Genomic DNA, 242,260 nt, shown 5'->3' on the forward strand with positions numbered 1-242,260 from the left:
TACAGCAAGGCATGCATCCAATGCTTGCAATAACCCATTTTTCAGATTTCTGTAACACAAATTCACCTTAATACCCCTAAGCAATCTGAGCAAAACACGGTTATGTGGATGCAGAAACACTCTTCATATGTTTTAGATAGCTCTAGACCATACACGGAGTAGACCAGACATGTTAAACTTGTTTTTCTTGCTTTACAGACATCATTACATGCTCTAGAAAGACGTATTTGATCCTATCCCCAATTACTGAAACGGGAAGAAACATCAAAAAAATTGGTGTACAGCCTGTAAAACACACTTCTTAAGGGACAAAGGAAAACATTAGCAAGCAAGAACTTTTATTTCCTTCAGAGTGATAGTCCACAACTGAAAATCTAGCATGTGCCCAGGAACGTGCTGACTTTGTCTTTTAGTTTCTTTTCATCCTCTATAAAACACTTTAATTACATGCAACAAGACCTTTATCAGTATTTGCAGTGTTACGCAAGATACCTTCATGAAAACATTTAAACAACAACAGCAAAAAGCAGCAAACTATAGTGTATTCTCCTGGAGACCCCTCTATCAGGTACAATCACAACAGCTAACGTACAGGCAACTGAAGCGTGCCCCGACAGAAGCGCAGCAGGCATGCGCTGCCTTAGAAGAGGAAGCAAAACACAAGCAAACTAGGTCGGCTGGTTTATTGCACTATTCAGTAAGTTACCTGAGCTAAACAAACACTTGAACTCAAACCGAGCCTCAGTAAAGACAATTATGCTTCAAATATCTCCTTTTTTAGTTCACTGGTTTATTTTTCTGCAAGAAACACTGCTTAAGTGAAGTCAGATACTATGCCTGATTATGAACATGAATAATAGGCATTTTAACCGTTAAAGGAGAGAAACAGAAGGAAGGCCACTGCAGTAGTTTGCATTTGCTTTCAACAGCAAACTGCAGAATGAGGTGACTATAATACACTGTATGTAATACAGCAGTTTGAAGCTGCTGAAACCACAATCAAGTTGCGTGAGGGTAAGTACGCTACTGCTGTAACATGCTAAACCAATACAAGAGTCTTTCAAAACTTACACAAATCTCAAACCTTATCACGGAATTAGGGCTACACTGAAAAAACTCTTGGTATTGTTTTCTTCAACATGCTAAGGCACAGGTTTAGCAGCTACTTACAGTAAAACCTGCACTGCAGGAAGTTCTCAAGTCTCCCTCCAGAAAGGGCCAGTGCTCTCCCAGCCTTACATCTTGCTGCCTCTGGCTGGTCATATCCCTTTCAAATCCCCCACCTTCCCCTTTCACAACACATCACTTTCCAATGTTTGCTAGTTTCATTGCTTTCTTGCCAGCCTGCAACCCTTGCTGTGATAATCTATATAAATACTAACCTAAAACAACCCCAGCCTTTTCTCCTGCTGAACTTGCCCCCACTCCCTGCAAAATCTAAATCTAAAATGCTGCCCAACTGCAGGGTCAGAGCACTACCATGTTCTCAACCTGCAGTACTGACATACCTGTTTGTTTGAAGAGGGGATCGTGACTTTTGTCTGTACTTTTTGGCTTGGACCAGTAAGAGCAGAAAAGCCCCACAATTTTACGGCCCACTGCCTGGCAAGGAACGGTTGTGACGTTTTGCTACAAGGCTGCTTGCTGTTCAACTGGCAGGCCTCCGTGCTGTGCCCTCATCCTCAGAAGAGTAGGACTAGTTGAAGGATCTTGCAACAGAGATCATACCAAAAAGAAGCTAGCAGGCTGAAACGGCAACTCAGTATTTTCTTTTTTTACTTTCTTCTGACAGGAAAGCAAGCATAAATGCTCTCATCAAAAACAGATGAGAGTGACTGAATTAATTTTATATAAAATTAGCTGTTGTAGGAAAGAAGAAAACACTGCTTAAAAGAAAACAGAACTCAAAAATCTTGGCAAAGCTCATTTTAGTGAGATTTTAAACAGAACTGATTTGATTCTTTTCTTAGTTATGTAAGACAACTCATATGACATCTGCTCAGTATTTTCAACTAAGACTATTTTATCTGCCCTTTCTCTTGACATAAAATAATGAATCCAACAGTAGTGAGATCCCTCCAACGTTAGAAGGATTTTTCATGCCATGTAGTCCCCACATTTAGAATAGGACTATGTGTTATTATGAACGATAAAACTGCCAAACTGGGATGAAATTACCTACCATCAGCACCACGCATGTCTGTGAAGGCAGGGAGCCCAGAGATTGTTAACACATCTCTCAACTGAATTTCCAGTCTTCATATGCCTGATAAGGTGCATTACTACCCAATCCTAAGTAAAACATTCAGTCTCAACGTGGTGTATCTCTTAAAACGATAAAACTACAAACTAGTTAATATTTATAATTTCTGTATTGTTACCTTTACTATGAAACTCAGCTGACAGCAAATGAAAAACTGCATATACTTCTCAAACTGATGAAAACCACCCCCTAGGCAAAAATCTAAATGTAAGTAAAAAGGGCAGCAGTAAAAGCTTTCGTAGTTAAAATAAAAGGAAGACCACTGTAGAACCTCACTCATACGAAAAGTCCTTCTGTGTAGCAAAAATTGAGAGTGTAAAGAGCCTGTAAAAGTATATCTAATTGCTTAAAGCTCATTGCAAATTCATTACCAATTAACAGGTACCCCTTTAAGATATCAGCACATTAAAATTTTTCTAGGAAGATAAAATGAATTTTTCTTCTAACAGATAATCTTAGTGTTCAGTAACCAAATTTCTTCAAGATATCTGTCTGTTCAGTCTTCGGGCAACTACGCATCACAAGCTGTGGCAGCTGCTCTAACCTCCAAAGGCTGCTCTATCTTTGTAGACTTAAAGACACCCCATTTGTTTCAGAGACTTATTCACTACTTTGAACCTCTCCACAATGGAACATACAACTGTGGAGATCATTTGGAAGGCTCAGGTGGTGGATACAGTAAGGCATTTCTGCATCCTTCATTTGCAGTGAGGTTTCTCTCCTGTAGTTTTGGGGCTAGTGAAAGGAAAACAGGTTAAATTTCCCACTTCAGATTGAACAGTGACACTGGTAGGTAGTTATCCAGAATAAGTCCTTTAGGACACTATCTAGAGCAAGAGGACTATATATAGTGTTTTGTTATCTTCTATCCTTCTAGCTGTGCTATGGCCAGGATGAAAGCCACCATCATGTAAAGGTGCAGTATAAGGCACATGGCTAGCTGAGCTCCCTTCAGTGAAGTGATTTGAGCAGAATCAGATTCAGCTCCCATTAGAGTTCCATCTGGGAACACTGTGGGAACCCTAATCAAGCCCAGCAAAACCAGAAAACCACTAAGTGAACTTAAGTCAAGGAGCGTTCAACAAGAGGGTAACAGGTGAACATTACCCCTAGGCAGACTTTGATGACAGTGAACTCCTTCAATGAGAACAAAGTGTAGACTACCAGCAACTGAGGCCACAAACTTCCGCTCAAAATGCCAGACTGAAAGCGTTTCTGTTTGGCCCAGTAGAACCTTCTTGCCAATGAGCATTTTCTTTAGCAGTGAGGTTGAGATAACAGAGTAAGTCACAAGCTGAACATCAGTGTTGAAGCAAAGCAAGTGTTCCACATAACCTGTAACTTCAGGCTCTTACCTTACAGCCGGAGGACAAGTGGAGGAAACCTCATCAATGGACTTTAAATGTATTAAGTCTTGGCACCTGGACAGCCATAATTTATGGTCCAAAAAGTATCTATAAAGCTATCAACCATATAGATAGTATAGCCTGACATATTACTAGAAATGAGCAAGCAGACCTGTTTCTGGACTTCAGGATTCCCATTAAAGTATGTTCAGGAGAGAACAGTCTCTGCAACCTGAAGGATACCCAGAGACAAGAAAAAAAAACCCCAAACCGTGCCAAGTTGTAGCACAGATTGAAGGACAGAAAGTAACAGAAGATTAAGAAAAATGGTACTTTAAGGTAAGGGTGACAGTGACAGGCAAGTAAGATTCAATTTGAAGAACACAGCTAGAGGGGGTGCTCCAACTCATGGTAGATGACTGTGAAAGAAACTGAAGGAGTAGTGTATGATTTGACATTCCATGTTTCAACACAAGAAGTAGTGAATGATACTTCTTTGGCTCTCTTCAATAACATTAAATCTACCAACTTTCCTTTTCTCCAGTATCTGTGAAAGACAATCACCCATGGCTTGAATTTTATATTATTCTGAGATGAAAATGTTTAATAATTTTACATTTTTGAAACTGATTTACACATATTCCTGAGAAAATTATAATAATTTAGGATTAGTGATATACAAATACATAAGAATAATTAACTACACATTTCTTTAATTACAGTTTGTTTAAAAAATAGAAAAGTAATTCATAGCTTCAAAAATAGACTTCTGACCCCCTTTTAGCTAATAATAATAGCATTTTAACAATGGGCTTGAAAATACTCATGTTACAGATTTTTACAAGTTAGATAGCATACCTGTAACTACTTTTAATGTATTAGTATTAGCCATGCCAGGTAATATAGCTTTTGTTCTTTATAAAATTTTAAAAAAATGAGCTACAAGCTAGATAGGAACTGTCAGCTCCAAAAATCCTGAAGTTTTTTTTTTAATGGAGTACTGAAAGCCTATTTACTTTTTTATTTCATCTTAATTTAATGCACAAAAACGTTATCACAGAGCTGGGTCAAATGCTTCCTTAGAAAGTCAACCAAAAGGTGGTAACAGGCTACTAATAAGAAAATGTCTTTGTACACAAGTTCATCACAACCCACTCCCCAACAATCATTTTACTCATCATCTTATAAATGCGTAGGGAAGTATATGTGTGTTTTACCCTTCCTTGATGATTAACATACCAAAGATTTTAGAGATCAGAAGGGAGGTGATTTCCTCAGTAGAAAACCCATCACAGGAAAACACTCCCCATCTCTAGTACATGGTAGGATTCAAGCAGCTGGGCCACCCAAAGGAGGTCAGTGAAGGGACACAAATGCTGCAGCTGGACTACAGCTGTCACAGGGATGACAGTAAGGTTCATTATGATGTGGGAAGTAATCGAGCAGTGGTGGGGGTGGGGGTAAAAAGTACTGTATAACTATATATACCATCACAAATTTCAGTTATGTTTTTTACTGTCCTGTTAATGTCAAGTTATCATAGCTATGAATTAAAACATTTTAATTCTGTAATTAGAATGCCAATTTCTACCAGTGCAGGGAGTGTTTCATTGCTTGTAGCCAGGTATCCATAGCAGGTTTGTATTCCTCGGAGTCCTTCTGGGGCTCAAAAACTGCTTCTATTCGCCTTAGCTTCTTTAGTTGTTCCTTGTCAGTCCAAAAACCTATAAACAGAAAGTTCATTCTCAAGTTCAACTGCAAATATGTTATTTGAGTTGTTTTAATTTAATTCCAAGAGATCCAAAGCAGAAACACAGTAAGAAATCATGACAGCCTTTCTTTACTCAACCAACAACTTTCTCAGAGGGAAGCATATTTTTAACATTGTGAAACTCCTTTCCAATAGCATCCACTTGTTTGGAATCCTGACAACAGCACATCTGCTTAACTGGGACTGTTTCCAAGGAACAGCTCTGGTGCACTGAAGTCCCCTTAGGTTTCATCCACACTGTGCTTTTGGCTTCAGGTCCCTCTCCATGAAGAAGGGCCACATAAATGAAGACTTAGCACCAGTTGCTTTCCTACTGCCTTAAAAATTGCACAAATGGCAGAGAAGAGCTGCTGTATGTATTCAGATTAATTTATGCTATTGAATCATTCTTGTCTATCAAAGGCTGCAGCTTTCTTACCATTTTAATTGCCGAATAAGTCTTACCTGAGTATATAGTTTTTATCTTACAGTTGCGTTATTTACATATCAAAGCAACTGAATGAAGTTAATATCTACCTATAAAATATACTTCCATTAAGCAAAGCCATTGACAGTTTGTACTTTTAAGTCTGATTAATTATACACAACAATTCTGTGTTGAGTAGAGCTGGAATTTTTCTCCATTAATAATTTATTTGGTACTTCCATTGTGTTTATTTCTGTGAAAACCTTGAAGACTCAGTTCACAGACGACAGGACACAATTTCAGTAGGACTGACATGGCTGCACGGCAGCTTCCTTGTCACGTGATCCATCCCCACCGAGCACCACTCCAGGCAGTGTGAATATGGGAAGGGATGCCAAGTGTCCAGGTCAAGAAAGAGGGAAGTAGCAAGATAGGGTTCACCTCTTTCTTCTCCAGTAGTATATCCATCTAAATGTAAATGAATCTTACAAACGTATATGCAGATACTCACTGTCACTATTCATTTACGTAAAACTAAACAAGCTCAGCAAATTGGGACATTGTGTTAGAAATACAAATAAGGTCCTTGATTTGGAGGCATTTGTATGATGTTATCCATTTCTTTGGTCCATCCAATACAGGTACAAAGCACTATACAGAGAAACACAAACACGACTTACCTTGTATTCCCACAAAAATGGCTAAAGTAATCTTTGGGGAGTTTTTAAGAATTATTTGAAGTTATACCCTTTTTTTCCCTGACATTTTTTTCCTCCAGATTTACAAACACGCATTATGAAGGGAAAACCAAAACTCCTTTAAACGTATACATACCTGAAGCAAGGCCTGCTAGAAAAGCTGCACCAAGACTAGACATGTCTGCATGTGCAGGTTTTTCTATTTTCATATTAATTAAATCTGAAGTCATCTGCAGGACAAAACTATTATTACTGACACCTCCATCAGCTCTATAGGGAGAAAGGAAGAAAAAGTTTAAAAAGTACATTTAGTTCAAATGCTTATTTCCAACATTTCAGAAAACTAGGGTTTTGCACCTATATATAAACCTTCCTGTCACTCATTCATAAATACATTTCCATTTTATGGGCAAATTTAGAGGCCATTGTCCTGGTTGAAATGTTGGGGTTTATAACAGAACCTTCACATAATTATCACCACAACATGACAACAGTCAAAACCATTACATTAAACAAACCCTTTCAAGTGTTCTCAGATCTGGAAGAGTACTATTTTCAGTACTACCAAATCTCTGTGCTGGTTAGCTAAAATGCCATCACAGTTGCTTTTTTTTTTTTTTTAACGAGGAAGATGAGAATGAGGCTTCTATCTATCTATTTTCCTAATTGCATTATGTCAGAGATCCTTTTCATGGAGAAAACTAGAACTTACCAATGCTGATCTTTAATAATCTTAGAGTGATTACTAGTGGAGCAAAGTAATCACTCTTGCAAACAAAAAATAACTACAACAAAAAGTAGTCTTTGAATTGTCATAGATTGGTTTGTTATGCTGTTGGACTCCAATACCAGCCAGGCATGGAGCTGTTCTAGAATGTAGTTCAGTAAAGACATCTACTCTTTATTATTATAGAAAACATTGGGTAATAAAACTTAACAGTTGCTTAGAAATCTTCAATTCAAATATGCCAGCTGAAATCTTCTATACTACGTGATGCCTCAAAAAACTTTTGCTTAAATGTTCTGGCTGTTTCTGAAAGTAAAATCAGGAGACACTGCCTGATTGGTGATGTTACAGGGTTTTGCTTATTTGTACAGACAGTTAAGCAGGGCTACCACCTCTACACTACAGCATAAAAACCTTTAACTGGCAAAGTCACTTTTTTAGTGTCAGTGACATGCTTTTTCCTCCTTCTGTAAAAATAAGACATCCATTTGATTCAAGTTACAAGAAAATTTCCAAATACTCCATTCTACTTTTAGCTAAGTTTTGCTGCTATATACTTCAGCAATTCAATCTGTACAATACATCTGGCTCAAAGTTCCTATGTGCCATTTGACTGGGGATGTGCTATTTGACAGAACAAGTAAATAGGTGACATTCCAGGGCTCCACGGACCACCAGGATCATCTTTGTAAAGGCTGCCACAGACTGCTACAACATAGGACACAAGGACTCAAACTGAGGGTTTCTTCTCTCTGCTTTCCTTGATGGTGTTGAGAGAAGCAATGGGAAGTAATAGGACCGTAGAGGACTAATGAAAACGACACCTTTGAAGGAGCTTGTAGGAGCCAGAGACCAGGAAGGAAGGAGGGATAAAGGACAAGCTAAAAAGGCAATGAATATATTTATGGGCTAAGAACAACGATTTAAAAAAAAAAATCATAGATAACAGATAGATACTAAAGACAAAAGGATGGGAGAACAGCTTACAACCCTACTGAAAAAGCCATGAAGTGTATCTCATTATCTTCTAACGCTTAATCCACAAGCTGAATTGATATTTATTATAGTTCACTATTATAGCACTCTATGAAACAGCAATTTTATATTCATGAATAAAACTCAACATGATCATACAATTTAAAGTTTACATTACAACATTAGTGGGACTGGAATTCTAATGTTCCCTAAGCAGTACTTCCAACACTACCCATTTTTTAGTTCAGAGTCTTAATATGACTTCTCTAATTCTGGATGCAATTCTTTATGTAAAAAAGCTTCCTAAGGAATCAAAAATTCCAATACTTCTGCTCTTTTCCTCTTCATTAAAACCCCAAGCCTAGCTTTTCATTCTTGCCTCCTCTGTCCCAGTACACAACAGAAGACAGAAACTTTTACCTCGCCCCACCTTGCATTTTCACCTTTCTTCCACTACTCAAAGTTCTGATTTCTTAACTGTCTACATGCTTGCCAGTCCACTTCTTCCTTTGCATGGGTGTCAGGGAAAAAAAGCCACAAGAGGGTCAGGAACACTTTCCTCTGTTCTTGACCATGGTGTCACAATGACCCCTGGCTGCCAAAAGGAGAAATTTTTGAGAGCTTTCCCAGCATGAGAGGGCTTGAGGCTCTAAGGCAACTGGAGTGCCCAAACCAAGTACCTACCAAAACGTGCAATGTAGTTTTCCAGCAACACATAATTCAGCTAAAGACGTTGTGAGAAGCATATTCTAGGGATCAGTTACCTTGCTATATTTGATTTGCTGCTTCAAACACTGAAGCAAATCTGTCGTCTTAACAATTGAATTGTAAAAGTATTCTTCCTCTTTCCCTCATAAACAGATCCAGTTTTAACCGACATCTTAAAAAAAAAAATTCAGTCTGTGACAGACCCAGCACAAAAAATTTCAGTATGAAAGAATGATAATAAAGCATAGAATTACCTTTGTAGTAGGCATTGCTATAGGTACTCTTGCGCTACCCGAAAACATGAATTTGCCTTTTTTAAAAAAAATAGTTACAGCAATTCATTACTCACCTACTGACAATCACCAATGGCAATAGTTTTATTAAGAACCAGACCTTCTGTGGGTAGACTCTACTGCCAACTTCAGTTACATTAACATTTGACTTAGTGATCATCTATTTCTCAGCAGCAGAATTTTTACAGTAAGATAAAATGCATAATAAAGTTCACACCTATTTAAAATCAAACTCCCATATATAAAATTTAAAAGTTATATGGAACTTACCGAATAGTTTGAAGAGGAACGCGTACCTTCTTCACAATGATATCATAAAGCAGTTTGTTTCTTTAAAAAAATATTTAGTTGAGTTAGGCATTACATATTCCATAAAGTGTTTCCAGTGTCTACATAATCAAAAAATAAAATACAAGGCAAAAAATGCCTCAGTTGTGTCAGAACTGCTGCAATAGCTAACAAGTTTTCAAAATGCATAAATTGGAAAAAAAACCACCCCAAAAACAGAAAAGAGACTGAAACTTGTCTTTGTTATACGTCATTACGAAGGAACAAGGATGGCTAAACCACAGCCCACTCTATAGCAAGTCACACTAGAAGGTATATTTTTTCCACCTGAAATTGCTGATAGGCTTCTACAGACAAGATGTAACTGCTGATGTAAGAAGTGGTTTAAAGTGAGGAAAGCAGGCTGACAGAGTGCTAATCAGAGTTTATCCAGCTGTTCTTTAAAGGGAACAATCTGAAGGCTGTGAGTTTGACTTGTTCTGAAACCATTTCATTTAATGGAAGAAAATCTAAACACAAAGGATCTCTACCCTTTTCTAGTTAGTTATTTGAATGAGATGAGGTTCTCAACACCCCTGTTTTCAAGAGACCCATGCTTCAGTTCAAGAATTACTGCATCTCACGTTTCTCTTACAGTGCAGAAGAAAAATGCATTAGAAACAGCTGCAGCAATCCAGAATGTTACCTTCCTCCAGACATCCTTTTTTGCAGGAGGTTATTGTGCCCAAAGCAGAGCTGGTGACTAGACGGAAGGAATCACATGACTGTTCCCTAATTGGCCATAGTGCAGTGTGAGCCAGGGTCAAACCATATTCAACTTCAGTTCAAGGCACACTGGGTGGGTTTGCAAGGCAGAACCAATCTGTTCCACAGCGTGCTACTAATACGATACCATCAGTGACTAGCACTATTGTCTTTAACCTTGACAGATCTGGAAGTTGCTGTCCATTCACATCTTCACAGGTGTTTAAAGATGCCTATTACTGTTTTATAAAACACCAAAAATTCAAACGTCAGCCAAAGAGCTGATCTCAGAGTTGCAGCTTCAGGGATACTTTAAACACAGCTGAAGTGGGCTACGGCTTCTGACAAAACACTGTCAGGAGAGCCATGGCAAACTTTAAACAGAAAACATTTTTTGAACATGCAGAAAACAATATAATTTAAGAATCCCTATATGGTTACTTATAAACAAAAACTCTGGACTAATAAATATACCCGAGTTTATGTGTAAAGTATTAAAGAAAAAAAAGGAAAGTGGCTAAAACTCCTTTTCAATGTAACAGTAATGGATTGCTACAATTTAAATTTTACAAACCGCAGAACTCCATGTATATCCATTTAAGACTGCTGACCAAAATAAAAGCAAACATTAGAAAATATAAGCAAGATAATTCAGTAAGCAATACCTGAAAGCTATAGATTCCAATATAGCTCGTACAAGATGGTTTCTGGTAGTGGAAGGTTTCAGCCCCATGAAGGAGGCACATAAACACGAGTCATTCACAGAAACCTGCGGAAAAGATTTCACCATGAGTTCAATGAACTGTATTTGCAGGCTTTTAAGAAAGGAGTCAAAGAGTAAGAAAAAAAATAACTTACGACAATTACAGGCAGCATAATGAAAGGAGAAAATTGAAAACAATATGTAAGAGGTATATAGTATTATTTTAGCTAACTCAGTGAACAGTTTAAATAGCTTCTTTGAACAGGAAAAAGGTTTAAGTGACTTCTTCCAAATCTGGCATACTTAATAACACTAATCCATGTGACCTCTCTCTAAAACCCATACAGTGTACATTTTCAGTGTCTAGGACAGGGCACACTGATATTGCTGCTCTCTAGCAAGATTTCACACACACACTTTTTTTTTATATATATATATATATATATTATTTACACTCCTGAACTGCTGAAAGAAAGATGAACTGACTTTTTAAAGTAACACTGAAAAGGATGATAATATTTTTTTATTAGTTTATACTACAGCCTGTTTTCAATGACACTGATAGAGTCCAGCTAAAATTCTTATGGTCACTAAGTTGTCTTTTTTTTGCAGAACTGAAGGATTAATTGACAAATCTCCTCTCCACCCATCTACTCCTCTGATGAACTTCATCACAAAATATTGCGATAATGCTGGTCTGTGTCTGTTTTCTGACAATGTTAACCTTATTTTCACTGTAGACAGTCGTTTTTAAATTGATCAATCCTTTCTAGTTGTATTGTGCTAGATATTAATTATGACAACACTTACCAGAAGTTTTAATTTCATGCTTACTAAATATATACACACATATTTATAAAGTAAATTAAGAAAATGCTAACATATACTAAAAAAAAAGGAAGTATGGATACGTACATACAGCCAAAAGGAAAACTCTCATTTTGCAAAAGTTCCTAAATCCAAGAAACTTCTGCATTACAGTAAAATATTTTTGCCCCATACTCAAGTACCCTTTCCATTTTAAGAATGGAACTCCTTGTCCAGCCCACTAGCCTAATAAAGATCCATGGCTTCCAAGTTCACAGATTTTCATATACAAGATAATAAACTAAAAAGCATAGACTCATATTCTACATTAAGGGTTAGTATCTTGGAAGAATCAATCATTAAAAAAAGAAAAGAGAGCAGTGCATATATATGCATGCACCCCGGTGAGAAGTCCTATGTTTTTGCTGTTGCTACTAACCACAGCAAATTAACCCTGGAAACTTCTGTTTCTAGCAGGATGAGTAAGAGGAAAAATTATTAATGTACATATTCACTCAATTTCAAATAAATGTTCACAACAATGCTCTTCTCAGTGTGCTGCATCACAGCAGTAGAATCCAGTAAGAAAGAAACTTAGTTCTTACGGCTGTAATATGGATGAGTAGAGAAATGTTTTACTCTGTAGGAAATGAACACATGGACTTCATAAGAACCCTCCCAACCACTATCATTTTGAGGTCTATGAAACATTACCATACAATCAATTTGTGTTAGCATTTGGCCAGTGAAGCTGAAGAGACACGTTACAGTCCCAGAAGTGTTCAACTCTGTTCACATCCCCTTTCATACCATTTAATCCGCTCAGTTTCTAAATTGATACAGATTCTATTACTCTGAGTCTACTAGCTAAGCATATTCCACTGAAATAAGTGGGGCTTTTAAAAGGCAAAGAAATTCACATTGGTGGTTACTATTAGTAGTAACTAGATGTCACAGAGAAATCCATTCAGTTTTTTAAGTACAGCTTCTAAATTTGGACTGGGAATATTAGAATGAGGGAAAAAGACTGAATCAATGTTTACCAAGAAACTAGCTGGGGTTCCTTCTGGATACAGTGTCAAGAAAGCAAGGGGGAGACAAACCCACAAAACAAAACAAAAACCAACCAAAGAAAAAGAGGTTTTACCAACATCTCTAGAACTTGAGTACTGACAGAATTAAAAGTTCAAAAAATATTCAGACTAACATTTGCCTACCTCAGGATTCCTGTCTGCAAATATTGAAATTTGGCACAGCTCAACATTTCCTTATTCACAGCACAATTACTCACAGTAAATGCTAAATGGAAGCATCTCAGCATAATCAAGCTTTATACACCTAAAATACATATATAACAATTAGGTCAATTGTTTGGGAGAGGGCAGGTAGGTTGCCTGCAGAATAAATGAATTTTTTTCTTTGCCTTGTCCCATTAGCATACAGGACTCACTCAAAGGTAAGGTTAAAGATGTTAAGTTTCTTCAGAAAAAACACTAGTCCTGGGAAAGATCAAACTGAATATGATAGACCAATGAAGATGGAGAAAAAAAAACAACCCAAAAAAAAACCCCAAACCAAAACTCTTGGACCCACTCAGAGAGATGAGCTGTCAAAAAAATTCTAGGTAGCTCTAGAATGTACATATTCAAACTAACAAAGTACTACCTAAGACTTCTAACAGAAAAGAGAAGGTGGTAATTTTTGAGCAAGAATACTATTTTCACCCTAATGGCTTTTCTTTGACTAACATAGTAGCTTTTGAACACCTGACAGGTTCAAACATCAGTTGTCTATACACCAAAGCAGCAGCTGATGGCAGACATTGCTCAACCCCCACAGCACAGGAACAGCTTTCCCTTCATCTTGCCTGGTCCATCTGTCCAGTACAGTTTATAATGTTAATATTCCAAATGACAGCTTGGAGACCAGGGCTACACCACAGAGTTTCTCCTGGATGACAACACTGATTAGAAAAACCAAGTTTCGTGGAGATATGGATATTTTCATTTTGACAAACCCACAACTTGGAAACAGCTATGATGCTGAAAGTGTGCTTTTAGTCAGATTATCTCATGGTGCTTAGGAAAGTGGCATAACTAGATGAAAATGTTTTAGGGCTTTACATAGTCCCTAAACTAGCAACAGTTACGTTAGCAAAACCTATTGATATTCAAGTTGATTTTCATTCTCCAGGAAGGACTGTCTAAGAGCTCTGACTTACAGCTCTGTCATGTTTTGAGGTGACAAATTACAAACTATTATTACCAGCTGTCAAACCCATACTGGAAGCAGCTGCTGTGTCGCTGAACAGGCAGTACGTCAGCTCCCCAGCTACCACAATTTGTTATTTAATGTACTATGTTAACTGGAATTCCCATCAATTCCAATCTAGACTAATACACTAGACTGAACTGCAGCATCACTATCACCCTTGTTGCTGCCTCTGTACAGGGACATTAACTCACATCTGCAATGGAACTCAAGAGGGATCATTAATCAGAGGTGGAAAGGACAGACGTGAGGATACGTAAGTTTCTAGCATAAATGGAAAGCAAGCAGTAAGAACCCAAAATTTGTGACCCAGAGGAGATCACGTAATTGGAAGAAGTTCCTCAAATAGAGGAGAAGGTACAAGCAAGCTCCTGGGAAATGGAGGGGACTAAAGTGGGGAACAAATGCCAGGAACTCCTTACTACACACTCTCTGCTCAGCAACAAGGCACAAACCCTATTTTAAAGGGAAAAATCTAATTCAGATTAAAATCTGCATATTAAAGAAGGGTCTAAATATTACTATCTTTGCTTTTCATAACACCAGAACTTGCAACTTTGCTGATATTTAAGCACGTTTAAGTATTCAGATGAATTACAACCTATGTTTTCAAAAGAGGCAGAGTAAAATGCATTATTTTAGAACAGTGCTTAGAAGTATTGCGTCAATGAAGGCTTTGCATGAGGCAGAAAAGCTACAGGAAAGGTTTCTCTCTCTGCAGGCACTGCCTGAGTTACTGTGGGTAACATTTAGTTTATCTACCCCCCAGGTCTCCATCTGCAAAATGGAAGTAATTTTCCTATTTTGTAGGGTTTTTCTCATGGTGGGTGGTGTTTAAGCATTCTCATATGAAAGTGATCTTCACATGTTGTGGTGAGGGACTGAGAATAAGAACCTCAGTAGTACAGAACAAATACTATGATGATGAAAATTACTACATTTAAACATGTAAGAGTTAAAATTTTAACTGGGTTATTAAAAATATATTCTCAATTATATTAATAATTTTACCTGAAAACCTGGAACAAAACAAACGCCTTGAGAATCAACAATACTCTGTGCCATTTTTTCTGTTTCATCTACATTGGTGAAAAGACCTGTAAAGATGCATAGGTCATGCACTTTTATTATTTACTTCAATTTCTTCATATATTACTAAGAGACAAAAATCTAGAGTTAGACTATTTCCTTTTGTAATATTCTCGAAGTACATGTTCCAAGAGAAATAATCACTTCTCCTGTATTTCATATCCATCAGTCACATTAGAAAAAAACCCAAACCAATTCAGATGAAGACTAAATTCAGAAGGATCCTCTCATATCTGTTATGCTACAGCCTTTTAATCTTCACATCCTGTAAGAGGTCATTAGCTTTCCAAATAGACATAAATGGGAATTGAGCATATTAACAATGGCACCCTAAGTACAATAAAAACATAGATTTGCAAAACAAAAAATGTTCCCCCCCCCCCCGATGTTGTTACAGTCAGCCCAAGCACCAAATGACTACAGAGACAGTCCTTAATACCCATTGCATTTTATTCAGCACCCTTAATATTTTTACAAGTGACTGACACACAAATATAAATAAGGTAGGTCCTAATATCACCTCTTTGACAGACACTACTTTTATGTCAAGCTGGATGTCTCTTTTCACAACCCTATAGACATCCCTCTTCAGTTTGTTCTTTACTAACATGCAGCTCTTGTACTAACACCCATGTTATGTAGTTTTAACTCATAATGTCATTATGTGGCCATATAACATGTTTTTACAGAAGACTACAGGTCTCCTGTAAATGACAGCTATTGCTTTTTCTTCTCTAAAAAGTAAATTTTCCCATTGAAGATAAATCAGGTTAATCTAGCTCAATTTATGTTTGAAAAGTCCATCTTGGTAACTTACCTGGAGTTTCAATTTACCTTTGTAACCTTCATAAATTTGTTTGAAAGTTTTGGATTCTACTGTGCCCAGACTAATAAGCCTAAATCACATCTTTTCCTTCTTGTTGTATTTGCTATTACTGAACTATATATAGTACCTCTATGTCAGGGCAGAAAATGAAAAAAAATAAGTAAGATTAACTTCACCTTGAAATTCCACATACTCGTTTTTCAAAATTCTTAGAACTCATCTGATCTCACTAAAAGAAGCCCATTAAACTAAGTTTGTCTTGCTGCAGAAATTCCTGTTTCCAAACATTTACCACTATTACATGTCTTGTCTTCATCCATGTTGAGCTTTCACCATCCTTACTAAGGCTATTAGATTACCTTGCGTTTTGGCCCAACTCCTTCTGTAGAGCAAAAGTTTTACCCTTCTCTTTATTCATAAAGCTGATAAAAGTTTCTGAATTCTGCTTCTCTGCAATCATATTTCCAGAAAATAAAGGTCTGTCTTATTAAAGAGTTTGTAGTAGCATGCCTTCTTTTTTCTACCTCCCTCTAGAACTTCCCCAATTTTTGTCTGGGGTAACAACTGTAGGTCATGTCCATTTCACTACTGGCTAGCTAAAAATCCTTTATACTATTGCTCTGCATATACCAGTACTATCCATTTGAAGTATGGGTAAATTCTATATGGATAAGCATCCATTTCAAGTACGGAATTTGAAGTAGCAAGCTTATATACCTATCACTGATACTTGTATCTGCAGCACTGTGTATTGAACTGAGTAATTTCCTCAAAGACTAGTAGCTGTTATTCTCTAGGCTTGGTCAAAATTTGAATGATGAAGACCTGAAGATGACTCTGAATCATACTTAATCCTTAAGGACTCATACATGAGCAGGTGTATGCACATACGCACCAGAAGTTGACAACTTCAAGAAATGTGGAATTTTTTGGTGAGCTAAACTTCAGGAAAACCTTTCCCAGATAACCCAAAGTTTGAGACACTAATTCCTTTTTTGCACCCTGTTAAAAGGTGTACTAAAGTTCTAAGTAAACCAAGTAAACGGTTTATTAGAACACTCAGAAAAGTTGTCCTATAAAAAAAAAATCAGTGGTTTTGAACATCAACTGCTATAAAGCTAGTATTTTTCTTAGTCTTTAATTGATCTGGCATGCAAATCTTTTCATTACATAACAGTCATGACCAAAAGGCACATTACTTCTGTATGAAGCAACATACACAACACTTGTTACTTCTAAAAATAAGAAGCTCTTCATTTAATTTTCATAGAACTCAAACCTATTATTAATTCTGGGAAGTACAGCTACAGATGTGTCTAGAGCATTACAACAACGGTTTGTAGAATATTGCATTTACAATCATGCTACCTAGACTCAATGGGTAGTCAATTTCTGTGCTTCTCCTCAACTGAAAATCCAAGTCCAGATATGCTAGAATAGCACATATCTAACTTTAGACGGGTCTCCTTTACACCGTTTCTATTCAAGTCTGGATACCAGGTTAAATAACCAGAAGAAGGTATCGGGAAGCTTGTCCTGCTCAAGAGAAAGCAAGTAAGGAGTAAAATGTTTCAGAAAAATATAAGTCTACACTGGAGGAGGGTCTGAGAGGTATAGTCTGATGAGATGATTGTGCAAACCAAACTCCTGGTAGTAAATATACTCAGCAGAGAGCCTACTAATAAGACTGTGCATTTCCGCTGTCCAAAACATGTATGATAGTTTCTTCAATTACGGATAATAAACCCAAGCCCAATAACTTAACTAAAATCCCATAAATCAGTTTATGTAGTAATATATTTTACCCTCTGTAAAATTGAAGAACTACTTACTTATATCCTGAGCCCATTTTATGGCAGTGCCAATGTCCGACATACCGCCTTCAGTTAAGTAAACAACTTCTTCCCCAATCTTCCAACCAATCAGTGGATAGAGACCTTAATTATTTTCCATGAAACAAACCAAGACAGCTAGTTAAATTAAATGTTTCTAGAAAAACATATACAAGCACCTCCCACAATAAACTCAACAAAAGTAGTTTTTATTCAATTATGTCACAGAATTCAAGCTAAAACAAGCGTCACTGATATAGGTTAAATGTATTGTTCAAAAATTTAGTGATGGAGTTACAAGAGAGTCAAACAACAGTTTGTTAAACCAAAGTTAGTGTAAAAAAAATTCACTACCAAATTACAAAAATAACACCCCCTCTTTAAGCTAAAGGGAAGAGCTATCAGCACATACTTTTAAATGATAAGAGATCGTATATACTTTAAAAATTATCAATGTTTTCCTATTTGTTTTCAATCTACCTAATTTTCCCCAATGATTTCTAGAAAGTCAGAATTTACTTCCCCAAAACATAAAACATGAAGGCTGGGCTTTCAGATGAGAAGCACAAAAACTAACACATACATATACACAAGGAAAAAAAAGCAACACAAACTTAAAACATATATCACTTTCATCCTCTTCTATGAACAAGATCTGTTTTTTCATTCCTTTTTCGGTATGCAATGCTTCCTCGCATAGAAAGCAAAAAAACACAAGTTTGACAATTTGCTCATCCTTGTCGCCAAGAAAGGCTACTGCCAGTTAACTACAGCATTTTACCTGTATATTTGCCTAATATAAACAACAGAAGAAACATCCAAACTCATTAAAAATATTTAGTCACATACTTTGCCTATAACTACAAAAGATCAGCACTTGTATGGTTTACACAATGGGATTTGCAGGAAGTTATGATTTCCAGCAAATAGTTTTGACTTTGCAGTGACTCAGAAAAAAAATTCAATTACTTGGAATTTTTTCCCCCTTATCTCTGAGAAGAAAGGCAGAAATACATAGGGCAAACACTGATAGTTTATTTGAAAACACAGTACAGCATCTTTCAAAGAGCTATCTGCTTGAAGATACTATAACATTAGAAATAAACAGCCAATAATGAGGACAAACCTGACAATTTGTTCTTCCCTTTGACGCCCCCAGATATGTTGAAAACAAAGAACAGAGAGACCTACTACTTAAAACTATCAGTGTGAACACAAAGACCTTGTTTGATATTAGTAAGGAATTAGCACAAAAGTCCTGCAGAGTACTGTTTTTAATGCTAAAGCAAAAAGACTTTATCTAGCTGAAGAGTAGATGGTCAGAGCACTGCAGCTGGACAAATGGTCTTTCAGGTCACTCGATAAGGACCTAAGCATTCAGTAACCACTGCAATAAAAAGTTCACCCAACCCAAGTACTGTAACTGTTGGAGTGAAGAAAGTACCCGAACCGTACGCAACCCTGCTCAGGACTCATGGGTAATGCAACAATGGTAAGTGAGTCCCAAACCATAGGACCAGAAAAGCATCAGAAGGGTCTAAGGATTCTCTCTGCATTCTCAAGGTGACTTTGCTGATATACAAATGTCTCTCACAGAATCATCTCCCATTTGCTTGCCTGTGTCCAAAGGAGGGGCATGGTAGTACTAGTGCAATTGCAGAAACTTGGTTAGTGCAGGAGTAAGGAGTGCTTACATGGGAAAACAATTAGCAGCACCTATTTAGATTAAAGTTTGTATTTGTCTCTTGAAAGGAAAAGGTGACATACATATCTCCAGGTCCTTGGTGCAGGTCTCCCTTACACTCTATTTTCTACCAAAGGTGAAGCTGCAAAGCAGCAAGACCAAATGATTCATTGAGCCTAAAGTCCTAGAGAAGGACAGCTAATTAGGGACAGGGAGGTCCATCAGGTGGCCTTCCTAAAGATGTTCACACCAGAATCTCTAGTGTAAGACAATCCACCTCTAGGGAACAGGTCAACATGACACTTGGCATGACCAACAGTTACTAAGAATGATCAGACTGCCAGAGAGGTAGATTTAAAATCTATACAACATGTTTCCATCATTGAATTGTGATAAGTGCTGTTCTCCAAGGAAATCTTTTTTCTTTAAACTGTCATATATAGCAATTAAGTGTAGATCAGGAACTAGAACAGCAGCTAATGAAAAGCTTGCACAAGGGTGCTGTAGGTATTCATCTTGCAGTCTTAAATACATATGTCAACTTTAAAGATCGAACACATTACATTTCATGCCCAGGGCACTGAGAAAGCTAGGTACGTAACTTGTCCTACTAAACATCCCACAAAGCAGCCAAAGAACACAGGGGAAATAATTTTAACGTAAGTAACAGCCTAAAGCAGTAAGTTTCACAGCACTGCCTTAAAGGTTTCAACTCCTATCAGATCATAACAGCCATATATTTTAAAAGAAAACAAAATGGAAAAACCTTACAGCATATCTTTGCTATTACATTTCCACAGACGACATACATCTGATTTCCTCAGTAAAACTGTCGTCATAAGGACATCATTGCTTAGCCTAAAACGCATTTGCATTCATAGGGAATTCAACGTCCATGCTATTCACTTCTGACACACCTCCTGTGTTTGCCAAGGTCCTTCCAGACCTTAGCTGGTAAAAGTCTCCTTAGCACACAGCTGTCCTCCTCCCCAACCCCACCTCTCCCATTTTAAATTACAGGCTTCCTGAAATTAATAACTGTTTAAAATACAACAGACAGAGAGACTGTGCAGGCAAATTTACTTCAGTATCATCTGTTGCTCTCTTGAAAAAGAGCCATCTGTGACAAACTAACAAGCTTGACAGACCACAAATGTTCAGAACGACAAAGTTTTAAACACTAGAAACATATTGGGGAGCCCATTTCTAGCATTTAAAAAAGAACACTAAGAATTGCTAATCCTGCATTATCTCACTGCAAGTATTTCAAAGCATAAGGGCTCAAGAGGAGGAACTTACAGCGAGCCACTGGAACATTTTGATGTGAGAAGCCAGAGGACCAATGCCCTTTTTCTCCATTCCTGTACTGTATAATACTGCTATCAAGAAGAACAGGTAAAAGAAAAAAAAAATAGAGAAGGAGGGATGCAGGTAGCAGACATAATTATTAGTGATGTTACTTAAATTTTTTCTTGAGAATCATATTTCAGGATAACCAAGATCTACATTTCTAATTAAAAATTTCCAGTCTTCTGTTCTGTAAACACTTTCAAGCTGTTTTTCTACAACAAAAGGCAGAAGGAAAAGCATACCCCTATTCCATCACTTTCTGCACCTGCATCATTAACAGCTGTCAAGTAACATGAAATACTCTGAAACTAAAATTTCACCAGCTTACCTCTCTGTGATGCAAAGAGATGCTCTCCAGTATTCACATTCCAAAAACAACCTGTACCCATTGTCAGTTTAACATCTCCTGGGTGAAAGCAGCACTCTCCAAACATGGCTGACTGCTGGTCAGCTACCTGCCATACCAACCAAAACAGTACAAGTTAGCTACCAACTACCAGCCTACAATGCTGCTGGATTTTAAAATACCAATGCAAAGACTTGAGTTCTGATATGAGTAACCATTGAGAAAGGAACTGAGCATTAAGAGAGGACTCATATACAATTTCTTAAGTATTTGCAGGCCATTCCAATAGCCAGATTTATCACTAGAATCAAATTACACCAGGTTTGGAGACAATGTGAACATCTAAGCAGTACTGCTTGCAACACTGAAAAATATGTTATGGAAACGAAATAAATATTTTATGTTTTAGTATTTAATAAGGATAAATGGGGCATTTTCAATGCCAGGGAGCAGAACATAGTAGCTTGGCTTGAATTCCTCTTCCCCCAAATAGAAAGCTGCAGTTTTGAGGTCTTCCCTTCCTTTTTCCCTGCTACCCATTCTGTACCAAATTATTCCACGCTCAGTTTTTCAAGAATAACAATGGTTATTAAATGTATTTACTTAGATTTGTGCTTGGTGAAACAGTAAATTTACAGATAAGTTGAGCCTACAATTCTTTACAAGTAGCAAAAGAAATTAATGTTAGATAGATGACATATTTTCCATTTAGCTCAATTCAAGCAGATTTTTCTACATGTCATCACTTTACAAAAATAATGGGGTTTTCTTACCCAAATCCTAACTACTGAGGCAAAATCATGTTATTCTCCATTTATTTTTAGTGAAAAAGAAATAAAAGGTACCACAAGTGGATCTATTAACAAATACTCTTACATTTGTGTAGAGTCTTACTGAAGTCAAGCCAGGATGGACTGCACTGCACAACTTTATATATGTTAAGTCCTACATTCAGCACTTAATCATTTGGTCACGTAACCTTAATGGGCCTCAACCTCTAGAAATCCCTTCCCATTCCTCTCTCCTCCTTTTCCCCTAAGGCTGTAAACTAAGCTTTTGGAGAAAAATTCAACGACCAATTCTACAGTAGTTAAGTCATAGAGAAGGAATAGAGAATACTTAATAAACAAGCAAGTATTAAATCAAAGCTAGATAAAAAGAATATAGGTACAAATAGACTTAAGTAAGAAAATATTTTCACTCACCACTGCCATTATTGGAATAGGTACCCCAAATATTTCAGAATCAGCCGATCCAAAGTTGAAGCTTCAAAACAAATGTAATGGAGAAACATCACAACACTAAAATGACCTTTAAAATGAAATCTAGGTATCTAAGGCCTAGGTCTGCATCACATATGAAAGGTAATGCTACTGATTTATTTTAAAGAAAGCATTAAAACTGTTAATTTAAGAAATACTGATAATAAAGTTTTGGATGTAGTGTTAAAAAAGTACATCTGCATATAAGAATAACTGGATTTTTTTTTGTGTATCTATATAATACTTTCCCTGTGCAGATCATGTAGTATTTTTCTAAAGGCAATTAATTTAACAGGTATCATATTCTTTCAAATATGCATTCATAGTTACCTTGTGTCTTTCACGGGAGGATAAACAGACATTGGAATGGAAAGCAGGTTAGATAAAGTGGGGTTCCAAGATTTCTGAAATAATATGGAAGAAGTAAAATGTCAGCAACTCTCTCAGAAGCACAATAAATAGCAACATTTCTTCAAACAGCACATACCATAAAGGGTTCAAAAACACCTGTAGCACTGGCATTCGAGTAATCTGTGGCATACACAGAACCTATCAAAAAAAAAAAAAAGAACAAAGATTTTAGATATTCAAACAAGAGTAATTTTAAACATATTTTTTCTTTAAACATCTCAGTGGCTCCCATGAAATACACACTGAGTGTTTATAGGCAAAGTCATAGCAATACAACGAGCACACAAACTTTACCCGCCACTCACTATAATGTGTATACATTAAATACCTTATTTTACCCTCATGAAACTGGCCAGAAGAGAGCTGGGACTTTCGACAACATGTACAACACTGACTGCATCACTATCTATCACAATCTATCCAACTGCTCAGGCATTAGTGCTCAGGACAGAAACTTGTAAGTTCTTCCACGTTTCTAACAATCCTTTGTTCTTTCTCTTTCACATGTGCTTTTCTTCAAATCAAGGCCAATCAGTTCTGGTGTCCTCTTTAAAGCCTAAATGCTTAAAAGGTTGATAACACCGAATAATTATTTCCCTTTCTGTCTATCCTTCCAGGCAGGCCCAAAGGATAAATTCAGAAGTTATTTTTCTAAACAGTAAATATATTACAGTATTCATCAGTTATAAAGAAAGCACAAATTGTCAAAAAAGTATTTGAATTCTAGGAAGTATCATTGACAGTCATGAACATCATTACTTAGATTCCAGTATGCTTTATTAAGATCTATGAGGAACTGTAACACTTACCTTTAGTCAATCGATGCAGTAACCATGTATCAACTGTTCCAAAGCAGCAGTTATTTTTTCTGGCAGCTTCTTCAGCCTAGGAACAAATATACATGCAAAAAAAGTATTTAAAACTGTGTAAAAAGAGGAACATATTTCCTGATTCCTTTTCTCATTTTCTTTGTGCTTAATGATAATGCCCCTAGAAAACAAGCCTCTGATTGCCAATATTTCTTCTAAAAAGGGTGAATTTGCTATATAGGTAATATTATCCTACAGTTCATGCTCCCAAAAGAGAGTAAGCACAGTTTCTTACACTGCTCCTAAGGAAAGAAAAGCAATTAATCTTCTACTGCAGTGGCATCAGAGCCTTGAGAAGGGAAATTTACAGTCACAATTATAATGTGGTGAAGAATGGTGAATAGAGAAAACAAGACGCTGCATACTGCAGTTAAACCAAAAAAGTTAACATTAACAGAAGTAGTAAGTGTATTTTAAAACACGTGCTTGAGAACAATAAAGACAAAACCATCATTTTTGGTTTATGATGTCAGTAAAGAGCTCAAAATGTTATTTTCCTTGGGATTTTTTTCCCCATTAAAATGGGAAATTTAAGTTACATCTAATTTCTAGTAACTGTGTTCAACTACAGAATTCAGAAAAAACACACAAACTAGTTCACTCAAGACATGACTGAATACATTATTCTCTGTAATTAGAAGCCATAAATTTTTGAGCTTCTTTGTTTGATAGTCACATATTTTAAGTATCAGTGCCTGACAAAATGTGGAATAACATGCTTCTCACACTGAAAACTAAGCAGCTGCATAACCTTCAATACTGTAATCCTTCAAATTCACACCTCACATTTTCAACAGGTCCAACCAATACATGTCAGTAAAAGATTATACTTGACATTCTCAATAGTTTTGTGACAGAAAATACCAGACAAAACTGGTATTTTTGTGTAAAGAGGGTTTCTTTATGCAGGGTGGAAAATTGATGGTAACCATTTTCTTCAAAAATAACTTGAAAATAACATAGAAAATGAGTGACACTATAAATACAATAGGAAGAAACAAGGAAAATGGTAAGAATTAGAGCAAAGAATACAGCAACAAATAGCTCAGTGCTCATTAATCCATTACATTATTCCAGCACTTTTTTTATGTGTAGTTTCCAATTTACACTACAGCAATATGGAAAATAAATTACCTTGTTTGATCGTTCAATATGGTATTATTTGTGAAACTGTAAACACTGGAATAACGCAGAGTGGAACGATAAGACTGCCAGTTGAAAATAAATGCAATTGTCATGCAAAACTAGAGTGCAGACAACTTCACAACACAGTACAATTACTAATTATATAATTATATGAGTGAAATAAGGATATTTGACTGTGTCTCTCATGCACGAAGAAAACTTTTTACTACTATGCATTTCTAGAATCGGAGGAAAAAGTTGTATAAATGTGAGTAGATATTTAGGTAGACAGGCTTTGAACATTAACACAGATAGATGTCTTTCTTTCTCATTCTTTTGAGGAAAAGAACAAGCAAGGCAAAACTGAAGAGGTTACAATCAAAGTCATTAGCCATTATTATGACTAAAGAAAGCTATTCTTATTCCCTTTCCAGCTTACCTCATGTATATTTTTAAAAACCCATGACAACTTCATAGAAGTTTGTTGTGTTGAAAAAGTAAGAAAACTTGGTACCAAATATCGATCATTCCCAGTCAAGAAATGAAGCACTGTAAAAATAACATGGACTACCTGTTTCAAAAGAAGACAGTTGTTTAATTTTTAATCTCTCCCTTAAACGTTTCTGATCAATTATCTTCAGAGAATGACAACACAGATGAATGCTGCTGACAAGATTAGATGCAGATAGTGACAATTCTGTTAGAAAATCCTTACATAGGATTTCAGCGGATAGCCTTCCCACAACAAATACCACAGAAAAGAGCTGCTGCACTAAGCAAGTCTGTATGTTTTACTGACTTCTGCTGGCACACTGATAGAGACTGCTCTGCATTACAGAGACAGGTCTCCTATACGAGCACAATGGATGATGTGGTTGACAGCATTATATACTGTTATTCCAGTGAAAGTTCTTCTACAGTAGACAGGCTCAATCATGTTTGACTAGATTAACCAAAATGTAATCATTAACCAAGTTTTCATGCGCAAAAGGAATCAGTGGCAAAACCAAGAATTTAACTTCTTATTGCGAGTGTGCTAGTTAGTTTCCACCTACAGGAAAAGTGAGTTTTTCCACTAAGAGCAAATCTTTCTCTTCTAAAGGTGTGAAGTACAAGCCTTAAGCAGCATAAAATATACCTGTCATATATAATCTGAGAAAAGAATGCATTAAAAAACCCCCAATGAAGTAAAAGCCCAAAACACTACCAACCAAGAACTACCTACATCCTAAAATTATGCTGAAGCAGTGCTAACATGCAACATTTTAATACAACAAAGAGACAAAGAAGTAGCAAAACTCATGTTAGACCTACGGGTATCTTTTCCCATAATCAATTACCTGCAGACTACCAGTACTGCATTTTTTATTGGTACTATGTTCCATGCTAATCTTGCTCAGTTAAATCTTTTTAGGCCACAGCACGTCATATTAACATGTTAAAAGGACACTTGCAGTATTTCATATATTGCCCTTATTATTCCTAAAAACAAAACGGTTTTAATGTATTCAAGGAGTATCTAGCTTAGCACGGTTTTACCTTCAGCAGAAGGGACTTATTCCAGGAATTCACAAGTTCAGCACTTCTTAAGTCTTGCCAACTTATGAAATTATGAAAAGGTTTCCCCGTCCTCCTGAAAAACAGCATTTGAACGTTCCCATTTAAACCTACAGAACGTACACTGCCCAAAAAATTCAACATCATTCACCATTTCTAGTCAGGACACTGAACACTAGGTCAATTCCTAAAATAAGTGCATGCCCTCCTGGTGGATTTGAGGAAATAGTAACAGGCATGCAGACGTTTTGAGTGCAAGGCTTCTCACCAGAGTTAAAAAATACGTATGTATTCATCTCTTCCAAACTACTAAGAACAGAACAAAAAGGACATACACCTACAAACCATTCTGAACTGCTGTAAGGTGTGGCTGTGCAAACACAAGAGAACATGAGTAACTGACATTTGTTGCTTTCAGGTTGTGACTTGACTGAGTTCAACACTTCTACGGTCTGCTTCTATGAATATAAGCGAGCACAAATTTATTTTAAACAACACACAATATACATACTTGTGCCACGTAATGAAAGTTCCTCTCTGCACTGAGATGCCAAGACCAGCAATTTGCCTCATGTGAAGTCCTGCAGCTAAAAACAAATCACACCAAAAGAAGTATTTTTTTTAAGAAACAAACAGAAATACAATTTTTCCAATATAACTATAAAACCTATGGAATACTTAGGAAATTAAGAGTTTAAGAGAATAGAAATCTCTAAACTAAGTGGCTAGAGCAGTGAAACATCAGCAAACTCTGAGTGAGACCAACCGATTACAAAGCAGATGAATAAACCTATGTGTTTTACAAAGGCAGTTGTGGCACCCTGACCCTTTCCACCCTCTGAAAGGCCTGTTGATTCTTCGCTTGAACAATCCCAGAGACAGGCAGGCAGATTACATATGCCTATATAATTAAAATGTGCATTTCACATGGATGAATGTGAATGAAAGCACAAACGGAAGGAGTAAGTACCTTTACAAACTTACAGAAAGAAATGCTATAAAGAAACAAAACCACACTGATTCTGTAATCCATAAGAATGAATTTGCCTAAACCACGTATCACCAAATGCAACAAAGTATACTTAAAATTCGGAAGTATAAAAACGTACATTTGGGTATACACCAATTTTGCTGTTAAGCATTACCTTCAAATAACTGTTACAGAACATATTTTCTAATATATGTAACTGTAAAGAGTTAAACATGTCCACAGCTATTTTCAAAGCAGTTCTGGTCAGCTTCCAGAAGCAAAATTATGGGGAAAAAAAAATATATTAAGAAATTCTACTTAAATGACAGACTATCTATTTTTTCCAAAATACTATTACTCTGAAGGTCTCTCAACCCTGAAACTTGAACAAATCAACAAATCACAGGTTAAGCACGTCCTACACATACACATTCTTATGTTAACTTTCATGTGCAAAGTTACTTGTTTCTGTCAGTGTAGACTGCAGACTCTACAACCGACAGCCACTGAGTGACCATTAGAGAAGGGGTTTCACAGAAAAAGGGCACATCTTCCTCTGCCAACCTCTACACATACTTCTGCACCTTCCCTTATACTGGTCCTTGAATTCACACAGGTATCAAGGCCCTCAATCAGCTGAAAATTAAATCAATGCTTTCGCAAGGCTACCTCTTCCAACTGCCTGCACAAGTACTGCCGGCGGTGGGAGTGTACGGGAGGAGGACCTGGGAGTGGGTGGCTTGAGAACGGCAGTATTTCCTTTACAGTAGCCATTGGGTCTAAACGGAAGGCAAAGCCATACCAGTACTGCTGCAGCTCACTGCGCATTAGAGCGGCATGTCTTACTCCTCCCCATCTCCACAAGCTGCACGGTCACACCTCTTCTCCGGTGACAACCATCATGCTCTCCAGATCCCAGTGAGAGCAGAGCTAACTTCCATTGAAGAGAAAAACAAAACAGGAGAGAAATCATAGATATTTTTCAGCTAAACTGGTGAACTACACTGTCTCCTGGAATGATTGAATGAGTACCAGAATGTGAGATAGAGATGGGACTGTGCAGTCAGAAGCAGTTTCCACCTTTACGTAGTACTGAACTACACTTGCTCATCCACCTGCGCATAGAATCACGTTTTAGCTCCACAACTACTGTAAATTTAAGTGCTGCTATGCCTTCTTTCTGCTTCCGGACAGTCACTCCTGCCCCTAGTACCACACCCTTTCTTGCACCATGCAAAGAGTCATGAAGCTCTGCTGGCATAAACAACCACACAGCGATTTGACTCAGGAAACTGCTCTGGACTTGAAACTACTCTGTAAAAAGGAGGGAGGAACTGCTTCTTTTGACACCGGGTGGACTTATGCTCACTTGCTTTACACTACCATCTAAAAATGACTTGCCAACAGCGTGCACAACTTAGCCACAACATAAAGCTTCCTCTTCTAAAAATGGCTGAAAAATCTTGCTTCCTGATTTGCCCCACAGAATGGGAGTGAAGGAAGCCAGTAAGGTCTTTAGGTGTCAAGGTGGCATTGTTAGTCTCGCGACAGAACAGTTGTGGCTACTGAGAAAACAGAGCAAGAGCACAAAATAATCAGCTGCAGCTTATACCTGGTAACAGTAAGTTTCCCTGTCCCCTAGGCTGCCTTCCAAAGGAAGAGATGAGTGGTTTTGCCTTGAGCCAGGCTCAGAGGCAGAGCAACACTTGGAGACCAAACTGCAAGAGGGGGTGAACAGGAGGAACTTTAGGCACTGAAAAAAAGAGTATGATGCGCACACACCCAACAAGGAGGCCGGGACACTGTGAGAAAGCGAGCTGGGGTATGGCTGACAGGTCTATGGCATCAGCATGGCACAGAAGGTAACCCATGCTGGATCACAGAATGCTGGAGTTGCTACAATGGGAAAGCTGTGGGAGTTGTAGAGAGTAGGCACATGGTTAGAGAAGAATCTAGAAAGTAGAGGGGGGGAAAAAAAGCCTTCAGAAATTTGGCAGAAAAGGGAGTTGTGCGTGTTTTAGTGTGTGGAGTACTAGAAAATTTTAGGCTGAAGTACAAATAGAAAAGAAAAATAATACAGAAATTAGATGGTAAGAACTGTTTGTAATTTGAGCAGGGGAGTGGGAATATCAGGTTATAATCGAGCGAGCACAACTATGCAGCATCCTGCTTTCATTCTCTCACAAACTCACAACCGCACACACAACGTGGCAGTACAACAATGGGGAATCGGAAGGGGAAACAATCCTGCTCTCTGTACACAGAGGCATCTGGAGGAAGGAAGACACATACTGGGGAAGAATACATATACAAAAAGCTGAAGCAACAAGGCACTAACACGTAAACTGAGTATGCACACTGCTTCTGGTTGTCCTTCAATCCTAATCTGGCCCCACTGAAAGAAAAAGTAAATTGAAGTGTCCTATTTTATGTAATGATTAAGTAGGCCTTAAAGCATGTTATAGACCTGTGTTCAGAGATGAATTTTCAATACTTTTAAAATATAAAGATAATCTTATTACCTACTGAACTAACTTTACTAATTTAGATAAATAGTTAATTAACTTCTCAAACTTTATAAGCCATTACCTTGTACAGCCTCTTTTATTACACCAACAAACTGTCTCCACAGCACTTCAGGATCTAATTCAACCCAGCCAGGATGGGGATAAAGCGATTCCACCTGTTCACAAAAGACACACAAGCACTGTCATGACTCCTAGTTCACAATAACCAGCGTTCTTGTGAAAGTTTGTGCAACCACATTTCATTTTTTTGTTCTTAATTTTCCTGGATCTACTGCAAGAGAAAGAACAACAGTGTCACCTTTAAAACATGGTTGAATACAGGCGTGTGATCTCTAGCAAACCTCCTCAGTTCAGAGGGAATAATGAAGCCCAAACTCCAAGGAACTGGGGAGCCTGTAAAACCTTTTTGCGGCTCCAAACTGGAAACCAAGTTTCTCAGAGAGCCTTTCGGCACCACTGGCGAACTCGGACGTTGATCCCTCCGAGCGGCTCAGCAGCAGCAGGGCATAGCAGGCCAGGGAGCACCTGCCAGACAGGCTTCCCCCAGAAGGGAGGTGAGCTCCACTGAGAACATCCCCTTCCAGCTCTGCAAAACCATCAGATTTCTTATGCTTCCCCTCACTACAATCTTTTCACTAAAATAGCTAACAATAAAAAAGTTAATTCTGGAGATTGTCTTGATCCAAAAATCACAAGCCATGCAAACCAAAATCAGCCTAAAATTCATGTTCTAAAGGTTTGGGTTTTTTTAAAAAAACAGCGCTGTTACACAACAGGACGCGTGTAAACTCAAGTCCCTCCCAAGTCTCAGCTATGCCCTACCAACAAAAGTTTTAAGAGGGATTAGTCGATAAGCGACTGAAGCGAAGGTACGAGGAGGTGGCGGGAGCGAACGCCGAGGTGACGGGGCGAGGGCCATGGCGCTATCCCCCGCGGGGCTCCCCGGCGGGCTGGGGTCTTCCTTTCACCCAGGCAGGTGTGAGACCCCCGGGGAAGCCGCTCCTGCCCCAGCCGGCGCAGGGGATGCCCCGCACGGGAAAGAGCCGAGCCGGGCGAGCGCCAGCGAACGCTCCCCGTGCCCAGCCCCGACCGGGCAGCCGCCCCCCGCGCCCGGGCCGCCCGACGCTCGGGAGGCAGCGGGTACGCTCAGCCCGGCCCGCGGGCCCCCGTCTCGGGCGGCGGCTACTAAGGAGAACGCCGCCTCCCGAGGGGAACTCCGCCGCGGGCTACCCTCGCCCGCCCAGCCCCGCCGCTCTCGGCCGGCCCGGCGGCGCGGTGAGGGCGCCGCCCGCCGCCGTCCCCTGTCCCCCCCCCGCGCTGACGGATTCACCTTCCTGCAGCTGGAGCCTCTGACCGCGGCCGCCCGGTCATAGACGTGGCACTTCACCACGGTGCTGCCCACGTCCACCCCCACCACATACCGCGCGGGGGCGGCGGCAGCACCGCTCTCCTGCTGCCCGCACGGCATCGCCGGGAGCATGGAGTGCGGCCGGCCGGCCGCCGCCCGCCAGAGAACCGCCGCCCCGCCGCGGGGCGGGCGCCCGGCCGGCCTATGGGTGCGGGAAGCGCGGCGGAGGGAGGCGGCGGGAGGCGGGCCGCGCCGCGGCGATGCCGCCGGGCTGGCAGGTGGCGCCCGCTCCGCAGGCCGCGGCCTGCCCGACCCCGACCCCGGGCCCGGCCCTGGGGCAGAGCCCAGCGGCGGGCTGCCAGGGGAGGCCGGCCGGGCGGCGCACCGCCCCGCCGCCCGCCATAACGCCCCAGCGCCGGCCGTGGCGGGGAGGGCGGCACCTGCGCGCCCGCTCCCTCAGGGCGGGGAGGGACGGGGCGGGGTGGGAGTTCCAGGCGGCGAGGGCGCCTTCTCAGCGTGGGCGGGCCCTCGGAGCGGGACCCAGCCACCGGAACAAACCGCCGTGTTGGGTCCGCGCCGTTTCTATATAGATCTGGCAGATGCACCTAAAAGGCTTCTAATTAAACACCAAAGGGGTTCTAAAAGAATTCAGCGAGCGCCACTGGAGTATTTCCCCACGCTGCTAACACTGCCGCAAAGTGAACCGTGCCCAAACCCAGCTCCTCCGTGCAGCTGTACCTCAAGGGAGAATGTCTGCGAGGAGCTGGGGTCTGGCAAACAACGAGGTACGGTCGCTGCTGGGATGTGTGACTGAAGGCAGTGAGCATCAGTGAACAAATTATATGAAATTATACAAAGTCTTAATCTTCAGCCATTCTCTTGAGCCACGGCTTTCCTTCATAGAGGAGCCACGTTTAAAATTGCCGTTGGAAGGGAGTTGATGACAGAAATACTCCCATACTGCCCCTAGACGAGGTGGTGGTTTTTAAACAGGAACAACTGGAAATACTCTCAGTTAAGCAATAAAATTCAGGATGGTCAACTTCAAACTAGTATCAGTAGAATTTAGGTTTAACCTCAATTTAATCAGAAGAATTAGTTAGCTGTAACTCATTTAATTAGAGCAGGAAAAGCAAAAGCAAGAAATACAAAGAAAATACTTTTCCCCTTACACTTCTGTTTGTAAGAGGGGCCAAAAAGTTGCACTATGAACAACAAAAGGAGAATATGTGGGATAACAGTCTGATGTTGCTGGACCTTTAAATGAGGAATACTAACAACAGTGAAAGCCACATAAGGAGAGGCTCCCGCAGGGTCCTGACCCTGGGACCAGACTAACATCAAGGGTCTGCTGAAGAGGGAATCACCACAATGAGGCCGAGGTGAGGGGCGGGACTAGGTGAAGACTTAGTAGTCAGCCCTCGCTTAGCCCCCAGCCCCAACTGTACAAACTCCAATAATATGCCTCTGCCACTCCCTACAGTGCTTATCGGCTGCCACAAAGTTAGGCCTAAACTTAGGTCAATAGCCTAGACAGTTTCTAACAGAACACCCTCGGGGAAGTATTTAAACCAAATCAAGAAGCTGTCGCCCACTTGCAGCTGAACACTAATCACAAGCGCAACTCGTGGTTGGGGGTTTAGTTGTGTTGCTCTTTTAAATTACAGAAGCATGAACATTTTTGCTAAACCATGAGGCCTTCCCGTCCCCATCCCATCATTTCACTACCCAAACAGCCCCTGTTCAGCTTCAAAAGGCATAGCAGGGTATGCTGTGGCAATTAAGACTCTGGGTACAAAGATATGTTTGGACTAGGGGCTTTACACCAGCTCCAGCACATAAAATTGGAGATTGGGAGCAACTTGGTGGAGCCCCCTCTGAGCTGGCTCAAGACCCCCACCACCTTTGACCTTGCCGCAGACAGCTGGACCACCAAACAGGTCGTACCCTCCTTCCCCTGATCTCACATGTCGTCGCCTACCAACTTTTGTCTTATTATGTATTGCACTTACTCTGTGGGTTAAAATGACTTGCTTAAGGACAGTGGAAAATTTATTAAATTGTGGTCTATGTGAACCGCCTGACATCTCATCAGTGACGTGCGTTAATAAACAATCTGTCTCACTGCGGATAATAATCTGGGAACGGTGTATGACAGCTCCCACCTCACCCCCGCAGTTGTAGAGGTCACCGGGACAACGGTTTGGGTGATGGGGAATTGAAAGCACATGAAAAAGAAAGCACAAGGAATAGCTGCTTTGCCTCTCCTCCCTAAGGAACAACTCATTAAAAAGTCATAATTTCTTGAACTTTTATATTCTCTTTAACTTGACAAGTTATAATCCCTTGATATACAGCTAATAAGGTATCAAGTAGTTCATATCTGATTACAACTATTTTTCTTCAAACTAATTTAGTTATTCCGTTAGATTTGGTAAATAATAATTATTTAGAACTCCTGAAGAAAGCTCCCTAAATAAGATTCAACAAGTGTAACTGGTATAAAAGACTAAAACCTCTCTAAATACTCAAAAGCTAGGAAGCCTTCAGTAAAACTGGGAGAATGCATCTAGACATCCTTCATGCTTCTACAGTATCAAGACAAGCGGGGCCAGCCTCACCACAAGATAAAGCAAAGCTTCAAAAAGAAAATGGAAGTGCAGGTGACTTTTTTCTTTTACAAGCTCTTGATCTAACAAATACATACCCCCCTGATGCACTGTATTCCATGGAAGTGACCATAAGCCCATTTCTTCATGCAAATCTTAAACTCTCTTTAATATTTAATAAGACCTTAGATGCATCTTGAAAAGGAACACCATTGGAATAATCTCCCCAGGGAAGTGGCTGACTCAGCCACATTGGACACCTTCAAGAGTCGTCTGGACAGGGTGCTGGGCCATCTTGGCTAGACTGTGCTTTTCCCAGAAAGGTTGGACTAGATGATCCCTGAGGTCCCTTCCAACCTGGGATTCTGTGTGTGTGTGATATATGTTGGAAAAAGATAATGTGAACCAACTGGCATAGTTGCAGTCCATACATAATCTCAGTTATACAGTATGTATTAGAACTGCTCAATTTACGAGAGGCTTACGATATACAAATTTTGTATTATTTTTCTGTCTGCAATGCAATAAAAGCAATGCAATAAAGGAGGCAACGGGTTTTCAGACATACATAGCTTGTCCATACATGATTTATCTGGCATTAGCTTATTTTGTGATAAATAATATTCCTGCACAGGCACTCTTTGTCTACCCAAAACCTGTCACCTTCAGAGAAAAATCTTATTGCCAACATGGGTAAAAGCCCTGAGTTCACCTTAGCACAGACTAGAAACATTCAATTTAAAGCGAAAATGTACTGGCACCCTCCAAAACTATCTTACATTGCACTGCAACGCTGCTAACCAGTCTGCATGACCACTACTACCACCCTAGTTTTCCTGTTCGAGTGACAGCATGCAGGTGTCATTTCCACTGTTCAGAAGGCAAAGAATTCACACACTTGGGGTCACAAAACAATAATCGTTATTATTATAACAATTACTGCAGCAGCTTTGTCCCATACTTCTGCATCTTCCATGCTGAAGTCCTCAGTTTCTTTGGTCTTGGAAAAGCATGACTGGTCTTACCTTTTACTGGAATGTCAAACCAAATGAAGGAGTGGAGGTACTCCAGGGACCCATCCAAAGCTGTAGCAAAGGAAAGGAGTTATGAAGTAAAACCAACCAAATGGCAGAACATCAGGGACAAGAAGATCATGCATTGCTGGCAGCAATGGCAAAACCCACCACAAGTAACTTATATTGAATATTTGTAAGCAACATCATCATGCTGAGCACGTTTCAGACAGAAACAAGTACTCTTTAGAGGATGCCGAGCAAGAGGGATTTGCTCCAGCTATTCCAGTTAAAATAGGCCTTGAGCGACAGGAGTGCTACAGATCCAGCAGGCCTAACTACTACAAAGAAAACATGATCTTGACATTTTCTAGAAGCAGATTTTCTAGGCATTTTCTAGGACCAGAAAATTAAAATTTCAAGTTATTACTTAAACTGTATTTTGAATAGGTATTCTTAGGTGCATTTCTGTCGTGTGACTGATACATAGGAGCCTCTTCACTCACCCCAGGCTTCCAGTAAGAATTGAACTTCCCACTGACAGTGCTAACAGAATTCTAGCTGTTGAAATCTAGGAGACCAAGACCCAGAACTTGTAATGCATGTTTTTTCTTTAACTTCCCTTCCTTAGCTGTATTTTGTCAAGATGTATCGACCCTTCTACTGCCTCATCAAACTCTTATTTACCATTTTAGCTGCTTCCTTAGCTCTACCTTTTCAACAAATTTTAACATTATGAAAGCATTGACCTCAGGGTCCTCTGTCAGTTTGCATTTAAAGAAGAGCGAGCCCACTAATTTCTATTGCTCCATGGGTTGATGCAGCCCACATACATCATTCATTAAGCCTTGCCTGGAACTTAACAGATGGCCCACAATGAAAGCAATGGCCTTTTGGCCAATTTTGCTGCAATAATTCATCATGTGACCATTCTCAGCAGTTCCTCCTGTACTCCTGCCAGAATTTACCACTTTCCTTGAAGTCAGACAGAACCACATACAATGACGTCAGTTAATCTAGCATGTTAGCTTCATGGGTGATTTCAGTTTTAGGCAGCGATGGGATGTTTCTTAAGCAGTTCCACTCTTGCTAAATCATCCCGCCCTCACACTGCAAACTGTAGTACCAACACAGCTGTTCTCGTGGCTCCATGGCGAACTATCAGGCTGAAAAATAACACGGGGGAAAGAGTTTCAATCAGATGAATTCCTTGATATGGTTCACAATGCGGCAATACAAACAGTTTGGCATGATCCAGTGGGAACAAGTAATAAGTGACTGGTTAAGCCAGTATTTTCACTAGAGAATTGCACATCAAAACTGTGCCCACGTACGTGAGGTTTTGCATTGTTCCTGAGGCACAAGTGGTCCTTCCTTTCTGCCAGCTCTGCGACAGAAGTGACCTTCTGAGGTGGACTCCTTCAGGACAATTAAGTTTTAAGCCAAGAATTTAGCTGCCAAAGGCAGTGAAGTGAAAACTGGTGTACTTACTCTGTTACTGTTTCATTATTTGCCCATGCTTTTAACCCATCCTAAGTAATATCTATATTTGGAGGTGTGTAATGCATATATAATGAGATAATGTCCATCACCCTCCAGATGCCTCTTAAGGAACTATGATGTGGATTAGAAATGACAGAACTATGAATAGCTTTGAGAAAATAAGAGACCGAGTCCCATACCTCTGTGTGTGTGTGTATATGTCTGTGAGTGTCTGTGTGTACATGTGAGGAATGGTCATTTGTACCTAGAAAATCCAGGGCTGAACAGCTCTTTAAAAGAACATTGATTTCAAGGTCTGGAAATTCACAGGAAAAAATCTAAAAATAGAGAGAGGAAAACTGCCATCAATGAAGTTTAAGAACAAGGGAATGGATATACTAGAGGCTAAAGAGATGAAAAAAAGCACTTAAGAACTATTGTTTCAATAAGACCTAGACACTTAAAAAAACCCAAAAACAACAAAAAAAGGAATTAAGAAAGCAAGGAGAAGGAAAAAGAAAACATTTAAAACACAGAAAAATCTAGAAGAATGAACCATCTCAACATAGGCTTAGTGAACTCGGACATTCCAGCAGCCCACACCATTCTCCATTTGCCCTGTTGAGCTAAGTTTCATAGACTGACAAAGCATTTAAGCTGTTCAGATAAATATGTACCAGGAGAAACATCAGGAGCTAATAGTAAATGTCACATTCTATCCTCAATTAGTGCTATATCTAAAGCATGCATAGGTTACTCTGAAATAGATCACTCACTTGAACTGGAATCACGGTTCTTGCTTTACCCTGTACCCTCAACATGCTAAAAGTTGCCAACTTTGAATTTTATTGCTGTTGTTACTGGCACAGAAATTACATTTTGGCTTTTGATTACCAGCGTCTATCTTTCTTGCCATTACACAGAACACAGGACTAAGGGTGATTGTCACCCTTCATAAAGCAGTGCTGATGCAGTAACATTTACTGACCAAGTTTTATCAGAATATTAAGTTTTAATGAAAAATGTTTCCTCTGTCCTTTCAAAAAACAGCAATCAGGTTTACTGCTTGCACTTGATGACACTGTGACTCCTGTTCATTTTGATTTGTATTGCCTTTCAAAGCAGAAAAGAAACAGGAAGTTTGTAAATTACAGAAAAATAAGAGTAAACACCCCATCAAAAATTGGCAGCAACAAGGAACTGTTGTGGGAACCACGGATTCTTTCGATAATAAACAACAGCCACTTACCTCATGAGAGCCGATTCCTCGAAATATATATCAGTTAGGCTCACTATTCATGGGGTCCGCATGCACCTGAATTTGGATTCTTTTGCCCAAGAGTGTGTATTCAGAGTGCCCTTATGCCCTTGGTGTCACAGTGTCCCCTTTCCAGAGACAGAAAGAGAAGAACATAACTGTCTCTGAGTAGTAAGGAAGGCTGATAATGGAATACATATGGAGATCACATCTCAAAAAAAAAAAAAAAATCCCTTACTGTAAGTAACCATTCCTTCTTTTGAGATTCCTTACTCTGAGGGGTCATCTATATAGCAGTTCAGATTAACTAAACTGAATTGAACAAAAGTCACTTAATTTTTGAACAGGAGTGTCCATGCAAGATTTATTATGCACAAACTGATATATTTTAAAGTTATCCCTTTACTTAATTTAATTTTCTTTAGTGATATATATTGAGATGGGAAAAGTAATGAGGCAGAACTTGTCATGCAGGATAACTTCATAGTCCATTGGCTAATAACTTGAAGACATCTTAAGAAATGCAAGATTGTGTCTTGATATCTTCATGTTGAGTAATAGGACTTGAATGTCTATATCAGCAAGACTGTTGCTCTGTACAGAATATCATTAGACAAAGGTGCAGCAGCTGGTCGCGTTAAGTGTGTCCTCCAATTCTTTATGCTAGTTGCTTTAAACAAGCCAATCCACACAATCTATGAGAAGGAGAACATCTCACTACGTGAAAAGCTGGTGCTGCAGTTGGCAAAAGACAGATCCTAACGAAGTTCGTAACTCACAGCCAAAGATAACTAAGAATTACCTGGCACGACTACTGTGTTCATTATGCTTTCAAAGGAAACAAGAACAGTTTGAACATAATCTTAGAGATGACTGTTCAAAGACAACAAAACTCAGCACATAGCATAAATACACAATACAAAGGTGAAGAAATCTATTTACCCTCTCTAAAATAAGGGTAAAAATCCAGTAACGTTAATTTGGCAATTTTTAATGTAAAAAACCTGCTATTACTGGGGATGAGGAAATCGAATTATGAAATGTAACTTGCCATTTGCCTCTTGAAGAAATTGAAACACATTACACTGGTTTTGGTGCAATTTGTCATTATGCTTCATTCAGAAGCCTTGTTGGAAATGAGGTAACTGTTTTTATTCTACTCTAGCAAAAATCTAAGCACAATGTTTTGCTCCAGCTACAGAAAAAGGCTTCACATTAGGGTGTCAAATATTTCCAGGTAGCCATGGCTCCTCCAATTTTCCTCCTATTTTTTCAGCCCTCAGCTGTTCTTGCACCTTGTTAAGAACACCTAAGGCTGGAAAGTAATCTTACTGCCTTTCCTATAGCTTTTTTTTTTTTTTTTCCTTTAAATCTAATGGGTGACAGAGGCCAAAGATATTTAGGAAGACCAGCATCTAGTTACAACCTTTTAAATGGAAAGCGACCAGCCGCCTTTTTAACAAACTTCTTGGTTTTTAGCAAACTAAGAAACAGCTCAGAGGTGGGCAGCTGCTGCTTCTAAGAGTCACGGAAATTGGGCTTAATGAGATTTAATTTATATCTTAAAATTTTGGTTTGGGGCATACAGAAATTCCCACATAGTATTTGGAAATAAAACAGTGAAAATAAGTAATGTTTCTTGTTTCAATATTTAATCCAAGCAGACACAGACACAATTTATAAAATTATTCTATTGCATTAGAGTTTTATATAGCATTTTTTATGAATGTTTTTCCTTCAGTGTATCATATAGTCAAATTTTAAAATATCTTCGCACAGTCCTTTGTGCAACTACATGCTAAAAATCTGCAAATGCACACTTAACACTAAACAGCACAAAAAATACATTCTGTATCCATCCATATGCAAATTTAAAACATTTCACTTGGCAGATATACAATGAAAAGTTATTTTAAAAAAATCAGAAACTACAAAAATGCGCACATAAAAGTCTTCCCTTTTGGATTTTTAGTAAAATACTGCTCTGTATAAGATCTAATGAAAAACTCCAGTGCTTACAAAATACTTTATATATATGAGGAAAAAAAAGCTTAAATTTCTATCTGTATGAATTAAACAGAATCACCTTGTTAAAATATAAAACTGAAATCACAGGGGACATGGCATAGGTCAATGCAGATGTTACATCTTCTAGGACATGTAAAACTGTAATTAACTGGGCACCAGGCAGTCAGTATCACAGAACATATAAACTAAAAACCAGGGACTAATACAATATGCAGCAGCTACAGAATTAAGTGTTTAACCAGCTATATATACTAAATGTAGCAATTCTACTTGAAGAGGGAAAGTCTTAGTCTGAAGTAACTAATAATAAAAATTGCTGTGTTTACTGGTGTTAAGAGTATAGGGTCCTTCATAACTTTGTGTCTAAAAAAGCTGCATAAATTGGCTATCCTGATATGTCAAAATTCTGTGATATAAGAATGATACATAGTCTCATCTCCATCACAGAATTTATAAACAGATCTTTTCTCTGTTGATCAGATAATTCATACCCGATATGGGGGCTAACATCTGTGTCTCATAACTAAACTTCACATAAACACTTGTAAAATATTGGCGTGTCAGCATCGTGTCAGTCTCGTGTTGCTCATGACAATAGATCACCAAAATGTACAACTTTCCCTTCACAGAATATGGCTTCAAACCCTCTTGAGACTAAATGGCTATAAAGAGAATAACAAAATCAAAATCAGAGTATTTTAAGCCTGTATATAGCCTATTCTGCAAGGTTTGTGATACTAAGTAAAATGAAATAAAATTTCTTAACCTTGTTTTTACCTCTGTGATCCTTTTTATAGGGCTTGCTGCTATTCTACAAATACTGCTGGGGCAACAACTTTTTCAGAGAAATCAGTATTAAAAAAAAAAAAATCCTATAACATGGTAAGAGTGTGAAACTTGGTCCTACACGAAGAAATGGAGGCAAAGGACAAGGTAGGGGAACTGAAAGAAAGTCTACAGACTTGCAGATCCAACATGAAACCTGTTCAGAGGCAACAAAATGAATCACTTAAGTATGCTTTATTTCCAAGCTTCCTGGGCTTAAAGGAAAAATATATTTTCTGGAACAGATTAGAATAAAGAAGAAAAACAGAATTTAAATCAACATCAGTAAGCAGCACCAACTGGGGCTTCAAATTTTCTCTTAGACTGAAGATTTCTTATTAATGTCAATAAGTACAGTACATGTGGGTTAAAAATAGTACAGGGACCTTTGAGCCTTCTTTTCTTCCTATATGAACTAAGAATGATCTTTTACTCCCTCCAAAAATACAGGTCAACTTTTTGTCTAAATATTCTTAGGGAACAAATAGTAACAGCTTCTGATAATTTAATTTTGCTACACAGCGCTTATATCACAAAGCTAAAAAATAAATATTAAAAGTCACTAGCAACAAAAAATAACCCTCCATACAGAGGGTTTTAGGGCACAGACTGTTAGAGGGAGAAATGGACTCTGAACATAACTCTGACAGCTATACTACACAAATGGACATCTTTAAACTCTGGCCATTCTGTAATTCAGAAAAAAAAACAGGATATCGCTAGCATTTCAGGAGGCTACGCAGATCTGTAGTATATATCTGTGTTATTTTATCATCAGAAAACAACAAAATTGATAATGCTGCTAGATTAAAAAATTAAATTTACTTTACCAAAGAGGTCTTTACTTCGCAAATATATTTTTTCATTCAATACATCCTATAAATTAATCTCCTTGAACAGATTCTGCACCAGCAGCCACGTTTTGCCACTCAAATACTAGAGATACAACAATACCTACATTTTGAAAGTTGTTAAGTTGTTGCCCTTTGGTATAAAACCTAGCAGTTCATAGTTAAAGCAAATTTGGCAGTTCCACTGTAGATAGGTTTTAGCTACACTGATTCAACTCAGAAGGGCCTGGAAAGCCAATATAAAAGCTGCACTTAAATCATTTTTCTTTTCTGTCTTATTACACTACTTAAAAATAAGCTAGAATACAAAATGTCATACTAAGCAATGTTTGATGCCCAACTTATTACCGTTCCATATCCCTCCCAAGACGCACGGCAATTCTGAATTAAGGTTGCCACTGTTATTGCTGCTTACCCAGTATAGTCTGTAAGCCACTGTTTAGAAAACTAGGCACAATGGATGGCATGGTAACCTTAACTCAGCATTTCCTGGCTTTTGCTAATTTAAGTCAAAGTAATTAAATTTTAACATAATTTTTATAGTTTTCATAACAACCTGAAAATCATAGCAAATAAAATGTATTTCATTCTATATTATACTTAAAGTGGCTGGTCTTTTTAATAGAGCTTTCTGATTTTTTTAAATGATAGAACATAACAGTGGGGGAAGAGTTAAAGATAAAATACACCTAGCTACCATATTTATTCTGAAGATTTTGGTGCGCCAAAATTGACAGCCAGCTTTCTTGGCTTTCGCTTGCTGGAAGTGTTTGGTGCTGATTTGTTATGAGGAACACTTGGAGTAGCCACATTGTCTTGAAATGAAACAGTGGATTGAGCAGCTTGAGGAGATTTTAAAGGAGCTGAAGAACTATCTTGCTGAATGTGGTCAGAAGACACTGGCTGTTCATTCTTTAGTGGTGCAGCTTGAGGGGAACTCTGAAACTCCTTGAGCTCAAAGTTTTTCTTGCTAGCAGCCCTTTTTTTAGTTACCTTTAAATTAAATAAATATTATTTAACAGAATGCATTCTCAAAAAACTGCAAATATTCCACTTTTAGAAAACATGCATAGAAAACTATTGTAAAAAACTGTAATACTAAATAGTGCTTCAGAGTGAGGATGATGTTGCATTCACCATGTAGACATATTTTTTACAAAAATAGAGTATTAAGACAAACCTGCCAATCTTACCTGCAGAGGTATAAACTGGTTGTGAGAACCAACTGGTATAGTTCCTGCAAGAGACACATTTCCTGGATAGGAGCCAGGATAATAATGTTTAGGCACTGGAGTTCCCCAGGACACCGGACCAAACATGTGAGATGATGGAGGCATTATATTAGCTGTGAAAATAAATAACTTTTAGCTCTCTTTCCTCAAGAAGAGAATACCAACTCCCCTAGACCCAATAGTACCCCAACTACATTTGTCTGCATGCTGTTTCTTTTTCCAATAAAGCCTCATATTCTTCATTTTCATTTGAAAATAGGTAAGTATTTATTTATTACCAAAAAAATCTCAAACAGTTCTGCTTTTACAGAACTACACCCAGATGATGGCACCGTTAAGAGCACTAAGTCACAGCATCTGCATTTCAGAGCACATACAACTTGGTCTTTGCATCGTTAGCTCAGTGAACTGTATTAGTAGAAGGTTGCAAGTTTAGGCCATCCTTTTGAAACAAGTCAACAATACAGCAACCCTGGGGAAAACAGATGTAGCAGCTGCTGTATGGGTTACTAGGATGCTGCTATAATGGTGCTGACTCATTAATTACTAGCTGTGAATGTGAGCTTTAGAATACAAAATAGACGGGAACCGGAAACACCACTGGGATTTTCAGCAATTTTTTGGGGGTTACTTACCATCCTAATGTTTGGCAGTGTACAACAACAGGATTGTGATGCAGCACTTCAGTGAAAGTTGGTTATAAACAAATAAAACACTAATGCATGGATAACCATACAGGGGGAAAAAAATAATGTAGAAAATCAAGGAAGAGATTTCTTATGAATTCTGGACTGAAGTATCAGCTTTGAACTACTTACTATTGTTTTAAAGGGGAACCCCCCCAACCAAAAAATCAACTAAAACTGAATGGACAAATACATTCTTGTTGAAAAGAAATAATTGGGAGATATATGATTCTTTGTATTGAATTAATGTGCACATTGATGAGAAGACGTTCGTGAACTGTTTTCAAAGCAGTTCAGGCATACAACTACATACATGAAGACCAAAAATGGGGCTTTCTTGAAGGCATTAATTTTCATATAAAGAACTATTACACAATTACAGGATATCATGACAATATTTGAAATGCGTACTAGTCAAATACTTACCAGGGGGTTGTGCAAATACTGGAGGAATAGATCCAGGTGCTACAGGAACTCCCAGTGGCTGATAATTTGGAAACACTGGTGGAGGTGGAGGCAAAGGGAAGTTTACTCCTATAGAACTCTACGAAGAAGGAAATGGAGGATTACAAACAGACAACGCAATAGAGACAAAGATTTTAAAAGGTTTTTTGCTTTCTCACCAAACGTTGTAAAGCAAAAAGCGCAGCTTTCTCCTTCGCTTCAGCTTCAGAATGACACTGCGGTCCATGAACCAACAAACCATTTGATAATTTTATGTGACAAACTGTCATGGTCTAAAAAAATGAGATAAGATTTTTAAGGGAATTTGTTCTGCTGACAAACAAGAAACTGTGAGATAGAAACAGAGGATTTGTTTGTTTTGAAAAAAGGCAACAAAAGGAGCTAAGGTTTATTTTTAGGTGGATTTCAGTGCTCAGTCCGAATGTTTAACATAAAACAATTGAAACAAAGTCGAGAACTTTAACTTTTGCAGAAAAAGCTTTTTACCTGTGGTGTTTTTAGGAAAGAGAAATCTGGTTGTGACATTCCAACAAGAGAACAAATACGACAAAGTTCAGAAACAGTAGACAGTGCAGGCTGTGCACAAGCAAAAGGGTGACCTCCAGTTTCTAGTGCTGGTGTGTTCTGAGGGCCTCCAGTGCTATGAGGCTTGTTCATATAAGCAGCTGACAAAAGAAAAAGAAGAAAAAGAAGCTGTATCACAAACATTTCCTGCACTGAAAGGATAGCAACATTGTTATTAGCAGAAAAAAAAAGCATATTCAATTTTTTCTGGTGTTTTCATATCTGATTAACAAAACCCAGGATTATACATAAAGAGATTTTTAGATCTGAGTAAAGAAGTAGAGCTGAAAAGGCGGACATTTTATTACTAGATTTTGAAAATCGGTACCATATTGTTAGCTAGGCTCTAAAATGCCACTACAAGGTGAAGCTCTGAACTATGAGCTGATGTCTAAACATACCCATTTTTTTTGTTTGTCTATATTGCAAGGCAGCTCCATGGCAATCCTGTCTACTAGGGGGAGCAGGAACATCATTTACTTGGGATTTCACTTCATTCCTTGTTTCCAGGTCAGAGCCATCTATCTTCAAAATCTCTTTGAGCATCTGTGTTCCTTTCTTTAAAAATAAAATAAACCATTCAGGGACATGATGGCATTCAAATAACACTACCACCTTCTTAACTGTGAATATCGTAATCAGTAACAAAATCTGAGTTTTTGTTTTCCTATCAGTTACATTTTATGAAAGCAGATAACAGCATCTTAGCATAAACAAATGTGTTTGTTAATGTTCTTTGAGAATAGCTAATGAAAAGCTCATCAGTATGTTTAAAAAGGCAGTATGAGGTTTCATGGAGTTTCTTTAAATAGAAGCATTGATGCTAAGATAGCAGATGCTAAATTGCGATGTAATGATTCCTACAGGATACAGACCATAGCAAATGATTGTGGTGACAGATGTTCTTCATTTGTAGCTCTTGCTTCCTTGGAATAAGACTGCGCTTCATTTTCTTTAGAAATTTTCAAAGAAGCTAGAAGACTTTCAAGTTCATTGTCCTTCTTAAAACAAACGAAAAAAAAAAAAAAAGTACATCAACTTAGTATATTACAAGCAGATGCAAGACAAGGTTATTATTAGTTTGAGATTAATTTTACGCACATTCAGGATTTTCTTCTCTGCGCTTGGGCAAACCACAGTCATGTCTGCTCAGAGCGTGAACAGATATTCAGACACTAAATTCAGTTTTGCACACTAAAAAGATGCAACTATTGACCAATAGAGAATTGATTTAAAGAACGATCAAAATTATACAGGCTTGTCTTGTACCTGTTATAAACATAAATTTGCACACAAGCAAACATGAATAACTGGAACAAAATGGACTGGAAACGTAAGCTATTCAAAGAGCACAAGAAAATCAACTAAATCCTACCTTTCCACCTGTACAGGGACCATCAACTGCAGCCTTCTGAATTACAGGCATGTTGGGGCTTTCATTCCTCTTCAAAAGTTTGACATTGTACTTATTCACACCTGCAAAATTCTGAAATAAACTGCAGCATTTATTACTGAATACTAATACTCCATTGCTCATTATAACGCAATCATATTAGAAATGCATCTGCAAATAGCTTTCACAAGCTAATATTCGTAGAAGTTTTCAGCTTACTGAAAGCCTAGCATTTCTGTTTTCCCATTACAGCATAGCTTTTGGAGTCTGAGAGAAATAGGAAAATCATTTGGTATCATCACCATATATTTCATGCACTCTCTCTCATTTTCTGTCTATAAAATCTCTAGAGAAAAAAAACCTCCAGAATAAAAATCTAATAAAAGAATCAACTAAGACACCAGTTAAAGGGAAATCTGTAAAATGATGAATCAGATCAGAGTAAAATGCAAAGAAAAGAATAAATTTACTCAGTACAGAAGAAATTACCTGTTTGTTTGATATTTTATTATGTGGCTGACTTTCACCTCTTGTAACTTTGGAATCTTCTTTAACTACAAAAGAATGCATTCTTTTGAAATGCTTTTAAAAACTGTAGTAATAATCAAGGCTCAAAAAAACCAAGTAACTCCATACAAGTACACAGAGTTGCATTAATTTCAATGGTTGCGTCAAATGTTTAATTCATACTTTATAGGTCATTTGGTGTATGCTTTTCTTGTAGGATAAAATAAATATGGAATAATAGATCTAATTTTATGTTCTACAAATATGCTCACAAGCAAATCTGCAAAGCCAAGCTGTGTTTTTTTTGTTGTTGTTTTTATATCAGATAGGTGGAAAGTCGACATAATGCAGAACAGCTTGATTAAACGGTTCAGGATTAAGTGTGTAATAACCTAATATGCACACCGGGGGCATTATCTGACAATAACAAATGCAATATAGTGTTCATAATAAATTACTATAATAACTACAAAAAGCACAACAGGCATTTCAATGAAGATCAGATAAAGCAAGTAGTTCTCCTGAACAAAGTTTCTAATCATAGTACTTACATTTTTTATATGGCTCCTGTTTTCTTTGCTGACCTTTAAAGCTGCTGTCATTGAATCCTGGCTTATAGAGCTGATTGCCAGTTCCCAGCTTGATTTCCTGAGGTAGAACTGCACCCTAGGATTTCAAACATCAAACTTTAACCAGAAAACTATGTATCTATCATTTACATAGTAGTCCCGTATGATTACCTGCTTCCAGAGCTATGCATACTCTGTGTAACAATACCTTCATCCAGAGGATTTATTTGTAACATTAACTAGGAAGTATTCAGATGTAATAAACTAATGTATAAAATTAAATACCTTCATATTTTGAACCCAGGGATCTGTTTAAAGTTTATATACTAACCTTCTCATGCACGGTTTGCTGAATGTGGTGAGACTTCCCAGAACTCTGCAATGATTGCCATATGCTGCAGAATTCATCATCTTGCTTACTCTGTGCCTGACAAAATACAAAACAACACCCCTAAAACATTCAGCAGCTATAAACTCAACTTTTGATCAGCTAATCATATACAAAGACATTCTGAGAACCACAAGGTCCAAGTTTAACAGTGCTCAGATGACAGAAATTTTCATACTGACACTAGTAGAACTTGCAGGTATTTAATTTATGAAATACAACCCACCACAACAGCCTATTTATGTAACAACTCTTCCTAAGAATCACTATTAAACTGAAATGAACTTAGTTTCATTTGAGATTGTTTTTGTTTTGTTATAATTAAACTCAGATGATAATTCAAAATGGTTTAAAAAGCATGCTCTCATACTGGTAGTATTCTTAAATTTTATTATTAATGCCCTTTTTTTTTTAAGGCTTTATCAATCAGGCTCAGTCACTTCATAACATTACAGTTACGTTACCACAGAACTGAAGCCCAGCTACGTAAAAAACACTTTTGAAAATCTAGAATCTAAACAAGGATAACACAGGATATTATACACATTCAAGAACTGGGACAAGTTCTGCTCCCATCTGTATCTGGACTAAAACATGTAATGTACTAAAACAAAGCTGACTGTTAGTCATGAGAAAAGGACACCCATTTGAAATAGGAGACCAAAATAAATATTGAGACATTTGGGTCCAACACTAAATGAATCAGAACACTCACTTTATTTTTCTGATTGCCAGTCAGAAATGATCCTTTCTGTGGTGAGTTAGAGTTGCCCTGATTTTCAGCCCTGAGATTGTAATGCTGTCTTCCATTCAGTTGCTAAATTATTAAGAGGGGAGAAAAAAATCACAAGCCTTAAATTTTCTTTTGGAAAGTAGTTTTTCTTGTATAGACTTAGAAAGCATGAGACAATTCTTCTCTAACACACCTACAGCAACATGAAGTTACCCACTAAGCTGATTTTCTTTAAAGTCACTTACTAAAACATAAAGTTTCGTTAAACCAATGAGAACCCCAATTCATCTGTAATTTTTCCCTCCTTTATTGTATTTTCAAACAAAGTAAATCATAACCAAGAAGCAAAACTGACAAGAAAATAATGTCTTCTCTTTCTGAGCATGGACAAGCTTGGACTACAGGATGCATTACCTAGAACAGAGCTTTAAGGAAGTAATTGCATCTCTCCCCCAACAAACTATTTGTTGACACCAAATGTGCTGTCACTGCTCCGAACTAGGTGTTTGTCTCTTGGAAATGCAACTGGAGCTACTCAAAGGAAAGCAACTGTCAATAAGGAACTTTTGGTCCCTTTCATTATTGGATTAACTCATTTCTCCAAGATAAGGATTATTGTACTTCCAATATACTAACATAAAAATTAAACTGATATATGAAAATAAAGATAACAACCATGGTCGTAATTCAGCTTCTGTGGAAAAACATTTTTGTACAAATGAAAAAAAAGTCTTACTTGAGTAGGAACAAAAAGAGAGCGAGGAGAATGGTTGAGGCCTCCCAGATGCACTTTTTGTGAGCATACAGATGACAGATCAGATGCGTATGAATTGTAGTTATTCACAGCTGGCTGAGGTTTAACTATGGCCATCAGTTTTTGATTTCCTGTTTCTGACCGACTGCCATGAGACAGGTTAATTAAGGCACTTGATGGCAGACGATAACCTCTGGCAGGTGAGCACCTTAAGAAAAGCAAATTACGTAGTTGTTTCACGTAGCTTAATGGTTGACATTTCAATATATCCGACTTAGCAACACTGTTGCCTCTATGCCAAAAGATAATGATTCAAGTTTGAACAGCAGAGGCTGAAAACTGTATCCAATATTGAAATCTAGTACCATTACACACAATGTTAATCCCACTGTGCTCCCCCTTGGCTGTCAAAACCAGAAAACAACAGTAATTACTGCTACTAAGTTTATATTGCTGAGCTCAAATACATTTTAAAGATGAGTGAATTGTTTTAGCATAGTTTTATAGTATTTCTGTAAAAAAATATAAACCAGGAAAGAACATTTTCATTTTTCTGAGGTGAAAACTGAAGCCAGTAGCAGAATTATAAATTGACGTTAAGCAACATTTAGTCAGTTTTCTATCTTCCTTAATGATTCTGAATACTGAAGATTATGTGTTACAGGACATGCTCTTGCAAGGGATAGAATTGTGTTACGCTTGCCGAACGCAGAGAACAGGTATGATTCTCCTCTAATTTCCAGTAAAATGAAGCCTGCTGGGTAAATTAGTGCACTTAGAATATTGTTTACCTGCATAATTAAATGCAGAAAAGTTATCACACTTTTTAAAACAAAAACACTAACCATGCCTCCACTGCCTGAAGAACAGTTTAGGTTTTTAATGGTGGTTAGAATTTAGTGCCTAAGTATCAACTATTGATAGTTCAGAGTCCCTCCTTCAGAGAAACAGAGGATTACTGTTTTTAGTCTCTATATCAAAGCCATACTGATAACAACTTGTTCTGTACATATTTGTTTGGGAAAGGCATTTGGATTTAGTGCTTTATTCAGCTGGTCCGTATTAGCTATCTACAATTCAGAAGCTTCTAGACACGCAAAAACCCTGAAGAGCATTTCCAAAATATAATATGCTTCATAAAAATTATCCCTACTCAAAGAGAAAAAAGAAACACAGAAGAAATAAAAATTGACGAACACTGCCAAGGAACAAAGTTTTAAGAAGAGGCATTACAAATACTCAACCAAACCACAGGCAACAATTTCATGCCATTGAAACAAATAGCATGAAATGACTATGAAACCCCCTGCACAAACCTTATAGTTAGGCCTCCAAGGAATTCTTCATCAAACAAAACTTCAAAGAGCACATCTGTTTCTCTGCTGGCTATAGAAAATTAAGTAAAATGTCATCCTATCTATGTTACAGTAGCTGTTTTCATAGAAATTATATAAATATCTATATTAGTTATGCATAAATAACAAAAAGACCAAAATCTAACTAATTAGCAACAAAAAATTCTTTATGCCTTGAACAAGTGATTTCACTAACAGCAGTTCAGAAATTCTTCTCAAAGTCATATATGGCTGCCCTTTTAGATATACTTTTAACAGAAAAGTACCATGCATAGCATCTTATCAAGATGCATTGATAGAACTGCAATTTATAGCAGTATGTCACCGTTGTCAGAAACTGCCAGAAAAGAGATGCAAATCATCTTTATATTTAGGCAGTCGGAAACAGACATCTTTAATATTACCTTCTTGCACAGTGATAGACTAATACTCCTTTAAAACCATATATTATCATTATGGAGAAAAGAATACCTCTTTAAAAAAAGCTGTACTCAAGTCTAGTCTGTTCAAGATTCTGCTGGATGCAAACTAAATGAGAAAGCAACTGCTTAAATGCCAGATAAGAAAACAATTTGTATTACTAGATCTCAAACTGCTACACCCAATGTGATGCGGTAAAATCCTTCTGTTTACCTGAAATAGGTTTATGGATAATCATCTTGCCACAGAAGGTGTTAATCCATACCGTTCAACAGAACTGGAGTATCACAAAGTAAAAAACCAAATTCCAAATAAAGCAATTTGAGACAAGTCATATTTGATAAAATTTTATGTTCAATGTAAGTACTAAGGCTAATACTTTTGTTTTTATCTGTACTTCTCTTAACTTTGCCCACATCTTCCCATAAGTTCATTTTTGTTAGATATTTTATCGATCTTTATCTATCTACTTATCTAACTATCTAACATTTATCTATCTATTCTTTTGTTAGAGATTCAAAGTAGAATATCTGTAGGTTTAATTCAAAACAGTAAATATGTTGCTAGCAGCTTCAAACTGCATATGCTTTGCAGGTCAGAAGTTTCTGTACATTCACAACCATTGTACAAAACACTTCTCTGAAGCCTGCTTTCATATCACTAGCTGAGCTGTTATATAACTGTAATACTACAATTATGAAGAAAATATTACCTCCTTTAATTCCTATAATGGTACCTCGAAGACCAACTGGAACGGAAAAGTGCTCTCTCACATTGACAACACGGTCAAACAGCCTATACTCCGCATCTCGATCTGGAACAACCCCATTTTGTTGTTCTAATGGCTGACAATAATGAAAAGACTGTTAATGTTTGCAAAAAAAAATAGGTATTACAATCAAAATGCATTTATAACAATATCTGAAACACACTATAAATCAAACTTCCTGAAAAAAAGTTAAGAGCATAGAATCTTCCCTCCCCAGACACAAAGTCAACTTTCATTTTTTCTTTTCTTGCAACTCTCACTCACTGCTCCTGCCCAAGAAACAGCAGTGCTGTACGTGATCAGAGACAGACTGAGGGTATCAATTTAGACAAAACCATCACGCATAACCTGCCTGTATCAGTAACACAGGTATCTGTGAAATAGTAGGCAGGAGGAGCAGGTGGTCATATGTCAAGAATTGAACAAAAAGCAAAACAGGGAAGGAGAGACAAATGGAAAGTATATTTTATGTTGCCTTCATCATACAGCCGATAGGAACTGTAGAAGCATGAAGGACAGAAGGTAGAAAAGAACTGAAAGTCATTATAGTACATGACAGAGTTTGTAGTTAGTAGAAATTCTCTCCTTTTAGAGACAGACTACTGCTCTCAAACTGATTTTCTAGAAGGCATCATAAAACTTTTTCTTCCATCAATACTGTCCTAAAATTCCAGACACTGAAAGTGTGCTTAGGTGAAATAAATACAATCTGGACAACTGAACTGGAAAAACCCTTTTCACATCACTTACTCTGTACAGCAAGTGGGGTTTCACAGTTACTCGCACCTTCTTGTTGCTCTTTCTCTGCTAAAGGAAAGGAACAGAAAGTCATTATAAACTAGTGTAGGAACCAACACTGGATTTCAGGTACAACAAAACACCTGAAAAGATAATGTAGAATTCTTTTGTTTCTTTTAGTTGAAGGTATACAGCTTTCATGAAGTCATTAGAATGTTTTAAATTAGAATGTTTAAAAAACATTAGATGTTTTAAAAACATCACTGATTTGTTACCAAAGCATTTCCACTGTTTGGCTAATTCCAGAATTCACACCAATGTTATTATCATGTCCCTGCAAGTAATTCCAAAGATATCAGCCCATTATTTCATGTGGCTTTGCCTTTAGCTTTTGCTTTTGTAATTTCCTTGGCCTGTTTTTTGATCTGTGGCCTTCAGGAAATAACCTTCTAATTTTCCTCAGACCAAAGAGAAACTGCAAAGGAAGAACAGCTGGGATTGCACTTAGAAACAGCACTTCGGTAGTTCAGAATATACACTGACACCTGTTCCTTTCTGAAATCACTAAAAGGCAGGGTTCAGAGTATGGACTAATGCTGCTGAATCGCCTCAAAAAGAGAGAGCCAATTACAAAGATTAATAATGAGGTCTTCTGAATTTCTGGGACAATTCTTATTACAAATTCAGACCTTACATTACATTCTGTATTTTTTTTTTGTGTGTATGACAAGTAATTTTCAATTGTCTTATTCTAATTCAAGAACCTAGAAAATAATGAGCAGCTGCTTTTTGGTTCACCCCTGCTCACAATGATATCAAGGTGCATACCTTGCATTTCTCTATTTCTTCTTCAATTTTCTCAACAATGGCTGCATCCAAAATTTGCAAGTCACAAGATGAGCGAGACAAAGCAGACACAGGATGTGCCTTTAACCAGGCAACAATTTCTTGGACTTTCTCGGCTCTAAATAAAAAATGATGTGAATAAAAACTTTTAACTGCATAAACGAAGCATTTTACCATGTTCCCTGATTTAATCAGTCAACTATTATGATATAGACACAATGCTTGTATACATTCATAAAGTTACAGAATTTAAGAGTTCTGTATGAGTTTACAATAGGGTTTAAAAAAGAATAATCTGAATCACGCAATACTGTTTCAAAACTAAAACCTGAGATTTGGAGAGGGAGAGGGGAAAACTATTTATAAGTGTTCAGTAAATTAGATTTGCATCCAATCCACTACCCATGTCCAGCTATGATTAAAGGTTCTGTGACCATTTGTTTCTCCCAACACAGTAAAAAAGAACTTCAGGGCATGCCTCTCTGGTAAAACGGAGCACAAACCCGACATTCCTATCATAGAAGAGTCCCACAATGGTATATCTGCCCGGTAAGAGTCCTGTGGAGTGCAGGATCTTGCAGACTTACCAACTCAAGCCTGTGAATAGGTCTTGCTAGCTAATAATAAAAGCTTTTTGTAATGTCATTATCCTGTATCTGGAACCTTGTCTCCCATGAAACTGAATGTATACTGAAAACGTGCAAAGTACTTTAAATTCTGTACGTGTTATTTTTCAAATTCAATGTGAACTTAAACAATTAAAATTATTATTTATTTTGAAAAAATGATCTTTTGGTGACTTTGTGACTATTCATAACTATGCTTACCGAAGGTTACTTTAAAAGCAAGAATTATGAATTAGCCATCGAAAATTAGATTTCTCATTTCTTGGACTTGAGATGAGAGTCTGACCGAGACTTGGACTCCACAACTGGAAGGTACAACATTCTGGTAATTTTTTCAGAGTCATCACTGAACAATCATGCTGCTCAAGGAGCAGCAAGGTTTCAGTTACAGAGCAGCCACTATATGATTATCACCAACTTCACAATGTTGTTGGCCTCTGTTCTACTATTCTAGGAAACAAAAAAAAAAGAAAATGGAGAAAGATGGCTTACCCATTCTCATCCTCTCCAGGCCAAATATCATCTTCATAGAAGATATCCTCCTGGCTATTCTTGGCTATATAATTAAATAGTTCAGGGACCCTAAAAATGAATAAATGGAAGAAAAATTTAGTTTTGCATCAGCATGGACCACAAAAAAGCATCATCAAAACAAACTTTGTTGGGCTCCAAAATCTCTGAAGCCCAGATGTTGTTTTTTTTTTTAACTTAATTTAGTGTCATACTGCTCATTTGTCAAGGGTTAGCTGCTGACAAAACTACTCTATCCCAACACATGGTTTTCCTTAGAAGGAGGGACTGGTGGAAGGAGAATATTGGAATAAAAGAAATTCCATCAAGCAATCTTCAAGCAGACTTAGTTCTTAGAAGATGTGTTCAAAGAACAAAATCTGAAGACTGATACAAAGGTAGATAATCTGGGTGAAGTTCATATCCAATATACACCTTTCTAAATACTCAGCAAGTAGTTGTTCTACTGCAGAAGAATACATCCATTCGTTTCCAACTTTCTTAGTATAGCCAGGAACTTCTTCATTTTTCTTATTGAACTTCAGGTTTAGCCCCACATTTGCTTTGTGATCTCCGTGAGGACTGGAAATAAAACAAAGTTTATTAACTTGCAGTAATGCATATGTGTGCGTGTACATACATTAAAAAACCCACATAAACATACATCCTCAGCCTTAAACCACAGAAAAAAATTAATTCTTTGTATTGCTTACTTGTTAGCACCCTGACAGCTGTAAATGTTACAGGGCATGAGCTGTGCTACAGTAGCTGTCCACATGCATACCCCTACCTTATGGCAAATGAGGGTATGGAATATTCTACCCTTCTTCCTTAATTGAGATCTAATCAACTAAAATCTACCTGGCATTTACCAAGATGTAGAAGAATGTCCCTGAACAATCAGTGGGGAACAAATGTACACATTAAATCACAAGAAGATGCTCATGCATCAACCGCTTCTTTAGTGAGCTGTCTTAGGAAACCACAATTCTGGCATTCAGAGGACCATAGGGGTTGCATCCTTTATATATTTTAAACAATTTTAGCCTTTAACTGGTTCTTCAGAAAAATTAGAGGCACAATTATTATCCCTTTATATTAGCAGTACTGATAAGTACAATGAAATGAGATGTGTGCCAAATAGTTCAAACTCCTGCTTCAATTGTGCAAATAGCTATCCAGGAAAGTCAGTTTCTGTTTTTCTACAATACTAAAGCCAATAGAACTCTCCAGTAAACAAAAACTAAAAAGATGTTTTTGATAGGAGAGAAAAACACTGCATATTAATTTAGTTTACAGAAATATACTTTAAAGAAAGCTTCATGTTATGAAACAGTTCTACACCTGATAAGAACAGCACTTAAACATAGCAGAAATTCTGTAGACTTTTACCAGAATTTAGAAGCTTCTCTACAGTCAAAAATCACAAAGAAAACTTACTTTTTCTTTGATCCTCTTCCAATAAAGATACTCCCTGTAAATCTGGAGACAAGATATCCACTTACTCCAAGACGGCTGGCCAAAATATATGCAGGATTGTATTTCACAGAATATTTCTTTAAAACAAACAAAGAAAAATATTGGCAATTCCCGAAGGATAAGGATTTTTAGGTAAGGCAAATGAATAATATGGAAGCACCCCTTAAAGACATTTACTATTGCAAAATATATTTGACACGTTGTTTAAGCTTTTGCTGGAAAATGAGAAGCACTTACATGCTGGTTCTGTATTAAAGGATCAAGCTGGGGTTCACATGGAATATTGAAAACTACACGAATTCTACCTTCTGTGATCACATCACGTGAATCCTGAACCTTGGAGAGAAACACAACACATTAAAAATGTTATTTAAAAATAGCCGTCTTTGGATCGTAGACCTTGTAGTCTACTTTATCACCAGTTTTGCTGCAGTAGGCACAGAGATGCCTTGGGATTCATCATCTTGCCATGACCTGTACACAACAAGTAGCACTACATCAAAGGAATCTGTGACTGAAAACAGTCCAAAATGGGAACTCTAAGTATTGCAAATCACCCCAAATAATTTATAAAAATAATCCTGCATTCAAGCTATGCTACCTTTTTCCTGTAATGCCAGCAACAGTGATAGGGGAAGCAGAACAACCCCATCCTCCTCTGACTAAACCACCAGGGAATCACTGACTTAAGATTTTAGCTAGCAAATGACCACTACTGCCACAGAATATCTTAGATTATTTTAGGCTGGCAAATAAAGACACCTAGGGGAAAAAAAAAAAGAAATTATTGGAACTAACTTCTCCTATGCAGCCGTAGTAAGGAGATCCCAGCATAAAGGCCGTACTTCCAGGAGGAAACAAGTCATCCAAAGTTTTGATGTTTGAAAAACGAGAGTCAAAGGCTTTGATATCCTATATGAAAAAGAGAAAACTGATCATGTTAAACATCATTCAGTTTCATATAGATAGATGCTTATTCTAAATATTATCTGAGCCTGAAATAATTCATTGAAGGCAAAGAAGTTAATGCTATATTACAAATGCTGTTACACAAGCAATTATGCTACCTCATAGAGCACCACTACTGTACTTCATTCAAAATATCATCAGTAAAAAGATTGCAAAAGCCATTTTTTCACTAAGATCTCTAAACTATGCAACAGGGTCCCAAATTTTGTGACAAAATACTTGCCTAAGCAAGTTACATTTTTTATACAATAAAAATATTGAGATGCTTTTTTAAAAAAAATTTTTTTGTTTTAAAGAAGCATATACTCTTCCCCCACTCCCACCTACCCTGCCCCAATGGAGTAAGGAGCTATGTGCAAGAACATACTGAACTTGTATATTTACCTTAACAACAGTTTGGTAAACAAAAGGAAGAACTTGTTTTGACCACTGCTTCTCTAAATAAACTTCTCCATTTTGGCGTAGCTGATATCTATTACCAGTGAGTAACTGAGCATATACAACTATTGATGTTTCATGAATAATTATTCCTTTTCTTCTCTGGTAACTGAATACAAAACAGAACATTTAGATTGATTACAATAACCAGAACTGAATCCAGAGGGTGGAATTAAGTTCCTGGAAAAAAAAATACTCTTAACAAAAGGATTCTAATGGTTTGTTTCCTGTTTTATTAAAAAAAAACCCAAACCAGAAAAAATGGCTTAACCAATTGCTTATCCGTTGTTGCACAGCCATCACCACATAGCTAAGTGTGTTAAACACACTTTACCTTTACAGTGGGAAGGGTTAGGGGTAATTAAGGCAGTTAACTCAAATGACAGACAATAAAATGGCAAGCTGCTGTAACCCAGTGGAGTTCCACTAGGCACCCACACTCTAGAAGAGCAAGAGCCGTATTAAAATTTAACCATGCTAAGCTATTGACATTTTAACTTGATACTGTATGACTCCATTCTATATACTTCCTACAACTGAAGATTACTAAGACCAGAACAGAAAAATCGAGTGGGAGAGTAAATACTGCAACTCATTCGAGAATTCTTTTGTAACAGCATCTAACTTTAAGTACCCAGGGACTAACTCCATATAATCTGAAATTTCAGCATAAGTTCTTTTATGTTGTTTTCTTAAAATTCCAGCAAACTCATTAACCTTTATCATCAAGTATGCAGCAGCTCTTCTCTGCTACTTTGGTCTGTAATACAGCAACAAAACATAGCTAAGCCATAAAATGTAAAGTTATGCTTTAATTTTCAAAGTTACTTACTGCTCTGAAATGCCTTGAATTTCTTTTAACCACATGCTTTGTTCCTTGTCGCCAACGTATGCCACTTTAGTCGGGGGCACTGCATTTCCCATGTAAAGCTTCTGAGTGCCATGTGGTTCTTCCAAATAAAACCTTGAGAATATTATGACAGGTATGAATTTAACAGGATAAGATTAATCTAGACATAACCAATTGTGAGCAAAACTTAAAATGGTTAGAAATTACTCACTAAGGACACGGAAAACTTGCAGCATTGTTCCCTCTATCCCTTCCACAACAGGTCACATGGGATATTTTTTATAAAACATACCACTGCATGTGCTGAAACGAAGATTGTATAGAAATGTTCTCTTTTACACTATTCCGTGTGGATTTCTGTGCACGCATTTTTCCCTCAAAATTAAGAATGAGCCTGCCTGAACTTCTGCCTCTATAGCAAAATACTGACTTCTACAGAGAAAACCAAACCTCAGAATGACGTCCAACAAAGATTGTTCCACCAAGTGCCTTTGATACATCTGGACTAATTTGCTCGTAGCAAGTATTACAATAAAACCAAAAGTTTTGAACAACCTAAGGAACTTATTTTGAATAAAACAATAAAGATGACGAACAACTGTTCTATGAAACGTCTCTTACTTAGTTTCTCCATCTGACACAGCAACAACTCTGGCTTCTTCAAGGTGTGGCCAGTTAACAAAAACACGCTTTCCAAGTACCAAACTGGCAACATTCTCTACCATCTGAAAAAAAAACAGAAGGTATTATTACTAATTGCTTAACATATCAAAAGATTTTTGTTAAAATATTTTCAAACTGTTTTTGCAGTAAGAACTACCTGAGTTAAAGAACAGGTTTTCTTGCAGAATAAAAAGCTCATTTTATCTTATTAAATTATGTTTTCATACATATTACACAATCTGGTTAGAAACGGAGAATCATATCTCATTTTTTAGGACAAAGCTCTGTATTCCAAGTGTGGCTCTTTACATATAGCATATGGTAGTTTGAAAATCTGGGTTGATTTACATTTCTGGTGTAGGCTTACTATGTACTTCTTTGTTAAATCACCTCAAACTATTTGTGTCTGTGGGACACAATAATCAAACCGACAGTTTGAGATTAGTGAAATATTTTGTACCATAGATTTTACTTTGGTATCTCACTGAAATAAAGAAACAGCACTTATGTCCAGGACTTTGCTAGCATCTGTAATTTTAGTCTCACATTATGTTCTGTTTTTCCAGTGAGTTTCTGCTATTTTTTCATTTAATATTGTGGCAAATTCTCTTTGCCACATATCTTGAAAATACACTCTCCCTGTCTCCCTACTGCAAAACCCTATCATGTTTCCTCCTCTCTCCTTTCATGGTTTTATTTATTTATCTCTGAAACTTTTTACTTTTCCTGGATTTGTCTTTTGTTACCTGATATTTTTGATTATGAAATAGAGCTGGCTTTTAAAGGATTTAATAAAAATATTTTGCTTCTTAATGTCTCTGCATCAACTCTTTCCTCTAATTCCTCTATAAAACAGTCTCATTTAAGTGGAAGGCGTAAGTCTGATTTGTTGATGAAAAGGGACTGATTTAAAAAGAAGTGTCTATATGCTCAGCTACACACAAAGACAAGGGGCATTGGTCTGGAGACTCTGCTTCCTTGCATTTATACCATTACCAACTCTTAATTAGTCAAGAATGAGCCTTGCCAACTCCCTACCTGAGAACACCTGATGGCTACCACACAGAAATGCCAGAAACTCTACTACAGGGAGTGACATTTAATATTTTGAAGTCAGGACAAATTTAAATCTTCCAGTAGATTCCCAAAATTATACATTGTTCCCTGCACAAATTTAGTGTTTTAATACTATTGAACTTTGTTTTTTTCCTATTGACTCCAATAGTCAACAAAAGCTTTCAGTGTGAACTAATATCATTGATATTTTCAAAATATATACCAAGAATACTACCACCTAATGGTCTCAGTTTTGGGCTAGGAGCCAAGAACTTAAGTATTCTTATTCCAGCAATTAATTCTATGGCCTTGAGCATAAGGGTGTATTTCACCTTCCTTTCTATTCATCAAACTTTAACAACTTATACATAAAGCTTGTTTTGAAATCAAAGCATTACTAGTTAAACAAAGTTTTAAAAAAATCTAAAGGTATTCTTTTAAATTAACTATTCAATGTATTTAACCATTATTTTTAAAGAAATGCTTGGGGATTAAAATATTTTTAAAAATTTTTTCAGCACTACTACAAATGTTTTTCCCCTATAATACACTATTGAGAAGATATAAATAACCAGCATTTCAAATCTGACTACTTACCAAATTCAGTCTTTTCAGACTATTTTTTTGTCTGGGGTTTTCTGGGGGTTTTGGTTTTTTTTTTTGTTAGGAGCAAAATGCTTACCTGTTCTTTTGAGTTCTCATCAGCTATGATTTCTAACATCATGTTCTCTCCGTGGCTGCTTTGCTGAAAAACCTGCACGCCACTTTTTCTAAGGTAGAACTGTGTAAAAGCAAAACAGCACATAAAACTTACTTGAACTCTTACATAGTTATCTATTAAATACAATCAAAAATGTCAGAAGAGAGAAATCTTTTACCTTATGTTTAATGTGCTTTAAAGTAGGAAATCCACAAAAATATAACGCACTCTTGTTGATTTTAGTTATCTTATTGTTGGTTATTTCTACATGCCAAGCATCCAAAGGTATTGTTTTATACCTAAAAAACAAGTTGCACAACGTTTGCTCATACAGATTGACCTTTAGCTTTAGAAATTCTCATTACTCATTCAAACATTCATTAATTGACAAACCCTTTTACTTTCCTGTATGGAGGCAATTACCTTAAGCCACTTGGAAGCTCTACAAAGGACTATAAAAACCCATGCTATTGCTGCAAAGACTACTTGTTCAGAAAAAAGACAAAACTTCAAGTCATGATTTGACCCAATCTCACTATTTTAATTGTTATTGTTAAATGCTAAACTAGCAACGGTTCCATACGGTATCATTCATCTTCACAACTATCCATTCTTCACTGAGTGTAATCCTCCAGCAGGCATTCCTCCCCTATTTTGCTTTAAGTTTGACTACAGTTAAGGTTATGTTTCCATTTAATCTTGAAACCTCAGCCTGTGTTAAGTAAAGCTGGCTACTTTCATTGAGCGGGAAGTGAACAACACATTTGTTTTCAACTCTCTGCACTGGATCCAAATGCTTAGATTTTTTTTACATATGGTCTGGAGTTAGCGTGCTGATAAGTCATCACTATCATCAGATATTTGTACCAGTCTTTCATCCTCTGTGTCATACAAAGTTTATTAATTCTCTAGAGTGTTCTTGCCAACTTAGTATTTGTTCACCTGTTTTGCAAAAGTAACATTTGAAGGGACAAATACTTTTACCGTGCCATCCACAACAAGTAACATCTAATCCAACATTTTTCATTTTTCAGTGTATATATTGGCATACACAAGTTTTAGTTAAGAAGCTAATAAAAGTAATTCTAACTACTTTTAGTCTACCCTAAAATAGTTATGCCAGCGTTACCTCGTATGACATCTTTCTATTGCAGGGAATTTCTCTGGCCATGGTGACATGTACTGGAACTCTGCATCTTTGTCATACCAGTACATTAGGCAAGCACTGTGAGTATTTCTCTGTTTCTCCTCTTCTTTTAGGCACTTATTACAGGATTCCATGGCCTGTAGCAGTCGTTTCTAAATTTTAGAGAAATTAGCGTATATGAAACTGGCAACAAAAATTAGTAAGGAAATGTGTACATTGGGAAAGTGGGTACCTATACTCTTCTGGTTAATGTGTTAATTTTCTAACTGCAGCCTCACCCTTCCTCATGTCCCAGCTCTCTGATAAAAATTAGACAATTACAATGGAATGGCTTTGGAAAATAAAGATTACTTTTTTGCAAATATCTTCCAAAGGCTAGGCGTATTTTGCCTTTTACGTTTAACATACAAAGAAATATTAAAAATATTTTAGATGTTATCATAAAATTCTGCAAAACAACTATTGAAAAAGCTTCAAAGCCTTATGGGTCATTCAAGTAGCAACTGTTGTCTTTTGTGAAACTACTAAGTCCTGTCAACCTTTCACTGCGAACTAGGGAAACAATTGATAGGCAGACGCCACCAACTGTATATATCTTAACATCTAATCTGCACTTTTATTTTCATCCACTCTTTGATGTGCTCAAATTTAATCTGATAAAAGCTGCTACAACAATGTATATAATATTGTTTCCCTATATGAGAAAGGAAAACGTTATTATTTTATTCCTCTCCATTAATGTTTTACTGTTTGATTTCTACTTAAAGTCTTCCATCCATTATTGGTGTTCATGTGAAGAAATTTTCTGGAAAAAAACCACAGTGTTTTTACAAGTGTTTCTTCTATTTTACCTACAGACATTCTGTATTTTTATAGGTATATAGGAATAGAATTTTTTTCTCAAAAAATCTGAAACTAAGTATTTGAATAACTGATTAAAAACATGAACAAACAACAAAAAGTCCACATCCCCTACTTAAGACTTCTGTCACTTGGAGCTAACTTTGCTTGTGGTAATTTAATCTAGACTTACTCTCCAGGCAGCGAACATTTGTATTTTTTTGTGGTCTTATCAAGTGTTAATTTAAATTTCCATTTAATTGTATGTCTAACTGTTGATTATTTAAGAAGTTTAGCAGATTTGTTATGAAGCTTTTAGAGACAGCAGATGTTGAAAGAACTTACCTCATCAATAAACGGGATTAATACTACAGCTTCCCATTCTTGCTGTTTTCCATTTAGGTCAGTTTTAAAATCCGGTGGATAATATTCTATAATAGGAGAGTCTTGACTGATCATCAAATGCTAGGAAAAATAAAACAGAGGAATTAAACAGTATCAGAGACAATTTAGCACTAATTCTAGGAAGAGAGAGGAGAAGGCTGGTATTAAAACCACTTCAATGCTGAACGGGAATTCAACATTTATCATTTAACTGCTCTAGTCTGAAATTGTATTTATTATGAACTTCCTAATGTACTAAGAATAGTAAGGAATAGAAATACACCTAAAATTTAGAGGTAGACTATCACTGAGAGGACATGCAAAAATATAAAGAAAAGAGTTACTTCAAAATAAAGCAGACAACTACTAAGCAACAATAAATGCACTTTAATCCTAAATCCTACCTGGTAGCATTTAGGTAGCAGATCTTTGCTAGCTGCTGGAAGCACAGCAAGAAGCTGTTCAAATGGCATGAAAGGTTTTCCCAGTTCAAATTTGATATTGAGTTCACCGATGTTGCGAATGTCTGACAGATAAGGTGCATAATGATAAGGATAATACCTGCAGGGAAAAAAAAAAACCCCTCTTAAGTTACTTAATTCCAGCACAGCAGTGTTCACAGATCAGAAACAAACAGAACTGTATCAAATGTTCCACCATACAAGGTGAAATATTGCTCAATCTTTAAGCAATTTCTCATTTGACAATTTTTCTTACCAGCTCCATGACTGAACTCCATGGTAATAATAATGCAAAATCCATTGTATTGCCTGGACATAACATTCAGCTTGATCAGCCAAGAAGTCACTTAAAAGAAAAAGGAATGATACTTATTAGTTTTTCCCTATTTTCACTGGTATATAAAAATTACTGAGCACCTGGGTACACAGGAATGAAGACAGAGCATTTTGGGAACCTAATAAGACTGTGGTTTTCTAGATTCATTTAATACTAATGGATTTTTTTTGTCTCTGGTCCTCAAATACTTCTTACAGGAAACTTGACTTGCAGCTCTTCTTGCATTAGCCAAAAGCATCACCCCTGCAGTACACTGCCATGTGTTCTCTGCTTTCAACATGAATGAATATTCTGTGTTGTACTGGACATATGCAAAGACTTGACTTTTGCACTTAAAAGAAAAAGAAACAAGAAAAAGCATACACTTACTCAGAAACTACTTCTACACCCATTTTTGTCATGTAGTAAGTTCTTTTGTATTGCCTAAACTCAGTTTCAAACAGATCATCATCCTCTGGTTCATCTTCCAACACAGCTGAAAAAGCAGTCATGAAAAAAAGGATTAACATTCACTTCTCCACTACAATAAAGTTTGAAGACATTCAGTTTTGACTTGATGCCTTAACTTTATTCCTCAATTCACAGTTACAGGTGATCACACCTTCCTTGCACTGAAAGTAACATGAAACCACCAAACAAATTCTTTACCCAGAGGAAGTCTGGAACTTTTTTTTTCCCCTTTAAAGACAAGCGACCCATTTTGTAGTCCAATTACACAAACAGAGCAGAGAATATAAGCCATCAGAAAGTAATTTAGAACACATTAAAATAGATTTTAAAATGTAATTTTTTTCAGCAGCATTGTCTTATATCATGGAATAATATTTATACATTTTTGACATTAAGTTTCAAAACATGAGCAAAAAACACATCCTACAAGTGGAATGAGTTAGGTGAGTGGGCAGTGAGGTGGGTTGTGAACTGGCTGAACTGCAGAGCTCAGAGGGTTGTGATCAACAGGGCAGAGCCTGGTTGGAGGCCTGTAACTCGTGGTGTTCCCCAGGGGTCCTGCTCAACATATTCATCAATGACCTGGACAAAGGGACAGTGTCCCCTCAGCAAGTTTGCTGACGATACCAAGCTGGGAGGAGCGGCTGATACACCAGAAGGCTGTGCTGCCATTCAGAGAGACCTGGACAGGCTGGAGAGCTGGGCCAAGGGGAACCTCATGAAATTCAACAAGAGCAAGTGCAAGGTCCTGCACCTGGGGCAGAACACCCCCATGCGCTGGTACAGGTTAGGCATTGACCTGCTGGAAAGCAGCTCTGCTGAGAAGGACCTGGGAGTGCTGGTTGACAGCAAGTTGACCATGAGTCAGCAATGTGCCCTTGTGGCCAAGAAGGCCAATGGTATCCTGGGATGCATTAAAAGGAGTGTGGCCAGCAGGTCGAGGGAGGTTATCCTCCCCCTCTACTCAGCCCTAGTGAGGCCACATTTGGAGTGCTGTGTCCAGTTCTGGGCTCCGCAGTTCAAGAGAGACAGAGAACTACTGGACAGAGTCCAGCAGAGATATACAAAGATGATCAGGGGACTGGAGCATGTCTCGTATGAGAAAAGGCTGAGAGACTTGGGTTTGTTCAGCCTGGAGAAGAGAAGACTGAGGGGAGACCTTGTCAATGCTTATAAATATCTGAAGGGTGGGTGTCAAGAGGATGGGGCCAGACTCTTTTCAGTGGTGCCCAAGAACAGGCCAAGGGGCCATGGGCACAAGTTGGAACACAGGAAGTTCCACCTCAATATGAAAAAAATTCTTTCCTATGAGGGTGCCAGAGCAGGGGCACAGGCTGCCCGGGGAGGCTGTGGAATCTCCTTCCCTGGAGACATTCAAAACCTGCCTGGATGCGTTCCTGTGCCCCCTGCTCTGGGTGTGCCTGCTCAAGCAGGGGGGTTGGACAAGATGATCTCTAGAGGTCCCTTCCAACCCCCACCATTCTGTGATTCTGTGAGTTTAAAATGTAATCAACACAACCAAAAACCCCAAAGCTGTATAAAAACCTGTTCATTTGTCCCCACCTGAATGATAAAGTACCTAGGTATAGAATTGTTAAAAACATAATATTGTTGACGATTTGCTCATTCCTTCCTTTAACACATCATGGAAATACTGGGCAGATATGAAGCACTTCAAAAGCTTTAGTCCCACTTGCTCTCACTATAAACCAGTGATAGGCCGTTCCATTTTGCAATAGCTGACCACATCACACTTTCATTTAGATTCAGGTCATCTCTGACATGAAAGTCTTACAGGTCTTCCAAATCTATACACAAATTAACATGTTTTTTTTTGTTATACGGAAAAATTATTTGCACTTACTTTTAGGGGTCACAACTTCACTTTCATTTTTTTCTAAAGCAGCCAAACATATAGAATTTTCCTGAGCCTATTAAATTAATATTTGAGATAAAGTAAAAATACAGAATAATATGCACATACCTAATCCACAACCATATAATCTGCAACTCAAAATGCTATAATCAAGATGTATAAATATTATTATTGTTTAGTATAAAACCCACTACATTTCCTTCTCTTGTAATTGCCTAGGGAAAATTAATTTATCCATACATATCAGACAAAGGAGCAGTCTCAAATGAAATCTCAGCTACCTTTAAAAAATATCTGAATATTTGTTTTCTAAAACACAACTATTTCCAAAACGGTGCAGTACACATTTAAGCATTTTAACCTACATCATGCATTGTGCCACAGCCCCAGTATGCAACCAAATTTTTATTCAGTAAATTTTTAAGAGTTCAAATTACAGTTGTGGGAAGTAATGATACAAGAAATTCTGTTTTAGTCAAACAAGCCAAACATTCACTTCATTCTCACACTACACACTGTCTTTTGTGTACAACACTGAGTAGCTTTCAATAGCAGAATCATTAAGATGGCCCTTTCCCCTGTACCTGAGATATGCAAGCTCCTGACTGTCACTGCCATTCAAAGGATCAGTCAAGATGGCTAGCTAATACTATACAGCTGCTCCAAACTTCTGTGGCAAAGAAAACAACCACAAATAAAGCATACCTTATTAAAGGAAGAGCTAACATCTTGCTCTTACAAACCACAAACTGCACTAAAGAACAGGATAATGATATACAGTGACAGATTACACGTGAAGGAATTCCCTGCTGCTACTCTATGCACTGCTGAAGGCATATATTGAAGGATAGCCAATGGAGGTGGTGGTGGGGAACATGACAGTAGGGCAAAGTCAAGATACAGAGAAAGGCGCTGTTCCTTATTAATTACTTATATCCAGAATTGCAAGTTTAATAACCAATCTAAGATACCTCACACCAATGACATGGCTATTCATCTATTCATTATCAAATAGTTGGCCAATGCCAAGACATGCATAAATGACCTATGAGTGTATGTGAAATACGATACACTTCCAGCAGGCTATGCGTTAAAACATAAAATTACAAAGCATAGCAAGTTTGACCATAACTCACCCAGAAGTAAGTTTTGCTGCTCTTGAGAAACAGATAAACTGACGTAAAGTATTAAGTTACAGGTTTACAAGTTTCAAAAATCATGAGAACTTCACCTTGACATAGCCATTTCATTACTCACAACCAGCAATGCATACGGGCAGTTCCTCAAATGTTACATTTTATTACCTTTTCTGATCTCAAAAAAAAAAATCTCAAAACAGAGGTTTATGCCATTTAATTTGCCTAAGATCAAATTACTGATTTGCAAAAAGTAACATTCTTATTTCCAACATTGCATATGTGAAACACTAACCTTTTGTTTCTTCTGTTTGTTTTTTCTGGCTTCTTCTGCTGCAATACCAGCTGCCTCGTTGAGGTATTTATTGCCTACTTTACTTTCGAACCATTTTAGGTCTACAAAGACCTCACTGAAGTGTTCGCGATCAAACTGTGCAGAAAGATTGAAATGAGTTTAGAAATATTTGAGGGACACTAAATTTAGAGTGCTACATTAACAATGTCTTTTCAGTAGTTGCATTAGATCACATCTAGACTAATTCGTACATAAACATTTTGCCCTAGAGCTACAACTAAACTAATAGATTAATATATATAAAAAATAATCTTTTTTCTTAGCAATATGTAACATATACCCAAGCCATATTTTGTTTTCCTTCAGTAAGGCCACAATGGCTAACAAAAAGAGTTAGGTAACTTTCACACTTCACTATCAACTCCAGAAGCAGTAGAAGTTTATAGGGTCTGGGTAATAGTCTTGTGCCACATACCCAATGCTTTCATAGTTCTACTCAAGAATCAGAAGACAGGGCTGAAGCAGGGACACCAGATGAACTTCCTCCTTCCAGGTTCAGCAGAAGGCTGAGACCTTTCCATTTCCACATGGCCTATAACTTTCCTCCTCTCTAGGATGCGTTACTGCAGCGGCACTTAACAGGTTTGCCTCCTGTACACCAGGTAGTTCATGAAGAATGCTGATGCTTGCCTCAGAGATACTAATGCTTCACTGCTCTTTACCAGTGATTTTCATTTAAAAAACCTTGCAAAAAAATATTGCCCTCCAAGATCTTCAGACATAGCTTACCCCACAAGAAACTAACCAGCAGGGGACACAAAGAATATTGCTGCCTGCAGCACGCTTTGCCCAGTACTGCCACTCATTACTCAATGAGAATGGAGGACCATGACTCTAGTGGTGAATCCTTTTTCCTCTTATGTTATGGTACGATGAGACAGTGACTGATTGGATTCCATCAGTTAAATGATAAAACAGCTGACTGAACAACTTGTGAAACACAGTCATTTAACAGTTCATTAAAACTACAGCACGGTGTATTTTAGGGCCCTATATTGGGGTTATATTCAACAGACCATACTGTAATTTTGAAGTTACTTACATCTGACAATCTCGTGAGATACTTCTCAAAACGTTTTAAATTCAGATATCCGTTTTCATTTATGTAACCTATTAGGAAAATAAATTACGGGTTTTTAAATTAACAATTTAACAATTAAAAATTTTCAATTTAAATGCCCCACAGATAATAGAATGCAATCTCGCTGGCTGTCTGAAAAGAGTGTAATAAATGCTAAACATTCTAACATGGCTAAAAAGGTCAATAAATATTGGCCTTGTGTTAATGTTTCTACTTTCCACAACTAAACTTAAGAGTTCTTACCTCCCAGTTCTGGCAAGATTGCCATATATGTTCTATAAAGTAGCGGCAGTGCATCATGATTAATGTGTAAGTGAGGTAGATGAGGAATAAAATCATTTCCTACAAGGAAACCCATTAAGATCCAATCATCTATTATTCTTTCAATATCATATTCAAAGGAAATCTTGTCCTGAGGATGGAAAAAAAAAAAAGAAAAAAAAAGGAAAAAACCACAGGAGCATAATTTTTATTACCATGTTTACATAAAAAGACCTCACACATTTCTTCAATCACAGCTCCATTAGAACTTACTTTTACTGGTGAAAATTCATAATCAATATATTCTCTCATCAGTGATAAGTGCAGTAAATGAAATGTGGTTTCCTCTGGTGCACATGCTCTATAAATTATTCAAAACATTAAGTTAATTATTTATAAACACACTTTCAATATGAATATTAACAAGTCCAAGGTTACCTAAATCCAAGTACTCTTACTAGGATTATATCCTTGGAGAAGAAATAATGTATAAACATATCTTTGAATGTATTTTAGGATTCATCTGGTTTGAGTCTACAAAATTTTGCAGTAGAATCTTCTAAACAGCAGATGTGACCACACTATAAGGAAAATAGCTAGCTTAGAGAAAAGAGGGCAGCTTTGTGGAGTTCCACGTTGCATTGTCTGTTTTTCTAAGTAATTATCCCATTGCCCAAAAAAGGGACAACCTAACCTAACTTTGAACCAAACCAATATATTTTAAGGTGTTGCAGAACTAGTCTCTGAGCACATACAGAGTACACAGACTCATGCCTAAACTGGCTGTGTTACATCTGCAGTCATTTGAAATACTTCTTGTAAGAAAAGAATATGCCTAACTTGAAAATACACTCCATGTGTATTACCTGGTGGCTTCAACACAGCACCAAAAAAGTGACAAACCCACTGTTTGTTTATGGTGTAAATTAGTCAACATATATTCTGCCTTCTGTTCCTCTCTTCACTAAAATTACTTAATGCTTAAGCCAATGTTAGGCCAAAATCAGTTAATACCTACACCAAAAAACTGACAAGCTAAAGACTGATGCATTTTAAATTTGTAAAGGACTGTTTCACCTTGTAGATGCTCTAACTAGCTGGGACCACCTCCAAAGACAAACCAGCATGAACATCTGTGTATTCACACATACACTTACATAGCAGGTTTTGGCCAAAACCCTCTGAGGAAGATGTGTGTGATACACAAGCTTATATGAAGACTACTAAGATGAACTCTGAGCTACACTTGGGCTGCATAGAACTTCAGACCCAATTCTGTCACTTTTTAAATGTAATTCTCATATTGGTAAATCCAGATTGATGCTCTAAGACTCTAGAGACATTTTGCCCCTTATTCTTCATTACACTGGACTTGAAAATCCTGATAAAACAAATAATTTCTCTCAATCAAGAAATTACTGACAGATATTAATTAGTATGTATTTTTAAATTTCCAACTGTAAGTACTCATAAAAGTGACCATAGTGGCAGAAGGCAATTCCTGTAACTTCTGGAAGTAAATTCCTGTCATGAGAAATATTATCCAGAAATTACAACAGAAGCCAACTATGGAACAACGCTTGAGGGAAAAAAATATGATGATACCTTGCCTTTTGATTTCATACTTTATTTGATTAATCCCTCAAAAGGTGACCACATTTTCCTTTTATATTAGTTTATTAAAAAAAAAAAAGGAAAATGACATTTTTCTTTGATTAGACTTAAGTTCTTTTAAAAAATGTAAAAAAATGTTACATGCCAACACTATCACCAGAATGAGTATTAGTGAAAAATTGACTGTGGAAGGCTATAAAAAGAATACTTATTTCTGATGTTTATCTTATTGTCCTCGGCAATAAAAAAAATTTGTTTATTAGCAAAAATGACGCATTTATGTAAACATTTTATATGACTTATCACTGTATTATCCAAAATCCTTTTTGTATCAAAAAAGTGTATTTCTCTCTGTCTCTCCCACCTTCTCCGTTTATCCACCAAATATATGCTTAAAGGTCCTTCAAAGAAGGAACCTAGCCACAGTAACAGTTATAAAATTAATTTCTCTATTACTTCAGAATAGCCCCACGTACATGCACAGTTCTGGAACAGATCACCTTGTTCTGACCAGTTATAGCCCACAAGTTAGTTCAAATGGGCAAACCCAGAATGACAGCATCCAGTCAGAAACTTTAAGAGTTTATTTTAGTAATTATTCTAGTAATTTACTTAGATGCATAAAACCTCAGAGATATAAATACATTTTAAAAACTCAGTATCTGCACAAGACAATTACGGGAACAATGTCAGTACAGCCTGGGCTGCTCCATTCATAACACGAAGAAAGAAGCACAACGCACCAAAGCTCTAAGGATTTTTTTATCAGCTGTCCTGACAGCATACATTTTCTCACGTATATGAATTCAAATGCACAATTTCCAAAGTTGATTTCTCTAATTTCATGTATTTTCTAACACAAATATAAACCAACACTTTATTTAGTATGCAATCAATAAAAAAAAGTTCTAGTGACCCAGTGTCTTTTGGATTTAATTTCATCATATACAAAATAAGAGTAAAGTTAAATCAGTTCACCTTTGAGATTTTTTACCACCAAATCTGACTTCTTCTCTTAAGAGCGCAAAGTGTGCCTCATGACTTGTTAATCCCAGCATAATCTATTATAAAAAGATATTAGAAAGGTCTTACTTCGTTATTATTTTTTAAATTGTTACTTTAAGATTTGAGCAGTATAAAGAAATTTTGCTGTTGTCGTTCATTACAAATTCAGAAGTTTGCAGGAATACAAAATTACATGCTCATTTAATAACATTTTAGAACCCTGTGCGCTTAGGAAGACATCAAAGACGTACACTCTTTATAAATGTCTGTTGTTTGTATTATTTTAAATGCACATACCAAGTCAGCATCTAAGCCATAGAGACAGTGTCTTGTATTTGGATCATGATGGGGCTTTGCTTTTTCTGATCTGATGAACTCCATAATTTTATGCTCACCTTCCCCCGGAGTCTGCACAAAAAGCCCCAAAATTTATGAGTATTTTTCTATAAAATAAAAATTTATTTATAATAAAATATTAACAAAATACAATGACCTCATGGCCTGATAAGTAGACTGTTACTCCTTGCCAGGATTTGTCTGTGGAAATCTTCATATTTACAAAATATTTAAGATGCTCATGCAATCTGGCCATGAATTCAGTTCCTGAAAACAGAAATCTAAGTTAAATACAAAGCTTTTCACTAGTCATTCAAAATTTCATTTACATATCAAAAGTATTAATAAAAAAAAAATTCTGCAAGAGATGAAGGGAACAGCTGTTTTTTTTTTTCCCAAGGTTTCATTTTTTCCATAGCAATCTAAAAATTTGTTTAGAACGAGACAGTATTTCAACCCTACTAAAAGTTATTAAAACTTGTCTTCCCATCTTACTTGAGCCTTTATTGATTCTGTCCTCTAATTTAAAAAAAAAAAAAAAAGCTTCAGGACAGGAAAATAGTGCAAAAATATAGATGGAAAAAACATAAACCTAAACACTTAAATTTAAACAATTAACAAATTATCTTACCTGGTGTAATACAGTTGGAGTCAAATCTGGCTTCTGTAGGGAGAGTTTCTCCCTTTTCTAATGCCTTTTTTATTTTGTCCTCTGCCTCTTTTGCTGATCTAAAACAGAACAGGGTTGGAGAGAGGGAGTAGAGAAAGCATCATCAATCAACACTCACATGTTAATAACCTAGGTACAGTTTTACTGACAAAATACCTACAGTTGATATATTTTAATGGGGGGGGTGGAATTTACCTTCTGAATGGAGTTTGAACTTGTTTCTAATAAAAATGGAAATTTTAATATTAGCTTTTTTTCCTGCCTGATCACAATGAAAGCAAATTAACATTGAAACAGTAGGAATACATGGGATCTAAACATCTAAAAATGCTATCCTAGAACAGTAACAGTAATGTAGTTAAAGTAAGCAGCAAGTTTGGAATACCATGGGGGTAAGGAGGGGTGAACTAACAACTTATCACCACCAGTTATGGAGAAACAAACAAACTAGCCTTTCTTGGCCAAAGATTTTTGTAAACACTTTTGAACCAGAAAAAGAGAAGCCAATTTCTTAAGATTCTCATCTTTCAATTCCACTCCAATTTTCTATTTAGAACTCTTTCTTAAACTCTTCTTCCTCTCAACTTCCTTTTTTTTCCCCCAAAAACCCAACCCACCAAAAAACCACAGTAGCTTGAAAATATTTTCTCTTCTTCCTTTCCCCCAGTTTGTTTCTGTTGCATTTCACTCACCACCCTTGTACTCTCTGACCACTGGCTTTGTTTCCTTACAGCAGCCTTCAAAAAACCCTCCACATCTCCCAAAACATTAATGTAATTCTTAACACTGTGAAAACTACTTGCAGCTCTGTATTTGAGCAAAATTGCTAACTAGTATCAACAGGAAACCAGTAGTTCATTAGAAACTTCATTTCTTCTATGACTGTCAAACAACATTCCATTATAGTTACCAAAAAGGCGTATCTAGAATTAGCATTCACAAATACCAAAGACACTCACAGGTTATGAAGCTGTTGGAGACATCTGCAAGAGCTCCACTGCAGATTTCTTTCACAGAAAATTTCATAGGAAAAAAAGCTCTCCCTGCACCCAAGTTCCACACACAGAGATAAAAATCTAAGTAAGAAGCAAACTTTCCTTTTTGGAATCCTGGTTTTAAGTATTAACATTTTACAGGTAGCTACCCTCATTTAACTAAAAATTAAAGCTACTATCAAAGGCATGACCACTCATATTTTAATTTTCATGGCATACATTGAAATAAATGGTTTGGGTTTTTTTAAAGTGTTTACTATCCTAAAGACAGAGCAAGAACAAATATTCTCACCTAAAACGTCTCCCACGCTGCTGATTCATTTTTGCTCTTGGAGCTACTCCATCAACTGCCATGAAGAAAACCTTCCTTGGTTTAATAATACGAAATAGTACTTCCAAATAGTGAAAAATATCAGCAAAAATCTTATCTTCTGAGATTCTGAAGTGAACATCGTCATCATTTGGATGTGAACACTGATGTATAATACCATTCATGTCCAGGTATAAGTTGTCAAATTCTGGAATCTACAAAAGCCACAGTTAGTACCCATTTGGTGACAGCTGAAGCAATGCAATCACTGCCCAAGGCATGGCTGAAACTAATGAACTCTGGAAACAAGGTGAGGTGGGAAGACCTCCCTGGAACCTACTGCACACCAACAGGCTAAGAATATCTTGATTGGTTATGGATTTGCCTGCACTTATAATCCATTATTATGATTTTCCCAGTGAAGAAGAGATTCCTATCATATCCTGATTGTTTCTGGTACCTCAGGAATTCTGTGCTTGGCCAACCTTCTACATTGTATATGGGCAAAGCAAATAAAAATCACACTTTTCAGGAAGAAATAATTTTTTTATTAACACCACACATTTCACGGATTCAATCTTGCATAGCTTCACTATAAATAAAAACTACAAAACTGAGTATGCAGTCTCCAACAGTGTTTCAAAAGCAAAGCCAGCTTAAGCAGCTTTAGGGCTCCCCCCGCCTGTTAACCAGTGCCTACCATGACCCCTGCATGCTGCCTCTTTAGCTTCACTAAGAGCCACCTGTGAGCCTAGAGAGCCACAGTTAACACTAAAAGCAGTAGACTTACCAACATCAATTTCTTTCCCACACTTTCCAAACTCGTTTTCTTTTCTGTCTAGTTCTCTGTTCTTCTAACAGCCTTATTTGCATCAGCCCAACTTTCTTTTAAAGGAACAAACCCTCTCCAAATGTACACAAGGGACATATAGAGCACAAACACTGCTGAACACAAGAAGCAAAGGGGCTGTTATCTACCTTTTTGTAGTTAAAACACACCAAACATGCACAAGAGTAATTTGCAATAAACAAATCTATTCTTTAATCCACCAATATGACTGTTCATAAAATTCCTCCCATTTTTACAACTGGAAAAAGGCACTGCTAAATTTTCATAATTTTCTGTAATAGTGCTGCTGACATATCTTTATATAATTTTGAAAGGCACGTTATTGGACTTTTATTTATCATCCAGATTTAAGAGAAAGAACTCTGTTTCAGAAAGAGGAATGACAAAGAGAAGAAACAAGAGGCAGCATCAGGAAGGATCTCCAGTCATCTGCAATACTTGGTCTGCTGTGTTCATAATGATCTACAGAACAGTTAAATTCAGTAATCAAACTGCTCTCAACATGCTCAAACACTACATCATCCACACAGGCACCACTTTCAGACAAGAAAAGAGCAGGGCATTGCACAGGCAGCAGTCTAAAGAGAAGAAGACTAAAGCTTTTATATGGAAGCAACATATACGTGGAAAAGAGATGACCTTTCAAGACGCATGGCTATAACATGATTTAAAAATAATACTGTGTTTTGCATAGGAATTGCTTTTTATTCTGGGTAGTTTTTTCTGTAATAGCAAACAGGAACCCTAATCTAGATGCTAGTATGTGTCAGTCTTTACTCAAGCGGTCTAGCAGAGAAAAGGAAAAATGGGCATACAGCTTAATATTACAGATAACAATCTAGGCATTTTCTTTTCTGTTTTATACAGTGTAAGTATTCCACATAAGTTAACAACATCACCTAGTCTTCAGAAAGACTAACTAGAGAATAGCATCAGCACCAGCATACCAGGTGGAGTTGTGCTTTCTGTTTGCCTTTAGAGCTCCAACAACCTCTTTCAGAAAGCATCCTGGGTCCTGTGCCCTGCTGCTCTTCCCCTGGGTAGAGCAGACACATGCCGATTCCCTCAGCTGCCACAGTTCGCAGTTCTTCAGAAGTTTAAAACTGCCACCAATTTCAGTGAGCAGCCCAGGCGCTTAACAGAACAGCTGAAAAGCCAACACACACTGCTGCCACCTTGCTACACAGGCGATATGAGACACTGTAGTGAAATCCACCAAATCATAAGCAAAGACCTAAGCTTTGAAAACTGCTTTGAAACTAGAAGGAAGGCTCCAACATCCAGGTTTGGAATCATGCAAGTAGGACACGTTATATATGTTGATACAACAGCTATTTAATCTTTTAAAATGCTACCTATTTAAGAAAGTTTTATTAACGCTCAAGCCTGCCTTTAATCATCACCCAGCTCATCTCGGAACATCTTTATTCAGTGCATACAGCCACATCCGTAACGACAGCTGAAAATGATAGAAAAAAGTTCAGAGCTTGCGTCTGACAGGTACCAAACGTGATTTCTCCGGAAACAAGCCTTTTCTGCCCGACTATTAAAAGCGTTATTTACAGCTTTCCATTTTCAGGCTTTAACGTACTTCTCGGTTTTGCTACGAATACAAACTGACGCACGCAACGACAAGGAGAGGCAGCAGAGCTGTAAAACCTGTCCCTCATCATCACTGTGCCGTTCCTCGTCAGCAGCTGGAACTTCTCCGAGCCCGGTGACGAGGAAACCCCGACCTCCTGCTCCCGGGGTGGGGGCGGGGAGGGACGAGCCGCCGGCGGAACCTCCGAGGGGCCCCGGAGGTTGGAGCGCGGCCGCCGGGGAAGCAAAAGCGAAAGGGGAGCCCGGCCGCGGGGAGCCGGCTACGGCCACGGCCGCGCTGCGGGTGACGAAGGAAGGAACACACGGAGGCTGCCGGCCGCCCGCCCGGCGCCCACCCGTCTCTCGGCGAGCCGGCCTTGGCTGCAACTCAGCCCCGCAGTCCCGGCCCCCCCAAGCCCGGCCCGGGACGAGGCCCACTCCCTCGCCCCGCCGAGGGGCCGGTCAGGACCCCCCTCCGCCCGGCGCAAGCAGGCCCCGGGCAGGCGGCGGCGCTCTGCTGCCCGCTCACCTGATGCTCCTTCAGCACCTGGCTGAGGCAGGGGTACCGCTCCGAGATCCACCGGTAGAACTTGGGGACCCCCATCGCCGGCACCGCCCGCAGCCCTCACGGCCCCGGCGGCCCCAAACAACCGCGGGCCGCGCTCCGCCCTCCTTCCGGCGCGCCGTACTGACAGCCGGGCCGGGCCGCCCGCGCCAGCGAGCGCCGCGCAGAGCGCCCCGCGCCGACCATAGAGAGCGCCGGGCAGAGCGGCGCGGTGTGGTCTCCGCCTCCCCCAGCTCCTTCCCGGTCCGTCGGGGGCCGCGGTCAGTCAGCCGCCATCGCCCACCCGTGAGGCATCGCCCCCGCCCGCCAGCCCACGGGAGCGCGGCGTGCCCCCGTGCCGAGCCTGCCGCGAGGAACAGGGCCGGGCCCGTGCAACGGAAAACGGCGGCTGCTGCACTGTGCGGGGCGAGGTTTTCTGCACACCCTGCTGTAACGATAAAGCCTGTGAAAGGTAACGTAACCCCACAACGGAAGAGCTGGGAGTAGGTTCCAAAGATCCTACTTGGAGAAATCTTGATGTTTATGAGACGGTGACAACAGCTGCAGCAGATCACCCACTAGTGGCCCAGGGAAACGAAGGCAGTAGAGGCAGCTGTGAACCCATTATTTAGATTTACTCCCCAAAGGGTCTGGATTTCAGCTGGACTCATACTTGAGTCTTGTAACATAGCACCAATGTGTTAAAAATAAATGGCATTGTTTTCCTCTCAGAACAGAAACAAATGATATCCAATTATAAAAGTCTAATTTTTTTCCCTATCTCCCCCCTCATTTCTCTACAGTTTGGAGGCCGAGAGAAGCAACCATTACTGTAAATCGCTATAATGCTTTCTGAATGTACTTATTCTTGTCCATATTAAAGCACTTTTTCTGAAACGGAGTCTGCAAAACACTGCCTACAGCCACACTTTTTACAAGGCAGGGAAGAGAGGGCCTGTCCAGAACCCTCAGGAGCCTGAGAGCATGTTAAAGTCGCAGATACTATGCTGTGCCTGCTGCACTGGTGTGACAGCCATCATGCCAGGGTCCTCCAACTTGCAGCTGTGTGTCATTTCCCTCACCTGGGTTTCTCAGCACAGCAGGCAAGGGCAAAGGAAAGTTCCAGAACATGGTAGCACTTCACCAGTTTCTTCAGCATAAGATTTAAGATCCCCAGTGCTTTTCTAGACGTAGCCAGGCCGTATGGAAGTCAAAGAACACCAGAATTCAAGGTCTACTGCTGAAAAGAAATACTCATTGTTCAGAAGGGCTTTCTAAAAATAATGAGTTGAAAGAACCACTTTACATCATACCAGTGTAAAACTTCAGAAAATCTGACATTAATCATGTAAGCTGAATGAGAAAAATCTTTACAAAAATATACAGTACTTCATAAAGTTAGAGTGCATTCGTCCACCATTGCAAAATTTTTTGATACAGTCAGAGTAGGTATGTACATAAGAAACTTGCAGACACTTGCACGGTCTAATTTTTAAGCAGTCCCTATGTCCTGCCTTCCAAATGTATACAAAACACAAGTCGTAACACCTTGCACACCTGCAAGCATATTCATTCGTACTTGCAAGTGTATTGTATATCTTACATAGATTTTGGGCTGTTCTGCTGCTTGCCATCAGAAATCAATATAAGTAACCAGTTACCGCTGATTAATACCTTCAAGAATATTACAGCTACACCACCTGTGAATGGTGTCATTCCGAAGTGAACAGTTTCACATATATGGAGCCCAGCCCATATACATCTGGCAGAGCAGGTTGTCATCACTTGCTTCTTGAATAAGGTAATGAACATGCCCTTCAATAGATAAGGGCAATCCTTTTATTCTGTTTCTCGTCTTAATGACACCTTGCAGCCGTTGTTCTATGTCAAGGACATGGGTTTTAGCCTGGAAACAAAGAACAAAAAAATATTGCTACTATCCATGGACTTCCACTTCTTAAAGTATTTATTAGGATGCTTTTGAAGTCTGTATGCTAATTTAATACAAACACCAGATCTCCACACCAGTTACTTTGAAAATAAAAGATACCCACTTTTTAAAATCATTCTTTAAAATGGATAATTATTGGGCAAGTTATAAACTTTTGCCTTATATTTTTACAGATTAAATTTACCACAGAAGACTGAAAAAGCTATGCAAATGTATTTGAAAGTGTTAGAATGCTTTATTTCATACAAGCACTTTCCAATAAATGCCAAGTTTTCCCAGCCTTTTTCTTAGAATTCTGGATAAAATTAAAGACACCTATTCTGGAAAACTTAAGCCAAAATGATAAGCAACTGAAAACGAAGAAGTCCAATAACAGGTTGTGACGAGCAACTCAAGATGAGCTGTTCCGAGGCCCACTACAGTAGCCAGCGCATACCAATTATACTCACACATTTTCTTTTAAAGCTCAAGTAAAACATTGGCACTTATCCAGAAAAAACAGTTAACCACATACAACTCTGTGCGTGGTCCTGTAACTCAAAGAAAGGTTACGTAGACACAGCCTGGTTAGTAATCACTTGAAGAGTGGGAGCTTTTCTGTGCTCACATAGCTCAGCTAAGTTCTTTGTTGTAATATAGCTTCAGTACTGTAGTTTGCCATTACCTTAGCTGCTGTGTTTATCAGTGCTCCCTAAGTTTTATCTGCTATTACCCACATTTATTTTCACTAAATACTCCTTTTAAAGGAAAAAGGAGATAAATCAGAATTTTTGCAAAGGGGAAAGAGAATAAATATTACAGATCATGCAAGCTGTGTTTTGGATGAACAATATAGTATTTATCAGCAGCTACAAAAGAAACACTTAATATTAGGATTTCATATGTACTAAGTATTCCTCGACACATAACAAGGCATGTATTTATTCAATAAACATCCACTCATAAAAAACCCAAAAATAAGCATGGAAGGGACTCCAGATGTGACCATCACTGTAAATCTGGAGGGCTGTGCAACAGTCAGAGGGAGGGAAGCAGAAGCCTCGCCCATCCTATTGCCTCTGTTGGCATTGTCCTTGCTTTAGAGAATCAAATCATAGGCTCTATTTTGTTTGGTTCTTTAGTAGATAAATTAAATTTTCTGTCATTAAAAATAGTCTCTTTATGGATAAAAAATATTAACACAGAGATAATCAAGAAGAAACAACCAAAAGATTTTTTAAATGAAAGAAAAAACAAGAAAGTCAAGATTTCAATTTGAAAATACCTAACTTGCAACCATAATGGACATTTGACATTTGAACACCTTATGCTGTGCTTGTTTTCAACTAACCTTTTCGTTGACAACTTCTCCAGTTTCATTCACCTGTGCTTTTGTATTCCCTTTAATAGGTTTACTCCATTCCACAAGAGGATCATGGAGAAAAGTCTTTAAGACACTAAATAAATGAAAAATAAAGAGAGATACATGCAATACATTTAATTTTCAAAACAACAACACTGACAGGAGTCTAAAGTTAGCGCTGAATATTTATATTGTTTTATATTTAACTGCATGTCATAGTAAGTCTGAGCTGTGTGCCAGGCATATGCTGAAACTGGCATATTCACCAGCAGTTACTGTTTCAGGTATTTAGGCTACAGAAAGCTTGTTCAGAGTTTGTAGCAAAGCCAGTTGCCCTACCTCATTAGAGGCTCCCTTTGATCACGCATAAGCCTCATTGTAACTTCACAAGCTCTTCGGAAAAGACCTTCTGTTCCCATTGGACCCATTCCATTAACCATGTTGTGAGTGAGACGAAAGGGAACGATTTCCGGAACTTCAAAAGTTTCTCCCTTTACGTTGATAAAAAAAAGAGCGTGCCCCAAGCGTTTTAAGCATTATTGAAGTCAAGGGTAACATTTGCATTGCTCCTAGTTTTTTCCCCCATCTTTGTCAGTGGCAGTTTCCTAGCTGACAAGAGATGTCTGCTCAGATCACAGTCCTCCTCAGCCGTTAAAGGGAAACGACAGTGAATAAGGGATACCAATGTCCAAATAACCTCTTTTTCCCTGTTTTAATACACTAATACAGGATATAAAATTTTGTTCAAAATATGTATTGCTGCTCTGCAGTCTCATGCAAAATGCTAACTTTTATAACATGCAAGTTAGCTTTAAACATTTCTTTTTAAAGTAAGGGTTATGTAGGACAATTTATGCTTACTAAAAAGAAAGCAGAGGAAATAAACTAAGAATCTATCCACCTCACTTATCTGAAGTAAAAAGGGCACATATTCCACACCAAAAGCATCCTTCAGCAGAAACACCAAAACTCCAAATCCCACTCTGGCCACAATTCCTGCTGTTTATTTTTAAAGAACCATTGGAATTTTTGTGCTGAATTTGTGTGAGAAAAAAACAAAGCAGCTTTGCAGCAGCAGAATTCTGAATGTAGTAATTACAGCTTTGTTTGGAGGGTGGTAGCGGAGAGAGGACAGTCACAAAATACAAACACTCTATAAAGTCTGGGCTATTTCAATGTATCCACATCAGCTCATCCGATACTGGCTAAATCAAAAAGCTGGCTTTCATTAATGCAGTATACAGAAAAATCATGTACTCTTTACATATCCCAGGCTGTTTGTTTGGTATAAATAAGAAACAAAGTGAGAGAGATTACATGACAGATATGTTAAAGTAAAAAAAAGTGGGAAAAAAACCCAAGACAGTAGAAGTCTATAACTTACTTGCATGTAAAATAAAGGGCAAGTTCAGGAAGTGGAATTTCTCACCTTATTGAAAAGGCAGTTGAAATCCACATGTACACATTCACCAGTCAAAGAATCGAACAGGATGTTTTCACCATGCCGGTCCCCCAGGCCAAGTATGTAACCTACCATTGACATAACTGCAACCGAACGGCAGTAGGCTGACCTACTATTATACCTGTGGAAATAAGAATCAGATATGCCTGAGTCACCTCCTTGGGTCATCTGTCTTTATTCAGTAGTATCACTAATGTTTAGTGAAATACACAAAGTAGATATTCTCAAACTAGCCTAATCCCAGTCACTCACCATGAAGTAGGATCAGGAAATGTTCTAAGAAACCATTCATGAAAGAGAGGGGGATGACGAGGCAGAAGGACTTCTTTGAACATTTTCAGCTTTTCAGACAAAGGAGCTGACTTTGGAAGCATATGCTGACGCAATTCTTTTCCGGTCATATAGATACCTGTAACAGGCCTCCTCAATTAGGCAAAAGAAATCCCCAAGCATAAAGCCTTATATGTACTATTACAATACAGTATTTTAGAGAAGACAGACATCTCCTTGAAGTTGAAATAAATGAACAAATAGAAAATAACCTATGAAACATATTGGTGGTGGGGTACTGGAAAGTGAATAAATAAATCATAATGGTAACGGAAAGAGAAGACCTAGCAAACAAGACACCAGTTTTTCACCAGTCACCATGGGGTGGAGTGGGGGAAACACACATATACAAAAAACCCCCGCCCTCACAAAGTTGTTCATTATATTCACCTGAGATGTTTGGAGTTCCAACCTCCCAGGTGTCTGCATACATCCAGATAGGGTGTGACATTTTCCCCCAAAATTTTATTGCACTGACCAGGAAGTTCCATTGTTAGCAAGTAATTAAAAAGAAATCTGATCTTTCCCTTGCAAAGTTGCTTTACCCTCAATCTTAATTAAGATAATTTATAATTGGATCACCTCACACAAATATAACATAAATGAAAAACAACAGGCGAAATATGAAGAAAAAGCCCACAGTCTTCGCTGTTATTCAATGCTGCACATACTTTCCCATGCTGCTGGCATAATTTACATCATTGGATAAATGAATGCATTAAGATGATTGTGTTATCAGTTCTCATAAGGAACTTGTTTATTCCAAGCACCAATTCTCTTCCATTTAAGAGTAAAAGTCTACCACGCACAAGAATAATAATATATTGCAGATAGTTAAAAATACATGTGACTGCATCTTCCTAGCATTTAGTCTGATCCTTGCTGCTTGTCTCATTTACTAATAAAGATGCAAGCCTTGTAAAAAAATTAAATAAAATATCACGATAGTCGAAAATATTTCTTTACCTTTCTCCTTATAAAGCTTTATCAGGATATTTCTTAAACCAGCAGTATTGTTGACCCATTCAATTATGCCACATTCATCATTTAACGGAATAACTGCGTAGGTTCGAATATGGAGTTCCCGCCTACGTGACTCCGCATCTTTTCTTAAGCACTATTCACAAAAGAAAAATGAAATTAACAGATAACATAGGTTCAAAATGTATCAATAACATTTTACCATATCTCATAACCATTCTATCTATATCTATTTTCTAATCACACAGTACAGAATTTAAAATTCTAAGCTTCACATTCTGCAGAAGGTCAAATGCAAGCAAAATGCTCACCTGTTCTCCAAAGTAAATTAAAAAAAGAGAACTTTGCAATAAAATGGTCAAACTGCCTAGTTGTACATGGCTTAAATCCCTTAAAATCAGTATTTGCAGTAAGAGTTTCAGTGTTTCAGAGATGCTATCATTTGCTTTAACCTCATGGAAAACATGGTACTTTAACCTTAAGCATACTGCTGAGAAGCAAAATATAACTAAAGTAAATCAATGCTTTTAGTATGAAAAGATCAATTTACCAATTTCTCATTAAAAACTTTAGAAAATACTGAATAAGAAATATGAAGCAAGACAGCAGAAAGTTTGCAGTTATTTATTTACTGTAAGTAACCTTTCCTGTATATTTTTGCTAGAACAAGCAATTGTCTTGGTAAAATGTTGTATTTTGTAATTGTTTTCACAAGTCTGTAAGAAGTTATACATTATCAAATTGTTGTTGATTTCTGCTGAAGTGAGATATTTTGTAACAGCTTAATTTTCTTCCAGTAAGCTTTGTGTCAAGGTAAGTTGGGTTTTTTTGTTAGATAGTTCAGCATTTTGTTCTGATCCGTAAATACAATGCATCTGATCATCTAACTCATCAAACCTTATTAATAAGGGAGTTGAATTCCATGAGCCGACAGTCTTTTCTTAGATCATCTTTTGGCTTACACATCATTATGTAAGATTTTCCATCTGAACCTTTTAAGGTGATCTTTTTTGGCTTTTGAAGTGAAGCAAGAATTTCCACCTAAGGAAAAAATTAAATTCTTTATTAACACCTGTAACAGATAATACAAAGTAAAGTGTCTCACTGTAATAAACCACTGCAACCAATCACGTTAGCACTTCCACGGTGCTACAGCATATTCATCTCAGGCCAAAACTTTACCTGAGTACCAAGAGGCCATATCTGTCTCAGGTTGTTATGACAGAAGCCACTCAGTATCCATGAAAGTAATTATGAAGTTTCCTACTCACTCCTCCGTTTCTAGGGAACTAAGATATATTTGCAGCTACATTTGCTTAACACGAAGTTTAAAATGAGGTGCCAACCAGAGGCTTACCGTATCATCAAAGCCTGCAATGTAGGCCCAGCATCCAGGAAAAGGGTCATGGTTAGCATGTGTACCAGGAATTGAAGGAAGAGTTGGTATCATTACAGATTGTAAGGGAATGAGAATTTCACTAAATGTGTGCTCTTCTACTAATCTCTTAAGTGTTCTGAAATGAATATTCATGCTTAATGTTGAGCTGTTTCCATCAACCTTGGGAAAAAAAAAGTTGTTCAAAAGTTAACAATAAACATTTAAAATATTACTGCTATTTCCCGTTAAGTAACAGCATAATAAATGCTTATGGTAATAAGAAAGATGGCAAATTAAATTTAAAATTAAATGGGAATGGTCAAAAGTAAATATATTTGGCCTTTATGGCACATGTATTTTTCACTCTGAAAGTAAATACGGAATAACGAAGGAATTTATTTCATTTTATCCTTCTAATCAAGGTCATTTGTTCATGAAACACAACCACCCCATTTTTATAGTAAAACTCTGTGAAAGTTACTGGGCAAGCATTGTACATGGAAGGATAAAACAATGTAAAGCACATGCACTGTGACATGTACCATTATGTACTGAAATATTTTACCATGTGCTCAATTTAGAGCTATTTTCAACTTTTTTCTGAATATTTTTATTATGAAAAAGTAAAAACCCCCGTATTTTACAAGTCAGTGTAGTTTCTGTTACATTGCAGTAATGTAATGAATTGGCTAATGAAAGCTATCAGAAGAAGCTTTTGTATAACACTTTTGAATAATCCTATTACATGCATTAATTTGTTTATTTTTGTAAGTACCGGTTTGTTGCATAGTTCCAATAGCTTATCTGTAAGACGTGTTGCATCTCCAATAAATTTTCCTAAAGATTCCTTCATGTGAATAGCTTTGTTTAGAATTTCCTTACATCTATTGACACGTGTAGGGTAAGAGGACTGAAAAAAGAAAGTTAAAATTTATTAAACAACAGTCAAATCAATTAAAGAATGCTAAAAAAAACCCCCCACAAACCCAAACCCCACACTAATTAATATATCCTCCTCTCTACTTATTGCTTGTCATAGTTAATTATGTGGAGAAGGATGTCTTCCAATTGAAATTTGGTACCTGAACAAGTACTACAGTGGTACAGTTGTGGGGTGGGTGTGTGTGTGTGTGTGTTATTACTTTCTGAAACCATTCGTGGGACTCCCACAACATAAAGGCCAATATTCAAGAGTATGCCAGGGTATCCTGAATGTTATTTCATCAACCTTAAAGAAAGAGTCGGCACCACGCTTTCCATTTTGCTTTGAAATGACCTTACTAAACAGCTAAGTATTATGACTAAGTGGTATATCTACCTCATTTTAATCAAGGCACAAAATCGATTATTTGATTACAAAACTGGAAGTACTATTACACTTAATAAAACACCAAAATCAGTTGTCCACAATTCACCAGCTATTTGTTATTCAAGTTTCCTTTGCTAATACATCATACAAGTCAGGATGCACATTAGCATTCTAATTTGGAGAGCTTAAACTTTACCATCTGAACTTTCGACTGCAGTAAAATCTATTGCAGTGATAGTAGCATTGATACCCTGTTCCACAACACTGTATCACAGCAGCTGAAACTCTCAATTCCTTCTTATCATCTTAAAGTAAAATAGGTTATATTCCCATTTCTCTCTGATGAAAATAGTTTTACAAACTTAATAAAGGTGTAGCTGTACTTATCAAGGTACCTTGGACACAGCAGTCATCATCCACATTGCCTGCTGTGGATAGGCTAAAAACACTTTAGCGACAATCACCATCAGAACTGCGAAGACTTCATCGTGAGAATGGCAGATTCGGGAGATTAACTGAGAAAAAGCTGTCAGAAACTGGTAAGGTGCCAGGTGATTCGTGTGCTCTGTAATCACCTTATTTATTTTAGCTAAATCATTTTTCATTTGAACACGTTCTGAACGACCAGCTGAAAAACACAAGCGGACAGGATTACATTTCTTTCCTCCCCCCCCATCGGAAATGTAAAGTCATTTAAATCAAGCCTACAAAAACACATTTGGTTGGTATTTTTCATAAGCCAAAAAACCTCAAGGAAAGGAAAAGCTCCTACTGTAAAGTTCTTTTTAACATAGCATATGTATTAAGTCGTTGTATGCTATTTAACGAACCAGGATTACAGGAAGTAAACACAGACAACAGGAACGTGAAACAGACAGTATCAGAAAAGCTCTCCTCACACTCCTAAAACAAAACATGTATTACTCCTCTGAAGTGATGCAATGTCATAGAACAAAACCAAAAACACTCCATGTATTTCCCCGGTAAAAGGATTCCATTGTTATTTAGTGGAGAGGAAATGAAGAAAGTCTTTACAAGGGATGAAATTAGCCCATCTGCTCCTATCTCCACCCCTGCACCTGAGGACCCAGCATGAGCAGCAGCATCTGATGTGCCCTAAGAGTATAGAACCAGGTCAAGATCAAGGAGCCACAACTGCCTGCGTCACTCCAGACCAGCAGGCAAATGTTACAATTTTCATTTGTAAAAAAGCTCCCACTCAAAATGCATCTCTGGTGGTAGTTTCATATGTCTCAATGCTGCCCACAGAAACTTCCTCCTCCCCTCCCCCCCCATTTAAATTTCAGTAAAATTCCTTCAACAACTGGAACCAAGACAAATTGGAAAAAAGCCCCAAAGCCTAACACTTTACTGCAGCAAGTGTATAAAAACCCCCTACTTATTACTCGTGAGGCAGCTTAGAAGAGGTGACATGCAAGGATTTTTCCCTGAACCTGTTTAATCAGCTTAAGTTACCTGAGGAACAATGCTATCACATTATATATTTTAAAAAGTTATGGAGGGTTTAATTAAAATAATTAATACTCTTGCATATTAACATTCTGTAATTTAAAAGAATAATAGCACTTTCTTGTTTCCATATAATCTCAAGCAATAAATCTAAACAAACTGTAAATACACTTCACTACTATTTTAATTGAATATTCCAAAGGGTGACATAGGAAATATGTAGAACAAAAAAATGGTCTACCTTTATCACATTCATATGCTTTTGCTCCGAAGTCCAGCCATAAAGATAGCATTCTTGGCATTGACTGATAGATGAATTGGTTTCCATACTGTAGAGACCTGTGATTACATGTTTAGATCACAGCATGTTAATGATACGTATTGGGAGCATTACAAACTTTACATCCTTAATAGTTTCACGTTCCATTCTGGACTTTAGAAATTTATGTTCAGCATTTTAATGCATCTGCAATAACTAAAAGCTTACTAATATACAAAGGTTTTGTTTTTATTAATCAAAACTGCAGATGAAATAATGAACTGCCTTACACCAGATGGACAACAATTGCTTAGTCAGAAGGCGGAAGTAAAATTAATTAGGTATAAAAACAAAAGGAAGCATGCAGTATGTCATTTTACAATACTGCATAAGAATTTGAGTCAAGTCTGCATTACTGAAAGACAATATATTCCTAATAAGGCTTTGTCAGTATATTAGTCATTCTTCTATGGAAACTAAACAAAGTTCCCCCTAGGGTCTTACCTCCCAAAATGATGAACTATGTATCTAATCAGATCTCCTTGTTTTTCCATCTTGTTGTCAGTTACCATCGGCATTAATTTATCATAATATTTTGCAAGATAAAAATGTCCATCCTCCCATTCTGGCAAGAAAACCGTAACATCCTGCAACAAAATCAAAGAAATAATTACTCTTGAGAGGATGCCAAATTTAAAATAATAATTTAAAAAATAGTAAAAAGATTATCAAGAAACAAGAATCTTTTATTAGTTACCTTTGTGCAAAGTACGTGCAAAAAAATATTAATCGTAACTTTGTTAACTCCAGAATTGTAATTTTGCCCCAAGATAAATGCCTGTACAAACTAGAAGTCTGTTCTTAAAATGCTTTTTGGATTTGGAGACAGCAAGATAATTTAAGACAGGAATGTACAGGATGCAACTAGGAAAGATTATAGTTTCATAAAAATATTATACTCAAGTTCCAGATCTTGATAAATGCAATACTGGGTTGGTTTGGTTTTTTCTGAAAAGCAGACCAGCAAGTTTTTCACATTTGTTTTCCTTCTAAAAACATGATATTTAAAAGAAAACCAAAAAATTGTGTGACATATATTAGAAAAGAACTAACTTAGCAAGTGGAACATCCATTCTCTAATAACACTTGTTATTAGTGATTGGATTAATGGCTTGTTTCCAGTGTCAATATTTAGACAGAGAAGTCTAAGCATTAGTATTTTCATATAATCCATCAAAATGTCATTAGTTTCCATTATTTCAACCTTCCTTTTATTTGACATATCCATTAGATTTTTCTCTAAATGGCTCTTAAAAAAGTGTCTTAATCAGGAAGACAGCAGTAAAAATTAACACCATCAAATGCCAAAGCTTGGGTAGAAGACATACACCTTTTAAGGAAGCATGAAGATCTGCATCTACTACTGGTTTAGTAGGCAATATTAATCAATGTGAAAACAGTATTTTGCTGGCATAGCAAGATGAAGCATTGTAGTGCTGTGCTGTTGAAGAAAAACATACCAGTTGCCTCTTTTCCTAGTTCTTCAGAGATAGAAGCATATTTAAAGTACAGTTGTAAGTCACTACCAGAGAGAGAAGTAACACTGAAGAGTAGAGCAATGTGTCATCAAGTTATCTCACTGTCTATTTAGAGTAGGCCACATTTTAGTGAGGAATTTAATTTGTGCCTGCGTAAAAAAAACACCATGCTCCTGTAATTTGTTGGGGTAGGTTTTTTTGTTTGGGTTTTTGTTGGTGGGGTGGGAGGGGTAGGGCTTTTGTTTGTTTTGGTTTGGTTTTTTAACTTTGAGTTACATTAGATATTCTTAGCTCCCACTGTGGGAACTGTAGATTTCCCTATATTGATGTGTTACATTAAAGCTAATTCAGATAGTTAAATCTTTACAAGGAGAATTACTTCCTACACATTGATACACCATTTAATCCCACTGACGTTATCCTTGGTTGACATCATGAGGAGCATAACAATAGCTTACTTAAGGGATATATTATTATTCAAAGCTACTGTCTTATTAACACCAGTATATCAAATTACCTTATACTTTTTCATAACTGCATTGCTTTCAAAGTTTGCAGTTTCTTCCATAAATCTGCCCACTAGCAGCATTGCCCGACCATGGATAAGCTGATTTTTGGTATTGCATGGTGCTTTATTTTCAGGGAAACATAACTCAACCCCCTTCTGGAGAACAATGAGTGCTTGATGAACTTCACCCTAAAGAAAAGTGGAAAACATTTTACATACTTTAAATAAGAGAGATGCAAAACTTCCATCTCACGGTTGTTATTAAGGCAAAGCTATGTCCGTAAGTGTGCTCTAGACCATTCTGGCTACTGAATACTACTGAGTGTGTTCTAGACCATTCTGGTAACTGAGTATTACTGACTTCAAATGCTTCTTATATTCCCTTGTTATCTCAACATTGTTGTCCCTTTAGGCTTACCACAGTAATTGCTCCTATGTTTGCTGCCTAACTCTATTTGTTAAAAGGATACAAATTAAGGAAAGGTCTACTATTATGAAAATTTAAATTTGACTGGGCTGCTTTGAGAGGCAGGTAATCCACCAGTTTTATACATAGCTGCCAGAAAAGCCAATGGAGACAAAAAAGGGCTGACTAGCAGTTGGAGGTAAAAACTTCCCATGGCTCAACTCCAAGCAGAATGCATTGATAGTCCCAGCTGACATGTTTTGTTCTACGTACACTGATTGTGTGCCTTTTTTTCTTGAAGAAAACTAAAGATTATTTTCTTGCATGTAAGAAAGTAAGTTCCATTTTAATTTTCTTTACCTTGGACCAGAGCCACTTTGCTCTTTCTATATAAAGTTCTGAGAGTGTAGATTCCCCAGCATTCAGAAGAGCGTTATATGCAGTCTGGTGATGACCAGCTTTTCTTGCAACTCTAGCACTCTGGAGCCAACACTGACCAACAAGTTCACTGTAGTCCTGGCTGCAGAGATATTTTTGCAGAAAATGAAAAGTTGCAGTCATAAATGCTACTTTACAATCTGAAGTAAATATCACCATGTGTTGAAACATAAATACAATTTCTTAATAAGCTATATACTACATAGTGATCATTTAAAATTATTTGTAATACATCTGTTGCACCTTTTTTCCATTTAGGCCTGGAAAGTAATATTCTTTCCCCGTGTCTCCCTTATCTTTCCTATAGACACCACTTTTCCCGTCTATTTTGATGATACGTAATATTGGAGAAGACAGCTTTTGTCTACAATATAGACTTCCAGACTTATATCTTCTCTCTTCTAACATGCATATGTAAAACCAGAATATTACTGAGACTACAACACAGACAGACAAGAAATAGTCATGTTCCCACCTTTTACTGAGGCTAAGCAAAGCCCTTCTCAGTGCTAAAATGGGTTCTTTCGCTCTGTAAGAGTTTTGTGTCATTTCAATACGAGCACACCAGTTCAGGGAATCTCTACCATGGTCACCATCTGGTTGCTGAAACATTGGTCCAATACTATGTTCCAACTCACAGAGCATATGCAACCTGTGTTCGCAAAATAAAGGCAAAAAATTGTTGAAAATTGGTCGCTGTTGGAGATGCATGGAAGTTTTCTGTTTCAGGTATGCAAGTTTTACAGAGCTGGCCATGTGTAAGTAATTTCAAATTGTAGGACTTCTTTTAAAAGCAAAAATGCAGCAAAATCAAACACATAAAACCAAGGATTGATAAACTGATTAGTTATTTTCTCACTATTCCTTTGCCAAGCTGCTGAACAGAGACAATGAAGAGCACTTGGAGAGGAAATCAATCTTCGGAAAGATTATTTATGTCCATCACTTTTAGCAATAATTTTTCAAGAAGTTTGATATTTTCAACAAATACTGTTTTAGAGGCAATATACTGTTACTTAAACACCTCCTTTACAATAAAGTTAGTCCATTTATTTAACAATACCATTGTTATTAGCTGTTACTGTAAAGCTGCAAAGCTGAGAGCTTGTAAATGCCTAGGTTCTCATTGGCAGTCTAAGTGCATTGGGTAGATCTGGCAAAGAAACAGTAACTGAAGGCTTCTGAGTAACCAAGGTGAATGGCTAAATGTAACTATTCTGAAACACTTCTTTCTCAATACTCAAACTCTGTTTCCTAAATAAAATAACACTGAAAAAATTACCATCACAAAATAGAATTAAGAAGTAATTAAGAAATATATACTTCAACTGGCTAGTTTCATGCAATATCTTGCCATAAGGATGCATTTGCAGTGCAGAGGAAGTATTAAGCCTTTTCAATTACAAAAAGGCTACTTGCTTATTCGTCTACTACAGCCAACCTCAGAATTTATTAAAAAAGAAAAAGTAAAATTAATGAAACTGATGGGGTTTCAGTTTTTACTGCTTTTTGTTGATAAAAGAGAGTGCTTTTAGGCCACCATACGGATTAAAAGCAATGCTCTTAAATTAATGGAGTTAAGTTAATGGAGTTACTGGCCTATATGTACTACTTTAAGATGGAAATAAAATGTTGGGTTTTACTACCTGATGTTTACATAAACTTGCTTGCTGATTTTGAAAGACTATACCCAATAGTTTTATTGTGAATATTTTTCATGGGGGATTAATCAAAGGTTTCCAGGCAGGGGGGGAGAAGAGGTGACAGAAAATGCATATCAATACCATTTGTTGTAGAAATGGAAAATTCTTGCTGCTGCATACTTGATTGTGTGATTTCTGGATTTGAAAATAGTGACATGAGAATCAGAAACCTGATAATGTGTTCGTATCCTCGCTGATAGGATCCTCTTTCAAAGCTTGCTGCTGAAAGGGGTACAATCTGTTCTGCTCGAACAACCTTGAGTGTTTCATAAAAAGCTGCTTCATTTTTCTTCTTGGCTGATAATAATAAGTGTCCTAGTCTGACACTCCAAGTAGTGGACTTCACATCTTTGGGGAGGAAAAAAAAGCCTCTCAAACTGTTTCTTTAAGCAGATTAATCTGAACATGTTAATTTGTCTTAACATCCTACTGGAAAAATAATTTTTTCTCAGAACTAATTAATTGAATTTTAGAAATACTGCATAATTTCACCCCACAATCCACACCACAAACAAGCCCACAAGAAATTTGGCCTTACATTTGGTTGAAATTTCTACACAGAAACTATACAGTTTATAAATACAAGACTAAAAAATTACAATAGCTGCCCCTTGATTCAAGACGATTAGACTAAAGCATACACTTATTTAGAAATGCAAGTAAGTATTCATATTTTGGTATCATGATAACTTACCTGAAGCCAAATAATTTTCCAGTAAATCCCATTGTGACAGCTTCCAGGCTGCTTCCACTCTGTAAGTGTTCAATGCAGAAATCCATTCAGGCCTATTAAAAAAAAAAGGAAGGCAATAAAAGCTTGTGCTGAACTCAATCCCCCCCCCCCCAATTAGTTCTACATTATATTAGCAAACATTCTTTACATAAAACTTCTCTTACTTGAAAAGAAGCAAGGTAAGCTTGCTTCTAATAAAGTTCAGTAAAACCAAAGGATACGGATTGATTAAAAAAAAAAAAAATAACAGCTGTAGTACACAATCCCACAAACTCAATTTCCAAGTAGCGTATTGTTGTGGTTCAGCCCCAGACGGCAACTAAACACCACTTCTATGGCACATTTTAAAAATTACCATCTTCCAATCTATTTATCCTCTTAGGCTACAGAATAGCTATGGAACAAATAACATACAAGAAAATGAATCAAAGATTCTGTTTAACAAATTAAAGTGCACATCAACACTGTACCCAGTGCAGACAAAAAGTACTAACTTTTTGGGAAGTCTTGAAATCAATTTATCGACAAAGCACTTGAAGTTTTCTAGATTCACATTGCTAACTGGATATGCTTGATAAGCCTCAAATGCTTGATAATGGGCAAAAATGGCTACTGAGACATAGGTGTAACAACAGCTTCATATTATTTAAATAAACATTGTAATAGATGCTTATAGTACCTGTTTGCAAGCACTCCATTGACCTGAGTAATTACAGTAGATAACTGACCAAGGCCCAACATGGACTTCACTACACCATGATAATGAATAATCTAGAAATAAGGGGGGAAAAAAAATAAAACACCCACACACATGCATTCATGAAATTCATGGCAGCCTGAAGGAGAAAATATGTTCATTTGGATGCTTTTTGTATTATGAAAAGGCATAGCTGATTGTACCATAAGCTAAATGAGTGTTCAAAATAATAAAGAAAAAAACCCAACCCCCCCCCAAAAAAACCCAAACAAGCCCCCCCCACAAAACAAAAAACCCCAAAACTGCATGCTATGATTATCAAAGAACTTAAATAACCATAGGCAATTTTTGAAATGCACCTCAACACAATTTATCCATATCAGAGCTGTGAATAAAAATTTCATTTAAAGAAATGAACAAGAAGGAAAAAGTCAAAGGCAGGAAATAACCCCAAAACTTAAAACAATTTCACTCTTCATAAGAATGTTTTCCATCCTCTGGTAATGAGCAGGGCCATCAAAACACTGTTTACTACACCTGTGAACAGCTGTGCTAGATAACCCCTGCTTCATAGGGAAGTACAAGAAACCATAGGAATATCCCAGCCTGGGAAACTTTTTACCAATTTCCATTAGAAAAGTATTTCAAACATAGAAAGGGTAATACATGTCTCCAACTTTCTTTTTGCATTTATGATCATGTCTCTGGATATTCACTTTGGTATACGAAAAGCACGATGGTTTTTCAGTACTGCTGAGCTTTTCAGTACCTTGTACTTATATGTTCCAAATAAAGGAAGGGAAAAGGGAATGGAAGACAAAAAATTATATATTTTCTTTAATCATTTTCCAGTTGCTCTGATTATTGACTTCAGGGAAAATGCTTATAAAACATAGTAAGTCAGAATTACTTTAAATAAAACCTGTGATAACTTGCTTTAATAGTTCTCTTGGCATGTACCTGTTCTGACTGATACTTAAGCAATCTAGTTTCAGGCCTTCCCAAGCAAAGGCTGAACTTTAATTAGTAAGCTGTCCTAGCAAAAACCTGGGCATAAGCATCCAACTATTAACCCATGCCTGCAAATTAGAGTATAAACCCAATAAGAGATTTGTTTCAGTACATAAGACACTTCCAATAGCAGTAGTTATTCGTCAGCTGCCACAGTAAACTTTTACATTCCAATTTTACTTGAGTATTCTGAAGAGATATTTTTGGCTTAGTCTTGCATTAGTTAAGATTGAAGAAAAAAAAAAAAGAGGAATCCATCTTGTATTTACCTGATCAGGTTCCAGTTGGATAGCCCTGTCGTAACAGGCTGTCGCATCTCTTAACAAGCCAATACTTTCATGTTCAAGGATTTGTTCTTTGAGAGATGGTTCTGCTTTCCGAATTGCACTCACCCCAGCTACTCCATCTGGCTCATGCATAGCAGCATACAGTTTCTTTATTCAAACAGAATTGGAAATGGACATTAAAAACAACTCTAAGACAACAAGTAGCTATTTTATATGTAACATGCTCAGAACCACACATCATCTTCAAAATGGAGAACAAACTACTCTGTAGGACTTCTTGGCATTAAGCTTTCATGGAAAACATCAGTTTTGCTGGGCTACTTTCAAAGTTTAACCCTACTTTTGCTTAGCATGCTGCATTACTCATGATCTCATACCATAGAAAGAAGAAAGAATAATATCACATCAGGTTACATGAAACAATCTGTATAAAGGACCAAATAAATATCCTATTAACTGCATGATAAAATTGTATAATATGAAGCTGCAGATTACTAAGGTGGAAAAGCAACACACTAAGTTTTTCAAACTTGAAACATCACTGAAGAATATAAACCATAAGGTCTCACAAACAGGCTCATCCACAGGTTAAAATACTTCTTGGAAGTAATGTAAATCGTTTTCAACACCCTTAGCATTAGCACTTGCATTACTTTAGCTTCCCTGCAAAAGTATTTTGTCTTTTTTTTCCTTCTTTTTTGGTTATCATAGTTGGTTGTGTTTTCTCTGACAAAAGGCACAAAGTTAACTAAAAACAATGAATGCTATACTTTCAACAAAAACGCATTTAACTATTTTCAGAATTTTACAATCTTTCATTACACACCAGAAAGCCAATCCTTGCTTTTCATATAAGAAGCAAGGGCAAGTACTAAATATTGCTGAAAGACAAGACGACTAAACACTTGCACCCAATGGCAAGAGCCTGACTACATCTTCTCTTCTGCCCACCTCAAAGAAAAATTTGACAAAAGATTTATTCACCTATCTATTTCATTTTAAAATAAAACAAACAAAAACCAGAAAGAACCTGAAGAAATCCAAGATGCTCCTGAATATTTTGTTTCTTCTCTGTGATGAATGATTCAAAGTGCATCACAGCCCTTGTGTAAGCCTTAGAGCGAAAGGAAGCCACAGCTAGTGTATCCTGAGGTATGAGGTCTAGAAAACGTGTCACATTTTGATATTCTCCATGGTCCTCACTTGATGCTATGAAAAAGAAAGAAATAAATATAAAAGTCTGTCCATTGAGGTTGTATTTGTAAGAATTACCTTATGCACCAAAATTCAGTTAATCGTTTTACAGTTTAGTGAGATAAGCTGATTAATTTAAGAACATATTTTTCTCTCCTGTCAACAATATTTTGTTTAGAATAATCCTGGTGAACTTTCTACATCTATGCATACAGCATAAAATGTTAAACTGAACCTTCAGAAAACTACCAAGAAATTAACACTTCATTTTTAAATTTTGAATCTGTATTTCTTAAAACAGGCATTAAAAACAAAAGATTTGGGAGGTGGTGGGGTGGGGGTGGAAATCGCAATATAGTAGTAAGAAATCATAAAGCAGACTAACATAGTAATATTGCATCCTTAAATGGTCACAATGTGAAGTGGCAAATATAAATACTTATTTGAAGAATGTAAATGTCAGTTTAAATAAAATAAACATCACTCACTTTTTAGATCACCTTTGTCTTTGCTAGACTTGCTAGTATTTTTCTCAGCGATAAGCATTTGGAACTTATGCCTAGCCCACTGAGTCAAATGATCGAGCATGGAGAACACTGTCTGTGTGCTCAGCTGGCTTAGATCCGATGCACTGTCTTCAAGCCTCCTAGTAGACTGGTCGTCATGCTTCAGAACAGCCATAATCTCCATGTAAACCTACACAAACATTAATGTAAGAGACAGAAATGCCATCCAGGCATCAAAATAGTAGGAAACAGCAATTAACACAAAAATCAAACTTAAATACTATATATTTCAATTGTATATTTTAATAATTTTGGGCTTGTTTGCAAGGTCTGTTTGTCCCACAATCTTAAAAGGAAGAAATGGCAAACCAAGCAGCAGTTGTTGTCAGGAGATTCCATACAGTGAGAAAGCCTTTGAAAAGCAAACCCTTCAATTCAGAATAACCATCACGATTACTGGAATTTTAGGTTCAAAACGCAATGAATGCTACTGCACTTCTGCTGCAAATACAATACTTCAAGGTTTGGTAGGAGTCAGGTTACCTACTGGCTACCAGATCACAGATATACTACGAAGTTTCAAATTAATAGACTCTAAGTTATATTTTTCAGTCTCTTCAACTTCTCCTAAAGCAAACTGAAGGAAAGCAGACTGGATGATTCTTTCCTATCCCTCCTCTGACATAAGACATCTATGAATTCTGCTCTGCATGAATCTGGTAGCTAAATAGTTTTTCCACTTATTTTAAGTGTACGCAAGCAAGAGAAAAAATTACGGTTCTGAGTTCTTGGAAGTACACAAGTTCAATTTATTCCTTGTTTGTGTTGCACTCTCTTCCTCTCTGTACCACTCCAGCTCTTGATGTTACTGCAGTAATAATTAACTGCACAACATCTTGTCCTAGGCCCTACTGAAGAAATAGATGGAAATCCACAGAATTCAACACAAACTTGTATGATTATATTCAAAACCTTGGCAGAAAATTTATATTATTACCAGAGGAAGAGGAGTTTAACACAGATAAAATTTGTTCATGGGGGTCCGCAGTAATTCTGCAGGGCTGAACAGCTCTTAGAAAGAACAGCTCCTGAACATTCCTATGAAGAACTCTACCTTCTTATACATCTCACCTCTTGTTGATCCTCCTGACTACACCCCAACAAAACATAGACAAGGATGTGTGGAAGCAGATAAAGTGTCACTTTATAGTCATTCTTCATCATAATACTGCAGCAATCGAAAACTTTTCTTGCAAGATCATGTCGCACCTTTAGAAAAAAATATTATTTCCAGGAAAAGCATCATTACAAAAGTGCAAGTGCCTGAACAATTAGGTTTCTTTTTGTTGACAAATACAAATTCTATTCCATCAAATAACTTTAAGATACTTGTCTCCTACAAAAGGTCCATCAGACTTAAACCTGCAACAGGAACGCCTGATGGCAGCTGCTATTACATGTATCAATTGTCTTTTTGTGGTATCAGCAAGCAAGCATTGCTTTCACATTCCACTTTTCCATGTTTTCTACACCATTGTGAACTTGCACTGGCCATACTTAAAAACCCTAAGGCTGAGAGTCTACTACTGCACTCAGCCTCTCTTCTGCCCTTAAAAGCCTGTGAAAAGTAGAAAATTATTAAGACATTCAATTCTTCTCTGTCTGAAATAGGAAGAGGACAGTGTAGCTACTGAGCTATTGTGATTAAATTAACTTCTTTAAGTGGTTGATTTAGAAGTCAAATTTTCAGTGGGTCACTGATGTGTTGGAAAGGGGAAAGGAAAGGAAAGGAAGAGACATACTTTTTATGTGCTGGGACTGTGGAAATATAAGGAAATTAAAGAAATCTTTCAGAAACTGAGAAGGTAAATTTGAGTCTTTCCAGAAGCATTTCAGATACTTTTCAGAAGCATTGGTCAGTGCCTTCAGCTATACAAGAGTCTCTGGACAAGGGCAAACTTCCTAGTCTTGGCTTCGACACTACCTGCAAAGCCTAGCCAAGAAGCAGCAATGCTGGGGAAGGGAAGGTGCATGGTTACCCTGATGATGCAAGAAGTCTTTCGGTATGTGCTTTAACAGCCCTACACAGAATAGGCATATTCCCCCATCCATCCCCAACTTTCAAAAACCAAAATGTAGTTGTATACTGTGTTGTATATACATCAATATAGAGAGCAGATTTAGTCTCTTACCTTTGTTATAAGATAACCTGCCCAAGTTGCTGACCATTCTGCAAAATTATCACCTAATTTGCTTAAGTAAATTGGCTTCTTCATCTTAGACCAATTTACAGCCTTTTGATAACTCTTGTACCTGTAATTTTAGAATATCCATTCAATAAAGTGAACTTTTAATTTAATATAATAAAAAACGATAGCACATTGTTAATTATGAAGTTCCCAAACTGGAATCATACTAGGTTTCATCTTCTGAATCTTTTTTTAAAAAAATTAAGAGAATACTCTAGAAAAAAAAGTATGTTGACTACTGAAAGTTTTTTAAAATGAAAACACGAAATACAAACAACCTAACATGTTACCACAATTTATAAGTATACTTCAAAGTGCTGTTCAAATCACTTTTTTGAGTACTGTGTTTTTGACAGGAAAAACTCAGAACATACATGAAAGCCAAGCAATTCCAAGAAGTTTGTTTTTTCTAAAAAGGTAAAACTTATCACAGATGAGCATGGCAGTCTTCATGAGGAAACAGAAAGGAAACATTGTTGATTATTTCAAATTAAGGTGCATCCATAGTTTGAAGTTTTCTTCATATCATTTTTATCATTAATTCAACAAAATAAAAAGTCAAATTACAACCCAATAAGCTCTTCCTACTTCTATAGAGGGTAGCAGTAAAAGGATGTTAATGGATTTGAGTACAAACTCAAATTCTAGTGAGAATTTGTACAGAGGAAAAAAAAACCAAAAACAGAAATAAAAGCTTTAAAACATCATTTAAGAAAGACAATGCTCTAGGGACAAACAGGCAGATCTGGGCAAAGTATGAGCTCAGAATTTTGTTCTTTTGATTTCCAGAGAATTATATTCAAGGAAGTACCAATTCCGCTTTATGTAGAAAGACCTTGTTTGTGTTCTGTATATGCATGTATCACTCTCCACAGAAGAGTAACGAACATAAAACTGAATGAAGTTATTACTAACCTGGAGGAAAAAAAATATTTTTAAAGCTGTTATGAAAAGAAATTGCTTAAATTGTCATATACCGTGTATTTAAGTGAGGTTCTAAGATCTCCTGCACGTGCTCAGGAAACCTCCTCCAAAGCCTGGAGCCTGGGCAGTCAGTGTTTGTCTCTCTACAGTCATAGATGGACAATAACTCCTGAAAAGACACGGTTTACATGACCAAGTTAGCACCGAAAATATTTCTTGACCACAGTAGTAATAAAAACTGGTGTATATACAGAAGTAATGAGACAGACGTTACAGAATCTTTAATTCTGAAATGATAACTGCAAAACTTTCACCTAAAATTGTTAATCCCCTATTACCAAGCAATATTAATTTCAACTAACTATTCCCCAGATTCTCCAGCTGGTGTGTGGTCCACATTATCCCATATTCTTCACATCTGCCAATCAGCCAGGACTAGAAGTTAGTCAGATTCCTCCTTGTGCATAAGCTAATGAAATTCTCTTATTCTGCTGACCACACGGGGCCACTTACTTTCCCTTGGAGCAAAGAATTGTCCTGAAGTTTTCACAAAGATACTAAACAATAACAACCAAAAAAGTTGGCAAACCAGCACAAAAGACTAGAGTCTGAAAATAAGGGCAGGCTCACTTTCAGTTGCTTCTTAAAAGTGTAAGTGGAAACCCTCTTAGGAATACTTACTGCTTTTCATTTCTGCCTATGGAAACCGCACCATTTCTAGGTCAGTGTCAGGCTTACTCCTTGAATCACTACATATAGACTGTTAGTTACCTCTGAAACATCAGATCTCTCCTACAATATTGTGACACAAAAGCAGACAAATCCTTGTTTGTTCAACAACTCCCCAGAATTCTAAGTGAGCACTAAGGAGTTTTTAAAAATATAAATAAATAAATAAAATCACTATCCTGTATTCAGATAGTGGTTTTACCTTGAAACTTAAAGCTGTATAGGATGAAGTTTCAAGTACTTAAACATGTACTTCAAAACGTACATTTATATTGCATAATTCTGTGTTCAGTGTGATAGGAAAAAATTTGTGGAGAAAAATATAGGATCTTACCTGAATTGCATATGCTGCAGAATCCTGGGCACGAACATTATCAGCATATGCAAGGAATGCTCTGGTCAGTTCCATTAATAACCCATAGGCAAAATCTGGGTCCTCCACACCAGCCTCAATAACAAACAGAACGCCAGTTTTACTAAAACAGAGTAATAACTCTATCTTTAATCACCAAATGATCCCTTTAAACTGTTTTAGATGAGAAAGCAAGTATAGATTTTCAAAGGGTCTAAAGATAAGAATTTCCTTCCTCCCAAGTACTTTTTAAAAAAAACCCCTTAATGCTAAACAAAACACTACAACAACACTTCTCACCACAAATGTAAAATGTTTTCCTTGAGTTTCACTTGTTGAAAAATCCAGCCTGCCAGGATCTATGGCTCCCAGTTCACCTAAACATTCTCCACAAAGTAGCCTGGCTTGAGAATTTGCATCCTGGCAGCCGATGAGAAGTACAGTTACCAACTGGGAGATGACTGGCTCCACGGTTTCACTGTCTGTTACATACTTTATCAACTTTTCCTGGGGAATTTGAAAAATAAAGATGAGTTATTCTACAGCCCTGTTTATTTTAAGTATTTTTGGAAATTTTCTATCTGTAACTCACGCTTACTTGGCATTTCATTTACCCATGACAGGATTTGAATTACTAACCTGAAGTAATTTTGTAACTATGGCCCAACTGCCCTAAATTGCTTGTTACCCTAGGAAGAACTAAACAGATGTATAAGAATGAGGGATTTGGGCCTCAATTAATAATGCTGTCATGGCCAATATATCTCGTTATACACCTCTCCAACAACTCCATTTTCTTTCCTTGCCTTACCATGAACCTCTCTTCTCTTCTACATTTATCTTTTTCACTTATCTGTCCCTTTTCTTCATGTGTTCTGATACTTCCTTTCAATTTCTTTCATGCACCTGTTGTCATACCTTCTGGTTTCACTGCCATTTTTATCCTTATTATTTCCCATCTATTGGGCATTTCTTCACACTCAGTCTCTACAAAGCCCAGGGCTTCAAGTCCTTTAATCAATGTCCACCATTCTAGTTGGATTTCCTTTCTTTTTCATTTTGGCCCAGTTTTTATTCCCCAGTTCCAGATTTAGTCCAAATACAGAAAAAATTTCTCTTAATAGTGTGAAGATGTTTGCCCTTGTTACGTTTAATGAAAACTGAAACCACAGTCAACATAACAGAGCAAATAGTACCACAATTTGTGGAACAATTAAGTTTGATTTGCCTCAATTATTTTGCTAAGGTTTGTGACTCAGCAAGGGTGAGATTTTGCTGACCTGAGCTGCAAGAATTACTGATTGGCCAGGAATATACACAATGATTTTTTGTTCTTTTTGCTAGGGTTTTTTTTAAATTTCTGACTGAGGAGTGTCCCACAATCTTACAGCTACTAAGACAACAGTTTGTTTTTGTTTTGGTTTTTTTTTTTTTTTTACAGCGGTCACATACACCCCTCTGGGGTAATAACCACACAGAATTGTAAAGCACTATCTTCACAACTTGTACATAGCTATAAAATTTCTTTTAATATTATAAATGGATTCAAGTTTTTGAGGGTGGAAGGCAAAGAAGGAAGAGAAAAAAAAACATCAAATGTGTGAGGTGGTCACACATATCTTAATTCTTTCAGATATTACACCCACACACAAAAAATGCTGGCTTTAACGTATTAGTCTTCTGATGCAAAAGCCATACACGTTCCAAGAGAAAACAAGCTCACACAACAGACTGCTGAAACAGACTTCTTAAATACAACTTTCCTCATTGTTGAAAGAGATAAGAAATATACCACCAGCCTTGCTGAATCGGGCTCACACAGATTAGGAGGATTTGAAAGCCCTGTTACAAGGAGACATGATGAAAAAGAATCCCTCCTCCCCATTATATTAAGAAACAGCTAGCTTAATAGATTGAGGAGAATAACACAGTTCATGTGAACACCCAGTAGAAGTAAGGAGTTATAGACTGTGAGTCCAGATGCTACTTTATTTTTAATTCTACTGAAGGAGGTTTCTATACCTGATTTCTATATAATGTTTCTTTCAGGCTGGTAAGTGCATGAATACGAACATCCACGTTCTCATGCTGAATGGCTCTCATAGACAGCTGCAGGGCTGTCTGCAGGTCAGTGCTTTTGGAGGATTCCTGAATAAGGCACGACATAAGAAGTTCAAGTTAAATATAACAGGAACACAGTTCAGCAGTATCTCAACACAACTGAGAACACACACAAACAACTACCTTTCTGCCTACATTCTTACTGATATCCATATACCACTGTCTTCCTGTTTATTTTTTAAAACGTTTTCCTCAAAAAGGTGCTATATGTACACTTCTGTGTAAATATAATGATGTTGTAGATAAAAATTGTTAGAACTTTGAGCACCTCTTTATCTAAAATAAAATAAATTTTTACTTTTGTTACCTCATTCCCAGTAAGTAACTGCTACTTCCCATCTATACCTAACCATTTGGATGGCAAGCAAGAGAAATGGACCATGGAGTAGTCCTAAAAATAAACAAACTTTGTTACCTTTAAAGAGAATCTAGAAAAGGGACTGAATTAAAAGTAGCTTCTCTTGTAACACATTCATTGCCATAGCTAATACTGCTGACTTTTAATCCGACAAAAAGTCAGTGTTCAGAAGATGCTACAGAAACAAGCATGTTAAATGTGAGCGTATTTCACTCCTAAAGAAGAACCAAGACCTGCTTCAAATATTCTTGCGATACACAAATTCTGTTTTGCTGTGGAGGCAGATAAACACTATTTCTACTAAAAATAAACTCTACATGTTTTCCTCACTTGTCATTAATTCATTTGATGCATTAAAAACAAATAAATAAAAGAAGCCGTACCTTTCTGTATTCCTGAAGGACGACTTGAATTTGTTTTAGTTCTGGAAGGTCAGGCAGAAAATATATTTCATGTAAGAAGTCTCGTACTGCATCCCTAATAGTTACAAAAAAATATTGCAAAGAACATAGCAAGCATTAGCTGGATCAGAAAAAAAAAAAAAATCTTTAAAACCCATCAGAAGAAAGCAGTGAAATGTAACAACTAGAAGACCAAAGGCTTGAAAGCCTTTGGAAAGGATAAAGTAAATTCCATGAAATTTTTATCTAGTTAAGTATTAAACAATGTTTCTCTTATTACTCAACTAAGCCACAGGTATTTCTCCTCTATACTTTAAATTACTTTCTCTTTTAAAGACTGTTCTTTCCAAAGTTTTCAAAGTTGCCATTCACCTCTACTAGGTCTGACTCTCCATATTTTGGACACTGGCCAAAGTATGAGAATAATCCCATTTGATGTGAATCCAGATCCAGTTTTCCTCATAAGGAAAGAAAACAAACAACCAAAAAACTAACTCTGTGTTCCTAACATAAAGGAATCTCTCCCAATTTTGCTACTATGTGCTTCTACAAGAAGCATATTATTCCTATTGTCACCTTTTAATTTGAATACTGTTGGTATGATATGGTTCAAGTAAACTGAAAACCCCGAAGTAATCAAGATATAAACTATCACCAAAAAAAACCAAACCTCTGTTTGTGTGCCCTGTAGAGGGAAGTAATTTTCCACACCAGGAGAGAAAACACAGAATTCTGAAAACCTGGCAGGGGAAAGTGTCTGAATGGGTTATAACTTGGCCATAGCTTCATATAATTTTATAAGCACAATATAAAAAAACCCACCTCCTTTTCAGGTGAAGCTATCCCTTGCCAAATTTCAAATCTCATTGCAATTTAGAGAAGTGAGACTTCTATACAACACCACACTATTTTGCAGAAAAACAAGTTTTCTCATCTCAGTGCTGGACAACTTTAATTTAGGGATATCCCCATTCCTATTACAGGATTTAATCCATATAACTGAAAAGACTTTGTACAGTACCTCTTCTCAACTATGAGAAAGTAAAACACTGCTGTAGTTTCCTTTGGCTGGATATGTATAAGGGGCAATAATGCTACTATCACATGACTAAGCAAGGATCCAAGGTATGAATGGTCCAGACTTCGAACAAAACAATCCCAGGCTCTAAACAAGAAAAACCAAAACAATAGTAATCAGTACTACTTCTCTGCATAAAGACATTTTAGGTGAGTCATAAGAAGCATTTTATTTCATCTCTGTAAATTAGATTATTGTCTAGAACCAAACAAAACAGTGTATTTTCATGCAGGTATGTCATTGTTTGGGTACACTGTCAGTTCACCTGCAACACAGTTCTGGAAAGTCATCCTTGTATCTTAGAGCTGTTCTCAGTGTAGTCATCATCTTCACTCTTACTGAACTGATGTGTTTGGGACCCATGAGCTTCATTAAAGACATTAGACTGTTTAAAGCCTAGACATACAGAAAAGTCACTTTAGTACATTAGATACTCAGCAGGACATATACAAGCTGTATTTTCTAATAAAACCAGACTACCCTGGCTTAAAAAAAATCATACCCTATAAGACACCAATTTCAGTTTGATGTTTCAATGTGGAACTTGGGTGTTAGAGGAAAATAGATTGAAAGGGGATCTGTAATGACAGGATTGTAAAAAATAAAAGTCACTATTTAGGCTGTTGACAGATTCATGAGGGAAGAACTGTGGACACCAAAGGAGTTCATGGTTACAGAAGTCAGTTATAAGACATGATTTACTATATGTCAATGTTTTGGAAGCTGAGAAGAGCAGGTTTTGAAAATATAGGGAAAACAAACTTGCATTTAAAAAAAAAACAACAAAACACCAACAACAGAACTGACATACAACTTCTGGCAGAAGTGATTGGTAAGTTTCAGGGAGCAGGTAATAGCTCAGTTGCCAATGGGACTGACGAAATACAGAAGAGGAATACTGAAATGCAGAAAAAGAAGAAGATATTTCAGCCACAGTTATGCTGTACCAAACAAGGTAGTACAATGTCCAGCATGACAGATCAATAGTACAGGAAGAAATCTGAGCTTGAAAAAAAGGTCATGGAAAAGGAAACTCACAAAGAACAAAAAAACAGAACAAGAAAAGATAGAAACAATAACAGGAGCAGCAGAAAAAATGCTATACAAATGAAGAAATTCAGGAAGCATGAAAACATGGGGCTATGAAAATGAAAGCCTCTCAACAAGAATATCTGAGAAGCAAAAACCTTAAAGGAACACCAGAGAAAATTAAATCCATCGATGTAAAGGTTATATACACTCTAGCACTGAAAAATTCCCTACAGAAATCATCTGCACTACTTCTGTGAGATGGCTAAAAGCCCTGTCTCTCTACCGTAAAGCTGGGAGGAGATGTTCTAGGAGAAGCAAAACCAGTAATCCACAGCTTCTCTTGGATTTGCATCTTATTTTCCTTAGCTTTGCCCTTATAACTCTGGTCCCTGCAGTGACTCCAGTTTTCTCCCATATTCTCTCATCCTGCACTTTGTTTCTTTCACACACATAAAACATACTCTTGGATTCCTCTTTTCTCATTACTGTTTGAGTGACCTGTTACAAATACCATGTCTGACTGAAATATGTACATCAGCTGACCATTAAAGAAACAAAACAAAACAAACTTTTGAGCTTAGACTGAAGTCCCACCCACAGTGAGACCATCAGTTTTCAGGAATCATGTGGTAACCTTAAGTATCTTTGAGACTTCAGTGACAGTTGCACAATCATGTAAGTAAGCCTGCAACATTAAAATAGCCCTTGCTTCTCTGTATTTTAATATTAAAAATTAAATTTACGCACCATTTTTTTATCCTCAATGCCAACACTGGAACTCAGTAACTGCATGTTAAAAAAAGCCAAGATACCAAGCAATTTAGGTTGCAGATAATCAGCCTGTGGGGGGGGGGGGATGGGGAGGGCAGGAAAAAAAAGTAAAAGGTGAATAATCTTACTATTAACACATTCCTAAGCTTAAGAAATCAAAAAAGCAAGTATGAAATGCTAATTCTGAAAGGCAAATGAGAAGAATCCCACATACTGTAGAAATATCAGTGTTAATGGAAGACATCCCTATTAGACTGTGGTTTTCTTTGTTTTTGTAGGATTTGGGGGTTTGTGTGCGTGTAGTTTGTTGGTTTGTTTGTAGGTTGGTTTGTGTGTTTACATTTGTTTTTATGCATACATGGTATGTACCTCCCTATTACAGGAACACTTAATATGAAATGCCAGCCTTTCCTCTACTTTTTGCTTCAAATAAGTGATGTTCGGAGAATGTCAAATTGTCTTCATACTCAGACTGGAGAAAAAAAGGTTACTGAACATGGATATTTTGATGTCCTTACCATTTGTTCAGGTGATGTTATTTCTCTAGGTCCCTGATAGGGATCATCATGAGATGCAAATGAAGCCAGTATTGACAAACCATTGAAGACCTGTTGATAGTGTTCTCCTATACGCAGCAATAATTCATTATGCAGTCCTTGGTAGTCCTGTCTCAGCAAGCTGCCCAGTTCTATCTCAGTCTCATTCTATAACCAAATAGCAAACAGCAATCAAGTCTTCATTTCATCACAATGAAATGAGCACACAGAGACAGGAGGCATTGGACTCGGATTGATTTACCATAGAAATCAAAGAAAAAGCTTCCAATCAGCTCAACGTTAGATAAACCAAGTTTTTAGAGCTAAGTTTGCGAAGTATCTCATAACAGTTCCTCAGAGCCAACGGAACAGATTATAAATAACAAGAACAAAACTTCTGCATATACAACTTCCCCACCTGCGCTTTGCAAAACCTTAACTTAGATAAAGCTGAAAGCTCACTATTCATCAGTTGTTGCTCCTAATCTGCATGTATAATAGAACAAATGCCAATTTACCTTGAGGTAATGAAGTGCCCGCTCAAGCTCATCCTTGGAGCAGGAACAGACCAAATGAGAGAAGATGTATTTGAAGTTATTGATTAAAATCTCTCTTCGGTTTACATTCAACTGTTTTGCTATGGTTCGGATAAGTGTGGAAGCTGCAGGACTAGCCTTGGCTGCAAGGTCAGGAAGCAAAACTTGTAGGGTCCGCTGGTAAATTAAGAACAACACTTAATGGAAAGAAAAAACAACCAACCCACCCCACTCCAAAAACCCAGAGTTTGGCTTTGTTCCATTTGTTTCACTACAACAACACACATCTCTGGCGATACATGTGACCAAAGGTATGAATAAAGAAGAATTTTAATGAGATGGAAATACCTAGTAAAAATGCAGATAAAATTATAATAATTACTTAAGGAGGTGCTTCATCTAATCAATACTGCAAAACATGCAAACAAAAAGCAAGCTAGCGTTTTCTGTGTCCATCCAGATACACCACTAATCTTTTAAGAAGTAAGCCAAACAAAACAACCACAACAAAAGCCCACCACACCCACAGACAACAACATTCCCCCAACCTACCAGTCAACTAGAACACTGCTTGCTTAATGGGTGTACCAACAAAATACAAGTATGAGCGTGCAGCTACTTAAGCTTGAAGTAAAACAGATATCTAACCAGATCAAGAAGAGATGTATCCACGGAACAGCAGCTTTCTTCATTTTAAACAAGAAAGCAGACTCCATGCAAAAATCACCCTTTACAAAAAAATCCCTCCCAGTGTACTACAACATTAATATAGATATACTCAAAGAGTACTCTAGACCTTAGTTAGTTCAGCATCTGTCATACTTGAATTAGCACTGTAGCTATCACTGTAACTCCTTGATAAAACTCTGTAGTTGAGCTCCCAACTGCAACAATCCCAAAGTATTCTATGTTACAACAAACAGCAGCAACTAGAGAAAAAAATTCTGATCTATGACAGTCAGAGAATTGTGGACTAAATAGAAATCCACAAGCACACACACACACACAAAATCAAAAGTATAAAGGACTGACCAACTTACTGAGAGAAAGCGATTTAGATCTGGAAAATCAAATACATTGGCTATCTCAGATAACATGTCCAGAGCCATTTCTCTCTGGTGAGCAGCTGTTTGTTTCTGTAGCTCATTACCCTGGCATGGATCACTCAATACTGCCATCTGGCTGGAGTGCAGGGATTCCACTAGAAACTAAGCGTTAAGAAATTCACATTTAGTATTATCTTCGCCTTTTTCACTCCCTAAAAATAAACACAAGAGTTTTGCTCCTCCTTCTACACATCTGTTTTTCCTTTCTCATTTGTTGTACACAGACCTATGATTATTACTTTGCCACAGAACTGGACTATCATCCACTTAATAACCGTGTTTAATTTTGCAACCCTGGATTCAAACGTTGCATTATTAAAAAAATATTCAAAATTAGAAAAGTCTGCTTTTAATAATTTCCTTTTAAACAGAACTTTTGTCTTTATGTAATGGGTATAACAAAAGAACAAATGAACCATATCAGTATTATTCCTGTAAAACGTTGAATTCAATTCCAATTTTAAATCATAGCCTCTTGTGGCAATGGTAGCCTATAATCCAAGAAACTGTATAGTTCCTCTGTTTCAGAATGAAAACATCTAGGAATAAAGAAGAGAAGCAGTGCTGTTGAGGGGACAAAGTCAAAGATTCCCCATTCCTTCCTGAATGTTTTGTGGGTTTTTTGTTTTGTTTTTTAAAATAATCTCTTGTCTTATGAGATTTCACCTTGTAAAATACGCTAATTTTTACCTTTAATACCATTTTCAAAACACACAAAAAGAACTTAAACGTACGCCTTTTTAAACCACCAACTCTTTTCTTTTTACCTGACAGATAGGCTTCTTGTACTGACTGAAAAACGCTTGCAGTTTTATGGATTTAGCTGCCGCCAAGGATCGTATTTCTGTGTATGCTGCTCCAGCCACAGAAGCTGACTTGGACAGCAAACAGTGTAACAAATGCAAGAGAGCAAACGGTACCAAATCGCCTTTTGATGCCCTTACAAAGTAAGCAGAAGACAAAGAATTAAAAAGGAAAAAAAGGATTGCTGCATTAATAAAATTACTTCAGAATATACAATGACCATAATGCAAAACAACTCATCATTTTATTTGCATAGCTTATCTGTACTTCCTATGACAGGGCAAAAGAAAATGAGGACTATTCCATAAGTCAACAGCTTAGCACAGTTGCAAAGGACAAAGGCTGACCTTCATAATAAGTAATTTAATCTTACATTTACACTTGAACAAAAAGTTACCTTTCATTCAAACTTATAGCACTTTGCAATTTTCAAAATACTATCAAAAATACCTTCCAATATCTCCTGTTGTGAGAATCAAGGTATCTTTAAGCTCATTATTTCTTGATATTTTGGCATTTGTATAGGCTTCCTTCATTCTTGAAACAAACAGCTGGAACACATTGAAAAAAAAAAACAACAAAATTTTAGAGTGTCTGACATTAGTGAAACACAAACCATAGTAAGTTAGGAAAAACAACCAAAAAGAAATATGAATTCACCTCTTTTATAAATCCTTCTTCAGATTCTAAGGATTCTAGTATATTCTTTATGCAGTCACTGAAAGCCACTCTTACATCTTTGTCTGGATCTTCCATTAGATTTAACAAAGACCCAAGAAGAATCTTCACACTGGACTCATCAGTGTTAAAATCCAGATGTCTGCAAAGGTGAGGTATATTTTCTATAAATGCTGGGTGCCATGGGTTGGAGGAAGAAAGGAAAAATATACCGTTAATGCTTTTAGTGCACAAAACAGTGATCCAAGTAAGCCATAAAGCACACTATATTTCTTTATCAAAAGGCTAAATATTGTCTAAACAGAGAAGCTATTTAAAAATCAGATTTTATCAAGTATTACATTTCTAGATATAGCCATAGACCAAAACTAAGCCAAGGTAGTTTAAAAAGAATATCAATGACAACATCAAACATTAGCAGTGGTATCAACTGAAATACAACATTTCAAGCACCATTACATATGTAAAAAAAGCAATATAGAAAAAAAAGGAATGGAGAAAGGTACAGAAGTAATGACTTGGTACCTCATACAGAACTGCAAAATGTTAATAAAGGTAAAGTCACATACCTAGCTTTACTGAACTGGATACTTTGTTCTCGAGGAGAGTAAGAAATGGCTTGAAAATGCAGGCTTGCACAGAACAAGTTTTTTCATGAGCAGAAGTCACAGCAAGGCTGCTACATAAAATGTCACAAGTAACATGCTTAATAGCAGAGGCTGCTAAGGAAGGTTGTACACTGAATGTACCAGATAGACAGCAAGCTAATTTTCCAACTATAGCAGCACAAGCCTCCTTGACTAGTTCTGACTCATCTTTGATTTGATTTCTGAAATGGAAACAAAAATGAAACCATTTTAATCGATCACCTACCTAGAAATTTGTATTTCTACATTGTCTGAATTCTCTAACTATACTGAAAGTACTATTAGGACAATTTAAAGATCTGTGTCACTAAATTATCTTTTTCCTTTTCAGATTGCCCTCAAGTTCTATTAAATGTCTGAAGTAGCACTGGGCATGGTGAGTCTGGCATGTTACAGAGAAACTGAAGACTAGACGGAATAGAACAGAAGACACCAAGATGTATATACAAAAGGCAGAGAAACTGGAAAGATTTTGAGACACGTGGACAAATATCACATGTATTTAATTGACAAAAGATATCTCTTTTCCCCTTCTTAGTTTAAATTTATTAATTAGAATTCTCTAGTCTTCAACCAGAGAAGTAACTTGTATACTGACTTGGTAAGCGACCACTGTTCTATCATACAGACATCGTCACTTACACCTCTCCTGTTGATATCTTACAATTTCCGAAATTGAGATCTCACAAATTCTGGATGAAACAGAAATAAATATATATTTTGGTGCTTATACTACATTTCTTATGTGTCCATTTTTCTTTTTGCATGAAGACAGAAAAGCAGCATTAATACATACAAAAGAGCTTTGGGAATCATACTGCAGGACTGCACACTTGGTGGGTGAAGCAGCAGAGAGAACCCTTTAACACAAGTAGCCCGAATTACTTCATGAGGACTTTGTAGTGCCCAACGATAAATGGATTTTCTCCAATCCAGATGAATGTTTCTTGGGAAGAGAGACAGGAGGAACACACAGTGTGACTGAGTTTGGGGTGCTAAAGAGAAAAAACAAAATATAGCAGATAATTTCTTAATTTAAACTTTAAACATCATCAATCATCATAAGAGGGCAAAGAAAATAATTTTACTTTAGATCAATCATTCCAAAGAGATATTAGGTTTTATATACTTCAACATACTTACAGAAACTCTGTGCAGTTTTCTGGCTCAAATCTAGAGGTTCAAACCCAAAAGCAGATGGCTTAAGGGAATCATCAGGATGGCTGTAAATCCAGGGCAGAGATAGCAATCCACATAAGTTATCAAGAATCTGATCACTCAGTGGAATTTTCACTAGGGGACAAAAAACCAAAAACCAAAACAACACAAAAATGAGATACTTTTACAGCTCTGTATAGTTTATAAAACAGATGCACATTTTATATTCTTGATTTGCTACAATTTTTTTCTATCAAAGATTATTATCACTGTTACCACATGTTGATATCCTACATTTGAGATATAATAACAAATGATGTAAGTGCTACATCAAAATAATCTAAACATTTTATTAAACAGTTGACAGGACATAATACATGAGCAGCAGAATTAATTCAACTTCCATATCTCTGGATTTGTATGAAGACACTCAGGTGGACTATGGGATGGCTAGTAAGCTGAACCTCTAGTAACACTTTAGTCTTAGTAGGGCCTGTCCTCCACTCTACTAGCTACTTTTAAAAAAACATGCAAGCACTTAATATTTTTGGTACACTTCCTGCATGCCACGTTTGCTGAAGCTGGTCAGAAGCTCTGAAATCTTTGAATGAAGCAGAGATAGTAAGACACACTGCCTCTGTGTATCTTAAAAAGGAAACTGCTAAAAGTTCCTTTCTTTCTTATGCATACTCACTATCCCCGTGTAGTCTCTTGTTCAGATAAAAATCAACAGAAGGACAGACAAAGACTAGTAAATCATGTTCAAAAAGGAAGGCAAAAGAAGCTCTCTAAACAGAGAAGAATGCTCTTTATTTTTTATTGAACCTTTTTTGTACAGGAATTGGAGTTCTAACACAAAATCTATAATTTCAGTACCTCTACCACAACAAACCAATTCAGTCAGATGCATTCCTAATTTACAAATCCAATAAAAAACATGCTAGTTTAAAGGATTTCTCACCTTGTGCATACAGCAAAGCATCAAAGATTTTCACTATTCTGTCAATCACTTGTTCTAGGTTAACAATCTCTGTAGCAGCCTCTAACACGTTTCTGCAGACTTTCACTACTCTTGTGATAAAATCAGAGGAAATCCATGTGAACTGTATGTTCACCACTGAATCTGAGGAGCTTGGAATATTCTTACACGTGTCAGAGTTACATGGATGAGTTACTTTATGATCTATACTGTTAAAATAGAAATCACAAAATCAATGCAGCAGACTACAAACATTTAATATTGTATTGCTTGTAAGCACAGTTACTGTGAAAATTTACTCCTTCAAAACATGCAGGACTTATCCAAAACTTGTCCTGATACATGGACAAGCATTAAAGTAATCCACACAAATCATAATAACAATTACAAGAAACTATTTGTCTCACAGTTCCACCTTGGTACCTTTACCTGGTAGAATTTGTTGGGGGAGAACAATGAACTATGCACAAAGCAGCTAGTCGCAGAATTACAGCCATCCCTTCTACAGTCTGAAGAATATCAGCTGTCAGAATTTCTTTCTCAAGGGTAAACATTAAAGATGCAGCTTTCTTTGCGATGGCATTCCATAGAACGCTCTTCAATTTCATGTCCACGGGACTAAGTCTGTAATTTGACCATATTAATTATTTTCTAAAACATACCTTTTTTTCAGAAAAGATAAATCATCATAGCTAAAACAGAGCTAATCCATGTTGGATACAGGACTAGGAAAATACTAAATTAAGCTTTAGCTTAAATGTGCTTTTTGGGAGAACAAGACATTGACTCTGAAGTTAAGTATGATGCAAATCAGACTTATCTGAAAGGCTACAAAGGTATAATTCTAGAATCTTTAGACAGTCATGGTGATCAGGTGGTTCCTCACATCTATAGAAAGGCAAACATTACACCCATCTTCAATAAAGGCAAAAAAGACAATTCAAGGAACTACAGGCCTGCCAGCCTAACCTCAGTCCCTGGGAAGGTTATGGAAAAAGTCTTCCTTAAACTCATTTCTAGCCACATATGGGACAAGAAGGTGACTGGGAACACCCAGCACATATTTACCAAGGGCAAATCATGCCAGACTAACCTGATTCCTTTCCTCAATGAGACAGGTAGCTCTGTGGATAGAAGGAGGGCTGCTTATTTGAAGGATCTCAACTGGCTGGAAAACTAGGTTGACAAGAACCTCATGAAGATCAGAGACATATGAAAAGTCCTGTAACTGGCACAAAAGAACCCATGCAACAGAACAGGCCGAGGGCTGACTGGCTAGCAAGCAGCTTCAGAGAAAGTGACCCAGTAGACGTGTGGAAAGCTGAATATAAGAGCAGTGTGACCTTGTTACGAAGAAGGTCAACTACATACTGTGCCGTATTATCAGGAGTGAAGGCTGATCACAAGTCCACACCTGGAGTACAGTTTTGAGTGCCCAAATACAAGACAGATCAACATGCTGGAGCAAGTCCAAGATGATCAGGGAGCTGAAGCACAGCAGAAACAGAGGCTGAGAGAACAGGCTTTGTTCATCTGAGAACAACCTGACTTAACTAGACCCGCTTTAAGCACGTCCAGTACAACAGTATAGCCACATACATAATTCTGTCATTCTGTATGTATTCTTTCAGCTTTTCTGTTTTCAGTGTGTAAAAACAAAAATAATTCACATTGAACATATTTAAAATATAGTCTCTAGTTAAAGTTTGTCTTTAAAATCATCTGCAGATTCTGATCCTTCAAAATATCACTTATATCTTTTCCCAGAAGATCTTTCAATGTGGCTGTTATGAAGAAGCCTCCAAGAAGCTGTCATTTGTTATTCACTAGCCAAATCACTATAATAGTAGTTATTGAATAAGTGTCATACATTACTGATGTAGGTGATCTCTTTGGATGCTTTGTTGGTAGGCTTAGTCGTCGTCTTTTCTCTGGAACTTCATCACTGCTGCTGCTCCACCCATCAGTATCAGAAGTATCTAGCTGTTTCTGATGAAGCTCCTGAAAGATTTCTTCTGTTTGTGTTTTTAATACTGTATAAAGTGGACTCACCAGATACTGGGATGGACAAACAACAGAGGTACCATGATGTATGCTATGCCTTACTTCTCAAAGACATGATATCATTTCTGACTCAAAACACAAAATTCCAAAATATTATGGTAACAAAGTTCTTAAAAACCTTTCTGTTCAAAAATCTTAATTACAAGATGAAAATTCTCATAAGAAATGAAGTTTCCCGTGTTCCTACTAAAGAGGATGCAGCATGTACAGCTGTTTCCCAGTTCTCGCTATAATACCTTGCTACCAAAGCCATCAAGACAGACACTCTAAGTTTAAGAGACAACAGATATGATATGTGTGTGGGTATATGGGGTAGAAGGAACACTCAGCATATCAACACCTCATTATTAACCCCTCATTATGGTTTTAAACTAAAAGAGGGTAGATTTAGATTCGACATAAGGAAGAAATTTTTTACAATGAGGGTGTGGCACACTGGCACAGGTTGCCCAGAGAGGTGGTAGATGCCCCATCCCTGGAAATATTCCAGGTCACGTTGGACGGGGCTCTGAGCAACCTGATCTAGTTGATGCCCCTGGTCACCTCAGGGGGGGTTGGACTAGATGACCTCTAAAGGTCCCTTCCAACCCAAACTATTCTGTGATTCTATTTTTATTCAAACCTTTCTGTCTGCCTGTTCCCAACAAATATGACTAAAAGCATACGGCTAGAAAGTAAGAGCAGCTCAGATGAAGGGAAATTACTTGTAAAGCTGCCCTTATATGAGCGCACTCTGTGCCTTACCCCCATTTTATACTATGGTTACAGACAAACCCCTGTGCCTGCATAGCTTCTCAATAGTTAAATACATCTGAAGAACAGAAGGTCCAGCTACATCCAACTAATTAAAGAACTCTGACCTGTACAAATATGTGAAACAACTGAGAAACCAGGAGTATCAATCCAATTATGCAACTAAAAATAATATTTCCTAGATTTTCCTCTATGCACACATGTAGGTATCTATTCATATAATACAGTCTTTAAAATTAACCTACCTCTTGTTCTTCCTGAGTTCCAAGCACATTCACAAGAATTCCACATATGGTACTGACACGGGCTTTTCTTACTTGTAAGGCAGATTCATAGCCAGTTGGAACAAACTCCAGAAAATATTGCAGTATATGGCAAAAAGCAGCTTTCAGCTTTTTAGACTGAAGACACATAAACACATCACCTTCAAACAATGCACAGAGCTTCTCTAGTAGCATATTCAAATAGACAGGTTCAATATTTTTGTAAGAATCTGCTTCAAAAGGCAGCAACGTCCTCACCAACAGTAAGAATGGTTCTCCCCAAAATTCTGATTCTTCAGCATCCATTTTGAGAGCTGACTGTAGAATTCCAAAGAAAACTGTAAAGAAGACACTGGCCAGCTGTTCTGGAGGTCCTCCTAAGCGAATTAATTTTACTAAAAACTCCACTGTCAAAGCTTTAACTTTTGGACTGCCGTGCTCCAACAGGGAGCAGCCTATCCCCCAGAGAATAATATCTTGTCTTACAAAGAACACATCTGCAGCAATAGCTGTCAGAATAGACATTAATGTAACCTCCAAACATTCTACATTGGGCATACCCATCAGCTGTAATGGTGCCAATCTTAAATATCCCACATTGTCATTTGTATTACTTGAAAATCTCTTTACAGTCACAGGCCAGACCAGTACATCTCCCCGGAGATGTTTTTGTGCATCTCTTTCATGCAGGAAGATTAAGTCTTGGAAAAGCTGAAGCATGTCTTTTGTTAGTACTTCAAAAATGGAACAACTCTTCATTTTAAACAGAAAAAGTAAAGAGCAAATGACGTCACAGATGTTCTTGTGCAATGTGTTGCAGTTTGGAGTCGCAGCAATTCGGAGAAGCCTTGTTATGATCCAGTTACTGAATTCTAGGAAAATAGAAAAGAAAAAGGAATCAGAAAATTATTACGATAAAACCCAAAACCTCCTATTACAAGCACCTCCTTGAGGGCAGGTTGCTCATCAGTAAAACAAAACTCCTTGAGATGAATGCATGTAGGCTTAGTAAACAGACGACCTTCACTGGGACATTTCTGCAGCAGATCTTATTGAAAAAGAGGAAAAGGGGAGGTGGGGGAGACCGACATTTTACACTGGGTAGTTCCAGACATTTTCCTCTGAAAAAAAACCCTCCGACAATGGATATATCACCAACATGAACTGGGTAATATCACTAAGCAACAGTAACGAATACAGTCAAACTCTGTCCTGATAAATTCCCGTTATCACAAGTGCAAATCAATTCACAATATTAAGTCTATCACAATATTCCCTTACTTATAAATATAAAATATCAAACTTAAAAATCTGCCTTTCCCCCAGTTTTTTCTTTTTTTATGATCCCATTATCAGAAAATTTAAATCCTGAAAATATCAAGCTTCAACATAAACATTTTCAACAAACTCACCAATGCAGCTGCATTCAGTTTCCTCCTGATTTCCATCCACATTTACAAACATAAGAGGGGAAGATTTCATTATATGTTGAATAAAATCAAGCAACATTACAGAACTTGGCTGTGAATCTGATTTCTTAATCAGTTCCAAAGCAACTTTAAAAAAAAAGACATTTCTGAATTAGCTTTTTTAAAAAAAAAAAAAAAAAAAATCAACTTCACAAATTTTGTTGACACCTAAAAGGAAAGAGGAAATTTATTATACAAAATACTGTGTTATGGTATTAAACCTGTATAATTATCAATTGGGAGTGTGCTTTATTAATCTATGATAACGATTTTGTGCATATTGCAAACCCGTTATGACACCAAACTATATGAAGAAAAATATAAATTGCTCACCTTAAACGTTATTCATTAATATTACATGCGTTAACCTTTCGTTAGTATTATATCCAACTGTTTGATGAGTGAAGAATAGCAAACAGTTAACATTTCAATTTTTAATCACAGGATTTTCCCTAGGTTTAAGACCTTGGTAGAAAAAAAACCAACCCTCTAAGAATTGTCTGAAATATCCAAGAAACAGAAGTTTTTAAATGCTGAGTTCAGCTTACTGCATCAGAAAGTTTAGCAAAATACTAAACATAACTAATGCTGCTGTATAGCTCCATTGAAACAGGTATCTGAATCGCATCAGATTTATCCAAATTCCACAGGGTTAGTTATGATAAGGAGGAAACTATCTCAGATTCAGATAGCAATTAACCAGAAAAGTTATATGGTAATGATAAAATACAACACTTATGTATTCAAAAGCAGTATCTAAACTAGATTGCCTTTTTGCTTCTATTTTTATAGCCTTCCCTTTCAGGACTATAAGAGAATTAACAAACGTCATCTGAAGAGTAACACCGGTATGATGCTTAAATTGATCAATTCACTAGACAAAATATTACTCTTACTGAGACAGCTACATGAAATTATACCTTGGAAATGGTAAGTTACCCTTACTGTGATGCTCCTTGATGCAAATGTACAGATAACAAAAATAGTAATTTTGTATTGTCTTTCATAATTACCAAAATGTCGTTATAGTATGTAATAATTGGAACCTTAACATAAGGAGTACTAAAATAAGGCTTTGTTAGAATTCTAAAATTAAAATAAAGCTCTTTACATCAAAGTATTTCAATTCTGAAAGACCCTGAGTATCAAGACTTCCAAGCTATATTACTCAATGAACAATCATGTTACATGATACTCCCAATTTTCAATGTTGTGAGCATTTATATTCATACAACCCAGCATTACATTTCCCCCCCCTTTTTTTTCTGACTTAAGTTACTTCACATGATAATAGCAAATACTTCAACATGGAAGTTATTTTAAAAAAAGTAATAAATGGTATTGCATGCAGCCGCTAAACCTTTGTTGAAATGAGAGCTGTTTTGTCAAGAGTTACTTAAAGCGTAAAGCCAATGATAATTATAAGAGACAGGGATGTAATACTTACCAACATCTACATCTGTAAGGATTCTGTCAATGAACTGGCAGAGTATTTGTCTTGGTTTCTGCACAACTGTATTGTATTCTTCTGGACTAGCACTAAAATTAAAAGTGCATTATTTTGACGTTATCCATTATAGAACACAATGTTGAACACTGATTTTGTTGTTATTGTTCTAGATGTCTTCAAAAAGAAATACAAATTGATTTCCTGTTTTAGTGACCAGCATATTGCCTGTTCCTTTCTCCTTATTCTTCAGAAGTACAAAGTTTTATAATGTGCTAAAGATTATTTAATTTGAATACTCAATTATATTTGATATGTATTAAATGGACATCTGACAGATTAAGAGATTTATCCACGTTACTACCAAGCAATAAATCAGCTCTGGGGAAGGAAAAAGAAAATTAAGAACTCTTTTCACTTTTGTAGTTACCCAAAATTATTCAACTGATTAGCCACCAATACCCAGGGTAGGAGGTGTCAATAGCAACTGCTCAGGTGACCAAGACGGCAGCGACCTCTTGTCATATCAAATCTTCAACATACAATTGTACCTCCACGTCAACTAGCTGCCTACCACAAAACAAAGCTGCAGTCAGACCTTTAGAGCCAAACATTTTCAAAGTTTTTCAATTCCCAGTGAAACCACGCTGCAAATCCGGCGGACATCCCTAGCATGCAGGGTGCTACGCGGGCCAACACGCCTCCCTCACAGCCCGGGACAGAGGGAGCAACCCGGGTGGGTGGCGGGAGGAGAAGGCGACCGGGATGAGGGGAGGGAGCGGGCCCAGCCCCAGACCTCACACAGCGGTGGGGAAGGAACCTGCTTTTCCGCCTCCCCACGACACACACCGATGCCGCGGCCGGCCGCACCTCCCCCCCCACCCCTTGCAAAGCGGGGGCGGGGGCCAGTCCGGTCCTACCTGGCCAGCTCCCGCAGCGCCGGGATCATAGAGGCCATCTCCAGGCCCTGCTCGGCCATGGCTCCCGCTTTGAAACGGGCCGCGCGCTGCTAAGGCGGGAACGCGTGACGGCGTCCGGCAGGACCCAAAACTCCTCCCTCGTCGGACGGGCGGCCGCGCGCCCCCGCGTCGCGCTTCTCAGGTTTAACCGCTTCGTCACCAGGCGAGAGCGCGGTCACGGCGGCTCCGTGCCCGGTTTCTAAGGGTCTCCGCGGGGAGCTCCCCGCCCCAGCAGGGCTCTCCTCCGCTGTGCAGCGCACACACAAGGCACAAGAGAGCCGCGGCCGTTTCTCGACATGGGCACTGAGGGGCTACCGGGACCGCCCGAGGCAGCCTGGCCACAGCTGCGGCGCCAAGGGACCGTCAGCGGTGGGGGGGCGGGGAAGAACCATGCTTCTAAAGATAGCTTAAAGCGGGCGGGGGGGGGGGGGAGGGAAGACAGTCCCAGTCTGAGGGGCAGCAGGAAGGAAACTTCACTGCTGCCCGAGAAACCCCCGCTGGAGCGCTTCCCGCAGGGCAGAGGAGAGCAGGGCGCAGCCTCGCGCTCGGCAGCCTCAGGTGTGAGAGGAGCCCCCCCCGCCGCAGAACACCGGCCCCGAGCCACGCCCACCTCGGCCCTCCCCCGCCGCCGGCCGCCCTGCCATTGGCCGCCGGCGCTGCCCGTCCGCCCGCCCCGCCTCACCGGCAGCAGGTGGCGCCGGGCGCCGGCGAGCCCTGGCACTGCGGGAGACAGCGGCAGCCGGCGGCGGGAGGGCAGGTAGGGAGCCGGCGGACCGACGGTGGCTAGTTGTCGGTGTTACCCCTTTGCCGTGACCGGCGGGAGAAAGGGGCGAGTCCGGCTCGCGGGAGGGCGTGTCCTGGCAGGTGCGGGGTGGGCGCCCCTCCCTGGAGGTAGCGGTGAGGAGCGCACTTAAACGGAATCTAAAGTAGTGCTATTATCTTTTTTTTCCTTTTTACATTTAGTTTATATTCCTCTGAGGGAGTGAGCGCGGTTAAATGCATACGGTACGAAGGGTTTTGAGAGAAAACCCGAAAGGCTGCTTAAGCGTCACGCCGCGTGCGGGGAGCTAGGTGCTGCCCCGCGCCGCGGGCCGGCGCGTGCTGCGGAGGTCAGGTCCGGCCCTGGGGCCCGGGCCCGGCTGTGCAGCAAGCCTGCAACGCTTCGGAGGATGAAAGGATAAAATAAGGGGGTTTATATAGACAGGGAGAGTACGTGAGGGGATGGTGAAGTCTGAGCTTTGCTGTTCTCATTAGGAGATACAGCTCCTGCATTTGCTTATGAACTTTGTCTTTTCGTCGTTCCTGGGCTGAAGTAAAATCCTCCTGGAAGCTTCTAATTCTGTTGCCTGTTTCCACCGTGCTAGGGTTATGTCTCTTGCATGTAAAACAGTCCACAAAGTGGGTGCATGTGTATTTCAGTTACTGATTAATTTCAGATGGATGCTTTCAGGAAGCTTATTACTAAGTTTTAATTCATAGTTTGGTTTTTTCTTTCATTGGAAAGTCTGTTGACTTTTCAAAGGTTGCTAACATGGGAAGGACCTGGAGTACTTCGAGAAATTTACAGACCATAACTGACTTATATAAAGTCAGCTGTTAGAAAACTAAGATAAAATATTGTATAATTATACAACATATGAGTCTTTCAAGAGTCAGTCCTAGAGAGAAGGCAGAAACCATGTAGCTCTACATGTTTTGTTAAGTAGAACTTGGTCCAGGAAGACCAGGTATGTCTGGGTTTTTGTTATCAGTGTTATTTTGACCACAAAACTTTCTACACAATTTCAATTTAAAAAGATCTTCTTATTGTGAAAACAACATTCTGAGTATAAACTTCCAAGCCTGAGACAACAGTCACACTAAGAAAGGTGTAAATTGTACTACTTGCTAATATGATGTAGAGTTAAAATTCGTCTGTCATCCCTGATAAACTTAAGAAAGATAACAAGATATCTGTTGGGATCTGAGAGTTTGAGCAGGCTATATTATTCTTTAGCTTTCAATCCTAAGAAATATGATAAATTTATTGACTCACAGGGTGATTTTTTTGTTGTTGGCAAAGCATAAGCGGGGCACACAAAGTGCTTAATGGAGGAAAAAAAAGTGCTTTTGCCTGGAACTCTCTGGAGTCAACAAGGAGACCATATTCACGTATTGTAGAAGTGCTACTGTTTGTCATGCTGTATGAATTTGTGGTGCAGCTTCTTTAAGCATTTACTAAACGTATAATTCAGGCTTTTTTTTCCTTTAATAAGTACTTACAGCAGTTCACAAAAGAGATCTCCTGCTCCCTGTCCTTCACTGGGAGCGAAGTTAGGTGACTTTTTGAGTGTCCATAATAACAACTTCATTGTGCTGTGAGGGCATAAGAAGTCTTTTAGATGCTCCCCACAAAAACATCTTCATGGGCACTCACAAAACCTAGCACTCCTCGAACCCTCCAAAGAAACACCAACTGAAACACCTGACTTTGTTCCTTGCTTTTCTTGAGCACCTGGTTAGCAGTTCAATAACCTCTTAATTCATCTCCTTGTTTCTTCCTTTTCCCATTATTTTATACTTTTATGTCTGTTGACCCTGAAGAGGAGGAGGCGTATCGTCATCCAGCTGGAGGGGGTGACTCACTACAAATGAAAGTAGTGTGCCTTGAGACCATCCTGTATTTTCTCTTCCAATGCAGAATTCATAATGGTGAAAGGAGTCTTAGGTGTGCAGACAGAACTCAGGGAGAAATCACGCAGATAGGTAGAGCTAAGTATGAAATCCAGTGTATGTGGCAGTACCAAGATTTCTGCCGAAGCTGACATTACTTCCCACCTCGGGCAGTCCTCTCACTTTGTAGTTGCATGATTCTTCCACACCCAGGCCTCTATCTTCTTTGGCTTTCATTACTACTTTACCACACACTTCTGCAGGTCAATGTACCTATTTTAAGAGACTGAATGACTTTGCCTTAGACCAGCAGGTCCCAGAGCTCAAGAGCATGTTAATTGTACTTTTATTCCCTCTGGTGGTGTTTAACTCTGAGGTAGAATTACTGTTGTCCTTGGGGTTCATCCACTCTGTGGATATACGTGAGATGTTCCTCCATGTGATTAGTGTGACTGCAGTTAAATATCAGCTGTTTCTTGCAGGTAAACTCAAGTGATTATACTAAGACATTTAAATGCACGTGTATTCCTTGATGCCTTCGTGAACTGTGAAATATTAACCTCATACAGGCTGATACGCTGGTCAGAGGAAATGCAGCCAAGATGGTACATGGAGGTCCTCTGAACTGTACTAAGTAGTTTCATGTAATATCAAGGTGTGTCTATCATTTGCCTGGTTGCTATAATAACACCTGATAGTCTGCATGATTCCTTGAGGACTAGTTTCCATATATAGTCATGAAACTGGTTGTTAGTTACCTGACCTTTGAACGCTTTGCATTGTTCCTGTATACAGTAAAAATGTGTATTCCAGCATGCTCTGTTTTCATCTATGCCTGTGTTGCTTAGTCAACTTGGCTGGAGCCAGGGGGCACAGATTAAAATGGTATCTTGTCCTGAATATTGATTTGATGATTTAAAAAAAAGTGAAAAATTGAAACAGGTGGTAAGTGGTGGTAAGGACCACAGGCAAGCCAGCAACTTAAAAGTAGAACATGTATATTCAACTACTGAACAAAAACACTGCAGGTAAACGAGTAAAAAAGTGAGGAAAGAAAATATAAAACATTAAAATCTGCTTTTCTTGTGTCTTTTATAGGTAATCTATCTAGGTCTTAGTCCTGCAAGCATTTACCCATGTTTTTCATATAAATAAACCTGCTTACATACTTAGGACTATTGAGGATGTAAAATTAAACATTTGAGTAATTTGGAGAGATAGCAAGTTAGATTAATAATGCCAGGCTCCAAAAGAATATATATTTATATAGCAGCAATGACTATTTTTTGCTTATCTACAACTGCTACTATTAAAAATAGTTGTCTGTATATATCTTTTTGTTACTTGTTTTTTGCTTTTTAGTACTTCTAGGAAAGATTATTCTTGAGGCTAGTAGCTGTGGAGGAAACGCTTAGAAATATATTTACTATCAGGATCAGTGTTATAACATCAAGACTGTTTGAGGTGATAATGTTTGAATGAGAGTAAGGTGCTTGGAATCTAGTTCCCTAAGGCAAAATGTTCAGAATCTTAGATGCTGATTTGATTTTAAAAATAAAAATAAAATCCAGAACTAGCAGTGATGCCTAAAAATCCCTTAATAGAGTGCAAAACTCTGTACTAGTCATGTTGAGAAAATTGTGCAGTGTTTTAATTTAAAATGTCATCTAAACTACATTTTAAAGTTCTGGCTGTTGTAATTACATAGGTGGTTCTTTTTATTAAAATATTTCTTCAATGAAAATCTGAATAACTGTACTAGCTACAGTTTTTATAGTGGAAAATTCTTGTTTTCTGAGGGAGAGATTTAATGTGAGGAGAAATAATTTTCCATCTGGTTCTGTATTCCATACTGATTAAGACTAGAATAGAGTTTATGCATGGGAATACTGATAAAAGTTCTGTTAACTGTCAGCTTTCTTCATTCCATGGCTTACTTTAGAAACGAACGCAATGGAGGAGGGAGAAAGGGAATTAATGGTTTTTGTCCTTTTATCCTCTTTTTTAGAAGTCAAATAAATTAAACCTATATATGTTGGAACACAATTCATTATTTTTTGGAGGTTCCTTGGTGTGACAGGTACACTCGACCTCTTGATCAGACTATTTTCCCAGTACTTGGAACTCACTCTGTGAGGATTGTGTCAACGGAATGGACATCGCCTTAATAGCATGTAATATGGGAACACCTAAACTAAGAAGATTCTACCAGTACCCTTACCCTTACATCTAACACTTCACGTGAAGTCTGGTGTAACATCTAGTTGCAACTCTTCTTATTGCAGTAATAAAATATTTTCATATTCAAGTACTTCACATCCATGGTAATTGTTGCCATAAAATGTCCAAAAATCACTAGGTCTATGTAAATGGATTAAATAAATGTAGAACAGGAGCACCAGGGAGTAAAAGGAACTGATCCTAGCAAGCAAGTTTATTACTGGGGAAGGCTCCACTGTACTGTGCCAGACAATAAGGAAACAATAAATTGTAAATGCAGTGCTGGGAAAAGATACCTAACTAAGCAACTGCAAATGCTTTTGAACCGAAAGCACAGGTTTTAAGATCTTCTCTGTAAGATGGTGTCTCACTAGCTCATTTCATCCTTGGCATTCACTGAGCAAACAGTTGGCCAGTGTTCACGCTGTGATATGCGATGGGGTATTAACAATGAAAACAACTGGCATTAGTCAGGTCAGGTTCAATGTGGATCAGGAGTTCCAGGTTACTGACAGAACCAGTTCTGCTTTACAGTCATGTAGTACCGCTTTATTAAGGGGTTTTTAAGCATCGCTGTTGCTATACATTTTAAAAAGGGCTGCAAAATGAAACAGCAAGGGTGGCTTCTCTATTTTCCAGGGTATTTTGTTTGTGATAAAATTACTAACTGCATGATTTCAGCTTTGATTCAGCTGGTGACATGTAGGAAACACTAAATGTCAGTCATGGCCTTATTATATACCTTATTTGTTTTGGCACTTCTAAATGTTAATTACTTGTTTAATTTCTAGATTTTTATGTGGGGGTGTGTGCTTAATTACTCCTATTACATACAGGTGTCCAAAGAGAATAAAGGTGGTATATCACAATAGCTCATCAGTGAGACTGGTATTCCTAAGCCTCAGAAATAAATTCTGCATAAAGCAGATTGTGTGAGTCTACATGCATTCTTTTGGTAGGAACAGGATTATCAACACACTTGCAGGGCTCTCCTGCAGATGTTTCCTTAATAATAATAGGCACTAGCAAAAAAATATTAATGCTGGATCCAGTATTAACCAGTTTAATTCACTTACTGTATTTCTCCTTTCACCTTGTTGTTAATCGTTGGTAGAATGGACTAATTAAAAACATTGACATGTAGTACAGCTGAAATATTAGGCCATATGTTATCAGCAAGATTATATTTAACTGAAAGATAATTTAAATGATTTGTCTCAAAGTGAGCTTCAGGAGCTAGCTGTTTCTTTTCAAAGCAGGTGTTCCCTCGTAGGTTTTTGTTTTCCAAAATTTTTATAGTTTGGAATGGTTTTGTCTTACTGATTTATCAAGCTCTTCTAGCTCCACGTCTACCTTTCTTTCATTTTGTTTCCACATGTCCTACGCTTTCACTTTGCACTGGTTTATCCCCTTACGACACAGGGAAACTAGATTGTGTTCTTTCATATCCTAATGAATATATCTTTGATCTTTCCAAAGGGATTTCATTATTCTGCTATGTGTCTCCAGATATGTATTGCTTAACATACATGGAAAATATATATCCTTTGTTAGCTACAGTGTTGGGAACTGTGTAATATTTTGAACATTATGTAATAATGTGATAAAATGTAATTTTATCAGAATTAATTAAAATGTACATGTGGGTACACCACTGCAAAGTGGAAGCTTCCATTGTGTATATGGGAATTACTCCAACCTCCGCCCCCCTTCTAAAAAAGTTAAGACTGGCAAAATTTCAGTTGCCCCTTGCAGTTTGGTAATGCTTTATGTGTCAGGCTGGTTAAGCTTTTGCATAAAGGTGGTATTAAGAGGGAATGCAATCTTTTTTTTTTTTTAGACAGAGACTTAAAAATCCAAAAGTAATGTGTACACACCCCAAAATCTCCAAGACAATCCATTCTGCCTGAAACTCAAACCTCCCGGTTGACTTCTATGGCATGGGCAAGGTGGTTTGATCACGTCCTATTAAAGCTGCTCCCCAGAGAGGCTTGATGGCAGCACGAAACTAGTTGTTTGTCATGCCAGAGCAAATCCCTACTCTGGCGCTCTGTGTTATATTTGTTTTCATAAGGTGGCTTGGACCCTAAAATGACAGCCCTCCTGTTGTGGTGAAGGACAGCTACTGGGTCAGCCAAGCTGGGCTTTTTAATCAAGTTCTGTCTTATAGACTGACTGCCTTGGGGAAGCAGAAATTATGAAATAACTGTAGTAATAAATCCACATATTTCTGTTGCATTCCAAAATTTCTGTGTGCTTTCCCTCCTGAGATATCTTTTGTGGTGGTTGATCTATGGAACAAATTCTTCTGCCGTATACTTTATTCTTTAAGCTTCTGTTCTGCTTTTTACTAAGTAAATTAAGATCAAGGCATTTAAACTCAGTAGGATTAATCCATATCAGTCCTTCTCAACCAAATAAGCATATGTTGGATGAGTCATTGCTACCTAAGAATTGCTTCATTAAGATGTCACTTTGGACTTGTATTGCTTTCAGCTGGCCTCCTCAATCAGAGGGAGATAGACCAGTAATAGTGAGAAAGTTTGTCCCTCATATCTGAATGGAAGTATGGAAGGTAAGCACACTGTTGGCTTGCTAATGGATAGTAATAGCACAATAAATATTTCTGTGCCACATTTAGAAATCTAAAAATTGGGGTTTAAATATAGATTCCTATTTAATGCTCAAAAGCATTAATTTTGGAGAGTTGGAAATCTAAGTTATTTTTCATGAATTGTCACTGTGTAAAGTGACAGTAAAGAACATGATGGTTATTCAGTTTTTGTGAAGGTTACTGGGAGGAGGATCAGCCCCTTGGTACAGACTTGTAGCTAACTTAAAATCCAAAATGTTTGCCTATTTAGTAAAATATTATGTGAAGTAAAATGGCTGTCTTGTAAGATCTCCTCCAGGGACATATTTTGCCCTTGTAAAAGAGCTGATTTATCAGATTGTTGATCACACTTGATCATTTTATTATGAAAAAGGCAATTTTTAGCTACGAATTTAATTTGCTGAACATGTGGAAATCTTTTTTCAAAGTCCTAACAAGTGTTAGGACTTAAAAGCAGTGTAAGAAATATTAGTATTTTACTTTGAAAGCATCACGGTTTGGAAAGACTTTGGACAGTTATCTAGCAATTTTGGAAGACTAGCATTTATTGCAGGCTATGAGAGAAAACAATTGTCATATTACTGTGGGACATATTTTAAGATGGCTAGCACAAAGCAAATATAAATACACATCAAATTTAAGAATACTCAGAATTCATGTTTAAGCAAAAAGACTCTTTACAAAGGTGGTTGGCATGACCAGCTTGCAGGATTTTTCTGTGTAGTAAGTATTGTGCCCTGTAGTTACTAGAGTGTAGATAACTCTAGTTAAGATAAGCATATCTTTCTCACTTTATGTGACTTTAAGTCATTAATTTTAAAGCAACAAGTAATTTTTTAAACTATCATTTTTAGGATTGTAAGGGTTGTTACTAGCCTAGCACTATTTTGTTGGATGAATGTTTTTGACACTTGAAAAAAGGAAACATCATGCATGTCTATGCATTGCTTTGCATAGTTGCAATGTATGATTTAAATGCTTATGGATGTCTGCTCATGTTGCCAGCTCAAACTATTTAAAAAAAAAAATCAAATAATTTGTCTAAATCCCAGACCTTCATAAAGGCTTTTTAAAATTTTATTTCTGACGTTTGTAAGAAAGATGGTAAAATTTTGATGTAAACATCAAGAACAGCTTCATATTCTTAAATGAAAGCTATCTCCTAATCATATGAATCCTAAGGCTAAGGTTTTGAATAATTTAGTTACAAAAAATCTGCTAAGGAATTGCTTCCTTTTTTCCTTTGCAAAATATGATTAAAAATGACAGTTGGCAACAACAACTGTAGATGTTCTGGCCTAATTAATAAGAACTACAGTACCAGCAACAGCGTTTCATGCGTGCCCCAGATAGTCTTCTAGTTCAGAAGCTACAAACAATGCTCTATTTAGTTTTAGTTACTCAGATTTACTGATGTGCTCCTTTTATCCTCAGCACCATAGCAATCGTAGCTCCTTGAGGCTGTGAACTGGCAAATGGGTAGCATTTATGCGTCTGTGGACTCTGGAGAGACTGGATGGTTTTGAAATGCTGCCAGTTGCTTTTGCTGTGTATTGTAGAACCACCTCCTTTTTCTTCTAGCTTGACCAATGAAAAAAAGAAAAACAAAAATAACCTATGAATTTTCCATGACAGAAAATCCTAGCTTGCTAGTAGTATAGTAGCTGATCAGTCTAATCTTCTAATAATCTTTTGAACCGTGTAGAGTTCAACGAGGAATTAGCAGGTGACAGAAGGCCGTACTGCCATCTGATAATTAATGAAAACTGAAAAATACACTGTCAATGCAGGTCTATTTGGTACTCTTTAGTAATTGCAATTAGCTAGAATATGAAGAATGTGCGGATGTAAATTTAATTGCTGAGGGCAGGAGAATAAATGTGCCTTTCTATTGTTACTCTTAACGACCTTCACATGATTAACTTCTGGGGTGACCTTAGAACTAAGTTCATTAGTAAGAGTTAGCCTGTGGCGCTCTGCTGGAGTTCTAGTATTTGTAGTAACCTGAGGCTTCCTACTTCAGAATACCAGTGAGCAGGCACACAGAAAGGTAAAGGCAGTAGTTTTCTGGAGCGTTGTAGTTGCACTGTTTTAAGGTCTCCCTCCTGCTCTGCTTCAGTCTGTTCACTGATGGCTTTGTTCATAGTTTTGCTTTTCAAGTTATGTGCTAACTAAGTGTTATTTTCAAGCTTGAAGAGAACAATGGCTCATGATGTTCTGGTTGGCTTAAGAAAAAGATATTTTTCTGAAGTTATGAGTGCCATAGAAGGATAAATTCCTTAGCGAAGAACACTGAGTACAGTATGTTCTATCTCTCAAGCAGCACTGAATCTGGAAGAAACAGAGGCTTAGGACAAAACCTGATAGCCTTGCAAAAGATATTGTAAAAATATCAGTGATATTGTAACAGATTAAACAGCTGAAGGTGAGTACACTTTGACTGTAGCAGGTGAAATGCAAAATCCAGCAAACTCTGCAACTGTGGAGCACGTAATGTGAAATTGTAATAATAGCAGCAGCACAATTTTGGCTGTGAAACTGTTAATAACAATTGCTGTGCAGGAAGCTGGTAGACAGTGAAAAGCTGCGCTATTTGTTGTATTTTAATGTTACTGGCTATTTTTGTTTCCTTACTGTGAATACTGAGGTGGAGATAGCATTGCAACTACATGGCTTTAATAGCACTGTCACTTTTAGAAACATAGTATTTAAATTCTAATTGAGGCAGACGGGAAGATGGTGAGTCAGTGACTTCCAGAACATCATCAGTTCTCATAATCTAACTGAGCTTTCCGTGAAGATTGAAGATGCCCTCAAAAGTCAGTTTGTGAAGTTGAGAAATTGTGAGGATCTGTTTAAATTTAAAACAAATTTCTAGTCCTTCCAGTTAAAGAGAAAAGCTTGAAAAGTTAATCTGAGAATAATGAGTTATCTGAAAACAGATGGCAGATGTCACTCCATATGAGTAATTTTAAAACTGTCTGACCTTTTTTTTTTTGTTAGAGTCTGACTTGTGATTGTTTTTGAAAAGTTTGCGTTATGACTACTGACACCCAGAAAGCCCCTCTGTCAAATGAGGGTCCTGTCAATGGGTCATGCGCACTGAGCATGAGTTTTGCTGTGTGCACAGACAAAACTCTTACTGATGCAAATGTTTCAATAAGAATTTCAGGATTTGTTTCTGAATTAAGATATATATCAGAGATTGATTATACAGGAATTTCCTATTAAAATAACACAATTTTTATTTGTCATTGTGGTTGCATGGTAACAAAAGCTGCATGTGTGTAAACCTAGTCAGAGAAAGAAAGAGATTAAGTATCATTAGCCAGTGTGTCTTTTAATGCACTCCCTTTTGCTGTTGTAAACTTGATATGTAACATCAGCCTAGGCACAAAAAATAACTTGAGGATGGAGTGCCTGAATGAACTTGCTTTTACTAGTGTAGCCTTTCCATTTATATTTTAGTGTGGTTTGGATTAGTGAAATGTCACCGAGAAACCAAGTTTGGACTTTTAAAAAAAAATTTCTATTCTTCAGAGCGGTAACTGGTAATCAAATGGGTTTTATGACAAACTTTTTCCTAGCTTCTCATCAAATATTCTTTATGTTAATGATAGACTCTTTCCATCTAACATCATGCATTTGCATGGTAAAGCTGCCATGATGCTCAGACCTTAGTAAGCATTCATCTTGCCACAGTTAGTGGTTTTGGCACCCTCTGCTATGGTGGCTCTGGTGTTGGTTCAGCCCATGTTTTTATCTTGCTTTTGGCAGCAGCACCTGAGGCACTGGCTTCCAGTGCTAATTGGAAAGCATGATCCTTGCCAGCTCTGGCCTTCCAGAGACAGTGCATTTCCCTGACCACTGCGTGGATACATTCGGAAGTGATACACAAAGACATTCATATGGGTAAAGATGGTGGGTACGGGGACAAGGTCGTGAGGCAAGGGTAGCCTTGTAGAATAGAAAGAGCGGAAGAGGTGATTGATGGGACTTGCAAAACTTCTCCAGGAAGGAGGGTCTAGCCCATTTTTGTACAGGGAAGCCAAATGACTAGTCAGCATACGACACAGGTTTCAGTATAATAAACTGATTTTTGGAGAGTATCACATGTTACTGCTGGTGAGAGGAGTTAGGAAAAGGTCGTATAAAAATGAAACCGTATATTAAGTTGATTGAACTTGTTGAATGAAAGACAAATCTGGTTTCTATTCAAGGCTCTGTCATATGCTTCCTGGACCAGTGTAAACCTGATTTTTACACTTGTACAGAAGTTTCTTCCACTAAATCACCTTAATCTGTCCTGAGCCCCATCCTAACTTGCTAATACCTTGCTAATTAATTTGAATGTAGCTCTGCAATCATGGATTACTTGAATGCAGACTTTCCCATGCGTAAAATGGAAAAGCAAGATTTTTGGTTTCAGAACACTGCCTTTAAATGTTTAATTTATATTTAAAAACTCAGCGTCAGGTTCTTTGATAAAAAGATGCCATAACAGGGTTGCTTCACTTCTGTTACCATTATTATTTTGAGTTATAGTGGGCAGGCTCAGTAGCGTTCTTGAGTTGTTGGAGGAAAACACGGCTATGCTCAATGTGAATAAAATTTTTCATTGCAAATAAATACATGTGACTTTAATTGTGACTAGAAGCAGACCTGATTTTAACTATGTTATATATCTGAAGCACAGGGGTGAAAATGGGTCTCAAGTGTGAGCCACACAGCTCTCGGAAATGGGCTGCAAGTTGCATGAGTTATATACTAGGACTTGCGAATTTGCTTTGTAAGCACTAGTTCTAATTTTATCAGTAAAGGTAAAAAGTATTCTAGACTCTGGACCATATGGTGGAAGCTAAAGCAACACTACAATGATTTACATTGGGAAGGTTAATACCACACCTGCAAAGATCACATCTAGTACAGTCCTAGTGGTTTTGACAAATGTACATTTTTCCAATAGGCTAGAGGAGACATTTGTTCTAGGGTTTGCTCAACAAAGGGAAGGTCTTCTCCATCTCGTGTCTCCCAAGGGAAGTCCCTAGTCCCACTCCTTACGTCACTGTTTTTCCCCATTCTTTCCCATCCTTGTGTGCCATTAATGGCATGCAGGTCTTACTGCTGGATGCAAGAGTTTCTTATTGTAAAATTAAAACATCAGCGATTATGTTTGTGACTTTCCTTGTGTGTAATGAACTGTAGAACTGAGACCTCAAGGAACCTTTCTGTTTACACTAACACTTGCATTTCTATGGCAGCAGTAAAGGAGCGGCTTCTGTCTATCTTAGAAGGAGTATCATTGCGGTTGTGTTGTACTTGAGTTATTTGTTTGTAAAGTTTTTCATTAGTTTATGACATGATCATTAGAGATGCTAAAAATGCACAAATTCAGCTGACTCCAGTTGAACTTGTTGGAATACAATTGAAAAAACTTGTCCTTAATAACTCTGGTACCATTGCTGTGGTAATATCTGATAAGGTACATTTTTAGCCCCTGGAAGATGTTCTGTACCTGAATGCAAAAGTAACTAATCTCCTTTAGACCAAATGTAAGGCTTGATTAGGGTATTTCAGAGCTGAATTGCTGTAGGTCGGTGGCACATCTTCGTAGCTTATGAAATCATCTAGGCATTCCAACTTACGTACCTTTAGCTTGGTCTCCACACCGTTTGCCTGTAAGTAGTAGGCTCAGGCCTCTTTAAAGAGCATAATAGGACCATCCTTTTCTACTGTAGATTGTAGCAACTCTATTCTTGTTTATTTAATCTCCGTGAGAACATCAGCTTCTTCTTGGAACTCCTTGTGAATAAAACACTTTTTGTGGAAACAGTCTGGTATTAGTGGATAGTTGGTATGTTTGTGTTAAACATTAAGTCTTTATGCCTTTTGTGTTCTTTTTCCTGATTAAATATTTATGTTGTTGAGGAATGAAACAAATATTTTAAATATTTGAAACTGATCATGAAAGATGTTGAGACAGCATAAAAGAAAATTAAGATTTATGGTTTGAGTGTCTTCAAATTCCTACTGTGCTTTCATTTTTCTTATGTGTCTGCACTTCCCTTGGCAGCACTCAGATACCACGTGCGTGCTGTTATTGAACTTTCACCAAGGCAAAGATTGTGCGTAATAAAACTAAGAGTAAGTGCTGCTTTAGCAGATTCACTGTATCCAACCTTTACTTTGGATCAGAGTTCTTTGAGTTCAACCATGTTAGAGATTCTGTAGGGAAACTGTTTTTGTGTCCTTTAATTTGTTGCTTATTATGGCACAACTGTTTAGTATTTTGTGTTGTATACTTTGGTTCTGTACTCCCTAATTTATTGGAAAGCTAAATGTTATATTTAAATTACATAAAATATGCAGACAGTTCAGAATACTCAATGTTGAAATTTTCATTAACTGAAATGTAAAGCCTGTCTCAAAACTGGGATGATTTTACTTCAGATTATTGTTTTTGCAGATGATCCAATTTTGTATTCTGAAAAACAGAAGTGTTGTCTCTTATCAAGAGATCTATGAGAAAAATCTTGTTTCAGTATTTCCAATACTGATTTGCCTGGTATTCTCAAGTCCTAAAGAAAAGCTACTTCTTGCATGGAAGCAGCTTCGTGCATATATTTTTCATCTGGAAATGGTTTGCTAAGAGGTAGGGAGTACAGGATACACTGTATTGCAGAAATACACAAATTTAACTCCCTTTCTGTTCTGTGTTACTTACAAAAGTGATCTCACCACATTTATAGTGTGTTATGAGAGACTGTATTTGCAAACATCAGAAACTACAGTTACAATGCAGTAACTCACACAGCTCTGCAGGGCTAGTGGCATTGACTTGTATCACCTCAGCATACTGGTTTCACAGAGGATATCACTATTTCAGATTTGTTCTTGATGACATGCTTGTTAATACCACAGCTTGTTGTATTAAAACAAATGAGACAAGGAGAAGTAGAACAGTGGCCTGTGATATGTTGTGGGACTGTGAAGACTGGAGTTCACTTGCCTCCTTTCCCCTTGGTCTTTGCAACTGGAGAGGAAGGTGCTGTGCCTTCTCTTGCCAGCTGCAGGGAGCAACTGCAGAGGAGAATTCTTGCATACCACCTGCTCTTCTAGACTACAGCATGCTTAGAGCAAATGAAATGGAAGAGCACAGCCCCAAAGAATCCTTGACACAACAGATTCAAGCAGGAATTTTATAAGTCAGGCAACACGTGGTAAGATTGGCTGGAAAGCTGCCCAGCAGAGAAGGACCTGGAGGTATTGGTTGCCAGCCAGCTGAACATGAGCCAGCAGTATGCCCAGGTGGCCAAGAAGGCCAACAGCATCCTGGCTTGTATCAGGAATAGTGTGGCCAGCAGGAGCAGGGAGGTGATAGTGCCCCTGTACTCAGCACTGGTGAGGCTGCACATAAAGTACTGTGTTCGGTTTTGGGCCCCTCGCTACAAGGACATTGAGTTGCTGGAGTGTGTCCAGAGAAGGACAACAAAGCTGGTGAAGGGTCTGGAGAGCAGGTCTTATGAGGAACTGGGGTTGTTGAGCCTGGAGAAAAGGAGAATGAGGGGAGACCTTATTGCTCTACAACTACCTGAAATGAGGTTGTGGTAAGGTGGATGTTTGTCTCTTCTCCCAAGTAACTTGTGATAGGATGAGATGAAATGGCCTCAAGTTATGTCAGGAGAGGTTTAGATTGGATATTAGGAAAAAAATCTTTACTGAAAGAGTGGTCAGGCATTGGAACAGGCTGCCCAGAGGGGTGGCGGAGTCACCATCCCTAGAGGTGTTCAAAAAAAGGTGTAGACGTGGGACTTTGGGACGTGGTTCAGGAGGCCTGGGGGTGTTGCGTTGATGGTTGGACTTGATGATCCTAGAGGTCTTTTCCAAACTTAATGATTCTATGATTCTGTGGATGAGGAGACATTGCTTTGCGTGTGGATATGGGATAGACAGATGTCATGTCCCTGTTCCAGAACAGATGGGATAACACACTCCCAGCCCTGTGCTGGAGGCAGGTGAAATGTGTAGAACTCTTAGGAAAATAAGTAATTAACCAAACCAAAACAGGTCACACATGGTCTGAGATAATCAGTTTGGGCAAATTCAGCTCAAAGTGTTGGTGTAGCTAAACTGTAAACAGGTTAGGTTTGCAGTACGTTTCAGGAAAGGTACTTCTATGAACTCTGCATGCAATAGCATTTTTTCTGAATTACTTTCCTAGAAGTGGTCCTTCTGGCACAAGTAAGGTTTCCCTTGATGTTTTTTCTTAGGAGTGCTGAATGCATCAATACAAAGCACAGGCAGGCTGAGATCCTGTTGAATGATGTATGTGAAGGAAACTCCGTGAAACTGATACTGCTGATGAATTTGAATGTAGCCATGTATACTGTACACTCAGCAGCCAAAGGAAGCTTGGAGGCATTTTGTTTAGATGAAAAGGTATCTTTCTAAAGTAAACATGTATCTGCTTTATAATAGAATTGCTCTTCGTCCTGACTTAAGCCTCATGAAATTATTTTGTACTTATACCATAGTACGTGAAGTCAGATCAGGCCTGTGACCAGTCTAACAGTTATGTATCTCAGCTTATTGTTTTATTGTTTATTCCCAAGTCACCCATGTTTATCTTAAAGGCATAGTGGAAAATACTGATTTTATTATTCACCAGAATTACTGTACTATGTTGAATAAATTCCTGTGGAGTGAATAATTAACTTAAATGTGAATCTTCTGCTCCTCCTTATATGAGATACATATTTCATGGGCACAAAATTTATCACTCTGGCTGGTTTGATAGTCTTCCACTAGCAAAGATCAGTACATATAGTTTTGGAAGAAGTTAAAAAGAAACCCTATTTTTCTCTCTTAAATTGTACCTTGTTCACTGTGTAACGCTGTACATAGAAGATTGAGGAAAATTCCATGGATTATCAGTTTATATGTTTGAAGCATAACATTTCTTCATTGTTATCCTCTAACTTCTAGTAATTAAATGCTTTTGATGGTCATAAATATATCCAGCCATGTGTACGAGCCCAGGCTGAGAAACATACCCTCTGAGTCTTTTAGGTGTAGTAAAACTTGAGACTGACTGTATGATATGTAAAGAACTTTCCACTTCATACTACTCTGTTAATAACTGTACCTGATACCATAATTATACCCGCCTTTTCGTTCAAAAATTAGCAATGTGCTTCAGCAGTTGCAATATCTTTTTAAATTTTTTAATGTATACAGGGATATGTATTTATATAGCTAATTACCTCGACCTTTTGGTGCTCTCCTGTTTTAAAGGTTTACAAGCATCCTCTTTGCTGCATTAGGAGTGGATCTATTTTTGTATCTTTCTTTATAAGACCCAGTGCTCATCATTCTACAGGTGTATTCGATTCTTTCTTTCTATGTTTAGAGGACTACATTCTGCAATCAAGACTTGTTTCCCTAATGCCAGACAAAAATAACAGCAACAAAAGAAAATAAGCTCTTGAGTCAGCATTTGTAATGTCAGTTGTCATTGTGGAAGCAGCTGCGTGTGGAAACAAGGCAAACAGAATTTGAAATGAAGAGCAGGAAAAGAAATTGCCAATTGCCTGCAAGGATGGAGAAAATTATTGGGCCTGATTGCCAATCAACTGCCCTGGTTTTGATAATGGGTCAAAAGAGTGGCAGGAACTGCTTTTCGGCTTGCTCGCTTTATCCTGCCTGGTTGCTCAGCCACAGATACTCCTCCGCACACAAAGAAATACCATGATGGTATCAACAGTAGTTTGCATCTGTATTAGTGTTGGATGTGGAACGTTTCCAGGAGGCCTTAGTGAATTGTCTTTAGATACAAAAAACCTTCCGGGTGTAGAAGGCAGGGGAGGGATAGATGAATACTGTTAGTTCACATTAAGCGTATATGCAGGGACTTAAAAGAAGATCAAGGGCACTTTCTCAGCATAAGATCAGTGTTCGTACCCACCCTGTCCTGGGGCAGCAGGAGGTGGTTTAACATGAGCATAGACTAGAGAAAAATCTAAGTGTCGTATGAACGCTGCTGGAGTACAGGGAAATGCGTTCTCTGTAATCGAATATATCTCTCAGCAGGTAGTCATAGTTCAATAGACATGTGCTTTTGGAGGCTTAATGTTAAATCTTGTCAGCATTGTCTGTGGACAGTTATCTTGGGTGGTGATAAACCCGTATGCGCAATGGATTTATTAGCTGAGATAGAAGGTCTCTGTTTCTATATTGAAATTGTCTGAAATATCTGACGAGTTTAGTTGTTGCCTCTGCTTACTCAAACGAGATCTCCTGAATGCCAGAACCATGATTGCAGCACTTCTACCATTTAATTGACCAGCTAATTTACCCTGTAATATTACAATAGGGTATTTAAGACCGTCTCTTTAGAGCAGAGGTATTAGCTTTATTTATCTGTTTCATTCAAGAACAGATGTTTCTACTGTGTTACTGAAATAATCAATGTCTTTGGAAATGCAAGATCGCTATTTTCTGAAATAGAGTGATGGAAAATCTAAATTGTGAATCATAAAAAGGGAGGAGTAAAACTAATTGCAACTTTGCAGAAATTGTTTTTTATAAAATCTGACTCATGGTATTGGTAAACAGTTAAAATATTAACAGTATGACAGATCTGGTGTTGTCTTTTGCATCTGTGTGACTGAATATTTCACTTATGCTTTGGCATGCTGTTTCTGTATTTCAGGGGAATGTCTTCTGTATTTTTGTAGCTTCAGTGTCCTTTAAATTTCCTTAGTAATTCGGATTTAAATCTTTAATATTTTCCCCCAATTTTTCCACAGTTCATTATTTCTTTATTTTTTTAATTGCCACACCAGGTTTCCAGTCAAAGTACTTGCGCTTCCAGAAACGTGTGTGTGTAAGGTCATTTTTTCTGAATATATATTTTAATTTTTTTTTTGAGTGTGAAGACTGGTACATGCTGCTAGTAAGCTTAGCAAAATGGATGAGTAGGATTTTAGTACTTAAATAAGATTGAGTGACATGAAGGAAAACGACTTAACTCGCCACCCACCCTCAAGGCCGTATCCCATGTAACCCACAGGAATAGTCCCAGTGAAGACAGAGGAAATACTAACCCGAGTAAAGTAGACAGAATCTCATTAAAATAACCCACTGTTGTTTAAGAACTCTTTTTTTATATCATCGTGGAAGAAAACTAAATTACTGCAGAAACTTTAACTATCATCATGGAAGAAATGGAAACTACTGCCTTGAAGCAGAAACATTTGCTTATAAGAGAATCAGTTACATAGAGAAAAACAAGTTAGATGCACTATCTTATGCAGCAATGTAAGTGTAGATAGGGCCCAAATAAATATTTTGACTTCTGTACTTTGAGACAGTAGTCACATACTGTTGTGATGAAAACTCTTGTGTATTTTCTTGAATGGCCTGGCAATGCAGTTGCTACCTTAGAAGGTTTCACCATCTCTCATGTTACTTATTTTCCTTAAAATCCTGACCCCAGTTGAAGTTTGTTACATGAGAATCTTAACTTCCAAGTAATTTTCTTTTTGAAGGGAATGTCTAACTCTGATGGTTTCAGATAAGCACAAACTTCAAAACATAACCCCACTGATCAAAAAAAACCAAACCAAAACAAAACCCACCACTGAGAGAAAAAATAACAAGTGTAAAAAATGTTCTTTAAAAATAAGTTGCAGTATTTTGTAGTATTTTGAACAAATAGTATTTTTAAATAAAAAAGCGACTATTTTGAAAAAAGTTGGGTGCTGCTCGTTGCTAGCTCATGAACATTGCTTATGTCATTATGCATACAGGTTTAGCTACATGTAGGATACCTTGTTCAGCATTTCTCTTAGCTCTAGAGACCTTTCCATCATCTCCTGCAGAGTATTTTTTTCCTTACAAACAGATCAAGAATTCTTAGTACTTCGTAGCATAGTATTGTATAGTTTATTCTGTCCCATACAGAGTTCTCTTACCAGCAGTTAAAAACAGTAGAAAATAGAATGTCCCATTGCCTACCAAAGGTAAAAACTTACTTTGTGTTTAAGGAAATGCTGTTGTGGGAGTCACAACCATCTTATTGAAAACTGCCTGGAACCTAAACGTGTGCAGAGTTACAGTTAAGAGCTCTACAAAGCTTTTTGATTTAAGAACTCCTATTTATATAGAATATTAATATAAATGATGAAAAGTTTATCATTCCAGATTCAACAAAAGGCAAAATAATATGAGGAGGAATGCCATAATACATAGCTTTGGATTGGTAGATTTGAGAAAAATTATCAGGCCCAGTATCTTTGTCGAGTTCTAATTTCTGGCTACCTGAATCTCCATCTAGTGACGTGCTTTCCAACATAGTATCCAAATATGTTGAATAACAGTGTTTCTTAATAATTTAATATTTGCAAGTCAATTTTTAATCCAGATGGGTGGTTTTTGTTGGGTTGTTTTTTTTTTTTGTCAAGTTGTATCTTGTTTCCTTTTTACCCTGAGAGATACTGGTAAATATGAGGATGTTAGAATATTGACAGCCTTAGACATCCTGTTCTGTTGATATGCATGATTTCTGGGGGAGAAGCAGCTGCATATAGCAGGTCTGAATATAATTATTAAGAGCAAATAATAAGCTGGCCATTACAAGAATATTTTTCTTGCTCTCAAGCAAAAACATTAAACCAGAAACAACTAAACTAGAAGGGAAAACGTACACCGGTATAGGACATCTTTGAAAATAGTAATGTAAGGTGGATTTTTGTCGCTTTGGCTTATAAAGTAAAAGCAAAGACACAACTTTGACTTCATTTAGGCGCAGCAGCCCTGTAGCACAGTGTGCTCTCTACAGCCCGGTGCTGCTCAGAGCTTTGCACAGGCAGGTGGATGCTGCCATAGGCATACCTTGTGTGTGCCAACGGCATCTGCACGGTGGAAAATAGCAAATGCAAATATAAGCTGGTGTATTGGAGACAATTGCGTGTGACTTCTTTACAAACTTGCACTTACTAACAAGGGTCTGAATAATCCTGTTGTGGTAAAGCTTCAATAAGAGGAAATAGGTGAGGATCTGTCATGGGGGTTTATCAACCCCTGTGAAGGTGCCTTCTGTTTTGCTTTTTTGTGGAGTTAGGTAGAGAAAGTAGATTCACATTGAGACTCCAATCTTCATGCTCAGTAAAAGCCTTTATTTGGCTCTTTGACAGTGTTGTGAGGCAACAGGCTTGTCAGAAGGCTGGAGTAAAGGTCAGGAGGTGGTAATTTCTGCAGCAGCTGTGGAAAGGCTCATCGGCTTTCACCTGCTGATTGTAACCAGGTGCTTGAACGTGTTCCACTAAGGGTTACTACTGTTCAAATGTTGGCATGCTCAATGCTTTGCAGGACTAGTTCCTAGCACTAAATGCTAATTGGCAATGATACTGCATTGCACTAAAACTAATTTTTCTAAAAATTGTTTGTTGAAATGGAAGGTGATGATTTTAAGGTTGGAAAGCCACTCAAGCGATGGAGGTAGACTGTTGGTCAGTGCTTATTCTAAGCAAATGAAAAACGTAAGTGCATTGAAAGCACATGCTCCTACTGTGAATTCTCAGTCACTATTACAGTGAAAAGAATTACTAGGTGTCTGAGGTACTTTAAAAGTGTTGCTTGTGACATTTTAAGCGTGCCAGGCTTGGAAACGTCATTCAGGTCTGATACTGATCTTCGCAATATAAGGTAACTTGTATTAATTAGTTTGTGCTTGGAATTAAAGCCTTATATATTTCCTCTTTATTAATAGGTGTAAGCAACTGAGAGCAATACTTCTTCTGTTCAGAGATGGAAAACAACATAACTACTATCTCTCGCGAAGAGCTTGAAGAACTGAGAGAAGCATTCAGTAAAATAGGTATGTTTTAAATAAGACAATAGTAAGGATTGCATTAACATTGCAAAGCTGTGTAGGATCTGTGGAAGTCTCTACAGATCACCCTGTTTTGATAGAGCCATGTTTTCCTTTTGTATTGCCAGTAATAGCTAAGAAAATAAGAATGTTTACATAAACTCCCTTATTTGCACTAAAACTATGTGCATTCATTCATTTCTTTCAGTAATGAAAACAACTGCAACTGCCCAGCCAGAAAATGTATTATTTATGCCATTGTATATGCAGCATAAGTGTCAAAATGCAGTTTTTTGAACTCAATAAATCTGAAAAAAGTTTGATTAAACTTCAATTGTGAAATATATTTTCATGTTAGATTACTGACACTTTGGTTTTCCTTTTCTTGCACGCTTTGGTAAACTAGTAATTTCTCTTTGTTTTTTTTGATTGGATTTTACATTTTGAGTAAGCTAAACTTGGAGTTTTTTTGATCTTGCTTTTGCAGCTATCAGATGTTAATAAATAACTGTACGATTTTGTATGCTTGACAAGATGTTTGCAGATTAATCTGAGAGTAAACAGAAAGAGTGAGAAATTATGTAGCAACCCTATTTTCAGATCGCAATACCGTTGTGAATGTTAAAGTTCATGTCTGTTTTATTTCTTGTTTGCTGCAGTTCTGTGGGGGTGACATGTAACTACATAGCTCAGCAAATCAGACAAACATTTGTAATCATTCACAAAGTGGGAACAGGGTTGCGTTAGGCAAGAAGTCTTAAATATTAGGAGTCTCCAACTTGGTAAAGAGACTATTGGTAAGCTGTGTGTTAGAGATCTGTAAGACCATGAGTAGTATGGAAGAGGGGGAAAAAGGAATTATTCAGTTTCTGTCAATGCAGGTATCGCGTGATGTCCAGCAGAGAGTCAGAAAGCTTAAAATAAAAATAAGTAACTTTTCTTCATGACAAATAATAAAACCATGAACCCATTGACTTGGGATGTGTTTGAGACAAAAAAAAACCCAAAAACCAAAGGAATAAGATATGTGCATGGAAGGTAATACATGATGTAGTCTGTAGCTCAAGAAGTCTATAGCCTGCGGGAGCTGGAAAGACAGACCAAAGAAAAAAAGCACTGTATACATGTATCAGTCTACTGGGAGGTGTTAGGATAGGCAGATAGTCACTGGTGTTCTCTGGCAGCTTTTCAGTCTGTTTGGTTTTCACCATCTGCGTTCCTTCTCTTCTTCCCTTTCCTTCCTGCATGTTTTCACATTTCTGCTCTACATATTGTCTGTACTGCGCCTATCACTGAAAAGCTTTTTCTTCCTTACTATAATATAAAAATTAAACCTCATTTTGCTTTTTTCTTCTTTCATTTTTATATTTCCAGTATCTTTATGGATGAAATGTTTGCAGCTATATTGGTACATTGAGAGAAAAGGCATATATTTAAACTCTCTGCTTGTCATCATGGAAACTTAACCTCAGTGAAAGACGAACCTAGAGAAATAAAATAGCTGGTAATCTGAGTGAGCTCATGAGCACGTCTTCTGCTTTTTAGACCATCCCTGTTTTGTGTTGTTACGTGTCTGCAAGCCAGACAGTGGATGGATTGATACATATGCAGGCATAAAGTTTGACTGTGTAGTGATTTGTGAATTGTTGGTAGTATCGAAAAACACAGATATTTTTTTAACAGGTGTTTTTAATATTTTGTTGCCAGTGAAATGTAGCCTTCTTATGAAGCTGTACAGAAGCTACAGAGTGTAGTATGGATTATGGGGAAATTACTGCATAGCAATCAGTTATGGCTAGAGGAGAAAGGATGTTTCTCTGCTTGGCTTTTTGTAATGTGATGCATATTCATCCAGACTGTTGGTATTGACTGAGTTCTGATACTAGAGACAATATGAAGAGAGGTCTTTAACTAGTAAATGAAAAAAACCCCAAAGTGGGAGCATCGTGACAAGTCAGAAAAGTGGCCTCATCGTTTCGCTTCTGTTTCTGACACATTATGTTATTTGTGACGTACTCTTAAATTACATACCTTAGATGCATCATTTGTAGAACTGGAAAAATACTATTAATTCATATTTTTCAAGAGCTTTAATATGGTTGTGAAAGAGACTGAAAATTCTTGTCAAGCATGGAAAATATTAGCACGAAATATACAAAATTATAGACATTATATCCAGCACTAATTATGCTGGATATGATTTCTTGTATTTGATTGAGCTTCATCTATACTGTGTATGGACTATAGCTTTCCTACTTTTAAAAGTAGTTCTCTTCATTGCATAGACATAGCAGTATAGGTACAAGTATGGCTATTTTTCTCAAATTCTGCTTGTATAGATGTGTACACTCATATATGGAAATCCGCATAGATATAAAAAAATTAGGAACAGTTAATGTGTTTGATTCATTTACACATTACACTGGATGAAAACATATAGGTTTGTTAAATGGTGCTTTGATAAACTAAGACAAAAATTCAGGACAGCTTTCTGCACACAGATTGGCCTAAGGTGGAAGTACAAAGGGTATTTTTATGATTTCTGTGCTGCTGCATTTTTCCTCATGAGTAACACAAATTATACTGAATGTTTCTTAATTTGTTTTTATGATACAGCCATTCATTTCTTTCCACAATTGTGGACCTATACCATACCTTTTGTTGCAAAAAGCATTCTGATACTTTGCTATACATGGACATTCTGGATGTGTGGTCTTGGGAGCCAAGCGTAAGTGAAGGTGGCACTACAAATAGCTCCCAACAGAGTTAGTTAATAGATTAAGGAAGGTCACCTTTAATAAACAGATGCAGATCATCCCAGATATATTCTTCACAGGTAAGCCTAACCACATCAAAAGTTTTGAAGAACAGAAAATGTGTATCAGATACTAGGCTAAGAAACAAAACAGAGTCAGATAGAGTTCCTGTGTAAGTAGTTTTTCTTGTTTAAGTGTGCCCTTCTAATACGAACTTGCATCAGATTTGAGTGTATTGATTGCAAATGGTATAATATCTACAGTAGGAATATAATAATTGATCTCCCCTTCGCTTGAAGGTTTATAGAGAATTTTGTTGGGTTTCTTAAAAAAAAGCTTAAACTTGACTATTTATAAATATGCCATGTTGTTACAGCTGTGCTTTGGGATTATAAGATAGTTCCTGAGAAAATACATAACAAGATGGCACAGCTTCTAGCTAGTTGTGCCTCTAATCCACATGCTTACTTATCTATGTCAGAAGAAATACTTGTCTCCTAAAACTGTATTTCTTACATTTTATTTGTTCTCAACAGTTACTATACTCGGTTCTTTACCGAAGTATAAAAACAACTTGTGTTTTTGTTTTACAGATATTGACAACAGTGGGTATGTCAGTGATTATGAGCTTCAGGACCTGTTTAAAGAAGCAAGTCTGCCCTTGCCCGGTTACAAAGTCCGGGAGATCGTAGAAAAAATCATTGCAGTGACAGATAGCAACAAGGATGGAAGAATCAACTTTGAAGAATTTGTCTCTGTAAGACATTCCCCTTGGATGTTTCTCTACTGTCTGATATCTTTGAGAACTAGGATAGAAAACTGAAAAAAGTGGTACAATGAAGTACTATTTTGATACAAATCACTAGTATTTTGAGAATGGGAAAACTGTCTGTAACAACTTATAATATCCCATGCAATTACTTTCCAGTCTTTATATGTTCTCTCCCATTAAATTTAGTAGATCTCATTTGGGCAGGATGTGAGAGCACAGTAGTTTCAATCAGTCCTACTTCCTATTTCCTCAAAGATGGCGGAATGGACTACATATGTTAGGAACTCCTGGGTCAGCCCTTGCCCTGACAACAGAGTAGATAATTAGATACTGACTTCTGAATTCTCTTAGTGATAAACCAATGCTTGCGCTACTGTGCTTAAACTCTGTGCTAAAGGCTATTTTTTACTGGGAGTGAGGTACAGTTTTTCACTTTCAGTGAAGACATTTGAACAGCTCAGACTTTTTTAGTGTGGATCACTGGTTAGTGTGCCTTATTTAAGGGAAGCAAACTTCTCGGGCATTTGCTTTGTGTGTGTGTTTGGGGATGATTAGTTTTTTGCTTTGTGTTTAGAGTACTGCTGCTAATTGCAGCAGGTTGCTTGTTGATCTAGTTTATTGATCTTTCTTTCCAAGATTGTAAGTTGCAGTGGTTCATAGGTGAGATGCAAATATTTGCATCCAGGTATTGAACTGTATCTGTTACTTACACTTCATTGTCAGTTTTGAGACCTCTACAGTATTTGGGCAAATTTAGGACATATCAGTATATCCAATGTGGTTTACATTGCAGGCAGGTGGAAAATGGTGTCAGCTTGCTTAAGGGCATCTGTAACTGTCATGTAGTAACCTTTTACTGTAAAGCATATGATGAAGTAAGTGGAAGAAATATGCTATAGTCATTGAAAATGTTTATACCTTTTTACCAAAATATCTGTGGAAAAATTCTGTAGATTGTTGCATATGTACTTTTTTAGATAGCGTGGCTTAATAAAGGTAGCACTTGAGGTACTCACTGACAAATAATATATTAGATATCCACTATGCAAGTTTCATGAGGGATTTAAAATTGTTTTACCCATACAGTAATTTTTTTTCCCCGAACAGAATGTAAATACCAAAGAAAAGCAGTCAGATTAATTATTGACTCTGGAGTACTTAGATGAGTTAACAGTTATTTGAAGGTATAGTCAATCACAAAATGCTCTCTATTTTTCTTATTCCAGATAATCCAGGAATTGAAAAGTAAAGATGTTAGCAAATCTTTCAGAAAATCAATAAACAAAAAGCAAGGTATTACAGCAATTGGAGGAACATCAGCAATATCTAGTGAGGGGACACAGCACTCTTATTCAGGTAAGAAATAATTAAACACAAGCAAATTTGGCATGGAGGAAGACTCTTTAAATTTGAACTACAGACAAGGTAAAAAAACAACTGGAAAAAGTTGCTGTTGAAAGCAAATTAACACAGAAAGTGTGTGGAGATGGACAATATAAGCATGGGTGGTAGTTTATTAAAAAGTGGGCTGTTCAGTTGTTATTATCTTTGAGTGCAGCATGAAACTAAGTTAGGCATTTTTACCAGAGCAAAAATTGAAAGCAAGCACTGCCAGCCTGTGGGGAGAAAAAATAATGTCCCCTTTGGCATACTTCTAGTAATGCTAGTCAAGTTTTTGGCTTAATTACATGCTAATCTACTCTTACTCTGTATTCAGATAAAAATGAATCCTCATTTTCATCTCCACAGAGTTAACTAAAATGAAAAAAACCCACATACAATTTCTGGCTGAAAGGGCCGCCTCAGCTGTCTCTGTGCCATTACAGAATTGTTCACTCCCATGTGATTTTTGAATAGCTGATCTTATACTTGAGAACCTGCTTTTAATATTTGATCTCTGTTTCTTTCTAACTCCCCCTGCTACATGTCATTTAGGTTGGTAATAGTTAACATTCTGACCAGGAGCTGCAATGCAATTAGGTACAATGTTCCCGGATTGTATTGCAATAAGCAATATTGCAACTTCTTTGATTGACTCAAGTCTGGGATTTGCTGTGGTTGCAGAAGCAAGTTAAGAATTTGATATGTCAGGAAGGTTTACTTCAGTTAGCTAAAGGTGTTGATACCATCTCTCTAGGTATTATCCTTATAGCACCAGCTGCACTTGGTTATCTCCAAAGCAGGGGATGTATTCCATTTCTAAGGATGCCTGCAGAGGGGACATCATGAGAGCTAACTGTTTAGACATCCTTTCATTTTTGGTGGAGAGAAACTGACCCCACTAGACTGCAATTCATCTGACTTGGCCTCATCGGCCATCTAGTTTATGATGAGATGAAGTGTGCACTAGGATTTCACTTTTCTTCCCACTGACAATGAAAGAGATGTAATGGGTACCTGTCCTGTATGCTTTTTGAGGTAAGTGAGGTGAATGCTACCTGAACTGCCTGGTAATTTGGATGCTGGTACTTGATTGATTCTTGCCCCAGTAAGCATTCTTGGATACGAAGTAATAAATTCTGCACTAAATATGAAAGAGAATTTAACATAGAGGTATGAAACTTTAAGTTTCTCAAAGCAAGATACAGCACAGTAGTTCAGGTAATAGTCTCAAAAATACTGCCTGTGTCTGAAGTCCTAGTAGAAGGCAGAATGAAATGCTGCCTTTTAAACCAACAGTGTACAGATTGAGGTGTTGCATATTTCAGATCACAAATTTCACTGTTTTTATTTCAATTGCTGAGAAACTGAACTCGGAGTCAGCCATCATGACCTGTTATGTTGCTCTGATTTTTATATTGTCCTTCAGAAAATCACCAGATATTTAGAGGGTAGAGCAGGGGAAAGTTCAATTTGCACCTGACATTTTTTCATGCTTTCCCACTGGTCTGATTCTTTTCATAACTGGCACCTGTGAAACAAAGGGATTTTGTTGCAGATGAACCTCTTTGACCCAAGTCTGATGTTCATTAGCACGTGTTTATGACAATGATAATAGGTTATTTTAATCCCACTTTTTCTTTTCAGAGGAAGAAAAAGTTGCTTTTGTTAATTGGATAAATAAAGCTCTACAAAATGACCCAGATTGTAAGCACCTTCTACCTATGAACCCAGCAGATGCCAGTCTTTTTAAATCCCTTGCCGATGGCATTCTTCTTTGGTGAGTCCAGGGCTGTAAGAAAGAAATTAATCTCAAAGGTTAAATGTTGATCACAGTGACATGAACTGGAAAGCTTCTGATAGGCTTTAACATCAGGACTCTGCTCTTAAATATTTCAATGTGTAGGATGGGGAGAATCTGTTTACCCATAGAAATACTGTTTTTAGCAAATCTTTCATGTCACTCTGTGTGTATGCTACAGAAGTGGGTTTCTACTTTGGATCCATAATGACACATGTCAGATATGTGCAGGCTATTCATAAAGGAGATAACTACACAGTTCATGTATTCATTAGCTGAAATAATTAGGAATCGTTGCTATTTCAAATATTTTTAGAAGTTCCTAAATCTAGTTACTAAATCATAGGATGGGAGGAACAGAAATCTGAATTAATCCACGGCAAGACAGAGAGCATATAGTATGTGACATAACTTTAGTCTGCTGTAACTTTCTAGTTAAAGTAGACTAATAGTACTTACACATACACCATGGTAACAAGAGATTAGCTTACTAGTATTCATGTGAATTCGTCTTTGAGATTCTTGTAGATGCAAGATACTACAGAAATGCAGTGGAGAAATATATTGGTTATATTATGAATATTTTCACTAGAAACTATTTAACTGTCTTTAGCTTACAGTTTTAATTTTCTCAAGAACTTTTTTTTTGACAGCATAGACATGCTGTGTTACTTAAGTACAAAACCCAATTGCTCAAGTTTCTTATCCAGAAGCCTCCAGGTAATAAGTAATTATGAATGTGCAATCATTTAACAGGGAGAAGAGATTTAGGGGATGAGGTGGTCGTTTTTTATGTTGTCAGAAATATTTACAGCTAGTTTAAAGGGTTAGGAGTTTATAATCAAATAATATATTTTCTGAGAAATGAAAGTTTGAATAATGTCTCACTTCTCTTCCTTAGCAAAATGATCAACTTTTCACAACCAGATACAATTGATGAAAGGGCTATTAATAAGAAGAAACTCACTCCTTTCACTATTTCTGTAAGTACTGCACAGATAGGAACTTCCCAGAAATGAAAAAGTTAAAGTATTTTTCTATAGCTTTGTTTTAATGACAGCTCTCCTGGGGGAGGAAAAGTCAGTCCTATGTATTAAAAGTAGTCAAACCATGAAATTGTATTTTCTAATAAACTCTGAGTTCTCCTGTTTCTTAGATGATGTGCACGAAAACTGGTATACTTCATGCTTTCCTTAGTTCTTTCCTTATTCACTATTCTCATTTTGCTTTACTAAGTATCTGAAGAAAACAATTTTAGACTTCTGAGCAGATGGTCAGTTTGTGTTTTAGCAATGCAGAAATTATTTGCACGGCTGTATACTGTATAGTAAGATGATGCATTTTCAATAGCGGAGAGTGGCTTGGACAGAAGATGAGTAGCTCTTTTTAATTGTCTATGAAGTCATGAAAATATTTGAGAGAAACAGTTTTTAAGACCTTAGTTTGGGTATAAGAAAACAGGTCTGGAAGAAGGATGTAGATCCATAAGTTACTAGCCTAACAAGAAGAAAAAATCTTGATTGAAAACCTCAGTTGGAAGACACTTCATTTCAGGCTGTGACATTAGAATATGAAAACTTAAAACATACCGTGTTCTAAATCCTCCAAGTGGGTTTTGTAATCTCTACTTTGCCAAAGAATATGTGTCAGCAAAGATGATACTACACATGTTTATATTGTCTCTGTAGATAGTTAAAATATGACACGAGAAAACAGAGTAATATTTATGAGAACTGCCAAGTATTTTTTTCTTGGAATGTTTAATCCATGGCAATCATTAGCTTTACTTTCAGTGTCAGGATGTTAAATTACTATGGTTTTTGTATGCTGTCTGTTCAATTACAGTTTAACAGTTGTGACAGCCTGTATAAGATCCAAGATGGGATCACAGTGATGTCAGTAGCTTCCTGCACAGGGCAGAATTCCATAGGAACATGTTTTTCCACAGGATCAAGCCCCTGATATTTTGAGCAACATTGTTTAACTTGCATATGTGATACTTGAGGGTTACAAAAACCATTTTGATTAGAGTATTCCTCAGTGATCCAAGCTGCTAAAAGTGGTCTATAATATGTGCCCACCAAAAAAATCAAACACTGTCAATAATGTTTTCCATTAAATTTTGAAAATGTATATGGTGGTTCACCAAAAAATCTCCAGAGTGCCATTTTCCACTGGGAACCATTGCACTCATGCATTATTTCTTATACCTTCTGAAACCTAAAAAATTTAATATGAACAAATTTACTAAGAATTACAACCTCATAAATTTGTTAAACAATGATATTCCAAATAGGAAAACCTAAACCTGGCTCTGAACTCAGCATCTGCTATTGGCTGTACGGTTGTCAATATTGGATCACAAGATTTGCAAGAAGGAAAACCACACTTGGTATTAGGACTCTTGTGGCAGATCATTAAAGTTGGTCTTTTGGCTGATATTGAGATCTCCAGAAATGAAGGTAAGAGTAATACCAGGGGTAGCAATGTCCACAATTTGGAATGAACTGAGATCACAACAGCAATGATTTCAGCCTTCTTTCAAATTTGCTTTTAGCTCTTATCACTTTGCTAAATGAAGGGGAAGAACTAGATCAGTTAATGAAGCTTTCCCCAGAAGAGCTGTTGCTACGGTGGGTGAACTACCATCTGGCCAATGCAGGGTGGCAGAAAATTAGTAACTTCAGCCAAGACATTAAGGTATGTAGCTATTGCTCTGATAATTGAACATAATGGTATTTAAACACACTATGTATAGAAACAAATGAGCCACATCAGAAGTATTTAAATTAGTAGTCATCTGCTTTTTCTAGCTATAGGTTCATCCTGCATTTTTCAATGCTGAAAGAGCATTATTTTTATCTCTTATATCCTAGTCAGTTGCTCATACCATGTATTATCACCTCAGAGTGTAAAGCGAACACTTCTGACAAGCTCTTATTCAGGGAAGTTCTAATGTTGTAAGATTGTTGAGTTACTTAGGACAACTTGCACTACCTTATTAGTTACCTTTTTCCTATTCAGCCTTCCCTGCTCCTGGGTCTGCAGAAACCCATATTTTCTTCCTTCTGTTGTTTTAAGGAAGAAGTGTATGGCTTTAAATCTCCTCCTGGTGATCTCCTCCTGGTGCATACTTGCTAATGGTGATTGCCCTTCATACCCAGCATTCTACAGCAGAGTAGGAAACCTTTTGAGGAAAGAGCAGTTATTCAAAGGGCTGTCTGGAGTAGCTACTGATTCTTGATCCCCCTCAATCACTGTGCTTTGCTGGTGTGCCAGTTTACTGACACAAGGAGACTGAAAGCCATGTTGGTTCCTTGGGGCAGATGGCAGATCTGCATAATTCTTCTCTCTTTGTCAGTCATTCTGTGTAAGGTACGCAGAGTACTGTAGTAAGTCCAGTTGAAGAGACAAAAGCTCAACTTCTAAAAACTAAAAGCAAAGGAGGAAGATTCCCTAAGGTGATAAGACCTATCTTCATTAAAGAAAACCATGTCATTAATTGCTAGTGATGTCTTTTCAAATGCCACAAAGAAGGCTTTATCAAAGCAAACCTTTAACTAGCATTTTATATAAAAACTGCTACTATGGTAAATATATCACATGCTATTTAAGAGAAGCATTCAATACTTCTAAAACTAGCAGGTTTTTGTTTCATTTTCCTAGTTTCTTAGTTGGGGGTTGGAACCAGAAGCATACTGAAAACTGCATCAGATAAACACAATTTATTTTGTCACTGTAGATTAATCCTAAAAAAGCCACTTTGATCTCCATTTTTAATTCCAATTACCCTGTTGATTAAGAAAAAGAACTTTTTATAAAACAGTCTATTTGAAAAGGGTAGTGAAGGAATAAAATACCAACGCTGAAAATAAGATACATATTGCAATGGTGGGTTTTTTGTGGGTAACCTATATAAATTTGCCTTAAACATCTGAATTACAGCTGTCTAGTTCATATCCAGCAGAAAAAAATTAACTAACATTGTCCATAATAATTAGCAGACATTCCTTTTCTATGTCATCTGACTAAATAAGTTCTGTGAGAAATAATGCAGTGAAATGGCTGCATGACCTCATCCATATTCACTGAAATTAGCGTGCCATATTCTTCTATGGCTTTTGAACTGAACTATAAGAGCAGTAAAAGGTGATGAAAGGCTACATACTTGCTCATACTTTTTAAAAAATATTATACTGTTTGTTTTAGGATTCAAGAGCATACTACCATCTGTTAAATCAGATTGCACCAAAAGGAGATGACCATGAATCGCCCAGTAAAATTGACTTTTCAGGATTTCATGTAAGTATCCGGAAACATAAAAATAGACTGGGATTATCTGAGATCTCTGTGTATGTATCCAACATCCTGGTTACAATGCTGTCCCAGAATCCCCTTTTGTTTCGTAACACGTACAAAAGCTCAGTCAGATTCCTCAATGTCACAAAAGCTTAAATGGGTAAAAACTTTACTCAAGTTCCAGGGTGCTGCTGAAACAGGATAATGCATCCTGCAGTCTAAAATTTAGAGCTGTGTTTTACTTGGAGTAGTGCTAACTTTTTTTCTTTTCAGCTGGCTCCTCCAACATAAACATTACAACATCCCTCTTCAGTTCTCCTCTTCTGGAATTCAGAAAAGGAGAAACAGTAGATCTCACAAACCTTGTGTTCCTTCAAACCAAACAACATTCAGAAATAATGTGAGCCATGTGAGCAATAACCAGCAGGAAAGGAAAGTTTGGCAACCATCAAGCTTTAAGTTGTAAATGGATAGAGGGTCTAAAACCAGCCTAAGTAGATGTGAAAACACTTTTCTCCAAGCTGCTACATAATGCTCATTAGAACGATTATTCTGAGAATGCATTTGATACAAAACTGAAATGTATGCCTAAGATAGATATCTATACATCAATCAGAATCTTACATAGAATCTCATTATTCATTGTGATAATGAAAACCCATATGCAAACTTATGTTGTCATATGAGCTTTAGTCCTCTCAAACTTCATCGTGAGGAGAGCTCCTTTGTTTACTTCTGTTTTGGGTTTTTGGGGGGAGAAAGAAAGTATAGTAGGGTTTTTAACCTGTGACTTCCTACAGTTCATATGATCATGTTCTGTAATGGGTTATAAACCAGTATCAATAACATCTAACAACTTGTTGTAGAGCAAGTTTCTGGTTGAGTGTACCAACGCTGAATTACTGACTGTTATTAAATTCTAACAGTACTTCAATTACTAACGCCTTTCCCTATAAACAGTAACTCTTACTGTTGTGAAGATTAGAGGCTAAAATTATATGCTACACAGTTTTGAAGACTGATTTGTTCCATGTAGAGGAATAATAAGGACAAATAAACAAAATAATGCACAGGTTAACAACTTAAGGCAATTCAGAGGCAAAAATACTAAAAGTAAAGCAAGGTAGTAGATTATCACATTCTGGAGCATTCACACTCTTACTGAGGGTTTTGGGCACTTTCTGTAATTACTATGCTTAAGAATATCAGTTTAAAGCAGTGATGGTGAACCTATGGCACATGTAGCAGAATATGCAGTGGGGGAATCAGCAGCCTGGAAATGGAAATACAACCACAATGCCTCTGGCTGCTACTGCTGTTGCTGTGATTGATGAGGAATGCTGTGCCGGCAGCCACAGAAGCAGAGGACAGAAAGAAAGTGGAAGAAAGATGCGAAGAGGAGAATTGTTAAGGACTGTAAGAGCTAGCTCAGGCATTGGGGGAATGCGAGAGGAACTGACATGGGTCATTTAAAGGTTTGCCAAGCTGAAGATTCAGTAAAAAATGGAAACATGCTAGTATTCATTACAAATTTTCTTTTTTCTTTTAGGAGAAAAATGACTTGAGGAGGGCTGAATACATGCTCCAACAGGCAGATAAACTGGGCTGCAGACAGTTTGTAACTCCAGCTGACGTGGTTTCAGGCAACCCTAAACTCAATTTGGCTTTTGTTGCAAATCTCTTTAACACATATCCAGCCCTACACAAACCTGACAATTCATCTTTCGATCTCAATTTATTAGAAGGTACTCAACTTATTAAGCATGCAGGGGACAAAAATATTAGTGATTTCTATTTAAGTATTCCTTCTAGGTTGTGATATAGGATCCCTGTGTGATGGTGCCTGTGTTAACACCAGCATATAGAGCTTTCTCTAGCTTTCAATATAAGCTTTAGTAGAAGTCTCCATCACTGTGAATATTGTTAACTTGTGTTAGCCTGACCAGAGGCTATTCCTGAATAACCTTCTATCATTCATTTGCAGTAGTAAAAACTGTCCTCTTATTCCCTTTCCAGTGTTCTGTGCTTCTTTCCATACTGTTTATATTTTAGCTGATGCACAAATTCTAGCTTTTCCTAATTTGCAATGCTATACTATGCAACTGTAAAAATCTTCTAAAGAACTTTTCACATATTGTGTTTATATGTGTGTGTGTGTATTAGTTTGTTGCCTTTTAAAACAGGAAACATTTAAAAAAGGCTTCTGTATCAGCAAACAATATTCATCTCTTGCATCAGCAACCTATATAGATCCTAGCATATCAGCAAGTTTGGACTTTAACTGTACAGTTCCAGTCCCTAATGCTAGAAATAAAAGGAGAATTGGTAGCAATCTTTGGCTGTTACCCTTTCTGTGGACCAGCTAATCTAGGATAATGAAATGGCTCCTGCCAGTGTATTTCAGTTGTTCACTGATCTCAAAGGAATGGTGAGAATCAGGGGTGCTGCACTTGGGAGAATCATCAGCAATGCTCACACATTCCTCTGCACTGCCTACTCCTGCCTTCCTCTTACTGTTCCTATCAGGTTTCCCTTCCATCTAGGTGAGTCCATCTTCTTTTGCTCCTCTTGTTTTCATAATTTGTCTGCTCTGCTGCATCCCTGTTTCACAAATCTTTTATCCCTCAGACCACTCCTGTTTCAGGCTTCCTGCTCTTCTAATTTCAGCTGGGTGCCAGCTGTGATAGAGGTATCAGACCACAGGAGGTAGTCTTCCCTTTTCAGCTGTGATATCCCCAGTCACTGCAGTCCCTGATATCCAGGACAAATGATTGAAGGAAAGGCCTGCTCTTCCTCTGCTGCAATTTTGTTAGAAATGTATGCTCTTGGAAATGTATACAGGAGCTGTGTGGAGGTGGAATATGTTCAGTTCAGATTCTCTGTTCTGAACATAAAGTTGCAGGGATGATTCAAAATACTGAAAATCTGGTCAAATTTAGAAGAGTTTTTCACTGACATGGCAAAAATCAGCTGAACTACTTCCTGACCTTTCCTAAAATACTTAGATGAGATCAGAGTCTCAGCTAAAACAGTTTGTAAGAAGTTACAATCACCTGAATGCTAGATTACAATTCTGTAATGATAAATACTGGCCAAATTTAACTTACTGTTTCTAGTATATATTGTAGAGATGAATAATCATGCCAATGTTATCTGTTCAAAGGCAAGTAGACAACTCTTCTTTGTCCCCAAATGATACTCCTGTGGTGTCATGTAGATCTAAATTATAAAAATAGGGTTTTTTTCAGCCAAAAGATGATGCTGTTAATGTGTTTTTCTGTTTTTGTTTTGTTTTCTATAAAATCCTGTGTTTTTACTGACGTTTTCTCAAGGTAGTGTTACATAAAATATAAGACATTAATTTCTTTATAATTTCATAATAAATTGTTGAAATCTGACTCATAATTTATAATGCTTTCCTGTTTTGCTTCATGAAATGCAGATTTGACCCCTCCTAATGTAGGTACTGTATTTAGTACTTTTCTGTACTCTATTACTCCATAAAATTGTTTATTCTGCCATTTCAAAAAAATTTTCTTAATGTTTTAATCATCTCTGTCCTTTTCTGGTTGATTTTTGCATTGTTCCTGGTTTTTTTCCTCTATTGCTTTAATATGCCGTCATAAGTAAGAGAAGGAAAAAAAAACCCCACAGGTCCATCATGTTTCACGTACAATGGGGCAGGACTTGCAGTAAGTCAAATGCCATATAGTTCTTTCTGTGGGTTTAACCACTAGGGGCCTTCCATGAATCAAGATGTAAAGCTCTAGGCATGTGTGGGTGGGTAGAGCTTTCTGAAAGTCTTCATTTTCCTGCATTAAATTCCATCTTTTCAGTGACTGTTCTACCCAAAGAGTACGATATGGCTGTTCTCTTTGGTTTAAGACAACGAACACTGTGCTTAATCTGACATCTGCTCTGATAATGCTTAACAAGTCTGGTGATGTGCACTTGCATACAGAGAGAATATCCCTCAGGTATAGTGACATAGCAAAATGACCGTTTGATATTATGTGGGGATGGAGGGGGGGAGTCCTGACCTCAGTCAATGCACGACCTTTAACTGGGTGTTGCTGTTGCTCTGAGGAGCCTCTAACTTGTGGGGAAGGCAGCTGAGTTTGGAGTCTAAGTTACACAGAAAGCTGAGTTCTTGAGGGGAGGAAGAGGAGGGACTTCTGTCCACCCATGTTTCCTCCAGTGTAGATGTCCTCTGTTGCCATTGCTTAGTCCACTGGCAGTCTGATCTCAGAGAAAGAGATGGCAATAAATATAAAGGATACTACCAAATTTGCTCCTCTCTCTTTTGTGTAGCTCTCCCCCCTTTCCGCAGTTTTCCAATGATTTTGGCTATCTGCTGCACCACTCAGCAGAAGATATGCTCCTGATAGGATCACAAGGTATATTTTGTATAAAAGAATAGAGAGAAAAAATCGGTCCGTTCTCAGTCATCTGGAAAACTTATGAACTCTTACGTGTTGCATGATAAAGGGATTTGTTCAGAGTGGCATATTAAATATAGTATGCTGGGTTTAGTTCCTGGATTCCTGCTATCCAAAAGGGTGCTGCTCAACTTGCATGCTCTTGCTCCTGTCTGGCTACTTTGGATTTTTTCGACAGTATTAAGCACGTGTGTGAAAATTCTCAGTCTGAGTGTAGTTGCTGAGTATCTGTTCTGGTAGCAATGCCTTGTTTAGCAACAAGATTATTTAATGAACTGTTACTGTCTTTGCTATGGGCAAGTGTTCCTAAAAGCCTTTTCAGGCAATATTTTAGATATTGCAGACCAACTCGAAGCTCAATAAGCCTAAAAAGAAAAAAGCAAAAGGGACTTGCTTCAAAATACTATAACCTTTTAATTTACTCTTTATAAACTTCAATTATACCATCATGCTTGTATTTTGATTGTATCTTTTTTAATGGGAAAATGCTGATATTTTTAATAATTTTGTCATAAAATGTGATTCTCTGTTGTCATTTAAACTTTGCTGTGGAAAGAAATACGTGAAACAAAGCTGATTCCCTGAAGACCTTGCAGGATAGTATTTTTCTTTGTTTCAGCTTGTATTAATCAGTAATTCTTTGGTAATTTTTTTTTACAAGTTATCTTTAAAACAATTGTTTGCATTGCATTTGAAAGACCTCATAATTTAGAAAGAAAATACAGTAGTAGGATAAATATAATCTATTTCATAATAATTGGAAAGGAAAATAACTGGTAAGCTGGCTGAAACTTTTTAAATAAAATTTATTCTGTTGGAAAATGTCAGTTAACAGCTGAAATTTCTGAATTCAAATTTTTTATAAATATATTTGGAAGTTCAGAGCTTTTTGTATAAAAGGGAAAGAGATCTAGATTAAAATTGTAACCTCAATCTAAAAATTGATGTTTTGACATAGGTCTATTTAATGGAAAAATAATATTAAAGAGGTTTTCTTTCTAGTGATAAATACATGTTTAGAGAGTAGCTTCATTTTGCAAAAACATTAATTGTTCTGTAGTCAACACAGAACTGCAGTACTAAATTAGACAGTTTTCATGCTATGCAAACCTCATTACAGAAACTCAGTACCATTATCCTCTAATGAACAAACAAAAAAATTAGTAAAATTTTTCTTTAATTTTATTTACGTGTTTCAGTCCTGATAAATCCATTCTTTCATTGTTTGGGGACGTTTTCTCCCTCCTCAATGTCCTTTCTGTTTTCTTAACTGTGGAGTATCAGCCTAGGGGAACAAAGGATGAGACTATTCCAAGCTCACATATTCAGGCTAGATATTTTCTTAAACACTGTTCTTTGATGTAAGAGAACACAGCTTATGCAGCGCTGATTCACATACAGTTGGCCACACATACATTGTTAAACTTAAGGTAATACTGTATGTAGAAAATTAATGTATTACTGCAAACTGTAGCTTTGTAGAGAAAGAGCATTAGTTTAGGAACTCATTATTACAATAGGTAGTTTTTATCTAAATCAGGAAAGTAAAGGCTTTGGTTTTGGTTTGGTTTTTTTTCCCCTACTGAATTTTCTGCATTTCTAATAGGCAGTTGCTAGTTAAACCTACAAGAAAAACTAGCCCTCTTGGTGGTATAAATAGCTTCACAAGTTTAACCAATATAATACTGCCTTGCTGAATCTCCAGTATTAAAAACTAAAAAGGTGAGGTCTGTTTCTTTGGGGAGGACCTTCACAAATTAATACGGGAACTTCTCTGTGGAGAGCAGTGGAGCTGTAGTTTCTGGAATTTGATGCAATTGCAATAAGTGTGTTAGTACTAACTTTTAATGAAAATATGCCATTTCAAACAGATTTAAAGATACTGTTGAATGCAATTTCCACTGATTTTTTTGTTTGTTTTAGGAAATTATTATTCATCATCACTATTTTCTCCATGATATATTAATTATCTAAAGTATAACCAAAAAGCTGTCTCTTTCTGTATTTTATCAGATTATATTTACACAGAAAAATGTACTCTAATAATACTTCCTGTAGGGCCTCTGGCCTTGTGCCCAGAACTGAAGGGCTTTGCATTTTATAGGATTGCCTTGACTTGCCTTTTTTTTGGAGGGGGGAGGAGGGGAACCTGTAACATGGGACTGAGAGTAATTTAAACATTGCTTATTAAAAGTGTTTTCCAGTAACTTATATAGCATTATATTTGTCACCATAGGAGAAAGTAAGGAAGAAAGGACTTTCAGAAACTGGATGAATTCACTGGGTGTAAACCCCTACGTTAATCATTTATACAGGTAAGGCATTTTTTAAAACAACAAATTGATTTCCTTTGGATGACAGGGGAAGAAAGAAGCAAAGAAGAAAGGGAAGTTGTATTTCTACAAGAACAGTGATTTCCAGGTTTCCACACTGTGTGATAGGAACTTCAGAACTGGTCTGTAGAACCACATTAAGCAGTATCTGACTCAGATACTCTACTCGTGATCTAGAAATACTAGAAAACCTAAAAAGTTTTTATGTGCTCCCCTCACTCACTTGTACTTTGAATTATGTTTTTAAAAAGTTGAGGGAACTGTGTTTTATAATGCATGATTTTTTTATTTCATGACAGATGAAATGACTGCAAATCTACAAAAACAGTAATGTAATTCTAAACTATAAGAGAGGATAGATATCTGCTGAGTTGACTGTAAGAATCTATGTGGTGTGGTATTCCCTCAAAACAAAGGGCTTTTTAGCATGCTTTTTAGATGCTTCTGATCAACTGCTGGCACAATTTGAAAGTGATTCAAAACCTATCAATAAAAGATGGGGTATAGGGAGAAACTTGGAACATCTGCTTGCATGTATACTTGCTGTTAGGTTTTATTGTTTCTGTTTTCTGACCTCTGTAAAGTGATACCATCTGTAGATAGTTTGACATGGAGAATTTCATTTAGCAACCAGCTGAAGGGTACTATCAGGGATGCAGTTTATAATGGGAAAACAATACTTAATAGTCTTTTTTTTTCACAAAGACTATTGGTGGTATTGGTTTTGATTATTCTTTAGCAAAATACATCTGTAGGTGCAGATGAAGGATGAGTATATAACATTTTGAAGTTCTGAGGAAACTAAATCTAGAACAATTAATGAAAAATCTCTAGTTAGATGTTTTATCTATGCCTACCATATGAAAGCAATTATTTAATTGAAGTTGGTAAAACCATGGCTGTGCTTACTTCACTGAAATTTGTGAAAATAATTAAATTAAATGTACAATTTAATGTAAACAAATGCAGAAATCAAGCAATAGGATATAGGCCAGTGTCTCCACAGAGCAACACAAATTTTTATTTATGTGACTGGAATTTTTCAGCAACTTAATTACACTTCCAGGAGTCTCAAGTACTTAATATTTGCATTGTGAATATGAGCTTTTGTACTTAAAACATTGTTTTACTCTGGTTTAGTGACCTCTCTGATGCTTTAATAATCTTCCAACTGTATGATATGACTCGTGTGCCGGTTGACTGGAACCATGTCAACAAACCTCCTTATCCATTACTTGGCGGTAATATGAAGAAGGTGGGTAGATACTCTGTAATACAGCCCAGTTTCACTGTCTTCCAATGTGCTGTTTGCCATAATCTGGATTGTCTAGATTTGCATGCTACTGAGACAGTCCTTGGAAAAAAAAATATCTTTGGGATGTTATCCCAAGGAATAAGTAGCAGTTATAGCGTGTATCACTTTAGTTTCTAAATGTGGACACTTTTTGACAATATTTTATTTATGGTGTAATTAGGGTATATAAGTAAAACTTCCAGGTCTTACACAGCTATGGTTGCCTGATGCTCTCATACTGTGAGGTGTTTCCTCACAGAACAGTTCTATACACTGCCAGGAGAATTTGTGCAAGACTTGCAGAATCCAAGCTTTCAGTTCGTTTTGTGATTATTATGAAGCCAGAAACACAGAGGGGAAAAAAAGATTACTGTCGTCTTAAAAACAACACATTTCAATATTTTTCCAAACAATTTTGATGTAAGTGAGCTTGGTTTTCCCAAGTGTGAAAAAAGGTTATAGCTGGAATCTTGCATTCTTGCATTTATAGTAAAAACTGTGTTATTTTAATCAGCGCAGAAAGGTTAGAAATCTATCTTTAGTTCCAAATCTCACCATAGGTAACAGTAAGCCAAAGTAATTAAAAATACGCAGAGATCATGGGTCTGTATTACAGAAATATTCAGGTTTTTTCATTATTTGCACCAAATATTTATTTTTTAGATTGAGAATTGCAATTATGCAGTAGAACTCGGGAAGACAAAAGCCAAATTCTCACTCGTGGGTATTGCTGGACACGATCTAAATGAGGGTAATCCAACTTTGACTTTGGCTTTGGTATGGCAGCTGATGAGAAGGTAAGTTAGGCACAGTATATGATAGATGTCTGTATATATATGTATCTGTGCGTATATGTGTGTGTATATCTAGGCAAATTAAAGCTGGGGTTCAGTTCACCCAACAGGTATTTTAGAGAGCCATCTCTAGACATCCCTCTTCTCCAAGATACAGTTCTATATGTTTTTGTGGTTTTTACATACTGCATAGTGATTGAAACCACAATAGTGTGTATGTGTACACATCCATTTAGAGAGACAATTAAAACATATACTAAAAACTGTGATAAAAATTATAAATCCTGCAGCAAATAAGAAAGCACAACTTATTTCATATTGATTCCACGTATCTTTCCATAAGTAAAGAGTAATTTAAGTATTTGTAAAATCAAAAAAGAAAGATAAATAGGAAGAGGCGATGCATGCTATAGAAGTTAAAATGGGAAGAAATTTTTAGGCCATCACAGCTAGAGTAATGTAACTATCATAAACTGAAAATTTTGCTAGTGGACTGAGCTGGAAAAAAAATACTTTACAAATTGATTTCAATAAAGAGTACTTTATTGCAAATATTTTCCAAAAGTTGATTTTCTTACACCTACCCCAAAACATTCAATGTCTCTTGTTTCTCAGACTGTTGTGATTCAGTTTTCAAGGACTTGGATGGTAGGGAGCTGTTTAACCTTATAAAGTAAAATTAGTTATGATGTGCTGAGTAAAACAAATATATGAAGAAGATGTAACAGTGATTATTATGAGTTTTGGGGTGTTACTTTATTCTGTCAACAACTGAAAAAGATTTGAAGTACTGAATAGTTTACAAGGTAAGAGTACCTTATGAAGATAAGTACTTAGTATTGTTACTGTGCCGAAGCAGTATTTTACTTTTGCTTGTAGCTTAATGCTGTTAGCAGAGGTGAGTTCTACCACTCAGTTTAACTCAGTCTCTTTATTTTCTTTATTAAAGGTATACTTTGAATGTACTATCAGACCTTGGAGAGGGAGAAAAAGTAAATGATGAAATTATTATTAAGTGGGTGAATGAGACACTTGCAAAAGCAAACAAGAAAACTTCAATTACGAGTTTCAAGGTAATGTAATTTACTTTTCCTCTTTCCGCATATAATCAGATCTGGGATTTTTAATCTCATCTGTTAATGATTTGGCTTTAACAGTGGCTCTCCCATCAGCTAGCATAAGTGTGTAAGGAAATAATTCTGACAGTCTGCAAATCTTCAAAAGTGTTTTACAAGTCTATTAATAAGAAACAAAAAGAAATTACGATTGCTGCCTTAACATTCAAAATAAAAAAACCCCAAAAACAAAAAGGCTAAACTTTCAAATGGGCTTCTGCATGAAGTTACTAGTGTTTGGGAGTGGTATGCCCCATGTCTTCCAAATTTTTGGATATAGGCACTCTTGTGATCATACAAACACGAAGAACAATTTTGGAAATACTGGGGAGCAAGGCTGGAAGGGGGAAGTCACCATGTTTGATAACAACTGGTCAGAAAGAGGTACTTGTGCGTGACAGAGCCAGGAGAGGGAGCCCAAGTTAACTGGTGACACCTTTTGTCTGCATTGACACTGCTGATGTGCAGCAGACCTGTACAAAAGAGGAGCTTTTTCCATTCAGCAAGTATGAACAAATTGATAAAGGAAGCTTTCCTTTCACGTTCTTGAAGTGTTAAACATGAAAGAAATATGTATGTCAGGTGTGTCATTCTGTGTCAATCTCATTCTTTAGAAATGGTAGATTAAAAATTGCACTTGCATGCAAATATAACATTTTAATACAGGTTCATTGTATACTCTGAAACGGTTATGTCTGGTTCACAACAGGAACATAAGAACGTAGCAAGTGAAATATTTGAGCTCGCTGTGTTATGAGATTGAATTAGGTAAGCATTAGGCAAAAGGTAATATAAATTTTATAGAAGAAAATATATTTAATTTTTACTCTAGAAGGTTACTTAGGTCTTAATCTTCTTAAAAGGGGTTGCTGCTTGTCTTATTTCTACATAAATTGTAATAATGGTGGTATAAATAAGTTGAAACTACATAGGCTATCTGTCTCAACATCTTGCTTTTGGTACGCCTGTGGTTTTTGTGAGGCATTGCTTTTGTTTTTAAGGTAATTCAACTGACTGTGGACCAATAAAGATAAGGAGCTGTAAAGTGACATTATTTAGCATACCTTTTTTTACTATTGATTTTTGACAACACTCACATAGATATTGTTTCTCACAATTTTTGTCTCATTTTGGGGTCACTGCAGCAAGCAGATTGTGTAGCAGAGAAAGCAGAGGTCCCTGGTATTTACTGTGGACCATGAAAGCCAAGTTCTATTAACTTGCCATTAGGTCAAATAATAAAAATGACAAAGGTGAGGTTTTGGCTTGTGGTCTTGGGGAGATACTCCATCCGTTCAATGTCTTCAAGCAGATGTATATTACTACCTTTAAATGTATAATTAATGAGGTGGCTGTATGGGACGTCACTGAATTTGAAATCTTAGTTCTGCCCTGATGGCGAAGGCAGCCATGTCACGTGCCTTATGTGCTGAGCCCCTGCAGGGACAGAGCCAGCCTTGCTGGCACTGTCTGCTGACTGTTGGTTTGACATCATCAGCTGCTTATCTGCCTCAACAGTTGGGAAGAAATAATTGCAGCCATCGCACTTGCTGTCTGAAGAATAGAAAACACATGTCTGTGCATTAAATACAAAATACAGATGGCTCATCCTAGCTCAGAATACAATCAGAGTTAAAAAAAAAACTATAAAACCAGCGAGCCATAAACTACTGCAGAAAATTGTTCCATTACAAGAAAAGGTGGGAATAAAAGTAGCTTGGGAACGTAAATATGTTTTTCTTACCTTGAAAATCTGGTCCTTGGACGACTTTCAAAGTTCCCTTCCTTCTTTAGGGAAGGAGAGGGGTTTCATTAAATAAATTGAAACCACTTGTATAGTAATAATGTCAACACCAAGTGTGACCCTTATTTTTGATTGTGGAAAAGAGCATTAGACCTCGTAAAAGGGGCGAAAAATCTTCACGCAATAAAGTAACAAAACATGCTGCTATCTTTCAATAGGTATGTAAAATGTGCTGTAGGGTTTTTTGCATTGTGAAGACAGAGTAATCAAAACGGATTCCTTATACTAATCTTTTTAGTATTTTCTTCTAGGACAAATCAATTAGCACTAGTTTACCTGTCCTGGACTTAATAGATGCCATTGCACCAAAAGCAGTTCGTCCAGAAATGGTCAAGAGAGAAGATCTTTCTTACCAAGACAAGTTGAATAATGCTAAGTAAGTTTTAAATGAATGCTTTGTGTTTTCTGAAAATGCAGGAAATGCATGAATTCATGGTGTAATGAATGATTTACTGATTTGTTAACACAGAGAGATTATACCAATATTAGTTGATTTGTTTCACATAGAATACGTTATAAATTCTAATATCCTGGAGGTATTTCTCTACCATATTTAAAATATTAACTCAAATTCACAGCTGATATGGCCTACCACCACTCCACGGCAGTTAGTTTGTTAATAGCCTGCCATAATCCATGTTGGCTTTGACAGAAATAAATGCTTTGATAACCAGTGGCAAAACATCTGCCAGTTCAATTGTTAATACCTGCTTTCTTCATGAAATGTCAATTTTCTTGTAGAGCATAAATACTGACTGAACAGGCATATCTTGCTATTAAAATCTGTTGTGAATCTTGGCACACTAGTGGAGGCAAAGAAAATAATATTTCTTTTCTCTTGTTTTCTAAGGTATGCCATTTCAGTTGCTCGAAAAATCGGTGCTCGTATATATGCTCTCCCAGATGATCTGGTTGAAGTGAAGCCAAAAATGGTGATGACAGTGTTTGCATGTTTGATGGGAAGAGGACTGAACAAACTAAAATAATGAAAAGATGTCATGGAACTTTCTGCCATGTTAAGCACGATGAATGCCTCACAGTTTAGAGTTCTGATGCTTAGTATAAAACAAGAAAATTTGTATGCACAAATATGCTCATTAATTATGTTTTAATAATGTGTTAAAATTTTATTTCATTTCACAACACTGATTATTTATGGGTAATATTGTTTTCAGAACAGGGTCATTAGCAAATCAACATCACAAATATTTATTGCTTTAAAAAAACCCAGGCTATAACAATCAAGCTTCATTTGTACTAGTTTCCATAGCATTGTAAGAATGTGCATCACTTTACGTACATTATTTCAGGATGTATTGTGAAACATTGGTTTTCTTTTTTTCTTTTGTGAGGGTGTTACATGTAATCATACAAGTGTCAAGGTGCATTCCAGTCATATTATATTACTCCTAACTGCACAAAAGTTATCATCCTTGCCTTATTCTTTGAGAGCCTAACTCCTGTTGAAGGCACTGAGAGTCTTGCCGTTGACTTCAAGGAGAGCAAGTGAAGGCCTATGATAATGTTGGGAAACGAATAGTGATAAAGCTGATTAAACTTTTTTGTGGGAATAATCTTTAAATACAGGTAGTGGTTTTGTTCTGTTACTGAGCAGGGGGTTTGTGGTCTGTGTCTTAAGAAAAAACAGCAAATAGTACGCGGAAATGTAATCAGCACTATTAGGTCTGCATGTGTGTTAGCTTTTGCAGTTGGACTAAACATTTCTCTTTTTTTAATTTTTCACAAAATATTGTATAAGAAAACAATAAAGAGCTGGCTAGTCCAGTTTGGGGTTTCACATTAATGTATTGCACTCCTTATAGATTTGTCCTTTAATTTCTTCCTGAAGTGTATTTCTTGTGTGCAGAGGTTTTGTCTAGAAAGACTTGTGCATTGTCTGGATGATATGAAGTCCATAATTATTTTCTTATTAGTTTTAAAGTATTTGTACTCAATCTTCAGCTGTAAATTTTCATCACACATTCTGGAGCTGGACACTTAATGAAGTGTTACCAGAAGCCAAACAGTAAGAAAGAAAAAAAATGAAATAAAAATGAAAGGGTTTGGTTTGGTGGTGTTCTCTTTTTTTTTTTTTTTTTTTTTTTTTTTTTTGCCTGTTTAAGTCTGAGCCTGATACTTTCTCTTGCAGCTCCTGGACACAGTCCTAAGTGTAGTAAAACCCAAGAATGATGATGAGTGAACAGTTGGACTATGCTTTACGCCTTTGGTATCTTGCACAAAATAGTAGCAGAAAGAAGATGCATCCATTTAGTTTTTATTATGTAAGGGGATACTGGGAGTTGAGAGATTTAAGTGCTTGGATTTAGATCCATTTGTCTGTTTATTGGCTTGTATTGTCTAGACAAGAATAAATCATTAACATTTGGTAAGTTACATAGTTTCTATTCTTAGTTCCAAATGATGACTGAGTGTTGTACAGAATTTGAGTTCTTTGCCCTGAGTATGGAGGCAAATCCAAGTCCTCATTCAACATAGGCTAAATTGAGGCTTACTTAATCCCTGTACCCTAAGAATAAATGATCTCTTCCTAAGATATGCAGTTCTAAAGTATTGTCTTTACCTGCCCCGGCACTCAGCAATTTACTCTGTAAGGGTATTTACTCTTGTGTAAACTACTGCTGCAGTGTTTTGTTCCCTTTAGGAAAAAGTCTGCTACAATTATGTGGCTCCAGAATTACTTTAAACTTATTTCGATTAAATTGAAATGGGTTTTCAGGTGCAACCATCTTATCCTTCTCAGCATTGAAATTTTACGTACAAGCCAAGAGGTACATGTTGAAGGATAAATGACACCCCAATCGGGAAAGAACTGTCTTCTCAAAATAATGTTCAAGAGTCCAACCACATCTTAACCTAACATTTTTTTCTAAAGGAGATTTTAAAAACAGTGAGTCAGACCATCAGTTTACATTAATCCATGTAGCTCAGCTGAAGTCCTTAAAGCTATCAACTCTTGGTTCTGTGTGTCTACATGCTGTAAACATACGCTGAGTGCTGGTTAAGTTCTTTCATCTCGTACTGGAGTAACGCACAAAAATTCATGCCTGGTAGCTCATGCAACTGTCTTTTTTTTTTTTTTTTTAAGTTTAAGGATAACGTGGCACATAATTTTACTATGAAAAGGGAAACCAGATACGATTTCTGGAAGTATTCACAGAAGATGGAAGTGAATGAAAGTTTTCCAAATATTTGGTAATCAGTGCTCGCGAGGCTGTACCGCCTCGCGCCGGGGCGAGCAGGGCCGCAGCTACCGCACCAGCTGGGAGAAATACACATCGACGGGAAAACGCAGAAACGGGGACAACCGTCCTCGGCGCCGCTCCGTGTGGTGAGGCGAGGAGCTCCCCTCAGCTTCCCCACCTCACCGCGGCCGCGGGCCCCATCCCCGGCGCTGCCGGGAGGGAGGGAAAGCGCGGAGCCGCCGGAACAAGGTGGACGTGCCGGCTGCTGCCCCAGGGCTGCTCCTTCGAGCAGACCCTACCCGCAGCCCCCGTCGGGCCCCTCCCCGCCCACCTCCCGCCGATCTCCCGCCGCCCCTCAGCAGCGGCGACGCCGCCATTGGAGCCTGCGCAGTGCGGCGGGGAGCGGTGGCCCTCCGCCCTGCCCTGCCCTGCCCTGCCCGCCCGCGGGGCTGACGGCGCTGCGCATCGCCGCCCCGCTCCCTCCGGGGTGCCGGCGGGCTCCTGGGGTCGCGCAGCGCCGCGCCGCCGCCCCGCCTGCGCTCTGATGGGCCTGGCGGAGCCGGCGCCATGGCCGCCCTGTACCAGAGCGCCGACCCCTCGGCCTCGGCCTCGCCGAACAAGCTGCTGGCGCTGAAGGACGTGCGGCAGGTGAAGGAGGAGACCACCCTAGACGAGAAGCTCTTCCTGCTGGCCTGCGACAAAGGTACCGGTCCCGCTGCCCAGCCCGGCCCCGCCTGCCGCGCCCTGGGGGAGCGGAGGCCTCGACTGTTCGCTCCCAGGGCCCGAGCCCGCCTCCGCCCGGCGGCAGCGCCCCGGCCCGGCGCTTTGGTGGGGTCTGGGGGTGAATCCCGTGCGTGCCCGAGTGCGGTTGCTGCGGGGGCACCGCGGGGTCCGGCCTTCCCAGCGCTCGGTCCCGCCGCCCCCCGCTCTCCCGGGGCCGCCCCGCCCCGGCCCCGCTGCCCCCGGGGGCAGGGAGGCGTGGGGCCGGCTCCTGTGTCTGTGAGGGAGTTCGTTCTGTGTCAGAGGAGTTCGTGACATATTTGCTGCGTTCGCTGTTAAAGGGTCTGTGAGTATACAGTTGTAAAATGGGGGCTTAATTAGACACGCCTAGAATGAGCGAGACTCGATGCCCGTGAATTGCACCCGTGGTGGTGGATGCGAAGAGATCTTCCTTTCTAAAATACCGTACTTACTTTAAGAATGTATTTAGTTACTCTTAAGTAGAGAAACAGTCTTAAATCAAACTGATCTTAATATGTCCAAAATGTTGTACTCTTAGGCTTTTAATCATGTGCTGAATGGTTATGTGTACTTTAGGGCATAAGCATGGTTGTAGAAGACGGTGTGTTTATGTGCAGAGCCGTCTGCTGGCCGTGTGTTTAGGTTAGTTCACAGCCGTAGCAGTATTTCTGCGGTGACGTTAGCCAGCGGGCTTAGGAAGTTTGTTCTGGCACTCTGTGAGGCGGGATGCCTTGCTGTTAGACCGCCGGGCTGCCTGCGGCCGGGCTGATGGTGTAGTCTGTCCTCAGGAACTAGCCAGAGCTTTCTAAGTATAAATAGAGGCTCAGGGAGCTAAAAGGATGCACAACAAGAAATGTAAAAGAAAAAAAAGTTGTCTAGTACTCGTAAAAAAAATGGTCTAGTACTCTTGCAGACTCTGTATGTATTCTAGTGCACATAGAAGTAGCCTGCATATATTTCTGTAAGTATTCTGCACTAAGGCCTGTCTTTGCCATGGTTTTCTGTATTGCAAAACAGTTTGTTACCCTACAGACAAAAATAATTCAAAGCTTTTATCTTTGGCAAGAAGAATCAATTAAACAGAATAACACTAAACTGGGCAGACTGGTGTGTCTATACTTCAGTCAAATAGGAAAGTGCAACTTATATACATCTTACTGTAGTTAGATTTACTTGCTCATTAAATTTCTCAGCTTGAATTCTATAACATTGCAGCATCATATCAGGTATGCTTTGATGATATATATGCTAAAATTGGGGTGGTACAGAGAAGGCTAATGTGGCTTCTGATCGAGGAAGATGCAGACCTGTTTGTGGCATTGTAGAGAGGGCTTCTCTTACCCTATGGCTCTTTTGACCCTTCTCCGATGTAGTGGAACTTGATGTTTCCTGTGTCTCACAGGTTACCTATGAGCTATTGCTCCAGTTTTGAAAAGTACCCACGCTTTTGTGTGTGTTTGTTTTTATGACTGGAACTAAAGGGGTGGATTAAAGTACGTGTCTTGGAGCTTTCTCAGAAGAGACCTCCTGAAATATCTTTAGTTTCTTCCCTGATAAGAGAATGCTTATCTACCTTGACTTCTTAATTGTCTGACATATTTAATGTCTGTTGGCTGCTAGGGAATGTTGCTTTGTTTGGTGGTAACTAGTACTTACTATGTTCACGTGTTTTTATCGCTTTATAATAATACTAAGTGACGTTCGTACATTATTTGTGCAGGTGACTATTACATGGTTAAGAAACTCTTAGAGGAAAACAGCTCTGGTGAAATGAACATAAATTGTGTGGATGTGCTTGGACGAAATGCTGTTACCATAACCATTGAAAATGAAAACTTGGACATACTACAGCTTCTTTTGGATTATGGCTGCCAGGTATACAACACAAGTTACTGAAAATTTTCAGTGTAGTCATTGATCTGTGTATTCTACTCTTTATGTATCATCTTTGTTAATCTGTCAAAATCTGGAAGGAAATAGAACCTGTCTTTAGGCAGTTCAGTTCTTTTCCCATTTAGTAATTGTGAAAGTGTTTTCCTCCCACTAATTTGCTTTTCTGATGGGATTTTATTGGCATGACAAATGCATAAGTAACGTTTTCAATGGTATTAACAAGTCTGAATTTTGTTTTAAATGGTGCTTCTGTTGTAGAGATAATGTATACATTATCTGCAAGCAAAATAAACAGTACACAGAGTGCGTCCTATTAAAAAGTATAGAATGCAGAGATCTCTTTGGCTGTGGAGTATAGTAACTTTTAAAACAGTAGCATGCTTAGAAAGATGTGCATTACATCAGATGATTTTAATTTAAGGCAGCCATGCATTTCTGTAGTGCTTTCTTGCTAAATGTGATCTGTGCTTGCTGGCATAGGTAGTTTCATACCAACAGTACTTCCTTAACTGTATGCAGCATCTCTGCTGCTGCTGGGAGAGTTGTAGCTATGATGGCTTAAGTATGTAAGACAGGGAAAAGTGGTATCTTTTGTTAGATTGTTTGATATTGGATGGGAAAAAACCAGCAAGCTTTCCCCTCCCTATATCTCCGTTTTAGTGGGGATAATAAAAGCTGTGTCTTTTTCTTTTATTTTTTAAAGTAAAAATATTAATTTTCTAAAGCGAAATAAAAAGAATAATATCAACTGTAGGGAAGATAAAAAGCTGCTTAGCTGAACTTAAGAGAAGTTTTCGAAGTAGTTACCACCCCCAGAGAAAAAGCCTATGTTCCTAGCTTTACCACAGAATGAAGTATCACGTGTGCCTGAGTTGTGTTACACAGACACTCGCTTTTAACATTTTTAATAACCTGGTAAACTGTCCCTTAGAACTTGATTTTTGCAAGTATCCTGTATCATCTTTGCTAGAAAGTAATTTCTGCGATCGGTGGTTCTGCTGTTCATGCAATGAAACAAATTGTCAGTAATGCTATGCTAATTCCTGCAATGACAACCTGAATTTGTACTCTGGTCGTATGCATGGTGATAATACAAAGCATATTGAAAATAATATACAAAAAATTAAAAATGCAGTTTGGCTTCAGACTGGTTCTTTATGCTGTTTGTTACTGCTGTTGCAACACATGACTTGTTTTCTTTCCTTAGTCATCGGATGCACTTTTGGTAGCTATTGACTCGGAAGTGGTGGGAGCTGTTGACATTCTACTTAATCACCGACCAAAAAGAACCTCCAGACCAACCATTGTAGTTGAGTGTTGTTATTCCTTGATTTTGGTTGGGGAGTGGGGGCTATTGTGTTCTGGGTAACCACAGGATTTAAAACAATGTTCTTAAATGAAATTCTATATCTCTAAGGTGGTAGAACCTGAACATTAGGGATTATTTTTATAGCCTCTTTTTTCCTAAAGGGTAACATACATTATTTTACTTTACCACCTAAGGAATCCAGTGGCTTATATGTGCCAAATCCTAACAGGTGCCTAGTTCGTCCAGAAGAGGAAAAAAATAGAGTGGTTGTAAATCTTTTCTTGTAGTCTGTTTGCAAGGTAATTAGCAGCATTGACCTACAGTGGGTATATTCAAGTACTGAAGCTTTGTAGATTTTTTTCATGCAAATCTACAAACAACAAATCTTCACCTTGAAATTAACCAGTTGAAACTTATCTTGGCAGTGCTTAAGTATCAAAGAACTTCAAAAAGCTCACAAGTAGAGGTGAGAGAGGGAAGGAGTAAGGCGTTCTGCAACAAAGTATGGAACAGACAGGATATTTTTTTCCGCACTGAGTAAATAATTTTTTTCTCAAACTAGAGCAAAATGCATGTTTTTATATCATGTGCGTATGTTGGAGAAGGTAGGCACTGAATGCCAGATTTTCTATGTAAATAAACTAGAAACATTTCTGTGTCTGTTTTTCTTTTTCCATTATTTATCTGAGAGGTGTTTGAATATTGATACAAATTTTTGCTTATTTTCATGTTACGAAACATATGAAAAGAGAGATCCATTTCCATGCTGGAAAAGGGAGATCTCAAAGGAGAGATCCATTGCTGAACAGTCAAAAAACCCCTTCTGTGTAAACACCGTGGTAGAACTGTACATAATAAATTTAGATACTTCCTACGTTTTATTCCAGAAACTAATGGAACGCATTCAGAACCCAGAGTACTCAACAACCATGGATGTGGCACCTGTCATTTTAGCTGCTCATCGTAACAACTATGAAATTCTCACGATGCTGTTAAAGCAAGACATATCATTACCCAAACCTCATGCTGTAGGCTGTGAATGCACGCTGTGTACTGCAAAGAACAAAAAAGATAGTCTACGGCATTCCAGGTAAGACGTACCAGTCATAGACAACAATAAGAATTAAGACAAGAAATTTTTTTAGTATTGCTTGAGTCAGATTCAGTGTATTTCCTTTTTCTCTAAGGTGAGGTTTATGAGTGGATTCCTGTAATGTAGCCTTTATTTTGAGGGATGGTAGTTCTCGGGGGTGGGTTGTGCTTGAAAAGGCTGGTGGGAGGCAGTGGCTTTCTCTTCATTTTGGTTTTATACTCTTAGTCACCGTGCATATTAAGGCACCGTGCCTTTCCTTTCTACCAATTGTGTCATACGCATTCTAGCTATCTTTGTCTTGGAAGCATAGGAACTATAAAAATAAAATTCTTCTTAAGTTAGTTAATACGTGGAGCTTTTTGAACCAGAATGAGGAGGTGGATAATTCTGTATCCTGTTTCTGAAAGTGTTAACGTAGCATGGATTGATGAATGCAAACTAAAGACCTTTTTTTTCTTTTTTTTTTTCTTCAGTATTTTTGAAAGTAGAAAGCTTTTTAGTAAAGGTTCAAATGAGGAGTTTTCCAATCTTAACAGTATTTTGTCTGGTTAACTTGACAACATATTTGAGGGCTGAATACAATTTAGTATGTGAGAGTTTAGGTGACAAATCACAGAGCTCAAAGATCATAAGTGGACTGCAATTACAACATAAAATTAATTGTTACGTAATTACTCCAGTGTGTATCCAAATTACTCAAAGATAAGGAAAGCTACTGTTACTGGTGTTCAGCTACTACTGGTGACATTCTGGTATCCATCTGATACCCCATGTCAATAACCTCAGTATGAGAAAAGGTGTCAGGGTGTCCCGAGCAAACAAACAATAGAAATAAATGTTTGAGGTAACAGCTCTTAGTTTAAACTAGATCAGATAATAGACTTTGTTTCAGTGTTCATGAGTCGCTAGTTTTGCAAGAGGAAAACATCCCTTCAGATGCTTTCCCTGAATTTTTTTTGTATTGCACATTAAAGCTCCCCGCTGTTTTTAATTTAAGTTGTTAAAATAGAAGATTGCCTTCAATGCTTTACTACCCTCTCTTATTTCCACTTGAAGAACCACAAAGGCTATTGTATGACACTTAAAATGTCTAAATTTTACTAATACTATCACCTTAACTGGTGGCCTTCTGTTGCTGTACTGATAACAGCTGAAGTAGTGAGGAAAAGAAGAGGGAACCAGTTTGGCCCATTTTTGATACTTAGAATAACAGGGGTTTGAAGTATGTGAAGAACAATATCTTCTATGACATATCACATTTAATGCTTGTGGTGTCTGATTTTAAGAAACCCAAATTGTTACATCTATTAGCTGACTGTTTTATGCAAACTTTTGGAATAGGTTCTGATTTGAAATGGCTAATCAAATGAAACATCTTCATTTTCCTTGCTATCTTGTCACAGGTTTCGTCTTGACATTTATCGGTGTTTGGCCAGTCCTGCTTTAATAATGTTGACAGAGGAGGATCCGATCCTGCGAGCTTTTGAACTTAGTGCAGACTTGAAAGAACTAAGCCTTGTTGAGGTTGAATTCAGGTAGGAATTGAAAACACAATCCAACTTAGAAAAGGTTTATTCTTTTTTTGTGTGATTTGAGTATTTAAACTGATAATGAGACATAATAACTATTAATATAATTTATGCTTCATTAGCAGTCATTTTGACAGTTTAAGTACTTTATATTCTCTTAGGTGGAGACAGTTCAGTGTGTATAGTTGCACCAACAGTTCAAATTTCAGCTCTACTCTGGAAAAATAAATAGAAATGATGCTAAATGCTGACTTATTTCAAGATCACACACCTGTTAATCATATCTATGTCTCATTAGTACTCTGCAGTTCTTTTTTCCCTGTACATCAGCGTAGAAGTATGCAACACCTTGTTTATACTGATCAGACTCACGCTGGGAGTTTTCAAGTATTGTTTCTTAATTTTGCTCCTTACAGTATAAGACTCTGGACAGCATGTGTGTGTGTGTGTATGTATATATCTCAAATACACATAAGTGTGCAGAAGATTTTGTGCTGAAAATGCCCTGTCTATTTAATGAACAAATGCTCAGCATAATTTTATGTTTAAACTATACAGGTTTGTACCATTTTGAAACTTAGCGGCACAAAAGTTTTCCGAGAACATGAAAGCAAATGTTTATATGGGGTAAAATTCTACTTTCCCAAACAACGTAGGAATTTTGTGTTTTTATAGCTGATTGTCTTTCTTAATAAGAGTTTAGCTGTAGCATTTTTGTGATACAACTTGGCACTGAAAGGGAACGTTGCCAGGTGAGACAACCAAATCCTATGGTTTCTTTTCTTGTGTTAATTACATTAATAAATAGTATTCAGCGAATAGACTTTAATTTTCAGATGACAGGAGTAAAGCAAAACCTGAAGCAACCTCCCTTCCAAATGGAAAGTCCAAATGATGACTTGCCAGTGCCATATTTTGTGACTGCTACACTTTCTCAACTCCTGGAGATAATTCTAAGCTTTATCTCTTTATATGGAACTCATAAGATAAGAATTTGTATACTGTAAGTCTGTTTCTCAATCCTCTGTCTAGTGGAGTTGCAAACTAAATGGAAGCGTCATTGTCATGTTACATGGTGAAAGCTACTCAGAGTTGTCTTCAGTATGCTTGGACCTTGACATATGACTGTTTTTTTTGCCTTTTTTTTTTTTTTTAATTTGTCTTAGCATAACGTACAATCCCAACCAAAAATGGATAGTTAATGATTTAACGGAAAATATGTGAGCAGTGTAATAGTATGTACTCTTACTGTGTCTTTCAGAAATGATTATGAGGAACTAGCTCAACAGTGCAAAACCTTTGCTAAAGATTTGCTTGCCCAAGCACGGAATTCACGGGAGCTGGAAGTTATTCTGAATCACACATCTAGCGATGAACATGTAGACAAGCGAGGATTGTTGGAAGAGAGGATGAACTTAAGCCGCTTAAAACTTGCAATTAAGTATAACCAAAAAGAGGTTTGTCTTTGTGGTAATTTGATAGGCTTTCCATATCATATTTGCTAGTAATTAATTTGTTATTCTGCCTCTAGACATAGAAGTTGAAATAAATTTGCAAGAGTTATAGAAGAGATGGTAATAACATCTGCATGTGAAACAGGGAAATGATACTGCAGGATATTGAGTGTTTCTTCAGTATTTACTGTGGAGAAGAACACAGTATTTTCTGTATTGGATTATAGACTATTGCTCTCTTATGAACAACTCTAGCAGTGGTAATTATTTGTTCAGCTCCTCGTTAAATCCTTGCCTAGGGAAGCATGGATCCCTAGGTGCCATACATTATTTATCATCTTCTTGCTTGTCATTAACTCTTCAGCTTTGGCTTAGGCCTCATCTGTGCTGTTCAGTAATTATGTTAGAGCTAGGCTGGTATAACTGAATAGCACCTCTGTTCCAGAATAGTAGTGGCTTTTTATGCCATCAGTATGGAACTTATTTCATGCAGTAGGTCATTGTTGTCTTTATCCCTTGACAAATTACAATTCTAGTTTTGCTGTACCAGGAGACAAATGGGTATTTATGGGATTCTAGTACAAGGACCAGGGACAGAGAGAAAGTTTCCTTTCCATGCAAAATCCATTTTTAGTTAGCATTTGCAGAAGGCATTATCATTCTGTCAGTTCTACATATCTAGGCTTGAACTGTTCGTGAAACTGTTAAAATACATAATGTTTAAACGTCATAAGCCATGGTTATGGAATGTCCTAGAACCAGCATTACACATTTCTGGTATGCATTAGACAAGCATACAGAAGTATTTCACATGTTCTTCTGGTTTTGAGCATAGTGGTTGGAGAATAACATTTTTTTGCCTGGTATGAAGAAAGTATCTTTGCATAATATATTTTACTCCTGGCAAGTTTACTAAAGGGGCAGTTTTTGGTGATGTTTTCTAAAACATGGTGATAATATTAAGGTTCTTTTTGCTAATATTTTTAAAATAAATAACAAACCATCCTCTAGTCAAGTATATTGTTTTGTAACTCCATGCAAATAAGCATCTGACATTTGAAACTACATTTGCATAATCTACATAACCTTCAGGCCAAAATGATCTTTTGAGGGACGGATAAAACATAGCTTACTCTGCTTTAAAATTAACCTTGCTGAATAGAGCCATAATGATTTTAAGAACTGATATGTATAAAACTGCTTGGCTGTTTTAGTCCTTCTCTTAAAAGGTGTTGTGTTTTACAGTGTGGATAGCATTTTCCAATAACAGTATCTTAATGTTCAGATAAGATCACTGTATATTATAATAACAGACAATGAAGCTGTCTGAGGTATGATGTTATTTATACGCTAGATTTCTAAGTAATTAGAAATCAAAACTAACTCCTAACCTGAATACTCTTAAAAGTCTAGTACATATAATTTATGTTTAGTGGCTGGGTTTAGAAGGAAATTAAATTAATGGATGTTTGTAATCATAGTGGGTCCACAGCACTTTTCTTCCCTTATGAGATAATTATGTCAACTTATTATTCTTGCCTTTTTCTATTCATTGGTAACTACACAAAATTTGAAAATGAATTTTAATTATGCAAAGTAGTAATCTGTATTAAGAAACCTGGGACTGATTTCTTGTTTCTTTCTTTTTTTTTTTTTTTTTTTTCCCCTCCCCAGTTTGTTGCTCAGTCTAACTGCCAGCAGTTTCTAAACACTGTATGGTTTGGACAGATGGCAGGCTATCGACGCAAGCACACATGCAAGAAAATTTTGACTGTTTTGATGGTTGGCATTTTCTGGCCAGTTCTGTCCCTGTGTTACTTGTTAGCTCCTAAATCTCGAGTAGGTCGTATTATTCACACTCCTTTTATGAAGTTTATTATTCATGGAGCTTCATATTTCACATTTCTGTTATTACTTAATTTGTACTCCCTTGTCTACAATGAGAATAAGAAGAATACAATGGGACCAGCCCTTGAACGGATAGACTATCTTCTGATAATATGGCTAATTGGTAGGTATGATTTGAGTAGATTGGATGACAATTGCTGATGTTGATCGAACAATAATGATTTCTTATGAAATCAGCGTATTACTGCTCATTGCTTGACCAGTTTGCTCTTTGGAGGATAGCATTACAGGAAAAAAAACCCAAACACATTTTGAGGAAGGAATGTGAAGTGTTGCGACAATCTCTAGTTATCACAGAAAGTGAAGTATCAAGAACAGAATGTTGTATGATCTAACAGAGGAGGAATGTGAATTTTTCTTCAGAAGGACTAGGAGCATTCAGAGTGATTCAAGTGAGATTCAGTTGTGCAATAACAAGTTAATGTAAAAGCTGTGTATCTTCCTAGACATTTTAAAATTCTGATCTTAAAGAAAGAAAAGAAAAAAATAACATGAAGGCAAAGCAAGCCTGTGTTCCTTAGATTGTTTTGTAACAGATAAGAGCCTGTCATCAACCAGTTTTCCTTGGTGCTAAGTTGAGGAATAAAATTTATTCGACATTGCTTTAGATTTTTTCCAATAACTTCTCATGAACAGGAGGGATTATTTAGTATGTAGGTGGTTTAATCACTGTGAGTCAAACTTTTTTTTTTCCTTCATCAGCCGACAATCCATGAAACTTCTAATTTCTTCCAGCACTCTTTTACAAGAAGTGTTTGGGCAATGCTCTTAGTTACATGGTTTAACTTTTAGGTTGCCCTCTGTGGATTCAGGAGTTGGACTTAATGATCCATGTGGGTTCCTTCTAATTCAGGATATTCCGTGATTCTGTGAATTCTATAAAAAAATAGTAGTAGCTTCTTAATTACTTCTGTGTATGGAATTATGCTAGAATCTGAATATTACTAGTAAAATTATTGTTTCTTTGATGATCTAGCTAAGATCTTTATGTAATTATAAAGTAGATTAAAAGTATTTGTCCATTGTATGCAAGTTAATTATATTTTTTCTGGATTGTAAAAAGTTGGAGTAAGCATGCAGCAACAATCATAAAATCAATTCCTACACTGTTTTCATTTCTATTTTAATATGCTCTAACTAGCTTGAACAAGGATTCTGTACATTTTTGTTGGACTAATCCAACTTTAAACAATTGCGAAAACTTAGGGTTCTTCAAAATCTCCTTCATAGTAGTAAACGTGAAATTTTTATAGCATTCTAGTAGGCTCGGGGAGAGGACTTTGAATATATATATATATATATATATACACACACACACAAAAAACTTCCAGTTTAGTGGTATATCAACAGTAAGTAACAACTCAGTCTTTTATGACTAATTGTGTAATGTGTAATTTGAAAAGTAATTAATTATACAATTTAGACTTGTTGCAGAGTTGGCATAGTGTTTAAAGTGTGTGTTGTGTATGTTTATGTATGCATACATATACATGCACACTTAATCTAATAAATAGAAGGTGTGCATTTACCTCATCCTTGTTTCAGACACGTAAACAAGTGTTATTTTCCCATATTATAATTTTCTCATTTCTGTATGTCATTGTCGCCAATTATCATAACTGTACCTGAAAGGATGCATGTTAATTCTGGTTGATACAGTAGAGGGAGCACAGGTATAATTTTTGTTAAGTACTCAGAACTTTTGTTTTGGGTGGAAATTCATAAAACCTTTTAACGTGGTTTGTGTTTTTACATTAAAATCTGGCAGATAAATTCATGGAAACTTGCACCTTAATGTAAGGTGATCAGATATATATCGTTTGGTTGACTGTAAAACTTGTAAAAAGCAGTGATACAGTTTATCTAAGTATTTGTAGGTGGCTTATTTGCTATTTCAGGGTGGGTTTTTTGTATTGGTGATTCCTTTCATTGCTGAGCTATATTAAAACTGTTCAGTTGTTCATGGAGATTTTGGAAACACCCAGTACCCCACACACAAATGCACGCAGGTCTTAAAAGACACTTGAAAACTTCAAATGCAGAGTGCAGATCAGTGTTACAGACTCCTCCTTTGTTTCGAGAGTAGGGCTTTTACGGATTCTTTTGTTCCATCAAATCTAATGTAGGCAGAAAGTGTGTCATTAGGTGGTCTTGGAAATTTTAATGAAAGGCTATAGAAACATTTTACTTTCTTCATGTAATATTTTAACATGTGGATTTCAGATAGCATTGAAAAATGACCTATAGGTAACATAAACATTAAACATTAAAATTAGGTTACTTTTCACATTATTGAATCTTAAGATTTTTTAAAATAGTAATTGCATTTATAGCTTAAATGTATATTTTTAATGGCATATTTTACTGTATCCTTACAAGTATTCAGTAAGTTGAAAAAGAATGTATTTAGAAAATGTGTGACGAAATCACTGGAGTAAAAAGAACGCAGTAACAGGGATTTACCTACATTATCATCCCGTAGTCCCATATTAATACTTTCTAAAAATCAGTGTCAAAAATGACCACAGCAGAATTTCTAACACTTAGTTAGCAGCAAGTTTTGTGTTCTGCTAGATTTACTTTCAAAATAATGGATACAGTAATTCCTCTTTCTAAGTTATTGAGCTTAACTCATACAAGGAAGACCCCAGCAAAAGAAAGCAATAGAACTTAAATTCTTGTGTATATAAATAACATCAATTATAGCATCTTCTACTTCTGCAATTCCTTTTACTGATTCTATAACAAATTTAGTCTAAAATACATGGTGGTCATGTGGAGGGGCACAGAGGTTCTGGTTTAGAAGTATTTTCTTTATAACCAGGAAGAAGAGAGATTTATATAAGTGTTTTAATGAACTGTGCACAGCACAGGTTTTTTTTGTTATGCCTTCCAACATTGCTGTAAAGCTGACTGAACAAATGAAGGCATGCATAAGCATCTGATATTTTTTTTTTTCCATTCACTGGATCTTGCTCTTACTGGGCCAAAGTTTTTTAGTGAAGTTGCAAAGTCCTAAAAGCTGAACAAGTCTAACAGTTTTTAACTACCAGTTATACACATGCTGCTTTTCTTCTTGTCCTAAATATAGTAGCATGCATCTGAAGTACTCAGAAAACATTAAATAACTGATTAGTCATAGAAATAAAAGGTGCCATTATATTTCACCTAACAGTCCTTTCAGGTTTCATAAAAATGTCAAGTCTGTAACAGACATTCAGTTCGTAAAATTCTTAGCAACTGTATTTTTCCGTACATCCAGACATGGTTAACAATGGTAAAATTCAGTTTGCTATAAAGATCCTGAATATTTAAATGTATGTTGCTGTAAGTTAAGCTTCTTATTTTTTTTCAGTCTTAAGTCATGTCCTCTTTTCTCCACTAATGTTGTTTGATATTAGTTTAGGGTAGGAAAAGTTTCTGCTTTTCGGATCTTTTCCCTAACAGTTACTGAGCTGATTATTCTTAACAAACATTTTATAATACCTGCACACTGCCAAAAAATACTTGATACTTTATATAGCAATGTAAGGCTTTCTATACTGCTTCTGGAAAAAGGCGAAAACTTTTCACTCAGAAAAAGCATTTGTATTCTAGCCCTCTACCTTTATTTAAATTTGATCTTCTCCTGTTCAATTTTTCTCCTATTCATTTCCTCTTGTGCCCTTTTTTATTGGAGAATGTTTTCTTAGTTGGAAAGTAGGCTTGAAAAGGTTAAACATCTCATTGCCTTATGATTAATGCTTGCAATCCAGTGCAATGCTTTTGGTAAATTTACTTGATTATCCCCTTCTTTCTCTTTGCTCAAATATCATTTACAAAAGCCAGTCAGAAGTGCTTTAGTTGTAAAAGAATATCTGTTCAGTGTGATGGCTTGACCTCCCTGGCTTTTTTTTCTTTTTTTTTTTTTTTTCCCCCTGCAGGAATGGTGTGGTCAGATGTTAAAAGACTCTGGTATGATGGTTTAGAAGACTTTTTAGAAGAATCCCGTAATCAGCTTAGTTTTGTCATGAATTCCCTGTATTTGGCAACTTTTGCCCTCAAAGTTGTTGCCCACAACAAGGTGAGCACCCATCTTCAGAGATCCAGAGCTGCTCTGGGACTGACTGAGCAAATAGAATTTTAGGGCATTGCTGCAAAATACGTGAAGATATGTTGCATGTGGTATATTAGAAGTAGTATGTTGTAGTTAAGTGTACTACATTAGTTATAGCCTACTATGTGGATACAGTTTAGGCTTCTGAGTTAGTTTCATGTGGTATATGCCGTGTAGTTGTCAAGACCTCTGGTCTTGTTGTACCTTGGGCTTGAAAGAGAAGTTGATGAGGCAAATGGGAGTTAGAAAACACATCAAGATATGTCCAAGCACTCGGGGACCCCAAACAGAGCTACTGTCTGTCTTGCAAGAACTGGCTGGTCTTCCAAATGGCTTGATACTCATTTGGGGAAATCTCCCCATACAGCATATCTGATTTGGCATTTGAGCTTGCCCGATTCCATAGATCAGTACTATGCAGAAAGCTAACAGCAATCTACGTCTTTAGATTGCCTAATGCTTTTTTGTTACAGAAAGTTTTATTTAGCTTTTGATTACATATGCTTAAATGTCATAAGTGGTTGTGGGGGTTTTCTTCAGTTGTTTTATTGTTTGGTGGGGTTGTTTTGGTTTGGGGTTCTTTATTTTGGTACTAAGGAAAAAAGTCCCAAGACCATAGAGGAGCCTTGTATTTTTTCTGTGAAAAGCCATCTGGATTTGGTTGAAGATAAAAGTTTTGAAAATTATCATGCCCATTCTCTTGCACGTGTTGTTAGCTGCACAGCATATGCCAAGCTGCCAGACCAATTGAATATGAATGTTTTACCAAATTCAAGCCAGTGCAATAGCACCATTATTTTTTATTGCAAACTGTGCGTTGACAGTGCTCTGGCAGTTGGGAGGGAAATAAACTGGTTCAGTTCTTCCCAACTTGGTGTCTGGCTCGTTCACCTATCCTTTATTCAGAGCCTGGTAATCATTTGGAAAGGAAGCCTCAATTTCTTGCAAAAAAACAGAGAGAGAATGCCATGTTGGGTTGCCTTCCCAACTATTTGCCTTGCAGCCAACATGTGTCTGTAATAGTAGTCCTTTGCTGAGAGAAGAGCCCTTTGTTGCTAATTGAAATTGTAACCTCTTTGAAGATGCAGGACTCCTGTCCTATGTAACAGGCACGTGATGGCTTTTTTGGCCACTTTTATATGGCAAAACTTATTTTTATAGTTTATAAATTATTTAGAAAACCAAATAAAAATGCTTGATTTACATCTTGGGTCCATATTACAGGCACCGGAGCTGTAAGAAATAAAGGAAGAGTCTCTGTAGCAGGATTTGTACACTTGCAATTGCAAAATATAAAAACACGTTTATCCCTGTTTCTTGCCATCTTTGCGCAGCATGCTTCTGGACAAGTTGTTCTGAAGCAGCTTTGAGTTCCTTAGTTTTTGAATGTCCATTTTGAGACAGCAGAAGTTGGTAATATTAACGCTGAATGTTTTCAGCCAAGCTGAAAGTTAGGGGTCTGTGGGTATTCCAGGAACAGGTGAGTAGTACCTAGTGGACATACTTTAAGGGTGCATTTACACTAACAATTTACTTGTGACTTCCACTCTCTGTAGTCATTCAAAAAATCCATTGAAGGAACCCCAGGTCCCAAGTCTTTCTGAATCTTGCTAAAACTGGTTAAGACCAGCTGTCACCACATTGTAATTGCATGTGTACAATGAAAACATTTGTTTTCTTTGCAGCGTTTTAATGTTGTTTTTGACTGAGGCCTATTACTCTTGACAATGCACATGTTTGTGAAGTACGTGAGTCACTGTTTCAACAAACCGTGCAAAACAGAGTGGAAGGGAAAGCAGGAGACAGGAATAAATGGTTTGTTGAGCAAGTGAGTGGCAGATTTAGGTGTTGAATTTAAATGATCTGATTTCTGTCTCCCTCTGGAATGGCTTTTAAAATGCCTTTGGCTAAAAAGAGTGATATATCTGAAAGAGGTAAGACATCTAAGAATCGTATGAGTTAATTTCTTTTATGCTATTGCGTATTTTGGAGGCAGAAGTAGGGAGTGCTGCATGAGTACATTTCGGTATTTCTAATGTCAGTGACCTCAGTTTGTGCTTTTTTTTATTGCAGTTTCATGATTATGCTGAAAGGAAGGACTGGGATGCATTCCATCCTACCCTAGTGGCAGAGGGTCTTTTTGCTTTTGCTAATGTTCTTAGTTATCTGCGTCTCTTCTTCATGTACACAACCAGCTCTATTCTGGGACCACTCCAGGTGAATATCATTACTGCTTGAGAAACTATTAAACTTGATCTTAATTTGCTATGAGAAGTCTTACTGAAAAGAGAAAAAGAAGAAATTAAAGTAAGAAAGTCAGAAAGTAAAAAGTGATGTTGCATGAAAGTTTGGGTTTTTTTAATCTCGCATGTAGAACATTCTGATTTAGATGGAAGAAGGTAAGAAAAAGCATGGAAGACAGTGTAGTTTGCTTTTTTATAATATTTTTTTCCATTATGACTGTACCTATACTCTCTTTTTTTCATCTGCTGTTAACATACTACATAAATGTCTGCAGTTTGCAGTTTGAAAACTGTAAAGATCAGGTTCTTCCTGTAAAGTTCTATGCAAATAGTGGTCCTAACTTCTTATCTCTAAAAGATAGATGAGTGAGATGTGTACCAAGGGAAGAGTAATCAAGAGCCCTTCTGTTTGTGATCTCACTGAAGTTGCATGTTGAGTTGAACTGTGCAAATTGCTTTTGTTTGAAAAATAAAAATCTCTCGAGTATTGCAATAGTTGTGTATTTATAGGCAGTTAGAAGAAAGGAGAACAGGTTTCTTCTTTCCCAGAATTTGCTGGAGCCTTCCAGTGAGTAATAATGACAGTTTAAAAAAAAAAAAGTTTTAATTATGTAACACATTTCATTCAGTCATCTGGAGATGGTGGGGGAAGCATTAACAGATTTGTGTTGTGATGGTGGAACAGTAGAGACCACAAAAATTTCTAAGCTAAATAAAAAATTTTCACTTAAAGTTGGAATTTAACCTGGTTTTATGCAAAGAATTGAATTATATTTTCCTGATTTGAGAGCAGACATGGAGTTCTCTAAGTTTATGTCAGGTAGTGGTTTTTTGTTATTTGGTTTCTTCTTTTAAGCACAGACCCTCTCATGTTGCTCTTAGTGCTATTCATCACGATAAACTTCAGATAGACTGAGTGGACCCAAAGGTGCAATATGACGTTATGCAGAAGGTCTTGTACCTTTGAGAGTAGGGGAGGGAACCTGGACTATTATTAAGACATCACATTTAGGATGCAATTACCTCCCTCAGTCCTTTTTAGATTAAAAGGAGGAAGAAAGCTTCCTTCTAAAAAATATTGTGAGTAGAAGTCACCTTTTATTCAACTAGCAACATTTTTCCCCTTCTGTGGTTTTTCTGTTCAGTTTGAGTCCTCAGCACTGACGGATTTTGTTACTTTGCCAGTGAAAAAGCCCTTATAAACAAGAGCACCTCTTAATAAAAGCATAGCTTACTGAAAAAAGCTTTGCATGAGTATACTTCCAGCCTCTCTGGCCTCACTGCCTGGGAGATTCATGACAACAAATCAGATCAGACAAGTCACTGCTTTCTGGTACTGATGACTTTTTATTTTTTTTCCTTTTTATTCATTTATTTATTTATTGTTCCCCTGACAGTGATCAGATTTAGTTAATATAGCTGGTTGTCAACATTGTCAGCGGGTTTGCAATTGTCTGTTGAATGAAAAGGTGCTTGGAATAAATAGGGTAGCCAGTGATTATACAGATGGAATTTGTCCTAATAGGTCACATCAATGCTTTGTCCTCTCTTCTAGTGAATAGGACTACTTTTAAGATCTTTGTGGTAAGGTGCTGATCTGAAAGGATCCTACAAGAAACATTATCACTGTTAAGCATAAAGGCAGAATAAATACTTGGGAACAGCATCTTTTTTTTTGACCATAAAAAACTCTTGCTCTGCACCTAGAGCTATACCAAAGGAGGTTCTGAAGTAAATAATTTTGGCTCAGATCACTAGGTCTTGTATCAAGGCTTTAGGATCTAGCTGAAGATGTCCAGCCAAGGTTCAGCTCACTTTAATGAGTTAGAGTATTTTATCTTGCTGCACAAATAATTCTCTTTTAGAATATTTTTGTTTCATGTAGAATAGTCCTTGAAAAGAAAATCAATGGCTTGTTAAATTGGTCTTTCTAAAATCATTGTAAAAAGTGCTTTAAAGAGAATGTTCATAGTTCTTGTAACTGGTTTAATATTATTAAAAGAAGCCTGTTTCTCCTCTCAGGGTTTTGTTTGTTTGTTTTACTTCTCGCCCCTTTCTCTCTAGCTATGACTATGTTGCTGTTAATTATTTTTATATTTTTTCTTTTATACATTTTTAAATGGAAATGTACTTGCATACTTTGAAAAAAATACTGAAGTCTTGATGTTGCAGTACGCATTAGGCTTGTTATACAAATTGAACACTAAAGAGATTCACTGTTTAATGTGCATATTTATGTACTAGATCTTTCACAAGTTTTTTTATTAGGAGGCAATGTTATGAAATTTTCCAAGTAAATAAAAACAGTCAACAGTCGCCCCATTCAGTGGCACACTGAAGCTTATGTTATTACTGTTGGCCAGTACAGCTTGTGCAACAACTCTTACAGTATTTTCTGAAAGTAGGTCACAAAGTTCAAATGGTGGTAATCATCAAATATGGCATGGAAGCCCCACAGTGGAGCGGGGCGGGGGGGGGGGCGGAAGGCAGATACTATGTTCTCTTGGCCATTAGAGTTATTTTTAAGGATTCAATTACTTTTCTTATTAATAAAACATATTTTAATGCAGTCTTGTAAGTTGCTGTATATGGTGGGTTTTTATTATTGATAGAAGATTCCCTTAGATTAGATCATTAGATTTCAAATGCTTAGAAATCCTGAATACTTAGAAAGAAATAGCATGAGTATATGAAGAAAGCAACTGGTATCTGGGCTGTGTTGTTCCACTCTATTCCAAACGGAATAGTTTTGGGTGGTTTGCACTTTTTGTGCGTTCCTGTTTTATCTACTTCACCTCTCTCTTGCCTGCAACCATGTGTCATTTAAATGGTAAATGTTTTGTAGTTGAGTTGGTTTGGGGTTTTTTGTTTGTTTTGTGGGGGAGGGTTGTTTTCTGGATGGTTTTGGGTTTTTTTTAAAAGGATAGATGTGATGAAATAGTATGATGGGGATTACATTCATCCTCTGATCAAGTTAAATAATTACTGCATAGCTCTGCCTACAGTTGCAGATATTCCATGTCTGTGGCAAACTGCAAAGAATCAGAGAGAATCTGCTGTGCAGCAGGGGTACCAGTGGGTTTCCAGTGGCAGGGGAGGGAGCAGGAGCTGGCACTTCATCTCCAAGTAAACACGTACTTACAAATCCTGACCAGTGATACCATTCTGGGCTATGATTTTGTACAGATCATGATTAATGTAGGATTAGGCTTTCCACACACTGATTTGTAGAGAGGATTAGATTTGCCGGACCCAATTTGTATATTTGCGTTCTTTGTAATAGTATATTTTTCTGTGAAGAAGTTTGTAGGAAGAGTAATTTAAATGCTGTGAATGGTTTATGCTGTGTCTGTGTAAAATTTGAAGTCATGACAAAAGTGAGTCAAGGTCTTCTCTACATTGGAAAAATGCACAAGCATAATGTTTTTTATTCATTAAAGATGCTGTATTTGTACTGTTGCAAGCTTCTGCATAGGATATTTTAAAATGGAAACTAACTATCTGAATTTAGTATCATCTTCTCTACTTTACACCTTTCAATTTTTATGTGTTTACACACCTACACATTATGTATATTTAAAATCTTACGTAAAACGTACAGTGAATTAATTCTGTGTTCCACAGATGGGCTTTGGTGTACTACTTTTTGGTTAGTGATGAATTATGATGCCAGTTGTTTTCTTAACTTACTATGGTGGTATTTGTGTTCAAATGCATTTCATTTACTGCTTTTATCTATTGACTTGTGAGTTCCGTATTACCATTTGTATTACAAATAAAGATAAAGGTGTACATACTACTCCTGTGGTTAATTGACAGATATGAACTTATGAAGTGATATTAAAACTACTTAGATTTTCTTTAAGCATCTAGAATTTTTCACTGAAAAATAGTAGAAGGGTACCTCCTGATTTTGAGGCCTGTTTAGCATCTTAAATTTTAAGTTAAAAGTTTGAAGTGTAAATAGATTTTTTTTTCTTGATTAGAGGCTGAAGGAGAGAATACAAACAAAAATAACTACATGTTTTACTAAAACTGGAAATGAATCTATTTCACAGATTTCAATGGGGCAGATGCTACAAGATTTTGGAAAATTTCTGGGCATGTTTCTTCTTGTCTTGTTCTCGTTCACAATTGGATTGACACAACTGTATGATAAAGGATTTCCTGTAAATGAAGAAAAGGACTGTGCAGGAATTTTTTGTGAACAACAGAGCAATGACACATTCCATTCGTGAGTTTGGTATCTCTGAAATAGCTGTATTGTTCTAGCCCTTAATTGCTAGTAATTAAAAAAAACTGGAATTATTCACTGAACATGAATTTACATTAAGTAGACTCACTGTTCGTGTTTGCTTTACCTAACCAGATTTCTTTTCTTGTTTTTGTAGGTTTATTGGCACATGTTTTGCTCTGTTCTGGTATATATTCTCTCTGGCACATGTAGCAATCTTTGTCACACGTTTTAGCTATGGTGAAGAATTACAGTCTTTTGTGGGTGCTGTTATTGTTGGCACCTACAATGTGGTGGTTGTGATAGTATTAACTAAACTCCTTGTGGCAATGCTTCATAAAAGTTTTCAGCTGATAGCAGTAAGTGGTTCCTGATTAATTACCAATAATTGCTAGCTATATATTTGGATTTTATACAAATTTCTTCCTATGATGTGTAGACTAATCTACAGACCTCCATGAGTGAGCTGTCTCTGAGCTCACAAGGGGCATCTTTCCTTCAAATATGAACTTTTTATTTACTTTGATCCACATAAAATGGGTCCTTTGCGCGTTGAACATGTGCAAAGCTTTGGCCATCTGGGAATTGAAGAATTTCTTGATCCAACGGCTGTTCAAGTCACAGTGCTTTTCTTGATAAGGTGTGGTGCTTGGGCATTTGATATGGGGATTATACCTTCATAGCTGAATTTTGTATTTACACTAGAGTATATACTGAATTGAGGAGATTTGTATTTTAATTATTTAATATTAGTAACAAATTTATTAAAATAATACATAATCTATATATTAAAATACTATATAATCAAATGTAAATTACAGTTTTTAAGATATGAGAAAATAAAACTTATGAAATAGCCTGTTAATATTTTTGCTTCTGATCTCTGTTCATGTTTCGGATCCTTTAGAATCATGAAGATAAGGAGTGGAAGTTTGCTCGTGCCAAGCTTTGGCTTAGCTACTTCGATGACAAATGCACGCTACCTCCACCTTTCAATGTTATTCCCTCTCCCAAGACTATCTGTTATCTTTTCAACAGTCTCAGTAAATGGATCTGCTCTCATACATCAAGTGGCAAAGTGAAACGTCAGAACAGCCTAAAGGTAAGAAACGACTGGGAAGGCTATAGGCTCTGAAGCTGGAAAGGTGCTGCTTGCTAAAATGCATCAGCAAATTGCTGCATGAAGCTGCCTGTCACATGGTGAGTGCTACTAAGATAAATAGGAACTACGGAGTAATGTGTGTTGCTTCCAAAACATAAATAAGCATTACCTGTTCCTACTTAAGAAAATTCTATAACTTTCAGTTTTGGGAATTTCATCTCAGTTCCCTCCAACCCTCAATTCCCGCAGAAATAGTTTGGAAAAAATGCTTTGATTGATTGAAAACTCATAGATGCCTCAGAGAAGTATGTGCCAATCTCAGAAATTGTGAGATTAGAGTATTTTGGGGGGAAGGTAATTGGTTTTAAACATATTACAGAAGTGTCAAAGTAGATAACCAGAAAGGTTGGGGGAGGGATATATTTTTTTTTGTTAAATAAACATTTTATTGTACCCTGTAGTTTTGCATACTAATTTTGCATTGTCTTGCTGACAAAAATAGCATTTAATAAAACTATTCAAAGATTTTGTGGAATGTGTACTGAGAAACGTTCAGGATTATGGAACTCTTAATTGCTCATAGGATGATAACCAAGCCGCGTAGATTGAACATTTTCAGTTTTGCTGGTACAGCAGATTATAATTTAATTTAAATTTTGCTGGCAATTTACATGCACTGTAAATTTGTGCATGTCAGGATATGTCTGTAAAATGGCTTTGTTATTTTATTCATATTTATTCTCTGTATAATTGTATACAGGCTTTAGGGCTCAAAAAAATCACTTTTCCATAGTAAATGTGCAATGTTTGTTTGAAGGAATGGAGAAATCTGAAGCAAAAGAGAGATGAGAATTACCAAAAGGTGATGTGTTGCTTAGTCCACCGTTACTTGACTTCCATGAGGCAGAAGATGCAAAGCACGGATCAGGCAACTGTGGAAAACCTGAATGAACTACGGCAAGACTTGTCAAAATTCCGAAATGAAATGAGAGACCTGCTTGGCTTTCGTACTTCTAAATATGCTATGTTTTATCCAAGAAACTAAGGCCTAACTTTTAGTTTAGAAGTGTGTACTTTTAGATACCTGTAGGTGAAAGTGTTGACCTAATTCTGTTGCCAGACCAAATAGAAAGGAAGATTATTGCACAATAAAACGTTGGAAAATGTGTTCACATGAGTTGCAGCTAGATGCAGGAGTGGTGGAAATAAATGCAAAAACAGATACAGTAATTTTCTTAAGCTCTTAATCTTTTAGTGTGTATATAAAATTTGTATATAGGAATTTTTAAAATGTTCCTCAGACTGTGGCTGTCAGGTGTCAGAGCTTCATAACTAGCACAATGTGTTTATTTCTTCTATTTTTGCTGTTTGTTCCTTTTTGATACTTGTTTTTCAAGTTGTGGGAGAAGATAGGCTTTTTAAGACAAAAGTCCAGCCTATGTTTATTTTTAATAGAAAAGTCAGGTATAGAATAATAGACAATTTCCAGCACAGTTGGAAATTATGTTTGACTGTAGGTTACAGTGCATGCAAAGACTGTATGGCTCCGAAAGAGGCAGTTCTGGTGCCAAGTTTTTTATGTTACCATTGAGTGTATACTAACATTTATAGAATACAGAAAAACAAATCATCAAGACTCTTCCCTTTCATGGGAACACTGAAATTTTGAACTCAAAATAGGCCAACCATTTCTTGAATGTTTATGGTTATATGTAAGACAATCAATTCCTGCTTAGATTTTTCAGTGGTGCCTCAAAAGTATGTTTTACTATACGTTAAGAATGGGAACAGAATTTTAAAACTAACCTGGGAACTTTTAATGTTGATATCTTGGGGTTTTAAAATCTGGGTGATAAATTATTTGAATTACTACAACCTGTGATTTAACAAAAACGAGGTGGAGCACATGCGTGCTATCGTTTGCCATGCTGAACAATTCCTGTGGAACACTGCACACTTCTTTCTGTGAGAACGTACATTGTATCTGGTCACTGGACAGATGTAGTTTAGAAGGGCCTGCTTTAGACAGGTTTTACAGATCCTGCTTTTAAGCTTGTCTTTCTTGTTTCCTTTTTTTTTTACCACAGTTGCCAAGATAAACTTCTTTTATGTGTTGGAAATACTATGTTTTGTGAAAACGTGATTTGACTTTGCTTAAAATGGACAGTAAGGGCTTTGTGGATTTTCTGTGCTAGAGGGTCCTGTATGGCTTTATATGCTTATGTATAATTCAAGTTGACAAACTGTAATTGAGAATTGTGAGATTCCTGTATTTTTAATTATGAAATACGTATATTTCTGACAGCTAAAGGATTGATTGACAATTTTACTGTTCGATGGTGCTCTTCTAAAATGGTCTTATGTCTGGAAGGCGCAGGTAGCCATAGTCGTCTTTGACTACAGTTGATTTTTGGGAGGCTGACAGAGTGGAGGCTTAAATGAATGTTTACTTTTTTGAAGGAATTCATATAAAACTCTTTCTTGTAAAGGTAATATATTTTCTGTACTACAAAATTATGTATATCTGAACTAGGGTTTAATACTCTGCTTCCTGAAGTCTTATAGTATAGAGGTACTCCAATAAGTTTGTTGGCTTTTCATGTGAATAAGAAGCTAACCTCTTGTGGTCAAAGCAAAGAGGATCACTGAATTTTGTATTTGGACTCAGATCTCATGTTTGAATAATACACCAACATAAAAACTATGTGCTGTGTATGTTATGTATATCCAAGAAAGGAAGCAGACAAATAAAAGCTCTTTGAAAAATATGATTGTATTAATATTAGTCATTTGCCACACATTATATCAGGTACCATATTGAAAGTAATTTCTCTGTCATGCTAACATAAGTTTAAGAAAGGTAGCTGGTATTAAAGTGTAAGTACCTTTCTTCCTTGTGGCACCATCCTGTTAACTTCCTGTTAAAGTCCATTTAAATGGCTTAATGCAGTGCCATGAAGTGATACCTGAGCTAGTTCCAAACAGGCTAGGTTGGCTTCTGGATGCAGCATTAGCTGCTTGGCACTCAGCTCACACTGCTTAGTTCTTCTGGGAGGCTGGGTATGTTTGTATGAAACAGCATGCTAATGTTGCTATTTCTAATTGCTGTCCATGTTAAGCAGAGTAACCCAGAACTAGCTTGGTCATTGTCACGTGGCACTGTATTCTATGGTGTAGACGTGTCCTTAGGAAGAATAGTCTTATTTCAAGGCACTTTTGTGGGGTTTAGATTGGATCTGGGGGTTGCAGAGGTTTTATCTGTCCCCAGGATATATACCTCTGAAGTGATAGATACCAGAGAGAGGTTTGTGCCCTGTAGTACCTTAGTTGTATGACACGTTGTGTCTCTGCCTTGTTTGAAAGCTATCTACTTGGCTACTCATCAATAGAGTGCTTCGTACTATTTAGTCAATCTTGCCCTTATCATTTAGGTTTTCCTAGTTCATGTGTATTAAACATGCTCTTGCTTTCTCATTTGGCAATTTAATACTGGCTCTTCCAGAAATAGTCTGCAGATGTTGGAGCTCTGAGATCTCCCTTATGTGCACTCATAGAACAGTTCTGGACATGCACCGAGACAAAATTTTAGCTGTCTGTGATACTACTTCAAACTGGGATGTCAAAAGTTTGGAGAAGCCAGCATTTACTTGGCTGTAGGATTCAGAATTTATCTGTACAAATTTTAGCGCAAGTCATGAGAGGATTGAGTGGGTTTTCTGAGACTACTGAAAAATGTTGGTTTTTCTCTCCTTTCATGTTAATGTCTGTTGTGTCTTAGAGCTAACTTTGCCTTGGTGAATGAAAAATGGAGATGGAAATTTTTATGCTACCTCCATTTGCAGTAGAAAGGTCAAAACCATTCATTACTGCAAGTTGGCTTACTTTATGCTCTTCCTAAACTATGGTTTGGACTGTTATTTCTGTTGAAATTATTTCAGAAATTGTATTGCAGTTAGATAAATTTGATTCTGTTTGGTTGCAGGTTGGATTTTAAATGTCTGAAGTTTACAGTCACTACAGCTGCTTTTAAAAACTCGTAATAATTGTTACCTATGTTTTGTAACCAACCTTACTTGAGGAAACTGACACTGCTCTGTGTTTCTTTCAGTCATCTTCCCTGTTGCAGGGGTACTGCTGTCAGTGCTTCGATTTGGGAAGGAAACTGGTCTAAAGGAAGTCTTGAGAAGAGCAGGCAGCAGCTTTCCTTACCTGCCATTTGGGAGAGGAGGAGCAGGCTGCCAGACTCTTCTTGCCTCACTGAAAAAAGTTGTGTGACAGATGGTCATGTAGTCATAAATAAAAATAGATTATTGTTGTTCAAGACAGTTCCGAGCATGATTTCCACATTGCTTTTCCCCAGGCTGCCGTTGAGAAATGCAGAGCACACTGTGCATGAAACCCCTTAATCTGCACAGGAATCGATACTGGAAAAATCACAAAAGAATTACAATTTAAAAATTTTAAAATTAAAAAGTTACATCTGCTTTGCAAACACATGTTACTGTCATTTCTACAGAGAAACACTGTTTGGTTTAGTCAGTAAGGCAAAGGCCTAGCAAATCTGTACAGTGTGGTTACAGCCCCAAGCTGTTTGATGTGAGCTGCCAGCACAGCCTTTTCGTACCTTTGTGCCTCCCTCTGATTCTTTTGTCTCCTGCCCAGCTACCCGTTAGGTCTCCAGAACAGATGCTGCTGTGCTCCTGAGTTGCCACTCAAGTGGCAGCACCTCTTGGCACTACGTATGAGAATCAGTGATTGAAGAAGAATGGCAATCCACATTCCACTACTGAAATGAGCAATGAGTACTTCGGGTAAGGACTGTGTCTTCTGTTACAGTCCGTGGTTACAGATTGTCAGAACTCTGCTATGGTATTTATATACCAGGAAAACAAGTACTTAAAGGGATCTTAGATCTTGTTCTATCCATGTAATTTATTTTTTTTTAGTTTTCAAGTTTTACCCAGTTTGAAAAGCATGCATTTCATATCTGCTTTTGACCAAAATGCTCTTCAACTTCTCAGTATTAATTTTTACCTATAATCTGTTTCTACTCCTCCACGTTTGGTTATAGCCTTCCAGTTTCAGAGTAACAAATAACTGTACACAACAGACAGACCTGACTAAGATCTCTTAATGTTGGAACATCGACTGCATCCAGTCTGTACCTTCCCTTATTCTCAAAATAGTTACTTGTTCAACTTTTTGCATGTAGTCATGAAATAAATTTGAGAGATATGCTGCTACTTACAGTACTGCTGTCAGACTGAGTGTTGCTGTATTGTCCGTCCTCTCACAGTGAACACAAAAATTTAAACTATTTGCACATGTACTTTACTGCCACTAAATTAATTCCTTCCTGTCTCCTCCCTAATTACCTTATGGAACTTAATACTGACATTTACTAACTAGATTATAGGCATGAGCAGAGAAAAGCATGGTGCTGTTTTACAGTTGCCTAATCCTTTGAAGAGTAAATCCAGTTCCTTTTTAAATCAATGATTCGCTGACTTCAATGGAAAAAAAAATCAGGCCCTTGATCAGCAAGGAAGTAAAGTGTCAGTCATACTATGCAAGACTCAAGCTGTCAAAAGCATGTAAATGATCAAAAAGAGTTTCTATGTTTAGCCTGCCCGACTTTATACATAATGAATACTAGTTAGTATATGATTTAATCTTAAAATATTTTATTAAGCACAGATAATAATGCAGAAATCCATGTAATAAAACAACTTTAGAGAAAAAGCTAAGTTAAAATGAGTTACTATAAATATTGCACTTAGAATTCTTACTTACATACACAACTCCTCAAAAAAATTGGACAATTATAAATTAACAGCTTCCAGGTAACTGGAATTTGGTATGTCAGATGGCTGTGCTGCAAATCTTCAGCTTTAAGACTTAGAGGATCTGCTCTCATCTTGAGAGGTTCATGTAATGGATACCACTTTGTGCCAAGGTGTGCTTGGGTGGATGGGAGGGAAGAAAGGTTCAGCATGGTCTTAGTGTTGACAGTCAGTTGTATTTTCATGACTTACAGTAAGTGAAAATTATTTTTCAAGAGAGATGATAGAATGCAGCTGCAGAGTTTAGTTTTAACATGTTTTGTTTTTCAAGGCATTTAGGATCTTTGAGTTCTTAGTCTTAAAACTCATGACAAAGCTGTTGGGAAAGACTTTGCCTCTACCGTCTTCTTCTACCTGGCCCATGATGATGTAGTTTAAACCTGCAAAGGAAAGCACGATATTATAAGACAGAAATCCACAATGTGATTTGGTAAGTATAGTTCTTTATCCGTGGTCTCTATTCGTTTGTGCTCTGTTACCAATGCCTTCTAACACTTTTTCCTTCCTACCTAAAGCATATACTTGCCTACTTACCTTTGCCATGCTTGTTGTGCAATACAGTTCCGTAAAAATCAGGTAGATATATAGTTAAGTAGTTACTACATAATTAAATATATAGGAGATATTAATTAAATGTAGACTGTCAAATGAGTCTGAAAGACATTAGAAATGTAGTATAAATGGTGAATAACTTAGCTACTAACACCCGAAGTAGAACGTGTCTCATTCATTTTGGATATTTTCTCATTTGCTCAGCTTGTAGGATAATGCACTTAAGTCTCTTCATTCCATTTTCCTCCCCAAAAGACATAAATATTTTCTAGATATATAGAGAGGCAGTCAGGCAAGCAAGGTGGGCTTAATGCGTGATAAGCCCTGGCTTTGGAGAAATCATATGGATTTGCGTATTTTTATGGCTTAGAAGGGTTAGGGGTTTGCAAGGCCTTAGGCTGGAAGGAGACATGTTATAGGGGTATAAGCAGAAAACTTAAGATATTAAGTAATGGCTATTAAATAATTAATGGAGATACAGGAAGAGCAACAGAAGTGTGTGGTTTGGAGCCGGTGGTCTGCCTAAAAGGAGACAATTTGTTCCACCAAGGAAATTGTTAGTCTCCCGGACAGTTGTGTAGTTTCCAGAGGAGTAAAGGTAGAAGCAAAAGCTAGTTTCTGAGAAGGATTTTTCACCTTGGTACTGTCCACTTTGAATTAGTATGCTTAAATACCAGTAGTGTCCTGAATGTTATCAGGGTTTTTTGATACTTATTAGGTTGACTGTTTCCTGCTATAGCTCCATTTATGTTCTCCTGTTCTACCTGTTTACTCAGGAGGCACAGCTGAAAACTTGTTTATATTTTACTTAGTTACTTCAATGAAACAGAGTCTCAGTATTTCTTATAACACCATATAGGTACCCCTTGTTACCTTTAACTGGAAGTCTTCTTGGTTTATCTACTCTGTATAATACTGTTTGAGACAGCCATAGAAACACTGGCTTAATACTACTAGTATTTCTACGGTAAAGATGTAACTATATACAGGATTATTTTTGTCATTTGCTGTGACATGCTGCTCTTCTATGTTTAGCATGCTGTTGTTTTTCCCTTCTAAATACTGTGTATGAAAGCTAGCTCCAAAATACGTACATGTAGAAACCAAATCTAACTGAGCTTTATTTGAGAAAACCAAATCAGATTTGACTTTATATCATGTGGGTTTAAAAAAATATTTTTTTTTCAAACTCCTTTGATCTAAGTGAATCTAATCCTTTATAAGAAAAATGCAATAATTATTTTTACCTTCAATTGATTGTAATATTAGTTGCTGATTATAGAAAAAATTACTGTAGTTTTACTGTTTTTTGTGGTCATATTTCAAATAGCAGTTTTCAAAACTGTTGTCTTTTATAAACACACAAAGCAGTTATTTTTGTGTACTTACCTCTTCTGATGAGAGGACACTGCTTACATACGACAATAATCTTGGCGCTCATACTCTTGCCAGCTTGTTGAATTGCTAAATTTCCCTCCTTATATACATTAATGATTGATATTGTTGCATGCAGACTGCCAGCCCGTGTTATTGCTGTGATTACAGTTCCGGTTATTACTAGAAGAAATGACATTTGATATGTTTTTATTAGTTTTTAGACATAAACTCTGAGGCATCATAAAAACTGAATAAATATATTAGTCCATAATAAGGAAACAAACAATACTGGAAACAGTTACTGAAAATGTGGGTATCACCTGTAATAGATAACTCACTACTGACAAGGTTTGGTGGCACCAAATATAAAACTGTTCTCAGAATGTATCAGTCTCTTGCAAGCCCAGTTCTAGGTTTTGGTAATTTCAGTTGAACAGTACAATTTGATACTACTTTTAATCACTACTTTTAAAACAGTGGAGAAGTTGAATTGAAAACGTTATAGCCAAAAGCTGAATTCCTAGCGCTCTGACACTCTCCAATGAGTAGCAGGGAATAGTTGATGCCCTAGGAGCTAGATTTTGACCTGTCTGAGGCCTGACACGAACACAAATTTGCTGATTTCAGCTAAATTTAGACTACAGATTAGACCATCATATCTCCCAAAGACCTCTCAGTATGAAAATAAAGATACCATTTTTTTTCCTAGGATGACTAGATTAATTTGTAGGCCATCTTTGGTTATCAAAAGGGAATGGTAAATGGTATTAGCAATTTTTTTCTTCTCAGATCACCTTTTGTAGATAAGCTGTTCTATCCTAGGATCAGTTAGGTCTTCAGTTATCAAGTACGTGCAGCCAGCTTTATTTTACAAATCTGCATGGGTGTTTGTAAATTTGCGCATTATATTCCTTTAATCCAGAGCTTTTAATTAAATGGGAATGTTCAAGTTCAATCAAAAGAGAACTGTGGATGTTAAAATGCTGGGTATTGTGGTTATATTTCTAGAAACAATAGAAATGAAATGCACGATGAAAGAAATAGCTCTCATTTTCTAAATTCATACAGTCAGCAAATAAACTTGGAATAATTATATTCTACAAAAAGCACACTTTCTGTTCTTACCTGAGGATTCACTGTGCATAAACAATATTTTTACTTCTGCTCATGCCATGGAAAAGACTGAAAAATTTCAAGTATTTGACAAAAGGTAAGAGTAAGTATGATTTATTACCCTGATGCTAGAGAAAAAAAAGAAGTAGTTTTATATAGTGCCATTTACCACCAACCACAAGAGCTGAGGTATGGCCACTAAGAGGAGACCTTTTTTTTTTTTCTTCCCCTCCTACCTTCTGCTTTTGGGTTTGGCCAGCCTGTACTGTATGCAAATTGAAACAGGCTGGTGGTCAAGAGTGGTAAAAGGTCATACTGCAGTGACTCCATCCTGCTTCAGGGTACAGCCACAGCCCTCATGGTTTTCTAGCAAAATGATGCAAAGCTGTTCCCACTTCCCTGAAAAAGCAGATTTCATCGAATCTCATGGGATTAGCTGTAGGGAGAGTCAGATTAAAACAAACAAACAGAAAGGGGGGCGGAGGGAAGTTGTCCATCAAATTTTTAGGCATGTTATAGGGGATTAAAAAAAGCTTCCAGTATTAATATGGGAAAATACTCTGAGACATAACTGAATAAATCAGCAATGACAGTGCCATCCAAATATACAGCAGACATCATTTTTCCTGAGTGATTTGTGTCTGTGTATGGAAAGCAGTGCTTGAAAGCTTCTGTGCCTTCTAACTTCCTTTAAAAATATTTCAGAAGTCTATAAACTGAATTGTGGAATAGTCAGCAGGTACAGCATGAAATGTGTATTGGCTACAGACAAATAAGATGATGATACAGTCATTGGATCAATACTTTCCTGTAGGAGGTCGTCTTATGTTCCCATTTGCTTTTCAGATTGAGAAAGTATGTTTGTTTGAGCCAAGTGTGCAGTGCCTATTTCTGAGTATCTCCAAGAATGTACTGAGTGAAACAGACACTAATGCCAGATACACACATAAGATGGTGTAAAAAATTGGGCTGTATATTAGTGATAACTCAGAACTACATCTGGTAAAATTCCTATGAATCTAAAAACACAGTGCCAAGTAAGTAATTAAACAAACTTTGCTTCCTTACCGAAGTTGCTTGAACAGTAATTGCTTTCGAGAGTCCCGCTCCTCTTACACCTTTGCTGGCACAGGGCAGCTGTAGGTTTCACAACTTTTTGAAGAATAAAAAGTAAATTGAAATTGAAATGAGGTATTTGACACAAATGCAAAGCAGTTTGTTTAAAAAAAAAAAGGAAGAAAGATGAATAATGCTGATGTACACATAAACTAGATCTGGTATTGCAAGGTATGAACACCACAATGACAACATTCCTTTTCTCTGCCATCACCCCCAATCACCATCTCTTCGTGTGTGTCTCAGCTACGTATCTGTTCTAATGACCTTATAGAATGGGATTTTACAGAAACTTTACATTTGATTGCAGTGTGATCTTAAATATGGAACTTATTTAGTGTTGTTGCCTGTTGCCATACAGCCCTAGTAGTACACACAAAATATCAGAACGTTGTATTACAGTAACACTTCAGAGGGAGGGAGCAGCCTCTTATCTGAAATTACTGTACTGTGCTGGAAGAGATCTGAGTTCAAATTCCCAACTCTAAATTTTTCACATAGCTTCATGACATGTAGTACCACATAATTTTTACTGATGACATTTTGAAACACAGCATAATGTTTGAAGTATCTATTTAATATTAGGGGTTGACATTTCCTTTCTGAAGTGGAATGCTTTCTTTATAAACAAGTGAATACACTTTGTATTTTTTTCCTCCTTGGGTGGATGTTAATAGTCTCTGTACTTTACTCAGCTAACCCTTTCTACATAACGTGTCAGGATGGAGTATTTCTAAGGCTTTTGTGTCCTTCTCAAATTTGTTTGGAATTGGTCAATGATACAATAATAGTTATTGGAAACATGGAGCTGAGATGGACAGATTAAAAAGCCCCGAACCCGTACACAACCCTAATTTCCAAGAAAAACTATACCAGTTACAAAGAGTATCTTTGCAAATTTTTACTTTCTTTAGAATGGAGCATTTTGCAGAAGTTTTATTCAGCCTAATCTTTCTGAACAAGAACTTCTGACTAATTCTCCAATCAGGAATTTGTATTTGTACTTTTAATTGAACGAATTGATTCTTTTTATAATTTTCTGAGTTTCTGAGATTCAGCTGAATGGCATTAAAATTACTTTGCCTTCAATGTTATGCCTATGACTGTTAGAAGATCTGCATACTCGTTGCTTTTCCTTTCAAATCCAAAGTTTAAAAATTGGACTTCATATTTTTCAGTGATTCAGGGTTCCTTGTGTTTTGGGGTTTTGTTGTTGGGGCTTTTTTGGTTGTGGGTTTTGGTTTGGTGTGTCGTCCCCATCCCCTCCCACCTTCACATGATTGGTATTCTGTGACTCCTTAGAAAATTAAATGCCTCCACAAGGAAAAGTGTTCGGAAGAGCAAGTTACCATATCTATGGAGGCGGAGGCATATCTAGTCATATTCTGTATGATGTAGCCTCAGTCCTACAGTCAGATCTACATGGTCATGGATGGGAGTGAAACTCCCACTGCCATCACCTCTGCTGCAGTGGCACAGGCTGCCCAGGGAGGCTGTGGGGTCCCTTCCCTGGAGACATTCAAACCCTGCCAGGACACATTCCTGTGCCCCCTGCTCTGGGTGTGCCTGCTCAAGCAGTGGGCTGGACAATACGATCTCCAGAGGTGCCTTCCAACTCCCACCATTCTGTGATTCTGTGATGTGTCTGCATAGTTCTTTCATACAGGTGTGTGTTTCTAGTTTTAATCATATGCTGAGTTGCTTTTTGTAAAGTGTAGAATACAATGTAGAAATAATGCGCTACACTCAGCTCCTAGAACTTTAAATGATAATTTTTTCAAATTATTATTTCAAATTACAGTTAGTGCTTGGCAAGGTGCCATGCCATTTTGTTTTCCTGTCTCACAGTGTCACTTGCTAGGTCAGGCAAGTACCTCCTGTCACAATGCCGCATGCAGCACAACAAAACCTAAGAATTTAATATTCCTTGAGTCTTTCAATTCAGTGTCCGTAGCAGGGAGATAAGAAATGTAGCAGGCAGATGAGTCACAGGTGCATGCCAGTATGGTAGCTGCCAAAAATTTATTGAGGTGCTCTGATTTTTCAAAATTTAAAACTGGGATTATGCATTACAAAATATTATTGTTTAATCCTCTCAGGATTTTTTCTTGTGCTAACACTTCAAGTTTTACTTTGGAACTTAGTAAATTTTCATTGGTGACTAATTTTCACGATAACTTGTCAGTAGAGGCTGCCTATTGTTTGTACAGATGAGGAACATATTTTAGCAAAATATTAATTGGAGAAGAACTGAATTAAAACTTTAGCTGCCTACCATTTTACACATAGCCGTATTGACAGGCAAATGCAAGACTTGATCCAATGAAATAAGAAAATAAATTACTTAACTATATGTATTGGATTAATCTTTCTTACTTTAATAAAAGTATTGCATAGTATGTATTTATTCATTTACTAATATTTTTATGTAAGATAGAGACTGAGGTAAATCTTGAAAGTGCTTGCTGAAGTTAAATATTTTATTAATGCCTAGAGTTCTGTGCAAGTTTGAACAGGTCTGATTTGCAAGACAATAAGCTAGGTGTACTTGAACTGGACATTTCTGAATTTAAATGATTTATCAGAAATTTAACTAAGCTCATAGAATCATAAAGGTTGGAAAAGACCTTTAAGATCATCAAGTCCAACCATCAACCAACATCACCATACAACTATGTCCCGAAGTGCCACGTCTACACATTTCTTGAACATCTCCAGGGATGGTGACTCCACCACCTCTCTGTTCCAATGCCTGAGCACTCTTTCAGTAAAGAAAGTTTTTCCCTAATATCCACTCTAAACCTCCCCTGATGCAGCTTGAGGCCATTTCCTCTCGTCCTATCACTAGTTACTGTAGAGGTTTGGTATGTTTTGGTTCGTTTTTAAGATCAGAAATGCCTATACGATGCATAACTGAGCAGACATTGACAGAACTTCTCATTTCTGTCTGCCTAACAAGTCCTTTTCAACACTTCCCCCTCTCGTCCTCTCTCAGATGACTTTGCATTGTTTTTATTTTCTAACACTGATGTTGTAATAAAAATTGATTTGGAATTAATTAGTAAAGTATACTTCTTCTGCACGTGCACAAACAGCTCACAGAGCAAAACTCAATGGCAAAACCCTGAACACAAATGCAGTGTGAGGTATCTGACAGCCTGGATTAGCTGAGATCAAGTGTTTGAACTAACAGTGGTGTTAAGAAGTGCTTTGTAGTGAAGAAGAGCTGAATTATTTATTATTAGAGTAGCAGTCACATCAGAATGATTCACAGGTCATTATGATTTCATTTTTATTATGTTTATTTTCATCTATTTTAAATACCTTTCATTATCAGTATTTAAGCACCACAGCTTCTTGGTTTCCTGCTGACAGGCCATTGCTGTCCTGATGCATTTTAAGTACAAATTAGGTTATATGTTGCAAAAGCATCACAAATAATTTGGTTTTCTGCTGTAACTGTATCTTAAATCTCTCACATTCAGGGTAAGAATTTATCCCTTCAGTATCTCAGTAATGAGGTAGTTTTGGCAATACCTTCAGAGAAACCTTCCTCTGATCTTCCATATATGCTCTCTAGTCTTAAATATAAAAGGAAACTTATTTTTAGTGTGACACATTTCTTTAGAAGTTCCAATCCCTGATTTTTTTTTAAACAAAAATTTTTCTAGGAGAGTGTCATGTTGACAGGATGTCAACAGAATCTGAAGAGGGCTCAAGTGGCTTCCCTACAAATTTTGCATGATCTTAATAACTATATGAAGAAAAATATGGTCAGATTCTTACATATTAACTTGTATAGAAGGAAGAGTTCCTTTAAATAAAACTACTTCCTAAAATATTAAAAACTTCTTATACAAAAGGATTTTGTTTATCTCTTTTCCATGGAATTTGCTAGTTAACTGCCAAAAATTGAGAAGAGACGAAAATTCTCGGCTGGAGCAAGTTACTGTTACACTGAATTATTGCCTGGATAGATTTCATTTTAATAACGTTAAGTAGATTCTCCCTTGAGTATATTAACTTTAATTTACTCTCTCAATATTTGAAATACTAACATACCATAAAACTATTTCTTAATGTACTTTCTACGGCATTTTTCTGCAACCCTCTCCTTGTCCTGGAATAATTTATTTTTCTGTGTAATAAAATAAAGCCAATAAAACTTACTTGAGGTAGCAGGGACTGTTGTGGTGGTAGGCAGGACTGTAGTTGTAGGTAACTTTTTTGGTCTAAATTTATAATGGCCAATAAAACCGTCAGCTGTTAAACTTAAATCAGACAGAAACTGAATGAGCAGCTCATTTCTCTCAGACAGAATAGGCCTGGAACAGAAAAGCAAAATAAAATATTTCCACTGTTTTGAATGTCAAAGACAAAAAACATTAATAGCATTTGTATCACAAAAAAGAGAGCGCTTTACTCATTTTTAGTCTGAATGCAGTATCTGCCCCCTGACTGATACTGAAATATGTGTTTCTTTGCTGGCATGTCAGACACTGGTGTTATGAGTGTGAAACTCATTCTGATGAATCGTCTAAACCTCTGATTCCTGAAGGTTATGTCAATATGAGTATCTTTAAATTCTTCTGTGTGACTTCATTGCAGACTCACTTCCATGGAATGGAACGGGCTAGATTAACACAGTGGGAAAATACATTGAAGAAATCCTCAGTATGTAGCGGAGGTAGGTAAGTGTTTTTTTAATTAACTTGTTCTTGTTTAATGAAAAACATTATGCATTTGGAAGGCCTTAAGCAAACGAATTCAGTGCTGGTTTCTGTAATTCTTTGGCAAAAACACTAAAAATGAAATGTTTGGGGTTATTATTTTTGTGGGCTCAGTTTTTGTCAATGATCAGATATTCATTACCAAGGCCTTGAAGAGCTAATGGAGTTATTTTCTTAGGATTTGAAATGTCATGAACAAGCACCGTTCAGTGTATTAGTTTTCAGTTCATAAACTGTATGGTACCTCTGACACTGCCTCTGGACACGGATGTAGTGTGATGAGACTTTGTTCAGGACTATTGTTAGGGAAAATTGTACAGAATGGAGCAGCACTTCTCTCATTCTTTTGAGGTTTCCACAGACCTTGTCTCAACTAATAATTAGTAACACAAATTTTTCAAGCAAAACCGCAGTTTTTGGAAAGAAGGAGAAAAATATATATAGGGGTAAAAGAATCTTGGTGAGAAGAGAGGAAAATAGAAAGTGTTTTTAAGATGTGGTTTTACTAAAATGACTGCGTTGTTCCTTCCCAGCAAATCTGACAGAGTGTATGAGCAGGAGTTCTTCAAAACACTTCATCAGGCCTTTGAAGTAAAAACTTGTGATCATCTCTCAGGTTTTTGGCAGGTGTTTCAGAAATCAGTTTACTCTGACGGCTGACTCTGACATAACCAAAAGTCAGTGCCTGGTTATCTGGAATTCTGTGGATTTACAGAAGCCACAGTAGTCGCACAGATTATGCTTTTCTTGCTGCAGTATTGACACAGGCTGTGGATGTAGGAGGGCACCGATACCAGCTGCCCAAGAGCTTTGTTCTGCTTCCTGAACACCAGGACTACAACACTGAATCTGAAAAACCTGACCTAGTCTGTGTATCCTGTCTTTCTAAAAAAGGCTTTTTGTCTGGGGGTGGGGGGGTGGAGGTAGGGAGTGGGAGTGGGGTGGGTGGTTGAGTAATAACTTCTCCTAATAAATGAATAGTATACTTAATCACAATTTATGTATCATAGTAATTACATTTAGGAATCAGGTTATGTGGTTACGCTGTATGCTTTCTGGTCTGCAGTTGGATCTGAATTCATATCTGCCGCCGCCAAATGAGTTCAAGGTATCCACTTTACTCATACTTCCGATGTATACTGTTTCTGTTACAGAATGCCATGTCACATTACCTGTATCTGCTGGTTAATGAGTTCCACCTTGCATAGTTACTGTGTCAGTCACACAACTAATACTCTTTATAGAAGGCTTGCTTTGCAATTCAGTTTACACACCATGATTTCTGGTTCTTTTACAACACTGGTCGTGTCCTTACGGTTTTTCTGTACTCAGCTGATAAATTATGATGAAAATTCTGCAGAGCTAGTGGAAAAACCCCCAAGAGCCATACTTGCCCCCTTTCACTGGATATAGAAACTGTCTACACACAACTCTGCCAGGGAAAGTGACTGCATTCAAGCTCTATGTTGGATCTCTGTTTAGGAAGCAATGCTATCCTAAAATTGGCTTTCAGGACACTTCTAACATATTGTAACAGGAAATCTCATCTCTAAGCTATGTGGCCTGGGTCTGAGCCCAGTATTCTGCCCTTATTTGCCTCTTGCATGAAGTCCATACTAAAATGTCTGTATTATGAAAGCCACTAGGGTTTGGCAGACCTAATTTACAGCTTTGACGTGCTGTGGGGATAGATGCCGAGCCACAGTTGAGAGGTGGTTTAGGAAGCTACTCCTGTTTGCCTCTCAGGGGCTAACTGGCACTTCTTCCTTTTGCACTGCCCTGTCAGCCAAGACCAGATCCTGAGAGTGCAGAACATACTTGCACAGCTGGGCTAGGTTTTAGCTGGAAAGAGGCAGCCAGGTCCCAGGGACTGGAGGCCACCAGCCTCATCTGTAAGGGGTGTTGTTCACTGCTGCCTTCTGAGAACCGAGGGAAGGACAAGATCTCGTGGAGTTCTGTTCTGACCTCAGTCATGAAAGGTCTGAAACACCATGACTTACATATAGAGTGAGTCAATCAATCATGTTTCTGGCTTAAATTCTGTTCAACTAGAAAGCAAACCCATTTGTTCCAGCACCTTGGATCTGACTTGTGCACAACAAAACACCCATGGCAGGAACTGAAGGTATTTGTACAGAACATCACTAGTTAAGTGTTTCTAATATGACATTCTGATAGTTTCTGGGTTTTTTTTTTACAGTAGCTTGAAGGTAAATACCTTACTGTTCTGCAGTAACAGTTGAGTTGTAAGGGATGGATCTGCAAAGTCGCAAGGAGGTTCTCATGCTATGCTCATCAATGGAATACCTGCCTACATAAAGTATTAAGTAATGTAACTGGCATCTGTCATCTGCTGGTGGCTTTTTTTTTAAATTCTGTTTAAAGAAAGAGGAGTGTTTGCAATAGAATTCCTTTTGGGAGGGTGCTTTTACTTCAGATGATGGTGATTTGTTATCTAATATATAGAGATGCTTACAACATTCATGTCAAAGAAATATATCACCCATTTGGAGACCCATTCAGTCCATCTGCAGTCACTCCAAGTGCCACCAAACTGCAAGGTAACAATTCATCTTAGCTTCCAGGTAAAGCTCTAAGCTATAAAGTATGAAGTCACTTTGCTATGAATACATATATGAGGCAAGTGAATGTCCAAGATTTCTAACCCACTTCCTTGCCTTGAGGACTCAATACTAACACTGCCTTGCAGAGTATCTCTCCACCTCACAGCCTTTGGGCTCGAGGTAATATGGAAAGATAGTTTACTTTTGCTAGTGAAGTTTTTCCTGAAAACAAGGAAGTGATTATGTGTGTAACTACAGCTAGAATTTAGCCTCTTGCATCATTTTTAGTGGCCTGAATTACCTAGTGCTTAAAGAACAATCCTACCCATAAAGCTCTCTGTTATTAGTATCTTTTTATAGAGCAGCTTTTTTAACTTTACTACCAGAAGGGGCCCTGAAAAGAAATTAATGTAAGCCTGAAAAGAAATGTCTTCATGAGAAAGTTTCAAATTGAAAAGAGAAAAAAAAACAAAGAAGGAAAAAAGAAAGAAGTGTAACTCAAGACCAAAAGCCTAAGGTGGCTAAAGGAATCTGAAGTTAGTATATTTCAGGTGCAGCCTTACCCTTAATTAAATTCTTGCTTAATTTCTAATAAAATTCCATAGGCCTAAGCTTACTCTATTTCTAGCACTGTCATGCTATTGCATAGCTGCTGCATGGAGAAGAAAAGTATTCAAAAAGACTCTTTAACAGGAGTCCTGCAGAATGTCTGCCTCCCCTCTCGTCTGCTGAGGGTTACTACATAGCCTTAAAACAACCAACCGACCAAAAAAAAAACCTCACAGCATATCTGTGTCATGGTTTTAGCTGGGATAGAGTTAATTTTCTACACTGCAGCTGGCACAGTGCTGTGCTTTGGACTTAGTATGAAAACAGTGTTGATAACACACGGATGTTTTGGTTGTTGCTGGGTAGCGCTTGTACTAGTCAAGGACTCTTCCAGCTTCCCATGCTCTGCTGGGTGCACAAGAAGCCGGGAGGGGAGGGGGCACAGCTAAGAGAGCGGATTCAAACTGGCCAGGGGGATATTCCATATCATGTAATGTCATGCCCAGTATGCTAACTGGGAGGGGCCGGCCGGGGGATGCAGGCAGCAATCGCAGCTCGGGGACCAGCAGCGACGGTCGGCGGGTGGTGAGCGGTTGTATCGTTTGTGTTTCTGGTTCTTTTCCCTTTTTTCCCTTTTCCTTTTTATGATATTATCATTATTCTTGTTATCATAATAATATTATAATTATTATTTTATTCTAATTATTAAACTGTTCTTATTTCAAACCACAAGTTTTTTTTGCTTTTGCTCTTCCGATTCTCTCCGTGACCCCACAGGGGTGGGGGGAGTGAGCGGCTGGGTGGGGTTTAGTTGCTGACTGAGGCTGAACCACGATACTCAGTCTAGCAAGTTATGTTTAGGAAGACTGAGGCATGTACCTCTTCCCCCTGTACCACAATTAGTTGCTCTTGGGAATCAAGCTAGCTGCCAATTCTGAGATATAAGTCTAATCACACACCCCCAGGTATTTATTTTTTTGATAGCTTGTATTTCTTGAAACAAAATGCATCCTCTTCATCTTCTAAAGCTAGCTACTCACCTTTAAGAAGCTTGGTGGAAGACAAACAGCAGGAAAGGAGAGCTAAAAATTACAAGCCTCACCCAAAAACCTTTACACTTTTTTTGGGAATAATTATAATCAACTACTGCTAGACCTGATTATATAGTTACAGTGCCATGGGCAGGGTTGAGGGGGGGAGGCTTGGTGGGGAATGGGTTGTTTTTTGGGGGATAGGTGAGTTGTGGATTGGGGGGGAGGGGGCATGTTGAGGGGGTTTGGGGTCAGCAATTTGATAGCAAAGCTGGTGAAAGCCTGCTGTGCTACCCAGCATGCTCAGGGAAGTAGCCTGTGCCATGAGGGAACGTGCCTTGGCACAGATGGAAGAGATGGTGAGCAACGATGCAAGGAGCAGCCAGGGAACCAGCAGAAGGGAAGTGGCTCAGGGGGAAATGACTCAGATAAAGTGAGTAACGAGCCAAGGGGACAGAGAGTTCAGCTGGATCCTAGTACTTCAGTATCTATAATCAAAGCATACACATTATGTGATGTTAGTGTTCAGCTACCATTAATATTGGTATCATATCAATATCGACAGCATTAGCATCAGTATTGGCGTTATTAGTGGCTTGAGGGACAGGACAGAACACGGGTTGGAGCCCGGGCTGGTCATGGAGGGAGAGAGAAAAGGGAAAACCCAGGCAGAGACAAGATACTAAGCAACTCCTAGAAGTTCAATTGGAAGTAGAAAATGTCATATTTCATTTAAAGAAGAATACAAATCTTTCAGAAGCGTAGTACAGAACTGTTAGCAAAATGACACATCGTGGTAGTGAAGTTCGTAATTCAAGAAAGTTACTTACGCTGGTGGACTGTCTCCACAGTACTTTCCAATTCTTTTAGCATCATTGATTTCCCCACCATTAAACACTGCGACATAGTCATATCTGCAGTAGTTGTCTCTTTCCACATCAAACTTCTCAAACTTTAACTCTATTAGCTGCAAGGAAAGTGTAAATAACTCATTAAGGTTTTGATATGCAGCATTTATTAGTGCTTCTTATAGTAAGTGATCTCCTCATATGGAAAAGTCCTTAATCCACTTAATTGTGGAGAAAGGTATTTTAATCCATGTGACTTCTCTCCAACAAATAGTTCAACATATGACTCTAATATTCTATAAAACATTTTGTTCTCAAATATATGCAAGTAACTTCTGATAAAGTTATTTTTATGAGTGAATGCAAACAGAAAAACAGGATATTAGGTGTTAGGTGTTATGTTGCTTTTCAAATAAAAGTAACAAATCTAAACTACAGAAAAGGGGCTTTCAGTGTCATTGTATCATTCAAGATACCTAAAGAAAAAGCGAGGGCAAAGTTGGTAAAAGCCATTTCACTGACTTCATTAAGAGCAGGGTTTGAATCACTGGTTGCCAGTGCTGAGTTTATTTGATGCAGAAATAAAAATGTCAGAAACAAAAATACTGGTAGAAAGAAAATTAGTAAATAGTAAGACTAAAACGAAAAGAAAGTAAGTAGTTAAAGGAATTGTGTTTCCATACACTATTTCCATAAATGTTGAGGCTTTACAAGTCATAAGTGAGAACTAGCGTAACTCTGGTATTTCCAGTACTGATGCTGTTATCTCCAATATGACTTGTTTATGGACTTTTCTACTTAAGAAAGAAAAACGATGGACAAGAAAACAGAAATGGAATTTACTACTCTGAAACGAAGTCCTGCAGTATGATTCTGTCAGGTGTGTGTAGCAAGGAAGGAAAACACAGCATAACTGAATGATTGCAACAGAGGTAATATATGCCTTTAGGTTGCTGCTTTATATGAAGCACAACAGTATTTAAATCACCTTCCTGTAAATAGCACAAATGAGGCTTGAATGACAACACTGAATTGTGCTGACAGTAGATATGCAGGATTTCTCTCTAAAGGTCTGTCTCAAAAAAGATATTAGATCTTTTAAGGCTGTACAAAGGAGGAGTCATTTGTACATTGCATACACTTTACTTGATTTACTGACATAGTAAAAATGGTCTTGTTCTACATTTATAGTAACGATAGCCTGTTATCACCTGATGTCTTAGTTTTGCCTGGATATGCTTTTTGCACTATTCTGATGTGTAAGGCATCATTTTGATTCCCATAAAGTATGAATAACCTAGAGGGACTTGGTTTCAGAGATGAATAATAGGCTTGCTTCAAAAACCTTGTCGTCATGATGAAAAAATGCACTTTAAATGGAAGTACCCGTCTGAATAATACGCTTGTGATCAAAAAAGGTGGTCTAGAAAGAAGCAATGCAACTGGAAGCAGAAATGCTAAATTTTTCCATAGCAGGCAAAACAGCAGGCCTAATATCTACTTTACTGTTGTTCGTAAGTGCACTTTGCACTAGTAAAGAAGTACTTCATGATAGAAGCTCTTCACCATCATGAGAAGCTCCTCCATCTTCTGTAATAAATGAAGTAATTATTGGTTTGTATCAGAAGCAAGAGTGCGCCTTGTTTTATTGCTCACGTGCTTACGAAAGGGAAGTAGAGAGAACAGCACCTAAACTTCAGCAAATGGAAGAGTGAACAGCTTTCCTGTGCAATTGGAGAGATGCTTATGCACTAGTTTCTCAAAAATGGTTTTTGTCATGTCAAAATTCTGCCTCATTTGCATGCAAACAAATGCTATTGCAGTACATGGAAAATATATATTTGGAAACTTATAGATTTATGGAGCAGGATCTTCAAAAGGCACAGGATGTAGTGCCCTTATTTTTATGCTTATGCCTTTCTTAAATCTTCTCTACAAGCTTAGGGAAAATTTTTAGGCTTATCTAGAGATATTTGGAAAGAACCAAAGTAATCTGTGGTTTACAGATAAGGTTTTTAAAATCACTGCCTATCTATAGGGTTGTTAAATGACCTGTATCCAGCGAGAAAGGAATGTGGATTAAAGAGGAGTACGGGAAAGACTAAGCTGACATACTGCTTCAGTTCAAGGGAGAAAATATCTTGGTAAGTAAGGATGAAAGATCTGAAGAATATATTTATCTGGGGTAGCTTTTTTTATTTGGAGGATTATGGTCATGAGCAGAAGATTAAGAGGAAAGTCATCTTTACGTGTAGAGGAATTTAAAAAGCTGTATGTGGTTAAGAAAAGCAACCTACCAAACATGCTTGGTGACCAAAACATTTAATCATTGTAGATTTCCTGCCAAGGTACAGAGCAGATGGCTCAGCAGCAACCAGAAAACGTGAAGCTGGGACTGAGGTTAGCCCTACAGCGTAGGGAGCACACTTGTGTTTGCCTTGTGTGGCAAATGGTGGCAAATGAGCCCTCTTGGTCTGCTGTCACATCTTTTCAGGTCTTAATGAAGTGGTAGCATATGCTCTGAATGCATCTGCCTAATTAAGCAAGCATGTTATGAGGTGGAGCCTTCAATATATGAAATAAAATGAACTTAATGAAGTCTACATTGAAAACTCTGTGCAGGACACGTCTGAATATATTCCCTGTACTGTAAGCAGAATAAAATAATTTCTGCTTTTAATAAATTCAGTCAGCTCTGCCTGGGAACCTCACTAACAAACTACAGCAACACGGGTTTTGGTGCTACAAATGTTGTTATACTTAAACCTAGCATTGGTCATCATCGTGTTTGGTTCTGAGATGATCACCTGCCCTAACTTAATTTGCATGGTTTTGTTAATTAACAAAATAATCTTCAAAAAAATCTGTTTTAAAAGCTTCACCAGTCACAGATGCTTTAAAAAGTTTAATTTAGGGGAATGTATCAGTGCACAGAAGAGGACACACAATGCTGAGAAAGCACAGGAGTTACTGGAGTGGGCCAGGTAATACATGAGAGGAAGGCGGGTATCGCTGGAGCATAGGCGTGCCTGCACTCCTTGCACGTCCCCAACTTCACATTTCAGCCAGAGAGCATGTTTATTGTTTCAGCGCAGCACGGGCAGCGTGTTGTGCGAGGGGGCTGTTGATGATGTGTTAGTCCTTCCGGGCAAGGGAAGCTGGGCCGCGCTGGCAGGTGGATGGCAGCACCTTACCTGGTTCTTTGGGGCGACGATGTGCCAGGAGCAGGTGACTCCTGCTGGGTAGTCTCGCTCTGGCCAGTTGGGCGTTTGGAAGGACCCGGACGGCTTCTCCAGTCGTCCTCCACAGTACTGATCCCCTGCAAGTACAGCACACCATGCTGACCAGAGTGCAACAGGGATGCAGGTAACCCGTGTAATGCACTTGTTTTACTGCAGGGGCCTCCGTGAGGGAGACATGGCTGGTCCCAGCACGTTCCAGCCGCCTCTGCCACTGCACCGCCACAGGACGGCTGAGCCCTTCAGCTTAGCTGGTGGCACTGCTGGGAAAAGGTATTTAATGAAGGGCAGAAAATGCCAGACACAGATGAAGAGGGGGGTAAAAAGAAAGAGTGAGAAGCATTCCTGGGAACACCGGGGTGGAGGAGGAGGAGCCGCAGGTGCTGGAGCCTGTGTGGGACCTGTGCCGGGCATGACAGGCATTCCTGAAGGAACTGCAGCCTGTGGAGAGCCCATGATTGATGGAGCAGGATTTTTCCTCTGCATCGCCTCCTCCCAGCCCCAAGTTACAAAGCTACATCAGGTATGTAATCCTTATTTTTAATATGATTATGAACCTTCTTTATTAAATTAACTCTATCATGTCACAGTCATTTAATATATCTTTCAAGAAGTTACCAATAGACTGGAAGGACTAATAAATTACCCATCACCTGCACTGCGTCTGCTCAACAACCTGTCTAGTCTGGTATCATGCTAATAGCAAACGCTCTGAAAAAGAGTCACTCAGCAGGGTGATACCACCTCCTGGTGACCTCCCAGCCTCTTGCAGTTCATGGCCTTCCCAAGCACAAGGCGATGCCTTTATGTTTAATTTTTTCTTTCACATTTTTCTAATTGTTTTTAAACCAGTGTATTAATTGACAGTCCACAATGTCCCCTGGCACAGGACTCCACCACTTTATAGCTCACTGAGAAAAATCTGTTTTTCTGGTTCCTCTCCTTTCCTTTGCAGCCACTTGCTCATCTGGTTTTTATATCAGAAAAGACAGTGACTGTGGTCCCTGTTTGCTTTCTCCAAACTGATTATGACTTTAGAGCCCTCTCCTACACACTCCCCTTGACCTTCTCTTTTTTAGCATGAAGAGGTCCATGCTGTGCAGCTGGTCTTTGTGTTGATGTTCCTCAACTCTGTCATACTTGTCTCTGATTGCTTCTGATAGTTCTATTATGTCCTGTTCTAATGGGAATATCAGAATGGCACACAGTATTCAAGATGTAGATGAATTATGGATTTATGGTGGCATAATTTTTTGTTGTTGTTTAGTCTTTGTAACCTTTTTTAAAAAATGGTTAATTTTCTCTTTCTTTTTGGTACCTCATGAGCACTGGATTGGTGCTCAACTATTGTTTTCATAAAGTATCTATTTTAATCATAAGATCTCATTCCTAAGCAATAATAGTCAATTCAGAGCCCATTGTACTCTACATAAAGTTAGGGTGTTTTCCCCTTATTTGCAACATGTATCTATATTGAATTCAATCTGCCATTTTATTGACTAGCTATTACTATATTGCTACTAGGTGCACTTCTTCCACAACACTTAAAATGATTAGCCCTTCTCTCTAATACTTTGGTTAACTAACTACGGTGGCTAGACAGTTATATTTTGCTATTTGCTAAGCAAGGTAATTAATGAATACTTTGAACAGCACGATCCCTAATAGCTCTGGCATCACATCTTTTTAAGCATTAATGTGGCTCTCCACAGAGTTGTACAGTTACATCTGTCTTCAGCACATATGTAATTGTTAATTACCTCTTTCATGTGGTTCTGCCGCAGAAAACTTTGCAATGAATCCACTTCCAGCAGTATTAGCATCTGAAGTCATCTGCACCAACATTTTATTGCTGTTGGATACAAGGGCACCTGGTTTCACAGTACCACAGAACCTGCCAATGCGTTGTCCATTGGCATGGCCATTGTATATGTCCACAAAATCATATCGACACAAGTTGTCACTTTCCAGGTCTAAATATCTAAAAGAAAGAACCACCACTTTTCCTTCTGGGACCTGCAGAGAGAGAGAAAGGGAGGGAGAAAGAGATGTATCTTGAAGTGTGACTGATACCACATACCTGTCTGATCCCACTATTTGCATGAGTATTTTCATACCCTTTGCTTCTTGCCAGGTAAGCTCTTGTCAACGATACTCCAGGCAGAGTGGTTTTTAAAATCATACTGGACCAATCATAAAAACAAAGCTCTGGCCATCTCTGTTGCCATTATCTTCTTCCTGATCCACAGTATCATCTAGCCAGGCTCACATAGTTGATTATATACCATCACCACCCAGTTCAGCTTGGTAAGTTTGTCTTATTTTCTGCTGAAAGTGTGCAATCAGCCATGCAGCTCCCTGTCACCAAGTCAGGTGAGGAGGGTGAGATTATTATGGTTTTAAAAAAATTACAGATCAAGCAATTTACAATTTTAATCAAATTAAATGGCCTCTCTTGTCTTGCTGCCTTGTGTCATAAAGTTTCATAGTTTGAAGCATTTTTAATTTTTTTTTTTAAATTGTATTTAAATTAGTAACTTTATGGCTAATACTGTACAACCCTAATATTGAGCTATCGGAGTGGGTACACTTCTCTTCACGGCAGCAGTGAAAGAATTATTTTTGGAAAGAATATGTAAAACTATAAACTGAGAGTTCAAAAGAACCATTAGTGGGTGCCCTCAATACAGAAGTTTCGTTTTCTGAAACATCTGAGGAAACATAAGACAGGGCAAATCTCCTTACATGTCTGCATTGGTGGACATTGCGAAAGAGGCAAGAGTACTGAGCAGGGTGTAAATTGAGAGAGTATAATGGTTTACAAGGAGGAGAACATTTCCTGGGATATAGTTGCAAGCTTTTAAGAGAATAAGCAGCATACTGAGAAGTGAAAACTATTCTAAGAAAGTACTCAATGCTATGTAACAGGACAGGAAGAATGGTAAAAGTATTTTAAAGTACAGAGGGACCCTAGGCAGGCAGAGTGTAATTATCTGCATTCAATTCACAGCCCAGTAGAGTGGTTACCTGTTAAAATAATTGCAGCTGTTCTATTTTACTGAGACGCTGCTATTATCTTCTGCTTTAAATATATAACACACTTAATGTATCTACAGGAAGTCCCTATTTAACCCACTTTATTTAAGGGTTCATGAATTTTTTCCTTCCTTTAAAGGAAAAACTCATTTTAAAACACTAGTTTGAGATAAATTACAACTAAACTGTTCCTATATGAAATCATCAAACAGTGTTTTAATGTCTTGAGTTTCAACAGTTAAAAATGCCTTGTCAGGTATAGATGGAAGTGACCACTTAACCCACAGAAGATACTAAAACAGGCAGTAGCTCTAGATGTAGTGAAAAATGTGCTGTAGATATGTTAAGGCTACTCATTCATGCAGCTGCTTTTATGTCCAGTGCTGATACTGATCCTGCGGCAGGAGACTTTTGCATGAGCTGTTTTCAACTGCCCAAGGCCCACGTACACACTGGCTGTCCAGCCCCACTGCAGTTCCTGTTGCTGGTTTCAGAGTATTTTCCTTTAAGTTCAAAGCTCTCTCAAAAATGCATGCAGTTCGCTTGTGCTGACACACATGGCGGCTACTACTACTACTACTACATCAAAACCACAAAACTCATCTAATCTTACCCAGAAATTCCAAAGTACGATGACTATGTTTTAGAAAACTTTAAAGCCAGAAGTTAGGTTGGTCAGATGTCACTACTGAAGTGAGCAAGCCCTATAGCTGGCATCAGAAAATAACCCACGTGTATATTTAGTCAGCATAAGGCCAATACAGACACATGGTCATATTGTAAGATATTCTGTGAAAGCAGTATGACTCCTTGAATCACTCTCATAACTAAATCTCTTATTATTGGATTCACTTGTCTTCTGGTCTGAATCACTAAGAAGCATTAAGACATGGTCATTTTAACAGAAAAAGGGCTAAAAGGAATTTGGTATTCCTGTCAGAAGACCTGAATGTTACTTACAGTTACACTACAAACCCTATGTGTCCAGACAAATCAGTTAAAAAATGCTGGCTATAAAGTTAGTCAGATAAAGTCAGATTTAGGCAGTTAAATTAAAGCAGCCTTTTTTCCAGAAGTATGTACATAAAATAACATATGCTCTTTTTGGGGTCAAATACTCATTACTTGTAAGTTTGTACAACTGGTACAACAGGATCTGAATGAAATCAGCTTATATGTCATTGCTTATTAAAACAATATTTCTCATTATGCACAAAAATAACAAAATTGTTCCAGCATATTAAATCAATTAGAAGTTTGTAGTCTGACCAGACGACATTCAAGAGTGCAGAGGATGGTTCCACATTCTGGCAGCAGCCACTCCAGTTTGCAGCTACTCCCAAGGAATCCCACCCTAAATACAGGCATCTTTGCAAAACAATATTTTTCTCTCACTTCTACCATTTCCCTTTTTTAAATGTTGAAAACTAATGTGCTAAAATCTGCCAATGTTTATCCTAGCACGCTTAAAATATTGCTCCATGAGGAACACAGGGGAGAAAGCAAAGGCCAGCATGACTCAGTACTGTTTACTTTGAGACACATCTGAGCCTGATGCAGTAAGATGATGGGATACCTCAGAGGAAGAACTGGAAGGAATTGCAGCTCTTAAGAAAGAAAGAAAATACACAAAAGGGAGGAGTCAAAGGAAGAATATATGATGCCTCCCCTGCAGGGCATGCCTTATTTTTCTGTTTTACCCATCCAGTAGTATCTTTCAAAGAAAGGAACTTTAGCTTCTGCCTCTCCTTGTCACACCGAGGGTGACTGACCCATACTTGCTCTCTGCTTCCCTTCTTATTTTAACTCTATTTGATTCTTTAGGATCAAAAATTATGATGCTAAACTCATGTGAAGGATGCCTTGCTCCTGTTGAAGGCTAAAGGAAAATAGGACTCCCTGAATTTTAAGTGGGAGTTTTTCTAGAGCATAATTCCCTGAAATCATCCATGTAAATTATTAACCACTTCAAAAGGGCATGATTATTTTATGTATGCAACCCACCGCAAAATAAGGTCCCTTTTTTTTTTTTTTTTGTTATCATTCATTGCAGGTATTTCATATAATGTTAATCAAAGTTCACTTACATTTGAAGTGGTTAAGCTGTTTTCTGTTGTTCTGACTGAACACAAAGCCCTCTTCGTCATTGTGCCCCTCTCAGTTTCTGGGGAGGATTCCCAAACTGCCATACTTTTCAACATTACTTGGTTTATGTTATTTGCTTCGAAAATGATCTCTTGGTGGGGAAAAACCCTTAAATGCTGACTTTCTCAGAAAATATTTTGCTTAACTTTTAAACCTGTATGGCATATGCATTTAATAAATTTTGGTGCATGTTTAATACCAAAATGCTGATTGTATGTTTTGCCATAGCAGTCCCAGGTAGACTTGAAAAACACATCGGCTACCTGCAAGCCAACCATATTATTTCTCTCTACTGAGAATGAATGTAGAAGTTATTTGGAGTTACATCATGAGAAGAACCACAGTTCCTGCCTAGTCACTGGTTCCCTGGCTCCCTCCTCTCCAGCCACAAAGCAACAATTTTTAAAAAAAATTTTTATTAGCGTGCTTTCCCTGACAGAGGCACTAGATTCTGTTCAACTATTTCTTTTCTGGCAATACAACCATGTGTAAAGATCTGTTCTCTACTGGAAGGGCAGTTTCACAACGACATGAGAAATGAATGCTTAAAATGTAGAGAAAATTATTTAAAATATTTCACTCCCCCAGGGCAGATTCTCAACTCCCTGCTGAGTAAATTTTTCAAACTTTGCTTATTGTCAGCAAACCTGCTGGAAAAACAGCTCCTGAACCTATAAAAATATAACCTTACATAACTCTGACAGTCTTCAGTATTATTGTTGCACATAAAGTTGTTAAGAGTTTTATGGGAACTACACAGTCTGCCAGAAAAGCACAGGACAGCAGACCAGATTCTTGGACTATGTAACACATTTATGCGAGGTGATGGCCAAGAAGGATTACAGAGTATTAAAAGTAAGTGTATATGACATATTTTAGATAAAGCTATATACATTACTATAGGAAAGGAAATAGCTGTACAAATGACTGCTCAGCAAAGCCAGCTAAAAGCTGCTGGGTAGTCTGCCAAGGTCGTAATATAACCACAAGCATGTGCTGAACACTTCTTAGAGCTCTTAGAATAGAGAAGCTGTTTTCTTTAGCCAGCTGAAAAAGTCCCAGTCTCTTGACATAACAGAACCATAATTGAGTTAGAGAGACTCGTCTAGCTTTAGAAAACCAGTTGGAAAGATTTCAGCTGATATCTGAATGATACACTGCTGTATCTGTACTACACATTAACATTTTCTAAACCTATTTTCTTCTAAAGAATGAGTTAGCTGTCACTGCCTCTGTGTGGATTTCCTCTGTAGGCGATGAGGTCCTGTAGTTGAGAAAACAGCTCCATGCTTCTCATGACCCAGACACAAAGTGAATCAATGTCTCTTCCAGTCCTGCAGACTTGTCAGATCCTGCATGAGACAGTGTATTTTCAGGAAGGTGTTCACAGCCCTTGGCTAAAACGGACAGGCAAGAAGTCTTAGTCACCTTCCAAGATCAGATGCTAAATGAGGAAGCCTAACAGTAACTACAGCATATTTCTTCATGGCAGTGTAGCTGGCTTTCTTACTTGGGTGCTGTTGCAAGCTATTCTGAGCCTCAGCAGTATCTGGTGAAAGGATTTTGCTCTTGAAATTCAGGCTAACCCAGACCCTGGAGTGTACCACTTTCCCTCAGTTTGGTAAATCATCCTCTTTTTAAAGAGGGTGCAGGCTTACTCTTGCAAGTTTTGTAGTCCTTGCCTTGCCTACATCCTTCCTGGGCATCCAGAAGACAGGGTGTTCTACGCAGTTGATGGGGAAAAAAAAAATATCAGCTTGGTTTAGTGAACAATATTGTCTAACAGGTTAAATGAGGTGGGAGCACAAGCAAGCTTGAACTGCTACAGTTGTGCAGCCCGGCTCTGCCTTTGGGCGAGCTACAAAGCATAGGTATGCAGCAGTCAAAGAGCAGGAGTAAATGGCAGCACAGCAGAAAAGTGGGAGTCAGGATGATCATGAAATGCCAGAAGCCATCACATTCCTCCCATGGTCAATAAAGGCCGAGTGCAGACAAAGCTCTGCTACAGCTCTGTGGTAACGCTTCTCAGAATGCCCAGGCTAACCTGGATGCTCGCATCTCGTTGGCAACAGCCACATTAATTCTGCAGTGAAACCACTCTCTACGCGCTTTTTAAATACAATCGTTTTCTTCTCCCTCTACCCCCAATATATGGTAAAGGGCAGATCCATGGGAGGCTCAGTACAAGCTTCTTCAATGCTGCCTCCATTTGTAATCTGAATTTTTTAATGGTAAAAACTGTATGCCGTTATTATCACAATTACTATTTCCCTCCAGATTAAATTTTGAACTTTTGACGATCTAATACTAAGTTACATTGGTAAACTCACTTTGGAGTTTTTTTCCTTTTTATTTAAGGCATCTGTGTATGATTCCAAATGCAATTTGCATCTGCTCTGCAGATTGTAAGGAGGGCCATGCTAATTGCTGTAATCTCAGCCACTCAACAGCAGGAAGCAAGCTTATTTATGAGCGTGCACTATATTTCACTTTACGCTCTTCTGGATAAAGTCAGTCACAGATTAAAGGTAACCTCTAACTTGGCCCTAATAATAACGTAACATAAAGGTGCAGAAAGCAACTGTTGCAGCTTCGCTGGTATCCTTCAGGTAAAATGATTTAACTTACATCACTTGTTTGGTACAAGAGTTTTCACCAAACACTGTAAACAGATCAATGTCTCCTGCTTTGCATCAGCATCTCTAGAGTGGCAGGAGACAATTATCCTGTGACACCCTATTCTACTGCCAACACCTAGCCTGTAATGCAGTCTTTGAACTGAAGTCGTCTTTAGTAGTCCCGTCAACACCCAGACTAATTTATTTTTTTATGCTTTTTTATACTTTTTTTTCTGTAAAGCCCATATTCTAGGCCTCAGTGTCACAGGAGTTCTTTGTGAACTGTGCCTAAAAAATGGAGAGGAAATTTGGTGGGCAATTTTGGAGGCCTTAATTTGTGTAGATGTGAGGAAAAGTAATCATTCATTCAAATCCCTTTCTCTGAGTCTGTGGATGAAAACACAGCCAGCACCGGCGTGTTTAGTCCTAGTTGTTCAATGGCATTTGCTGTCCATGAATGCGATGTCTCTGCCCTACAGTCTCATTTCACCATCAAAATATCAATTGTACCACATGCTTTCGCATGGTCATTTATAAACGTAACAACACTTTCCCGTTGTGTTGTCAGCTTGCTGTATGACATGCTCCAGATGTCCTGGCTGACAGAACACTTATTAGCACACTACAAGCAAATCTGCCTGAATTATTTGGTTTTGTTTGAAATTTTTTCTATGTCTTCTTGCCAATGAATTTTGCTTTTCATTATCTACACCTCAAAGCTTTACTTTAATCCATTTGATCTAACTCACTCTTGCTTTCTGCAGTGACTGGAAGGGCAGATGTTTGCTTTCAAGTGGGTTAATTTAAAACAATTAGAGGTGTATCTAGGAAAGTCAATGAAAATTTGCTTCTGACATTAGGCAAGGTCAGTTCTATTTCAGCCACTGTTATCATATTACAGCAACCCTAAAAAGCTCCAGATAGTTGAGCTGCTCAGAGTTACTGAGTTCATTATTCACATATGTTATCCCATATAAAACACTGGCATTAACAACAAATAGCTCTTCATTGTCTTCAGCACTGATTTTGTGATATTAAAAATTCTTACTGTGATTTTCCAAGTACATTTGCTGTTTGGAGGGTAGACTCCAGGAAATCCTTCACTCCCAATAAACCCTGACTCTCCAGATACAACTCCTCCACATGTAAATGTAGGCCTGAGAATAATAGGAAAAATAGTGCTTAATTTTAAAATATATTTAATTCATTATTTGTATAATAGTAAAGAGGCATGGACTGTCTTAACAACACAGCTTAAATACTTAAAAACGTTGCTAGCTTTAAACATGTTTCATTACTTACATGATTTCACTAGTGACATAGAATGTGCGATTTAACACGCAAGTTTAGGTGTAGATAAAATTAACTACTTGGACCTTAAATCTGGGTTTACACAGCCTGTTTGTCATCCTTCCCTCCTTTTTTTTAATACATGAGATGGAAAGTGCCGTGGTGTGACCCATCACTGCAAATTGCTATTATAATGGATAAATAATTATTAAAACGTCAATAGTAATGACTCTTTATAGTGTGTATATAAGAGTTGTTAAAATAGCACAGTAGTAAAAATAACTTTTAATCCCTTTCTATTCCACCCTGAAATGCTTCGAATTTAGATGTTTTAGTCGAGTAAGTCGCTTCGGAAGCCTTCTACGCTACGGGAAGGCCACCCCCGCCCCCCCCACGGGCGCCCCCCCCCACGGGCGCCGGCCCCGCCGCGCCGGCCCGGGCTGGCCCCGACGCCCTGGCGCGGCCGGCTGCCCGCCTCCCGCCTCCCGCTCCGCGCTCCGGCCGCGCTTCGGTATCGGGATATCGTATCACGTTATAACGTTATATTATGCTACGTATGGTGTTACGTGGGGCTGCCCCCGCGCGTGCCCTCCCCTGGAGCAGTGACGGGCCACAGAACCCCCGCGTGGCGCCCCACAGGCGCGCGGTGGGCACCGCTCCTGCGGGGGGGGGGATGTGGGGGGAAGGCGCTGCGCGGGGCGCGGAGCGCGCGCGGTACCTGTGCGGCGGGGCTGCGGGGCGCGCTCCCGCCGCCAGCAGCAGCAGCAGCAGCAGCAGCAGCAGCGGCGGCAGCACCGGCGGCCGCGGGGCGGCGGGCGGCATCTCCGGGCGGCGGCGGCTGGGGTCGCGGAGCGGCTCCTCCGGCTGCCGCCTGCTCCTCCCGTGTGCGCCGGGGCCGGGGGAGGAGGCAAAGGCTTCCGCGGCCCTCCGCCCCCGGGGCAGGGCCGCCCGCCCGCCCTCCGCGGGGCGCGGGCGCCGCCGGCCTCCCCCGTCCCCCGGGGGGCCCTGGCCCGGGTGTGCCCGGCCCCGCCCCGGTGTCCCCCGGGGGCGGCCGCGCTGCAGCCCCGCCCCGGCGGGCACCCCCGGCACCGCGTACTTTGCGCACGTAGGGGCTGAGGGGGCGCGCAGCGGCGGGGCCGGAGCGATCCCCTCCCCCCGCCCCGCCTGCGGGATCACCCCGAACCCCGCAGCCTCCTGCGACGCCCCGATCCCTGTCCTCGGGTGGCACCGTGGGGGTGCGCGTCCTGGTCCTGAATGAAATCAGTGTCACCGTTTGTGCAGTCGTGTACGGCTTTGCCAATGCTTAAGAAATAGTAATGCTGCCATAAAATTTCTTCTTTATTTAAATTCTAAAGTAAACTCAAAATGCTTCATTTTGTTTACCAGTTGGTAATCTTGACCCATTTTAGTAGCCTTTTCAGTCTGGCTGTGAAAGATACTCTTTAAAGGGCTGTGGCAGAGCTCACAGTAATGAACCCAATACTTGTGTGTTTGTAGGATTTGGGCCAAAGTTGTCTGAGAAAAGAAATGAAGAATTAAGTCAGTATTCAGTGTTAAGTCAGTATTCTTACTGAACACAAGAAAACTTGATATTTTAAAAAATGTTTACAGAAACCACATTGTTAGTGCTGTTGGATGGTGACATATGGATTATCATATCAATAAATGATAATTTATCTTTTAAGGATTGTTTTAAGATACCCCTGCCCCTCTTCTTGCATTAAGTGCTTCTCCCCACGTCTGTAGTAAAGTGTTCAGGCACAGCCAACTGAAGGAAAGACTGGAGGAACGAAACAGAAATTCTGCTGCATGCAAGGCAGAACATAAACCTATTATCTTATTTTTAGCTTATTTATTAAGCACTTAACATTCCTATTCTTGCAAAATACAAGGAAGGGCGGTCCCACTCCCAAGCTTTAAAGGAGTGCTGGATGCTGCAATTTAGCAGATGTAATACCTGTACTCTCCCTTTCGCAGTGCTGGATGAAGAAAGCAGTTGAATAACCTGGATCCACGCTTGCTAAATTTCCGAGAGGATTTGTGTGGGAGAAGTGCAGCTGCTATTGGGATGTCCCAGAGCTTTGGAGGCCGCCTGCAAGACGGCTGGTAAGTGAGAGGTGCCAACAGTGTTCCTGTGTGCGCAGAGGCAATGGAAGACAACCAAGAGCAGCGGCTGAGGTGTGCACAGGCTCTGCAGAGGCCCGCGTTTTGTACGAGTGCACATGTGTCAGCAGCCAGGTGGGAGTGCCTGGTCTGCAGCCCTGAGGAGGGGCAGCCCCAGATGCCCCTGTGGGGCTGCGGGAAGGAGCAGGACACACCTAGGCAAAGCTTGATGAAGGACTGGGGCAGGGAGCCCAGTCCACAACAAGGGGGCTCTGGAAACAGAGAAGATTGTAACATGGTCAGAGCAGAGATAATATTCACAGCTGTCTTTTGAACTGATTGACGTGACAGAAATGGGAAGTAAGCAAGCTAAAAAGGAGACATTTACTTATTCCATGACCACCAGGATGCTGGTTAGCAGCCAAAAGTTTAACCATTACCTCTAGATATACTGGTTTTAGTCATGAAGGTAATGCAATGTTAATAAAAATTGCTAGATATGGAAGTCAATGTATACAACAGAGAGTTGTGTAACCCTGACAGCGCAGACACATGCGTTTCCTGCTGCTCCTCAATGATTGTCAACATTTTTGAAGTCTAGAGAAGACCCGCTATTTAAAAATAAAGAAGTATTTCAGGCCTTGTATCCACAGAAGAGCTGGCCTCCATGCAAAACCACCAACAAAGGCTGTTGGTTCCCATGGATTGATTACATGTTCAGGGACTCTTTTACATGTGGTTGCTGCAGACTTTTAACCTCTTCTAAAGGTAGTTTGAACCTTCTGAACAGTTAATGTGGTAACAGATTCTGCTTTACCACCCAAGAATACCTACAGATCTGTGCAGCAAATGGACAGTTCAGGCCTGATGAGCAACTGAGGCAGAGAACAGGCTGCTGAGAAGCCCCACACACCCCTACACAGCACGTGCAGCCAGGCCCCTGCACCTTTGCCGTGTCGGGAGCAACAGCACTGACTCCCTGGCATTGGCTGCCCGGGAACACACCCTAAATTGCAGACTACAAACAAGGCACTCAGTATTTACCAAACGTATGTAATTTACCAAATGTAAATGATGTTGCTAGAGAGAATTCTCCCATGAACTAAACCAGAGGCGTCTGGCTGGTTTCCACTGATGGCTCCAGAAGGACCAGAAAAGTAAAAGGCCAGTAAGTAGTTACCCATAAATAAAGGTGTTAACATTGACATTAATCTTAAGCTAAATTAATACCTCTTAGGAACACAGAAATGGGAGTGACCTTTCTTCTTCACCAAGTCCAGTCCCCTACTGTTGCAGGGAACCAAATCAAATAAACCCCTTCATAAACTGATGATACTTAATTTTTGAAGTCAGGAAGCTGCTCAATCAGCATCCATTAGAGACCCTGCCTTTGCAGGATAAAACTGTGAAATGCACAGTTAGAAACTGTATGTAGGAAATTGATCTAAATTAAGCTATGAAGGTTTTAAACTCAAAACCAAAAGATGGCAGATTTACAGTCTCTCGTGCAATCTTAATTATGCTGCCTTGTGTATGTATTATTTGCATAAATGATGCGTAGGGTGTGTGACAAAAATAGTATGGAGTTGCATAAGCAAAGAGTCTGTATTTAATGTGCACAAAAAATGTCTAACTTTTGACAGTTGACTTTGCAACACAAGTAACTTTCTTTTTGAATGTTGTTTCTTTTTGAAGGTAGAACAAGAACTATTTATCATTACGTGTGGCCCTGAGGTGTGGCATCTGCAGGCTTGGAATGATGCATCTTTAGTGATAAACTATTTAACAATTGAACTACAGAGCTAGTGCTGTAGTAATTACAAAACTGCCCACTGTCCTAGGGTGCCATTGCCCCCTGTAGTGGTCTAGCCGATTACTAGCTAGTGATGCTGGTGATCCAGGGGTGAGTGCTTCTCCCTACCAGTCACTGAAGAAAGATATTTTATACACAAAGCTAAAAGAGGCAAATTTCCTAATGAATGTCTGGCAAGTGTGACCTTGTCTGCCTGAAAATGAGACAACTGCTGAAGTGGAAAGGGGAAGCCTCTACCTGAAATGTAACCATGTGCGACAGTCTGTCACTGAGACATTCTTTGAAAAGACTGTGTAAATGATGGTGCAAATCAAATGGAGGTGGTCCTGGTCTTCCACGTGTCCTTCCATGTACCCCTGCCATCTTTCCTGCAACAAATTTAATACTGATGCTGCTGTGCCGCAGCCAGAATGGCCTGCTGATCTGATTGAAAATGAACCCCCTCCCTAAAAGCTTAGTTTCTTAATCTTCATGCTCCAGCTTTCAGGCTTCTCACCAAATCTTCTTTTCCTCTGTGGAGAGTCAGCTGTACAAAATCCCTTGTACCATGACAAAAAGATATAAGACCTCTTAATGTTTCTGCACAAGTCCTGTTTGGCTGATGCTGTGAAATTATTTGAATTTAAATTTATGTAAATGCTATCAACAACAGCTCTTTATTTCATTTGAATCATAGAATGGTTTGGGTTGGAAGGGACCTTTATAGGTCATCGAGTTCAACCCCCTGCAGTGACCAGGGACATCTTCAGCTAGATCAGGTTGCTCAGAGCCCCATCCAGCCTGACCTTGAATGTTTCCAGGGATGGGGCATCTACCACCTCTCTGGGCAACCTGTGCCAGTGTGCCACCACCCTTGTCATAAAATATTTCTTCCTTTTATCTAGTCTGAATCTAAACTCTTTTAGTTTAAAACAATTACTCCTTGTCCTATTGCTACAGGCACTATTAAAAAGTCTGTCCCCACCTTCTTATAAGCCCCCTCTTAAGTATTGAAAGGCAGCAAGAAGGTCCCCCTGGAGCCTTCTCTTCTCCAGGATAAACAACCCCAACTCTCTCAATGCTGCTTTAAGTGCCAAAACCTTGATATTTTCACTTCCAAAAGCTCTTCAGTATTTCCTGGAATTGCAAGTTGTCCGTTTTCAGAATAGCACTGGACAACATGCAATAGAGAGGATGTATCCCTATTTTCTTGATAATCCTAGCACCTAAAATGACTCTTACAAACTGATGTACCCACCCAGTTTCTGGGATTCCCAAATTTACTTTGGTCTGTAAGCCAAGGTTTTGTCCATGTTACGCCTTTAATTGAATTCACTACTTTATAGAAATAAAAAACCACACAAGACTTGTCACTGGAAAACTTGCAGAGCCTCCACCCTTCCCCAGGCTGGAATTCCCACTCTCCTCTCTTTTTGTATGTCAAATTTCACTCTCGGTTCATTTATCAAATGACAATGTGGTTTTGGGCTTTATATAAAAAATTATTGTGATGAGTCACAGACTTCCCCCTCCCTTGCTTTCTTTTGATACTGAGATACCAAGTGCGAATGCAGTATTGACAGCATTCCCACACCTTCATAGGAATTTAGGAACTTCTTAGGAACTAAGCTTAAATTCCATATTAACATTTTTTTGTCGCTTTGTTGGATTTATCTCAAGTAATAACATATTTAATACAGTAGCAAAACTTCATAATTCATATTATCATTTAGCAGAGACCAGATGTGATGCATTAATCATAGAAATGGTACTGTTTTTCAGTATGGTTTTTCTAAATTACCTTCTGGTCCTTCCATTTGTTAGTTTGGGCAATTCTGACATCAGTTTCTACTTGCCTCTTCTCTTTATAGGAATACAAGCTGGTAGCCAATTATTCTTTTTTTAAAATGTTTTACCCCCTGTTGTTGAAAGTCAACTGCTTATTTGTCAGCATAAGAAAATATTAAGAATAGTGTTGATTTATCATTAGTAGAACTGTTTTTCATCATGATATAAAAATGATAAATTGGACAACTGCTGCTAGATCGCAAATATTCCTGTAACAAAGAGATCTAATAATTATTAATCAGAATGCCTGCTATCAAGCAGGGTGCTTGAAACATTCCTAATGCTGTGAGCAGATACTCCATCATAGCACAAGCCTCCTAAAGGATTGTTTCCACAATTCCAGTGAAGCACCCCAGGGTCCATTAACCAAAAGCATGCACTTACAACGACCATATCACACAGCAGGTGGAGAAAATCCTAAAGTACTGATCAGACAAATGGATTCTAAAAGAATATTTTTAAGCAACAGCTATCTCCCTAATAGTGCATTTTAAACACATCACTCCAAGGACAATATTCAGTACGTAAAAGGAACAAGAACAGAAGCGATGGAGCAGAAGGCTGTAAAACTAAAAAGGCAGAGCCCCTGAATTGCCTGCAGGTACCTGTGACTCAGGCAGTCCCACGGCTGAATCTTACAGCAGCAGACAGAGAGGAGCAAAGCACTTCAGCATCTGCAGGGCAGCTTCCAAGCCCTGGCACGGGGCAGGGCATCATCAAGTGTCAGTAAATGCTATTCTTATCTAGAAATCTGCAAAAGCAAAGAAAGATCAGCTACCCAGTCAGTCATTATCCCAGGCTCAGTGTAATCTAAATCAGCAAGTATTCAAGCAGATAATATTATGAAAGAAAATTCCAAAGCAGGTTCCCTTTGCCTTGGCAGGTGCAGGAAATAAACACGAGACCATTCATTATGCTTGTGCTGGGGGAAGGAAATAAGAGAGGAGTGGGAAAATTATGTCACTAAAATGGAAAAAAATAGACTTTCTGGATGCAAAATAGAATTACTTTTATGAGGGATATATTAAAAAATCATCCTTGGATCCATTGTTGTCATATAAAGACAAGACTAGCTCATGTCTGTATATGAATAGATTTCTGGAGACTTAGAGCAGGGCCTGGTTATTAGTTTGAGAAATGAGAAGAGCCGATATTTTGAACAATCTACAGCACAATGGCATCCTCTCCATGCCCAAAAGCACCACGACCACCAGAGGCCTTTAAGCTCAGCTCTGACCTAAATGAAGAAAGTGAGTGAGAGTGTGGAGTCACCGCTGTGTTACAAGACACGCTGAGTGGTGCCAACAAACTGGTGATGATCACAGCCATCTTCCCTTCCAGCTGGCTGTTGGCAACACCGGGGGCACATATGAATCCACTCAGAAGTTATGACTGTGCAGTGAGAGACTTCGTCAGGTACTGTAGTTGCAGAAGCAAAGAAAGAAAAGTTGGAAAAGGCATCAAGGGTGTTCCTTGAAAGATAAGTCTCTTTCAGGCTTAGAGTGTGCTTTTGGGAAGAACGCTGTCAACAAGAAAACTGGAGCCATGAGCAAAGAAGCTGCCTATTTTTTTGTGTGTGCTTTAATTCTCCTGTGTTCAAGGAAGAGAAAGTTCTACTTCCTCTATAAAAAAGTAGGTTTGTATTAAGGGGCCCAGCTTCAGTTTCTTTTTGTTTTTTTTTTCCCCTATCTTCTCAGTGTTGTAGTTGAAAAATAGAGAAATAGAGATATTTTTAAAAAGCATCAGATGTGTTAGGCCCTCATACTGCTATTGCACAGGTGATACCTGGGACATGAGTCTCATGGTGCAGTTTCACATATTATAATTAGTTTACTGTTACTGGCAACACAGATGAGAAATCAGAACTAAGCCCCCATGAGAAACTGTTTCACTCCAACAGTCTCATTGCTTTTCCTGAATTTCCCTCTACCGCTCTTATTTCCAAGGCTATACATTAAAAAGAGACAGTTTGATCTAATTTATTTACTGCAAATATTCTTAGGAAGAAAAGTGTTGTGAACAGATTTGGTTCAGCCAACTAAAATATTATTTTCCTACTTTTAATGATAAGAAATTTTTTTTAAATAGTTTTAAGTATTTAAAATTCCTGCACTTCTTTTCTTGACTTAAGTAGGAGGCCCTAACCTAACTGAGCAGCTAAATAGCTACATGTGAATGATAAAATAGGGAAGTGTACATCCAAAGGGCTTCCTTCCTCAAAGATGAAAATCCAGAACAGGGAAAATACCCTTTCTTTGACAGGCAGATTGGATCAAGTTGAGAGAGCTGAAGTATTTGGGAGGGAACATCTTCCTACAGCCATTCTTTGTCAGGTACCATATCATACTGATGATACAAAATATTACTGGATTCCTCTTGTTTATGCTATGCCCTCCATTTTCCTAATCCAGACTTTGGACTGTAGAGTCCTTGGCAAGAAGGAAGGTGTTGCACCACTGACGTAAATTAGGACTGTTCCTGTGCAACAACAAATTGTACCAGGGCTGGGCAGTTCTGACTACAGGAATTACAGTCAGTCCCTATGGCCTCCTTCCCACCAGAGAACAGGGGTCATGGAATGCAAAATTGGGGCCAGATTATTTCACTGGCGGCTGGAACTCAGCTATCTGCCATGTGCGTTACAATGGTACGTTTACTTTTTCTAAATGCTGAATTACTGTCCTGGGAGATGCACACATGCTTTCCGGGCCAGAATTTGGAGTTTGGCCTAATATTATGTTTTTTAAACACATCTGGGATCTATTATGTTGCTGGGTAATGATTTTCACAGAATCATCATTACTTAATATGTAAAGAAATGTCATTGTCAGTATCAGTCTCAGCATGGTATTGCAGAGCAACATGTCTGAACACTAGATAAGTGCTTCTTGCTATGGGCAAAATACTGTAGGCCATTAAAATGCTAAAGTATTGGCCAAAATTTAGAATAAATGGATGGAACCTACATGGAGAGTAGAGGAGCCAAGTCTAGAGACTTCCAGAAAGTAGCAGTTTTGTTTATAAACTGTATCACAAAAGTAACCTAAGCACTGGAAAAGCATTAGAGAAACAGCATTATAGCTGAAACTGGGAATATACCTGGTATAAAATTGCTTCAGTGTTTTTTGTGTTCATAGAAACAATTGCATGAAACATCTATGCAGTTATAACTCAGCAGCAGTCCTTCAGTACTTTAGGAATCAAAAGTGCAGGGCCAGAATCAATCAGCAGTTTATCCTTTTTGTATTCCAGGAGTTACTTGGTTTAATCCCTTCAAGAGCCTCAAACTATTTTCATTTTAACAGTCTCTGTGGAAATTTCCCATATTCACCAAACAAAATAAAGGCCAGACTGCGTCAGTAATATTGTCATTTAATTTCAGTGCTCCTAAACTAGGAGGTGGACAGTTAAGCACAGGCAACTGTTTTGAAAGAGTCTTTACGTTTAAATGCTTCAACTTGCTTATTGAAAGGGTACTTTGGGAGGAGAAAAGTCATTCCAGATTCTAAGCCTGGTCTTCGGGGTCATTCTTGAGATTACACTCAAATTTCTTTTTAATCCTTGCAGGAAAGGAACCAAGAATTCCTGCCTCTACCACGTAACATTTTCTGGTGGATGTATAGCATCTTTGAATAAGGAATCAGAGAATTTGCAAGGATGGGTAAGCATTTATTTAAATTTCTGTTGTTACCTGCTCTACAGTTGGAGAGCTGCACCATTGTAACTCCTTCCACTTCAAAATAATTATGCCTTGCTTTTGGTGTGTATGAAAGACTAATCAGGCTCTTGTGCTCCTGCTTTATGTATGCTCTCATTCTTTAAGAGGTGCAGTACTTTGCCTGAGGTATGCTGAGCCAGCATTCCCACGTATTTCCAGATGTACTGTAGTGCACTGATAATAATTATTCTGCACAATGTCAAATAGTAAGGAATTCTTTGCTGTAAATAGGTACAGATGCAGATATGTGATGCTAGGTATATAGATTCTTGAAAGGGAAAGAGAAGAACAGTTTTATATGGAGCCTGAGCTATACATGCAACCAATAGATCATTATGATTACACTGTCTATCCAGCACGACATCTCTGTATTCAGCTTTCCAGCTAAGTTTTCAGAGCTCTTGATTCTTAGACTCTTAAACTCTGCTGACACTTCACTCTGCCTTGACACCGTACTAAATATGCCTAAAATGTTTGCTGGCCTGTCTCTTGGTTATCAGCCTCATGGTTGTAGTTTTTACCCAGATGAAAGTGTGCTTCTGTGGATTCCTTAGCAATTTTCTGGTATTATTAATCCCGGAGTCTCTTCTTAAGTACCATTATTCAATTATCTGCTTTAAATGTAAGTGAAATTCAAATATGTGTAATTAAACTAAGTGGACTCTAAACTTGGTGTGTCTTCCAAAGCACTACTATGCCTCTGACCTGCCCTGGATTGTTAATTTATGAATTTATAGCTGTAGTAACACTTCTACATTTTCTGTAATGTAGAAGAAGGCTCCAGCATACACTTCCAGCTGAGCTCTAATGCAAGACTTATACCTAAAATGTTATAGCTATTAAAAAAGGATCCAGACAAGAAGTTTTTTGAACTGGGCTTTTGATCATACTGCATCTTCATTGTGTTCAAATTTTATTTTAACAATTTGACTCCATTTCAGAATTCTTCAGATACTTTGTATTAATATGAGCATCAGGGGTTAAATCTGCCATTCAGATTTGGGTAGTTCAGCAGTCCATTCCATTCCATTCCTAATCCCAGTTTGTCTGTTTTGGTTTAGTTTGGTGTTTGAATTACCCTCAAAATATTAATCTATTTGTTAAAGCATGGGCCATATTAAAGTCATGCATATCCCTAGAAGGGATGAAGTTGGTCTAAACACCATCAAAATGTGAATGCAAGCCCAATAGTTATTAGAAGTACAGGTGTACAAAACAAAACTGAAAATAGAAAACCTGTATTGTTTGTTAAAAGCAAATTGTTAAATTTTGTAAAGAAAACAACCAGCCAACCAAAAACAACCAACAAACTCAAACACTTGATTCTGGGATAAAACAGTCTCTTTTTTGGACTTTTCATATCCAGCTTTTTAGTCCTGAAAAGAGAAATACAGAACTGTCAAACAGAACAGACCTTAACTATGTGTCCAATGTTGGCTATCGGTTAGATAACAGCTTACTGAATTGTTGCAAGGAAGAGTTACTGCTACAAATAATTCATGTAAACGCCTCAGTGCCCTCGGGAATAGGTGGAAGTAGATATTACGATCACTACCTGAAACAGCAAGAGGGCATCAGAGTAACCTTGCTTTTGCATATTTCTTCAGTAGGTGAATTGAATGTTTCCCAGTTGATAGAAATGAAGTTTTTCCAGGGTGTGAATTCCGAAGTTACCCTGTCTTTCACAGAAGCCTTCACTCTGTGACAGCAGGTACAATTCACAGTTTTTAGAGTAGAAAGCAAAGATTATGTACTTGAACTCTGATTAGACTAAGATAGAAGGCACAGAATTTGTGGAGTCCATACTGGTAAACAAGATATTATTTGGAAAGACTTTCTAAGTTAGTTTGGGCTAATAATTGACTGAATACTTGGACAGAAAAGAAAATCTCAGTACCCAGGAGCTGAATATGAATTTTTCATATTTCTAAATTAAATTAAGTCCCCAAACTCAGTTTCATTTGATACAAATATTCCATTTAATGCTAAATATGCATTTTTATGCAAGTGCTTGTCAAAATAATGACACAAATTGATGTGTAAATCCTACAGAGAAAGAGATCATATTAGTGTTCCCAAAGAAGTCAGTGCATGCCCCACAAAATCTGTCTAATTCCTACCTCGTTTTCCTCTCCTCTCCTCTCCCCTCCTCTCCCATCCCCTCCCCTCCCCTAATTCAGTTCAGTGTCTGCCTCTCAGCAGTGACCTGACCACCCACCCCTTTGACTGGAACAGTCCCACTTTGTAAAATATACTTAAATATTCATGGAGCCAGTGGGTGAGAGAAAAAAACAATGCTGTAGTTTGGTGGTTCAGTAACCCTCCTGGGGAGGGTGGAGGTGTTAGTCCCAGTCCCAGTGCATGTGTAATTATTCATACAAAGTAAAGCAGTGTCAACAGGAGAAGTGACAAGTCCTGTCCCCCAAAAAATTTCCTTGCAGGAATGGAGAAGGCTAAAGAAACAATAAAGCATTTGCCAGAAATCTGCCACGTATAGTTAACAACAGTTTAAACAAACTCTTAAAATAATTTACTGATTCTTCCTGAAATAGCTAAGCTTTTGGATTAATACATGTTCTTCCACATCTCTGAGACAGGCCTTGTTCCTCATATTAAGTGAACAGACCTTTCATCTTCCAAAGCAAAACAGCTCTTAAAATAGAAATCATGCAGAACATATTTTAAGATCTTAGCGTCTCATAACATCATACCCCTATCCTTGCTCCTATTGACATCAATGGAAGGAAAAACAGTATTTATATGTCCCACAAGCAAATATGTCTCTTAGAGAATGCTGCTCTATAATGGTTTGTGTCTGACAGGAATAAAGAACTCTTGAGACCTGCCTGCCAGTTGAATAGTCATGGCTGTATGGAGCTCTGGCAGTAATGTTTCTGCAGCGTGATTGCTGAAGACATCAAGTGAGGCAAGGTTCTTAGGCACAGATGAGTTTTCACTGGGCCAACTAAAAAGACAGACAACGTTTCAGGCAACAAATTCTTATTCAGGGCTAAGACAGAAGGAGCAAGCTTTAAGCTACATGCAGGCTGAGGAGAACTTCTCTCATTTTGTCTCAATGTGTGAATTAGACAATGTGACACACTTTTCTAACACTTCTTACAGTTTGTTTGAGTTAGCATTAGAGAACTCACAAAAAGCATAGATAGTTCCAGTGCATTGCTGTGATTTTTTTTCAGTATGCACATTTGGCTGAAGTCTGAACCTTAGAGAGACATTTTGCGTGTAGACACTTCACTGTTACTGACACAAAGATAGTATCTTACTGATGATTTACTTGTGTATAATGTGGCCCCTAAGCCAAAATTCTCCTGATGGCTAGCATACAACAGAAGTAGGTATATGATAGGATAAAAGAGTACAAAAACCATGAAATCTGGACCAAAACATGAATATCCCAAGCAACGCTTAGTAGGAAGCTGTTATACTGGTAAGATTTGCACTTTAAGAAGGTAGGTGCCTGTGACACCTGTTCCACCATTGCATGAGTAGAACCTGGTCCTGAATAACTGCTCTAGGTGTGAAACTCCTGTGACTACAGTGTTGAGAAGGCCTGGGTTTTCTAGCAGTGAGTCTCTGCTGAAGTCAGGTATCAGATCCATCAGCCTGGCTTTTATGGCAGTGGAGCTAGATCCACTAGCAGATAGCCGAAGGGAACACAGACATCTCTTCTCTGTTTGGCTCCAGGCAACACCCCCTGCAGAGGTTTTAAAGAAGCAGTAGCAAGCCAGGATGGGAAGTGTGCCAAGAACTCCTCACTGCTCACAGCAAAGAGGAGTATTGTGTCCAGAGCTGGGGCGATGGTCACCTCTGGGTGCCACAGCCCAAAGCCCAGAGAGCTTGGTGCTGGCACTTTGTTCATTGCCCTGCCTTTAATCTCCCCCAAAATCCCTGCTCGTTTTCAGTTGGTTTGTCAGGCTCCATGTGCTGGTTCTGTGCAGTTGGACACCAGCAGGCAGTGGAGGGTATAGCACAAACACCATCTCTGGTCCCCCTCTGCCCACCCTCTCCCAAGTGCACAAGTCGATCATTGCCAAAAACATTTGGAGGCCTTGTGGTGGGTGACATTTGGCTGCGTGGGAAGTTTACCTGGGCAAAGAAAGCCACTGTTACTCCAGTGAGCTATTCAAGTCTGACTGAAGCTACTTTCTTAAGGCATCGAAACAAGGAACTTGAAATAGGTGCTTTTCTCAGGGCTTCCAAGCAATGAGTTTCACCATATATGTCTGACCTACGGACCCCTATGCCTAGCCTGACAAAAAATGGCATCAGGAATTAGAAATTCACCACCTTTGGTTTTAAGAAGGAGGAAAAAAACCTAAGTAGTTTAAAGCTTCAGTCAGCAAATCCAGAGCTGTCTGAAAATTGTTTTTAAAGCTCAGCTGTAAACAGTGTAATAATTCATATTACAGTAACCATAGAGTCATATTCCTTTTATTAGTCATATGTTTTGCCAACAAAATGACTATCCTAAAACAAAAAGACTTCATAGAGTGTGGAAGGTCTTTCAGGGGACTGTATAATTACAGCACAGTATTGTCTGACATCTGGAAAGAAATTCTTGATAGCAGAACAACACATGACCTTCACTTTCAAAAATACATTTTCAGAATCAAGATTTTCAAAGAAAATTTTGAAGGAAAGCTGCTGTAAAAGCAGAGAAATCTCTGTCTTGAAACTTGGAGATGGAAGGGACACAGCAGTTTCTGCATCTATACATCTTATGTAAAAACTATGAAAGAACAAGCAGCTGACAGCAAGATGTAAGAATCCACCAAGTGATATTGTGATGAATACTTAAAAGTTAAGGAGTTAAATATTACATAGGCTTTGGCAGATGGAAGGAGAATGACTGAGCAGAAAGAACTACATTGAACCTGGTATATGTAGCTGATACAACAGGTGAGCAAGTAAAAATTGATGCAGAATCTGTATTAAAATTTAGACAAAAGGAGGTGTGCAGTGGAAATATATCAACCAGAAAAAAAATGTTGGAGAGTATAGCAATATGTCTATGCAGATTCTGAGCTAAAGGTGAACAAAACTTAGATTATTACAATAAATTAAAAAGTGTTAATGCTTCTGAAGCTATAGCAAGGAAATGCAGAATTACTGAATCTGCTGGCCTCTTTGCTGTGTGGGGCAGGTCAGCATCTCAGGCCCTTTTCTTTAAGAATAAATCACAAATTCTGTCAAAGAGAGACTGAGGCAATTGCAGTGGTAATAAAACTAGATGCTAACACATTTTTCCAGCACCACATTCCTACTGAAATTCAGCGTGAAACTGGACACAGCTCTACTTGGTGTCTTTTGAATATGCTCCGATGCCTCCCCACTACCTTACTAAATGCCTCTAGGCAGGGGTGCACAATTTACACAGTGTTACAGAGAAGTAGTGGAGGGGCAACTCTGTGCGTATATTCTGAATATAGTGTAGGTTACTTTTGCAGTTTGGAATGTGGAAAAAGCTAATTGCGGGCATTACAATATGTACAGAAATGCAGTGAGCAAGTGTAGTGTATGCATGTATTTTTGGAGGAAGCAGCATTTCTCTGTTCCTCTCACTGCTCTGCTGTGTGCACCATAGCACCTTCCACAAAACACAGCCCAGCCCAGGAAACAGCCTTTGGGCTAAGGGGGTGAGGGCACCTGGCCTTGGGAAACGAGTGTAGGGAGCCACTGCCCAGCTGAGGTTAAGGCATCCTTCAGACTGGCTGTCAATGGCCAAACACTCATAGGAAACAAACTCCTCTCCTGGCCCAGGTCTCTGATGTGCAGGTGACGCGGATGTAAAACTCTCAGTTCTGCAGGTTTGCTGTGTAGCTGCTTGTCTTTGGGTTTCTGATCTGGGATTTCAACCGTGACTTCCTAACTCTGTCGAGCTCTGCTCCTGACTGTGGCTGTCGCTGCGGGGTGCTGGGCTTAATCTGCCTCATTGCCTCAGCTTGCACTCCTAGTGGTAGAGGATGTAATGCTGGGATGGTGGGGCTGCACAGCAGAAAGCGTGAGGCTGGGATCGTTTGAGAGCTGTGGCTGTGCAGCTGCAGGATATGGGGGGATGAAGGTTTTGCATATAGCTCAGAGAGCTATGAAGCCTGGCACCTCTGCATCAATTTTTTATTTCCCCCCTTAAGTCTGTGGTGTCACATGAATTCTGTGTAGGCTTAAGATAACCATTCAAATGAACACTGGTGGGATCATTGCACTGTAATGCCAGCTGGACTAGAGAATTAATCTGGGATATTACTTGCAGTAGTCAAAGCTGGGCAACAGCTTAAAACTATTTTATTTTATTTTGTTAACAGCTAGTCCCAAAGCAACTGATACTTCTGAGACTTGATCTCTGCATGAAAGTAATTTAAGGGAATGTGGGAATTTTCAAGAAAATTCTTTGAGTTAAGGGATAATGTGGGGAAAGCTATATTTCCCCATTACATTTGTGTTTCTTCCATTATGTTCCCATCACAAAATAAAAATCTTTGAATGCACAATTATAAGTGAGGTCTGAAAGTCAAAAGTTAGCATCAGCATACCCTATAGACAGTCCTTCCTACTTATAAAGGGCCTTATGGAAACCCCACAGTTCAGTGCATGCTGTGGTAATTGGTGTCAGATGAATTGTAAATATTTCACTGAAACTCACCGTGCTAAATCCTCTAGAAAAGCATTGTAGATGAGAAAACTCCCCAACATGTGAAACCTTTCTGTTCTTACCATGTCACTAGAAAGAGTCACTGTTTACTGCTTAAGTCACTGTTTACTGCATTAACTATAATCTAATGAGATGCTTCCTGTGGCAGATCCAGGGCTAGAAGAGCCGGACAGATTGTGGTGGTTCTATTATTAGAAGGCTGTTATGTTTGACATTGAGCATAAAAGATGGGACTCATACTGCAGAACATTTCTTACACTCTTAGCTGAGAGTAAGTCCCTGCAGTTGTTATTGGAAAATATGGTCAGGCCTACGGATTCTCATTGATCAGACTTGCAAGTCAATCAGTCATGTTGAGATACACAAAATCTGTTGACAAAGAAATTATGACTGATAGCCTAATAACAAAATGATGAGAAAAGACAATTAATCTTGTTATTATCAAAGCAAATTTTTCAGAGTCTAAACTTTCACTCTTAAGGATATTTTGTATATACATAGGTTGTGTATAGACTTAGTTTATATGTCTGAAACATCCAGAAAAGCTTTACCTATAGATAGACTGTATGTGGAAATGAGTACATTCAGTTTTCAATGGTATGTCAGAATAAATTGATTATTATGTTATTATTGAATTCAACTGAATGTGCAGGCATGATTGCACGCTGTCGCATTTTGACCATACCTCAGGTGGGATGTAGTTATTCACTCTTCTTTAGTGCTAACACAACCAATGGTATAAGACAGGAAGAGAAGACTATCGAAGGGCCACAGATGGTTAGGAAGTCAGTTGTATGTCCTATCTGCGTGACAGCAGTACACGTGGCTACACAATGTTAAGAAGACTCTGGCAAGGCATTGGTATGGCACTGACGCAGGGAGAAGCGCCCCGTATACGGCAAGGACAGCCTAACTATCTGCCTCACCTTGTTTTTTCTTGGAGAACTTCCGCCCACATTCGAGGCACTTGTCAGAGCTCAGCTTGCCCTGAAGGAGTCAGAACTAAATAAATACAGCTTCAGGCTTCAAATTTGTAAAGAGAAGGTGATGACCTAGTGAAGTTGGGTTAGAAAGTGTGATGAAATAAATGTCTGGGGAAAACATTTTTGAAAGGAAGAAAATAGCATAGTAAAGAAATTCAGAAGCACTTTGATGAGATGCTAGATACGCACCCATGCAGTGAGGCTGCTGACTTGCACAGCTTGTGCCAGCACAAGACGTAGGGGTCATTGTGCAGCTTGCACAGGAGCTGGTACTGTAAAACACTTTCCCATATGTCAGTGTTAAATGAAAAACAAGTGGACCAGGCTTGCTGATATCCCAGCTTCGACAAGGGCTGTGGAGATCATCTGACATCCTCAGGGCATCTCTGGCTTGTGCCTGTGCCCAGAAAAGGCTTATTCAAAGGATGAATAGCAGAGAGAAAAGCATGGCTGTCTCAGAGGTGCCATGTGATCTTTGGCTGAAGGTTGGGAGTGAAGGTCGCTGGGCAAAATGAATCGGAGCTCCCCAGGAGAGCTCGAAGGTCATGGCGAGCCAAGAGCCTGTATCTGTTTCTGCCACTGAGCAGGAGGGATGAGTGTCAGCTCCGCTTTACAAACAGCATAGCTAGTCCGACAGCTCTTGCTCAAGTGGGAAACTATGAGCAGGGGGCAATATGTATACTCTGAGGGGGAAAAGGCTAGTTAACTAGCAAGCAGGGATTGAATCATAGCACTGTTTTAATAGCTTCATTGCCATTTCAATGTTAGAGCCAAAAAGAGGACTGCAGTAGTTCAGAAAGTACTTTTTAATGCTTTGGGTGTTGAAAACTGTAGCATGAAATATATGTGCACTGTTTGACATTAGCTGGGAATATGGTAGGTAGGCTGTACTAACATGGACCAGTCTGAAAACTGAGTGGCAGAATAAAAAAGCTGTTTGCAGCCAGTAGGCGACAGGTCAGCTGTGGCAGGGTGGACGTGGTGTTGTGCCAGCCAGGTGTGTGCCTCATGGCTAGCTCGGGCTTTACCAGGGCCGGCCCCACTCGCTTGTCCTGAGCTATTTCTGAACTGATGACTTTCAAATGCTTGACCTTGCAGCCTTCCAGGTACTGGAGGATGAAATACTGCATAATGGATACTTGCAGAAATTTCTTTGACCTATTGCCTGTTTTGTTTCTTTGCTTGTTTAGCACACGTTAGTTTTAAACTGATATGTAAGTCTGGTGGATATGTTAATCTGTATCTGCTGTGGTATGTGGATGGCAAAGGAAACAGAAAAAATGAACTTATTTTAGTCAATATGTTTAAATAAAAAGTCAACATGGCAAGATGCACACTCTTGCTCTGACTGACTCACACTCGGTTTAAGTTCCAGGAATGCCTAAGAGGGCAGCGTCATCCCCTCCAAAACAGTTTTTCTTTTCATATGGGATTATATCAGAAAGCAGCTGCCTCTAAGGCATTATTTTTGCCAAACCATCAGGCTCTCTGTGGCAGCTTCTCCCTTAAAGCATTAAGTGGATGGGGCATCCCTTCCAAATAAGCCCCCAGGGCAGTAGAGGTGCCCAGTGGAGGGGAGCCACAAAGGCCAGCGCTTTCACCAGCTGTGCAGCACCCAGGGAAAACAAGGCAGTGGGCAGCAGTGCCTGGTAAGAACTCCTCTGCTCCCTTCTGTGTGCTGCAAATGAGAAATACAGCGGCTAGCTACCATGGAAAAAATGTGTCCTTGCTGGAGCCATACAGCTTCTCACTGGCCTTGCTGGAGGGACATCCCTGCACCCTGGGAATGGTCTGCGCGCTCCTCCTGGCGGCTCTGCTGCCGAGCCTCCGGCCTCGCTGCCAGGCCGGCCCACCAGCCCCGCCGCCGTGCCAGCTGGCTTCCAAAAATCATTGCAGCCAGTTTGTTTTAAAATAGACACTGTGCTACACTACACTTCATTTGATCTTCACACACACTGCTATGCTGCTGTTCAGGCCTGTGCATTGACTGGGGCAGATAAAAGAAAAAATCTGAATTAGCTGACATTTTTCAATATATTGAAAATAATGAATAGTTTATGTTGCCTTTGTTTCATTTCAGGCTGGCAAAATATGAGGATTCAATCAAACCCTGAACTTTCAGAATGCTGATGGCTGAGTTTGAGGTTTGTTTTCTTAAAACTGTGTAAGACCAAACCTTGTCTAGGAAACTCCTGCTGGTTGACCTCAGTGTCCTGCACAGGTCTGCTGGGCACAGACTAACATTGCAAAACTTTCTTTTGAACAGCAGGCCTGAATCTCTTTATTCTGAGGTCTACTTGGCACAGCAGGCAGGCAGGCTGTAACAGCCTGGTTCTCAGGCTGCTTTGACTCACATGTGTGTGGGCAACCCTGGCAGGATCACTGGGGACTATGTGCCACATTCGGACTACTGCAGGATAGAGATGTGCTGTGCCACTCTGCATTCCTGTTGCATCCTCTGTGCCAGTACTGGAGTGATGTCATTGGGGAATATAAGTAGGGTCAGAGGGCTTTTTACCAGCCAGAGTTATTCTCCAGCCTGTTTGTGCCTTCTGGGCAAAATGCAAAGGGAAGAGAGTTGAGTCTGGTGCTTGTTTGTGAATTTAGCTCATGAATCACTTGTGAAGGGAACCTCACTCCTGCTAATCTATTATAGTGCACATGGGAAGTTTTCATCTTAGAGACCTCATTTACCAGCCCGTTTGTTGCAGATTGTTTCATTAATGAGGTATTGGGTGACTGAAATGGCTTTTAAACCACAGAGTGCTTAATGTTGAGTAATAACCTGGTAGTCCCTTGTGTCTGGGACATATCTGGCAGTTCTGCCCTGACACTGAAAGCTAGAAATCATGACACTTCCAGAGCCTGGAAACCATAATATTTGTTAGCTATATCTGCATATTTGGCTAATGAAAAACATGCCCTGGGGTTATTTAAAAGCATCAGTAAACTGCATTTTGTACTGCTAGGTGAACATCCAGTACTTTCCACAGAGGACTTGCACTCTGAGCCACAACTGATGTAAAGGTGAGACAGCCAGGCTCACTGTGGGTCCTCTGTAACTCTGCTTGGAGAAAGTCACTGTGCCTTTCAGAAGAGAAAGCAGTGATTACTTCACTTGATAATATTTATAAGTCCACCAGTTCACTTGCTTTGTGCAAATCTACGTAACAAGTCTGCCAGCAAAGTCAAAATCGACGAATCTTTTCAGCTCTATGAGATTATTTTTTTCCTCTTTTTTTCTTTAATAAGGAAGACTTCTAAAATGTCCTGTTGGTAACAGCTGGAGACCTCAGTCAAAGTATATAGGGCACTATCAACTTTTTTATGAATGTTGCTGTCTGTACACCTTTACCATGTAAGTAATTCAGCTTTATGTCTGTCTAAATACAGGAATATACTCATCACAGCTTAACTGTACTGCTTTCCATTCGTTCTATCATTTCATTATAAACTTTGGATTATTGATCATCTCAGTAGAAGCAGATCCTAACATACACTGGCTCTATACTCCCTCTGAGGTGTTAGGGCTGCTGAGTGCCAAGTTAGCCGTGACTTTATGTGATCTTAATTATACAACCTGAATATTGCAGTTGAGCAGGTTTTCCACTCTTGTATACCCTCAGTTCCCTGTTTCACTGAAATCAGTTAAGTAAAATTATTTTTTAATGTCCAAAGTACATCTGAACTTTAAAATAAAGGATATGGCGTACTTCTGTTGGAATGAAATACTTGAAGTTTGAAGGAATATGTTCTATTGCTGGGGACAAAGGTATTCTGCACAGAGTATTTGGCTTCTGTGTTTAATCTTTGAGCCTGTATAATACAGAAATAAACATTCTTTCTAACCAGGTTGGCTAGTGAATGTATTTGATAGTACTCAGTGAGTCTGATTACTGTTCCAAACTGTTTTACTCCAAGCTATGGTTTTCTACCAGACTACAAGAAACAATGTTTTGTTATTGTAATTGCTACACTTGGAAAATCTGCGGTTTTATTTCATGATTAAGTTGGTACATTTCTAGCTTTTACATATGTATTTTGCTTTGTTTTGATTAAAATCTTTCAGACAATGGTCTGAAAGGAGAATGCTTTGAAGGACTTAAGGCAGGGGAGGGAATGTGAGTCTTGGGTGTCGGAGGGTAGGACGCTGCCTTTGGGCTGAATGGCAGAATTTGCTGTGCCAGACTTATTGGCAGCATTTCCCTGGCACTGTCTGCTCATTAGGGCTCTGCTTCTATAGCACACTTAAACACGAGGAAAAGTTCACCCCTGTGAATGAACAAAGATAAACCTATATTCATTTTAAAGTTAAGCATGTGCTTATGACCGTCACTAAATTTGGGATACTAAGAGAGAGAATGCCTGTGTGCACGAAGGAATCAGAGAAGCTGTCACAGCGACCTGTTTACCTTTCACTCATTATTTATATTATTTCTGAGTGCCTCAGATATTGCTGCTTGTTATGCACCCCATTGACATTTCATAGTTGTCTTTCCAAGCGCTGCTAAAAAGAAAAGCTGAGATTTTTGGGACACTACTGTAGGCCAGTGATTGAATTCCATAGCCCCAGGACTGTGGAAGCGGAGAGCCCAGCATATAAAGAGGGAAAACTCAAGGTTTTTCTTCTTGTACAAGTGGCATTGCCGAATTTCTCAGGACATCAGAGGAGAGTGACAGAGAATAGATGTTTCCTAGCAAACAGAAGATAATAGATGAGAAGTATGCTTAACACCAAAAATGAAGGAAAACTATATTTTCATACTTAATCCGTCAGGAGGGACACAAAAGGATTAGATCTTGGGGGCAGGAGAGACTTAAAATAGAGAACTCTATAAAATTGCTTACTTTCCAAAAAGATTGTGTGATGTTGTTGTCATTCTCCTGTAAAGCATATATCATATACCCAAAGGCTGTGCTCCCTGGCAAGAGAAATATTTCCAGCTCCCCACTAACAGAAGTGAACTGCCACTCTTGATAAGAAATCTGCCTTGTAATAGAGGGCTTTCTGATGGAGAAGA

The 242,260-nt window shown here is 38.0% G+C and overlaps 6 protein-coding genes and 1 long non-coding RNA gene across 18 annotated transcripts; 2 read left to right on the top strand and 5 right to left on the bottom strand.

The window, feature by feature from the left end:
- Positions 1-4,185: 4,185 nt before the first annotated feature.
- Positions 4,186-31,605, bottom strand: GK5 (glycerol kinase 5). Its single transcript, XM_075098848.1, has 16 exons — positions 31,180-31,605; positions 29,911-30,004; positions 26,863-26,938; positions 26,334-26,427; positions 25,234-25,365; positions 23,610-23,685; positions 22,877-22,938; positions 22,720-22,793; positions 22,333-22,393; positions 21,110-21,236; positions 17,748-17,852; positions 15,012-15,097; positions 10,885-10,988; positions 9,458-9,517; positions 6,621-6,754; positions 4,186-5,333 (listed from the first exon to the last, which is right to left on the bottom strand). The coding sequence occupies exons 1-16, from the start codon at positions 31,327-31,329 to the stop codon at positions 5,197-5,199; spliced, it is 1,572 nt and encodes a 523-aa protein (XP_074954949.1). The 5' UTR covers positions 31,330-31,605; the 3' UTR covers positions 4,186-5,196.
- Positions 31,606-34,710: 3,105 nt separating this feature from the next.
- LOC142059779 (uncharacterized) lies at positions 34,711-37,717 on the bottom strand. The gene is made up of 4 exons (XR_012661514.1): positions 37,551-37,717; positions 36,567-36,639; positions 35,820-35,985; positions 34,711-34,891 (listed from the first exon to the last, which is right to left on the bottom strand). It is a non-coding gene; the product is annotated as an uncharacterized LOC142059779 (long non-coding RNA).
- Positions 37,718-39,189: 1,472 nt separating this feature from the next.
- XRN1 (5'-3' exoribonuclease 1) lies at positions 39,190-76,364 on the bottom strand. 5 transcript variants are annotated; one of them, XM_075098845.1, is made up of 43 exons: positions 76,192-76,355; positions 73,214-73,446; positions 71,888-71,985; positions 71,414-71,523; positions 71,218-71,328; positions 70,894-70,976; positions 68,575-68,662; positions 68,284-68,452; positions 68,002-68,069; positions 66,900-67,034; positions 65,457-65,523; positions 63,512-63,617; positions 63,062-63,151; positions 62,749-62,905; positions 62,306-62,425; positions 61,103-61,272; positions 60,152-60,272; positions 59,956-60,054; positions 58,176-58,279; positions 57,537-57,668; positions 56,651-56,813; positions 56,096-56,209; positions 55,535-55,633; positions 55,259-55,374; positions 54,254-54,400; positions 53,801-53,890; positions 52,665-52,800; positions 51,849-51,902; positions 51,042-51,174; positions 49,871-49,940; positions 48,537-48,762; positions 47,783-47,884; positions 47,011-47,106; positions 46,662-46,776; positions 46,093-46,157; positions 45,586-45,696; positions 45,086-45,211; positions 44,612-44,768; positions 44,133-44,311; positions 43,805-43,918; positions 43,608-43,725; positions 42,457-42,608; positions 39,190-42,256 (listed from the first exon to the last, which is right to left on the bottom strand). In XM_075098845.1, the coding sequence occupies exons 1-43, from the start codon at positions 76,264-76,266 to the stop codon at positions 41,966-41,968; spliced, it is 5,310 nt and encodes a 1,769-aa protein (XP_074954946.1). In that variant the 5' UTR covers positions 76,267-76,355; the 3' UTR covers positions 39,190-41,965. The 5 variants fall into 5 exon arrangements, with proteins under 5 accessions (XP_074954946.1, XP_074954945.1, XP_074954944.1 ...); XM_075098844.1 differs by having other exon boundaries at positions 45,086-45,208; positions 51,849-51,905; XM_075098843.1 differs by having other exon boundaries at positions 51,849-51,905.
- Positions 76,365-77,441: 1,077 nt separating this feature from the next.
- ATR (ATR checkpoint kinase) lies at positions 77,442-119,202 on the bottom strand. 4 transcript variants are annotated; one of them, XM_075098840.1, is made up of 48 exons: positions 119,085-119,202; positions 118,165-118,256; positions 116,661-116,804; positions 115,507-116,120; positions 115,231-115,386; positions 114,039-114,226; positions 112,598-112,792; positions 112,151-112,377; positions 111,175-111,324; positions 110,828-111,026; positions 109,954-110,213; positions 109,367-109,557; positions 109,157-109,257; positions 108,670-108,841; positions 107,837-108,004; positions 106,779-106,973; positions 106,243-106,428; positions 105,701-105,793; positions 104,187-104,317; positions 103,865-104,008; positions 102,826-102,919; positions 101,986-102,111; positions 100,264-100,470; positions 99,946-100,059; positions 98,936-99,051; positions 97,902-98,022; positions 96,841-96,978; positions 95,692-95,899; positions 95,040-95,218; positions 93,992-94,156; positions 92,694-92,785; positions 91,976-92,067; positions 91,452-91,629; positions 90,054-90,230; positions 89,501-89,660; positions 88,744-88,923; positions 87,193-87,335; positions 86,671-86,768; positions 85,355-85,587; positions 84,426-84,560; positions 83,630-83,830; positions 83,170-83,313; positions 82,258-82,408; positions 81,214-81,370; positions 80,929-81,082; positions 79,839-79,990; positions 79,488-79,593; positions 77,442-78,112 (listed from the first exon to the last, which is right to left on the bottom strand). In XM_075098840.1, exons 1-48 carry the CDS (start codon positions 119,141-119,143, stop codon positions 77,939-77,941), a joined length of 7,860 nt encoding a protein of 2,619 aa, XP_074954941.1. In that variant the 5' UTR covers positions 119,144-119,202; the 3' UTR covers positions 77,442-77,938. The 4 variants fall into 4 exon arrangements, with proteins under 4 accessions (XP_074954941.1, XP_074954940.1, XP_074954942.1 ...); XM_075098839.1 differs by having other exon boundaries at positions 115,231-116,120; XM_075098841.1 differs by lacking the exons at positions 115,231-115,386; positions 115,507-116,120; positions 116,661-116,804; positions 118,165-118,256; positions 119,085-119,202 and adding an exon at positions 113,262-113,292 and having other exon boundaries at positions 114,039-114,079.
- A 600-nt stretch (positions 119,203-119,802) lies between these two features.
- Positions 119,803-165,336, top strand: PLS1 (plastin 1). Of its 4 annotated transcripts, XM_075098850.1 has the most exons (17): positions 119,860-119,880; positions 121,707-121,759; positions 140,381-140,488; positions 143,832-143,995; positions 145,237-145,366; positions 147,038-147,170; positions 148,093-148,174; positions 149,488-149,653; positions 149,749-149,891; positions 151,401-151,493; positions 153,040-153,235; positions 158,166-158,244; positions 159,403-159,517; positions 160,220-160,353; positions 161,300-161,423; positions 163,521-163,645; positions 164,120-165,336. In XM_075098850.1, the coding sequence occupies exons 3-17, from the start codon at positions 140,419-140,421 to the stop codon at positions 164,253-164,255; spliced, it is 1,890 nt and encodes a 629-aa protein (XP_074954951.1). In that variant the 5' UTR covers positions 119,860-119,880; positions 121,707-121,759; positions 140,381-140,418; the 3' UTR covers positions 164,256-165,336. The 4 variants fall into 4 exon arrangements, with proteins under 4 accessions (XP_074954952.1, XP_074954951.1, XP_074954950.1 ...); XM_075098851.1 differs by lacking the exon at positions 121,707-121,759 and having other exon boundaries at positions 119,803-119,880; XM_075098849.1 differs by lacking the exons at positions 119,860-119,880; positions 121,707-121,759 and adding an exon at positions 139,815-139,915.
- A 1,502-nt stretch (positions 165,337-166,838) lies between these two features.
- TRPC1 (transient receptor potential cation channel subfamily C member 1) lies at positions 166,839-190,842 on the top strand. 2 transcript variants are annotated; one of them, XM_075098855.1, is made up of 14 exons: positions 166,839-167,175; positions 168,934-169,088; positions 170,314-170,415; positions 171,303-171,505; positions 172,912-173,043; positions 174,299-174,494; positions 176,166-176,330; positions 176,436-176,502; positions 180,323-180,462; positions 182,569-182,712; positions 186,797-186,972; positions 187,130-187,331; positions 187,880-188,074; positions 188,892-190,842. In XM_075098855.1, exons 1-14 carry the CDS (start codon positions 167,040-167,042, stop codon positions 189,117-189,119), a joined length of 2,241 nt encoding a protein of 746 aa, XP_074954956.1. In that variant the 5' UTR covers positions 166,839-167,039; the 3' UTR covers positions 189,120-190,842. The 2 variants fall into 2 exon arrangements, with proteins under 2 accessions (XP_074954956.1, XP_074954955.1); XM_075098854.1 differs by having other exon boundaries at positions 176,166-176,502.
- Positions 190,843-193,738: 2,896 nt separating this feature from the next.
- Positions 193,739-221,143, bottom strand: PCOLCE2 (procollagen C-endopeptidase enhancer 2). Its single transcript, XM_075098856.1, has 9 exons — positions 220,844-221,143; positions 219,884-219,992; positions 212,797-213,052; positions 210,992-211,116; positions 207,780-207,916; positions 202,246-202,400; positions 198,028-198,111; positions 195,859-196,026; positions 193,739-194,297 (listed from the first exon to the last, which is right to left on the bottom strand). Exons 1-9 carry the CDS (start codon positions 220,945-220,947, stop codon positions 194,167-194,169), a joined length of 1,269 nt encoding a protein of 422 aa, XP_074954957.1. The 5' UTR covers positions 220,948-221,143; the 3' UTR covers positions 193,739-194,166.
- Between the last annotated feature and the right edge of the window lie 21,117 nt (positions 221,144-242,260).

This window comes from Phalacrocorax aristotelis, chromosome 7, assembly GCF_949628215.1.
Source record: "Phalacrocorax aristotelis chromosome 7, bGulAri2.1, whole genome shotgun sequence".
NCBI classification, from domain to species: domain Eukaryota; kingdom Metazoa; phylum Chordata; class Aves; order Suliformes; family Phalacrocoracidae; genus Phalacrocorax; species Phalacrocorax aristotelis.

Excerpts from the sequence above, each read along its gene's own strand:
- GK5 (XM_075098848.1), bottom strand. The coding sequence starts at position 31,329 with ATGCTCCCGGCGATGCCGTGCGGGCAGCAGGAGAGCGGTGCTGCCGCC. Across the intron at positions 30,005-31,179 it reads GAGGCTCCAGCTGCAGGAAG|GTGGAATCGCTTTATCCCCA; the intron begins GTGAATCCGTCA and ends TTTTGTGAACAG. Across the intron at positions 21,237-22,332 it reads CTATTCCAATAATGGCAGTG|GTAGCTGACCAGCAGTCAGC; the intron begins GTGAGTGAAAAT and ends TTGGTATGGCAG.
- XRN1 (XM_075098843.1), bottom strand. The coding sequence starts at position 76,266 with ATGGGGGTCCCCAAGTTCTACCGGTGGATCTCGGAGCGGTACCCCTGC. Across the intron at positions 63,152-63,511 it reads GGTGTAGAAGTAGTTTCTGA|TGACTTCTTGGCTGATCAAG; the intron begins GTAAGTGTATGC and ends TTTTCTTTTAAG. Across the intron at positions 52,801-53,800 it reads CCTGGAGAGGATGAGAATGG|AGCCGAGAAAGTCCAAGAAA; the intron begins GTAAGCCATCTT and ends TTTTTTATTTAG.
- ATR (XM_075098839.1), bottom strand. The coding sequence starts at position 119,143 with ATGGCCGAGCAGGGCCTGGAGATGGCCTCTATGATCCCGGCGCTGCGG. Across the intron at positions 106,974-107,836 it reads ATCTAAATCGCTTTCTCTCA|CGGACCCTACAAGTTTTGCT; the intron begins GTAAGTTGGTCA and ends TTAATTTACCAG. Across the intron at positions 102,112-102,825 it reads TCCTTCAGGAATACAGAAAG|GAATCCTCCAAAAGCACTGA; the intron begins GTACGGCTTCTT and ends TGCCTTATTCAG.
- PLS1 (XM_075098851.1), top strand. The coding sequence starts at position 140,419 with ATGGAAAACAACATAACTACTATCTCTCGCGAAGAGCTTGAAGAACTG. Across the intron at positions 149,654-149,748 it reads TGAGATCTCCAGAAATGAAG|CTCTTATCACTTTGCTAAAT; the intron begins GTAAGAGTAATA and ends ATTTGCTTTTAG. Across the intron at positions 160,354-161,299 it reads GTATGGCAGCTGATGAGAAG|GTATACTTTGAATGTACTAT; the intron begins GTAAGTTAGGCA and ends TCTTTATTAAAG.
- TRPC1 (XM_075098854.1), top strand. The coding sequence starts at position 167,040 with ATGGCCGCCCTGTACCAGAGCGCCGACCCCTCGGCCTCGGCCTCGCCG. Across the intron at positions 171,506-172,911 it reads GATAGTCTACGGCATTCCAG|GTTTCGTCTTGACATTTATC; the intron begins GTAAGACGTACC and ends ATCTTGTCACAG. Across the intron at positions 186,973-187,129 it reads AGCAATGACACATTCCATTC|GTTTATTGGCACATGTTTTG; the intron begins GTGAGTTTGGTA and ends TTGTTTTTGTAG.
- PCOLCE2 (XM_075098856.1), bottom strand. The coding sequence starts at position 220,947 with ATGCCGCCCGCCGCCCCGCGGCCGCCGGTGCTGCCGCCGCTGCTGCTG. Across the intron at positions 219,993-220,843 it reads CCCGCAGCCCCGCCGCACAG|GCCTACATTTACATGTGGAG; the intron begins GTACCGCGCGCG and ends TATTATTCTCAG. Across the intron at positions 213,053-219,883 it reads AATGTACTTGGAAAATCACA|GTCCCAGAAGGAAAAGTGGT; the intron begins GTAAGAATTTTT and ends CTCTCTCTGCAG.